Here is a 288358-nt window from a genome sequence, read left to right on the forward strand (position 1 = left end):
CTGGGAGTCAACCTCCCTCAGGACCCAGCAATTCCACTCTTGGGAATATACCCAAGAGATACCCTGTCATACTACAAAAGCATTTGTTCAACTATGTTCATAGCAGCACTATTTGTAATAGCTAGAACCTGGAAACAACCTAGGTGTCCCTCAATAGAAGAATGGTTAAAAAAGGTGTGGAACATATATACATTAGAGTTTTACTCAGCGGTAAAAAACAATAACATCTTGAATTTTGCACGCAAATGGATGGAAATAGAAAACGCTTTACTGAGTGAGTTAACCCAGACCCAAAAAGAGGATTATGGTATGTACTCACTCATAAGTGGATTCTAGCCATAGTTAAAGGTCTTTGAGTCTATAATTTGTGATCCTAGAGAAGCTAAATAAGAAGGTGAACATGAAGAAAATCATGTAGTTATCCTCCTGGATATTGAAAGTAGACAAGATTGCCAGGCAAACTTGGGTGCACAAGGGGTGGGGAGTGGAAGTAAGGGAAGATGGTTAGAGAGAAGGGAGAAAGGGAGGATGGGGGATAGCTTGGGGGAATGGGATGGGGAGGCGAGGAAGGATGGATATGGGAGCAGGGAAGTATATATCTCAACTAAGGGAGCCATTTTAGGGTTTGCAAGAGACTTGATTCTGGAGGGGTTCCCAGGCCCAAGGATAGGTCACCAGATTGTTCCCTGGGTAGCAGAGGAGAGGGTCCTGAACTGGCCTTGGCCCATAACCATACTGATGAATATTTTGCATATCACCATAGAATCTTCATCTGGTGATGGATGGAGATAGAGACAGAGACACATATTGGAACACTGGACTTAACTCCCTAGGTACAAATGAGAAGCAGAAGGAGGGAGAATGTGAGAAAGAAAGGCATAACCAGAGGGAACCTTCATCCGACAATGGATGGCGATACAGACGGAGACCCACATTGGAGCACTGGACTGAGCCCCCAAGGTCCAAATGAGGAGCAGAAGGAGGGAGAATATGAAAAAGGAAATCAGGACAGCGAGGGGTGCGTTCACCCTCTGATACAAGGGGACTGATCGAATGAGAGCTCACCAAGGCCAGCTGGACTGGGACTGAACGAGCATGTGATCAAACCGGATTCTCTGATTGTGGCTGACATGGGGGCTGACTGAGAAGCCATTGACAATGGCACTGGGTCTTGTTTTGTCTGCATGTACTGGCTTTTTGGGATCCTAGTCTGTTTGGATGCTCACCTTCCTAGACCTGGAGGGAGAGGGGAGGAACTTGAACTTCGCACAGGGCAGGAAAGCCTGACTGCTCTTAGGACTGGAGAGAGAGGAGGAGAGGGAGTGGGGAGGAGGAGGAGAGGGAGTGGGGGGGAGGAGGAGAGGGAGTGGGGGAAATGGGAGGATATGGGGAGGAGGGGAGGAAGTGGAAATTTTTATAAACAAATAAATAAATAAATTAAAAAACCTCAGCTAATTGTACTATAGGACTATTAGACAAAGTAAATACTAAGTTAAGAAACATTGGTACTTATGGCACAAAACATCATATATGATATTAGACATATATGAAGAGTTGACTCAAAATCTTTGGTACTTCTATTTAGAGAAAGTGGAATTAAAGCTCAGTTGGAAAACTGAATCTAGAGGTACAAGGGGGTGACCTCTGAGGGAGGAGGCCTGAGCCAGTGACCTCTGTGGGACTGGGCCCGATCAAGCACCCTTTGTGGGAGCAGGCCTGAGAAAGTGATCTCCACCAGAGCAGGCCCAAGTCAGCAACTTCTACTGGAGCAGGCCTGGATCAGCGGCTACCATAGGAGTAGGCCCAAGCAAGTGACCTCAGAGTCCCAAACAACCTCTGAGATTATAGAGTGACCTCCAGGAGTGCCAAGCGACCTCTGGAGTTACTGGAACTTTGGCCTCAACTCCACCATGAGGAGTTCCATCTGAGCCTTGTATCCATTGACACCTGGAAGAGTGATCACCAGAGACACAGTCCCAACTACACCAATTGGAGGAAACCATGGGTAGACAAGGTAAGAACACACTCAACACCACAAAGAACAACATGGCACCAACAAAAACCAGTGATTCTGAAACAATAAGACTTGAACACCCTAATACAGATGATGCAGAAGAAAATTATCTAAAAAATAACTTTAGGAGGAGATGAAAAATTTCCTCAAAGAAATGGAGAAAAAGACAAACAAAAAATTGGAATAAATCAGCAAATCCCTTAAAGAAAATCAAGACAAAACAATCAAACAGGTGAAAGAAAAGTTTCAAGACTTGAAAACCAAAATAGAGACAATAAATAAAACACAAACCAAGGGAATTCTGAAAATGGAAATTATGGGAAAATGATCAGGAACCACAAATACAAGCATGAAGAGCAGAATACAAGAGATGGAAGAGAGAATCTCAACAGATGAAGATACTATAGAGGAAATAGACTCATAAGTCAAAAAACAAAACCCGTTAAATCTAACAATAACTTGACACACCCCATCCCGTCAGATGGACCATAAGGTACAAATCCCACTCCACCCCAGACCCTCCTATCCCCACAGCCTCAGAGGAACTCTGAACGGGTGCAACTACACAGAGAGTACCAAGAGAGGAACTCTGAAGCACAGGTTGTGATTGCACACAGAGAGGACCAAGAGAGCAGAACAAGAAAGTGGACCATGAGAGCAGGCCAAGAGAGACATCAGTGGCTCCCTAAGATACACACAGTGACAGTACAGACCAAGTTCCAAAAGACACAGACAGCCACTGTAAGGATTGAAACAAGAGGTAAAGACACTACCAGCACCAATTGGAGGAAGAGATGAGTAGGCACAAATGCAAGAATTCATTCAACAACCTAAAAAGCAACATGGTAACACCAGAACATGGTACAACAGAAAGAATTGATCATCTTAACCCAGAAGAAGCAACAGAAAGTGATTTTAAAATTAACTTTATGAGGATGATTGAGTCATTTAAAGAGGAAATGAAAATTCCCCTTAAAGAAATGGAGGAAAAGATAAACTAAAATGGAAGAAATCAATAAATCAATTAAAGAAACCCAAGAAAACCAAGAAAAAAACAATCAGACAGGCGAAATAAACAGTTCAAACAGTTCAAGACTTGAAGACTGAAATAGAGGCAATAAAGAAAACACATACTGAGAGAATTCTGGAAATGGAAATATGGGTAAATGAACAAGGACTACCAATTCAAGCATAACCAATATCATACAAGAGATAGAAGAGAAAATCTCAGATGTTGAATATACTATAGAGAAAATAGATTCATTGGTCAAAGAAAACATTAATTGCAACACATTCTTAACACAAAACATCCAGGAAATCTGGGACACCATGAAAAGACCAAACCTAAGAATAGTAGGGATAGAAGAAGAACTCCAGCTCAAAGACACAGAAAATATATTCAACAAAATCATAGAAGAAAACTTTTACAACCTAAAAAAGGATATTGCTATGAAGGTAGAAAAAGCATATAAAACATCAAATAGACTGTACCAAAAAAGAAAAGAAAACATCCCCTCATCATATAATAATCAAAATGCAAAACCTACAGACTAAAGAGAGAATATTAAGAGCTACAAAGGAAAAAGGTCAAGTAACATATAAAGACAGACCTATCATAATTACAATCAACTACTCATTGGAAATCATGAAAGCCAGAAGGTCCTTGACAGATGTGCTGCAGACACTAAAAGACCATGGATGCAAGTGCAGACCACTATACCCAGCAAATATTTCAATTGCCATCAATGGAGAAAACAAGGTATTTTATGACAAAACCAAATTTAAACAATATCTATCTACAAATTTAACTCCGTAGAAAATACTAGAAAGAAACAACCCAAGAAGCTAACTGTACCCACAAAAATACAGGCAACACACAAACAATACCACCAAAAAATAGCAGGAACTAACAATCACTGGTTATTTTTTATCTATTTTATATCAAAGGACTAAATTAACCTATAAAAAGACACAAGCAGATTAGATATGCAAACAAAATCCATCCATCTACTTGCATACAAGAAACGTACCTCAACCTCAAAGACAGACATCACCTCAGAGTAAATGGATGGGAAAAGATTTTCCAATCAAATGAACTAAGAAAAAAGTTGGTGTAGCTATCTTAATATCTAACAAAATAGACTTCAAACTAAAATTAATCAAAAGAGACAAAGGAGGACATTTCATATTTGTCACAGGAAAAAATCTATCAAGAGGAAATCTCAATACTAAACATCAATGTCCCAAATACAAGGGCACCCTCCTATATAAAACAAACACTAATAAAGCTTAAATCACACATTAAACTCCACACACTAATAGTGGGAGATTTTAACAGCCCACTCTCATTAATGCACAGATCTGTCAGACAAAAAATTAACAGAGAAATAAGAGAACCAACAGATGTTATGACTCAAATGGACTTAACAGACATCTATATAACATTCCATCTAAACATAAAAGAACATATCTTCTTCTCAGCACCTCATGGAACACTCTCAAAAATTGACCACATACTAGGGAACAAAGCAAACCTCAGCAGATACAAAAAAATTGGAATAACCCCATGGTTATTGGATCACTATGGCTTAAAATTAGAATTCAACAGCAACACTAATTTCAGAAAGCCCACAAACACATGGAAATTAAATAATGCTCACCTGAATCACCAATGGATCAAGGAAGAAATAAAGGAAAAACTAAATACTTTCTAAAATTCAACAAAAATGACCACCCAGCATACCCAAATTTAGGAGACACAATAAAAGCAGTGTTAAGAGGAAAGTTCATAGCACTAAATGCCTACATAAAAAAGCTGAAAAAATTCCACAGTAGTGAGTTAACAGCACACCTGAAAGCTCTAGAACAAAAAGAAGCAAACTCACCTAAGAGGACAAGATGGCAGGAAATAATCAAATAGAGAACTGAAGTCAACAAACCATAAACAAAGGAAACAATACAAAGAATCAATGAGACAGAGTTGGTTCTTTGAGAAAATCAATAAAATAGACAAATCTTTATCCAAACTAACCAAAAGGCAGAGAGAGAATATCCAAATTAACAAAATTAGAAGTAAAAAGGGGAGCATAATAACAGACATTGATGAAACCCAGCGAATCATCAGGTCATACTTTGGAAAATGGTATTCCATAAAATTGGAAAACTTAGAGGAAATGGGCAATTTTATGGATAAATATTAGTTACCAAAATTAAATCAAGCCTAGATAGGCAAATTAAATAGACATATAATTACTAAAGAAATAGAAACAATCATCAAAGTCTCCCTACCAAAAGAAGCCCAGGAACAGATGTTTTCAGTGCAGAATTCTATAAGATTTTCAAAAGAAGAACTAATACTAATACTCCTCAAATTGTTCCATACAATAGAAACAGAAGGAACATTACCAAACTCTTTTTACGAGGCTACAATTATCCTGATACCCAAATGCTGATACACAAAGACATTACTAAGAAAGAGAATACAGACCAATCTTAGTCATAAACACAATAAAATAATGGCAAACCAAATTCAAGAACACATCAGAAAAGTCATCCACCATGACCAAGTAGGCTTCACCTCAGATATACAACATTTTCAACATAAGAAAATCTGTCAATGTAATTCACATATAAACAAGCTGAAAAAAAACCATGATAATCTCATTAGATGCTGAAAAAGCGCTGGACAATATTCAACATCCCTTCATGATAAAATTCTTGAAGAGAGCAGGGATACAAGGAACATACCTAAACATAATAAGGGCATATTCACCAAACCAACAGTCAACATCAAACTAAATGAAAAGAAACTCAAAGTGATTCATCCTACTGAAGTCAGGAGCAAGACAAGGTTGTCCACTCTCTCCATATCTATTCAGTATAATACTTGAGGTTCTAGCTAGAGCAATAATACAACAGAAGGAGATCAGAGGATACAAATCGGAAAAGAAGTCAAACACTCACTGTTTGCTGATGATATTATAGTTTACATAAGTGACTCTAAAAATTCTACCAAGGAATGTCTACAACTCATAGACACCTTTGGTAATGTAGCAGAATACAAGATTAAAAAAATCAGTAGCTCCCCCTTTTTTCAGATGATAAATGAGCTGAGTAAAAAATCAGAGAAACATCACTCTTCAAAATATCCACAAATAACAAAATATCTTGGAATAATTCTCACCAAACAAGCAGGAGAAATGTATGTCAAGAACTTTCAGTCTTCGAACAAAGAAATTGAAGCCATCAGAAAATGGAAAGATCTGCCATGCTCTTGGGTAGGTAGAATTAACAGTAAAAATGTCAGTCTTACCAAACGCAGTCTAGAAGTTAAATGCAATGTCCATTAAAATCCCAGAAAAATTCTTCACAAGCCTTGAAAGAACAATACTCAACTTCATATGGAAAACACAAAAACCCAGGATATCAAAAACAATTCTGTATTGATGCGGGAGAATTGTCTGTATTCTGTCAATCATATTTTAATAAAATGCTGATTGGCCAGGCAGGCAGTATAGGCGGGAAAGCCAGACAGGAAGTAGGAGTGGAGCAAAGAGACTGGGAGTATTCTGGAAGCAGAGCTCCCTCAGCACTCCTGCGCAGAACACCGAAGAGGCAACATGTAAGCTGTCACACTGAGAAAGGTAATGAGCCCATGTGGCTAACGTAGATAAGAATAATGGGGTAACATAAGTTATAAGAGCTAATAAGTAGCCTGACCTAATGGGCCAATCAGTTTATAACCTGATGTAGACTCTGTGTGATTTCCTTTGTTGCTTGCCGGCTGTTGGGGTACTGGGCTGGACAGATACCTCAACAAGCCGGCCCCTCATGTTACATATGGCGCCAACGTGGATAACTGAATCCACAGAAAGCTTGAGAAAGCTTGGGAACGAATAGAGTAAAGCATGTTTTGTTGGTAGCAGCAATTTCTCAGGTCTGCTCTGTTTGCTAGAGCAAGCAAGTGCTCTCGTTTAAGGGAGGCTTCCTGACTCAGCTTTAGCTGCAAAACCTTGCAGCTCATTAAGAGGTCCTGCCACGAAACACTTAAACGGTGTTGATGTAAAGCTGAATGCATGCTTCTCAGGGTTTTAGCCGTAACAGGAAAAAAGCTGTGCTGTTTTAAAATGCCGGTTATCTGGGCTGTCCTGCCAGAGCAAACTCTGACTCTTTCAGGCAGGCAGTCCGACTGAGTGTGGTCTGTGAGCAGAATGCTGCAGCTTGCTTGCTGGCAAGGACCTTGAAATGCCATAGAGTTGTGGCAGTGAACACAGCTCTGGCTGGTACCTCAGCCTTGAGGCTGAAAAGCTAAGGAATGAGCTGGATCTAGCCATCAAAGCCACAGCTCTCCATATTGCTTAGTAAATTAAAGACTCATATGGTCAGAAAAAGAAAAATGTACAATAAAGAGAGATTCAAAGAGGAAGAAAACCTCTAAATGGTTTACAGTGTGTATATGCAGGCTAAAAGTTAAAGTTCTTAAAGTTAAAAGGAAAGAAAGAGAGTAGTTGGGTGTGGTGGTACACACCTTTAATCCCAATGCCTGGGAGGCAGAGGCATATTGACCTCTGTGACTTCAAGGGGTAGAGGTAGATTGACCTCTATGACCTCAAGGTGTGGTAGTACACACCTTTAATCCCAATGCCTGGGAGGCAGAGACAGATCTCTGTGAGTTTGAGGTGTGGTAGCATACACCTTTAATCCCAGCACTGGGGAGGCAGAGACAGGAGGATCTCTGTGAGTTCAAAGACAGCCTGGTCTACAGTGTTATTCCAGGACAAAGATATACAAAGATCCTGTCTCAAAAAGTAAAAGTAAAAATAAAAGAAACAGAGGTTAAAATAAAGCCACATAAAGATGGGAAATGCACGGAGAATCTTCAAACTGTATGCTATTATGCTCTCTTTAAATTGTTTGATTGCTGAGGAAGGAGCAACAACTGCTAAAAGACTTTTGTTTATAAATGCTGCTGAACTAACCCAAGATAGGAATTTTGAAAATACCTTGGCTTCAAAACTGAAGTCAAAAGGTATGTTACTTTGGAGAAGAGATTTTGCTTTTGTTTCCACAGAAAACGAGAGACTCTGGATTTATTCAGAGTTAAGAATAATCACCTTTGACCAAGGGAGGCCACCTGAAAAATCTCCGATAGGAACAGATGGCCCAGATATCTGAGTTCTTCATCCAGAACAGGTTCAAGACTGCTGCCTGAGATGATCAAGACTCACAGGATATTTCAGTCAGGACTTGATGATAATTCTAAATTTTCTTTAGGTCCCCATAAGATTATCAGCGCCCCCAACCAGCAGGAAGTAGCCTGAAATACTACGCCCATATTCCCCAACAAATGGACTATGGGTATTTTCCTTTGTTAAAAAAAAAAAAAAAAAAAGAGGGAAATGATGCGGGAGAATTGTCTGTATTCTGTCAATCATATTTTAATAAAATGCTGATTGGCCAGGCAGGCAGTATAGGCGGGAAAGCCAGACAGGAAGTAGGAGTGGAGCAAAGAGACTGGGAGTATTCTGGAAGCAGAGCTCCCTCAGCACTCCTGCGCAGAACACCGAAGAGGCAACATGTAAGCTGTCACACTGAGAAAGGTAATGAGCCCATGTGGCTAACGTAGATAAGAATAATGGGGTAACATAAGTTATAAGAGCTAATAAGTAGCCTGACCTAATGAGCCAATCAGTTTATAACCTTATGGAGTCTTGTGTGTGATTTTCTTTGTTGCTTGCCGGCTGTTGGGGTACTGGGAGGGACAGAAACCCCAACAAGCCAGCCCTCATACTACACTGTATAATAAAGGAACTTTTGGAGGAATCACAATTTTTAACTTCAAACTACTACAGAGTTATAGTACTGAAAACAGTTTGGTATTGACATAAAAGCAGAAAGGAGGATCAATGGAACCGAATCAAAAGTCCAGATATTAATTCACACACCTACGAACACCTGATTTTTGACAAAGAAGAATAAAATATAAATGGAAAAAAGAAAACATATTTAACTATTGGTGCTGGCACAACTGGATATCAACATGTAGAGAAATGAATATAGATCCATATCTATTATCATGCACCAAACTCAAGTCCAAATGTATCAGAGACCTCAACATAAAACCAACCACACTGAACCATGTAGAAGAGAAAGTTGGAAGTCACTTGAACACATTGTCACAGGAGACCACTTCCTAAATATAAACCCAGCAGCACAGAAACTGAGAGAAAAAAATAATAAAAATTAATAAACATCTTGAAACTGAAAAGCTTCTGTGAATCAAAGGACATGGTCAACAAGACAAAATGGCAGCCTACAGAATGGGAAAAGTTCCCCACATCAGACAGACGGCTTATTTCCAAAATGTACAAAGAACTCAAGAAAGTGATTGTCAAAATTTAATCCAATAAAAAATGGGGTACAGACATAAACAGGGAACTCTCAACAGAAGAATCTAAAATGACTGAAAGACACTTAAAAAAATGCTCAACATTCTTAGCTATCAGAGAAATGCAATTCAAAACAAATTTCATCTTAAACCTGCCAGAATGGCCATGATCAAAAATACTGACGTTGCTGATGGGAGTGCAAACTTGTATAGCTGCTTTGGAAATCAGTATGGCAATTTCTCAGAAAATTAAGAAATAATCCACCTCAAGACTAAGCAATACCACTTTGGGGTATATACCCAAAGGATGCTCAATTACACCACAAGGATATGCGCTCAACTACATTCATAACAACTTTGTTTGTCATAGCCAGAACCTGGAAGCAACCTAAATGCCCTGTAATTGAAGAATGCATAAAGAAGATGTGATACATTTACACAATGAAGTATTACACAGCAGAAAAAAGATGACATTTTGAAATTTGCAGGCAAATGGATAAATCTAGAAAACATGATATCGAGTCCCAGTCCCAGAAAGACAAATATAATGTGTACTCACTCATAACTGACCTTTAGATATAAAGCAAAGAAAAACCATCCTACAATTCACAATCCTGGAGAACCTAGACAACAAAGAGGATCCTAAGAAAGACATACATGCATCTAATCTATATGGGAAGTAGAAATGAGCAAGATCTCCTGAGTAAATTGGGAGCATGGGGATCATGGGAAAGAGTGGAATGGGATGAAGGGAGAGGAGTGAAGAAAAATATATAGCTTAATAAAGAAGAGAAGAAAGAAAGAAAAACTGGATCTAAAATATCTTAATTTTATGGAATAATTGGAAATGTATTTTAAAAATTAACATACTGAAAAGAGTTGAGTCTTTTCAGTATTTTCAGTGTGAGAACTAGTTTCGAATAAGGTAGGTGTTTGGGGTAAACAATCATAATAGCACTTATGGCTAATAAAACATGATTAATATCTTACTTTATTATAACTTTATTAAAACCAAACTTAACATTATTTTATCACTTTTAACCAAATGAAATAGCAAATATTATGAAATGCTTTTTTAAAAATCTAACTATAAAGCATTTGGGAAATATGAAAAGTGAGAGAAATTTTCAGTTACTTTGGGTATTCGATGGTCAATGGTGTTGAACACCAAGCATTTCTAAAGACTACATGAATGTATTCTCAGACACAGTTGGCATGTGTTTTACGTGAGGCAGTTTATCAACTTGAGTTTGTAGTCCATGAGTGGTAGAAGAATGGAGTCTTCGATATGATCTCTCTTTTTTTTTAATTGATGAAATTATATGATTTTCTCTATCCTCAAAGGAAATACGGGACACGTTATTCTGAAGTTGAACATGATCCAGGAATACAGATTTAGATTATCCTAAATTCTGAAATGTGGAAGCAGTTGGTTTTTATTTTGTCTCTCATATTTTTTATCTTTATGTTTTAATGTGTCCCAGAAATATTGTTCTGTTGTGTTTTAATTTTTGTTTAATTCTGGGATTTTCTTTTTATTTGTTTCTTGATTTCTTTTTTGAGCATTCATCATTCTGTACTGAGTTGTTTAATCTTTATGAGTTTGTATAATTACTGTTGATTTTTAAACTTTTCTGTATTGTCAGAATATATAAAGTTATTTCAATTTTTCTGAATTAATTAAGTTAGTTATGTTACCAAATGTGTGGTCTTTTTTAAGAGAAACTTCCATTGGCTACTGAATAGCAAGTGTTCTTTGATGTTCAGTTGGAATATTCTGTAGGCATATGTCAACTTGCTGTATTATATAATTTAATTTTGAAGTTTCTGTTTATTGTTTATTCAGATAACTTGTCTACATATTTAAGCTCAGTAGTGCACTTTTTGTCAAACTGTTTATAGCCAAATTGGTAGGTGTGTGTGAGTGATTATAGTGTCTATTTGATTAATTGTTCCCTTAATTAAAATGAAGTCTGTCTTTTTTTTCTTATGGTTAATCTTAGCTCGAAGTCTGTTTTGCCAGATATTAGAATAGTGACACCTGCTCAGAACACCCTTCACTTTAAGGTGGGTCTAGCGTTGAAGGTAGGGAGTTTTATTGTAGACAGTAGAGAGATGGATTCAGCTTCTATCATGTGTACACGACATACTTCTCTATCCAAAGCATTTCTTTATACATTCTAAATGTACGGATTCACCTTTATAGACAAATATTCCTATTCTTGAAGTCTTCTATCTGGGATCACATGCCCCATTATGTTGGTGTATTTTTCTAAAAGTACTGGTAAGCATTGCCTTTCTGACTTATGCTGCCCCCCTTAATTAAACAAGTGGAATATTTGGAATACATATAAAACATTTAAGAATGATTTGAACTATTCCTCAGTATATTTGATAGGCTGTATCTGTGAAGTCACATCATATAAAAAAGTAGTTACTATTTCACTCAAGATTTTTAATTTCTGTTTATTTTTCCATATATATTTAGCAAATTAGTTTTTAATCTAAATTTTGTTTTAAATCTAAGTCTTAACCTAATTTTTAATTTTTAAAATATGGCTATTAATGAACATACAAATGCCATAGTGATATTATCTTGTACTCTGTGGCATATTGTTTATCCTCTTATTAAATATCTTAAACTAGCAGTTTTTATTCTTCGATCAATCTCATTAGAGATCTTTTTCTCAAAAATATTGAGAATGTCAAATTGACATTACTTCTGAACAGTTTGATATTAAAAATAAATACTCATAAATATCCTCTACTTTAAAATGAGATTTAGGATTGTAGAAAGGTACTCCTCCTATGAGTTTAAAATATTTTTTTTTCATTTTTATGTGCATAAGTATTTTTCCTGAAAACACATGTGTGTACCACATTCACATCTAATGTTGTGGAGGTCAGGGTACTTAGAACCAGAGGAATGGTTGTGAGGCACCACATGGGTGCTGAGAATGCAAAGAGTAGCAAGTCAAAGAGTAGCAAGTCAGAGAGTAACAAGCCAAAGAGTAACAAGTCGAAGAATAGCAAGCCAGAGTAGCAAGTCAAAGAGTAGCAAGTCAAAGAATAGCAAGTCAGAGAGTAACAAGTCAAAGAGTAGCAAGTCAAAGAGTAGCAAGTGTTCTTGAAGCCATTTATTGAGCCTTCGGTATCATTTATTTTGAATATTTTATTGGTCTTAGTTTTGTTGTTCCCTCTCTATGGTCTTCTCATTAACAATTCAAAAGCAACATTTTTAATTCTTTTATTTGACTCGGTTGATCATTTTTTTTGTTTGTTCTCACATATACCCAATATTTGAATTTTCTTCTGCGTTTTAAGCATCTGTTTAAAGTTGCAACACTGCATTCATTGATATAATAATAACGCTTAAAGCACAATCATGGCTGGCCCAGATGTTAAGAGCACTTGTTCAGTCCTAAAGTCCAGAACTCCAATCTCAGAACACTAAGTCTTGTGCTCCAGCTCTGAGGTATCCAATGCCCTCTTTTGGCCTATGTGCCTGTTCCCACACAAGAATGCATACATTCACACAAATGCAATAAATAAATAAAATCTAGAAAAGGTTAGATCTTTATATATATTTAAAACAAAAAGTCCTGAGAGATGGCTGACTGTCTGAGTTCCAGCCTTAAAACATTCATGAAAGTGCAAAGGAAACTGATTCAATATAGCTGGCCTTTTACCTCCATATGTGCACTGTATTGCACTTATATCAATGAGTAAATCATTCTCTCTCTCTCTCTCTCATACACACACATGCAAATTAATAGAATAAAGTTTAAACACAAAAATGGGAAAATATATGTGATAGTAATACAAAGAGGTCTTGTTATGTATATTATATTATATTATATTTTTATTAACATCTTTGAAATAAGTCTCATTCAGAAACATTGTTTCCAACACTGGATTATTTAAGATATAATTTTTTAGTCAATTTTAAATTCTGTTGTGTAATGATTAGAAATCTTTGGAGTCATTTCAATCATTTGCAACCTAAATTTTGTTTTTAAATATGGTGTATTGTAACTGTGCATATTCAAGAGCAATGCCTGTTTTCCATATGTCACGCATACTGCTTGGTATATTTGCAATTGCTTGAGATTGACAGCTTTTCCCAGATATTCTATAACAGTGCTAACATCTGCTTGATCTAGTAGATTCTACGATGCCTTGTTACAGCATTTTTTTTCCATTGTTTTCTTGATACTGCTTGATGTGATTTGAAGCACTTGTTCAGGGCATGCAGGAGTTTATTGTGGTTATAATTCTTCTATATACTTATTACTTTTCCTAGGATATAGTTTCCATTTTTATGTGATGTGGTTTAAATGTTTATGCCATCTCCGAATTCATGTATTGAGGCAGAATCCCTGACATTACAAAACTGAGTAGTGGGAAGTGACTGAGTCTTGGAAGCACTTACTTCATCAACCAGGTTAGTGTCTTTATGAAAGGGAGCCTGAGTAAGAAACTGAGTATTTCTGCCATTCCTTTTTTTTTTTTCATGTCAAGAATTGGAAATGCTACCAGTTGAGGAACAGACTTTCAGAAGACATTGACTTTGCTGAGGATCTTGATGTTGGAAAACAAGTTTCTAGAAGTGTGAGCAAATCATTTCTTACTTTTAGACTACATAACCCATGAAACTTTATTATAGCTGCTTGAGTGAACATACTGTCCTTTGAGTTTTCTCGAATGTTGTATTTACTTTGATATTATCTTAACACAGTATCTGTCTTAGTTAGGTTTTCTATAGCTACGAAGAGACACCACAACCATGGCAACTCTTTAAAGGAAAGTATGGAATTGGCTCACTTTCAGTTCAGACGTTCAGTCTATTATCATCATGGTGTGACATGGTGTTGTGCAGGCAGACATGGTACTGAAGACAGCTATGTCCTGTCGATGTGTAGGCATCGGGAGAAGACTGAGAGTTACACTGAGTGAATCTTGGACACAAGATACCTTAAAGCATGCCCCACTGTGACACACTTCCACCAACAAGGACATATCTACTTCAACAAGGCAACATCTTCTAATAGTGCCACTCCCTTCGGGATTATGGGGGCCAATTACACTCAAACTACCACACCATCTTTTAGTTATTTTTCTGCTACAAACTTTCTCATTTATGTTTGGTTTTCAGCTTTATTTTTTGTGTTTTCTAGTGCCTCTTGTTGCCTTTAGGGCTTTGTTTTATTTTCCAAATGAAACTCTCTTGTTTGTTGGTGACAATGACAGTCTTGTTATATTTACTATCGTTTCACATTCCCAAAGACTCATCCATCTATGCACTCACATTCCTTCCTAAATCTCCTACTTCTCTGTCTTTTCAAGAGAAAGTTTTGTGTCATATTGGTCCTTCCTTGCTTCGATCTTTCAAGGAAGGGTTTTAGCTTTGTTCATTTATTTGGGAACATCTGAGTAATTCCTTCTTAGAGCCTGTCATCTTTTGCATTAGAATTTTTGATGCACAAAATAATAGGTTTCATTGTGGCCTTTAAATCACTCCATATTCATCCCTCCATTGTTAACTGCTTTCCCTAACCCTCCTGCCATTCTTGCTTCTCTACAACTAGATTTTTCCTTTTATATATTTAAATATAAATTTTGCATATGAGAGAAAACATGAAATATTTTTGTTTTCCATTTTCTACTAACCTCTTTTATTCTACCTTTTCTTTCAATCAAGTTGTGGGGATTTTAAATCTCATTTTAATAAATGTGTTCAATTCTCTATTTTCACTTCTGTGTTGTTTTGGAGACAGCTTTTGCCCTGATGCTGAGGCCCAGATGCTGAGATTTCCATCACTGCCTCTCAGTTTTTTTTCTGCTTTTTAAATAAAATTTCTTCCTAGAAAGATTAAAAGTCTGATTTTGTATTCCATTAATTTATTTAAAAGTTGTGTCATTGTTATTAATTAAATAGTATTTATTTCAACTCCTGTGCCTAGTGTTACTTCAGCTTTTGCATTTCCATAGCCTGTAGTACTACTGGATTCTTTAGTATGATCCCTTGCTTTCCTTTTGTGTTGGAAGCAGTCCTCCAGCATCTCCAACACACATTTAAATTGCAGCTTTCTGGATTTATCAGTGTTTCCTGGACGCTGACAGCTGGTATGCTTTGTGCCTTCTAGTTCTCTTTTGAAGCTTCTAGTGGACTTATCCTGAAAGCTTCTTTTGGGAAGTTGCTAATGTCTATGGGGGAATGATTAAAGGCTAGAGTTTAACTTTTTGAGTTCTGGTAACTTAAGGCAAATGAAAGAGGTGAGTCAAAGGGTGAAGGTGCAGTCACCATGAACTATACTGGGTCTTTCTTTCTGTTGCTATTCCAAAAAGAAAACTCCAACCTGAACACTCATGGAACTTTGTGGCTAAAGACATTAGGATGAGGAAAACTATCACAGGTTAAAAAGGAAGAGGAAAAAGAGAGGCTTGAATGTCCTGGGTGGCTGTTCTACATATATCTGTTTGTGTGAACTTCTTGGAGGCTTTTGAACTTCTCTGAGAGCATTCCATGAACCTTGGGAGAAACAATTAGACTTGGTTTGAAGGAAAGATCCAAAGAACTGGAGAGAATTGAAGTACAAAACACATTGAGTCTGTTTTCTATCCTGTTCTTTTCTGAGTATGGCCTCTGCCTGCTTTCTTTAGCTGTCCTTTTCTTCCCAAATGCACATTATTTTCATCTTTTTCAATTTGTGTTACTTTTCTCCCACTAGAACATAGACTGGACTTTTCCCTTATTTTTATTCTTATTTGTGGGGTAGGTCACAATGGTGGGGAAGACATGGAAGAACTAGGAAATGATTGTGATTGTGATGTATGATGTGAAATTCCAGAGAATCAGTTAACTATTATACTGGAAAAAAAAGAATGGCCCTTAAAGACTCATATGTTTGAATATTTGGTCCCCAATTGGTGGAACTGTTTAGGAAGGATTAGGAGGTGCAGTGTTGTTGTAGGAGAAGTGTCACTGGGGGTAGGATTTGAGGTTTAAAAGGCCATGCTAGTCCCAGTTAACACTCTCTGCCACTCACTTGTGAATCAAAATGTGAACTCTCAGCTACAATTTTTGGTACTATTGTGGTCATGAACTTTAACCCTTTGAGACTATAAATTTTGCATCAATTTTTATTCTGTAAGTTGCTTTAGTCATGAAGTTTCTTTACAGCAGTAAAAAATGACTAAACCAGAAATTGGGATGAGGGAGTGGGCTACAGCTGTGACAGGCCTGACCATGCTGCTTGGGGGAGGACCATGGAAGACTTGGGAACTTTGAATTAAGACACATGTTGAACACTCTAAGCAGGGTTAGTGGGTCATCCTAGTTGGAGCTTGCAAAAGTTCTGAGGGCAATGTGGTCTACAGAGACCTACATCAAGGGGTTTCAGAGAAGAACAATATTAGTAATGTTAGAAAATGGGTACATGTATCCCATATTTTCACAAAGAAAATGTCTGCCTTTTCCCCCATATCCTAAGAATCTGCCTGAAGCGAATTTTAAAACTATTGGATTAATTTTCTCAGTAGAAGAATTTTCAAGACAGTCTAATGTTGATCTGTTGAGTTGTCATTAGCAATCTCTCTTATGCAGGTCTACAATGAAAAGAATTAGAAGAGTAAAAAGAAATTCAAACTGTATAGTTTGAGGTGAAAAAGAGCACCAGAAAATTTAATGTTGAAGCCAAGGCTTTTGCTGAAAGAGATAGAGAAAGGTCTGACATAATATGGAATAAGGGGACAGCAGCCCTCAGGGGAAGATCTCACTCATCTAAGCTTGTTAAAAAAGAAGGCCTGGGATGTTTTTCATAAAAAACAACAAAGGACAATTTCTGGAAATGTAATTCAGGGAAGAGTCGGACTTCATCCCAAATGAACAATCAGATTTGGTGGTGCTGTTCACTTGAGCTTGGCTTTAGCGTAGTCAAAGATGCAAGAGTAAAGGGGTTGTGGAATCTTCCTCCACGAGTAAGGAAAGCCACTGAGTCCACACATGGTGTGGCAGTCGAGTCCCTGCATGAGAGGTCTTTATATGAAGCTGTGAATGTGAAGCCTGGATCATCGTGGAGACCCCAAGATGTTGAACATGCCAGAACCATGGGATCCCTGCCAAGGAGAGCTGCACACAGGGAGTGGAACCAACTCAAAGGAGAGAAGCATATTGCAGTCAGCAAGGCTGGAAAGGCAGAGTGATCTAAGCCTTTGACATCAGAAATGGAGTTGTAGTTTTGGAATTTGCCCTGCTGGGTTTTGGTCTTGCTTTGGTCCAGTATTTCTTCACTATCACCCCATTCCTATATTTTGGAATGGCAATGTATATTCTGTGCTTATATATAAATATGTACTTTGCCTTTTTATTTTACAAGCATTACAATTATCAAATTGCCTGAAGTGTCAGGAGAGTCTTTGGGCTTTTCAAATGTATTCAGATTGTAAATTATGGGAACACTTGAAATTGCACTAAATGTATTTTACGTTTTGATATGGCCATAAGCCTATGTGGGTCAGAGAGAATGTTGTGGTTTAAATGAGAACAGCCTCCATAGGCTTATATATTTGAATTTTCACTCTTCAGTTGATGGGAAAGTTTAGGAAAGATTAGCAGGTATGTCACTGGGGATGTGCTTTGAGGTTTCAAAAATCATTATCACTCCCAGTTAGCTCTCTTTGACTCTTATCTGTGGTTCAGGATGTAGCTCCCAGGTACTGCTCCAGTGCCTGCCTGTGTGCCTGCTGCCGTGCTTCCTGCTGTGATAGGTCGTGGGCTCCAACTCTGTGAAACTGCACGATCCAAATCAATTTTTTTTCTATTAGTTTCCTTGGTCACAGTATATTTACAGCAATAGAAAATTAATTAATATAATAAGACCTTTCACAGTATTAATTCGGTGAGTGATATTCACTATTTTCACCATCCCATATATTTAGGTTGCAATAATGCTTTAAACATCAGAAAATATAGCCCTGCCTACTTAGACCCGAGCTTTCAGCAATTCTCTTGTGTTTATTGACAGATTATCGAAAGTTTCCCAAAATGTTTTGTTTCCCAAATGCGGTAGTTTGAATAGGTATGACCTCCATAGACTTATGTGTTTGAATGCCTGGCTATAGGAAGTTCCATTATTAGGAGGTGTGGCCTTGTTGGAGGAATTGTGTCAGTGTGGAGGCAGGTCTTGAGGTCTTATATATGCTCAAGCCATGCCAGTGGTACAGCTGCTCCTGTTGCCTGTGGATCAAGAAGGATAACTCTCATCTTGTTCTCCAGCATGATGTCTGCCTGCACACCACCGTGAAAATAATGAACTAAAACTCTGAAACTGTAAGTAAACTCCAATGAAATATTTTCCTTTAGAAGAGCTACCATGGAGTCTCTTCCAGGGTACGACCTGGCCTTGGACGCGGACCCCCGTTCCTGGGCTGTCGCTTTAAGGGAGGGTGGAGCCACCAGTGAGGAAGGTGGAGCTCCATACAACTTGAGACCAGAGCCCCGCACCTCGGTGCAGCCATGAGTTTCTGCTCCTGGCCAAGTTGGCCAAGGAGGCAGCGCTGGTCACACTCATCCATCAGGTGCTGGAGGTCCCTGATGTTTGGGGAACTGATGGATATGCCCAATGTTAGAGAGTTGGCAGAGAGCGACTTTGCCTCCACCTTCCGGCTGCTCACAGTGTTTGCCTATGGGACCTATGCTGACTACTTAGCTGAAGCCAGGAATCTTCCCCCACTTACTGAGGCTCAGAATAAGCTTCGATATCTCTCAGTTGTCACTCTGGCTGCCAAAGTCAAGTACATCCCATATGCAGTGTTGCTTGACGCTCTTGCCCTTCGGAACATGCGCCAACTGGAAGACCTTGTGATAGAGGCTGTGTATGCCAATGTCCTTCGTGGCTCCCTGGATCAGCGCAATCAGCTGCTAGAGGTTGACTACAGTATTGGGCAGGACATTCAGCGCCAGGACCTCAGTGCCATTGCCCGAACCCTGCAGGAGTGGTGCGTGGGCTGTGAGGTCGTGCTGTCCAGCATCGAGGAGCAAGTCAACCGTGCCAACCAGCACAAGGAGCAGTAGCTGGGCCTGAAGCAGCAGATCGAGACTGAGGTTGCCAACCTTAAAAAAACCATTAAAATTACAACAGCAGCAGCAGCTGCGGGCCAATTCTCAGGATCCTGAGCAACACCAGACAGAGCTAAGAGAACCAGCTCCTGGCACCAACCAGCGCCAGCCCAGCAAGAAAGCTTCAAAGGGCAAGGGACTCCGAGGGAGCGATAAGATTTGGTCCAAGTCGAACTGAAAGGATTTGTTTCTTCCCTGGGAATGTGGGGTCCCAGTTGCCTACCTGCCTACCCGTTAGGGATCCTCAGAGAGCCTTCCTGTGCCCCTGGCCAGCTGACAAACCTAGCTCATGACTTTTCATCTCCTCCAACCCCAAGCATAAGCCACACCCTCTATAGCAAGAAGGCCAGTACAGGTCATTGTTTGGTTGGTACTTATGTGTTCCATTTCCTCTTCCTGCCACGCTTGCTTTCATCTTCTTCACTCAGCACCGTTCGTGCCCATTTCCCATGTCACTGAGCAGGTTGGCAGGCCGATGGAGGGTGCTGGCTCTTCACCACCCACAGATGTTCTCTACCACACCTACCCCTGCATGCCTAATCTGCAGTTTCTCCTCCCTCCCTGTGCCTATTGGGCTGCATCTGAAGAGCCATGGGGAAAGGTGTCCTTCACCTTCATCCCAGCCTCAGATTTCTGGGAGTGGCTGACACTTTGGTCCCAGAAGCCATCACACTACAGTTGTTTCTTGTCCTCCCTCGTCTCCTTGGGTCTGGGAGTGCTGCTTCAGCGGCTCCAGAGCCTGAAAACAGCCGTGTTTGAGATGTTAGGAAATGGTTCTTTGTTAACTAATCATCTTAGGAAACCCAGTGGAAATCCTGGAAAGATTTCTATCTCTTCTTGTGACTTTGGTGGGGAAGGGAATATAGATTGTATATTTTAAAAGGTATATATGAATATGTCTATGTATAACATGACACAGAAATAAATCTATCAGAAATCTTTGTACAACAGCAACAATAAAAAAAAAAGAAGAAAAAGAGTTACCATGGTCATGGTGTCTCTTCAAAGCAATAGAAATCCTAACTAAGACACCAAATATGTTCATAAAAGTCACATTCAAACGGAAAGGCTGCAACCAAATACTGTGAGAACAGAAGAAAACTTAAAATGTGTGTGCATGCACTCATGTGTGTTTGTGTGTGCTTGGATTTCACACACATTTGAATACTTAAAGCCCTGCTCTATTACTCTCCACCTTATCCCCTTGAGGTAGGGGGACTCACTATTTTTTTTCTTTTCTATAATCTTAGGGATTCACTATTTTCTGACTAGACTGACTGGTCAACGATCTCTACCAATCTTGTCCCCAGCCCTTGCCAGACAGTGTTGAGATGACAGGCATCTATGGCCATGAATGGCTTTTGACATTGGTGCTAAGGATTGTAACTCAGTTCCTTATATTTGTGTAGAATACATGTTTACCTATTGCAGTTTTGTTCTAGTCTTAGAAGCAAACTTTTAAGCTGCATTTGCATTTCATCTAGAGCCCTTATATTTGAATTAAATCTACAGATCAAAAATTAAGATAATTTTGGACTCAAACCATATACAGTACAAACAATCCCTTCTGTTATTTTAACCACTTGGAATTTTTTTGTGTGTCTTTTAAAGGAAGAAAGAGAACAATTATACTTTAGAAGCAAAAATGCCAAGTTTAAAATCTTGGGTTTAGGAGTTTTGTCAAATCTTGGCTCAGTCACCACTGAGGACTGAGGAAGAAATGTTTTACGAGCTTATGTTTTAACTCTTGGCTTCCAGGAATTGTGGAAGCTGCAGAACCTTTAGGAGGAGAGCTTTGCTGGAAGGAATGGGGCAATGGGGGCATGCCTTGAGGTTTTGAAATCTGCCCTACATCTTGTGTATTTTCTGTTCTGTGTATTTTCTGCAGTAGTTCCTTCCCTGTCAAGACATCAAGATTATAGAAATTAAAATATTTTTAATTTATTCTTTGAGATTTTCTTACTTAGATCATATTCACAACCTCTCCACACAACTCTTCCCCAGCCCCCAAATACGTTACCATCCCAACTTTGTGACTTTTTCTTAAACCAGTGAGTTCAATGCTTTTATTCATTATTTTTTTTTAGTAAATTTTATTAAATTATAAAAGTTTCCATTTCCGCCCCCCCTCCCAACACCCTCCCACTCCCCCCACTCCCCCCCTCCTTCCCCTCCGTCCCCCAGGGCAGTCAGGGTTTCCTGCCCTGTGGGAAGCTCCAGCTCCCTCCCCCTCCCTCCAGGACCAGGTAGGCGAGCGTCCAAACAGACTGGATCCCCAAAATCCAGCATATGCAGAGGAAACAGGTCCCAGTGTCATAGTCAATGGCTTTTCAGAAAGACCCCGGGCCAGCCACAGTCAGAGAATCCGGCCAAATTCCGAGAATCTGGCTAGATCACGTCCTCGTTCAGTCCCAGTCCGACTGGCCCTGGTAAATTCTCATCAGATCCGTTCCCTTGTATCAGTGGGTGATAGCATCCCTCGCAGTACTGATTTCGTCTTTCATGTTCCTCCTCCTTCCGCTCCCCCTCCGGACCTCGGGGGCTCAATCCGTTGCTCCAATGTGGGCCTCCGACTGCATAGCCGTCCTTCGCCAGACGAAGGATCTATGGTGATAAGCAAAATATACATCAGTATGGTCATGGGCCACGGCCGATTCAGGCACCCTCTCCTCTGTCCAGAGAGCAATCTGGGGGATTTCTCCTTGGACCTGGGATCCCATATATAATCAAGTCTCCTGTAAACCCTAAAATGGCTCCCTTAGTTGAAATATATTGTTCCCTGATCCCATATTCATCCTTCCTCCCTCCCCCCCCCCATCCCCGGCCACCAAGCTTTCCCTGTTCCTCCCCTACTCCCTTCTCTCTAGCCCTCTCCCCCTCCATCGACCCTCCCACCCCCCCATGCACCCGAGGTTACCTGGAACTCTTGTCTATTTCCTATCTCCTGGCGGATAGCTAAATAATCTTCATCAGGTTCATCTTCTTATTTAGCTTCTCTAGGATCACGAATAATAGGCTCAAAGACCTTTAATTATGGTTAGAATCCACTTATGAGTGAATACATACCGTGTTCCTCTTTTTGGGTCTGGCTTACCTCACTCAGTAAAGCGTTTTCTATTTCCATCCATTTGCATGCAAAATTCAAGATGTCATTGTTTTTTACCGCCGAGTAAAACTCTAATGTATATATGTTCCACACCTTTTTTAACCATTCTTCTATTGAGGGGCACCTAGGTTGTTTCCATGATCTGGCTATTACAAATAGTGCAGCTATGAACATAGTTGAACAAATGCTTTTGTAGTATGTTAGGGAATCATTAGGGTATATTCCCAAGAGTGGTATTGCGGGGTCCTGAGGGAGGTTGACTCCCAGTTTCCTGAGAAACCGCCACACTGATTTCCACAGTGGCTGCACGAGTTTGCATTCCCACCAACAATGGATGAGTGTTCCCCTCACCCCACATCCTCTCCAGCATAGGCTATCGTTGGTGTTTTTGACTTTAGCTATTCTGACAGGTGTAAGATGGTATCTCAAAGTGGTTTTGATTTGCATTTCCCTGATCGCTAGGGAGGTTGAGCATGACCTTAAGTGTCTTCTGGCCATTCGAAGTTCATCTGTTGTGAATTCTCTGTTAAGTTCAGTACCCCATTTTTTAATTGGGTTAATTAGAGTTTTAGTGCCTAGTTTCTTGAGTTCTTTGTATATTTTGGAGATCAGACCTTTGTCTGATGAGGGGTTGGTGAAGATCTTCTCCCAGTCAGAAGGCAGCCTTTTTGTCCTACTGACAGTGTCCTTTGCTTTACAGAAGCTTCCCAGTTTCAGTAGATCCCATTTATTCATTGTTTCTCTTATTGTCTGTGCTGCTGGGGTCCTACTTAGGAAGAGGCCTCCTGTGCCTAAATCTTGTAGACTACTTCCCACTTTCTCTTCTATCAGGTTCAAAGTGGACGGATTAATGTTGATGTCTTTAATCCATTTGGACTTGATTTTTGTGCATGGTGATAGATATGGATCTACTTTCATTTTTTTACAGGTTGACATCCAGTTATGCCAGCACCATTTGTTAAAGATGCTTTCCTTCTTCCATTGTATACCTTTAGCTCCCTTGTCGAAAATTAGGTGTTCATAAGTTTGTGGGTTAATATCTGGGTCTTCTATTCGATTCCATAAGTCGACTTCTCTGTTCTTATGCCAATACCAAGCTGTTTTCAATACTGTAGCTCTATAATAGAGTTTGAAGTCAGGGATGGTAATGCCTCCAGAAGTTCTTTTATTGTATAAGATTGTTTTGGCTATCCTGGGTTTTTTGTTTTGCCATATAAACTTGATTATTGTTCTCTCAAGGTCTGTGAAGAAGTTTGATGGGATTTTGATGGGGATTGCATTGAATCTATAGATTGCTTTTGGTAGAATTGCCATTTTTACTATGTTGATTCTCCCAATCCAAGAGCAGGGGAGGTCTTTCCATTTTCTGGTATCCTCCTCAATTTAAAGTTTATATGCCACAAAGTTGGAAAATGTAAAAGAAATGGACATTTTTTTAGATAAGTACCATATACCAAAGTTGAACCAAGACCAGGTGAACAATCTAAATAGACCTGTTAGTCGTGAAGAACTAGAAGCTGTTATCAAAAATCTTCCTACCAAAAAAAGCCCAGGACCAGATGGTTTCAATGCAGAATTCTACCAGAACTTTCAGGAAGAGCTAATACCTATACTCCTTAATGTATTCCACAATATAGAAACAGAAGAGTCACTGCCTAACTCCTTTTATGAAGCTACAGTTACCCTAATACCAAAACCACACTTTTATTCATTATTAAGCCATTAGCCAAATTGATCCTTCTCCCCGAGGTTACTCTTTTTTTTTAAACCTGTCTTCTTTTTTATTATTAATAATTTATAAAAATTTCCACTTCCTCCCCTCCTCCCAATATCCTCCCACTCCCCCACTCCTTCTCCTCCTCCCTCTCCAGTCCTAAGAGCAGTCAGGGTTTCCTGCCCTGTGGGAAGCTCAAGTTCCTCCCCCCTCCGGGAAATAAGGGGAGATGGTTAGAGAGAAGGGAGAGGGGAAGGATGGGGGATAGTTTGGGGGACTGGGATGGGGGGAGGGAGGAAAGAGGGATATGGGAGCAGGGAAGTATATATCTAACTAAGGGAGCCATTTTAGGGTTTGCAAGAGACTTGATTCTAGAGGGGTTACCAGGTCCAAGGAGAGGTCCCCAGATTGTTTCCTGGGCAGCAGAGGAGTGGGTGCCTGAATTGGCCTTGGCCCATAACCATGTTGATGAATATTTTGCATATCACCATAGAACCTTCATCTGGCGATGGATGGGGATAGAGACAGAGACCCACACTGGAACACAGAACTTAACCCCCTAGGTCCAAATGAGAAGCAGGAGAATGTGAACAAGGAAGTCAGGATCCGAGGTTACTCTTATCAGGCATTTGATTAGAGTAGCAAGGAAAGTAACTCGTATAATTACTAATTGTGACATGTGGACAAGTTCTTCAACTTCCCTTTATGCATTGTTCTCATTATTAAAATGGGAATAAGGAGTGGACCAGTTGTTATGAAAAGTAGAAGAGTTAATGGTTTTTGATCTGTTTTATAGAGTTCAGTGTTTCCTTGAATGATGTTTATCTTCTTGGCATCTTATTAGCTATATAAGACCTACAGTGCCCTTCTCCCCATGATAGTACACAAAGGTCACAGTGTATTGGCACAGGAGATTAGTTATGTTCATCAAAATTCTTGCTGTACATAGACTAACTACCCACTTGTCTGCATAGATATTTTTGGAGTTTATAGCTGAGTCCATACCTCAGAGCATGGTACATGTGTGAGAGATCTGTGTATTAGCTTTGGTTAGCCTGACTGGCAGGGTTGAACTGACTGTGATTTTTTTTTAAATGAAAGACATTTCAACTGGCTTTATTGAATTTCTATTGAACACTTCACTAATGTCGTCTGAGCTTTGGAGGCAAATTTTTCTAATTAAAAGAGAATAGATCACTTTAGCATTGGAGATTGCAGTGACATTAGGAGGCATTGTTGGTCAGTTTGAGTTTCAGTGAAAGGCCTTCTGGGAAAGTTAAGGGAATGTATTGAATTTCTTTAAGTGGAAAATAGGCATTGATCAGGACCATAAGGGACTGGTTGGCCAACTCTTAAAACAGAATCTGAAATCCCCAAATACATTGTTAATCTAAGTGAGGGATGATATAGCATTAGGAACAATTTCAGATAAAATGTTGTTATATTTTCAAGGGTACTTTTCTTCAACACTTCATGTGATTATTTGGAGATGTTGAAAGAAAATTAATTTCATGTTGCAAACAAACAAAAAACGTTTTTACAGTTCTTAGTTTGGTAATGTGGGGCTGGAGAGATTAGTGATTAAGATCACTGGCTGCTTTTCCAGAAGTCCTGAGTTCAATTTCCAGAACCCAAATGGCAGGTCACAATTTGATGTCCTCCTCTGGTTTGCAGGCATACATGCAGATAAAGCACCTCTATACATTAAATAAATATGTAAATACATTTTAAAAAATCTTCAAAATTGTGTAGCCCAGCTGGCCTCAAACTCATGATCCTTCTGTCTCTACCTCCTTCAGCAAATCCTACTGGAGTGCACCACACAACCGGCAGCAGGTCAAACAATGGTGGGGACACCCACGGAAACAGTTTACCTGAACTAGTGGGAGCTCACCAACTCCAGCTGGACAGGAAAGCAACCAACATAGGTCCAAAACAGTCCTTCTGAACGTGGGTAACAGTTGTATGGTTGGGGCAGACTGTGGGGCCACTGGCAGTAGCACCAGGATTTATCCCTACTGTTTGTACTGACTTTTTGGGAACCTATTCTCTTTGGATGGATACCTTGCTCAGCCTAGATATAGTAGGGAGGGTCTTGGACCTTCCCCGAAGCAATGTGTCTTACCCTCTCTGGGGGATAGAGTGGGGGGATAAGTGGAGAGAATGTGAAGATGGGAGGGAGTGGGAACTGGGATTTTTATGTAAAATGAAAAAAGACAGTTTTTCTTTTTAAAAAATAAAATAAATTATTAAATTATTATTAATTACTTTTTAAAAAAGGAAATGCTTTCTAACTTCCTTTGCCAATGTGTTATTTTTCTTTATGTTTTTCATGCTTCACACCTGTTATCAAACTATGACATCAATTTTACCTAAATCTGAGGTAGGAGTAAGACTACTGATTTTTTCTTTCTAAAGAATAAATCTAGTTTTTCTGCATGCACGTGATTACTTTTCAAATGTGGTATTTGATCTCTACTTTTTATGAACCACTTCATTTTAAACCCTAAAGTGTTAAGTCACATTATAAATTGTGAGCCATAATGCTATCATGGAAGGACTGTGTTTTCCACGTTGTTGTTTAGGAAATGAATCCTAGAAAAAACTTTATGCAGATGTTGTTCTGGAAGCATTTCTGATGTTTGGAACTCTCTGATGCTACTCGGAAGGAGACCTCACATTAGGCTACTATCTCCAACAACACAGGCCATTTTGTTTTCCTACCCTCAGACTATCAGTGATTGATAGTCTGAAAAATCAAAGGCTTTGATTTATACCCCGACACAGAAAATAAACAGCCATCACTATTAATAAATGTTAGACTTATGATAAGATGGGACATATATGAAACATTTGCACCAATGAGTAATGAATGATTCATGGTGATAAACATTTTTAATGTCTTTTCCAATGCCTTCCCCTCCCTCAGGATTATAATATTCTCTTGTACACTAAGATCATTTTGAGCCATTTTATATTAGACAATCTGAGGAGACGATTTTATATTACAAAATCTAAGCTACCTCTGCACAAGAAGGATTACATTTATGGTGTGGGAAAATACTTTTGTTCTTCAAGATCTCAAGGGTGTTGAAGTTTGATATTTCTGCTCTCTGGACCATATAGGGAAAGATGCATTTTTGTGTTTCCCTCCTCAAAAAATTCCCAGATCTCAAGAGGCAACAATTTAGGGTGCTATGTCTACATATCACTCTTGTTTCCCTTTGTTAGTTCAGGAGTGCTCACTTAATCCTCATTTTTCCCATATCTTCCGGGATCTGAGAAATCTTTCTAATAGTGACCTTTATTCATCCTAATGATATTTCATTGGTTACCTTTTATTAAGTCTGTGTCTTTTTTCCTAAATTATTTTAGAAACTTGTAATTATAACAATTCTAATGACCTGAGGTGATGTTGGACAGAGTAAGTCTGGCTCCAGAATAAAAATAACAAAATGATTTTATACTTCCCTGTCCTGGATTTCTTTGCTATAATTCCCAAATGTATCTAATAAAAGACTGACAGTTAGTGGGAGGAGTGGGAAGGAAATGGAAGGTGGGGAGAAGGTTGAAATTTTTAATAAATTAAAAAAAGGACTGACAGTTATGGATGTTTCATACTATCAAGAATGTGATAGGCTAGACTGAAAGTGGTTACATTAATAAAGATAAGGACCTTTTGATATCTCTAAATAATTTAACCTATGCTTTTTGATCCTTCTCTGTCCCACAAGAGCAACAAGGTAGGATGTTGGTAGTTTATGGCTGAAATGAAGGAAGCATGGAATGAGCAGAGACAAGATGAATGAATGAAAGATGAAAATATATTTCTCTAGAAAAACATGCAAATATACAATTTTTGTCTTTTCAATATGCTCTGTATTAATTTATACATGTACATAGCAGAAGCGTTTCACACAATTTAGGTATTACATGCAATCCTGTGATAAGTGAGTTTGATTTCATCAGCTCCTACTACATCAGCACAATAACATCTCAAATATTCCAGCAATATATTATCACATTTGTATCAGAGCTGCCTGAAATACAATGTGTTTGATGTTTGTAAACAAAAAATGGGAATATCACCATGTAACACTGTGAATGGAAAAAAAAATACCTTCGTTTTAATTCTTCCCTTACATTTAGAAAAGGAGTCACACTCTCAGTATCCAAAGTTCACCATCACTAGGGAAACACAGTCTTCTGTGGGTACACTAAATATGTAACCAGAACCAGTCATTTTTGTCTTTACACAACTAAATCACTTCTGAAAGGCAATAATATAAGATGTCATAGATGGGTCGAGATTTGGAGGGTTTCAATGAAACTCCTCATTTAGCATATAAGTTAAATAATGATAACTTTGCTGTTGCAGATTAAGAAATCAGTAATGATATTGGTTTATTCGTGGATCTTTAAAAATATTATACTGGGAAGTAAAGAGAAACATAATACTGGGTTTTGATGAGAAGCTCTGTGTTCTAAGATGAATAGTTATGTGGCTAATGAAGTCTTATGTTGTGTTTCCCCCTCTTTTGCTGATAGCAGCAAACAGGAGGTCAACTAGAAACTAATTTGTAATTAGCCGCTCTGAGTTTTCCCAGAAAATGCAGAGATCTTGTTAAGCTTTGAAGCTGGGTGTAAGGAATCTAATGGACTTGTATAGAGTCTTTTAATTACCAGCCATAAGCAAATCTATCTCTTACTGCTAGATAGCACCCAAGGGCAAGAGGTAATCTGCTTTATAAACCTTGGAATGATTTGCTTTATATATCTTGTAGTTTAGGAAAGTGGAAAACTCTCTTTAAAGAATGTTCTCTTTCATGGAGAATTATGTTTTTGGCAGTTTTGTGAAAAATTTGGTGATAGATTCTTGGTGACCTCCCAATTTATACATGTCAGTGACCAAAGCCCATCCAACATTGAGATCAATTTCTTACAGCATTTGGGTCTTCCTGGTGGACAGGATTATCCAAAAGCAATCTGAGTATGGGATAGTTCCAGAAAATTCACTCTAAATGCCTTTTTATTCAAAGTCTATCTTCTTGCCCAATGCACAGGTCATCTCTGTCTGTTTGTTTAAAAGCTACACCATCTTTCAGAGGTCATGTTATTTGTGCAGTTACATTGTATGGATGGTAACAATGCAATATAGGAATTGATTGAAATAAAAAAATTAAAAATTAGATCCATAGGCAAATTAGAAAGAGTCTAATTCAAAGTCTAGTGTTTAAATTAAAAATATATAGAGTGTTTTTTTAAAATTTCTCAAAGGTATAAATGGCTCAAGATTAACAAGGAGCACCCTGTATCTGAACTAGGTCAATTTAGTGGTATTTTTTGGATATCTTGCCTTCATTCTTAGACACTGGCATCTCAGTCCTAGACGAATGATGGTGTTCCCAAGTTGCAGTGGGAGACTCTATTCCTAGACAGTCTCCCATAGCAATAGTACCAAGAATAACTTATTCCTAGACAGTCTCCAAAGCAATAGTACCAAGAATAACTTTCTTCAAACATCACTATGAACAAATTCACTTAATAATTCTTCACGAATGATATGCTCAGCTCCTGGGAGGATGGGGAATCACTTGAAATGCATGGTCTATCTTCACCCAGGAAATGAAGGCTCAGTGGATCACAACGGGGTAGCTTCACATTCAAGCAGATGAGTCCTGCTCGACGGCAGATGGGTCTTGCTGGATGACGTTCAAGGGAATCATTTCAGTAACCTCTTCGACTTGATTGTTGTTGACTGGAGGATTTCTTGGTTCCTGATGGCAGATGTAAATGGGGAGGCCACCAGGCTCAGCGAAGGCTGTAACACGAGGAGCAGCGACCACGCGATTGGTGGTGCGGCGGCGGCGCCTTCCCCAGCGCTGGCTCCACTGGATCTTGAACTTTGCCCACTGGCGTTTCACGGCAACTTGCACCTGGAAGAACAAAAGGATCCTTGCTTTCAATGACTGTCAGCTTAAATGCTTGACTCTTGGGGTGAATGAAGGTTAAATTGTAGATCTACTTTAAGAATGGAGTTTATACCATAGTTATGAAATATACCACCCTGGAATAATAATATGCCAGTCAAAGAAGCGAGTTACTAGTCTGGGCAACAAGAGGCAAGCTAGTCGCCATTTTTTGTTTGTTTGTTTTTGTTTTTGTTTTGGAGTAAAGCATTCAGTCTTTGTTCCCAGCGCCTGTGAAGGAAGGTTGACTGGTCTCATAACATAGTAGGTATCCTCATTAGAGGATAAGACTTAGGAAAATATTTACCTGCTGCCATTCGTGCTAAAACATGATTTCATCCAAATCCTAACTTGTGGATTATGAAAATATATCCATAAACGACAACACAGTCCTAAATTTTATGATAATAAACCCATGTTGTGGATTTACCCTTACCAAACAAAGTTCCAAATGAGGTGTTCCAGATAAAATTCTGGCTAAGACAGTAAAAACCTTTTAAAAATGAGACTTTAGTCTCTTTTAGAAAACAAAACAAAACAACAACAACAACAAAAAACCCAACAAAACAAAACAAAAGCCAATCAGAATAATTTAACAATCAGATCATTTGAAATCCTGGACTTCTCAGACAAACTGTGGTTATAAGTGTTTGTGTGTAGCATTTTAGATTCAGTTTAGATTAAACAGACAGAGAGACAAATCTTGAAGTGCTAACAGCTAGGGCATGCCATGCAGCTGGAGTTTGCCTTGATAGAAGTCATACAGGGACAAGGGATGGCGTAAAGCATTACTGATTGCTGTGGACCATATTGTAATCATTTGATTTGCATTAGTTTATTAACCCTCACAACAGCCTCCTTCAAAGGGCACCACTGTCATGTTCACTTACAGAGCAGAAGGCTTAGACTATGCCATGTGTGCACAATCAGGGAGTTGCAATGTGGCAGAACCTGAGTTCCAAGGGAAACCTGGCTTTGTGTGTAGTGTAGATAAATTCTTCGATGTTAGGTTTATAATCTAGAAACCATCAATGTACTCTTGAGAAACTAGGAGAGATGCCAGTTCAGTATCTTTGGAGATGCAGTGTCTGTTGAGAAAGGAAATCAATAGTTTCCATGGATTCAGTTTCTCTTAAATACCAAGGTTTTTCTTACAGCCAAACCTTACTTGAAGTTTTAGAGACACTATTGCAGATGATTACAAATGTAGCGATAGCTGGTATAAGTGCCCCAAGAGGGGAAAACACCCCTCTATATTTCCCTTACCTGCCATTTCACAATCCCCACTAGAGCATCCACATATACTGAATTACCCAGTTCAACATGAGGCCGAAAGATTTGAAGCCAATTTTAATTTAAAAAATTGTTATTATAGGAAGTTAGCAACCTTCTCTAGCAGCATTCCAAATTAATTAGCTATTTTTTTGTGTAGTGATGACAATCTGCCTCCATTTATAAAGTATCTATTAGAAACAGGCACTGATTAGCATGCAAAAGATACTGCAATGGTTATAGTCTAATAAGAGTAATTATCTCTTATAGTAGTAGATGGATCTAGTACATGGACTGGATGTACTTTGATGGTAAGAATAAGGGCACTTAACCTGTGATCTTGAAAAAAAGCAAAATCAACCCAATCCTGACACTTTGTCGCTTCTGGAAAGCAGGAGAAATGTGTAGAGAGGTCAAGAGGCAAGTATAACACGTACCATTCTGGATTATATATGCTTATTGCTCATTGTGAAAAAGCAACAAGCACAAATAACTTTAATTTTTCTCACTGATTTTTATCAATTTATTTATTGTTGAATTTGAAGAATGAGAGTTTGGTCTGGTGTTCTGAAGATACAGTTGTCCTCGCTGGTATGCTTGGTTCCCTTACTTGGGGAGACACACGTTATACTGGAATATCCTTGGTTAGGTTTAGATGCTTGAGGTGTCTCTCTCTTTCCTTGTTAAGCTTATTATAAGCACCTGTACTTGTGTGCTGATGCATGGAAGGTGGGATTTTCCTCCAACAATGGAAAGAAAGAGTTCAGTCTCCCTCTTCATTGTCACTCTGTCACAGTCTTACATACCTGTTGCTCTTAGTTTGTCCATGGACCCTCTATATAAGGCTTTGTTTCCATGATGGTAGTCACTGAAGCAACATGTTGATATTAAGTCAGAATTAAAATTTCAATTTGTACCATTGCATTGCTGACCTTGAATCTTTGCCAAAACTCAATACTCAGCCAGATAAAAATCTCATGACATACCTGTCTCAGATGTGGGTAGAAATAACTTCCTATGAGTGTGTGTGTGAATGCCTTGCTTGAGGTCAATGACAGAAGGGGAAATGTATGCAGAAATGTCCAGCTGAGACCACAATGCCTGATATCTGTAGCATATCATTTTTGTATTATTAGAAATGTCACACTTATACCTTTCTCTAGCTACATGATCTTAATGAAAATAGAAATGTTTCAAAAACAGAGAAAACATATGCAATAAACTCCAGCTATTTCAACTGTCAAGAATTCCCCTTGGGTTTACTTTCTATGTCTGAGACTCCCAGTGACATCGTAGTTAAAACACAATAAATATTGTAGCATTTTTTTACAGATGAGTGCAATCCTCTTGTGCTTTACAAGGCCTGGTCCTTCTGACTCTGGCTTTTCTATTAGCCCTGTTTTTATAATGTTTTAGATGAAAGAGTTTATTTTGTGTACTAAAAAACAACTCAAAATACAAGAGTCTACTTTCATAGAGTATTCTCATGGTGCAGTATTCTACGTGGGATGACAGAAGCCATGTTCATGTTTTAGTATTTACTGTCAAAGGATGAAAAGAGGGGTAGAGGTTCCTCTATCAGTAAGAAACAGAAGGCCATCTCATTTTTATCCTAGACGCCCAGTGCATCCCTTAGCAATCATGAGTATACAACTACATTTTGCCAAATGGGGGAATAAACTGTTGGGGAGAAGAGGAAGATGTATCAGTGAAAAATGAAAGTAAATTTTTTTCTAAGTTGGACTTGGAAATGGGCATCAGGTAACGAAGAAGGCAAGTATTTCCATACTCACTGTATATTATCTAAATAAATAATACAGCAGGTATCAATTGTTAATGATTAGAAAATGTTCCTAAATACTAACAGGATAGTATTTGGTCATACCTTACCAAACTATGATTTGTCATAGCTACTTTTAGTAGAATTACTTTTAGCAGGAATTAATTTACAATGACAGAATACCTGTGCATTAAAACTATGTGTTATTGAGAAAGTAGAACACATCTTCTAGGAAAGGATCACATACATAGATAATTTATTTAAATTTAATTAATTTAACTGGGAGTCAGAACGTCTGGATTCTGGTTGTGGCTGTCACAGCTGTATTTGTGATATTGGGTCAGTAACACTATTTTTTTTTCCTGGAGCTTAAACTGATCACCTGCAATTTGATTAGAACTTTCGAATTGTATTCATTGAGATCACAGAAGTTTACTAGAAGAACCTCTAGGGCTACAGCAGCTCTCCTTTCACATTTTATAATTGAACTGTCAGTCAATATTTTGTTGGAGGACAGTGGACTCTGGCTGAAACTACTTGAGTAACCTGGTTGTGCAGTTTCTGCCGTACACTGAACCAGATATTCACATAAGGCTTTATTTCATGACAGCAATCACTGCATGTGTTTTGAGAATCCTTTTTCAGTTTTAACTTGAGGGTCATTTTTCAAAACATATGAATACATGGTCTTAAAGTGGCATAAAGTAACTGGAAAATAGGAAAACACTGTTGCAGCCCAGGTGTGAGTTTCCAGAAAGAATAGGTATATGGCTTCTCATTCTATGGGAAGCCAGAATAGCTTTCGCCATTGCTGTGGAGCATGTTGACCCACTCAGCATGCAACTGAAGGAAGTGTGAACATAGCATGCTCCTTGTGTCCTATGTGTCACTGCACCACACACCTGTAGCTGAGATCAGCTTGAAGTAGTAGAAAAAAACCACTATCCCATTACTCACACACCTTTATGAGATCATGCAGAAAGGAGATCTGGAGAAATTGCACTGTGGTCCTTAGGAAACTGCAAAATGCTGACTTTATGTAAATGGATGATAGCATTACAGGAAATGCATGCTTACCTCATGGTTGCAGAAGCAGTAGATAGTTGCAACAAAGAATCCCTGAAAAGAAACAATGTATTTGAAGTTCTTTATATTTGCATGATGTCATTTCCTAAAATCAACACACATAGACTGTCTAGAGAGGAATATTCCACTATTGCAACAGCATGCCATGGTTTGATGAAACAGAAAGACAGGAAAAATAATGACCTACCTCTTCCATTCAATGATAAGCCACAAAAGTATTACCATTAGAAGTTTATTTTCTGCTCAGTGGTAGATCATTTACCTACCATGTATGAAACCAGGGGCGAATCTTCAGCACAAGAATTTAAAAATTATTCTCTCAGTAGAGGAATGTGTTTCTTGTAAAGATTCGCAACTAGAAGGGCTCTAGTGAATTTGCTTAATGTATTGCTCTGTTTAATATGGAGAGTTTTGGTGAGCGTGCTGGTTTTGGTGGATTTGGAAAGCTTGTGTACCTTAAGAATTAAAAGCTGTGGCTATCAGAGAAACCCTTTGCATGTCTGAGTATGAAGCTGTGAATTAGTCTTTAAGACACCCAGACTCATTTGACTTTGGGGTCTTGCTTAATCCTCATAAGATGCGTTGTGCTGAGTTTTAAGTATAATCTCAATAGCTTAGGTTATTAAAGAAACATCCAGGATTTATTTTTAACCTAATTAACTTTGGCCTTCTCCTCACATTAGGCCTTGGCAGTTGAAAAAAAATGTAGTGGATTTGAAATTTACAATTGAACGAGAGAAACTCTTGCCTCAGATCCTGGGTTAGAACCTCTCCCTGAGAACCTCTTCATGCCAAACCGACTTGACTCTCAAAGTGCTGAGAGGTTGCCTTTAGTAGAGTCTGTGAGCTGACCCAAAGCTCTGAAGTGAGTGGAAATGAAGAAATCACTTGTCTAGGTTGGCTAACTGTGCAGCCCAGGACTGCTCTGGTGGCTCACTCAGTGCTCTCCTCCATGAGAAACCCAGGTCCACTGTTCCTGTTTAGTCCCAGAACTCTTGTGGGTAGATTTGACAATGAGAGGTAAAGGAGCAGGAAGCATGGGCAGCTCTGTGTAAATGCGTTCCTCTCACCACTTCAGAAACACACTGCTTTATGAAAGACATGCCTGGTACCTTCTTGATATACAATTAGTTGCCTGGGTGGGATCAGTAGAGGGTTATGAATATCAATAAAGGGGAAACAAATGTCATACACAATCTCTTTTCCTTCAAAAGTTTTGGTTGGGTCTGATGAGTCGAAGGCTGTGAGTTTTGACTTTTAAGATCATAATCTTACAAAAAAAAATCATGGGTTTTCATCAGATGAACCTAGTAGGAGAATAAAGAACGGAGTAAACATACATGTTGGTTTCCTTACCTGGAAATGAACCAGAGAGTGCATGACATAATCGTAGATCTTCCCAAGAATCTTGTTGGAGGGCCTCCAGGGAAACACCACAAACTGGATCCCCAGCAGGGGCACAAGGACCATGGTAGCTTTCACAGCTTTCAGGTACATGTAGGTTTCTGCCTGATGAGTTTGCCTCAACTTGGTCACAAGAACACGGACGATGTTGAGCAGAAAGAAGAAATTGACCTGCAAAGATTTGTATGAGCAAATAATCCATTATTGTCCTGTGAGACATGCTGCCAGGTCAGAGACTAGAGAACTTTTAAAATAAAAGAAGTCGACATCTTCTGAACCACAGATTTTCTTGCTCTAAAGACTAGTTTTGAAAATAAAGTTTTAAAATAATCTAATTGTAAGTGCTCAGAGTGAATTTTTAAATCCTGGCATAGAAATTGCCATTGTGCAAAACATGTAGACAAGAATGAGACCTTTGATAATAACTGAATTATCTAGACCTGAGTCCTCAATGGAATAAAGGAATAAAAGGAGATGAGAATGAGCATTCAGCCCCCATCTCCTGACTGTGGGCATGGCAATGTGTCAGTGTCTCATCTGTCCTGCACTCGTGGTCATGAAGACCCACGTCAGTGCCTCATCTGTCCACAAAGGCCTGTGACAGTGCCACATCTGTCCACGGAGGCCTGTGTCAGCACCTCATCTGTCCACAGAGGTCTGTGACAGTACCACATCTGTCCATGGAGGCCTATGACAGCGCCCCATGTGCCCACAAAGGCCGTGACAGTGCCACATCTGTTCATGGAGGCCTATGACAGCGCCCCATGTGCCCACAAAGGCCGTGACAGTGCCACATCTGTTCATGGAGGCCTATGACAGCGCCCCATGTGCCCACAAAGGCCGTGACAGTGCCACATCTGTTCATGGAGGCCTATGACAGTGCCCCATGTGCCCACAAAGGCCGTGACAGTGCCACATCTGTCCATAAAGGCTGTGGCAGCACCACACCTGTCCTGCACTCGCTGTCACGAAGGCCCTTGTCAGCTCAAACCTGGAGCCGATCCACTCTTAAGGTGCCTTTGTCACAGCAAAGAAGAAAAGTTGCTAAAGTGACAGAGAAGCTGCCTGGATGGCAATCACAGTGACACAGTTACTGACTGATGACTCCTTAGTGTAGGAGCAGAATGTGGTTTAAGAATTGGAGTGTGTTTTTTATTTTTCTTACTATGAGAAAAGAAAACACTATCTTAGGGATTAAAATTAACATTTTTTGAGTAATTGGTTCCTATGTGATAGAATGGCATTCAATTAACTTTATTTTGTAGTTATAGTAAATGTGCTACATAGAAATACATTCACAAAGCTGAGTGATGACACTGATAACAGTATATTGCGAAATCAGTCCTTACCACCAGAGCCACCATGACAGGTCCATGAACGATGTAAAGCAGGTGGGTCTCGACGCTCAGCCAGCAGCTGTGGGAAGCAAGGGTGCACATCAGTACAAACATGCTTTCACTGTGGGATGTAGTAACTTCAGAGCTGTGTGCACTTACTTGTCATTGTAGTAGAGAGCCCGGGTAACGGCGTGGATCGTAGTTGGTATCACTGGGAACCCTGAAATTGGGAAAAGCACAAATCAAACTTGTATCCTATGCCAAGAGCTTACCTACAATTGTATGGAAAATGGTAGCATTGTCACAAAGATGGTGTCAAACTGAGTTGCCTATCAAGACATTCCCCTGATATGTTTGCATTCAGATTATTTGGTCAAGTCAGACTTGTGGAGCTTGGCTAAGAACATCCAGACAGTTAAAAGCCTTTTGCCAATTCCTAGCTGCAGCAGGTACCTTGTAATTTGTATTATGATCCTTCCTAACACTGTTAAGTTTTTGAAGATGTTTTTGCTGTGAACTGGAACAAGCAAGACTTTCACTGTGTGAATTAGGCTCTCATATAGTGAGATTCTGGGTCATCCTTAAGGGATATAACGTGGGATGCTAATCGCTATGAAGTCTTTGATATTCATATGAGTTCTTTGGGGTATTTTATTTTTATTTACTTTGTGTACATTGATCCTGTTTCCTTTTAAACAAGTGTTTTAGAGAACTCTCTAAGTTCTGGTTGAGGAAGTGTAGTTTCTTCTTTCTTAACTAATCAAAGTACTAGTAAAGATAAACAAACTCCCTTCAGAATTGACTAATCAAAGTACTAGTAAAGAGAAACAAACTCCCTGTAGGTTCATTTTCAGAAAAATTAGATACTGTCTACTCAGCCAACCAAATTACATGTTGTTAAAGTAAGTTTTCTTCCAAGAAGGTACTTTAATGTAATAATTTTCCTTTGAAAAAGATTGTTTTTATACTCAGATGTATCTAGTACATGATAATACTGTTTGATTTGATTGAAGCATCTGTAAAAAGAGGTTTTTTGTTATAGTCAGGTTATGAAATATGTCTCAGAAAAAAATTAAGTGATACCCTTCAAATTTTAGTAAGTGAGATACAAAAAGAGAGGGTCTCAAACCTTATGTGAAAAGGTTTCCACATAAAATAATTTTGGTTTATAAATGCTTAAACGAAATAATTCAATAATACCACTGATTACATGTTGGGCTTGAAAATAATTTTAAGCTGGCTAGTTGTATAATATATGATTGTGCTGTTCATAGTGCTTCTAACTGACCACTTCCTCATTTGAATTCAAAGACTCAAAATTATTCTCTGGATATATTCTGAAGTACATATCTTAGGTTAAGACAGCAAAAAATAGGCATTTGAGAATTTGAGTCTACGTGCCCACTCCATTTAAAGAAAAGCACGCTTCCTAGTCATTGGGGGAGACACTACATCTATCTTTTGGGGCCTGACACCTTCCTATGGCTACTGTGGGAGAAATTCTATAGGAACCCTGGGGCCTGACACCATCCTATGCCTAGTGTGACTTTTTCAATACAAAGTTTTGGTTTTTTTCTCTGTTCCTGATCTTCTAGTCCCCAAGATTTGTAGCAACCTTTCCCTTCTACCAAAGACAGTGAACATAAGAGAAATACTTATTCTAATGTATTCCTTTTCTAAAACAAGGAAATCAAAGAAATCCTATTTGTTCAATGTGGAAATCCATTAGAAAGATTTTCTTCATTTTATAGCAAGTGGAATCAATCAGAGTAGGAAACAACCTGAAGACATGGCGCTGCTTAGATATCTGAGATGCCGAATATCCCGTGATGCAACATAGATGAGGAAAAAGGCATCCGGGAAGAATCCGGCTTTGATTTTGGGTTGGGAGAATCTCAGCGCCAGACAGTTGTTCAGCCATAGGATGGGTTTATTATGTCTTTCACAAATCTTGGAATTCTATTCCATTTTAGATTCCAGAATTGGAAACATTTTTCACACAAATGGCTTTGATGTCCTCTAAAGACAATTTAGTTCCTAGAAAACAGCTTTGGAGGGTGCACATTTTCTGTATCCCAACTTTGAAGAGTATTTTCCGATATCAACTGTACATTATTTTATTGAAATTGTAAATCCTAGAACCTATGCTACTGTTCTAGTATTTTCTAAAGGAAACCATATATTGCCCAACACAAAGTTTTCTCTGTTCTATTACATCTTCTAACATTCCTGTGAAATGTTTTTCTTGAGAAGTTATTTGGGCTTCCTTTCACTTGTCTTCCTCTCACACAGAGACAACACTATGTCAGGATCTAAATGAAGGCCACTGCTTTAAAAATATGCTACTCTGTGACCTCATATTTGTTTGGGGGGAGTTGTATTTGGCTTTCTGAGTTTCTTAATGGTAAGGAATGTGGTAGATTCTAGTTTAGTTTTTTTTCTTTATTTGTGTGTGTGTGTGTGTGTGTGTGTGTGTGTGTGTGTGTGTGTGTGTGTTTATGTGTGTCGGGTAGAATTTGAGAGCAGACTTTGGCAGACCCCAATAGTTGACTTTCTGTCTTTCCAAATACCTATCTTTAAGAAGCAAATCCTTCCTTTTGAAACGTTCTATTTTCTGTGGTCAGAATACTGAAGAAGAAATCTACTGCCCTAGCCAGCATTGATGAGCAGTGCCTTGTTCTGTGGCTACTGTGAGTGTAATATTCTTTGATTTTACTTGGCTCATGCTAATGAAGTGTTAAATATTGGCTGATCAAGGAAAGTTAAGGTATTATATAAATACTTACTTATTATTCCTTTCTTTTTGATACAGATAAACATCTGTATATAAACAACTCATTTCTTTTTTTCTTTGTGTTGGTAATGGACTAAGTAGAGACCTTTATTGAGCTGTATACAAAGATGCCAACAAGCTTTATAATTAATTCATAGAGCACCAGTATGGAAAGAAAAATGTAAATGTTCCTCTCTTGTCTCAGCTGACTGTCATATGTGAGAATAAATTTATAGTTAGTGTTTGTTTTCATGGGATATTTTCTGAGTTTGACAGAGATACTTCTGAAACACACATAAGGAGAAAATTTCATCAGTTTTATTTCAAATAAATAAGTGAACTAGATCTGATAGAAATATGTAAGAGAGGCTGTGCTAAAGACTGGAATGCTGACTTTGTCTTCTGAAATCAAGACCAGAAGCAGGCTATAAACATGTGAGTCTAGTTGGATCTAGCTCAAAAGTCAATTGTATGAAATACATACCCCAGCCAAGAAGGTAATACCAGCGCAGGCGTTGCTCCTCTGCGAACACAGCCACGACGATGAGAGTGTGAAGATAGATCCCCTCACAGAGCATCCAGAAATAGTTGCAAGCCATCATGTATTGGTGAAAGAAGTGTAGAACCTTGCAACTTATCTGTTAGAAAAAAATGAAGATACTCAGAGGAAGGCATGATTATAGATCTGGTGATAAAGGGAGGAGTGTAATTATGAGCCAACGTATCTGCATTGAACTCTCAAGAATTACCCTGAGTATTTGTTAACATATGCCTTCTATATTTACAATCAAAGGGATAGAATGTTAGTCAAAAGTACTGTATGAAAATAGCTACATTGGCTAATGAAGCTGAGGCCACAGAATATTCTTTTCTCCATTAAATTCTGGAGACTTACCTAGACTAGAGCAGTTCATTTTCCTACAAGGTGTCTGAAACTAACACGTTTCATTCAAATGTTTGACATTAAACTTCTGTACTATTTTCTCATCCTGTGATCCATGAGGTAAATAACCCGAGACATTTTAAGTGTTGCTTCTGAAGCTGCAGGATCTGTCAGTCATGCCTTCTTAACCATAAAGAGGAGATGACCAGGGGAGAAAGTTATCTTGTATGGACCTGGAGCCCATGCTGACCTCAGCTTCTGTTTCATAGGTAACCCTGTGTTTTACATTAGGACCCAAGTGTTTGCCAAATCCTCTCTGTATATTAGGATCAATGACTGCTCAGAGAAGACTTAGGAAGCATACCAGTATAGACTTAAATCTCTTAACCATCTGTATAAGAAAACCACAAACCACATAACAGAATACCCTGTTATTCCCTAGTCATTTCTAGAGTAGGGTTGACATCATTAACATTTTGAGCTAGAAAACTGGTTGCTGTTGTGAAGGGTTGTCCTAGGTTTGTTGACAGTTAACAGTCTTTCTGCCCTTTAACTAACTGATGTCTTTAGCATCATGGCTCCAGATGCTTCCACATGTTCTTTGTGGGCCAAAATGTGTCTAGTTAAGAACCCATACCTGAGGGCACCAAGCGTTGATTACCTTCTAACAACCACAAGACAATTGCAACTAGATTCAACATTCTGATTTTAGATAAAAGAATGTGACTGTTTGCCCAGCGATTATTTTATCAAATGATATGTATTCTATTACATTGCTCCTCCTGGGGGTAGCTTTAAGTCTAGTTGGATTTCAATCTTCCTTTCATAAAGCAATGAAATAAAGTGACTTTTATCCAAAGCACTTTTCTGGGCTTGTAAATTTATATTGAATGCATAAGAGTTATAATTCATTTGGTTGATGAGAAGCGATATGTTGAGCCAATACATATTCTAGTATGCTTATTTTCCCTTCAGGATTCATAGGAGAAGACCAGGTTGGCGCATCAAAAAGTAGCTATTATGCTTTCAAAGGTAGAATCAACCTCTGGATCAGACCAAGAGGAATACAAATGTTGAAAATAGACTATGTCAGGAAATCTAAAGCAATACCTATATATGATCTGGGAAAAAAACACTTCTGACCTTGCAGTGCTTGCCATCAAATTGTCTTCCTTACCAAGATTAGTTGATTGACTCGTGCATCAGTTTTGTATTTACTAAGTAAGTACTTGCTACGATGGCGCCGACATCCACATTAGTAAAACGAGAAATTCAATTGAGATTCTAGATCGCTTTTGAAGATTACTCTTTGAAATCCCAGCTTCTCCTGGATTCCTAGAGGCTGTGTTGACTTTCTCTTGTAGGGGAAGAGATAAGTAGGTGAAGATGGCCTTTTGCCTACGTGACTCAGAGTAGCTGAGGTTTCTTGTTTAACCAAGCTCATTTTCATTATTAGTATTTACCTTCTGAAAGTCACTATAAATACTGAATTAGCAAGCATTAAGTTGTTCTCCTAGGCATAATATGAGGTGAGGGCTCTTTGAGGCCCTGATCACAACTTTTTCATCAAGTAACCAATACATTGCTTTTGTTTTATATGTTTTATGTTCAGACACCTTATTTGATACATATGTTATTGATTTATTTATGCTGAATGCTTGGCCCACAGCACAACAGTCACTATTTGAGAGAAATGTATTTAATACTTTCTTCATAAGCTTATCAAGACATATTTTTGCTTTGCCTTATAACAAATGTATCAAGGGAAAATTAAAAATAATAGTCATATATTCCTTAAAGGTTCTATTCTTGCAGAGTTCAATGCTTATGGTCAGGGTAGTGACCTTCTGGTGGCAAGACAGACAAGTAAACAAATAAATGTAATCATGCACAATGACTTCTAGAAATATATATTTTCTAGTTAATCTGACTATTAAATTATTTTAACAGTTGTTTTCTCAGGTACATAACAAAGTCTGGCATTTAGGAGAATCAATGGTGGAGAATCAATAAAGCCAACTAGGAGGGCTTGGTTTAAGAACATTAAATTTTCTATTCAATTTGTGGACAACCAGCAAGGAGTGGAGTATTAGACTGAGTCAAAGTTAAACACATTGGTTGGTACTGTAAAGCATTCTGCTCACACTCTAGCCTTTACACTTTTGAGGGCATGGAGGGGGGATGCAATATGGATTATTTTATACTAAAAGAGGTGGCTTTCTATAAATTTACTTTTCAATTCCTTATGAAAATATTGAAACAAAATGGAGTAATACAAAGAATCTCTTTCCTCTTTCTTTAGTTATTGAGAGACAAGCAAGTTCCTAGGGAAATATGGCAAACATTTAAGACTACATGGCTTATTATAAAAAATTCAAAGAGTTTTAAAATAAATTTGAAATGGGCTAGTGTGCTAACTCCAAAATGCCTTTTCCTGATCTAAAACTTCCAATTTTCCTTCTTCCAAGCCTTGTATTTAAAACAGAAATAGACTTTGTTGCTCATTTAAGTGATCTCCAGTCATTCAGGTGTTTATTTGCATCTCCTTGGAGTTTCTGAAGATGCCTTTTCATTAGTTTAATACTAAAACAGGAGGGTGAAGCTATGTTTACTTGATCAACAGAGATGAATAAATAATTCAATTTCTAAACATTTAACCTGATGTGTGAAAATATCAAAGATCTGTGATCTAAGTTGATTCAATTTTTAGGTTAATTTTAAAATTTAATGTAATTTAACATATTGAGTGAACCTGCAGTCATTGTTACATATGCAACTGAGTCATCTTTATAGTCTGACTCCTCCACTAGTTACATCCAATAGTGTTCAAATATAGGTGAGCAACAGATGCTTATTCAGCTTAAACGAATATGACTTTGTATATGGCTCATAAAGTTGCTCAACTGAGTGTTCAATCCTTAATTAATATAATTATTTCATACATAAACCAGAATTGTCTATCAAGAGTGGGCACAATTTTCAGGGCCTTTTATTTTAATTAAATAGTACTAAAATTCTTGACAATCTTTGTAAAAATCAGGACATATCTGAAGGGATCAGGCTGCTGACATCCATAGAAAATGTACAATGCTGGGTAAACTCTTCAGACCTGAACTTCTATGTTAGTTGCATTTGGATCTTTGTCATGCTTTCTAAGTATCCAGAAAAAGTATCCTCGGACAATGGTACTCCCTAAATAATACACCCAAATAAACTATGTTATTTTCTCCTGTGTTCATGCTAGAAGAGCTGTTTGACTGTGAAGCAATTTGCAAAAAAATTGGTCTGCATATGTTCCATTGACTGTACACAGACACTCTCTAGTGGTTCACACTTAACTTCCATTAACCCAATTTTCTAGTCTCCTTTACTAAGTAAACATATACTATGGTTCTACTACGGCTTGTTTTTCCACAAACTTACAAAACAACTTTCAGGTGTCAAATTGACAATTTAAAATATTTATGACTAAATTCATAAAGGTGTCTTGAACTTGATTTAGAATGTTCTGGCTTTCCCTGTTATATGCATTGACTTTCTGTAGTAAAGAAATTGGACATGGTGTATTTTCAGTAGTTGGTATCTTCTGAAATTAGGGTATATGCAGCGAGAATTATGGATTTTTTATCTAATAATCTGAATTCCTTGTTCAAGAAGTGAATTTTGGATAAGACAATTTATCTTTCATAAAATTTAGGATTTTTTTTTGCATTTTTAGCCTCATTTTGTTTCCAGTCACTTCTTTGTTGTCTCTTCATCGTATTCATGATATCTGCATTTTGAATTTTTATGTATTTGACTTACATGTTCTTGAGACTACAATTCCCCTGGTATTTTATGTATATTTTTCAAATTGGATAATTATTCTTGATTAAGCGTTGATTTTGCTGGATCTTTCCTCTGTGGTCTCTGTCCTGTAAATAAGCTATTCTAATGTCATATATTTAAATTTCAAGTCCTCTTTTGGTTCTAGGATTTTCATGTAGTTCACTTTTAGTAATTTCAACTTTTCTGGTCTCTTCATTATTCACTCACAGTTTTAGCATAGTAATGTGACTAGCACATAGTCTGATAATTTAACATCTGGGTTAAATAACAGATGATCTGAATTCTACTTTCTTTCTTCTTGTAGCCCAGGCAGGCTTGACACACGTGGGAACTTTTCTGTTGCAGCCTCCTGAGTGCTGGGATCGCAGGTGTGAATCATCAAATCCAGCTGTTCTTTTTCTTGACAGCACACCATATTTTCTAAAATTGTCTTTCTATCTGGTACTTCTGAACTATTTCTAGATATCATAAATATTGGGATGTTGTAGATTCTGGTTTACAGTCTAGATTCTGTTATATTCCTTTGAAGTTTTCTCATTTTGTTTGTTTGAATAGGTACTTCACATAGTTAAATCCAAAGCATAAATTCCCAGTTGGACTGTTGGTAACTTAAATATCCGTTGAGTTATTTTAGATCTACTAATACTCTTGGGTTCCTTTGAACATAAATGGTCAGATGGAATCTATCTATCTATCTATCTATCTATCTATCTATCTATCTATCTATCTATCTATGGGAAGAGAGGGGAGGCACCTAAGTTCCTAGCCCTTCTGAGAAGACTATCCTTTACTTTTAGGGTACTGTAATTGCTTTGTTCTAATATTATGCAATATAGGAACTACTCAGCCATAACCATTTTCTCTTAAGTTAGACATATAATCTATAACACTTTATGATGATTATAATGACTGGATAAGAATAAACCAAATTTTAACAACATATTTTTCCCCCACAGAACTGATTTTGCTGTTTAAGTAAAATGAAGAATAGTAGGCCAGAGAAGACTGCCCATTATAACATTCCAGCAAATCTATCACATATGTTTGTTTCCAGTCTACATTCCCAGAGAATATCGAAATAGGTAACCCCATTTAGTTTAATCTATGTGGACTTGCCATTCCCGTCTCTTTTTGTAATCATCTCTCCATTGTTTGTATGTTTTGCCTTGTACTAGCAGCCCTTAGCTAGGAAGGAGCAGTCTTTTTCACCATGAACTTTCCAATCCTCAATGTCTAGATGCAGAGAATTCTTTCAGTTTGACCTTTCTGTAACCTCTTAGTATGATGCTCTGGTATGGTTTGATGGCTCAACTGTTGGGGACAAGTGAACATTAGAAGAAAATCATGCCATTTTCGATCTTGGGACTCTTTTGCCTTTACTTAGATAAGATGCTATAAAAAATATAATCTGATTGTCTCAGCTTTTGAGGTGCAAAGTGCAAAGGGTTTCCAGTAAGAACCAATCTCCCTGTATTGTCTGCTTTAAAATCAGACAGAAAGTTCAGACAGATATTTCTTTCTAGAATATGACAAGTATCCTGGCAGCTTTGTTCAGATGCAAAAAGAACAATGCTTTAAAAGCTGCCTCTTGACTCTACATAGAGATCATTGAATGAACAGATAGAACAAGAAAAGTGAAAATTTAGATATTATGGAAATGAAATGCTTAAATGATAATGGGCAATTTTCATATCACTCAGTAAACTGAGGATCTATTAAGCCCTTGTTTATGGCATGAGTTATTTTGAATTTAACTTGAGAAAAAACCAAAATAGAAGAAGTGAAGGAATAAGAACCTTATCTTTAGTAATACAGGAAATAATAAACCTATCAAAAACTTTGGAGGGATAAAGTGACTAGCATGATGGAAAAGGTGGTGCAGAACCACTGTTGAATGGATGTTCTATGTTCTTTCTTTCCTTCACAACTAAATCAAAGATCTTATTGAAGGGGTACCACCACATTTGGGACATATATGAGCTGACTTCTCTCATCAAGAATGAAATTCTTCTTTTTAATATATTACTTTAGTTATTGGATAGAAAAACTTTTGGGTACTGAGTCATTGACTTGAGAATAGGGACAAAGATGGAAAATATGTCCATTCTCTGATTTAGTTTGCTTAGGAGAGAAAAATGTCTTTGAAAATTAAGTACTGTGTTCTTCTTAAAAGGAGACAGATATCCATATAATATTTAGAAAAGGAAAGTGTACTGGTGAATTAGCTTTTCTTCAGTTTATGACTATTGCTATAATGTTCACCTTATATTTCAATAAATATTTGTAGATTGACAATGTCAATAACATCACCTTTCCAAAAGATTTTTCTGTTGCATATTCTTTCCTATTTATTTATTTGCACCCTTTTTCCTCCTTGTATCTATTTTTTATGGTGAGGAAGAACCTTCATTTTCTACTATTTGGATTGTTGTTGTTGTTTTTTAAGAGAAATAGTTCAAATCAGTACCTTAAAGTAACTTTAAATACATGATTCTGCATATGGCTTAGTAGGATTGAGAACATAGTCCCTAGGCTTGCATGGTGGCATGGCTGTCTCATCAGACAGGGCAACTTTACTTCTAAGAAAAATGGAGTTTAGGAAAGACAGATGAATCTTCCATGTTGTCATCTATTTTATTATTCTCCATTCTCTGGCAATAGGGAACATCTTCTTTACTCATACTTAAATGATGGGGTCTACTAGAACCACAAAACAATGTTCTGGATGAAAAATCATTTCCAGGAAATTGGGCTTTGATAAATACACTTGTGATAAACTACATTTACAAGGTGAGATAATAAATTTCACCTTGTATCTTCCAGAGATAGCTTCAAGGACCAGAAACATTTCAAATATGCCTGTTTAAGAAAATTCCTGAAACAATTTTTGCTTCCCTATTCGAGTGGTCCTATGCTGCTTGTTTATGGAGGGTTCGATTTAGCCAATTCTCGTTGAAAAGCAATAGCTAGTCAAATAGAGAAAGTACCTGAAGCAAATGTCCTCATTTATTTCTTCTAGGAGAAGGGTAGGCTGTGTACTTTACGAACTTGAGTTAACCTTTAGATTATAATCATTGACTTTTGGCCTATACTATTTAAATGATTTGGTGAGAGGTTTGGGTTTCCATACTTTCTCTCAGGGATAAAATAGACATTTGGGATTGTGAAAGAAAACACATTATGGCATCACTTATTCACCATGTAATGGAGCTGATACTGGCAGCCTATTCTCATGTTGTCTAGCCTTAGACAAAAGGAAGTTTCACTTTTAGATCCATAGAGAAATATATTCAGATTTTCGTTCTTTTCTTTTTTTCATAATAAAACCAGCCACATTTCAAAACAGGCTAAAGTATTACAGACTCTTGCAAGTGTGGCTGCAAAACATGGTATGCTGTGTGAGACTGGGTTCATTCCTAAAGACAAAGGAGGTGACAGCAGAAGGACATATTGTCACCTAATAGAATCATTTTTGCCCAGGTTGAGGACTAACATTCAAATCTTGAGTGTTCAGTAAACACTTAATTCTTTCTTATAGTGTACCATGGTTTTTCTTTAGGAGATTTATTCCTATATATCTAAACTAATAAGTTTGTTAGATTAAAAATGTACTGACGGAAGAACCAGCTTTTTGTTTTTTATGCCTACAGGATAAACTTTGTTTCTTTGGCTCTAAGGCATGTGAGAGAATCCACCTCTTATCTACACACTAGTGGAAAGTTTTCTGTTTATTTCTCTGGCTCTCCTAAGTTCTTGTTGACATTTTCCCAGGAAGTCAGCAGCGCAGTGGCCAGGCCAGCCCTCCAGACATCTGCTCACCAGTTTCAACAAAGGTTCTAGGCAATGGAGGAGCCACAGGATAGACACAGGATGATTTTGTGATGGCTAAGAATAGCTTGACTGGATTAAGACATACTTGGCATGTCTTCCACGAAGACAGCTTATGAAAGGGAAATCATTTAGCAAAGACAGCTAATGATTTTATGAGCAAGAAGTTGTGTAATAAATTCATTGGAAATGACAAGCATGGAGATACAACGACTTAACCACTTGGTAAGAGTTAGCAGAAACCTTGTGAGCTTACAGCAATAGTATGCTCTTGGGGAATCCTAAAAGTGTTATCCTTCTTTTGGTCTAGGACAATGCCTTAAAAACAAGCAAGGCTTTTTGTTGGTTTATTGGTTTTTTATTCTCATTTGAAGGATAGGTTTGCACTAGTTTCTACAATTTCATAGTAAACTTGGTAATGGGGTAGAGACTAGCTTTTTTGAACTATTTCAAGATGATAACAAGGTTAGCAAGATCTCACAAACTGTGAGGGTCCTCTTTGCTAATAACAGCAGGGGAGCAAGCTAAGCAGATGGGAGAAAATCTATTTGTGAGCTTAAGTACTTCACAGTGTGACAGAGCACCAGTCGCAGGTCAGTGTGGTTGGTTATTCAATAACTGAAGAGCCAACCTTTAATGAGAAATGAAAAAGCCAAAACTCTGACTGTCCTGAGAGATGCTTAGTGCATTGCTTCTACTTTGATGGAGTTGGCTCATTAATTAACCATACTATGCATGGCTAATGATAGAGAATCATTGCAATGGATGAGACTGTTTTATTTTTTTCAAGAACATAAGGAAATAACAGACCATCAAGAGTATAGAAAAGAGAGATAGGACTGAATGAGATTGGGCTATTTTTGAATCCTATCTCCAAGTAGTCATAACAAGAAAGAAATTTGCCTTCACAGAACTTTAGTTTCTTAACTTTAAATATAGAGTAATATCCACTTCTCACTGGAGATGTTAGCATTAAAATAAATGAGATTTATTTTATTTCAATCAGTTTGAATTTAAAAAGAAAAGTCATCAAGAAAAACCCATTTGATTACATAATCAGGTAAGATAAGACTTTGTGTCCATTAGCAGATGGCAGGGATTTTAAAGAAGAATCACAATGCTTTTCTGAATATATTCAAATGGCAAGTGATTAGCACTGTAGGTTTCATTAGAAGCCAAATTAAGCTTCTTTCCCACACTATGCACTGTTATGCAGGATGCTCTGCTCTGGGCAGATTTCATGCATTTTTGTCATTGGGTTGGCATAACTGTCAAATGCCAGATTTGAAAGATGAGGCTATCTACAGATGCTCGCATAATACAGTTAAGCAGAGAAACAAAAGTTAAAATATGCCCTGGCTAGTTCTGTATGCTAGATAGTTTCAGTTTCTGCTTTTCGGTTCCCTCTCCTCCCCATTCCCACTACCCTGAAAACATATAAACATCTATCTACATCTACTAGAGTTTCCTTGATCGCCAGTTTCTGGATTCAGCTCAGTGAATGAGACCCTCTACACAAACTAGTAGATGAGAATGAATTAGGAGAAAGCGAGCCCCCGCCCACACCCCCCTTGGTGGTTGTGTCTGGAGACAGAAGTCCCAAGGTTTTGAAGGCCAGTCCTCATCATACCACTTCACTGTCATTAGAGTCCATGTTTCCCTCCTGTGCACTCGGGGGCAAGAGTGGTGAGAGTTCCCACTGCATTGTCCACATGTGTGTACTATGATGGAATATATGCATCTGTCAATGTGTCAGAACAGAAAGGATCAAACACTGGCAATTTCATATGCAATGTAATCATCATATTATTAAACTGTTTTGTAATTGACTTTATAGCATCATGCGAATAGCAACTAGCTAATATTTCTATTTTCCCAGCTGACTAAAGTGTAGCCACATTCAGAAACTATTATGAGGAGCACAGTCTAAGAGAAAAAGAAAGAATGTTAAAGACAGGTTTGAATTTCATAAGTAACCCTCAGGAGAATTTTGGCAAAAGGAATCCATGGCAGTTCTAGGAGAGAGAGCCAAATGACAAGTTCTCAATAATACAAAGAATAATGGTGCACATGACATGAGTTTCATGGATGTCTGTCGGGTAGACCTTAAGATTTTTTTTTATTTCTTTATGTCAGTATGGATCTTTTCCAAGCATGTAGACATAGAACTTGACCATATTTGTGTCATTTATTTGAGTCAATGTACAAGTGCTTACAGCTAAGGTGACTGCAAAAGCCCATCCTAGCAGCATAACAATTACTTTTTTTGTCCATATATAATAATCAGTGGCAAACCGGGATTTACTGAAAACCACTGGTATGGCATGTCTAGTATTATTTGTATTACCAAGAAGTGCTCAGTGTTATTCCCATAGATATTAGTAGATCATTGCCACTGATAAATTATTGGGTTGTCATAAAACGTATGATTCATATGCATTCATTGCATAATTCTTACTTACCTAAGTTTCAAAGCTCCCCACCCATTTAACATGTAACAATTACTTTCATGAATCACTGATAGGCTTTCTTAATGCAAAACTCTACTTCAGAAGTAATTATGACTATACTTTAAATAACTAAGTCAACCTTTGGCATCATGTTTAATATTTATAGGTACTGTGTTCTTCATAATAAAATTAAAATCAAAACCCAATAGTGCTTACTGGATCCCGTCGCACCAGATCACCGTTGGGCACGACCTCAACCAGGTGGATGATGATAATGATAGAGTTTAGGATGTAAGTGAGAAACATGTTCTTGTGCACCGTCACCCTTTGGCATCTCAGGCTCCTGGGAGAAAAACAATGAGAGATTAAACAGAAGAAGAACTGACAAAGCAACAAGACACAGAGAATCAATTGCTAGCATTAGAAGTGTATTTTCAATTATAATGATCAAAACACAGCAGAGCAATCACAACATGCGATTAATTTTGGGATGTCTCTTTATTTCTCAGTTGCCCTTTACAAACAAATAAATCATCATGACTCACAACAGCTTTCATTAAAAGGCATGATGCTAAAACCCTACCTTTGAATTCTTTTTTAAAAATAAAACCACAAGAAAAGTGAAAGAATAAAAAATCTTTAAAATTATAATCACATAAAATAATAAATGTAGCCATGGCTCAAAGATAAGTGCTAGGGGCCATTTTTTGAATCCTTGTTTCACTAGAGGATTAGTATCTTGCTAAGAATGTGCTTACGGATGATTGCTCTCCCCTTGGGCTAATAATCTCTAGTATTATCAAGGTATTATTTTAATGAAAATCAAATTAACACTCTATTATTCTATCTATAAGTGACTATATATATAAATGCATGTAACATACCTTAAACATAGAGAATTATTTGGATTTGGAACACAAGGAAAGCTCTCCAGAACTTGTATTGTTCTACAGCCATTATTAGTACCAAACACAATAATGATGATAGCAATGATAATTATACCAAACACTTATTTTGCGTTTATTTTATGTCAGTCAATAATTTAGGTACCGATTATCTAAATTATTAGATAATTATTAGATAGATACTAATTATCTAAATTAGTATCAGATTATCCCTACTGATACTTTTTCAGTTTCTGTCTTACTTAACTGTGGAGTCATAATAAAGAATGCACATTTGGCTTACTTTAAATTTACAATTGTAACACAGGATATAAGGCATAAATTATGGATATTTTATTTTAATGAAGCTTCATTGTATATATAAGCTTTTACTGTGAGATAACCCTTCTCTACTCTGTGAATATATGTTGCTCTTGTTGGTTAACAAAGAGGTTACTCTGGCCTATAGCAAAGCAGAATATAGCCAGGCGGGAGAGCCAAATTATAGGTAGAGAGAAGGACAGAGTTGGAATAGATATGAACCAGCAGCCTAAGAAGCAAGATGCCAGAAGACTTATTAAAGCCAGGGCCACATAGCAATACATAGATTAATAGAAATCGGTTAATTTAAATGTAAGGTCTAGTTAGTAATTAGTTTGAACTATAGGGCAAAGAGTTTGTAATTAATACAAAGCCTCTGAGGGATTATTTAGAAGTGACTGTGGGATGGGGGAGGGACAGAGAAACCTCAATTTACAGCATTTCTAACTTATTTTTATTTGAAATATATGTAGGTGTATTCCTGAGTCTGGAGGGGTTGAGGATGCAACTGTGTGTTTATGAGTGTGAAGATAGAGGTTAATATTTGAGTCTTCTCTGATTGCTCTTTACTTTTTGGGACATAGTCTCCCATTGAGTCTGGAGCTTGTCATTTCAGCTGGATTGGGTGGACACTGAGGACACCGAGCCTCTAGCAACCATATTCTCTACTGATGCCTTAGTGCTGGGGCTACAGACAAGCTGTACCTGGATTTTACATGGGCACTGGGAACCTGTGTTCAGGTCCTCTTGCTTTCATGGTAAGCTCTTTACTCATGAGCCATCTTTCCAGCTCCAAGAGTTCATAATACAAAACACAGTTATTTAAATGATTTCTATATACATTCATTTAAAGAGGACATAATGCCTTAAATAGTAAGATTATTTTTGCATGTATTTTTCTCATATTTGTTTCTGCTTTAATTGTTCATGTATTAAAGGAACAAGTACACCATTTGAATTAGGTTTGGCAGAGACATCATGCTGTAATGGCTTATTTTTTTTAATAATAAAACCATTGTGTCTTCAAACCTCATCTTTCTGGACTCCTATCTGTGAAGTAATAGCAGATGTATATTGCCAGACAATATCCTTAGACTATTTCACCTATTTTGGCGTTTGTATTTGTCAACTATTGGTGATACGCATCTCTAAGCAGGAAATATTTACATCAACAAAATAAATAACACTCTCTCCACAAACTGGGAATTCTACAGGATTTCCACAGCACCTATTTATGTCCATGGAAGAAATTTAGCTGTTGTTTAGGTATTTGGCTCTTATTTCCTCACAGAGAACAAACAGACTTCTCATTTTTCCTCAGCAGTCTTATTTTATGCAACAAAATATAGAAGAACTCAAATTTTATACTGAAACTAGTGTAAACATTTAAGTGGAAGATACTATCCCAGAATATAGGACTTTTCTATAAGGGTAATGCAGTGCCTCCTTACTTTATTCTAGAGAATTATTTTCTAATATTTATCATGTCATAATCTTACCACATATTAATGTCTCACATATCCTAGAGATTCATGCCTAAAATACAAAATTACCATACTAAATTTCCTCACTATTAACTTTCTCTCCGCCAAGTTAATAACTTCATCATAAGTAATACAACCAAGTATATAGATAAAACTTTATGTTAAATCCTTCACTGAAATTTTGTTCCCAAGTATCTTAGAAAGTTATTGTTTCAACAACAACTAACAAGGTCAATGAATTGGCACTGGATAATGAACTAAGTTCTTTCAGAAGCTTTCTTTAAGCTTACTTGATTGAGTCAAAGTCACAGAGAAAGTCAGAATGCACCCTTCCTTCTCAGTGGGATGTTCTCATATGTGGCCGGTACTACTCATGCTCTGGTTAAATTCACTTATCATACAACTCATAATTAGGTTGGCTGCATTTGAACTTGAGGATGTGTGAGTAAAAGAAAATAGAGGATCTCATCTGTCCATGGTGGAAACTTAGCTGTGTCAAAGGAATTTTTATTGTATGACCACAGGGCCCTCATGGGTTTGCAAAATTAATATGGGAAGGAGACACATTGCCTTTGAAGATGATAAGGAATAGATCTTGTTTTCTTCAGAGTAGAGTTCAAAGTATGTTTAGCTCATTTCAGTTTTCTTGCTAATTTATCATGCTCAACAGCACATGCTCCTACAATCCCCATAACTCTTTCAAGAATTACTGTTATTTATGTAAATAAAAATGACGATGATAATAATAACAAATAATGAAGGGTGACACTTCAAGAACTTTGTTATGATACTGTCTTGCTGGGAATGAAGATGCAAAATAAAGTTGACCCTAGAATAAAAACAAAGCAGTATTTTAAATGTGCTTACTTGAAAACCAGGTAGATCCCCAGGGAAGCAACCAAAGCAGCAATCGACAAAGAATGACCCACAAGAGCCAGGTAGTACAGGACATATGCATTCTATATCAGAAAGAGTTGGAAAATCATTTAACTATACAAACCAAGGATGTGTAGAGAAACAGTAGCTTCTATTTCTAAATGTACATATAAATCAATAAAGATTTACACCTTAAAATGTATCTTAAAATTATAACAAATATTTCAGAGTATCAAATTATTTTTTCTATATTAATGGTGTACATAGAAACAAACTTTCAAAGAACCACTTTCATTTTCAAAGAACAAAATTCCTTGGCACAAAATCATTTAAAATGTTGCAGAAGTGATTTTAAATAAATGAAAAGTTATTATTCTTAATCTTAGTAAGCAGTCTAGGAATCCTGGGTTCCTGTGCTCAGCAACAGGTATGTCAAATTCACTTAATTGTAGATGGATAATATTTCCAGATTCCAACTGAACCCCGAAACTTAGAACAACTCAGAGATTAGGGAGGCTTGTGGCAGAGCTTTTCACATTTATTTAACTCTAAATTCAAGGATATAATACCTTTCTATATCAATTTAAGTAAAATAGAAAATTTCCATTAGTGTTTTATTGGCTGAAGAAACCAACATTATCCTTGTAAGCAATTTGCTAATTCTATCCTTTTTATAACCACAATTAATTTATTTTTGTTCTCTTGCTGTTACGTTAGCCGACTCAAAAGAATATTTTCCTTAGTAAATTCAGAACATTATAGTTTCTTTTTTCACATCTGGTACCTGAAAGAGAATATTTCTTCTCACAGTCATTTCTTTCTTACACGTGGTAAAGTCTTTGAGGAGCTCAAACAGCAGCATTGAGAGTAGTTTATTGATTTGTATTGCTCCTAATGCCCTAACTAACATAGTCATATGAACCTAATTAACATGTACTCTTGAAATTCCTTACGTGGTTATATCACATTCATCAAACTTCATTAAGTGAATAGTTCTCCATTAGGGAATAGACATATATCTATGATGTGGAAGAGTTAAACATTTTGTAAAGAGGCCAAAGACTTTTGTAACTTCATCTGATTTTGAAGGTGTCCCACTAGTCAACTGGTCTTTATTTACTTTGGTTTTGTTGTTATTTTTTTAGTTTTAATAAAGGAAAACATTTATATGTTTATGAACTTTTTAACAGCTAAACAAAGCATGAAGTGCTTTTAGTTACTTAAAGCACAGGCCTCTCTTTGAAGGAAATGTTGTAGCTTGCAGGATTCTTCAGAGATTTTCTTTACAGCTAAATATTGATGTCATTTCTCCCAGCTCTCATGGCAAAGGAGTTAGTGGTAGATTTAGTAATATCTTCAGATTTTTAATGTAGCTAACGACAAAATAGCATATGTTTCCCTTCTCAAGGGACTTAAAATAAAAGTTTTAAAGCCAAGATATTATTAAAAGTATTTTACAGCCTGTAAGGCATGAATATTATCAAATCGGAGTATACACCTCTGGAAATTATCTGTACTGCTCTCAATATATCAGTGGGTCGTTGGTAAGCTTCACCAAACACAATAGTAAAATTGAGATCATATCCAACATGTGTGTTAAGAGAATGTAACTTTAACTTGTTGATTTCTGAAAACTGGAGCTTATGGAACTCTCTCAGGAGGAGGAAGATATTAATGAGCTCCTTAAAATGCTGCCTAATTTCTGGCACCAAAGGAAATCTCATTATGTGCTGTGTATAGAGAATTATCTTTATCATAACTGGCCTTACTTTACATTCAAGCAAAATTATTGCTACTGAGTACTAACAAGAAGGGAAATGCTATTTTCCCTAATGTTCTAAAGAAACCCTCTTTCCTTACATAGCAATCTGTTGGTCTTTTGTTTGTTGGTTGTTGGTAACAAATATCACATAGTTCTGCATCCATTTCCATGAACATACAATGGCACTCTCGTCCAAGATTAAATTTTAAGTAGAGCTTACATGCAGCTTCTCAGAAGTGAAAGCATTACACAGAGTATAGTTGGACCAGGTTCGATTGCTGTCAGGGTGTCTGAACCACTCTCCATTTTCATCACAGTATTTTGAAACCTTTTCTGTTAACGGAACAGAATGGTAGTGCATTAATATCACAAATCTCAAGAAGAAAAGTAATAGCCTAAAGTTCACAAGCCATTCCTATTGGTGAATCAAATTGTAGAACACAAACATAGAGATAACATGGAACATCTTTCTACTTTGGCATTTAATGTGATAGAGTGAGTCTAGGTACAGGGTCTCAGAAGTCTCCTTGGTAAATGCTCCTGTTTACACTCTATCATATTACTGTACACTACGTCCTCTTCAGAATCCAATACTGAACTCACTTGTTCACTATTTGCTTTTGTGCTGTATGTGTGTGTGTGTTTATGTTCCTGTGTGTGTGCGGTCTGTGCAGAGCACAGAGGCAGGTGTATTATAAATTTTCTCAATTGTTTTTCCTCTTGTGTTTTGAGACATGATCTCCGAATGAACCTAGAGCTCGCCAATTTGGATAACTTGGATGTATCTTTCTGCCTCTGCTTTCTCAGCGCTGGGATATAATGGTGTGCGTCTATGACCAGATTTTAACGTGGTGTTGGGAGAACAAACTCGCATCTTCCTGCCTTTACAAACTTGCTGATTGAGACTCCTCAGTCCACCCCATCTGTCTTATACCTAGAACTTCTTCAAACATGAAACCTCTTCACATTTTACTGGAGTATTTTTGTGATACTAAGATGTAGCCCTATGTCAACAAAAAAACCTAAAGAATTGAAATGTGTTGAAGACAGATGTGCTTTTCTTTAGAAGTGATTTTGACTCTTAGCTAATATGAATCCATCTAAAGACTAGACTGAAAAGACAGATCTATGACTGGAAATCTCCACTTCACTTATCAAAACCTTGCCTTTAAGTTAATATTTATAGCTAGTTTGGCAAGAGCTCATTGCAACTTTCGATCTGGCTTACTACTCTCAATTGCAGAACAGCTTTTTTATTCCAGTCAAGTCACCTTAAATGAAGTTGCAGATCAAGATAAATGAATCGTCATGTGCTGGACAGAGATAATAAGGGCTTGAAGGATTCTCATCATGCAGCGTTTTAGTTTTCGTTTACAGGAATGCAGTTCAGAATCCTTCCTCCATACAGCACTTTCCAGAGGGAGATTCCTGGAAGTGTCTGGCCTACACTGGTTTTTTATTTTGTTTCACATTATTTTTAAAAAGAAATCCTTGATTATACTTTGATTATATCTATTGTTCTGGGATAGGATTTTGGCTTTAATGATAAGTGAGATCTTCCCTTGAAGAAAGCCCCTAAAGTATTTTCCAAAAAAATATCTGATCCTATGGAGATCTAGAGAAACTTAAATACCTTTGACTAGATCAGAATTTTTGACATTTGCAAAAATATCTCTTCTTTTTCTAGAGACTGATATGTTTGTCTCTAGCTGATTCCATCTATGTCTGTTTTGTCATCTGGACCTCTTTTATAACTAAAGTTTATATATCCTTCTCAGCATCTCCTAGATTTAATTCAGTGGGACAGATCTTTCTTTTTCTTTGGTGGCTGGGTATAATTTTTCTGGCTCTCACCAGGCAGTTCCTGTAGTAACTAACTACCACCACTAACCCTTTTGTGTCTGCCTTCTCAAACTCATCTGGTGTACACTGCTTCCTAAGGCACAGCTGTTTAGTATATTTAATTGTCCTGCCAAGCCCCTAATCACTTCTAGACCTGGATTTTCTTAATCTTTTATTAGAGTCCATTTACCCAATGCCTTTTTCTACTCACATTTTTTTTCCTGTATAGTTGTGGACTGAAGATGTAAGAATCTACCCATATGCCACTGTACTATTTATAAGTATTGATTATTGAACTACCTAAATTTCATCTAACAATATGTGTGTGACAGGATCAAGACCTGAAAAATCAACATGTCTTCTCCTAAAAATTATGAATATAAAACGTGTACACGTTTGCATGAAGATTAAGAAATATTTAATTCTCTATTGAGGGATGTCAAGATCATATGCTGAGCTAGAGTCACCACAGTTTTGTGTTAAATACTGTAAGTATAAAAGGAGATAATAAGTATGAAATTACAGTGTGAAAGGTGATGTCAGTGTGAAATATTATATGTACCTTTCATAGTTCAGGTGCATTTGATTCTACTTGTCCACTTAACACATTTTTAGTCATAACAAAAATCATAACTGAAACTAATGACCTTACCAGTTACGTCAAAGTCTGGAAAGTAGTCTGGGCAATGCTGATAGGCTGTCACTCCAGCTGGCGTGTCATCCCAGCACAGCCATCCGTCCCAGGTGCGGTTGCAGTATGGACCTGGGAGTTTAGAGAGAAATTGACATTGGAAGATGGGACCTAACGAAAGGACTGTTTAGAAGAAGCTGTCTTCACATAGGAGGCTGGACCCTACCACTGCAATCAAGACAAATCATACTTCAAATGAGCCATTTTTACTTTGGAAATAAACTTTCAAATGATTAATATATCTGTGGAGAAATATCTCACTGGATAACAGGCAGGTTCTTGTTTTGTTTTGTAAGAAGTTATGAAGTTGGCTTTTCATAAAAGAAGGAACTCTAAATATTGCATTTCTGTCCATTTATTTAATTGATGGGGAAATATAACGTGTTGCTCAGAAATCATCAAATGGGATCTGAGGTATGTTTATAAGTTTTTACTTATAGAAAATTAACATTTTTAAGAGTGTTTACCCAAGAAGCTGAATTTAAATTGTAACATGCAAGGCAAGTCACGTTCTGCATTGCAGTTTGAAGAAAAACTCAGTGAGGGCATTATTTATCAAAATTTATGACACAAATTAATTTCTCAAAATCTGAAATAAACTTACATGAGGATATTTTCTAATTTAATAAAATACATCAGTATGATGCATCTAATAAACCTTTTTGTTTAGTTATTACTTAAAGAAAACTGTATATTAGTAGAGTATATTTAATCATTTGCCCCTTGCTTTGTTTTCAAATGTTCAAAGTTATACAAAAGTCTTAATTGAATTTTTTTTAAGTGTTTCAGAGACAAGGATGAGAATGAAAAGGCCTTTTTTGAGTTTTGCTGACAAACATTTTTCATTTTTATTTTTCTCTGGGATTTCCACAGCAGTAGACTACACTTAGCCCTGAAAATATTTAGGCTGTTACAAAGAAGAAATACATAGATTAACAATGCTTCCTGAGGCAAACTCTTTCCCCTTCTTATCCCCAATGGAACTGTGGGTGGGGTAGTAAGAGAGAAGAGATAGCAGAGGTTGTCAGTGAATTGACATCGAAGGAAAGATATGCCTAATTAATCCAAACAAGACAGGGTTTGCACAGGTTCTGCCTCAGGCAGTCTCTGCTCATCTCTTTCCATTTCCCCGCCATCATTCAGTACTGTATTGTTCCTGCTTATTAGGTGTGAGTGCTGTGATATTGTTGTAATTTTGTCGGAAGGGCAAATGACAGCCAAAATGATGTTAGATGAAGTAGGGGGAAATCATTGTTGCTGCACAAATAGACAAGCTCAACATAATGTGGGGACTGTGAATCTATTCTGTTACAGCTATCCATCACTGTAGACCTTGGGAAGAAACGCTCTTAAATGATGTTTCACATATAGGTTCACATGACTACTCTTACCTTCTCCTTCATAAGGGGGCAGCTCCTGTATTCTGTCATAGCAACTGTACTGGGCTTCCAGCAGCTTCTTGCGCCCAATAGCATACAGAAATGCCTCATTAGTAGGGCTGGGTTCACTGAGATTGGCAGGGGCCTGAACAACTGGAGTTGGGCTCTGTGTAAAAGGTAAAATCATTACTTAAAAAGTAGGTCATAAAGTAACACATAAATAAAAGTGATGATTTTAAAAGTATAAAAACTTTTTTATTTATAAGAAACATTTATGCATAATTCCACAGAAATATTCTATACTAAATGTATTACATTTCACATTCATATTTTATCCATTTATATTTGTACCAATATATATTTGCTATTAAGAATATAGGGCAACCATACACACTCACACACACCTTGATCATCTCCTATTTTAATTTCATTGTCTTTGGAAAGTTTACACATAAACAAAGTAAATAATTTTATTTCTGAAACATCTCCATTATTAAGCCAACTTTTCCAACTTTTGAAATCTTAAGAATCATAACTCACATATTTAAAAAAGTAGAAATGGTGGAATAAATATGCTTCCCTTTTGTAAATATTTTCAGATAAATTTTGCTCAGGTTTGGATTGTATGCTCTGTCAAAATTTGCTTCATTTATCCTTCAGAACAAACCAAATAATAAACTTCATATTGGCTCCACGAGCGCTTGACCTGCACACAGTCATTCATGTTCAGTGAGGAAAGCAAAGGTAATACTTAAATGTTTATATTGGTACATCAGGGTTCAGAACAAGTTGACTTTGTTTTCTATTTCATCACTGCCACAGGTCTTAGCTTCTTGTAAGTTGTGTTTTTGTACATATGTGTATGTGTGACTATTTACTGAAAATGAGAAGCCAAACATTACTGAGGATGCAGTACTGAAGCAAACAGGTGTGAATCCTGCTCCTGTGGAGCGCACAGTCTAAAACACAAGTGTTGTGCATGTTCCCGACACGGGTCCGGAGGAGTGGGGATGGCATGGAAGTGGGAGCAGGAGTGGTTGTGCTGACTGGAGTCGACTCACACTCACCATTCTTCCAATACTGAAACAAACTCCAGTGAACTTGGTTTGGAGCTTGGTTCAGTAGAGATTGTTTCAACACTGAAAGAATAAAATCAGAACCTCTGTTGTCAGATGAGCCATGGCATTCTGGACCTGCTCCTGGTCTGGTCCTTGCTTGAACACTGAAGGTGGGATGTTCCCAGTGGTTCCTGAATCTCTCAATGACTTTCTTCCTAAAATTACACACACCTTGGGTACTCCATTTACAGATGATGAATGGATAGATAGGCAGATAGAAATGTGTAAATGCAGATAGAAACATCTATTTCTAATCACGAAATTAGTACTGATTAAAACAGTATATTTACAATATTGTAAATTAAACTTTTCTAATAATTGCATGCAAATAAATTACTAATGAGATAGCATTATTTTCAACAGTAAAAAGGAAAAATAAAACCAGCAGTGATATCATGAGACAATCAAGCAATATGGAAGATGTGAAGAGATTCTTCTAATTTTAAATATTGTACTTATGCTAGCATGACGCCATGCTTACAAAGGTGGCAATGAGACACAAGCATGTTACATAATCTTAGAAACCAAGCTACCTACCTATCTGCCTACTGATATCTTAGTTGTTGTTCTATGTAGCAGTTTAGCTGTCATATATGTGGTGTCATTCCAGAGGATTGCAGAAGGTGTCATCACACATATCACAACCAAGCTGCCACAGCAGCAGTCAGCAGGTGAGGCATTACACTTTTTTACTTTTGCAGTAAATGTTCTAAATATCTCCCATATGTCAATCCTGTAGTAGGTTCTCAAAACTCAGCAGCGAATTCACTAGCATGGTTTCTGCCCCCATGGAGCGTACATTCTAGAAGGCTTAATTCATACTGAACATGAAGGACAAAAGAAAATATCTCAAATTAAATGACTACATGTTAAGGCAACTCCTAATTTGACGTGGGACAATCAGTTTTTTATGAGGGGTTCCCAGTGGTTTCTAGAACTATTGTAACAGTTAGAGCCTGTTCAGCCTTGAATGTTCAAAACAGTTCACTTCTTCTTAGTTTCTGCTCTGGATCCATGCTCCTGTGCTGAAGACAGCACTGCATGCAATTGTATCAGGCACAATTGCTCACAAAAGACTATGCATTCATTGAGTTTCTAAACATTTAAGTGAGAGGAAAGTGTTAAACAGCCTATTTGAGTCATTACTAACTTTAACATATCAAATGATCCCATTATAACCCGTAAATTAGAAAAATTAAAGTAATAATTGTAAGAAAGAATATTAGCAAGGTTTAGAAATTGGCATAATTAATAAGATTTCCATGCCAATATCCTTATCACTGAGTGTATATGTTACAATTACTTATGGTTTCGAATTATGTTTTTCAGGATAAGTAAGGATAAGGTGCAGTGCTCTAGTGTATTAACCCTGTTTTCCTACTGTGGTCAAGTGCCTGTTTGGTGTTCTACACAGACAAAGAATAACAAGAATCAAAATACTTCTGGAAGAATCTTGTTTCTGTCTGTGTTTCCCTCAGTATTGTCCTTCTTGCCAGTGCCATCCTCACCAGCATTGTCTGAGTGCTCCCTGCTGACCAGCACTGTCCTACGTCCGTAGGGAGTGGCAATCACTATGTGACTGATGCAGAAGAGACCACAGGATGGTGCTTGTCCAAAGACAAAAAAATCTATTTTAAGGACAAATTGGGAAATGAGTTGGTAGAATTTAATAAATATATTGTGAGTACTTTTTCACATTAATCTGTTATATAAAAAGTGATGGTTTAGGTTAATTAAGAGCATTTTACTTAAATTTCTTTCTGAGGTATATTAATAAGAAATAAGCTGTTTGGGAGGAATTGGTGTATCAAATTTTATGTGATGGAAAAATTCTTCAAAACAATTATGAAACTAATACAAAGAACACAATTTCTTTCTGTCATAGTAGAAACTATGGAGTAATCTACATACCCTACTCAAACATGTTTGGTAGAAAAAAAGATGCCTATAAATTATAGTTATTATAGCCTATAATATGTAAATATATGCATTTTCTATATTATAAAATAGATTAGCAAAATCTTTGAATAAAATTGATCTGTTAGCTTTGTAACATACCAAAAATGATCTGTAGTCTAATTTATTTTGTTAATCTTTAGTAGTTTTTTTTTTTTAAATCATACCTATTTCTTCCCCAAGTTTTTCCAGGGAGGGAAAGAATATTTTCAAAACATAATTAAATTTAAAAGTTGTTTTAAAATATAAAATACTAAGAAATAAAATCATGTCCAAAATCATGTGCTTTATGATCAATAAATACCTTACTTCTACATTCATAAATATTATGTAAGGGTTAGGCATCTGTCTACCTTTCCAACACTCTCATTGAAGGACTTTGTTTAGATTTATGATATGGAGTAACATGAATGCACAAGTATTAGGTTAATGTTATAAAATTATATTTTGCTAAAGAAATTTTCACTAGTTTTAAGTAATGTGTCACTTTGGCAGAATATTAAGCTAAGAGGTACAAAATGATTGCTAGACATTCCCATAAACATTTATTTGATCTACAAACAATCCCTTTCAAATTATATTCATATTTACCAAAAAGCCAGTAATTCTTTTCTTTACTTATACAGGTGAAGGAGTCTAGGTGGACTTACAAACCTGCCACTACATGGTAAAGAATAAATAAATGATGTCCTGGAACCCATTTCAATCCTTGCTTGGGTATATAGTATGAGATTTTAAATGATATTTATTGGCAACTGTGATTCAGCCTCAAATGTTGTTCTAATATGGCAGTAAAGATTTAGACAGCCCTCATTTGCTCATCTCCTGTTTACATAATATTGAAGGTCATGTGATGGTATGTTGATGCAAATAGATGCTGATAGTGTCTTCTAAAGTAATTAATCGTCTAACTAACTAAATCTTTATGAATAAAGCAACATGAAGTTACCTAATGTGAACCTGATCTAAAAAGCTGCAGAAGAATTACAGAGTGCCAGTGGTTCCTCAAATACTGATCAGAAATATTTCGGAATTCAGTCACTAGACTAATGGAGTTTAGTTTCTCTCTCTCTCTTTCTCTCTCTCTCTCTCTCTCTCTCTCTCTCTCTCTCTCTCTCTCTCTCTCTCTCTCTCTTTCCTTTTGGGTTTTAGAGTTAAGATTTCTCTGTGTAACAGTCCTGGCTGTCCTGGAACTCACTCTGTAGACCAGGCTGGCCTTGAACTCACAGATATCCTCCTGCTTCACCTCCCAAGTGCTGGGATTAAAGGCATGTGCCACAACCACCCAGTGGAATTTAGATATTTTAAAAGTATAGAAGAGTTCAGAAGCGACAATTCAAACTCACATTTGAAATACACGCAAAAATACTTATTCAGGAAAATTCTCAACTTTCTGTATTATGGAGATGACTCAATTTCTTATAAACTTTTCCAAACAAGTGGAACTCAGTTGTCTAGATAAACTATGATGATATTTAAAATGAGCAAAAGTTCAAAGGAAAGACTTGTTAACAGATGTGAGGAAAAATGACAGTTTAAAGAAACCCAGTTTTGGATTCCTTGCAAGTGTCAGTTCACCAACATTCAGACACTCTTCTCTACTCTGCACACTTATTAACACAAGTGGAACACTTTTCTGCACTTACGAGAAGAAGCAGGAGCAGCAGAGTGAACCGGTTCACCAAATGGAACCTCAGCTTCGGTTTGCGATGGTTCCCCCTTCTCCTAGAAATACACAAAAGTAACAAAGATTTAATAAATATATAGATCAGATATCCTTACATCATTCCCTCTTTAGACACACTAAATATAACATATGGAAACAAGAATATTATACTAGCAGGTACATGTTACATTGTCCCTTCTGTTAACCAGACTGGTGTCCTTAAGACACTATTAAAAACTTCTGATCATATCTATTAACGTTTTATTTTCAGCTCAAACAAGATTTCCTGGCTTTAAAAGGTTTTAAGTTGAATGAAACAGTTTAATACAGGTTATAAGAAAGAAAGAAAAATATATAACTGACCATGTGGGGGCAGGGAGCCAGGGGAAATGAGTATGAATAAGATAATCAGGTCATAAAATAAATTTTAGAATATCAAGCAGTATATAGGTACAATTTTAGCACTAACTTTATAATAGCACTAACTAGTATAATTTATTATTATTTCTCAAGTTTAGCAAACCATGTGTACTACGCTATAAAACAAGCAATAGGAAACAAAATACAATACCCACTAGAATGTTCACCAGATATTCAAATCATGCCATTAAAACTTTTTTCACTGAGACAATTTCAATAGTTTTTATTACTGATCTAAAAGGCTAATTATAATAGTTGGCATATGCATAAAACAAATAATACATATACAATGTATTTTCTTTGAAGCTTAAATATAACAATAACAACTTTGCATTTCATAAATGAAATACAGGCATTCTAAGAAATCAAGAACCATCAGCTGACTTGAATAGTATGTGTCACCAGTGGGAACTGGTGAATATTGCAATGGGACCGTCAGGAAGAACTCATTTTCCTGGGCATCAGCAAAAATCTGTGGTTTGTGAAAGATATATAACATTAGGTTAACTTCTAAAGTAATTTGAGAATGACAAGTTTTTTTTATAAATATGTTTCTTTAAACTTCAAGTTTCTATTGAGAGTAAAGTTCTTCCACAACAAAGAATGAGTACATCATTCAAGAGCTCACTGCCCCTGCTCAAGAGCCCAAGAGTTAGAACAGATTGCTCTGCCACAAACATCCAAGAGATTATCATGAACTTGCAGATACCTACAAAGATGATAAAGAGGTGAAAATTTTAATATATACTACATTTTAATTATTAGTATTTGAGTGGAAACTGCATTTTTATTAGGGGTGAGAGATTATGATTGCATCTTAAATGGTATAATTACCTCTAACACTATATCCATTCTTTTTCTTACATATTTAAATTGGAGTCTAAAAAGTGTGTGTCATGCAATTGCTTTTCTAAAAGAGTAAGTTATACTCAATTTACATATTAGTACAACAATAAAGGGAAACTACAAAGTATAATTTTGACATGCTACCTTATATTCTGACTATTGTTCATTAGTATTGATTGATCCACTTAGTAAATTAGACACATACATGCTTATATTCTAAGGCATTATGAAGAATATGGGTGAGCTGGGTGAGACACAGTTCATGTTAGAGTTGAGCACTTCGGAGAGTTAGGAAGTTGGTATGCATTTTAAATTATGATGTGGACAATAACTAAAATATAGACTGAACTAAACATTCATCAGCCCTGAAAATACAGATCCAGGTAATTTCTGATTAAAAGGACCAGAGTAGGGTTTATATTTTGACATATAATAGGAAAACTAAGCAGGATTGTGAAAATCAAAGACCTACAAGGAAGGGAAAATACAAAAAGGATGTGGAGATAAGAGAGAGGCTAATTGAAGAATACTAAGTTGAAGAGACTAACTTTGCTGGAGCAGAAAGCCTCTCATATGATGGAAACAAGTCTGGAGAAGCAGACTTTTGAGTATGTAGGAAGCTTATTTAACTAAACATTCTTTGCCATTTAGCATATGTACCATATACCCTGACAGTTTTACTTGATGCTAGGTCCACTCAGATAATTGCTTTTTAATATATCTATGCATGTCCAGCACCCCTCCTAATCATTTAAATGTGATTATTCCTATTATTCATAATGGTGCTTTTTGTGGGCTAACAAAATAAGAGAGACATACGATTGTGAGTTTTTAAACTGTCTTCGCCATATCACAATGGTAGTAAGTCAGAATTGCTATTTTCCTCCACACTTTTCCACACCAGAGCCTTATTCAATTATCCATAAATTCTCTGAGTGAGAAACTTGGGAATCAACCTAAACTTTCTCTTTATTTGATGACTCATTTTCCAGAAATTTTAACCACTTGAAAATGATTTTTTTTTTGGCCTGATTGGTCAAATACTTCCAAAGATTTTGTAAAGTTAACTGGGTTGCTTTAACAAACCAAGAGATTAAGTGAGATTAATGGTATAGGGACAGCTGATAAAGTTGGATCTCTAAATATCAATCATGGTGATGTGAACAATTTTCACCAAATCAGTTGTTTCCTCCCATGACCTAAACAGCTAATATCTGAAGTTCTGATCTGAGGGGCTTCAATCTAAAGCAATGGTTTTAATCAATTTCCATATTGCGACTGAACGTTTTAGTTGAAGTGACCAACCTGTTTTATTAAAGTCTCATGCCTACACCCTGTGTTTCATCTGTGGGAAATAGAGCCAGCCAAATACTTCCACATAGACTATGTGAATTATAAATTTAGATTCAATTTAAATAAACACTGGCAAGACAAATATTGAAATAATTAAAAAGGCATAAGGGCAGAATCCCTTTCTAACGAATTCATAACTTAGAGGAATTTTCAAATATAAAAAATTATGAGTAATTTCATCATCATGCCATTAATTAATGGATTGTTAAATGCTGTGGAGATTCTCTGTCATGTCAGCAGGTTAACTGCAGCTAGTTACAGTGTGTCTTTTAACAATAGAAGAATGTTTTTAAGGAGTTCTGGGTTACATAGCAAATTTGGTATTTATAAGGAACAGCAAATCCGACTGTAAAGTATATTGTGCTATTTACCCACCCACCAATGCATAGATAATCATCAATGACAGAAAGATAAACTGCTTGGTCTCATGGTTTATTTCAAAAACAGAAACCAAAACCAATGACATGTTTTTGAAGGCCAGAGGTTACACAAGGTCTATTACTGTTTCTGGCCTGGAACTTTTCAGATAGGCTCAGTTAGCTGGGTTGTGAGCCAAGGGAGCTACCTCTGTCCACCTCCCTGTCAGTGGGGTTTCTGGTGCACTCTACCATGCCTGCACTTCTGAGATCTTAAAGTGGATTCTAGAGAGATTCATTAAAGCCCCTATGCTTGTACTTCATCACCTGAGTCACTTCCTCAGACCCCAGTTGGTGTGGGAGGTCCTTCTATCTATGTGTTGCTTTTATTGGCTAATGAATAAAGAAGTTGCCTTGGCTTGCGATAGAACAGAGTGGAGCTAGGCAGGGAAAACTAAACTGAATGCTGGGAGAAAGAAGGCAGAGTCGTCAGAAGCCATGGAGCCACCAGAGGAGGAAGACTCAAGCTGCCAGTCAGAACTTTGTCGGTAGGCCACAAGTCTCAAGGTAAAATATAAAATATTGGAAATGGGTTAGCCAAAGATACAAGAGCTAGCTAGCAATATACTTAGGCTGTTGATCAAGCAGCGATTTAAATAATACAGTTTCCATGTGGTTATTTTGGGTCTGGACATCCAGGAACAAAAAAGCGTTCTACAACACCCAATGGCACATTTTGAAATTCTACTTAGAAATTTTTTCCTTCATAAAATTATAAAAGAGAATATTTAAATAAGTTCTACAGAGATGTCTTTACATTTAAATGAGACTCAATACCTATTTAGAAAGATATTAATAGAAGGGTTATTGTCCTAAATGTGAGTCTATTGTAAGGTGTGGAAATAAATAACTCGCTGATTTCCCACTCTTCTCTTTTAGATCTGTGGAAATCATGGAGTCTTATCACCAATGCTGTGTCTGAGGACATGAGGAATGCAGTTTAGAAAGCATTCTGAAAATCCATTAAGCAGAATTTGTAAGTGAAATTAGATGAAGATTTAAAGATTGTATATGATTTGAGAATCACAAATAATAATATTCATAATGGTATTGACCCATAGTCTTGTTGAGGCTTTTTTGTCCTCTGTGATACGTAATCTTAGGCTGGCTAATGCAACCCTCCACTTCTCATGTATAAAATGAAAGGGTTTTATTAGCTGATATCTAAGGCCCTTGAAACTTGCTATTCCCCAGTTCTTGTAACTGCTCAAGCAACCACTTCCTAATCTTTTATATGGTGTTATGATCTTTATTATACTCAGAAATCAAGGTTTTTTATGAAGTTGCACTTGACCTCTACCCATAAGCCAGTATCTTGTTTAGTCATTAAAAATAAAGCATTAGATACTTTATTTGTCTGAAAAAAAGGGGAAATGAGAATGACAATGTGGGGATCTAATCTCCATTCTTTTTGCTAATTGAATTATTTGTTTAAGATGAGATTTTGTTCTAATAAAAGAATTTGCTATTCTAGTTGTGGCCAAGACAAAGAAGATCCACTTTTTAGTAGTGTCATATCCAATTTCCACACAATGAGAAAAAGCCATTAACTCTCTGTGTGAGCGGATGACTTTATTGCTATTACAACATATACTGAAATTTCCAGTGTAGAGTCCCAGTACTTTTACAGAGCAGACACCTTGCTCATTCACACTTGTCTCAGTCCCTTACATGACAAGGGCAGATAACTTATATAGGTAGAGACTCATAAGGGCAAAGTAGAGTTTAAATGAAGACTAGCATTCTCACTAATGAACTATTTTAAACTTTACATTTTTATTATGTTTTGTAATGGACTTCACATGCGTGATCTCAGTTGTAAATCATGAGAACCATTAATGGGGGCAGCAGATATGGACCTGTTTACTTTATAGAAAAAGAAAATTACATCAGAAAAAAAGCTTTCTTATGGCTTACCATATGTTTAAGGCTAGAGAGAAATCTAAGAGCCAAGTTGCAAAAAGTCACTTGGTTAGTAATGATGGATGAAACCTATATAATACACTACAGAAGAATACACTATGGGAGCAATTATATTAAGCTGTCATGACATCGGTATATATCCTGAATCTCCTGTGTGTGCATGCTTTATTTGCATATATTCTTTTCATACATTGATTACAGTGTTTGATTCTGATGAAATAATGTATATATATACATACCATTGACATGTGTTGTAGAATATTAATTTAAGTTGTGTTACATTTATTTATGCTGTGGAATATTTGTTTTAATGATGCAAAGATGTGTTACATTCTTGTATGCTATAGAGATTTGCATTGGCATGGATCTTGCTTTATTGATACAAATGTAAGGTCAATTTTGTTATATGTATATATTTCTGCTCTTGATTAAGGTATTGTGTTTGTACAGCTCATTTAAAAATGTGTAATTAAGAAATACACATTAATAGAGAGTCATCTATCATAGTCAAGCTTGTAGTCAGGTTAGTTAGGTTTTCTAGATGTATTTCAGATGGATAGATATTCTTTAGATCTTTCAAAGACTAACAGAATATGGCATTTAAAATTTTTTTAACAACTTAGGACTTTTTATGACATGAGACACATCTGCTCCTGGCAGTACCAATCTACTTCAAGAGGATGACGTGCATCGAAGAGGTTCCTCATGAAGTTTGTTAGTCATTTAGGCAAGAAACTGCTCTTGCCTGAACTGCTTGATATTATGTTGTCTGAACTGGATATGTAGGACCCACAGAGAAATGACTGCTGAACTTGCCTAAAGGTGAGACTGTCCTTCAGGGTTCCTGCTTCACGAAAGAGTCTGCAGGACATTCTGCAGGACACAGAAGAAAGTAACTGAAAAACTGCCAATACAGGTAGAACTGTTTTTGAAATTTCCTACTTCATAGAAAGGTCAGTCAGTAGACTGAAGATGGGTGCCCGCAAAGCTACAGAAGACCTTTGGGTGACTGTCCAGACAGTGAGCTGTCTCTGTCAATTCTAGAATTTTGGAGCTGTTTATAGTGCACTTCCTGTTTACTTAGGTAATATTATATCCTTTTGGAGTTCTTGATGGAGTTGAAGAATACATAGTTATAGCTTTTCTTAGTTTTGATAAAAGATAAGGAGATAAAAATATTGTAATTATAATTCTTGCTTCATACCTTATTATATGTAATTTTTGTTAAAGTAAAAACCCTCCTTTTTTATTTAAACAGAAAAGGCAAAATGGTGTGGGAGGTCCTGTATATGTATTGCTTTTATTGGTTAATGAATAAAGAAACTGCTATGGCTTGTGATAGGGCAGAATAGATCTAGGTGGGGGGAAACTAAACTGAATGCTGGGAGAAAGAAGGCAGAGTCAGTGAGAAGTCCTGTAGCCCCACTGGAGACAGAAGCTGGATGGAGCTTTAATGCGTAAACCACAGACATGGGCAATACACAGATTAATAGAAATAGGCTAATTTAAGATATAGGAGTTAGCCAGAAATATACTTAAGTTACTGGCTAAACAATATTGCAATTAATACATATTTCTATGTAATTATTTCTAGTCTGAGTTCCCAGGAAGGAATGAGCAGCCTCCGCCTACATTTTTATGCTGAATTTGTTTAATTCTGTGAAGCTGTGTTACTTTGCCTGTTTAAGACACTTGATGGTCTAATAATGAGCAGAACGGCCAATAACGAGGCAGGAGAAAGGATGGGTAGGGCTGGCAGGAAGTGAGAATAAATAGAAGGAAAAATTTGGGAGAAGAAGGAGCAAAATAGAAGAAGGAGAGGTGGACATCAGGGGCCAGCCACCCTGCTACACAGCAAGTCATGGAGAAATAATTAAAGAAAGGTCTACAGAAATAGAACAGACAAAAGCCCAGACTCAAAAGATAGGATAATTTAAGGGAAGAAAAGCTGGCTAGAATCAAGCCAAGCTAAGGCCAGGCATTCATAAGAAAGAATAAGCCTCTATATATTTATTTGGGAAATGAGTGTCAGGCCCCCCAAAGAGCCAAAAGAGTAAAAAAAAATTAACAACTACAGACATGTTTTCATAGAACGGACAGAGAGGGAGAGCAATGAAAGAGATATCTTGATTGAGGGAGCCATTATGGGTTTAGCAAGAAACATGGCTCTAGAGAAATTTCCAGGAATCCACAAGGAAGACCCCAGCTAAGACTTTAAGCAATAGAGGAGAGGGGCCTGAACTGACCTTGCCCTGTAGTCAGACTGATGAATATCTTAAATATCACCATAGAACCTTTATCTAGCTACTGATGGAAACAGAGGCAGAGATCCACATTGAAGCACTGGACTGAGCTCCCAAAGTCCAGCTGACGAGTGGAAGAAATGAGAATATGAAAAGAGGTCAAGACCATGATGGGTTCATCCACTGAAACAGTCTACCTGAGCTAATGGGAGTTCACTAACTCAACCAGCCAGGGAAGAAAACAGCATAGGACCAAACTAGTCCCTCTGAATGTGGCTGACAGTTGTATGGCTGGGGCAGACTGAGAGGTCACTGTCAGTGGGATCAGGATTTATCCATACTGTTTGTACTTGGTTTTGGGGAACCTATTCTCTTTGGATGGATACTTTGTTCAGCTATAGGAGGGAGGGCCTTGGACCTTCCCCAAAGCAATGTGCCTTACCCTCTCTGAGTAGTAGATGAGGGTTGGGGTTCTAGGTGGAGAGAATGGGAGGGGGAGGGTGTGGGAACTGGGATTGGTATGTAAAATGAAAAAAAAATTAGTTTTCTTTTAAAAAAGAAAAATTAAAGAAAGAAATCTCTAAAGTAGAGATATATTTTGCAATCTGAGTTCAATGTTAAGTGGAAAAATGTGACCATGGACAGCTTTGAGTTTAAAAGCGACTCAGGAAATGTCAGTCTGAATATGATGTTTCAGGGTGCATTAAAACATTTTATTTTGTTTATTTTTTATTTCAATTTAACCACAGATTAGTGTGTTATAAAATTCTATCTAAATGAGTCTGAAAGAATTATTTCAGTATTCGTAAAACCTCTAAAATAAGACTGTGGGGTTGTACTGTAATTGAAAGTTCTTATTTCCACAAAGTAATGGCATGCAAATATGGGGGTGCTTATAATTTTCATCATTAGTGAGTGTTAGAGTAGCAGTCTGCCGAACATTTTTACTTATTAGTCTTAAAATTTTGTTGAAGTCAATTTGAGATTTGGAACATTGCCCCTTGTTAAAACGTAAAATGGCTTTAATTTAATCCTTTAAAATGTTGTGAATTCCAAGTTTGTAATAAAAATAAGTAGGTAGCACATTTGCATGGTTTTTATGTGACCCACAACTCCACTGTGAACTCATTAGTATCTTCCACTAAAGAGTTCTATGTTTTGTGGTTAGCATCCATTTACAGAATTTAAAAAAATAAAGTTTTGTATATGTAATAATTCAAAAATTAACTGCTCAGAACATACTGTAAGGTATAGATTTGGACCATAGCTTGTTCACTGTAGTGAAATCTACTATGTGGTCCTGGAGACGGACCTCACGTCTCAGGCTCAGCCGCAGGAACATCCACCTGCTGACTGGCCCATCTGCAGAAACTTTAAAGTATAAAGAAATCATCTTATAATAGTGAAACATTTTATATTTTATAGATAAAGGTAATTACTTCTACAATTCTTTTCAAATTGCCCCTTTGAGCAGATAAACCCGACCACAAAGGACTTGAGTGGTTTATACAGAGCACTAAGTTCATTTAAGGCATAGCCAGAAACAACTCGGGATGTCATCAATGATCCAGGCTCCAACTCATCCGCCTTATCCTGTTTTATATAAGTCTCCCCATGTTGCTATGAAAAATATATGCAATTAAGTAAAGAGACAAGTATCTAAACAATTGGTATAAAAAAGTTTTATTATCTATGTCGATGGCAACACTTTCAGAAGAAAAAAAATTAGCAAAGATGGAGAAAAATCAATTTCTTTTCAGTTAATTTCTGCCTTTCTGTTCAGCTTATAGACAGATGGTTGGGAACTATCGATGACTCTGCCATATTACTGCGTGTTACTAACCTGAGCGTTTTCAGGACTGTGCCGGTCCTGCTGGCCCCCAGCACCGCACACTTTGACACACAGAACACAGGCATCAAGCTGTTGATGCATTTCCTTCTCAGACACCTAAGATCTTAAAATTTTGCTTTGAATTTTCTTTCTGATAATATAATGTGAATGTCCATCTCATTCTAGATGTCACCTTTCACAAGGGCTATGGCATACATATGTTTGCTTCATATTTACCCCACTTTTGTGCAGGTACATAGAGTGTCTCAGAAAAACATTCAACTGTCTCCATAGTGAGCCTGAGACCAGAGGCAACATCACACCCTGGCTCAACAAAATAAAACAGGAAGTCCTAGGAAATAGATTTCCTTTTTCATTTTTTAAACAGTGACTATTAATTAACTAATTAATTTTTCAAGGCTGAAAACTGAATAGAGTGCATTGCTTTTACCAGAAAAGTGTTCCTTCACTGAGCATAACCCCTACAGATTACTTTTTAAAACCTAAAAATTGATTTTATTTTTGTAAATCTGAGCCACAATATCAAAGTAGAATTTAGGAAAAATTCCCAATCAATAGCTGGTAGAAAGCCAGTGTCTAATCTAATTTCATAGTTTGATAATGTGGTTACTGCCTTTTGAAGTAACAAGATTCTGATACTAAAAATCTAACAAGTAAAAGTTTTCATAATGGGTTGTTATATTTTAAAAATATTTATTATGCGGTGTATTTATGACTCTAGGTATCTAACACATTATATTTCGAGTTAACATAGTCAATTTTTTATTGTAGAGCTAATACTCCTTGTTTAAATAAAATAGAAAAAGAGCATGTATTCAATGAAGGCAATGTGGCTCAAATCCCACCATTCTGAAATAACGATTTTCAATATTTTATTGCTTTTCACTTTTTAAAAAAGAGGTATCTGTGACTTTTCATGTGTGCAAAGTTACAATCAAATTTTAAATATATTTTTTTAAACCTCATGTTTTATTTTTGTGTATGTTCAAGGGGAAAATGCTTTCACATTCAAAGGTTGCAAATATGATTCCAAATATTTATTCCTCATACTCTCCTCTAATAATATGCACATACGTACAATTATTTTCACAGGTAAAGATGGAAATGTGTGTGTATGTGTCTCTGTGTGTGTATGTGTGATTTCCACAAATTCTGCCCTCTAATCCTTTGTCCCTATGTAGATAACATGTAACCATTCTAGAAAACCAATGCAAAAGAAAAGAGTGAAAAATGAAGTACATTTTGCACCTCAACTTGCTTTCAATATAAATCCAGTCTGTTGTTTAAGCCACAGCACATTTGTAGCAGCCAGTCTCTTCATATTTAAAAATATAGAGCTCATACATTTTAAAAGATTTTATTTACTTGTATATGTGTACGTGTATGCATGTATTAGCATATGCTCATGAATGTGCAGGTGTGTAGGTGTGTGTGATGGGTTGTGCAGAGGCCAAAAGATGACAATAGGTCCCTTGGAGCAGGATTGACAGGGGTTTACATGATACCAGACTTATTGTACGAGTTCTAAAATTTAAATTCCAGTCTTCATGATTGTACAGTAAGTGCTCTTAGCTGCTGAGTTGTCTCTTATTCCCGCCATTTAAATATTTGGTGTATTTTGTATGTGCCTGTGCCCATGCACATGGAGGCCAGAGGCTGGCAGCAAATGTCTTACTCTGTTGCTGTCTACATTATTTTTTTGAGACAACATATCCACCTGAACTGGAGTTCACTGGCTTGCTGAAAGTTAAGAAAAGTAGTGGGTGAATTTCTTATAATTATGTTCATATTAAGATTATGATAATTATTCCAAATTAAAGGAGAGAATAGATGAAATAAAAACAAGTCACAGTATATCTGCTAGTCCAAAGCAAGAGGAGCTGATGTGGGATTCCCCTATGTATGCTATGAATATGTTTTATTGCCATTGGTTAATTAAAAAAAGCTGCTTTGATCAATGACTTAACAGACTACAGCCAGACTGGAAGAGATATCTATATAGAGAGTAGGTGGAGTCAGAGAGAAGCCTTGTATCTGTGGCAGAAGATGGATACTGGACAGAACTTTATATGTAAGCCACAACTACGTGGCAATACACAGATTAATAGAGATAAGTTAATTTAAGATATAAGAGTTAGGCAGGAATATACCTAAGCTAAGAGGCCAAGCTGTGTTTTATTAAATAGTTTCTGTGTGGTTATTTTGGATCTGGGTGGACAGGAAACAAGAGGTCTCCACCAACAAGGGACCAATAACTCATTTTTAAAGAGAACATTTTATTTTTTATGGCCACAAGTATTATTGTTCTTTTAGTCCATGAAATCAATCGTAAATAATTTAATCTAGACAGGGAATTTGTCAATTTAATTTTTTTCAGATATTAGGAAATAGATTGACAGTAACCATCAGCATTCATCCTTAAGTTATTATTTTTAAAAAAAATAAATTATTTCAGTATGTCTTCAAATATTTTTGATTACTATTACTTATGGGGATTATAGAATTTGCAATATTAAGTTAATTAAAAGTGATTGAGTACTCTTTGTGTGTGTGAAGTTCATGTTTAGTTCTAGATGGATCATTTTTGATTTATTTAAGTGAGGAAACTTGGGCACTGGATGATGATGTAATTTTCTCCAAGGTGGTGTTGCCCACAATGGCAGATCTTGGATAAGATGCCATTGCTTCTGACATCCCTCTTACCCATTCATCATGCTATAACCCTTGTCTTTTTAAGGTTAATACCCACTAATTTCCAAACCACAGCAGTGAAGGTGAGGAAGAGGGTCATTGACTCTGAGTTACAGACCATACAAAGGGAAAGCTTAGGGTGTAATGTGTGATATGCATTTAAATCTGTATCACAGACTTCTGCATTTATGTCACCTATGTGTATTTAGGTGACAGTTCACAAGAAGCTTTCAGTGTATTTTAATGTACCATTTTGAATATTATATTAAATATGATACTTTAGCTAATATAAAGTGAGATTTAAAAAACATAAAGTGAGATGGAATTTTATTCCATAAAGTAGGTCATGCAGTTGAAACAAGGTGTTATTTCAGAAAGAGACAAACTAATTATTTTCATGTGTCAATTATAGAAAGATACTTGTGTGATGCCTTACACTGAGCTCCGGGGCACTGAAGTGTATTTAACATAGTTGTATACTCCTTCTTTGTGCTCTCAAGCATTCTCTTCATTGGACTGAGACTGGTAGAGCCTTCAATAACCGCTTTATCTAAATGTTGTGAGAGATGAATGATTGCACTTATTTCCACAGGAACTGTTGCCTGAAATTTCAGTTGTAAATATACTGTAGTTGGTGACTGTAAGCATATGATTATGGCCAAAATAGGGTTTTAACATGTAGAGGAATACATGCATAAATGTACAGAAGACTTTTTTGTTCTATTTTTTAATTTTTTTATTTAAAAGTCTTTTTTTACCTTATAAACCAGCCACAATTCTCCCTCTCTTCCCTCCTTTCCTCTCATGCTCTCTCCACCTTTGCCCCCACCCAACCCCCTATGAACTCCTCAGAAAGGGTAAGGCCTCCGATGGGGAGTCTATAAAGTCTGGTATATCAAGTTGAGGCAGGACCAAGCCCCTCCCCCTGTATCCTTCAATAGGGAATGGGCTTCAAAAAGCAAGTTCATGCCCTGGGGATAAATTCCAGTCTCACCGCTAGTGGCCCCACAAACTGTCCAAGCCACAGAACTGTCACCCACATGAACATTTGGACATGTGATAAATACAAATATTAGCCGGGTGGTGATGACTCACGCCTTTAATCTCAGCACTAGAGAGGTAAAAGCAGGTTGACCTCCGTGAATTCGAGGCCAGCCTGGCCTACAGAGCAAGTTCCAGGACAGCCAGGGCTACACAGTGAAACCCTATCTCAAAAAACCCAAAACCAAACAACAAAGAAAAGATACATATAAATCTTTTATATACTTGCAATATAGTCACCCACAAAAGCTGTGTGCTTATTACTAAAATTTTGTCTCATTTATTTTAAAACACTTATCTGATGTGTATCAGGGATGTTTTAATTTGTATTCTAATTTCATGCTTAAATGTCCTATATCCAGGAGTTATATGATGCTTATTAAAATATAGGTCCAAGGCACAGTTTTAAGAAAGTAAAATGCTAGGCGTTAGTTTTTGCACAATGAATAAATGGGGCAATAGAAAGTAGACATAGGTCTGAGCACATCAGTGATTGCCATTTCATTTTGAATAGTCCCTGGGAAGCTGGCACAATAAAGTGCAAATTTCCCCTTTGTATTTCAAATAACAGTTCAATTTGTGCTACACTTTGACTCATGAATAAGCATTTCTGTATCTTTACAGGGTAAACACAGGCCTTGTTTCCAGGGCTCTTTATCAGTGCTCCTCTTTACAGCAGGTTCTCTCAGCAAGCTGGTTAGCCAAATTGAAGACGTGTATACTAAAAGGCCTTTTGACTATTATTTTTATTTTAAAAGTTAAGTTTGGACAACAACTCTTTTATATTATTCTCAATTAGGAGGTAGGGTAACACAATCATGTTATATTATGGAAGTAAGGAAACACACTGAGAGGTTAAGGGATTCCCAATAGGAAGCCTGAGAAGACAGAGGTTTTGAATTTATAAAATCAAAACACTTCCACTTTATTGTTTTTATAAATAAAAATAATCAAGACTACATCTTCTTTCCTGACTGCCAGATTATCTGAACACTCAGCAGGTTGACCAGCATTTTTTCTTCATTGTTGGAAACTACATTCATTACATGACTATTTCCATCTTTTAATTTAACTTCAATGCCCCAGCATACAAAAGTGTTGGGTCAAATTTATTTTGGTGGATTAATGTAACATATTGGACAGGAGGTCTATAATTTCCTTAAAATACAGAATGCTGAAGATCATCTACAAGTGGTGCATTTTAAAATTCACTAGAGATGTGTGACATGCTCTGCTCTTAGCAAGGCTCCAGAGAGCCCAGATGGTGATTAGTCACACAGGTGCTGCAGGGCGACATTTCTGATTGAGAAAATTTGGACTGTCCATGGGGGTTGGGGAAACAGCCTCTCAATCTACAGAGACAAATGGGATTATTGATGCTCCTAAAAGCATCTTATACATCCTCCTATACTTTACGTACATTCCTTGGATAGTTTTAAACTTCCTAAATGTCTGATTGGTGGAAAATCCAATCCTAGAAGAATAAGAGATGCTTAAGTTAGGCTAGTAATTTTTCATTGGTCCCTGGCATAGACAGCCACATGGACAACCCTCATGAACCTCGTAAAAGAAGTAAGCATTCATTCCTTAAGATCTGCCGACCTAGAAATTGTGGAAGTAAGGTCCCCATATGATTCTCATCAAAGAAAACCCACAAATTTCTTGAAAGTTATTTGGATATATATGGAGAAAAGTTTCTCCTGAAAATAAAGTGGAAATGTACAAATTGAGTTATTTTTTACATTTATATTTAAGCTAGCATTGTGTGGTTACAGGTGGGATGCTTAACCATTAATGTATTTATTTTTGAATTAGAATTAACGTAGGTATAATTAAGATTTCATTAACATAGCATTATCAGGATATTAAGTGAAACTTTATTCTGTAAAGAAGAATTTCTTAAAAGGTTGGGGTCATTAAGAATGGGTGTTGCTGAACATTTCCTTAAGTGTCTTTCAGCCATTTTAGATTCCTCTGTTGAGAGTTCTCTGTTTAGGTCTGTACTCCATTTTTTAAATTAGATTATTTGTTCTTTTGCTGACCAATTTCTTGAGTTCTTTGTATATTTTGGAGATTAGGCCTCTGTCTGATGTAATTAGTGAAGAACTTTTTCCATTCAGCATTGTTAGTCACCAGAGAAATGCAAATCAAAACAACTCTGAGATTCCATCTTACACCTGTAAGAATGGCCAAGATCAAAAAAACTGATGACAACTTATACTGCAGAAGTGTGGGGAAAAGGGAACACTCCTGCATTGCTGGTGAGAATGCAAGCTGGTACAGCCCCTTTGGATGTCAGTGTGGCAAATTCTCATAAAATTAGGAAACAACCTTCCTCAAGACCCAGTAATACCACTTTTGAGTATATATATCCAAAGGATGCTCAATCGTGTCACAAGGACATGTTCACAGCATCATTGTTTGTCATAGCCAGAATCTGGAAACAACCTACATGCCCTTTGACTGAAGAATGGATAAGGAAAATGTGGTAATTTACACAATGGAGTACTACACAGCAGAAAAAAATTAACGACTTCTTGAATTTGCAGGAAAATGGATGGAGCTAGAAAACACTATTTTGAGTGAGGTTACCAAGACCCAGAAAGACAATTATCACATGTACTCACTTGTAAGTGGTTTTAAAACATAAAGCAAAAAAAGCTAGCCTACAAACCAGAATCCCAGAGAATAAACACAATCATAAAGTCCCTAAGAGAGACTAACATAGATCTAATATACATGGGAAGTAGAAAAAGACAAGATCTCCTGAGTAAATTGGGAGCATGGGGACCTTGACAGAGGGTTGAAGTGGAAGAGAGAGGCAGGGAGGGGAGCAGAGAAAAATGTAGAACTCCATAATGATGTAGGTGGGCCTTCTGTTATGTGTTATTTTCATTGGTTAATAAAGAGACTGCCTTGGCCCTCTGATAGGACAGAAAATTAGGTAGGCGGAGTAAACAGAACAGAATGCTGGGAAGAGGGCGATGAGGCAAATTCCATGGAGCCAGCCACCAGGTCAGACATGCTGAATCTTTCCCGGTAAGCCACCACTTCGTGGTGCTACACAGATTATTAGAAATGGGTTAATCAAGATATGAGAATTAGCCAGTAACTAACTCTCTAGAGATAATGGGCCAGGCAGTGTTTAAATGAATACAATTTGTGTGTTGTTATTTCCAGGGCTAAGCTAGCCATGCGGGAGCCAAGCGGGACAAAAAGCAGGCCTGCCCGCCGCTCCTGTTACATATGGCACCCAACTGCCTTTGAAATTTCCTGCTTCATGGAAATGTCTCTGGATACTATGGGCCTGTAGGGTGAAGATGGATGCCTCAATGGTACAGAGGAACTTTTGGATGACTGTTCAGGCAGCAAGATTTCTCTGTCATTTCTAAAGTTTTGGAAGTTGCTTACTTCTTGCTTACTTAGGTAATATTATATCCTTCTGGAGTCTTTGATGGAGTTGAAGAATGGTTAGTTATAGTTATAGTTTTCCATTATTATGATAAAGATAAAATAGACATAAATATTGTAACTGTAATTCTTACTTCATTACTGTTTTGTTATATGTAATTTTACTATGTTAAAGTGAAAGCCTTTCATTTTTGTTTAAATAGAAAAAGGGGAAATGATGTAGGTGTGTTTTTCTATGTGTTACTTTCATTGGTTAATAAAGAGACTGCCTTGGCCTTTGATAGGACAGCAGCTTAGAAAGGCAGAGTAGACAGAACAGAATGCTGGGAAGAAGGGAAGTGAGACAGATGCCATGGAGCCAGCCGCCAGGTCAGACATGCTGAATCTTTCCCGGTAAGCCACACCTCGTGGTGCTACACAGATTATTAGAAATGGGTTAATCAAGATGTGAGATTTAGCCAGTAATTAACTCTCTACAGATAATGGGCCAGGCAGTGTTTAAATGAATACAGTTTGTGTATTATTTCCAGGGCTAAGCTAGCCATGCGGGAGCCGGGCAAGATGAAAAGCAGGCCTGCCCGCAGCTCCTCACTACACCATAAAAATAAAAAAAGAGTGGGGGTGGGCTGAGTGTGGTTTAAAGTTTTTATCTATGCACAGAAATACTATTTTGATGTTCCACCACCATCTTTTATGTCTTAAGATTTCAGGGATATTTTATTGAATTGCATATTACCTTAACTATCACACCAAATAGTACAGAAAATCATAAACTACCTTAAGACAAGGTGAAATTAGCAAATATTTAATTTAGACAGACAATAAACAATTTTTAAAATCTCCTTTGCATCTATCTTCACATACTCATCAGACCAACTCCAGAACTCCACAGGAGTACAAATATCTTTATTTATGTTTATACTTATAAATAAATATAAACATATAAATTAAATAAATATATTTAATAAATATATTTAAATTTATAAATAAATTATAAATAAATTTATAAATTATAAATAAATTTATAAATAAATTTATAAATTAAATTTATAAATAAATAAATATTAAATAAATATATTAAATATATATAAATATATATAAATATTTAATTATATTTATATTTATTTACATTTATCGCCCTATTTCTTTAATTTTATTCAATTCTCATGTCAGTTTCCAGTTCAACAATGTCAAAGGTGAATACCACTCACATGAAAACTTAGAAACAAAGAAAAAGAGAAATTCTCTATCCCTAAAATAGCTGAGATACCTCAAAGATGTACTTAACAAGCTCCCAACCAAAACTCATTGTGAAGCTAGGTTTAACAACATGCTAATCATCATAAAGTAATTTGCATGAAACTTTTTCCTCCCAAGATCAAATCAAAGGCCATGACCACAGGTCTCTAAGAGCTCCTAAGTCTGACAGGGTCCAGCTGCAGGAACGTAGTAGTGCTGAAGACAGGAGGAGAGCTCTGCCCAGCTTGTTTGGTCTTGTCCACTCTCCATCAATTCCTAATTCAACACGAGAAGTCCTGTTATTTGGTCTGATGCTTGTTGAATCTCTGTTATTGCCTTATAACAGTAAGGTAACTTTCAGGAGGTGTGGATGAAAGAAACTGCCACTGTGGGGAATGCTGGTGACTTGGAGGGGTCATTACAGATGGGAGGTGGTATGAAAATGAGATAGTTGTATAATTGCTCTGTCTGGTGAGCCAAAACCTCAGTCCGTGACTGCTAAGCATGGAAGAGAATTATTAAAACATTTGATTTTGGACAGTGGAATGATTCCCTAAGTTAGAACAGATCCTATGGCTGGAGTTTGGAGGAGAGGATAGGTTGTCCATGGATACAGTTCTTCATGATATAAATGCAGAGGTGACTTCATCAAAAGACCCAAATTGTTATCTGTAGAAATCCAATACAAACCTATATCACAGAACATTGATTGCTCATGTCCAAAGCAATAATCTCAAAAATTCTTGAGTATTTCTATCTTTGGGGTGAAGGATACGTTCTCAAATCCTGGCCAGCACAGTAATGTTTGGCAAGCTAGCCATGAACAAGCCTAATTGCCTTATAAGGTCAGTACTGTCAAATAATCGAGGAAACTGGCCCTTTGACTTTCATTTGACTCCAGCATGCCCAGGAGGCAAAGAGAAGTAAGCATTATTCTTGTGAGAATACTGATCTGGTGAAGTCATAGTTTTATTGTGTTTTTCCTCTTCCTCAATTTTTTTTTGGTAAAATTATATACTGAAGAAATGCACAGCATTTGTAAGAAACATCTAACACATCTTCCCAAATCCAAAGATCCTGCAGTGCTGTGACATATACAGGAGATTCCATGGGGCTCTATCCAATATTCACATAAAGAAAAATCTGTACTGCTGCTTCATGGAATGTCTCAATATATGTAAAAGACACAAGAGGCTGATGACTATTTCCATCTAGCAGAGAGGAAGACTGAAGTTTGGAAAACTAAACACTTGATCACTCTTATTAAATTAGTGAGTGATAAAGTGGTGATGAAAATCCTAACTTTCTATACCCAATATTATTTATATACCATTATAATTTATCCTCCCATAATTAATCCCAAATTAATCCTCCCATAATTTTTCTGTGAATATGTAGAAAAATGAATGCAAATTTCACTATCATTATAATTTTATGAGTTAAGGTTCTTCATTTTGTACTTAACTTTTATTTCTTCAAGTATAATCAATATTTCCTGTAATATCAACACATAGTTTATTCTAGATCCAAGTATTGATAACTAAAAACTATTTTACATCATGAATATATCTCAAGCAAGGTGAAATTTTATTCTTCACATTAAACAATTTTCAACTAGGAGGGCACATTTCTATGTCTGCTTAAACTCCGTAAGTCTACGGTACTGTCTTAACTCTTTATTCTCCTTGGTGCGAAGCACGTTCTTTTGCAATTATTATCTTCTGGTATGAGAAACTAGTTGGAGATTTTCAACATGGACCATGAATTCAATGACAGTATTGCAACATTAAATGCCATGATTTGGGGAATGGGAGTTGGGGAGGCAATAGAGCTGTTGCCTTAAGTTTCCATAAGCTGTTCTCCGAGGGTCATAAGGTCAAAAACCTTAATTGCTACGGCAAGTGAAATTTAGTTTTTGTTGGTGTAGATCAAGAACATAATTAGTTTAAAAGAATTCGAGGAGCATGTAGTTCAATTTTGGAGTTGGTGAGTTTTCAGTCCGCTGAAACAACATAAATGTAGGTGGAGTAGGAATCCAGAGGCAAGCAGAAGTGGATGCGCAGGCCTCCTGGGTGCACAGCAGGCAATGCCCCTGGCCAGCACAAGAGCAGCCCCTTCACTGCAGCTGAAGTCAGGACTATGAGATGAATGATACTGGGGGTGTCCGCTGAGCTCCAGTGCAAAGCCTTCTAGCCGTTCACTAGTTCCCCTATTTTGATCTTGCTAAACCTCAATATATTTCTTTCTTATCATTGGCTTAAAGCAAAATTGAAGGCAATTTTATTGTCTACTAGCAATTTACTTAAACGTGTATTAAACTCTCTTTTCTTGTTCATTTAAATTTTAAAACAACTCAATTTGTATTCAAAATTTTAAAAATAAACTCAAATGTGAAGAGGGCACTAAGGGAAAGATGTTTCTGTACTATACTGAAGTGGTCTAAGAGAATCAGAATCGTAAGCACTAGGATTCTTCTATAAGTCAATTTAATTCAAGTACCACTTTTATTATTCATCATTGATCAGGGAAGATTTAATAGAAACTCCTTCAATATTGGCGCCAAAAACTCACTTTCATTAAGAAAGCAGAGAAGTATGTTGACATTAAAACTCACTGTTGTCTTCTGAAAACTGAAAGAAATCAAATGTGTTCTCAGTTTATGACTTGTTACACATGGTTGCCATGCAAATTCACTCCAGTGGGCTGAACAATAGATACAGATTGGATTATAAGCTCCAGAGGAACAAAATCAAACTCTAGCTTTGTGAATGAAGCCTCAAAATGAGTACTGAATAATTTTTCTTAAGAATCAAAGAGCATGAGAATTGAAATTGAGGGTCTGAAGCTGGAGGGCGATGATTTGTCCCCACATTTGTTGTTATTATTTGTGGTTTTCCCTGTTAAAGATTTATTTACACTTATAGTACTAAATAATTGCTGGAGGATTTCTGCCTTTAATATTTTGGGAAAATTAAAATTAAAAATGGAATATGTGGAATAACAGATAAAACAAATGGAAATCAGAAAATCTACAAGAAAATTTAAGAGGAAAATGTTAATTATAATAGTAAACATTCTTGGGATCTATTCTCCTCTCAATACACAGTAACTTTTAATTTTATTAAAACTAATACAGAATCTATATATTATAGAGTATATAGAACTCTATAATAAAGCAAACACAAAATGGTCCAGAAATGAGTAAAGTAAGAAAAATTACCCAATACCAACCAAAATAAAGGAAATATTAAAAAAATTGAAATTGAGTGGCATAACCACTTCTGAGGTAAGGTTGGCTGTTACAACTAAAAAATAGTAAATGAAATAAAGGAAGTTTTCTGGATCAATAAGCAATTACAGTGTATTTACTACATTAATTTATATGTCTCATTCAATGGGAGGGGAGTGGGAAATTTTTTATTCAGACTTCTTACATTCTCAATTGCTTTATAGTGTGTATTTATACTTTCTTATTAATTTTGTCTTATACATATAATTTAGCCTTTGCCTGTGCACTTGTTGATGGAAGTGTTTTTATTTTAGCCCACAAAAGAGTTTAAATGCTTGTTTTCAACCATGCTAGTTTGTTGTCTGCCCTTTTCCCTTCCTTTTCCTCTCTGGATAAGAAGGTCTGAGCCCTCCTTACCTGCACCTTGCTCTATCTCTGCTTTATGAGTCCTTTATTAGGGAGCTGGAGTGGGATTCAAGCCTTGGTAGCCATGGACCCAAACTGACCATTTCTTTAGAAAGCCACACTTGGCTAGGGAAGCGTGTGACAAATCTTCCCACAGCCGTCCTCCAACTGCTAAGCAGCAAAGATATTTATGTCACAGCGCGTCCCCACACCTGCGGTCAGGGATTTCACGCTGCTTGGGGCTCATTTCATGCAGAGCAGGAGGAAGGGCTCTGTTGCAGCTTTCCCAGGCTGAATATGAGCTCATAGTTCCTGCTAGCGGTCCCACACTCCCCTCAGACTTCAAGGAGGTCAGAGCCCTGCTGCCTGACTTTCCCTCTTACGATACTGCACTGGACACAGTTGGATCTGCTATGTGTTAAATTGGTAAGATGAAAAAAAAAATAAAATAAAACACGCAAGAGATTCTTAGTGCACTTTGTAACTCAGAGATCCGGTTCGCACACAGGCCATTCCTGTTGATACTTTTATCAGGACTAAAGAAACCTCATCAGTTCTTTAATAAAACATGTCCCTTACGTGGCTCTCTTTGGGGAGTGTTTTCAGCCTCCTGCTCATTGGAGAGGGCTGGTTTGGTTAAATTAAGATTTAGGCAGGAAAAATGACTTAAAATAGTGTGTATTGAAAGAATTTAAACTAACCAATGCAAACTCTGCCTCCAGATGCAGGAGATCCAACAAAGTAAATTTGTTAAGAGACTGAATTTAACAGAACTCAAATGTGGTATATTCCTTCTGCTGGGATTATATTTACTGAGAAATTCAGGTCAAAGGCCATCAGCTTGCTGGACTCGGATGGGGTTTTGCCAGTGAAATGACGGATGCCCCATTGTTGGGGCAGCTGATGCGGAGACTGGCAAGGATCCTGAGAACATGTTTTAAAAAAGACCTTCTGCTGGCAAAAGGGACAGAGATGACTTCATGGGACTTCTGAGTCTAGAATTGCTTTGCTTTTATTTCCAATTATTTTTGCTGGATTTTTTTTTGACACAGTGTTTTTAACTTTTAAAAAGTCTAAACAGTAATAACGGTCCACTCTCTAAAGTTACACTGCAGTTTTGCTGCTGTTCTGAGACTGACCTCACATGACCGCACACTCAGTGCTTACACTGTTGAGGACTGGAGTACAAACAAGAATCCTCCTCGGTACACTCTTGTGAGTTTTTCCTCATCAGACAAAGCATGTAAAATGGTAACACACTTCACTAAACATACAAGTTTGATTTCACTTCCAGTTATATAGAATGAGATGCTGTAAGTGTACAGACACAGAGAGTGAATCCTGAAGAAAACACTATGTGCCCAAAACTTTTGTCCACAACACCTTTGAAGGTATTAATATTACATTCTCAGGACATCGTTAGTTTACTAACTCTAACAAGGGCTCTTCCTCATGGGAGAGGTTTTTTTTTTATGTTAGATAATGCCCCTGGGTCTTACCTCATGGGCTGAACTGTTCAGGAATAGTGTTAGGGCATCTGGAAATTTCTAGAAATGTTATTCAGGTTTTTCACAGCCTGTTTCAGCCTGCACATTCTAGCTGGTACTCAGAACATCCAGCCTGAAGATCATGTGTTCAGTTAATAGAACCCACTTGTATTTGAAGTTCATGGTTCTCACTGTGCTCTATACAGTACTTCAATTTACTGTGTTCCAACTGCTGGAAGAAGAACACACTTTTGGTAGTTTGAATAAGTGGATATGGCCAATAAAGTCTTCTTTCAAATAGAATCTTAGAGACTAGACCATTCTCGCAAGGCTGGATAGTCAGAGAGCCCCAGGGACCCTTCAATTTCTTTCCCCCAACACACAGGGATTACAGACGTATCTGACTAAGACAGGCTCCTCTGTGGGGCTGGAGGTCTAACTCAGGTCCTCAGCCTTGTCCTGCTCTTTATTCACGGAGTCACTTTTTCCAGACCCTTCTTTTTGATAGTTATGAGCAGTATCTCACATTTCACGTGATTCTCATAGTTATCAATTCTGTACCACTTTTCCACCAGGGAAATAGAGTGCGTGAGAAGAGAGTATTGGGTAGAAAAGAGAGGATAAGATCTGCTCTACAGAATTTTCTAGCTGTTTTTTTTGAGCATTATTAATTTGTTAACTGCTTAGTTTGTAAGTATCCAGTTTCAGAAGATGATCCCAGATACTAAGACTACTACTCTTGAGGTTAAGAACCTTCATCTGGCGATGGATGGAGATAGAGACAGAGACCCACATTGGAGCACTGGACTTAGCTCCCAAGGTCCAAATGAGGAGCAGAAGGAGGGAGAACATGAGCAAGGAAGTCAGGACCACGAGGGGTGCATCCACCCACTGAGACGGTGGGACTGATCTAATGGGAGCTCACTGGGAGTGATGGAGTATGTGATCAAACTAGACACTCTGAATGTGGCTGGCAATGAAGACTGACTGAGAAGCCAAGGACAATGGCACTGGGTTTGGATTCTACTGCATGGACTGACTTTGTGGGAGCCTGGTTTGTTTGGATGCTCACCTTTATAGACCTGGATGGAGGGGGGAGGACCTTGGACTTCCCACAGGTCAGGGAACCCTGACTGCTCTTAGGACTAGAGAGGGAAGGGGAGGTGAGGAGGGGGAGGGAAAAGGGAGGTGGGGAGGAGGTGGAAATTTTTAATAAATAAATAAATAATAAAAAGAATGGTGTTATCATTTTTCATAGAATGTTCCCTGAGAGAAAAATTTTAGGATAAGGATTATAATCAAGGTTAAAACCTAAAATGAGAACTAAAGGCCTGATCTGAGAACCAGCCCAGTCCAGCTAGCTATAGAAAACAAGTGTAGCTCAAAGACATGATGAAGTTCTTACAATGTGGAGCTTATGAAAAGCAAAGATACCGCAGCCCAGTGTTGTCAGCGACTCTGATTTATACACAGTAATCAGTACTTGGACATGAATTTCGAAGTCAGTTAAATTCTCTACCATGGCCATATGTTGCTACAGCAAAGGGCTTTAAACTGAGCGATATATCGTCCCAGTCACTCAATGTCTTAGCTTTTGAAGAGGTCACTTTAGCAACATAGTTCAGTGCAGTGGCTTGCTCCGGAACAGTGACAGTCTCCTTTGCCCCGTTCTCAGTAAGTACCACAAATGTCAAAATGTGAGGTGAGACCCTTTCTATTTTTCTCAGTATAGGACACTTAGTTGTTTGTAGTTCACTATTATGTGATGCTATTTTTCTTTTAGATGTAAATCTGGAGACACAAACATTTGTAAAGCTGCCAATGTAATCAAAGCTGAGGGAATACCTTTAGAATTAAACAGGGTTTCCATTTGGATCACACACACACACACACACACACACACACACACACACACACACACGTGTGGGGAGGATAACAAAGTACCTACATCACACATCCAAATAGTTACATTGTGCTGTGGCCTTCATCTGAATTGTCTGAATGACTAGTGGATCTGAGCTTCTGTTGTCTGCTGAATTAGGAGTACAATTCAGATGCCGGGGTGATACCAGTGGTACTAGTTAACTCCCGGTTCTATGGCAGTAATCTTGGTTCATTTACAAGATGTTTACTAGAAATTCTATAGTATTTAAAGTCATATTTTCAAGTTATATATGCTATTTCTTATTTAAAAAGAAAAAAAGATAAATATAAATATATAGTATAAATCTATAGCAGGCAGCTATAAGTGGATCTCAAACATTAACATATAAGCCCCAAAGAAGATACCTGAATTTAAAATTATTGGATCCTAAAATAAAATTTAAAAAATAGACTAAATATCTTGGGTATATATTTAAATACTCTATTATAAAGAAAATCTGTTCTGAGACTTTCAGCCAAGTTTAGAGATCTATCTTTGAAGACAACAGACACTGAGTGTTGACGCTGTGCCACCTGCTGGACATCTTGTCTGCTCCTCTCTGGCACTCAACTACAGAGTCAAAACCCTCTGGACTCTTTGATAACAAATTATGCTCCTTTTACTATTGAAGGCTTTTTTATGTTGTGGCAATGAGAGTTACATATTCAGAACACTACTAAAATGGTCAAACAATATTAACAGCACAGCCTTCCTTCCTGGGCTTCTCAGCGCTAGTTGTTTAGATCAATCCCACGGCCACAATAACAGGTTCACTTACAGGTATTGGGGTAAACATGAAGAGCATTTTGTCAAAGGCTGTAGGGATGTCTTAGATACTGTCACCTGTCGTTTGGGGAAAACACATCTTAGAAAATTTTATTTTATTTATTTTTTTTGGGGGGGGGCTGGGGGTGGTATATTTCCTGGACAGATAGAATAGAAAGTTACAAACACTGTGTGCATACAAACAACACAAGCGAGGAAAAATTCAACTAGCAGTTAGTAAAATAGTCATTAGTGCTAATAAAAAAAAAAGGCCACTAAATTTAAGTATTTATACCCTAAACAAAGAAAGTCAGTGTGAACACAAAGACCTGACTTCTGTGAAGACATAAGCTAAGGCTAAGTGATCTTGGCCATTGTTAATTTTCCTCCCAAACTTTTAATTTCCTCTACAAGGTGAGTTATCTTACTTACAGAGTGGCCGTGAAATTAAAATAAGATAACACACCCTCTCAAGACCTCAAATTTATCAGGTACTCAGTAGAGATTATAAGTGGCACAGGTTAAACTCCACTGGTATGCACATATACAATTAAACTCCACTAGTATGCACCTATACAATTAAATTTCTCTGGTATGCACATACATATGCCTTAAAGTAAACCAAGGTTAAAAGGCAATCTTTGTGAACTGATCTGGTATATTTCATCCTAACTCCCTGGCCTGAAACATAGTTTAATTATGTTTGTTTTACAGTTTTTGTACTAATGATAATTGCATTTATTTATCTTTTGTCATTATCTCCATACACGAAGTATTGCTGTATTACATTAATAGTGTGCTTTATTGAATAAAAATGTGAATTTCATAAAAAAGGTGATTAGAAAATATGATGAGGAAAGAGTTTGAATAGAAGTCTCCTATCATTTCCTATGAAATACACCTCTGATACAATAGACATGGAAGCTGTATGGGATAGACCATGTTCAGTTTGTGTGTCTGACAACTCCTGGGAGAAACAAAAGAAGTTCATTCTCACTAGATAAGATGCACATACATTTGTTCTATGGAACAGAGAAGACACAGGAATATGCTTTTCTGTTTGCCTGATGGAACCCAGAATCTTGGTTTTCTTTTGCTTTTGACACGTATGGTATTATTTTAGAAGGAGAAAGTTTTAAAGCAAAATGTACTTTCACAAAACTAAGGGTTTTTTTCCCCCTCTTAAATCTGCTAATTCCTTTCTTACCAAATTTCATTGATGGAGGTACATCATTGACAAGATGTTCACTGGCACCCTGGGAGGAGAGTGATGGTTGGTTTCTGAAGGGCCGCAGGTGTGAGTTTGTTAGAGAGCTGTTCGGTAAGGGAATGACCTGGAAGCTCCGGGGAGAACCCCTGGGCAGGTGGAGGTTAGAGTAAGACTGTCAGCAGGGTTCCTCCCTACACTAACATTTTGTGGTGCTAAGTTTATAAATTCCTGTAGCAGAAAGGAAAAAAGCTACTCTTATGGGTTCTTATTTCCCCTAGACGCTTAGCAGAAGATTAATGTAATGGTAATGAAGAACTATGAAGTAGGACCTCCAACAGCGTTGGCCGAACCCTGTAACAACATGTACATTATGTATGATGGCTCAGGGAGACACATTTGTGATCCAGGATCAACTGGGGAGATGCAGGACTGAGTCTACTGCACCACACTTGGCCACAACCAAGCTTTTAGTGTAGCACTTATTTTTACTGTACCTAGATGGGGCATCAGTGTCTTTCTCAAAACAGAGCCGTAACATCAAAATCATAAGAAAATGAGCCAACCATTTTTGATTTGTTATGTTAGCTTTGGACCTTAATATCAACTTTGAAACTTGCCAGGGTCAAAAGACAAACCTTTATAACTGTAATTTACATTTTACATACTGTGTGTTTTTCATGGGGTTTGTGAATTCCCATAAGACTTTGCCTTAATGCGTCATGTAGGTTTTCGTTTATAAGATGGTGTGTATTTTAATAAATGACCATGAAAGTGGGTGCACAAATTATGCTTTATTGTAAATATAACATTTATTTGAAGCTCTGTTTACTCAAGAGTCTATTTATCATGAACTAACACTTCTTAGAAACTGACAGAAGTGTGCAACACTTTAAGGCAATCTGTGCTTTATTTTGAAGATTTAGAGGCATGCTGGGTATACATGCCTTTCTAAGAGAAGGGGGGTCTAGGCTGGAGGAAGGTAAATGAGGCAGAAGTTAGAGAGTACAAGTGGCTCATGATGAAAGGTGACCCTGCTAATGTCATATTCCACCTTTAGCTGACAAAGGAGGATCTTAAACCTAAGGAAATGTGTGTGTGGTGCCTACTGTAGGACAACAGGGACACAGAATGCATCAATAGCTGGTTGGCAAGAAACTTTGATACCAATTGGCAAAATTGTTCCTAGTTTAAGCCAAACATATATATATATATATATATATATATATATATATATATATATATATATGTCTGTGTTTTACAATGGAGGTCTTCTCTTCAGGAATAGGACAAATCAAAATTTTAAAAGCAGAGTCAGTGGCTATCCCATTTGCCAAGTCATACATGTACCACATGGACACGCAGGAAACTGTTATGTACTATACGCTTCTCATTGACTCTGCACTGTCATTGCACCCAGAGCCTGCTGCAGTGGCATAGTAATCCAGACAGGCAGGAACTAATAACCCTACTTAATGAGGAAACTACTGATTCCTGTCGGCCACTTTGTCAGTAAATAGGGCGGAATGTTTGACCTGAGAATCTCTGGCATCACAGTCCCTACCACTAACTACTGCACCAAGCAGTCTGGATGTGCTGGCTATGGGAACCTTCAAGGCTCCACCTCCCTAGAATGGGTGACAGGATTTTCTGTATAAGCAGTACTTCTGCTCCTTCGTCAGAGTGCTACATGGGGCTGGGAAATCCCTTAGGGACATAGTAAGTGTCTGGGAGTCTAAGCAGTCAGAAGAGGATTTTGATATGACCAGGTTTCAGCTATGCCCCACCATGTTTGTGCTGCAAATCAGAGCAAGCCCAGTTAACTCAGGCCTCTGAGGGACTGTGGGGAAGCTAGCGGAAGGTGAACTCATTATCCTTAAACTGACTGAGGAAATGACAGGGCCTTACACTCCTGGGGTCATTTGGAGTAGTGGGATAGAACAGGGTTGGTACCTCAGAATAAATGAGTTTTAAATGTGGAAAAAGCCATTTATGGAATAGCATTCAAGGCAACAGTTTGGAAGGTGCCTGTCTTCCAGTTGTTTGCAAATCCTTTCAGGCTGTGGTCCAAGGAAAGATATTGAATTCAAAACTTTGCAAAATATTTACTGATATAGGCAAGTAATAATATCAGAGAATCATTGATTAAGCACAGCATAGTGCTTATCAAGTTTATTCAAACAAACAGAAACAACAAACTAATATATATTTCAAAGTCATATCTTTAAAAAAGAGTTTTGGAAAACAAGAATTTAATGGTAAGAAAACTACTAGACTTGGGCTGGCTGGTAGATATAGGGATTTTTGTTTTTATTTTTAAATCTTATTTGTGCTCTATCTTAGTTAAAACATCCTGTATCCACTGTGGTCTTTTTCAACTGTGTGAAAAGGATAAAATTTACCTTTAACAGAGAGGAAACACAGAGAAAAGGGCTTGGGCATGGCATGGACATCTTCCTAAATCCACTCGTTAGCTAGAGGTTAACTAAACTATACACTTAGCAGATATTTGAATTCGTCAAGAATAGGGCAAGACTGCTTTAATATAGCAAAGCAGGCATGGATGGTGAACATAGAAATGGGATTTTATTCTCGGCGCTTTGCTGTCAGTATGAGAGCAGAGTCTAGATCTGCAGAGCATGAATGCGCCCCCAAGACCTGGCTATGTGCTCATCATTTTAAAAATAGGTTTTATTTTAAAATATCTCGTTTATAATTCTTTTAACAAAAATTTAAAAATTTATATTTTCAATGTAAGTTAAGGGGAACTTTACCTTGTACTTGAACACATTAAGTAGGCTGACACTAGTTCATAAATATAACTTCTTAGAAATACAGCTAATTAGCAACTCTAACATTCCATGTACTTTTGCACATACAATGCATAGCACTGTTAAGCAGAATAATTTCTCCATTTAGATATATAATTCTTGGAATTTCTTTTCTTAATATGCATAAGACATCTTTCTAATGCTGCTCAGTGTCTTCATAATACATTTCAGGGTCCTCTCTTAGTGTGTAGGCAACATTCACTTTTGAAGAATTACAGATAATAATAGAAAAAACATTCTAGAGACACTAAAAGACAGGGACAAAAGATTCACATTTTTTAAAGGAGATTATAAGTAGAAATATTGGGTCAATAACAGTATTTTCTGTGTCTCCCTAATAACTAAAGAGATCAGGTCCTTTACTATAATAACTTTGACGGTTTCTCTCATCTTTTGCAGTTCCCTGCTTACAACTTTTCCATTTAAAATATTTTTCCTTTTTTTAAGTTTACAGGAACTCTTCTTATTCCCTCCCTATGTTTAATAATTTATCTCATCAAGCAGATCTGAGTTTAAATTTCTATTTTGATTCGTTTTTGACAATGATTTTGGGAGTTCCCTGACGTTGCCAATTCTCGGATTGTGTATATACAAGTGATGATAAAAGCACATGCTTACTAGTATTCTTATTACAGTTGGCAAGTAAGACTTGCATATGCCTGTATTTTACAGAGAAGTTTCTGATGTGTTCATGTATTACAGAACGGTTAAGTGAAACTAATGAAAACATAAGAAGAAAGGAACAGTTTTTGTTTCTTGAGTGCTAAAATTAAGGCAATGTTTGTAAGGTCTTAAAATGGTCTCTCTCTCTGTGTGTGTGTGTGTGTGTGTGTGTGTATGTGTGTGTGTGTGGGTATGTGTGTGTATGTGTGTGTGTGTGTGTGTGTGTTTGTATGTGATTTAAAATGAAATCTGTCTGCTGGATGCATAGGAAATACTTTTTAAGACATATTCATCATTAGAATATAGTCATCATTTTTGTGTTTTGTTTAGAATGCTATGACCTTGGCTTATAAAAATATTCTCTTATATTTCTCCTACAAAAAGCATTCATTTGTGATATTGTAGAAGGTATATGTTTTGATAATTTTCTGTTATTTTCCCAATGGTTTTATTTGATAATACTGTCACATGCTAAATTCCAATATGTACCTAGATACTTATTCTGTCTTATTAACTTCTTCCTTTCTGCACAAATCCCATTGGCATTCTATCCTCAGCTTCATGGCAAACAAATCCCTCACTTTTAAACATTTTATTTTAATTATTGTTTATTTATGTATGTGTTTATGTGTGTACTTTATGCCTGTCTTCAGTTTCCTGCAATTACAGGGATATGTGGTCTGTCTTTTCTTAAACAGTGGCTAACCTGAACAAGCAAACAGAAGTCTTAGATTACTTAGACCTGGACTTTTCTGCTATCACGTCAACTATTTCAATTATGAAACTAGTTACAAAGAGAATACACAGAGCAAAAGGCACAGAAACTCATGTAACTACTGCCCTACATCTAATTTTAGTAAAAAAATAAAGTAACTCTTGCTTTTCGTGTAAGGATTGTGTAGCAGCAACAGTTTTGAAGGAAGTCAAATTGTTAGGCTGTGCTCCTTCTTCTTCACACCATGGCTCAGTACTGCCTATTTGTTTTTGTTATTTAAAAGAAAATCATTTACATTGTCATTTGCTTTAGAGAGAGAATATGACTATTTCTTGAAAATTTCATCTTTCAAGATCTAGATGAATGCTCATTTGAAGTAAATAGAACTGTTTTTTTTCCTTCTGTACCTCCCTGAAGCTCAGGAAAGATGTAGACAGTGAGCAGTTCAGTTTCCTATATCTGGCTGTACTTTGCAGTCTCTTAAATATAGCTTCTAAATTATATTAACCGATATTTAAGTAGAACAAGTGGCAATTTCTTCTTAAGTTAACTTATTTTTTCCTGATATGAATTTAGACACATGAAGTAATGAAAATACTGAAAGAAAGGATATACTAGAAGTTTGAGTAACTACAAAGCAACTTCCCCAGGCAGGCTTTCCTCAGAGACAACTACATTGTATGAGTATTTGTATTTTGCTGACTTTCTCACTGTCCAGGAAAAAACTGGGCCTGGAGAAGTGGTCCTAGCAGTCAACCTGAAATTTCTGGAGCTATTGGAAGGTAGGGAGGAATTCAGGTTGAAACACACGCCTGGGGGTGATTTGTGAATGTCATAGCTTGGCCAGGAGCACTGAGAAGACATAGTAACATACCAGTTATTAAAACTGTGATTATCAGCCTACCTTAGCCAAGATCAGACACCCTGAGAATGTGGCTCCCATTTTGATATTTGATAAAATCTTCAGGTGATGCTGTTCTGGATTTAAGATTTAGAACTGCTGCTTTGGTGCAGCGAGGAGATGGGTAGTTTAAGATTATTTGAAAGGTTAAAACATCAGATGTGTATTAAAATCCTTGCCTGAAACATCAACCTCCACGTAAAAAAAATAAAAAGGAAGTTGTTGAAAGCATTGCAAGACTGTTAACAAATTAAAACTTTAAAATTTAGTGAAAGGTAGGCAAGTTTCCATAGAATCTTTTACCAGGACTAAAGTGAATAACATCCTAAGGATAGGCCTTCCTAATTGGATGCTGATGAGACAGTCTCTTCTATTCCCACCCCATCTGCTAAAGAGTAAGTCTTCTGCTCATCAGTCCCTTCCAGCAACTTGGCTGCCTTCATTTTTTTCAGATGTCTTATCAGGAAGTGTCTTCCACAGTCTTTTGGTAGACAGGCTAAGGCCTTTGCCCTTTTGTGGTTTAGCAAAAGGATTTATATTAAAAATAAAAACTATTATCTGATCCACATTATTTCCTCCACTCTCTGCAATGGACCGGTATTCACAAAGACAGAGGCCATAATGTCTCCTCTATTTCATTTTTTAGTGCTGGGGGGAGGTGTTGGCAAAGTACCCAGGCACTTGGAAAAGCATTTTGAAAATGGCTACTCACTACTTTAAATGGAACAAAGTTAATCTTTGAAGAAATATTTTTGTCTTTTAGCATAAATATTTCAAAGCCATTTTCATAAATTAGTATAACGGCTGAAAATTTTCAAGTTCTCTCCTCTTGTCTGGATCACACTTCACACTGGTCTCTTTCCCTAGTATAATGCTGACTTTCCCTGGGGACCCAGTCTTGCTATTGTCCCTGTCTGGTGGTTGACACACTGTGACAATTTCTTTGCTGTATTTTGCACTCAAATCACAAAAAGGTATGAAACATAATTAATATGTTGAAAAATTTAAGCTTAAGATACTCATTCTCACACACAGGATACACTCGATGTGAATCTGTATTTGAATATATTAGAAGGCACTGTTTAAGTTCCGGATGTCCAAGGAACTTGAACAAGAACTAGATTGCTACATTAAGAGAAAAACAAGCCTCCATGGAAGAAAGGAAAAGGAATTGGTTTCCTTCCTCATTTGTTTCTTCTGAGGACTGAGTTACAACACACTTCTGCTTTCTCTTTAAAAAGACAGAAGCCTCTTATTCTTTAGTACTAGGGTGGAAAAAAGTGTGTTTGACTTAAGGAATCAGTGTATGCAACTTTTTAAACCTTCTATCAACAATTAAAACAGTGCTGTACTCCTGATATATCAGGTCACGGTATAGGTAACTTAACCACAAACCAAAGATTCATGAGAAAACTTAGGATCTGCACTTTAGGAAAAAGTATCTGGTTTGCCTTGGTCATCCAGTGAACGGTCTTTTACAGATAACAAGCCATTGGTTCACGTTTGAGTTCTATTTTCTCACTAAAACTATGTCCTCCAGTTACAACTTTCTTTATGCGCTGAAGAGTCTTTCTTATGTCATCTGATGAGCTCGTATAATTTCTGAGTCTGTTTTAAATCTCCCCTCACTAGCCTGATATGTACAATTAGTCATTTTAGATTTCTTCTGTTTTTTTTTCTACCGAGAAGCTCTCATGCTGTGCCTATATGTAATATAAGGTGTACATTTTCAGAATGATGGAGGCATCATATATTTATTCTCAAGATGACACCATCTTGAGATGGTACTGGAGTAGCATTTCTTTCTACAGTGGTAAGTGCCTATTGAAGGAGAGTGTGAGACACCGCATGGCTGTGTGTATATTCTCAGCTGGAGTTCAGGTGTTTTGCATATGCATATTCTATGAAAGTCTACTGGACATGGAGAGTGTCATTCTCCTTCAGGTATTAACTGCCTTTCAAAACCAGAAAGTACATGAACTTTAAGCATAAAGCTTAAGTCTTAGGGAAACCTGTGAAATATATTTTGATAACTCCTTTCATTATTCCATCTTCTACCGTTTTAAGAGGTCAGAATCTTACAGCATATGAGTTATGCCATTGCCGTTCTCTCCAGTTGTCCCAAGTATGAGGCAGAGGGAATAGGACTGACAAATTTTTAATTGGTATGTTTAAAAATAACTATCAGCCATTCCAAAAATCATTAGATTAAAAAGGGACATTATTGTTCTGCAAAAGGAAGCTTATGTTCCCAGAACAAAGGGCAGTAAGGTTTTATTAGCTAGGGAAGTTCTTGATGTTGTCTTTGAACTTCTCATTTTCTACCAGACAGTGAAATTCTGCCAGGGGTTAAAGATCACATTTGAGAACAACTATTTTCAATTAAAAGCCACATGGGACCCTGAATAGCCACAAACTCAGCACCAAGCAGATATGATCAAGCATATAAGCTCTGATTTTCACTAGGAGTGCAGGGTAGTGATTCAGACTGTAGTATGATGTATTGAGTCTGGGTTCAAATCCTGCCCCTGCTTTTAGTTATATAACCTTTCTTTGCATCTGAAAGCTTTATAACCCTCTGACATTAATTGGGAAAAATGAGACCACCTATGACTACTGCATGAATTAAATGGTGTAATTCTCTCAAGAACTGTTGTAGTAAGCACATATATGTTAAAAATGATTGGATTGACACATTACTAATGATGAGAATTAACCTCTTAATTTTAACGTATTCTTATTGGCTTTTTAAAATTTTCAGCCCTAGTATCTGTGAACTGAAGATAAAAATATATCCATTTCCAGGCTATTGTACAATCAAAATGAGATACTGTATGCCCATATATTGTTGGCAAATATATATCTGAAACTGAACTGTAATACACAGTATCGACTCTGGAACCCTGCTTAGAAATACTGTGACAGGAAGGAGAAATAACACTAATGAACGATTTAATGTATAAACACAAGCCTCCAACTTCTCTCACCCACGTTTGCATTTCCAGCTGCCCATCCAGTCTCCTCAGGGTGTTTTGTCTTCCAAACCCCTTCCTATCCACCAGCACTTGTGGCTAAGTCTGAAACCACACCCTTTTCATTTTAAGAATATCTCTTGCAAGTTAACCGTTTCTGATGATGGAGTAAGAACGAGGGGCGAACCCTCCTGCACTATTGGAATCTTTATAATTTCTTAATAATAACCCAATAATTTCCTAATTCTTGAGGAAATTGAATAATTTGGTGTAAAATAGGTATGTTCTACTTCAATAGTTTTTATTTTGCTATTCTATAATTGAGCTGTCACACTAGGGGAGAAATCTCAAATGAAACCCATTTTACAATAGAATACAAGAAATGTGTAAGAGAGGTAAATGTCCAAGGGTTGAAACGAGTATAAATGCAGGTACGGTAAGTAAACAAAAAAAATGGCATAGTAGACAAAATCACCTGCATGAGACAGTAGCCTAAGCATGGCTGAGGAACATACAGTTTGCTTCGAGTTTCAGAATGGACCCTTCCTATTCTATTGCTACCCCCACCCCTGCTTTGCCTATGTACACAGAGTGCCTAGGCAGTCATCAGATAGGGAAATGAGACTGTTCAGGGAACATGGAAAAGAGTTGTCACACTCCAAAATAGAACTTGGAAAGTTTATCATCTCTGAGTGAATAGGAAAATTGACCATTTTTAGACTAATTAAAATTCAATGTATTTTCATTTGCTATTTTGTGCCCACACATTTATTTCCCCCTCCACATCATTAAAACCACAGAAACCATGGGTTTCTGACTAGTATTCATGGAAATAAGTAAAATGTAGTTTTAAGGTTCTTTTAAAAATCCTGTTATACTGAGTTGTGCTTTTATTTTTGATAGAAGTTGCATCTTTGAAATAATTAAATCAACTTGTTTTTATTTGATTTTGCTTTTTATGAATGAAATTGTCAAGCTGGAAAAGGACAGTTTTCACGTTGGGTAAAGTACAGTGCACCGTGGAATACTACAGGCCTGGGTATAAGCATGATAGTTGGAGAGGAAAATATATAGAATAAGGAAAATTTTTATTATTTCTATATATTTTCCAAGACAGAAATTAATGGATCTGTTGTTTAGAGACAAACAAAATGCAAAAGTAAAAGATATTTTACATTAAAATAACAAACTTCGGCTGTCATAAACTTAATAGTAAGTCCATTTTTATTTTCTGGTTTACTTACGCTTTGAATCTCCTTGGAACCATTTTCAAATCCGATGTGTGGCAGTTGTGCTCCGCCGGTTTCCTCTCGTGTGGAAGGTGCTCTAATGGCACCTACCTTAGGTGGACACTGTAGATATCAAATGCATTAAAATCAATAAAAAGCACAGAATGCTAGTGGCTCATAGAGAGCTCTATGTATGTGGTAGATATAGTTATCATTATGGTTTTATTGAGATACTTTAATTAACATCTACATTCTTTATACATAGTGTCTTACAAGTTCTTAACTGCTCTAAAGTTATCCTTAAGTTTGAAATTCTATCACTTAAAAGTTGGTTAAATGATAGAATACTTTTTTCTTTTAGTTAGTTTTACGTTGACTATAGTATAAGGATTAGCATTTGGAAGTTAACACTCAGACTTACAACACAAAGAAAATATCATTATCACTGACTATATATTTTTTTTTTCCTGAAGAGAGTTAAGTACAGTTTTCCCTACATGAAGAAAGCAAGATTTGTGGGAACAAGGTAAAAAAAAAAAAGTAGTAGTTGGTGGGTTTATACTGATGGGAGAGAGCCGGAGGAGGGAAGGGAGGAGGAACTGTGGTTAATATGTAAAATGAATTTTAAAAAGTAGTTGATTTCAGGGTGGAAAAGTATAAAAAGAGACTAAAAGAGAGACATCGGAAGGCTTTTCTTTGGGAAGTTATACATCTGGGCCACACAGGCTTACTGTGTGAGTTGAAAGTACTGGACATACCAGGAGACTGGATGCAACAACCAAGATGGGTCACTCCTGCTCACGTGTTTCATTCTCTGCTCATCTGGGAGTGCAGTGGAGCAGGAGGATTCCTCAAATGCTTATGGCTTCCAGTTACTTTAACAGCCCCTCAGAGAGTACTGGACATGGATTCAGAGGATGGGATTCTCCTGACAGAAACACCACCTTCTGCTGGAGGGTGGGGGAAGGGACTATGACATTTCTTCTGTGGTTTTCCCCAATGAAAGCATTTGATTCCTAATCTTAATAAAGGTCAAATATTAATTACCAAGAAAACATATTGACTCCACCTTAAAGGCAAAAGTGTCGTTTTAACATATTAAAATGCAGCTCAATGTGATCATAACATTAAAATTGGACATCAAGCTGCTACTCCTCGAATGTTCCTAGATATTAATATTTTAGTAGCTAAAAAGAAAAGCCAAGTTTCTCATTGACCTTATATTCACTAAGATAACATATCTAATTTGTAAGAATATATATTTTCCTCATGGGATGCAATAAAATTATTTTTATTTTCAATGGGGAAAAAAAGCAACCTAGTAAATTCTTATTTTTCCTGAATTGGCCCCCAAGCTATGATCATTTGCTTCATTGGGGTTTTGACTTAATGCCATTTTTGCAGTCTATGTGATGTTAGGGATGAAAAAGTGTTCTAATATTGTCCTGACCTCTTAGCCTTGTAGTAGGCCCAGGCAAGGTGGTGAAGCGATTTGCATTGCTGTGTGCTCTGTGCCATGGACTTCTTTGAATCTTAGACTAAAGAGATTCCATCAATATTTTCTGCAGGACACCCTTACACCTGTCCCACATAAGAATAGAAAAATTATTACTATTGGGCTAAAAAGCTGGGTTAATTAGTATATGAATTGAGTCAATTTACAATTAATTTGGCAGCAATAGAACTTGTCTTTTCTTTTACCCTTGTTGCCGGTGATGACTTCACAAGGCGCACTCTAGAGAGAAAAGCTCCTTAAACAGCCAAGCTTTTCTTTAGGAATCACTACTGATTGTTATAAAGTGGCCATTTCTCCCATTGTATAAACAGGATAAGCATTTATTATTTTGAGCTTCAGGGAAGTATAAAGAGCTTTCATCTTTTGTGGTCATCAAATTGCTTTTAATAATTAGTAAATTCATTTGATGACTACTTAAAATGGGACTTGGTTAAATAATAAAAGCAGAAAATTCAAAATCAATATTACATTTCACATTTTTGTTGCTGTGAAGGAATGCCCTGCTAATATATTTAGACATCTAGAACGTTCTATAAATAGAGGCAGAACTTGGACTACTCCAAGCTGGGATTTGGGGTAAGTACAGTCATAGTACGTCTGTAGTCCCATTGGGTGGAATGCCAGACTTACAGTCTTCAGGAAGACCAGTAGTCATTCCTGTAGATATGGGCTCCTCATTCCATCTGTTATAAAAGCTTGACCATCACAATGATTAATATTCTAATTATAGTTTTTTTTAAGGTCTCAAAGTCACCATCAATTGCCATTAGTTGGAGTATGTTAGTTAACATTAGTTTTGAGTTGTAGCTCTGTCATATTCAGGGATCCATGAATTTTGGCAAGTTTCTAATCCTGCTTCCTCATCCATGGACTGGGCTTGATAATATTCTTTAAGGACGCAGGATATATAAGGGTGTCCTGAGAAGTAACAGTACACAGTAGGCCACCATGAACTGTAGCTGCTTGTGTAACTATTTTGTTGTATCTCCCAAACTTGGAGGACTTAGATTATAGAAGATAAATTTTCTGTTTAGTGGTTCTGGTCTGTACTGGGAAAATAAGAACACCGTTGCCCACAAAGGTATAAATAGCACCCAATTAGCTTCATCCTACTGCAAGAAGCAGAGCTATAATTGTCTTTCAGTATCCATGATAGATTAGTTTCAGGACCAAAAATTATGGACAATTAGTTTCCATATATAAATTAGCATGGTATTTAATTGTAATCCAAACAACACTCTCCTGTCATTCTGGACTACATGTAATAACAACTATAATATAAATGCTATTTTAAAAATTCTTTTTATTTTTAATTATGTGCACGTGCATATGTCAGTAGTATGTACACGTGAGTCCAGGTGCCTGTAGAGGTCAGTGGCACTAGATCCCCTAGAGCTAGAGTTATAGGCAGCTGTGAGTCATCTGACATGTGTGCTCGGAATTGAACTCGGTTCTCTTAACTGTTGAGCCATCACTCCAGTACTATAGATGCTATTTAAATGTATGCTTGGCTGGATTGTTTACAGAATAGTGACAGGAAAAAGCAGCTTGCCCATATTCAGTACAGATTTAATTTTCAAAAGCTATCTTCAGTGTGGTTGCAGTAATCGAAGTCTGCAGACCCCATATGCAGTGGCTGTCCTCTTCTCGTTGTGATTTAGAGGGGTAAGGGGCACTGGATATGGTTCTGCATGTTTAGCTGTCTGTCGTGATGCTTGACCTATTCCATGAAGAATAGGGAAAATGTGTGTAATAAGCCCCCAAATAAAAACAGATTATTGATTTGGAGGAAGTATCTGAAAGTTCTGGGACAATCACAAATTGATTCTTTAAAATAAACCTTCAAACTTGACTGTGACAAAAAATCACTCCAGGAAAAAAAATCCCAGCATCATGATGGATAAGTTTAAATAAATTTTAACGTAACCCAGAATGAACATAGATAGCTCTCTGGATTTGCTGGGAAGACAGAACAAATGGAGGTCTGTCCTGCATAATCTGAATGGAAGGAAGGGAAGTTAACATGCATTCATAACCAAAAAAGAAACAAGTCACAAAGAAGCTAGAATAGATTCATCTTATCATCCAAAAATTGACACATTTGTCCTAAAAACTTAGTTATACAACTTCTAAGTATATAACCAATCTGAGAAGAGTTTATGCACGCTGAAATGCTGGAGGTCCTCGAGGACTAGGATTTATAAAGCCCTTATTGGTCTTTCCCACAGTGTGCTACTGGAATAAAGAGATTTAGTAAATTTGGCAGAGAATTAATGTTAAAAGAGAATATATTGCATAAAAGAAAACATGCTATACACATATTGTATGTGTGGACATGCACACACACACACACATACACACATCCCCAACACACAGAGTCTGTGGAGTCTCTGAAAGACTGACAGATGGCCGTAAGACTACATTTTGTTTGAGGGGTCAGTGGCTGTCAGAGAAGACTGGAAGAACGAAGTAGCTCTTAAGCTAAACTGGAGGTTGTAAAGTTTTTAAAACTAGTTTTTCAAACTAACTGAAATGACTGTACAACTCATGCCTCCATTTCCATCCCTTGAAGCAGGCACCCCAGGCCGCAGCCTGTGATGGCTTTCTTCCTCCTCTGTCCTGGTGAATGTGCAGACCTGATGCTTTCTTTCTGTCTGCCATGGAGCCACTGACTCTGTGCCTTCCTGTGCATCTAGCCTCCCATGTCTTTGGAAGTCTTGATTTCCATTTGTCCCTGAAAATTCAGTGTCCCCAAAGGCTATGTCTTAGATGTTTAGCTTTTCATTTTAATTTCCTATCTTTGATTTTTTTCTTTCTTCTTTCTTTTAACTCCTTTCTATTGCTAGCTGCTAAAACTGTACTGAAGTTATTCTATTTTTTAAATCTAGTATCATAGGCTTTTGAGGCATGAATGTCCATATCTACTTCTATGGAGCACCACCATGTACATAAAACAATATATATCGTGTTTTTCCTCCCCCTGCAAATTCAACTCTATATCTTTTTGTTTCAAAATACTTCTCATCTATGCTAGGTGGCTGATGCTGTAGGTCTGCTGTTATCTGTGAAGGAAAGCTAGAAGCCCTCATACAACTAGGCAGTACTTTCATTCATCTCATCTCCAAATTTATCATTGACTAAATCCTTAAAATATTATACTTAAAATAATTTCCATACTGTTTTGTACTATTGTATCTCCAAGTGGCCCTGATTATTTCTCTTTCTGTTATGGCAATAAGGCTCCAGACTTTCCATTACTTTGTATCCATCCCACTTTTAATCTAATTTTTCTCCTATTTTTTCAACAGAGTGATTCATTCAAATGGGAAGTTTGATCATTGCTGTCCCTTACATTATTTCTTTTACCCCTTGTCTTTAGGATAAAATACAATCCCTTTAGTTCAGTTGGCACATCAGCTTCTTGGTATGTTATCGGTGATTTGCACACCACATATCTACAGTTTCTCAAATAACCATGCTGTTTCAAGCTTTTTACTTTTAATATATATATTATTTTAATATATATTTATTTTAATATATATAATCTCCTTTGTGCAACACAACTAATGTCTTCCCTTTCTTTTTTGACTTAATGTGTGGTCATTTCAGTGCCAACTTGTGTCCTCTTTAAAAGGATCACTACCCTACGAAGTGTCCTTGCTTCTCACTGCAGAGCACCAAGGTCATCTATGGCAGTGCATTTGCTAGTTTGTCTGTCTAGTTTCCTCAAATCAGGGACTGTAATTTATCATAGTAGTCTCTGACTAAAACATAATAAATATTTAGTAACTATTTATTGAGTGTTGAAATATGAGGGATCCTATCACGGCAAAAGTTTGTTATGTTATTGGAGCGGGGTGGGGAATTAACCTTCTCTGAAGGATGAACAAGTTAGATCTGAAATGCTGGATTTTGAAGCCCCAGACAAATCACGCATAGCTCTAAGATAAGAACTGTCAGGAGAAACAAACCAAGGCAAAAGATTCTTTAACTGAACCAATATATAAATGGACACACACACCACCACCACCACCACCAGCAGCAGCAGCAGCAGCAGCAGCAGCTTTGAAGAAACAGAATATAAACCAAGGTTGACAAATAACGGCAAAAGGTTGAAGGTGAAACATAGACTCTAAAGCTGGAGTCAATTTTTTTCTACTAAAACTGCAACTCCAGAACTGGAATTAAGGAGCTGCTGAGATTTTCTCCTTCTCATTGATGGGGAAAAAAGTCAAGTGGGGTTATGTCATGAAGTATCAGGGGCTACATCCTCGGCAATCACTGAATAACTACGAACAGAGGATGACAAGACCAAAGCGTGAGAACCTGTGTTGTGAGTTCAACACACAGAGACTGAAATGTGGCTGAATATTGGGAGAATATTAAGATATTTTGATACTGGCCATAAAAGGGGTGACTGTGGAGCTTGTGAAAAAGCATCGCATCTGTCAGAAATTCAAAGTACCCTTGAGACTTGATATGATATGAAAGAGGCATGCATTGCCAAAAAGAAATTCTAGTGCAACAATACAGTTAAATATTGATTACAGAAATATTGATCGCATTGCACTGAACCAGGTACTTTATTTTTTTGAGAACTAACTCGTGTTTACAGATGCCAAACTATTCTCATACATTGGACACGAATGTCCATTATTTCTTTAATTAAGGAGAGGCTTTCATCAGAACAAAGCCACGTCTTATATCTCAAGTGCCCACAGGTGCCTACAGGTGTCAAGCAGTTGAGTGGAGCTGCAGGCACAGACTAGCAAGAAAGTCTGAGGAGAGGAGGCTTCCAAACCAGCGTCGTACCAGGGACTTTTACTGTGCCCTTTGATGGATATTTTCTTTCCTAAAAAATATTTTTCTTTCCTTCAGGAATAAAAACAGAACTATATTCTAAATCCACACATACACATTGCTTCAAGGAGACTGATTTAAGAAAACTGCACTTAAGCAATATAAAGAAATGGCATTTTCTACTGATTCTTCCTGAATGCTCCAACCCCATGATATACTTGAAAAATGCAAAGTTTCAAGATCTGTAAACTCATCATAGATCAGTTTTCTAACCTTATACATTGAAGCTAGAAGTATCTGATTTTTGTGTATTGGTGAAATTTAAAACAACCTAGGACCATTTTTAACAACAGAAAATATTACCATTTGGTTTTTCATCAGCTAAAACTCTGGAAGATCAAATCAACAATTGAAAATCACATAATTGCTGTACGTAGCAAACCATGCCTTTAATTATGCTTATTATAGAAGAAATGCCAATTTCTGAGAGGAATAATCATTCTATTTATGTAAGCTTATTTTCTATAGATGAAAAAATTCCTTTAGGACAAAGATATGATTTTTTTAAATGTACTGTCAGACTTGAATCAATACTTGGCATTTAGTAAATAATCAAAATGTTTATGAATAAATTACATTTAAGATATAACACTTATATAGAACCTACTATGCACAAAGAAACTACCCAAATGCTTTACAAATATTAATTCATTTAATCCACATTAAAAAATCTTTTAAACAGATTTAGCCTTTATAACTAAAAAAGGTTGAATTACTTGCCCGATTCTTGCAGTTGAACAGTGATGGAGCCAGGAGTCCTGCCCGAGCACAGCTATGTCAGAATCTTTGCTCTTACCTTATATCACTTGCAAATAGATGCTGTCTTTAAAATTTTTAACAATATAAATTTTCATTTAAGGTGTGCTTTAGTGATACAGTTGAACTCAGAATAAGAAGGTATGAATTTGAGCACATCTTTAGTTAACTTAATTTGTGGCATTATGAAAGTTTCTAGGCATAATAGAACTTCAATTTTCTCATATATAAAATCAGGGCAGAGGTTTTTTTTTTAACCTCAAAAGTTTATTATGAATTTTACGAAACTAATTTGTATGAAAATACTAGAACACAATTGGCACCCAGAATGTTACCTGGTATGCCAGGGAGGATGGTTCTTAATTTTTTTCCTTCTCACATATTTACACACTGTACAGCATATAAGTCTTAGCAAAAGGAAATCAAATTATAAGAATTATTTTTTAATATTTACTGGAGATAGAGTTAGTTCACTAAAACATTTTCTGGATGGCCAGATAGCACGTTTTCTGGGAAAACGTATTTTCCTAGGATCTGTTAGTACTTAAACATCTGACATCAAGGAATAAAATCTTTCTTCTAATTAGAAAACCAAGTTATATGCATCACATACATGGAAAAAAAGAATAGACAGACACTATAACAAATGATGTTTATTTTCACCAAGATATTTCAACATTCATTAATCTATGAAATCCAAGATCCGACCAGCAATTCAGTAAGTGGCATATATGTTCACTAAGACCCTCTAACATTAATAGATTCTATCAATTCTTATGGAAAACTGTATTGGCTGATTCTTATCAGTCATGGTTACATGTTATAATCACCTAAAGATATATATCAATATACAGACCTCTTCCCCAGATATTCTAGTTTAATTAGGTTGGGTAGGGTCGGGCATGCTTCCCCCCACCTTTATTTTATTAAACAAAAATTCTCTCAGGGATTCTAATTTGTTGAGAACACCAGTTCAAGTTATCAGTGAAACATCACTGGCCTTTATCATCGCTTTACGTTTACTGTAATAAAGACCAAGAGAGAGCATTTTTATTCAAGCCGACATTGAAAAGTCTGAGAGGTGTTCTTGGAGAACAGAGATGCCACAGCATTATTATACTAATATTTAGCTTCAATTCTTTAATTGCTTGAAGTAAAGGCTATCTTTATTTATCTGCTCTCTTCCAAAACTACAAGATAATGGGAAATAGGAACCATACTTATATAAATTAAAATTTACATCTAAGCATCATGAAATAGTACAATTCCAAGGCTGTTATATGCTCTTGTGGATCAGTTATGATTAATAGTTCATGTTTACTGTTTTCAATGTGTTGGTGTGGTAAATAAGCAAAAAACATTTTTACAACATGACAAATATTATCCTCATAGTTTTAGTTCTAAAAATTAACTGTAGGTTTGAGTCATTACTGAACCAAAACAAATCCCAGATGAGGGTTGTTTGGGACTGCTAGAATAGAAATGAATGTGATTACTGACAAACTGGAAGGCTTTGTGAGCCCCGGTATCCTAGTTCCTTTCATAACAAAAGTATACGAAACCAGCATTTCCAACTTGTTAAAGATGAATTCTTTAACTACTGAAATTATTAGACCAATAACAAACTAGTACAAATTATCTTTAAGAAACCTCATAGCATAAAAAGCATCTCCACTTCGTCTTGAATGCCAAGTCAATCGGCTTGACTATATAAAATACTTGTCTTCTGTGGTCATTTCAGACACTGAAACTTGGACACTCTGATATTTAACATTTGCTTCAGGAACATGGTCAACCTTTAGCTTATTTTGAGCATTTTAGTCTCAGTTGCCCAATAATTTCAACAAATATTCTTGATTAGATGGCTTGCTCAGAGCCACTTCCACCACAAAGGTGGTCACGGATTCCTGCAGACCATGCCTCCCCTTTTCTGGTTATATATCGTATTGGATTAAAGCTATCATATAGAACTTTTAGGTAGATTCCCGAAACAAAACCGGCATGATAAGTGACAAATCTAATTGCATTGTTGATTTCTGACTTTACATTTCCTTGCACCTCAAGGAAAACAACTGTTTTGAGAAGAGAAATTAATTTGTTGAAATGTTTCTTGATGTCTTTCACCCCGGCTTGGAAAGAGTGTCATGAAAACGACGGTTCTTTTGGAAACTATGCACACGGCAGATTTCCCTAATAGGTGTGAAGAATGGCTGCTATGCATAAATGATTGTTGGAAAGTAATTCTTTGTAAAAAAGAAAAAAAAAAACATGACCAAACAAGCCACCCCATTCACTCCTGTAGTCAATTTCAAGACTGTTACAAGACCGAGAACAACGCAACACATTTTCTAGATGCCGATGTCGTCTACTAGTTACTAAATACCTATTAGGAAAAAATCACGACTTTAAGTCTAGAAACTGTTAAACTCAATAAAATGAAGACTAAAACTTTTGAGAGAATATTCATATGAATAATATTATAAAATTCACTTGTAATTAGAGAGCTTCTCAACACAAAATTGTAAGTTATAACACCTTCCAAGGACACCTGTTTTTTTCTTTAATCAAGCAGCAGAACCCAAACAACAGAGATGATACAAGAGACCTTAACATCACAATCAAATCACAATTTAGCAATAAAAAACCCAAAGTATCAATCTCACCACTCCTCTAGCTATTTCTGGGACCCCCCAAATCTTTAAATCCCATTCACTCCCGCCCCAAACCCTTCTTACCAGGAATTCTCTCACTGGGTGTCTGGGCACTGCTCAGGCGTTCTCAGGAATTCAGGCTTCACTGGGCATTTCCCTGGTAGAGGATGCCAGACTCAGGGTGAGGTGCGGAAGTGCGCACCTCTCCAACCAGGAGGGTCTGCAAGCTGCAAGGTGCAGCCCACCCAGGGTCCTGGGAGGCTGGCTTTCCTAGTTTAATGTGAGAGCAAATTGGGTTAGTCTTGAGCACTTTCTTGCTCCCCTCCCAATTTCCAGACACTTTAAATCCTTGAAGGGATAGGTTCAAAGACTAAGGTTGTAAGCTAGGCTCAAGGCAAGGGTCCTTTCCCCAGTGCTCTCTGTTCCCCAAAGCGCCGGAGGCTCACCTTAGCGGAGCCTGCCTCTGCTCTCCCAGAGATGAGGCTGTGCGCAAACTTCTCCGACTTAAGTCCTTTTCGGTGCGCGTCACCCCCGCCCTCCTCCTCACTCGCGGACGAGGGGGGGCGGACGATCGCAGAGCCGGCCCCGCCCGGACCCTCCCTACACGTCAGCCCCTCCGTCCCTCGGAGGGAGGGGCTAGCAGCAGCTCCTGCTCCTCCAGCCCCCCGCGCCCCGGCGGGAGAGGGGCTTCACTCGCCGCTGTTGCTCCACCCCCCAAGAGTCCCCGATACCACTGCGCTGGGAGCCCAGGAAAGCAGGGAAGGGACCCCAGTTAGAGCATGAGTAGGGAATAACTAGGGGGTCGACAGATTGGGCAGAGAGATCGTAACCCGTCCCTGGAGGCAGCTTTCTGGGAGTCCAGCCCCTTCCCCGGAGGATGCAAATTCCATAGGGAGGTGAGTTTCCCAAAGAACCCTATCCCAGAGAGAGTGGCACCCTAGTTCCAAGAGTGGTCACTCAGGGCACCACACTTGAGACCCAGTAGAGAGTGTGGTCTGTAGTGGGGCGCGGTAGTAAAATTGGGGTGGGGGCGTAAGAAAACAGCTGACCAAGACCCGGAGTGCTGAGTAAGGAGCCCGGAGGCAGAGGGTAAGAAAAGACCAGCGGATCCAGCAAGCCCTGGACCCCTCTAAATTTGGGCAGACGCAATCTAGGGTGCAGGTTGGATTTGGGGGGTACATTCTCTCCACCGAAGAGGTTGTTGCTGGTGCAGTGTTTTAGGATGAGTGACAGAAAAGAGCAGAGTCTGAGGTGCCTGCCTTGGTGTGGAGGACAATTCCTCTTCTCCACTAAAGCCAGCAGGAGCCCGGGACAACCCGATTCCAGGTGGGGCTCAGCGGGAACTATCAGGTACACCCTTGGGAGGCAGGCAAGTTGCTTCCCAGGGCGGTCTGCCCTCCACCTCCTGATGTCCGGTGCTGGGTGCAGCCAGGCAGAAGCAGACACTTTTCCTCAGACTGTTCAAGGGAATGCAGCTACCTGTGTGTCCCAGGAATGTAAGGTGGCTGTAACCGTCGAGGTTACTAACACACCTGAGCAAAAGAAATAGTAAGAATAAAATGGGGATGAGAATGGGGGAGGCAGAGAGCAACACAAAACACTTTCCTAGGCACTCAGAGGGTAAGCGCTTGGTCAGTTCCGGGTAACAGAGATACAGGTGTCTCCGCAAAGGGTTACAGCCCTTGCTGCTCCTCCATCCTGGGAGATCAGTGACTGAGTCAAGTGTGTGTGCTTCTGTCCTGAACCCTGACTCTCTAACCCAGCAAGACTACAGCGGTCCTTAATTTGCATAGTTTGGGACTTTCATTGTCCCAGTGGAAGACAGGGTCCAGAGACAAACAGCTTTTCCTTGGGGGGTCCTCTTTGCAAACTCCTGCTTCTGTAACCCCCCTCCTTTCCCCTGCCACCTCAGTCTGGTGACCTAGAGGTCTGAGTGTGACTCATCATGCATTGCATTCAAACCTAAAGCACCATGCCACTGTAGAGGAAGAGTCCTCACCTTCATTTCCGGGCTCTAAGTAGTAATAATATTGTTAAGAGTATGAACTGTGACAAGGAAAGGGACCGGATATTCGGGTGAGAAGGAGATTTGGAAAGAAACATACTGAGTGACATAAACAAAATCTGCATGTGGAACTTTCTTTTTGTAATTAATTTGTGCTAATATAAAAATTAAAAGAGACACTCTAAATTCATAATTTAGATGTAAATCTTGACTACATGTTTTAACATCTGTTCTCAATGGCTCTCTGATTTCCTAGCTGCTGCTAGCCAGCCGACATTTAATCAGACCTTCTTTTAAGAATTCTTTTTGATAGCTTACTTACCTTCTTTAGGTACAAACAGCACAGAATTATTAAAATTGTTTACGGGTCTCCTATAACAACTGCTGGGGATCAAATGTTGAGAATTCTCCTTTCATAGCCCAAACTACTAAAATATCAATGATTTAGGGAAGCAATTGGTGAGAGAAAGTGTCACTGCCCTGGTACCAAGTGATCCAACAACTACAAAGAGATTGCTAGTTGTTGTTGTTGTGATTGATTGATCCTTGGGCATGTTACCTTATTGGCAACAAACAGTAGTATTCTGAGAGCAGACTGAACTTGTTTCAGTAAAGCCTTGTCATTAACATGACTCGGATAAAACAATGTTTAAGAATTAGCAAGAAATATCATACGTATGTTAGAAAGCCTCAGACCACATGTGGTGTAAGCAAAAGCAACCTCGACTAATTGGGGTGCTAATTGTGTCAGAAATAATAATGGAGAAGCAAGAAGTCATTATAGGCAGATTTCAGGGCAGGCAGCATAGCTGAAGTGGTATCGGATGAGACTTTGGTCTCTCAAGGGTTTAAACTGACTTTTCCTGCTACATTATTAGTACTAAAGTTGCTACGCACCTGTTGGGTGCACCTGAAATCACAGAAGTATAAGTCTGCTATTGTCTTAAAGCTTCCAAATTATTTTCTGTGTGGTCCCCAGAGGGCAGAGGTGGATATGGGGACAAGTGGTTAAGAAGGCTTTGCATAGTGCTGCTGACCTTCTGAGAGCTATTGCTTTTTCCTACAGTCAATGCACTGAAATAGAGTAGAACATAGCAGGATGGGGTGGTGTGTTGGGCAAGCATGAGTGTGGTTCCTTTAAAATTCAGTCTTACTTCTATATGTCTGGACTGGACTGCAGAGAAAAATAGATTTCTTCTTGAGGGTCAGAATCTAAGGTGGCACAAACTTAATTTGTGCTGAGCTACTGCTTCTCAAACAGGATGGCTTATATTTGTAAATACACCTTTGAATGAAAGAAGTTTATCAAAGGATTGTTCGGGAATTTCACCTTAAAATTGATAAACCTACATTTCTAGAATTCTCACTGATTACTTTTGACTTCAAAATGTTGTAGCTTTATGGAGGTTTCCGTTTTCCTCCTGCCCCTCTTTAAACATTTTGTCCTTTAGGCAGTTGTGAGTTTAGGGAGAGTCAGCTATCAATCTTGTCTTACGTGTGTGGAGACTGAAGAACTAACTGCTTTAGAGGCAAACTCCACCTATCTTTAAAATTCACAATTTTCATTTCCCAGAGTGTGGAGTCTTGCCACGCATAAGAAAAAGAGCTTGCCGGTCGGTTAACTAGTGAAACCCTGGGGTCTGCTCAAATCTGCTCTTCATCACTGGGGTTATAGGCATGAGCCGCTGGGCAGGTGGGTGCTGGGACTCTGGACTAAATCCTCCAACAGTGAGTACTGCGCTCATTGGACCTTTTCTCTAGCTTGTTTTCTGTGAGTTTGTTCTCTTTTTACAAGATATCTAGACAAAAAGTTCCTCTCAGAAACCTAGTCTGTAGTTTTAGTAGTTCCTAATAGGCAAAGCTTCCTTACATTAAAAGCATATTTAATATTTCTTGGGTCTGTCATATACTGGGCTAGCCACTCCCGTGGGACATAACTAGTATAATATGCTATTCCCACTCTCGGGAAGCCCACAGCCTCTATAAGGACATGCAGGGTTTTCTTTCCAGCCTCCTTCCGCACACAGCAGCTGGTGATTATCCTGTATGTAATTACCCTTCAGATTCACAGACTTCAGATGACAGCAAGAATAATAATTCACCTTGGTGAAAAATAATTTTTCCCTTGAAATAATTTGAACTTTGACCTGATAGATCATGCTTTTTCTGGAAGAAAGTCGGCTTTGATTTTCGGGCTTTATTTATTTATTTTTCCTGAAAAGAAGCTGTTGAATCTCACAGGGGGCTGTACAGTCATATTTCTCAGCAGAATGCATCTCCTGACATCAGAAAACAAAACACCAAACTAAAGCAAAGCCCAACAACACATTCCACGTGAACCTGGAAATGTCTTTCCTAATTATACTTAATATAAACTTTCCTTGGGTTAACTGTTAACTCAGTGAATAAATAACCGGTAGTAGGAGGCATAGGCAGACCCTCCACTCTGAGCAGTAGTGGAAACTAATTAGCCCATGTCTGATGAAGTTGGGAAATAGGTACTTCCTGTTTTATAAAGAGAATTCCAGAGAGAAACCCAGGATCCGGAGGAAAAAAATCTGCGAAAACACATGTATGCATCCATTCATTTAAAATAAACATGAATAATCGAGCAGCCACGACTTACACCTAGTAGGGGGAATGAGCAGGGTTTAATTTCAGACACTGACGTGATCAAGGAAATTCCTGACAGACAGATGAGAGTCCAGCATGGCAATGTTGCTCTGTGTGTCAGGGAAGCTTGTCCCTGAGTTGAGCCCAACACAGGCACCTAGGAAAATCCTCATGATGTGCTTGTCGCCCACCCCTGATTTAGAGATACTATTTGGACAGGAATCTACTCATTTTGGGATTGTGCCTGTGTGGGCATGTGTTTTTCTGTAAAAGGTTTTCTACAATTTAGCTGTATTTGGTCTGTGCTTGGGAATTTGGAAGATAGGAGGTGTGGGATGAGTAACCACAATTTTCTGTACTTCCGGGGATATTTCATATTAAGTTATATTAGTAGTGAAAACTCTTGCATGATACTAACCTTTTAGCATAAATTTTCAGGATATCTTGTCAGAGTGCTAAGAGGAATAAACAACTTCCCCTAGAGTTACAGTAAAACCTTAAATTGTCTTTACGAGCTATATTTCTTAACTTTCTGTTTTATAGTGAAAAACTCAGAGTTCAATCAGCTTTTCTTTATTGAAAACTTACCTGGCACTGTTTTGTTTTACCAAGCATCTATAGCATTGCCATATCTTAATTCTATGATGCAGGCACATTTCTTTACGGTTGTACAGGTGTACAGGCAGCTGCTGAATGTGTTAGATGTTTTGACAAAGTAACCAAGATGCGACTGCAGGCTGATTAATTCTTACAGATACTGGATGGCAGTGTTTCAATTAAGGCAAGAATGGGGATAACCTGACCCCTCAATTCCAGTGTTGACTGGTAGGAGAGCACAGGGGGAAAGAAACACACAGAACTTAAGGGCAGGTACAGGGTCAGACTGTCTGCTTCATTTCCCATAGGCTCGCTTTCTTAATTAAAAACAAAAAAAAACCCCACAATTTTATGATTCTAAATAGCAGGAGAAGACCATGACAGGCGTCTATAAATATTTCAGAAATAGATTTTAATTATAGAGGTTTTCAGAGAAGGTGCCAAAGGTGGACAGATTTTTCAAAGGCAGAACTTGCAAAAAAGCAAAGAAACCTGCGGTGTTAAGAGAAAGGACAGGACTGGGGCTAAGGAGAGGGTTGTATGGTATGGGATGGGACTAGGAAGGATCATGTATTTCATCCCTGGGGTGATCCTGAACTATTTGGGTCACCCAGGCTGTTATTCTTCAAAACTGATTATAGGAAATAAGTTGATTACAGATGACTGTTTCTATCGGGAGAGAGAGTGAAATCGTGCCTTCAGAACCTCGTTACCTGCCGCTGCCACGTCGGCCACAGCTTCTCCCAGCTTTGCCTTCTCCACTTCAAAGGGGGCAGTATTTTCCAGCGTTCTTTTCAGTACTGCTCTGTTTAAAGAACATGTTCTATCTGGTGTCTTGTTTCACCTCGTTGCCTAAACCTTTTTAAATGATTTTTTTACCCCCGGGTTGCAAAATCTCTACTTGATTCTGCCTTCTCCTTTCTTAAAGCAAGATTCCTCATAATTTTATCCCTCAGGGATGGACCAGCTAGAGCCCCACCTTCTTGAAACTGTCTCTATTCTAAAATTATTATTCAAAAAGAAATGTTTATGTTTCTTATGAATCTGAATTAAGGTGTCACATGAGGTGCTATACAAAAATCGCCTGCTGTTATGTACAGAAAGTTTACTTTAGCAAAAGGACGTAGGGTTGATCCTACTTAAGTTTTGAAGTGCTGTAAACTACTTGGACATCTTGATGCAATGCAGACTCACCCTGATACCTTAGGAGTGGACCCTGAGATATTGTATTTTTTTCTTCATGTGTGTGTATGTTTGTGTTTTGTCTGTGTATTTATGTGGCATATGTGTGTACCCCCACCCTGTGTGTGAGTGTGTGTGTGTGTGTGTGTGTTTTGCCTGTGTTTTTTTTTCCTGGTGTATGTGGGTGCCCCCACCCTATGTGTGTGTGTCTGTATGTGTGTGTGTGTGTGTGTTTGTCACTCACAACATGAAGTTCAATGTGTGGCACTGGGTGCCTTTTTAGTGCTTCTCCACCGGAATTATTTAAGATTGTCTCTCTTTCTTGATGAACTGGAACACAGACTTTGCTAATCTGCCTGCCTAGCAAGCCTTCAGATTCCTCTGGTTTATCACTCCCATGCATTGGGACGGCCCGTGTAAAAGAAATAGGCCTCAGTGTTTACGTGGGTTCAGGGGACGGACCCCGAACTCAGGTACTAATTCTGTGCAACAGACGTAAGCTTCTGAGTTTCTGTAGAGGTCACATGTTTTACATGCTGATTTGTAGTTATCTTTAAAGCAGCAGCACAGTCTGCCTATTTCTCTCAGATATACGCATTGCTTTATATACTGCATGCATTTCAAATTTGTAAATATGTTTTATTCTATAAGATTCAATGATGTATGACTCCATGAAATAAGATTAATTCTGTTTTTTGTTTAATCTTAAAAATAATTTAGCAATGATCTATAGGTAGAAATAGTGAGGACAATTGCTTTGATAGAGGCAGCTTCCTGTTGCAGAAAGCTGGGAGAGAAATTTATTCTTGGGGATTTAATCAACAGAATTTTTTTTTTCCTTGGAGGAAGCCTTGGCTTTAAAGAAGCTAGTCTTTCTAAAGGAAGAAACACCTGTTGGAGAGTAGATAGATGATGCTGACAGGGCAGCAATGGAGGTATAGGGTAGTTTTGGTACTTCTAGGTTTTGATGGTGGTGGGCATTCACGGTAATTGTCATTCGTGGTTATGATAACAAAGTTTGTGACTCTGGTTGTGCTTACCGTAGGTAGTTGATAGTGTCCGCTCAGTAGTGGCGATAGTGGTGACGGTTCCTGAGTTGTGCTGAGGGCTGCAGTGGCACTGGTGACAGCGCCGTCAGTTTTCAGCAAACAATACAGGGACAAATATCAATTTCCACTCTTGTTTTGAATTGTTTACAATCTTTGTGTGTGGTGACAAGTTGCTTAATTTCTTAGAGCCTCAATTTACGCAACTAAAAATGCAACAAAATGGTAATTATGTGATTGTACTATAGAGATAAAACCTTTAAGAAAACAGAAAATGCACGTTCCATGTCCAACGTATGTTTATTTGGCAAATGTGCTTGACTTGCATTATTAGCTTGTAAGTGATCAATTGAGTTGAATTCAAACTTAAAGATTTAGTTCATATTTTTTCTGTCTTTTTCTCTTCTTGTTGTATCTGGTTGTAAACTCAGAACATTTAATAACTCAGAACATTCCTGCAGTCAGTATGGGTCACTGATATGATTATTAACCTTTGAATGTTAAAGGAATAAAGGCAGTTCACAGTTCAGACATTTCATGCTTAAAATTTCTTTCATACATAATTTCAGTCCTATAGAGACTGACACTTCTGGAGTTTAATAATGATTTTTTTCTTCTAGAATTTTCAGTAGTCTGATAACTGGGTAGTTAATATCAGTGTTTGTGAATATGGACTTGTTTATATATGTTTTTATATCTTACCCCTTGATCCCCATGCAGTACCATTTTCTATCTAATTACCAAGTGAATGTTCAAGAAATTTCAACAGTTAATGCTGGCTGGAGATGAAGTCTCAAACTGTTTATAAGATTCCAAACTTCATGGCCGGTACTTGGGACTCTTCAAGACTGGGTTATAAATGGCATTGTAGTCAATTATGGTCTGCTTCTCATCTCCCCATGCACTTGATCTGGTCAGTCTATGCCATTTGCACAGTAATAATAACACCACCAATTGATAAAATATCGGTCTACCACCTGTCAGACACTGCTAAACAGGTCTCATGCATTATGCTATTTGATCTCTGTATCAACCCTGAAAGGAACGTTTTATTGGTCTTATTTTGTAGGCAATTATATTAGTTAAGAATTTTGATCAATGTCATGGGATGCATAGCAACTTCACCGCATGGATCTAGAGTTTACTATTTCTAGGGTCATGTGCTGCTCCTCCCATACTTTCTTGCTAGACTTCTGTACCTTTACTCATAGTTGGCTCTCATTCTAAAACACACTTCATGTAAAATATCCAAAGCTACCCAAAGCTTCACTCAAATACATAGTCATACGACTTTAGAAAACTTCCTTTTTCATTTTGTGCCTCATTTCCTCAACAGGAAAAATGGGAAAAAATAACTTTTTGTATTCTGCAAATGAACAAAGATTAAATATGATATTTTTTATGTTTTATTCCATACTCATGTAAGTACATGGTCATAAGTGTGCATGCACACTTATAAACTTCAGTCTATAGCTATTGAAGAAATTAGATCAGTTTATGCACAAAGTGTTAAATCAATTTATAGAAGCAGATTTCTTAGACAGGAATATTCTAGCTGAAAAATATTGAACCTGTAATACAGAGAAAATTTGTATCTTGGGTCACATAGTTGGGATAAGTAACTCTGGAATTTGGCATTTTATTTATTATATTATTATTATTATTATTATTATTATTATTATTATTATTATTGGTTTTTTGAGACAGAGTTTCCCTGTGTAGCTTTGAAGTCTATCCTGGAACTTGCTCTGTAGACCAAGTTGGCCTTGAACTCACAGAGAACCTCCTGGTTCTGGCTCCTGAGTGCTGGGATTAAAGGTGTGTGCAACTACCACCCAAGCATTTTTATTTTCTTTATCAGAATATTTCTTTATTTCATTACATCGGAATATTCTGCCTTGTAAAACTTAGAAACTTGCCACTGAACTTCTTGCACCTCTTTAGTGGAGAGCATCACATTGTCACTATTGTAATATGATTCTTACCACTTGGTAGAGGCAGAGGGTTGTCTTATTCATCTTTGCTCCCCACACCATGCACACAGCATTTTCTGAACTGATTGGACATCTGCTATCACAATGATGTGCAGTGATTGTTCCTCTGGTAGAAACTGAAGTCCAGGAGCTCTCAGGTCAGTCTGCAGTTTCTCTGCAGCTCTGCAGGCCAGGTATAGCTGCTCAAAGGAGGAGGCTGAGAGGAGGAGCCTCAAGGTCACAATGGGGGTAGACTGTGTGTTCGCTTGACCTCGGAAGGTAACTCTAGCTTTGCTGTCTTCTTATAACACAGATAAGTGAGAATTGCTGGAGGATAGTTTTTGCCATAATAATTTTCTTAATATTTTTAATTCTCACATCTATTTTGTTAATTTAATAAAGTATTTCAGGAAATTGAGTGATTCGCATTGCAGGATATTTGGAAAATAAAAGGAAGAAATGAATTGCCTGTTACTTCAATAGTCAGTGATAAGCAACATTAACATTCTGTTTCATTTTACCCATTAGTTTTTCCTTGTAAGAAATATTAATGGTATCTGCTTATCTTTCTCTTTTCTTAAATTACATTTGAATTGAGATTGCAATTCCCTTTAGAATGCAACTCCGGTCATAGTCCAGGATCTAGTAAATAAAAGCGCTTTTTATAAAAATGGTGTAACCCAGGAGCTCTGTCTAACCAGGTATTTGATAGGAAACTCAAAGAGGTCTGGGATAAAAGGTTTCCATGTGTGGGTAACTCTTCAGATTTTCTCAGGCTGCAGTCTCTTTTTCCAGCATGAATAACAACCACAGGTACCTGTGTCCAGTTAGCTTCTGCCAGTACAGCTAAAGAGAATCGTTCTCCAGAGTAGCAGACATCAACATTTAGAGCAAAACACAGAGTTTTGGTGTTTGTGTGAATCTGCTTGTAGACATTAATTTTGACCATGTTTAGGAAACCACAAATGATTTCATTTCTGTAACTATTTCAAGGCTTTGCTATGAGCAGTTGTAGATTTCCTTAAATTTTGTATACATTTCTTAACTTACATAAATAATGGTTGATTTTCCCAAAATGTTCTTTGTAAAAAAAAAAAAGTGAGAATGCAGACTCTAGTGAGAAGGTAGAGAATCAATTAGGACCAGGTTGCTGAATTTGGCCCAGGATGCTGAAGTTGGCTGGTTGGAACTGTCTTACCTTATTGCCTACTCTACAAGACCTGAAGGGCTAGCAAAGATTCAAGTGTGGCTAATAATATCAGGGTTTAATTTGTCTTCGAGAATAAAATGGAGATAGGTACTCAAGAGAAAACATTGCTAGTAGGGTCCGCCTATACACAGTCCCCAAAGCTCTGGGCTGCTTCCAGCTTACTTCTCCATTTTTAGAATCACAGGTTCATGTCGGTGAAAAGATACTTCTGGTACCAAAAGTCACGTTTCAAGCTGAAGGCTATAGATCTTAGAAGAAAAAGCATTAACTGATATATGAATATGGTAACTTTCTTTTAAAGAAGGTTCCAGAAGCTACCTAGTTTCTCTCTTACTAAAAACATGTTAGATGGAGCTGGATACATGGCTCAGAGGTTAAGAGTACTGGCCGCTCTTGAGGAGGACCCAGATTGATTCTTAGCATCCATGCAGTGGTTGACTTATGTCTGTAACTCCAGTTTTAGGAGATATGAGACATTTTCCTGGCCTTGTTTGTCAGTAGATACACACACACACATACACATACACAGACACAGACACATACACATACACACACACATACACGCACACACACATACACATAGGCACAAAATATAACAAAATAACAAAATATAACAAAATAATAAAAAATGCCTGAACTATAGTCATATGGTTATGTTCACTTGCAAAAGAATAGGAAAAATCTTATCTTTATCTGAGTTACTATGCATATAAATTTTAACCTTGGAAAATAAAAGTTCAATGGATACTAAGGATAATTTTGATCTTTTCCAGGGAGATTTTTAAAAAGCCATTGCGAATAATATTTATATTTTTATTCTGTATGTATCTGTGTCTTGAGTAGCTGTTTAGTGGAACTGAATTGTGCAGTATCAGATGCCTGGTGTAGAAGTCAGCAGACTGCAACCTGTGGGCCAGATCCTGCTGCCCCCAGTTCAGTAAATAAGGTTCTGTGAGAATATGGTCACTCTCTCATCTGTGTGTTGTTTGTTCCATTGTCACAGAAGCAGGGTAAGGCACTCACTTTGCAGAAAGAACTTTCGCGGAGTCCTGCTCTGGACACTGCACTTTCCCAAAGTTTGGATTATTCACTTTTACTCTAAAGCATGCCGAATCACTAGTAATTACACTGAGAGGCATCTATAGTAAGATATTCTAGGATTTTGTATATTACTAGTTAGGTGGAAGATGATAAAAAGTCAATATGTAAGACTAAAAATAGAAATGGAGTTTGAATTATTAAAATTGGAAGTGATTTTTGAAAGAATATTAGGACCTGTCAAACTTAGGTCATGGGTTTATGGAAGCCTATTATTTTCTCTGTTTCTTTGGAAAGTTCAAACAAATATTCTGTAATTAAATAATTTTTAAGTATTTAAAACAAGAATTCATGGCTTCTCTGAAAAATAGTTTCAAAAAGCTGGAATCAAAAACCAAAAATGGCACTGGGGAGATGAGCTGTCTCAGTTGGTACAGTACTCACCATGAGAGCAGGAAGACAAGCTCAATCCCCAGAACTCATGTAAAAAAAAAAAAACCTGGGGTGTTGCCCTTCACATCTGGGAAGGCTGAGACGGGCCAGTTCCTGTGGCTTTCTGACCAGCCTAATCTAGTGACCCTGCTTCAAATAACCTTATGTACACTACCTGAGGAATTCCATCCACAGCTGTCCTCTGACCTCCACATACATACGTGACTGAAAAGCACACACACATATACATATACGCACACACGTAGAAGAGAAGAAAGCAAGATTTCAGGGGCCAGAGCAAGTGCACCAGTGCCTTCTGGGCAAAAGAGTTGATGCACAAAGCACCCACAGAAGTTGTGACTGCCTCCACAGAATATAGCAGTTCCATCTTCCATCAAGGATGAATGAGAGGTTCTGGAGTCCCGATCCCTTGCTGTGGATGTGAGGAAATGCAGGTTTTCTTTTCTTTAAGGGTGTGGCACCTGGTATGCTCCAGTTGTTGGTCCTACATCTATGAATATGTAGGCACCACAAATCAGACTCAGAGAGTCAGAAAAAAAGAAGAAAAAAAGACCAGAAGTTGGGAGGAGTAAAAGGACATGGCTGGATCTGGGAGAAGTTTAAAGGAAGAACAGGGGTTAATGTGATCAAACTATACTGCATTCATGCATGGAATTCTCAAAATAAAAATATTAAAATGAAATCAAAGGCAAAAGAGATCCAAGTCAATTCTAATTCGAATGCTGGCAGGAGGCTGGTTGTGGGGTTGATGTGTACAGGCAGCTCCTGCTGGAGTGAGATCATCGGGGATGACCCTTCAGGAGCACATCAGCAGTTCCAGAGACTGCACAACTGTACAACGTGACTGCCTCGCATTTTATTTTAGTATTTTTATTTTGGTAATTCCATGCATGCATGCAGTGTAATTTGATCACATTAACCCCCATTCTTTCTTTTAACTCCCCGGAGATCCTGCCATGTCCTCCCATTCCTTCTAACTGCAAAGACAGCTCCTAGATCCAGAAGCAGGACTTCTGAACTCAGAAGAGCTCTGTAGTTTTTGCTGGTATTTTTGGCATCAGTTTCAGATCATTTGCTCATACTGGAGTGAATTATTTAGGAAGATCAAAGCCGTGTGATAGGTTTTTTTAATATTTAAACTTTTTCAAAAGGGTGCTTGTAATCTATAAACAACTTAATATATAAAGGGAAAAATAACTCTCTAAATTATTTAATATTTACCACTTTAATGACAGTAAGTAAAGTCTCATTGGTTCTTTAGAGCAGCTTTCTTATCTTAGAAAACTAAAGTGACTGTATATTTATGAGAGAAGAAATTTCAAAACCTCTATTGCTGTAAAAATTATACCATTGTCTTTTAACATATAATATATATGCACAAAAACTGTTTATCTGTCAATATTCGATTATTTTGCCAATTACAAGTTTAATTAACTGGAAAAGGCTTACATTTTAATTAAAATTTATAAAAGTCTTAATAGTGACTATTAAGAACTATAGTGTGCTTCATATGTGATATAAAAATCTCACAGGATTATCAATATCTCCCTGGTTTGAGTACTTACACATTCCGGGTCATTATCTTGAGAATAAAGCAAAAATAATATATATTTTTTCCAAACTCAGAGAATCAAGCACCTATTGTGTAAAGCGCAGGTATTATGTACTAAAGATGGGAAAACATGCATAAAACAGTCCTTAAATAGCACATATATTAGTAGGGGTAGGAAGAAAAGTAAAGTTTATCAAAAGAGACAAGATCCCTAATAGATGTGCAAGACATGGGAGGTGTCAGACAGACAGTAAAGAGTACACCCCCAAACACAGTCCCCGACAAGTCAAAAGCCTCATGCATATCTTGTTTGAAATAAATAGAATTTCTTTGTGTTGTTAGACTATTGAAATGAATGAGAAGCGGGGAGAATCTAAAGGCTGTCTGTAGTGGACTGTCATCGGGGACTTCTAAGGAGGGACAGGGTAATTTTGTCAACTCTGAGTTTAGTCATCTGCAGTTGAAAGGAAATGATACTGGCACAATAAAATCCAGCGAAAGGACACCAGTGGGTGGGGGCACAAACGTCTGTGGCAGTGGTTAATCGTGGTTGTTGGCAAAGACCATGGAAAGGCAGAGGTGAATTTTTGTTTACTTTGCAGAAATAAATCTATTTGGTAATGAGGGAGGGATGGCAAAGGGTGAGGAACTGGAAAAGAGAAGAAAGAAGCGGGGAGAAAGAGAGAGGGGGAGGGAGAGAGAGAGAGAGAGAGAGAGAGGGAGAATAAAGAGGAAGAAAACTGTTATCAGGGTGACAACTGACCATGGCACTTCCATGTCAGAGTGCATACCAGTCTGTGAGGTGGGAACTGGGCAGGGAATAAAAGTTATGCTTCATATTTAATTGCTATCTGCTTGACACCCACATGAGGATAATGGAATTTAGGCCAAACATGGGCCCTGAAGATAGACATTTGTGATTAACTCTTCAAAAATATTTGTCTCTGTGTGTGATTATGTGGGTCTTGTCTGGGTATGTGTATGTCTGTATGTGTTCAAGGCTGCCAGAAGAGGGTGTCAGATCCTTTGGAACCGGAGTTTTAGGCAATTCTAAGTAGTTTCGTGTTGATGCTGATAGCAGAATGAATGTTCTTTGTAAGGTTCTCTAAACTATTGAGGAATCTCCAGCCCCGAGGGACTCTTTCCTGACAGGTAATGATAGAGACTATAGTTTAGAGAAATTGCTAACACTTACTAATACAGACTAAAATGAACATGAGTGTCAATCTGACTAGAAAAATTTTCCAATATGGATTTGTTCCTTTATAAGGCCAAGAGAGTTTCTGTGTGAGGCTCCTTCTCCTCTCTTTACTTTCTGACAGTAACTGAACCTGCCTCCATCTTACCACTGATTACATTTTCACTTTCTCATTACCAGGATATTTTCTAAAGGATACATGGTATCCCACATGGAAAGTATGCTAGGGATGCTGAAACCAAATATAGAATTATTTTGGAAAGTGTTTCTAACTAGCATATATGCTTTTTCACAATTTACTCCCTTTACTATTAATATTGCGTATATCATATTACCATTAGAGTTATTCTCAAGAATATTACTTTCGGAAGTAGCACATTTCCTTAGCAATATATTTTTAAAGAAAATTATATACACTTCAGTATAAATGGTAAAAATAAATTAAAATGGCTTCCTATATTTCTGTTACATTTGAGCACTTACTTTTTTTATAGAGCATCACTTGTCTTTTTTGACATGAAATATTGGAAACATGGAGAAATTTATGATAATTTTTATCTGTTGTCACTTAATACTGTCCATTCTTCCTAGTTCAACTTTTAAATAAGTGTATCTGATATTCATAGACCAAATTTAATGATAACCTTCACCTATAACTTTAAGTTATTTGAATTTTTTGCATCATTGTTCACTTCAACACCAACTTAGTATTGAATGTTAAGCAATATCCCCAGCTAATGATTATTCAAAGTAACATCCCCATTTTGGGCGTGTTAAGAGTTTGATACACAAGCTGGAAAATCTCCAAAGTAAAGAATAGCGGTGCCAGGCGGTGGTGGCACACACCTTTAATCCCAACACTTAAAAGACAGAGACTGGCAGATCTCTATGGTTCTAAGGCCAACCTGGTTCACGGAGCGAGTTCCAAGACAGTCTCCAAAGCAACAAAGGACCCTGTCTCAAAAACAAAACAAAACAAAACAAAACAAAACAAAACAAAACAAAACAAAACAAAAGAATAATACACATGGCAAGTCTTAATGTAGTCATAGAGAAGTCAGAGGTAGGCAAGGTGATCTTGCTGTTGTGATGACCTACTGGGCTATTAGGAACACTGTCTCCCCTTTTGTTGCTACCCTGATGTCATTAGAGTTCTTGGAGGTGATGTATACTTTCCCATAATCTCACAAATACCTTCTGTTTATTTCATGTTACAGGAGTTCAATCATTTTGTAAGAAAATTGCACAATATGATCTTTTAGCTGGAACTGTTCACTTAAATACAACTGTGTTCTGTTACTGACAGCAACTAGAGAGGGTGGACAGGGGTGGGAAGGGGGCGGGGAGAAAAAAAAATCACTGACCTTGCCAGTCAGTACACCACTCCACTGCTGTTTTAATATCAAGTACTTAACAATATGTTAAGTCCTATGCCAAAGCATTGATGGGAATATCTATTGCTTCCTACTTATGGATTCAAATCTACTAACCAACTAGATCCCAGTTTACTGATGGCAGAAACACAGTGTAACCTAAGTTATAAGATAAGGCCTTTTAATTCAAAATAAAAGCATTGGTGAAGTTACTATGACAAAATCCTCCCCTTGTTGGAAACTTACTGCCCTGACATTTGGAAGAAGAATGCCTCTGTCCACGAGCATTACTCACCAGGATACCCTCTGAAGCTTGTTGCTCTTACTGACTCACCTGAGCACATGCCTCGCCCCTTCTCACAGACATCTGTCCCTGTATTTCTCACTAAGCAGAGCTTGTGCTTTCATCCTCTCAATTTTCACCATCATTTCTGATCTGCTTCTGATCCCCTTATATACATATTCATCTGAATGTAAGTTTAGAATTATTGACTCCTTAGAAATTCCATAATACCTTGTGAGAGGAGACCTACCCAAAACTATTTTCATCAAGAGCTGTAGAGTCTAGTGGGGGAGAGAACGGGGCTCTTTCTGGGGCTGAGGAGCAGTCCTGCTCCCTGCACCTTAATAATCATGACAACATGGATAGGATCTCTCTCAATGGCATTTTGTTCATGGTCCCAGGAGAGCAGAGCACACTTTCATTTTGTCGAGGTGAAAGGATGCTCAGATTGCTAGTGGAACTCCCTCAGGCTACTGGTGAATGTTACATAAAGGGGATTACACAGAGGCAAACAGCAGATGTCGCTGATATTCCTGTGCAGAACCAAGGACTCTGAGCATTGCTGTCTTTGTGTACGTGTATCAGAGCAGTTGAAGTGGATGGGAAAGCCATCTGTTTAGGGAGGGAGGTAAAAGCGAGGACTGTACAATGACATCCCTTGCAATCATGATGGGGCACAGCTTATGGTCTCCAGGATGCTGAATACTATTGTTTAGACATGAGACCACTGGGGCCCAGTGCTTTGAATGGGAATAATAGTACTTCAGATGGAAATAATAGCACTTCAAGGTTACACAAAGAATGTCTTCCACACCCCTAGACTTGGAACAATTTTGTGTGGGGAGGAGAGGAGGAAGGAAAACATAAAAAAATAAATGATGAGTACTGCCAGGCTAATAACTCAGAAAATACAAATAAAATAGCAACATTTTCTGATTTTCTTCTTTGAAATCATTGCAGCTTGAGTATTTCTCTGGGTGAAATCTCTCAACCCTTCATAAGAATTTAGCAGTGGTTTTTTAATGGTAATTCAGCATTTCCAGTGATCTGTCTTGTGAGTAGTGAGGCAGTGAAAAGGGAAAATTCCCATATAATCAGGACTGAACACTAAAGTTCTTTAAGCCTCAGTTACCTTATATGTAAAATAGAGTTAGTAGTAATGATTTTAAGTTTGTTAACAGTAATATTTTGAATAACTGCCTCCTCAGATATTCAAAATGAAAATTAAATAATATCATATAATGAATTTGGCTTAGACCTACAATCATTGCATGTTTTTGCTATGTAATACTCATTATATTAAACTGGCTACAATTTTACTTTCTAAAGTAATTTTCACAAAACACACTAGACTTCGTTAAGCTGTCATGGGAATGATAATTATATTTTTATTCTTCATATTTCAAGTGGTTAAATTATTTTACAGTTTATCAGCTGTTATCCAATTCCATATTTCATACTCTGGCAAAACTTCCTTCTTCAATAAAGGGAGAAGGGCTCAGACCTACAAAACTGGAACAAGAGATGATAAGTGGCTATTCCAATGTGCCTTACTTTGAACCCAAAGAATTTCTTTTGTTATTAGAGCCCAATTTTTCTTGGAATGATGTTGCATTTCTTCATATTTTACAGGGCCTTAGCTTGACTTACTAGCTAATATATTAGCATTGTATCCAATTCTTTACTAAATCTGCTAATTAATTCAAAAACATTTCTAATATTTTATATAATATTTGCATATTTCTGACAATAAAATGAGAATGCACTTAGAACAATCATATCAATAATGTTTTATCCTCTCTGGAAGCTGTAAAGATGTGTTGTTGCTGCTGTTGCTGGTGTGTGTCTGCATGTCTGTGTCTGTCTCTCTCTCTCTGCATGACACATGCATGTGATAATCTCTCCATAGCTGTGGTTACTTTATTAGGTACTCACTCAAAACTTGAATTAAAACTATTTGAAAAGAATTGCATTATTATGAACATGCGCAGACATTTTTCCTTGCTATTTTTCTTAAGTAGTATAGTATACCAATGATTTATATATAATTTTTGTTGTGTTAAGTATTACAAGTAATAAAATAGCTTCAAGGGTACATGAGGATAATATATATGTTGTATAAAAATTCTGTGCATCTTATACAAGGAACTTGAACATCCTCAAATTTTGATATTTGCGGGGTGTCCTGAAACTTGCACAAACCAAGAGGTAAATGAAACACCTACTCCCATATGTTTGTGTACACCATACACACACACACACATATACACACACACACACATACACACACACACACACAGAGAGAGAGAGAGAGAGAGAGAGAGAGAGAGAGAGTAGCAAGAACGCATTTGTAGTAAAAGTAATGCCTTCTTTTTTCTTTTTCTTTTACCAGCTACTTATATCTAGAACTCCATGCAAAGCTCTGGTAGTTAGGATGAACTTCATGGAAAAGCTCCTTTTCTTTATTTGGTATCCATGTGGTATTAGGTATTAAATTTAGGGTTTCTGACCTGCCAGGTACAAGTGCCCTACCGCTGAGCTTCTGCCCCAGCCTATCTTTCTTCTCTTACTTACTTTGTGATCAGTGGACTTGCTCTTAGGGGAAGATGTTAGCAACATCTGCAGTTTGTACCTGAACCATTAAGGGAGCTTTGTTTTCAGCACTTTTAGAAGATCCATTCTACTTTGTGAATTTGTGATTAATGATGCTAGCAGCTATCCTCTATATTCATTGTCCATTATTGGGTTACAAATGATCAGAGAGCATAGACACTTCAAACAGAAGTGTTTATTTCCTCATACAGTTTCTTGCTGGAATGGCAAGACTGGATAGTTGTGGTTCTGAGCTTTTCGTATGGCTATTCTGTTTTTTGTTTGTTTGTTTTGTTTTGTTTTGTTTTGTTTTTTTCCAAGATAGAGTTTCTCTGTAGCTTTGGGGCTTGTCTGGGAACTAGCTCTTGTAGGCTGGTCTAGAGCTCATAGAGATCTGCCTGTCTCTGCTTCCCGAGTGTTGGGATTAAAGGTGGGTGCCACCACTGTCCAGCACAGCTCATAAGGTTATTCTTAAATTAGTGCCACAGTCCCTGGGAACTTTAGCTGGATGGAGGGCTGAACTTAAGGACAATCAGTTATTGTTTGCTGGCTGGAGGCTTTAGTCAATCCAGTAGCTGCTCTGTAGCAGCCTGAGAGTCCTGATGATGTCAGCTGGGGTGTGTAACCCAAGAGAGATGCCAATGCTTAACACAAGATGCCTCCCATGGAGACAACTCTTCACTCTTGCTATGTAACACTGCTCAGAAGTGAGTCAGTATATCCAGCTCACTCTCAAGATAGGGAAGTAGAACTTTGTCACATAAAAGAAATGCCATCAAAAATTTTGGGGACATACTTTGATCATGATACTTTGGAATTATTTTAATTCCCTAGGAACTTCAGCAGGTCAAGAATTTGCCATGTTGTCTCTCTTCTACCTCACCAGTGCTTCTTCCTCTCAAATTATAAGCACCTGTGATATACACTAAAATCGGTGATACTACAGACCAATTAATGCAATTAACCCCTTTAATTATCAAAAAGTTCATGTTTCCACAGAACAGGTAGATTAGCTTTCTTAGAAATAGGCTTATAATTGCACCATTCTTTCCTTATGATAGAATTACAGTTCAAGTGTTCTTCCTTTAGATTTTTTTCTTCTCTACCCGTAAGAACTTCACCAAGGTGACTGTGTTGTGTCTTATGTGTCTTTGGCTAAGAGTCACTGAATTATTGTAGATTCTCCACTGTCACAAAAAAAGATTATTTTCATCACAATAGGACATAATTTTACATTAATGGCACCAAAGAGCCATGATCCTAACCATCTGTGCCCTCTTTCTTTCCATACTGACTCTGGGATTGTCTTCATTACTTACTTCATCCCATTGAACATCAGAATATGTGATGTAGGCTGTGGTGGAATAAACACGTGGATGGGGCTGAGCTTAGTGCCTCTACTAACTGCTCCAACCAGCTACGTCTACATAAGTGAAGTCATTTGGGACAGAACAGTCCCTGGTCAACCTGACAGTTGACCACACACTCATGGAGAGCCAAAGGTGACTACATGTGACCACATTGAATAAAAATAAGCCAACCAGTTATCTCTGACTCTTCAAAGATGCTTGGAGAGTTTGCAGTGTATTCTAATTTTTGTGGTTTCAGATGTTAGCATAAACATAAAAGAAGAGTATTAGAATACCCCTGTAAGTGATGTAGCTTATCTCTAAATATCTCTAGAATCAATCAAGATCACCACATCAAAAAGCAGCAACTTGCTCTCTAAATAAATGTTGCTTGTCTTGGGCAAATAATTTACAAGCTAAGGAGGTTTTTAGTCAATGAAATGAGGTCCAGACTGAAAATAATAGATAACGAACAATAATAGTATCGGAGAAATAATATAATAATATAAGAATAACAGAAAAAATTAAAGAAGGAAAGAGAGAGAGAGAGAGAGAGAGAGAGAGAGAGAGAGAGAGAGAGAGAGAGGAGGAGGAGGAGGGGAAAGACAGAGACAGAGAGAGGTGGTTTTAGCTTTCAGGGGTTGCCACTCAATCACATAGATTTTAATAAGCAGTTGAGAAAAATTTCTAGTTGTACTGTTATGATGGTTAATTTTAATTAGGTAAATAAATCTTGAATTTAGCTTTAGCAAGATACATATTTGGACATGTCTCTGAAGATGTTTCCAGGGAGGGTTAAATGAAGAAGGAAAACGCTCCCTGAAGTTGGTGACACCATTTCAGGGGCTAGGTGTCCAGACTGAATAACTAGATGTACAAGCAGCTTTACACACTCACTGTTTTTCATTCTCCAGGGAGACAGACTGTACCTTTCCAATCTGTGAACACAATGGAAACCTTACTTCTTCAGTTGGTTTTTGCCATATCTTTAGTCACAGCAAGGAGAAAAACTGTCCTCTAGTTTTCCTTACCAAGCTTTGGAATCCTAAAGAGTCTGTCATATGTCTGATGCCAATATCTGGGCTCCAAAAATTTCCTTAGGGACAAACCAGAGTCAGTACCCTGCTCAAGGCTCCTTCTGTGTCCCTGCTATTCACCTCTCTTAATCCTGCTCCTGGGTTTTGAATGAAAATCTCGAATTTAGAATATAATAGATGCTGAATAAATATTTGTGGATTACATGAAAAACTATTTAGTAGAATATATTAGTCTTTTGCTACTAAAACCTTTTCTAACATAAAGATGAACTTTCTCAGGGATACTTATATAAGAAAAAAATGTGAACTAAGTTATCATGTTCCTGTCCCAGTTGTTTCGTTTTGTCGTCCTTTGTCCACTTCTCTCCCCACCCCTTGAGAGTTACTGACTCTGGACAGCACCAGCCTTGGATCCCTGCTAATAATTTAACCTCCAGAAGCTTTTCTGGCTCCATGTAGGATTCAGAGTACTTGGTTGAAGGCTTAAGAATAAGTTCTGTATAGTTTTCCAAACACATCACAGCTATACATGGCTAGATTTCTTTTCCTGCAGGAGATGCTTGTTTATTCAACAGATATATTTTAAAGATGTTTTGATTTTTACTTATGCGAGTTTCTGTATGGGTATGCACAACATGGAAATGATGCAGAGGCTCCAAGACCACATTGGATTGCTCTGAAGCTGCTTGTGTGGGTCCTGGCATTAAAACTCAGATCCTCCTCAGGAACAGAGAGCTCTCTTAACCTCTGAGCAATCTCTCCATCCCCCGCTTGAAAAATTTTTAAGTGGTCTTCTAAACTTCAGCTGGAAGAGTTACTTGGATACCCAAATCTTTCCAGTGTCAAAAGCTGTACTTCATTTTAAAGTTTTAAAATAAAAAGCTCCCTCATAATCAGATTATGTGAATATAGTAACTTTACTGTAAATGCCTGTTTCTAGGTGTGTACCTACTTGCTAAATTTATCACACAACACTTGATGCATGTTTAAAGTGAATACCGTAATAGTATTAGTCAAAATACAGTCTCTCACTATACTCTTCAGCCCCCAAGCCTCAACCTCAAATAGTCCTCGTGGAGGCCATGTGGAAGTCAGTATCAGCTCAGAGTCTTTGACCACCACCCTCTCAGGTCAAACGGCAGTATGGGAACACTTCTGTCCACGAAGCAGATACCTCTTCATGACAGCTTGAATTATACAGAAAAAAATGATGAGTAAAAGTCCATGCCCAAGTCAAAGCAAATGGGTTTTCATAAAGTTTATCTTATAAATATCTGATAGTGATTAAGGAAAGGTTTGCGGTTGATAGGTATTTAATCCTAATTTTATCTCAGACATTCAAAGATTAATAATATAGATTTATATGCTGGGAACAAAGTCACACATGACTTGGAGTGCCTCTGTGAGAAATGATGCTGAGGCTGTAGGACTGAAATAATTAAGCTTTTTTCAGCTTCCAGCTAACTCTCAGGTTTGCTTTCAAAAATATTTAACTTTAGAACTATCAAAATTGTTAATGCTATTTTTAAATAAATTTGTTTTTTTTATTTTAAAACACAACAAAACAAAAAACAAGCTCTCATAATATATTCCAGTAGTATAGACATTTAAAGTCCAGTTTGTGCTAAACTATTTTTTTACCCTGATTACTTATACACAAAAGTCTGCCTAGTATTATAACTGAAAATGGCTTTCATTATAATACATGATAAAAATGAGGTAAGAAATGATATAAATATGTTAATTGTCAAATAAGTAGGTAAAATGTGATGTAAGTAGATTTAACCAAATTGGTCTTATTAACCAAATTAAGATGAAACATAAAATTTTAAATGTGATAAAAGTAATATTTCTATCTTAGTCTGCACCGAGACAAAAACAGCAAGTGAAAGGTCATTATCTTTTACTGGAGACTAAAGGCATATTCATTTTCCATATATATGTAAAATTTATACACACACACACATGCCTTTTACACATCTTCTTATGTCAAAAAGAAAATAGGACTGCAGTAAAATGATCCTGCTATTTGTATATGTGTTTTGTTGAATATAATTTTTTAGGGTGTATCAAAACGTGCTTTTTAAGAGTAAGTGGACATGTTCTATATTAAGGACAGTGCAGCTTATGTTATTGGATTTTCTTTCTTTGTATTTCGGTGTTTCTTCTTCACACATTAAATCCATCAGAAAAAAGGAGATTATTCTTTATTTAATATGAGTGCATTAAAACTTTGGGGATTCTAAATTCTCTCTTCAATATGCATGAACACTTCCAAAGATTGAATAAGATAATGTGGCCTTAAAAAGTGATCATTCTATTTCCCCTTTTATTAGAATATAACCTGGAGACAGATAATGCATAATGCTGGGTAATGGATCACATCAACTAAGGCATGCCAATAAATCCTTGCACTGACCTTACACACAATGCTTTTCTAAGAAAAAATGTTTTAAGAAAAGAAAAATCTCCTCCTTATTGTGTTTTGTTACATTTTCTTTAGTAAAAGAGGGATAATGTCTGCTGTGTGTTTTTTCTCCTCCTTGCTTTCAGGGGTTAGTCATTTTAAATTGTCATTTAAAAAAATATGTACATATGTATATCATTACAAAACAAGATTATTTGGGAACTGATGGCAAAAGAAGGTAGGAAAACAAATATAGAAAAACACACAAAACAAAATCCAAATTCAAATGAAATAAATGCTAATCATTTAGTTAGTAATAAAACATTTCTTCATACTTTTAGTGTAAAGATATTATGTCCTGACTGGCTTACCCATCATTGGACCTTTTGTGCACTCTTGTTCCTTCAGCAATCACACTGACACCCATCCTCGCTGATACTGATAATGATATCATTAGGTGAGTAATGTTGTCACAGTGTCAGGCTCACACTGGCATCTTACAACATTAAAGATGTCCCTGTGTTCTCCCTCAAGCCCTATTCCAGGCAAAGACACAATTACTCCTTCAGCCCTGCATTTAATTCCTAGCTAAGCCTCAGGAAGTGTATGGGGAGCAGTGTGGCATGTTGATCTTCTGGCACCAACCATTACGTGTGGCTTACAGACAAGCGGTTGTACATGTGTTTGTGTCTGACACAGCTGCTGATTTTATCTAGCTTGGTAGGTTTTGTCCTAGAAGAAACAGAATATTTCTTTTTACAAAAGAACGTAGTATTTTTAGGGAAGAATTCTCTTTCTTGGCTTCTCCTCTTACTTGAACCTGGTATCCGAATTTTGAGTTTCATTGCACAGAGTTTTCTAAATTGAAGAATAGAACCTACAGATGGGTTTCGATACTAACTTCTTAGAAGACAAGCAATTAAAATTAAGATGAAAATTATATCAAGTTAAGATGACTCAATGAGCAGAGTAAAGAATATCAGCTTTTATCTTATAATTTAAAAAACTTAAGTATTGTATAGAATTCTTTTTTGTTGTGGGTACATAAAGGAAAGCTTAGAGAATTGTCATTTCTGAAACAACTTTCAAGTATTTCTTTTTTCTCCGGGGTCACTGTGTCTTTTCTATTTTAAAATATGAACAGTTTTTCAGAACTACTGAACACCCTATGCACTGTAAGAGGGCATTAATGCACCCTTCCATCATGATGGCTCCTTTGCATAGTTAGTGATGGCTCCAAATGATCTATTTCTAGCAATTAAATATACATCAGTTTTTATGAAATTCATCTCTGTAAATCCTGCTATCTGATGGAGGAGTAATTATTGACATGGAACATGAATTCATTGATAAATGTTGCCTCCTAAATAAAATCTTTTAATGCAAATTTAAAGAAAAAGAAGAAACTCCTATTTTCCCATTGTAATTATTTAGCATTTTCTATGTTCTCAGGATCAGGTATCAGTATCCTAATTGTCTCTTAATTTTTTTTTGATAAGAGAAGAAAGAGAAGTTGGTGACTTCCATTACCTTTAGCCCAGATTATTTTAACTTTGGTAAAATATTTGTTTGTTTTCTTTTTTGAAACAGAATCTTCCACATAGACTAGGCTGGCCTCAAACTGGCATCCTGCCTTATCCTCTGGAGTGTTAGGATTACAAGTGCATGCATGTGCCTTCCTCATTATTTCCAAGTTCTGGTGATGCCCAATATCAAGATATGTGGTTCGTTAGTAGGCACAGATTCCAGTGCATTATCACTCACAGTATCTATCCATTGTAACAGGGTGGAGCCCAAGTTGTGTTATTATATATTTTCTGTATCACCCTTTCACTCTTACTATAAAGAATTTGGAAAAGAACTCAACCCACGAAAGGATTAATTACAACAGTTTCATGATGGCTATGGAATAAACTTTAGCAATGTGAATTAGATATTTAGAAAATTTAGAAAAAACTAATTGTGTTTCTACACTTCAACTAACAGAATGACTGACAGGAAATAAAAAGAAATGACAGGTTTGTCAGCAAACAACATATAAATTGATGACCTAAGAAGCAAATTAGGATAGAATATTTTCATAAACCGTAATTAATAATATTGACAGATGAAATGACAGTATGAGGAATAATTGAGGAAGGAATATTTTTTCTCAGTAATGAACATTGGTTAGAAAAATTCTGTAAACTTTGAGGCAAGTCATGAAATGGTCACTTAAACTGACCCACTTTTGCCTGACCTCAGTGTTGGGTTCTATAGAATCAGTTCTGTTTTTATTCTCAGAAAATCAGTCTTAAATCTACAGGTCTTGGCTCATATTTCCACTCTCTTATAGTAGAGAAACTTGCTATAGTTTTCTGTATTTCGGTGGTAATTTTGTGAGAATAAAGATGAAGACAACATCTTTCTATGCACATAACAACCCAATGCTAATACACTGGTGCGGTTTGACACCACTTCTAATTGCAGTTTCTTGTATATAATGCTTCACACTTAGTTTTCTTAATCAAAAGTGAAGATGTCTCTGAAAATTGGTGACTGAGAAACTTAGAATATCTCTGAGAACATACAAAATATTAGGACAATGCTTCAGAAGATTGATAATTTTTCTTTGATATTTCAAATTTTACAGGGGGTTGGGACAGAATATAATTACTTTAATTTTAATTAAAGAAGGCACTAATTTTAGCCACTTTCATTTCATAAAACGTGTAATGGAATAGATAGTGATCATGGAGCGCTCTCTCTCCTTTCTTTCAATTTATTGGAAACATCTCATCTTTCCCATTGTTATTGATGGGAAATAATGGAATCTTTGGAAGCTAAAACAACACATTTTTTTATACATGCAACATGATGAGAAAACTAGAGAAACCCATTGTACAGGTGCAGCTGCCAATAGAAGAGCCGTAAATAATGGAGACTGATTTTGGTTTTGGTTTTTAGTACTGTCTAGGCTTTTTCAAGGGCAATGAATTGAGACTGTTTCCACGTTAACTCTGCCTCAATAGATATCAATGATGTGCCTCTGTTGTAGGAAATAGATATATTCGTGGACAGCTAAGAAGAATTCTAGTCCTTTATTTCTTTTAAAGTTATGTGTAGGCAGAGAGAAAAAAATGTATGTGTGTTGTGTTGTGGTTATCATATGAGAAATATGAAAGTGATAGGGTAATGATAATCTATTGGGATTAGATGAAGCAACCTAAGATTCATAAGTAAAGGAGCAGAGGTACAGGAAAAACTTAGGTTTATTTTTCTTTCTATCAGGTTCTATGAACCAAAAGTTCTTACGTTACTACCTTTTCTCTTTTAGGAATATCTCCAGTGGACTCTCTTTTACTGTGAGTATATTACAAATTATTGATTTCCCAGTTCAGGGATGTGGAGTTCATTCTCAAAAGTTGTAGTTGTGATCAGCTGTGAATCATCAATGTCCAGATATTCCTTACCTTATTGCACCTAGACTTTGTGACTTAATTCTAGGTAACAGGATTCCATGAAAATGGTGGTTTGTGTATAAAGTAAGAGATATCATGGGTTACTTCCTCCTCTTCTTGGATCACCTGCTCCAGAGAAAGCTAGCTGTCACACTCTGTGCATGTATATTTGGCAAGAAACCTGGATTTCATACCAATAACCATTTATTGCATGTCCATAGATGACTAATTCACAAACACATTGACTACAAGCTCATGAAAGGTTCTAATCTAGATTCACATATCTATACTGTATTTAGACTTCAGGCACTTCACTATTTTCAAGCGCTAATATTTGGGAGTAGCTTGTTGCATTATAATAGACTATATAGACAATATAATTGACCTTGTCTTAGAGACTGCACTGCTGTGAGAACCCTCATGTTAGAGTGAAGGTATATTAAAGTCAGTTGCTATAGAGAGACATCTGGCTCAAACCTAGGAAAGAGTGTGTTCACTGAACTCATGGGTGAACCTACGGTTATTTATTTGATACCCAGGTGCTTATAAAGATAGGTAGATTTAGTAGATGATTGAACCCTCAAAATGATTCCTCTATCTTTGGTTTTGTATTTAAACACATCCTTAAGACTTTCTTATTTTATTTTATAGTGCTCAAATCCTTAATTTAAAACCTTCCCAGTTTCTTATTTTCTAAAACAGTAAGACCCACGAACTTCATTTTCCTTTAACAAAAGTTTAGTTTCACACAGGCTCTATGCCTAGGACCTCTCTGCTAACTTGTCTTTTCCTTCTGTGTGCCTTTTGTGGAGGGGTATGTGTCTCCCCAGGTCTATATGATAACACATTGTTCTAAGTATGGAGCTTTTTTGTCAGGTTGTGGAACTGTTAGGAGATGACATTCAGAAGGAGTTATGAATTATGTTAAATTATGTTGTTAGAAGCACACCAGTTGAGATGTATTGGGACCCCAGTTTTCCTGTTTCCCTTCCTGGTCACCAGGAAATGATTGTTTTATTGCGTATTTCCAGACTTTCTTTTACATCACAGGCCTTGGGCAATGAGGCTGGTTACTGGATTCAAATATCTGATTGTGTGAGCCAACACAAATCTTTACCCTTTAAATGGATTATCTAAAGTGTTTGGCCATAGCAACAGAAAACTGACTAAATAGTAGCTCCATAATTATAACTATTCTACTGTTACTATTACTATATTAATTAAGGCATACATTATATTTATTCTGTGTTCCTGGTGATGACACATCCTAGAATTTTACAGAATTTTTAATAAACTTTAAAAATATTTTTTATTTATCTTTAAGAATTCCATATATTATATTTGGATCATATTCACCTTCACATCTCAGATTTTTGCTACCTCTCTACCCACCCAATTTCATTTTATCTCTCTCTTTTAAACAACCACAACAGGAAGTCTAGTTTGGGTTGTCTGATTATTCCTTGTCATGCGACTGCTCTGGTGTGTGGTTGATACACCAAGTGTCACTTCACTGAAAACTAACTTAGCTTGAATGGGAAACATATTTTTCCAAATAAATTTGTTACTTCAAAACAATATTCTCACACCATAGATGGTGAGGTGGATAAATCCATCAAAATATCTGAACTTGTCATATTCTTTATTAAGTACATGAAAAATACTCTGCAGAATACCCATGCAGTGTCCTTGACGTTTGTATTCCTCCCAGGTCCACAGGGTAATGAATGCATCACCAGGTTCCTGTGCGTCTCCCTCACCTTGCTCCCATCTTCTGGCTTTGATCATCAGAAGCATAGCTTCCATATCACTACTTCCTTTTGCCAGCACCTAAGAAGTCAGCATTCTTATGTAAATTTTTAGTCATTCTCAGTCGTTTCCAGTGCTACTATGAGATGATGAATAGGAGACAGGGTTTTCAGATTCTTGAGAAGGAAGTAGCAGAAGTCACTAGGATTGATTTGCTCACCATGGAATATCAGGAGGATTGTGTTCCTTCGTTACTGCACATTTAATCCTTCAGTGTATACTTATGAACACAGCATGCTAATTAGCAAGAGTACTGACTATACTGACTATAATATGCATAAACTCACTTCCTTCTAAGTGGCTATACTTTTATTTCTTTGGGTTAGAAAGTGTATCCCGGTCTACCTTTGTCTACTGTGTAGCTTTGGTCTCCATGCTATAGTATTTTTTTTTTTAAATTAAATTTCTTCCTTCCTTCCTTTCTTCCTTCCTTCCTTCCTTCCTTCCTTCCTTCCTTCCTTCCTTTCTTTCTTTCTTTCTTTCTTTCTTTCTTTCTTTCTTTCTTGTTTTTTTTTTCTACAGCCATTGTGAGTACAGTACTTGGGCTAGCCGTTAATAAGATTGCCTTTTTCTGAAAATCTGTAGAGAATTTTAAAGGAGATGAAAGTTTCTAAGAGTTGCCTAGAGTGATGGTGGCATAAAATAGTAGCCTTTGAGAAGCGCTGCCATCAGTGTGTGAACAGTTAACTTAGGAGGTTTGATGTGGTGGCACACAGCTGTATTCCCGGCAGCTGGAAGCCTGAAGCAGAAAGATCTTGGTTTCAAGGTTAGCCTAGTCTATACTTCAGAATAAAAAGAACTTATCTCAACAAATAAATAAATACAGCAAATAAATACAGCCAAGTCAAAGCAGATATGACAATTACTTCATGTCAAACTCAGGCATACAGTGTATCCAGTTTGCTTTCAAGTCTGTTCACCCTCACCCAACTATTCCTGAACAGCACTGTCATTCTTTGCAGTAGGTTCTGACTTCCAGTTTCTCTTCTGTGTTCTCCCTGTGTAGCACACTACATATTCACCAGCAGGAAATATTCATGGGTAAAATGATCTGAGTCTCTTCCATTTTGGGTCTCATTTGATCCCCTTCACACTGCTGTTGCCCGACTTAGACACTATTTCAAAAGTTCTAGAAGGATCCTTTACAATTTCTGTCTAATTTGGAAAAGCCTATTTTGAGAGAACATCTTGCCTTCACAATTACGAGGCTGTTTGCTTCTCTTTCTAGCAGCATGAGCCAAAGGGCACTACTTAAAAGCAGAAGTTTAGAGGCTATTCAGAATTCCTCTCTGTTAAATACATGGAGTGTGTCATTTCACTCTTCTCGGTTGATGACCAGTTCGTGCATTCTTGAGTTTCATGTGACAGTGTGGGAACTGGCTAAGGAAAATAATAAGCCTAAATCTAATTTTTTGTCTACGTATTTTAAATGCCCACACGAGTACAGTGCCCCCTCCAGCCATTTAACAGTCATACTTCTGATTCATCCAAATTATAGTAATTAACTGTAATCATATGGAAAGAAATGAAAATTTGCCACAGAGTGTTTGTTTAAAAGCATCCATTCATTATAAAAGTGTTCAAATGTCAGCGATGCATAATAGATAAGAATATAATATTTGTCATAGAATTTTCCGGTTACTATATTGTTTCTTCTCATGTGACTATTAGAGTCCACCAATTTTCCCTCTCTGAATTTTTCCATTCCTGCTGTTAACTCATTATGAGCAAGCTCTGCCATCTCTATAGTTTTACCTTTGGAAACTGGACAGAGGAAAGCTTTGGAAATAACATTATTTATGAGCCTCAAAGGAGCTGGGCTGGCTGTGGAACTGAGTTGAGCCAATAATTTGTTCCACTTTTACAGTGTATATATGACAATAATGTAGTGATCGGTATTGACCTTGAAGACAGTTGGTGTGACAAGTTCAACTATGCTGTAGTTTGATCAATTCTTAGACACGGATTCAATCTTTAAAAAAAATCTATCCCTCATAAAATTTTGATCAGACTAATTACACAGAACAGAACATTGGCAGTATAGCAATAGATTTTTCTCAATCAATAACACAAAGGAAGCTTTAGTGTTCAATACTTATCAGGTGATTTTAGATATCTTTCTATTTTAAAAACTACTATTAGCAAAAGTTTAGAAAAAAACATTTTTATGTTTTAAGCTTATATTATGAAAAATTTGAGCTTGCTCTATCATCTATTTGTCTATCTATCTATCTATCTATCTATCTATCTATCTATCTATCTATCTATCTATCTATCTCTATTTGTATACCCACCCACCTACATGAAAAAATGTGACACTTGATTTTATTCACTTTAAATTATATTATATTTGTGTCCATGACACAGCCTACCATGGAAGGGTGAAGGACGGCTATTTACCCTCCGTTCCCTCCATTGTCAATCTGGTGCTCCTACAAACAATGCGCTGATAGATATGCATGTGCATGGCATGAAACTATTTCCAACAGATTATAGGAAATGCATTTTGAAAATTATCACATATCTTAAAATATTTTTAATTTATGTCTTCTCTGTCTATGTATAAGGGAGTTGTTATTTTTGTACAATATCTTCAAACTTGGAAGTATGTGTCTTCTTAATTTGCCAGTCTGAGAATATTAAATAACACAGCGGTTCATTTCCATTTATACAATGGCCAGAGTGCTTTCTGTGCTTGTGTTCTATGGGATTTTTATTTTATAAAAATGTTGTTCATATTCTTTGCTAATTTTTAATTGATTATTTAATTTGAACCTATTGATAGATAGACCCACCGTAAAGACCACCATCCTGATAGCATGCACACTTTGTTTGTACCCTTCCATATTTGCTATTTGCTAACATGAATATACTTAAAGTTAATTTTGCCACAGAATAAAAGCACTTTATATATTTAATATTAAGTAAATAATGTATTACAATATTAATATATTTAAATATCAGAAAGTTTTCTAGAAACCTCATCAATTCTTAATACTTGCCACTTAAATTTCATTGGAAGTGCTCAATTTTTGTCAATTTTTTTATAGAATACATTTTAGTTACATTTTTCCCCTGGAAAATATGCAATAATTGCACATAGATGCACATAGATACATATAGATGCACATAGATGCACATGCTTTGACATATAATTGCACTATATGTCAATTTTCTCTTTCACTTCCTTACCATCTCATTTCTAGTTTTGATCATTTTAGTAAGTTAAGTTAATAGCATCAAATATGTGCTCCAATACATTTTTGTACCAAATAACCCATAAAGATCTTTTAAGCTAGATTTTATGTATTAAATATACTTATTACATTATTATATCATACATTATACCTAATCATCATTTATATTTCATTTTTATTTATAACACTGTTATCCCTAAAATAAGATATATCCATTTAATAGCAGAGTTTGATAAGTTTTGAAAAATGCAAATATTTATGTAACAATCAACAAAATCATGACTTAAAACATTTTTTAGCCCCTACTCTACCCCTTTGTCCCCCTTTCAGTCCTTCTGCAAGTGAGTAGACATAGTCAATGTCGTTTGATTTGCATTCTTTTTGTGAATGCTGGTGTTGTGCATGGTGTAGTGGTCTCTTAGATAACTGGGCATTTTCTAATGTAAATGATCAATTCACATATTTTGCTCAATTTCAGATTGAGTCATTTGCCTTCTTATTACTTAACTATAGTAAACTCTATTTCTAAGTTCATGATCAACACATGAATTAATAACATTTTTATAATCTAATACAGCTTTTTTTTAAAAAAATTGTGATGTCATTTAGGAACAGAAGTTAACAACTTTTATAAAGTCTTGTTAATGATTTCTCTTTATGGTGCGTACTTCTCATATTTATTGTGTCAAACTTTTATCTGTAGTCATGGAACTTCTCTGTCACATTTGCTTCCAATGGTGATTTACTTCTAGTATTTAGCCTTAGGTCAGTCAGTGAACAGTTTTGAATTAGACTCTCAAGAATAATTTGAATTAAAAGTTGAGTGTTTCTCTATACATAGAATATAATTTTTTGAAAGTATTTTTTCATTGATTTCCTTGACATTTATGTCAGAGATCAATTGACTATATACATGTGTGTGTCAACTTCTAAGCCATGTTCTTCTGTTTTGATCTATGTATATGCTTACCCTTGTTCCAATTGGTGATGTTATTTATCTGTTTGTTTGAAAGAAATAAAAAAGTGATATGTTTCCAAATCTAGTTTTTTTTTTTACTTCAAAATTATCATAGGTATCTTTTCTGTTAACAAAAACGTTATCAGCTTGTTAATCTGTATGAAAAATTTGCTGGAATTTTTGTCTGGCTTGATTTGACAATGTAGACCCACTTGAAAGAGACAGACTTACTTTCTTAAAGGCCTTGACTCAGTCTTTAGCTGAGTTGACCCCCTTACCCAGGCACCCTTTGCTTCTCTCAATCACTCTAATCTTTTTATGCAGACAATCCTCACACATAAGTTCATAACTATTTCTCTGAGAATATCCTCTAAGAATATTTATAGTATTTTTTATCGCTTTATGTGGAGTTGTTTGTCAAAGTCCATTTTCCATCTCAGTACTGTGTATCAAGTAACAATTTCTGCGTTTTTCCTTATATTCTATAACTGTGCTAAACTAGGTTTTCAATTACAATTACCTTTTGGTGAGAATTTTGAGGGTTTTCTCTATGAACAGTGATGTCTATAACTATAGTTGGGAATAGTCTTGTTTGCTAGCTATACTCATTGCATCCCCTTTGTCTGTCCATTGCTGTGGATGTGACCTTTCATTAATGTTACCACTATACTCAGAGCTGAGCCTGTCTAGTTCTCCATGGTGGTTGGATAATATTCAGTATTTGCTATTATGCACCAAATTGACTTGAAGTGTGTGTACATGCTTTTTGTTACAATAAGAAATGTCCTTCTAGTTTTGCTCTTCCAGAGTTGTGATAGGATCATGAATGAATGTTAAATTTTGTTATTTTTAAACTTTAATTGTTATGATCTGATAGCTTTTTTTCTTTGTTTAATTTTTTTAGAAGTGTATTTCAATCATATCTCTTCCCAGTCTCTAACTCCTCCCATATTCTCTTCACCTCCATGCCCATACAACTTCATGTCTCTCTCTGTCAAAAACAATATAAAACAATACAAAGAAATGAAAAGACCTAGCAAGACAAAAAACATCCAAACAAAGCAAAGCACACACATATGGAGTCCATTTTCTGATGGCTAACTTCTCCTGGGAATGGGGCCTTCCCTGGGTTGTGGTTGATGTACCTGACAAGCCATTGGAGACAATGAATTTTCCCTTTCCCAGCAGCAACCAACTGCAGATAGCATCTTGGTAAGGGTGGAACTTTTTGTTTATTTTCATCCTCAGTGTTGAGACTTTCTTTAGTCTGTTCCCATGAAAAATTATGTTGATTTTTCCTCTTCTAATGCAAACTTAGCAAATGCAAACTGAACCTCTTTTGACCAAGGTGTTATATTCTTTATTTATTGGCAATGTATTATTATTTTTCCTTTTTTGTGGTTGATTTGTTAATATTTTAGGACTCCATCTTAGTTTTCTATAGGAAAATTCAAAAAGTTTCACCAACTTAGTTGATCAGGAAGTATTTCCTAGTTTTCAGGCACCTAAACTTATGGTGTGGATGAATTCTCTGGGTTCCCAAGTCTGACAGGACAGTTTCAGTGAGATTACATTTTTTACTAGAAACTCAAGAGAAAAATCAATCTCAGAATGATTCAGGTTTGTGGCAGAATTTGTTCTCTTGTGTGTTGTACCGAGTTCCTTCTTTCCTTGTTGGCTGTCAGGGCGAAGCCGCACTCAGCAAGTAGAGGCCAGCCTCACTCCTTTTCAGACAGCCTCACAACCCCCAGGCTAGCTGTGCCATATCAGACCCTGTTATGGAAAATCTGTTTCTTTTCTCCTCGGGGACATTCTCTACTTCTAAAAGTACATGTGATCTTATCAGATTCATGTAACTATACTTCTACATTAAGGATAACTTTATCTATAACCTAGGTTACTCACTGGGGTAAAATCTGTCATATTCAAGATTGCAGACATTATGCAGAACATGTCTCAGAGTGGTCAAGATCCTTGAATTTAGCTTGCAATTCATCTGCCACAAGATACCATCTGGTCCTTAAAGATTCAAGTCCTTGCCAAAGCACAGCTCATTCCCTCTCTTGCTAAGGGTTCCAAGAGTTTCACCCCATTATAACACTGGCTTAAGCCCAGAGCTCATCTGAAGCTCATTAGCTTGAAAATCCAAACCCCGACTCCCAGGGCCATCAGAAAAGTAGCAAACTGCTGCCCTTCATGCAGTGAGAGGTGGAAAGACACAAGCTATCAGACCCACCAGTTTGTGGTGGCAAGCGACATGGTAGGCGTGAGTCTGGCCAGACTGTCCTTAAAACTCACTGTACCTTGATTTGCAGTGATAGCAGAGTGAGATCACTATCCAAGGAAGGGGGGGGGGGAATCACTCAAGTGTAGGCACAGTTTGATCTGTGTGCAAAATGATACATTTGCACTGAAAGTTTCTTTTTATTTTCTTTTTATTTGTCTCATTCTGGTCTTTTGAGAACAAGTTCAAATTTTTCCCCAACTTGCTATGTATTCATAGATAACCTTGAGGAACATCTTCTACCTTCCAAAAGTGGGGATTGCACTTGCGCAGCTTTGCCCCTGGATAATTCAGTACTGGGCATCATCCCAGGGCCTCAGGCAGGCTAGGCACGTGCTCTGAGAACTGAGACACATTTGAATTTTTAAAGCATTACTTTCTATTTTTATATTTACTATTTTCTTCTCTCCCATTGCTCTGAGTATAACTGGCTACCATCTCTAGTTTCTAATGAAAAAAAGACCATTGATTTAAAATGTTCTCTGTCTATATAAGACTTTCTATTTTTAACTTCATTCAAAACTAAAATTTCTGTTTCACTTTAATTACACTCTAAAACATGATGTTTATATTTTTTATTGGCTCAAATTGTTTTCTAATTTTTTTTATTGATTTTTATTGAGCTCTGCATTTTCTCTGCTTCCCTCCCTGTCTCTCCCCTCCCCTTCAACCCTCTCTCAAGTTCCCCATACTCCAAATTTACTTAGGAGATCTTGTCTTTTTCTACTTCCTGTGTAGGTTAGATTTACGTGTATCTCTCTTAGGATTCTCTTTGTTGTCTAGGTTCTCTGGGATTGTGATTTGTGGGTTGGTTTTCGTTTTTATGTTTAAAAACCACTTATGAGTGGGTACATGTGATATTTCACTAACCCCATGTCAGACAGAGGTCTGATCTCCAAAATATACAAAGAACTCAAATGACTCAAATTGGCCATCAAAAGAACAAATAATTGAATAAAAAATGGAGTACTCACCTAAACAGAGAACTCTCAACAGAGGAATCTAAATGGCTAAAAGACACTTAAGGAAATGTTCATCATCCTTAGTCATTAGAGAAATACAAATCAAAACAACTCTGAGATTCCATCTTACACCTGTAAGAATGGCCAAGATCAAAATCTCTGATGACAGCTTATGCTGGAAAGGTTGTGGGGTAAAGGGAACACTCCTGCATTGCTGGTGGGACTGCAAACTGGTACAACCCCTTTGGATGTCAGTGTTGCGATTTCTCAGAAAATTAGGAAACAATCTTCCTCAAGACCCAGTAATACCACTTTTGATCGTATATCCAAAGGATACTCAATCATGCTACAAAGACATGTGCTCAACAATGTTCATAGCAGCATTGTTTGTCATAGCCAGAACCTGGAAACAACCTAAATGCCCCTCGACCGAAGAATGGATAGGGAAAATGTGGTACATTTACACAATGGAGTACTACACATCAGAATAAAATAACAACATCTTAAATTTTGCAGGCAAATGGATGGAACTAGCAAGCATCATTTTGTTTGAGGTAACCCAGACCAAGAAAGACAATTATTACATGTTTTCTAATTTTCATGTGTGTATGATTTCTTCATTGGTTTTTGAATTACTTTATATGAAGTCTAGAAACATAGGGAGATTTTAGAGATATATTTATTTTTGATCATTTGAAGTTTACATCACTTTGGTAATGGAGTATAAAATTTTTAATTTTTAAAATACTAAAAGATTTACTTTATAATATTTCCTCTATTCCTGTATATTTTATAAGCACCCAAATAGATTAAACAATTGGGCACACTGCTATGCATAACTGGCAACTGGGCTCATATTGCTAACAATTGCATTTCATCTATTAAAGTCTTTCTTGGGACCATGAGATAGCTCCAAACAGTAAGGCAGACCTTCAATCATAGGCCTGTTTGTTGAAGTACCTTTTTTGCCTGGACATTGAGAATTCCTGACAAAAATATGACAACTCTCTGATAAGATATGGATGACTAGGTCAAAGAGGCCTAACTACTTAGCACACAAGGGAGAAAGAAATGTTTATGTTTCTCATTTCAGTATCAGTTCACAAAATGTAACTCAGCATACCATGCCAAGTTGTCTTGGGTGAATCTGTGTCTGTTGTTTTTCTTTATTCTCTACTCATCTTTCTTTTCTCTTTTGGCCAGCCCTCCTGAGACTGAGTTTGTTCATCTGAGGTCCCAAGATTGGTAAGTTTCTCCTTGTAACATTTAGTCTCTGTACCCAGTGTTCTTCCTCTCTCACTGTTGGCTTTAGAACCAAGAAGTTTCTTGTCTCAAGTCCCTCAGAGACATTACAGTGTCTGCAATAAAATGTCTTATGTTCATCTGTGATGTGATTTAAGTGCAGTGCAAACTATGGGACGAAGATCCATGGTCATGAACAATACTCTCAACTGAATGCTGCATTACAGCTTAATGTGTTCTGAAAAGTATTTTCTACATGCTTAGATGTCCCTTATATCCATGGTTTCATGTTCTTCTTTGAGATAACAAATATTAGAGAGCTCTGTACCAGGTAATATAAGAGTCTCAATCGTCCTGGTTTTTTTCACAGTAGTACTTATCATATATCTACCCCCCCAAAAATATTTCTCAGCCCTTTAAGGGTCCCATATAAAAGGACATTTCTTGAGACAGAATTTTTTAATTGAATTGTGGAATACGTTGGCTTGCGCTGTGTGGGACATCTCTGGGACTAACCATCAAGGCTATTAGTGACAAAAGTGTATGGGCTATCCCAAAAAGCAATATAGTTGTTAGAAGTGATATTTTGTAGTGAATTCAGGATGACAGCAAACTAAAACAATACTTGTGAGAACAAGATCAAGTTGAGACCTAGGGTAATCTTCAATCATATCTCTTTTCACTAAAGGAAAAGTTCTCTTTAGAGGATTAAGTAATATCTCAAGGTTCTTTCACAGAATGAGAGACTTCTGAAGACTATCTGAACCAACTTCCACCAAGTTCTCTGACTCCCTTGTGTGACTGTTCCGAGATCTCCTGCCGCTGCATTCATTTTGTCTCTGCCAGTGCAAGATTCAATAGCCTACACCAGTCTTGAGTCTGCCTGTGATCAGCGGTTGTTGTTACAAATATCGATCCCTAAGTCTTAAGCTCATGAATTCATCGTCGAACGCTATCCATCATGCTCACCACTTTTTTGATATTGTCCTCCGAAATCTTCCCTCATATTTTCCTTCTAACACTAAAGAGATCACCAGTACCCAACTTAGAGATTTCATTCTTGATCTCTTTCTTCAAGGTGATCTTGTGGATTTCACTTGGGATGAGGTAATACAATTTCTGGAACTTCCGTAAAAATATGGATTATGTCCTTCATTAAAATAAAAGTGGATGTCAGTTCTGGTGTCTATGTGATCATTTTTCTACTAGTGCAAGTAACGTGACATCTTTCCTATGTTCTTAAGTTACTCCTAACAACCACTTTGCTTCCCTTAAACTTCTCTATTGTCTTGTCATCCAAAATATCTCATAAACTCCTAAACAATCTAATGTTTTTCTTAAGCAACTGGCTTCTGAAGATGCTGCCTATCTTGGCTTCCCAATTAACATGGATAGGAACACACACTTACACCCTTTAAATGGATATAACTCAATACAAACTTATACCCTCACTAAAAAGAGACTCTTCAATGCTTATCAAATAAAATGGCCCTAGTAACCCATCAAATAACATAATAACTTTTAAAATATGGCTGTCTGACATCAGCTCACAGCCACATATCCATTGTGACCTGATTCTTTCACATGTTAAGCTTGATCGTCAAGCTCCAATGTGTGTTATTGTAGAAGACAGAGAAGTTTTTTTATGTTCTCGATAGTTTGCCTCACATACTCGGTAATAAATTCTGACTCTAAGGTACTGGTCCCATAAATATGCAAGTTAACCAATAGTCAACTCCAGGGCAGTCTAAAAGTGATTTAAAGAGGTGATAAAGTCCTACTCATCTCAAGGTGAAGGACCGATGAAATAAAAATTCTCACCTCCAACGAAATTCTACCTGGACATATCACAGTGGTATCACTATAAAGTTTACGAGTCCTTGAACAATTGCTTACAAAACATGCTATTGAGGATCTGTAATATTGAGTACATTTTGATCTCAGTCAATTCTATCTCTTTAAAAACACACCCCGCTATCTGCTGCTCCACAGACATAGCCTATGCAGCTCTTCCCAAGGCAGCACTGCCTTATCATTATGTCTTTCATTTACTTTTGAAACCCCATGAACATCCTTTGGCCCTACAGTCAACTCTTCTGTTCAAATTTAATACCTGCTTCACTCTGAAGGTCTTTAATTTTTCTGTGCATAATTTGACCTTCTTTTTTTCTTTCTTTATTTGCTTATTTTTAATTTTTTATTTTTAATTTTTTATTACAATCTTTTCTCATTTTACATAGCTATCCCCATTCCCACTCCTTCCCTTCCTCCCACTTCCCTTACCTTCCTCCACCCCACTCCTCCATCCACTCCTTCCCATGAGGAGTCAACAAAGTCTGACACTTCACTTTGAGGCAAGACCAAGGCGCTCTCCCTTATATCTAGGCTGAGCAAGGTTTTCCTCCAAAGAGAATGTGCTCCAAGATGCTAGGGACAAATCCTGGTCCCACTGTCAGTGGTCTCATAGTCTTCCCAATCCATACAACTGTCTTCAACATTTAGTGGGCCAAGTTTGGTCCTATGCAGGTTTTCCTGCAATCAGTTCAGAGTCAGTGAGCTCTAGCTAGCTTAGGTCAACTGTTTCTATGGGTATCACCATCATTGTCTTGACCCCTTTGCTCATATTATTGCTCTACTCTCTTTTAAACTGTTTACCGATAGCTAGGCCCAGTACTTCCTGTAGGTCTCTGAGCCTGCTTCCATCCGCTGCTGAATGAAGGTTCTATGATCACAATCAAAGTAGTCATCAATCTGTTTACAGGGGAAGGCCAGTTTATGCATCCTTTCTGCTGTTGCTTAATCCCACATCAGAAGACTGATCTTCAAAATATATTAAGAATTCAAGAAACTAGACATCAAATTACAAAATAATACAATCAAAAATGGGGAACAGATCTAAACAGAGAATTCTCAACAGAAAAATGCAAATGTTTGAAAGACACTTAAGGTATTGCTCAACATCCTTAGCCATTAGGGAAATCAAAATCAAAATGACTCTGAAATTTCATCTTACCCCTGTCAGAATGGCTAAGAACACCAATTATAGCTTAAGCTGGAGAGGATGCAGAGTAAGGGAAACACTCCTCCCTTGCTGGTGGGAGGACAAGCTCATACAACCACTTTGGAAATAAGTGTGGTAGTTTCTCAGAATTGGGAATCAGTCTATCTCAAGATCTAGCAATACCACTCTTAGGCATATACCCAAAGAATGCTCACTCATATCACAAGGACACTGGCTCAACTGTGTTCATAGCAGCATTATTCTTAATATCCAGAACCTGGAAACAACCTAGGTGCTCCTCAACGAAAGAATGGATAAAGAAACGATGATACACTTATACAATGGAGCACTACTCAGCAATAAAAAGCAATGACATCTTGAAATTTGCTTGTAAAAGGATAGAACTAGAAAAAAAAACATCCTGAGTGAGGTAACCCAGACTCAGATAGACAAATATGGTATTCAAAATATCATAAGTGGATATTAGACATAAAGCAAAGGATAACCAGCCTATAGTCCACACTCCTAGAGAAACTAGGTTACAAGGAGAACCCTAACAGAGACACACATGAATTCCCCTGGGAAGATGACACAAACCACATCTCCTGAAAAAAAATGGGAGTGTGGAGAGGGAAGAAGAAGGGGGAGGGAAGGAGAGTGCAAAGGGAGAAAGGGAGGGAGGAAGAGAACATGAGGGAACAGGATGCTCAAGAAGGGGAAGGACAGAGAGGGAGAGAGAAGAGAGCTATCTTGGTTGAGGGAGCCATTAAAGGATTAGCGAGAAACATGGCACTAGGGAAATTACTGGAAATCCACAAGGATGACCCCAGGTAAGACTCTAATTTCCCTTCTTTCCAAATTAATTGACACCAGCATCTCAACTTATAGTAAAGCAGACATCCAAGTTGTTCCTGTCTTAATTCCCCTTTTATTCAGCTAACCAAAACAAGTTATTCAATTAATTCTTTTATTTGTGAGATTGGTAATAGAGTGTGGGGTTTGGTACAGGGACAGCTGGTGTTGTTCTTCCATCCTGTGCCCATCATCCATTTCTGCTGCACTAGCAGTGTGTTGTGACTATATCTCAAATGCTTTTGAGGAACTACAGGACCAAGCTGATCAATTAGTGTCTGTAGTCCCCACAAACCAACATGGTCACGATTTACCAATTGCTGCCTGTGTCTAGAGGAGATATGCTGTATCTGTGCAGGTAAGCCAGGGGCAGTACAGGGTATGGTAGAAAGACTGAATCCTAAGTGATGGAATTTGAGAGGAATAAACAGATGGGGCAGGGAGAATAAAGAAAGATACTTTCACAAAGTGGCTGGTTTGGGGACTGATACTCCTGAATATCATCTCCTGCCAGGAGTTGCTCTTCATATTATGCTTTTACATTTGTAACTTACTTGTCAAGTTTGCTTCTCAGGACCAACATTTCCATGTCCAGGTGATGCTTCAACATGAATCCAAACAATACTATGTAATACCATGACACATAAGGATTTTAGGACAGACTGCCAGGTGTTTATGTTAGCTATTCTTAATCAACTTCTCCTTCATTGTTCCTGATGTCCCATGGCAGGTTGACCATAGTATATGGGGACAGTGATATCATCCCATTGAGTCTTGGGAACTTCTAAAAAAGGTCATGGCCTTGCTGCTTTGTCTTGGAAAAATGTGGGGTAATAAACAAGTTTGGGGAGCACTACAGCATGACAATCACCCTATCGCTTGAAGCAATCAATCAAAATTAACCATGTTGTCATGTCAAAGAGATGCCCTAACACCATGTTCTAACCAGTCAACTATCAAGCATTCAGAAGTGCCATGATACAGTCTTTTATTGTATAGTAGAACCCTAAGTAAGGTTTTTCCCTGTAAAAGGAACCATAGTGCACTGCTGCCTTGCTTCCAGGTCTGTTATGCTGCCCCCTTAAACTTCTCCTATTCTGATCTCACAAATAAATTCTTTCATTTATCATGACTCAGGACTACTACATTTCTCTTTTATGGATCTGACACTAACTCACAATAGGTTTTTTGTTTATACATCATATATTTTTATATTTTCCATACCTAATGGGTAATATAAAGCTTCCTATGTAAAATTTCTTACTCTTCACTTCATCTATTGCTGGGTTAATTTTATATTTAAGGCAAATACATGTCTTATAGGCAACCATTCATTGAATGGTAAGTCCACTGGAGTATGAAACAGTACTGGTCCACTTTATAAAAAACATGAGTACTTTTAAAGATATTCAAAATAATATTTGTTTCCTTGTTTGAACCAAACAGAATTATGGATAAATATATCATATTACAAAATTTATCTTATTGGATAAGTGATTTGATCAAAGATAGATTATATAGTCATAATTACAGAGTTATTAGTTTTAATCATAATCAAATATAAGCAAATGATAATCTCATTTATATTCAGAACAAAATAAAGGAAATTAGCTTCTCATCTAAAACTTCAGGAAATTAAGCCAAGTAATAATTATAGGGATAAGGATGAAGCAACAGGCTTGTCTACTATAGTGTTCTCTGCATAATTATGCTGATATAGAGTGATAAATGAGCTACACACACACATACTTCTTTGAGGAAACATGTTTTAATTAGCTTATGGTTTATTTTGGCTTCCAGTCTTGAAAAGGAAGATGTATCAATTTCTACTTTCAAATTTCAAATCATAACTAAATAGAAATTACCATCAATACTGGTTTAATACTTTTTATATTTACCTTTCTGAACAATTAACATGAAAATAGGATTTAACTTGTTCTATAAATTATAAATCAAAGTTTATATACAAAATATGTGTTAAAAAATCCAGCATTTCAGGTTTTTCATCATTAAAGTTCTCTTTGGAAAGGACTGGGTGAAGTGATGGACTTAGAACACCAAGAAACCTGGTTCAGGCCTCTACATGTATTGGTTGATGCCCCTGAGTAATGTTTTTACTTTTCTGAGTTTTTTCTTTTCTTTACAAAGAAAAGAGTCAAGCTAGAACATGACTAACATCCTTACTAATTTTGCACTCTTTATCAAGGCCCTACACAGACCTGCACACGATGCCCAGATAGCCATCTTGTTATTGATTTTCAGAGCTGTGGAGGACCTTGGCCAGTGACACTCTAGTGAGCTTCAAGTCTTTGGCAATGGCAGCATTGAGCTTGTGTTACAGCAATTAATGAAAAAGGAGACTGTGGATTTAAAAAAAAACAAAGAAGATGAATGAGGGAGTTCTAAGGGAGAAAAGGAAAGAGAGGAAATATGTAATTATATAACAATATCAAAAATAAAAGAAAATTTAAAACCTACCACCCTCTAAAAGCAATAGATACCTGCTATTGATGGAAAACAATGTGATTTCTGTTAGTAGGTGTAGTTAAAGTAATTGGATTAAAATTCATAAGGCTCACAGAATTTCCCTTCCTATTCTGAATTTTCTGTATAACCAATGCATAACTACTCTCAAATAAGAGTACTTGGATTTGTTGTTTTTTTGACAGCATTGAGAACAACTTATTTTGTTTTGTTTACTTCTGTTTCTTTCATTTAAGTATGAGTTGCTACTGAAAATAAATCCAGATGTCAGTTTTGGCACAGCTCCTTGTCAAATTAAAATAAGAAAAAATAGCATAGCAATTTAAAACCCATTCTGTGGTGCACAACACATTTTATCTGCCTTTGACAACCCACTGCATTAGATAATACATCTTAATTGATATTTTTAACATCTTTATTAGGTAATAAATTACTAAAGGATTAAAATAGTTGCTGAAGACCCCCATGTCTCCTAAAATGCCTGTCACGTCATGTAATACATAGATTTAAAAAGATATAGAATAAAAATCTTTGGGTTGCCTTGAATGACTTTATTATTCTACCAACAGCCTTTGGAAAGCAGAGGAAGAATAAATAGAGAAGCATGAATGCTTAGAATTTGTTCTGTTCGTTTTCTGATTTCTTAGTGTTCAAGATAAATTACCAAGTTCATGCTTTGGTTAGATGATAATTTTGTATATAATCTATACTCTATATTCTGTAATCTATATTCTAGTGACATAGTTCACAGATAAGTTAATAAACAAGAAACACTCTTATCTGTTGGCCATGTGGGAAGAAGAGACAAATATGAATCAGGATGAGTAAACTCTAAAATAGTCCTTGTATAAAGTTAGGGACATAATCAAACAGATCTGTGCATGTCCCTGGAATTCCAAATGCCATATTAGTAGCAGATATTTCCTTGCTATCTTCTTGGCAGCTGGCCCTTTACCTGTTCTTACCCTGAAACTACTAATGTGTGGCAGCTTCTTCCACTGACAAGCTGCAGTGCATTCTTCACAGAGAATGCTTCATTCTGGCTTCATTGCCCATGCCATGGCGCTGTCAAGGCACAATGGGACCACAGCTGATGAATTCCTTCGTGTTTGCACTTCAGCCATTTAGCAAATGATGAAAATAAAAACTGGTCTCTTAGGAAAATCATGAGATTAACATTTAAAATAATGTAATTGGATCATTTACTTTCTAAATCACATTTTAGTTTTTAAACCTATAATTTAATCTTGTTTCTGAAATCGCAGCATTTGTTTATTCAGTAAGTTTTAAAGTAAAGTATAATGAGAATATGCCATGGCTACTCTGCTACTGATCGGGGGACAACCTGTGAACACTGGTAAGTCTGATGCCAAACCAACACTTTGTACCACAACATTTTAGTTACTAGTTTAGTTACAAGTCTTTATTTCAGAAACACTTCCTAGATACCTCCTGTATCATCAGCTCTGTGGAACACCAGTTACTCTGCAAAGGTGCTCACTGATGGAGAAGTGTGGTGGACTGGCTAAGGTGCTCACTGAGGACTGGCTAAGGTGCTCACTGATGGAGAAGTGTGGTGGACTGGCTAAGGTGCTCACTGAGGACTGGCTAAGGTGCTCACTGATGGAGAAGTGTGGTGGACTGGAGAATAAAAGGACATCCAGTTCTTGTTTTGTTGCCCAGAAAGAAAAACATACCTGCAATATTTTTTGATAATCCGTGAATTTGACTTCTTTTCCACCAAATAGTGTTTTCTCTAATAATATAAATCATAAATTTTTCAAATCTTAAAAAGGTTTCATCTAAAGAGCTTTTATATATCAATCTGTCATTATCTTTCTGGATTGCTTTCTATATATTGGGACTACATTAGAAATAATTTTATTATAACACATACATAACTTCAAGTCACAATAGCAGAAAGCATGGCATATGTTTAATCAAAGATAACTTTCACAATAAAGCATTTAACAAAGACTTCAATTTAAATCCACTTTGAGTGAATATCTTAATTTTCAAAATTATTTATTTATTTTTATCCTATGTATATGAGTATTTTGTATCCATGTATGTAAGTGCACTCCATGCATTCAAGTACCTGAGGAGACAAGAAGAGACTGTCTGGTCCCCTGGAATCTGAGTTACAGCTGGTCATGAAGTACCACACGCTATTGGAAGCCAAGCCCAGGCCCTCTACAAGAGCTTCAATGCTCTTAGCAGCTGAGCTGTCTCTCCAGTCCCAAGAATACACCTTATTGTGTCTCACAAAATAAATTTAAAATAATAGATGTAATATTAAAATCTCTTTTAACTTGGTATATCATGTGCCCTTCCTTTTCATTTTATGTATATGGGTATATAGCATATATCTGCACAGACACCTGTGTGCCACAGGCATGCCTTCTGCTCATGGAGGCTGGAAGAGGGTGTTGGATCCCCTGCATCTGGAGGTACAGATGGTTTCAAGCCTCCATATGGATGCAGGAATCAAACCTGAGTCCACTGAAAGAGCAATAAGTGCTCATATACACTGGATCATCTCTCCTGGCTTTGAATTTTTAATTGGTAGTTGAGTATCTATTAGGATATAGATTGCACCATAACTGTAGGAAATACAATATACAAATCATAGCTATATAATCTTATTTTTGGAAACATAAAATAATGGACTAGTTTATCTGAATGTTTTAACACACTTATGATTAATGACACATCAATAATAATAATAATATATTTACAGAAATATCAATCAAAATAATTACATTAAACAGTGTGGCTGTTTTTGTCACTGGAAGATCAGGTGATGTAGCTTAATTCTTTCACAAATCTGACTTTGTGAGGTTCGGTTTAACTCACTGAAGCATCCTCTGCCCAAAGGCAATCTCACTGTTTCCCACGGCTCAACTGCTTCTTTCTACACAGCATCACACCTTCAGTTTTTGCTGCTGGGCGGGAAAGCAGAACAGCACTGACTGCATAGAAATCTCAGCTTAAACAAAGCTCAGTGGAAAGGAAGGGACTGCATAGCTTACTTCCTTCAACTGTCAGCTCCCAGCAGACTTACCAGAGCCCTTTCATCACTAGGCATTGGTACAACTTCTCGAAGTCTTCCTTTCTTCACTTATGAAATATGTGCCGTTATAATAACTACTTCCTGTAATCTTCATAGAAGTAATTGATGTATAAAACTCCTCAATTAAGTATTCACGGCAATGACTATTTTACTAATCATGCCCAGTATTTCTGATCAAAACCCAAATTCATTTGGTTTAGATGTGGTGCCATTTCAATTGTATTTTAATAAATAAAGACTGCCTGAATATATGAGAGTAAAACAGTACCACTGGTCAGCCTTACAGGCCAGGATATGATAACCACACCTTTAATCCCAGTAGCCACAATAGTTACCATAGAAACTGGGCAGTGCATGCCTTTAATTACAGTGGTGCACACCTTTAAATCCAGCTCTAGAGAGGATTATAAAATGGGAGGAACAACTCTCAAAACAATCTGATTCTGAGATTCCTGGAGACAGGATTGTCATTTCAGACTGAGAACGAGGTAAGAGCCATTGGCTGGTTGTTTTGCTTTTTGGATCTTCAGGCTGAACCCCATTTTCTGACCCTGAGTTTTGATTAATTGTACACCATTTAGGAGCAGATGTTTTAAAACATTATCATTAACATTTGTGTATGTGTGTGTGTGTGTGTGTGTGTGTGTGTGTATGAAAGAGTGAGAGAGAAAGAGAGGGAGAGAGAGAAAGCTTTGACGATTGTGGGAGTAGAATTGCATCTATGCCATTGCCATTGTGCCTAAGTGGATTCCAGGGATTGAACTAAATCAACAGGTTTGTATGGAAAAATATTTTACCGCTAACTCATTTGCCAGTATCTAGACAAAGATTCTAAAGAATTAATTATGGATCAAAGACCTCAACAGAGATTGGAGGAGGGGGGAGTGTGCTCCTGGCCCGAGGCACAAGCCCAGCAAGAAGGAATTCAGACTTTCCCCCCCCACACCCCCTTTACTTCCTGGTCAACCTGCAGTGGTGGCTCCACCCTGCTGAGCTCTCCCAAATCCCATCCCAGCCTTCATCCAGGTACACCTTCCTCTCTTCCCCCCTTCCCCCTGGGGCCTGGGCTGTGGGCACAACCCAGCAGAGGCAGTTCCTGTGCTTTGATAGCCTGCCTGAGGACAGGCAGGCCCTGTGTCAGCTCAGTCACATTCCTGGACAGCAAGGGGCAGTGATCTTCTAGCAGACATCCATCGGAGGAGGGGATTTCCCCAGCTCAGTTGCCTTGAGCACTGGGCCTGGGCTGTGAGTGCAACCCGGCAGGAAGGAGTGCCTGTGTTTCAATAGCCTGCCTGAGGAAAGGTAGGCCTTCTGTCAGTGAAGTCCCTGCCCAACAAGGGAATCTGACCCGGTATCAGAAGATCCAATAGAGAGCATTTGGAGGAAGAGATGGGAAGACGCTAAGGCAAGAACTCCTCCAACAATCTGAAAAACAACATGAAAACACCAGATCCCAATGACCCTACAATAGAAGGACTTGAACCTCTTAATGCAGAAGAAGTGGAAAAAAGTGCCATTATGAAAACAATAGAGTCCCTTAAACAGGACATGAATAACTCCCTTAAAAAATTGGATGAGAAGTACAACAAAAAGATTGAAGAAATGAGTAAAGAAATGGATGAGAAGTATAACAAAAAGTTTGAAAAAATGAGTAAATCCGTGAATGATACACTGGGAAACCAAGAAAAAAAATCAAACAGATAATGGAAACAGTTCAAGAATTGAAAACTGAAATGGAGGCAATGAAGAAAACACAAAACGAGGGCCGGCTGGATATGGAAAATGTAGGTAAACGAACAGAGACTACAGAATCAAGCATAACCAATAGGATACAAGAGATGGAAGAATGAATCTCAGATTCTGAAGATACCATAGAGAAAATAAATGCCCTGATCAAAGAAAACAGCAAATCCAACAAATTCTCATCACAAAACATTCAAGAAATCTGGGACACATTAAAAAAACCAAATCTAAGAATAATAGGGATTGAGAAGGAGGAGAACTGCAGATCAAAGGCCCAGAAAATATATTCAACAAAATTATAGAAGAAAACTTTCCCAACCTAAATAACGATATTCCTATGAAGGTTCAAGAAGCATACAGAACACCGAATAGACTTGATCAAAAAAAAAAAAAATCTCCTCGCCATATAATAATCAAAACACAAAACATACAGATTAAAGAAAGAATATTAAGAGCTGCAAAGGAAAAAGGTCAAGTAACTTATAAAGGTAAACCTATCAGACTTACACCGGATTTCTCTATGGAAACCATGAAAGCCAGAAGGTCCTGGATAGAGGTACTGCAGAAACTAAGAGACCATGGATGCAAACCCAGACTACTATACCCAGCCAAGCTTTCATTCACTATCAATGGAGAAAACAAAATATTCCAGGATAAAAACAAATTTAACCAATTCGTAGCCACAAACCCAGCCTTACAGAAAGTAATAGAAGGAAAATCGCAACCCAAGGGATCCAACATTGCCAACACTGCCTACAATAACTCAGACATCTAGCGACCCTTCACAAGCTCAACTCAAAGAAGGGACACATACAAACTCTATTAAACAAACAAACAAAAAACAATAATAACCAGAGTCAACAACCACTGGTCATTAATATCACTTAATATTAATGGACTGAATTCACCTATAAAAAGGCACAGACTAAGAGATTGGATACGAAAACAGGATCCAGCATTCTGTTGTTTACAAGAAACTCACCTCAACCACAAAGACAGACATCTACTCAGAGTAAAGGGTTGGGAAAAGGTTTTTCAAGCAAATGGACCTAAGAAACAAGCAGGTGTGGCCATTCTAAATTCCAACAAAATTGACTTCAAACTAAAATCAATCAGAAGAGATGGAGACGGACATTTTATACTCATAACAGGAACAATTCATCAGGAGGAAATCTCAATCCTGAATATCTATGCCCCTAATATAAAACCACCCACTTATGTAAAAGAAACTCTTCTAGAACTCAAGGCAGTCATCAAACCACAGATACTAATAGTAGGAGACTTCAACACTCCTCTCTCACCAATGGACAGGTCAATCAGACAGAAACCTAATAGAGAAATAAGAGAATTATTGGAGGTATTGAATCAAATGGACTTAACAGATATCTATAGAACATTCCACCCAAATAGGAAAGAATATACCTTCTTCTCTGCAGCTCATGGAACATTCTCGAAAATAGACCACATACTCGGTAACAAAGCAACCTTCCATAGATACAAAAAATATTAGTAACCACATGAGTCTTGTCAGACCACCATGGATTAAAGTTAGAATTCAACAACAGTGCTACCCCCAGGAAGCCAACAAACTCATGGAAGCTAAACAGTCAACTACTAAATCACCCCTGGGTCAAGGAAGAAATAAAGAAAGAAATTAAAGTCTTCCTTGAATTTAATGAAAATAAAGATACAACATACTCAAACCTATGGGACACTATGAAAGCAGTGCTAAGAGGAAAGTTCATAGCACTAAGTGCCCAATTAAAGAAAACAGAGAAAGCACATATTGCAGACTTAACAGCTCATTTGAAAGCTATAGAAAAAAAAGAAGCTGATTCACCCAGGAGGTCTAGAAGACTGGAAATAATCAAACTGAGGGCTGAAATCAACAAAATAGAAACACAGAAAACAATCCAAAGAATCAATGAAACAAAAAGCTGGTTCTTGGAGAAAATCAAAAGATCGACAAACCCCTATCCAAACTAATCAAATGGCAGAGAGAGAACATGCAAATTAATAAGATCAGAAATGAAAAGGGGGACATAACCACAGACACAGAGGAAATTCAGAGAATCATTAGATCTTACTACAAAAGCCTGTATGCCATAAAATTGAAAAATGTAAAAGAAAGGGAATTTTTTTTAGATAAGTACCATATACCAAAGTTGAACCAAGACCAGGTGAACAATCTAAGTAGACCTGTCAGTCGTGAAGAATTAAAAGCTGTTATCAAAAATCTCCCTACCAAAAAAAGCCCAGGACCAGATGGTTTCAATGCAGAATTCTTCCAGAACTTCCAGAAAGAGCTAATACCTACACTCCTTAATGTATTTCACAATGTAGAAACAGAAGAATCATTGCCAAACTCTTTTTATGAAGCTACAGTTACCCTGATACCAAACCACACAAAGACACAACCAAGAAAGAGAATTACAGGCCAATCTCACTCATGAACATTGACGCAAAAATTCTCAATAAAATACTAGCAAACCAAATCCAAGAACACATTAGAAAAATTATCCCTTATGATGAAGTGGGATTCATCCCAAAGATGCAGGGCTGGTTAAACATATGAAAATCTATCAATGTAATCCATCATATAAATAAACTGAAAGAAAAAAACCATATGATCATTTCATTGGATGCTGAAAAAGCATTTAACAAAATTCAACACCCGTTTATGATAAAGGTGTTGGAGAGATTGGGTATATGAGGATCATACCTAAATATAATAAAAGCAATATATAACAAGCTGACAGCTAACATCAAATTGAACGGAGAAAAACTCAAAGCCATTCCACTAAAATCAGGAACACGACAAGGCTGTCCACTCTCTCCATACCTCTTCAATATAGTGCTTGAATTTCTAACAATAGCAATAAGACAACATAAGGGGATCAAGGGGATTCGAATTGGAAAGGATGAAGTTAAACTTTCGTTATTTTCAGATGATATGATAGTGTACATAAGTGACCCCCAAAACTCTACCAAAGACCTCCTACAGTTGATAAACACCTTTAGTAATGTGCCAGGATACAAGATCAACTCCAAAAAATCGGTTGCCCTCCTATACACAAAGGATAAAGAAGCAGAGAGGGAAATCAGAGAAACATCACCTTTCATGATAGCCACAAATAGCATGAAATATCTTGGGGTAACTCTAACCAAGGAAGTGAAAGACCTATTTGACAAGAACTTTAAGTCCTTGAAGAAAGAAATTGAGGAGGATACCAGAAAATGGAAAGATCTCCCCTGTTCTTGGATTGGGAGAATCAACATAGTGAAAATGATAATTCTACCAAAATCAATCTATAGATTCAATGCAATTCCCATTGAAATCCCATCAAACTTCTTCACAGACCTTGAGAGAACAATAATCAAGTTTATATGGAAAAACAAAAAACCCAGGATAGCCAAAACAATCTTATACAATAAGGGAACATCTGGAGGTATTACCATCCCTGACTTCAAACTCTATTACAGAGCAACAGTATTGAAAACAGCTTGGTATTGGCATAACAACAGAGAAGTCGACCTATGGAATCGAATAGAAGACCCGGGTATTAAACCACAAACTTATGAACACCTGATTTTCGACAAGGGAGCTAAAGGTATACAATGGAAGAAGGAAAGCATCTTTAACAAATGGTGCTGGCATAACTGGATGTCAACCTGTAGAAGAATGAAAGTAGAACCATATCTATCACCATGCACAAAACTCAGGTCCAAATGGCTTAAAGACATCAACATTAATCTGACCACTTTGAACCTGATAGAAGAGAAAGTGGGAAGTAGTCTATAAGATATAGGCACAGGAGACCACTTCCTAAACAGAACCCCAGTAGCACAGACAATAAGAAAATCAATGAATAAATGGGACCTACTGAAACTGAGAAGATTCTGTAAAGCAAAGGACACCGTCAGTAAAACAAAAAGGCTACCTTCCAGCTGGGAGAAGATCTTCACCAACCCCTCATCAGACAAAGGTCTGAACTCGAAAATATACAAAGAACTCAAGAAACTAGACACTAAAACTCTAATTAACCCAATTAAAAAATGGGGTACTGAACTGAACAGAGAATTCACAACAGATGAACTTCGAATGCCCAAAAGACACTTAAGGTCATGCTCAACCTCCTTAGCGATCAGGGAAATGCAAATCAAAACCACTTTGAGATACCATCTTACACATGTCAGAATAGCCAAACTCAAAAACACCAATGACAGCCTATGCTGGAGAGGATGTGGAGTGAGTGGAACACTCATCCATTGTTGGTGGGAATGCAAACTTGTGCAGCCACTGTGGAAATCAGTGTGGTGGTTTCTCAGGAAACTGGGAATCAACCTCCCTCAGGACCCAGCAATTCCACTCTTGGGAATATACCCAAGAGATGCCCTAACATACTACAAAAGCATTTGTTCAACTATGTTCATAGGAGCACTATTTGTAATAGCCAGAACCTGGAAACAACCTAGGTGGCCCTCAATAGAAGAATGGTTAAAATAGGTGTGGAATATATACACACTAGAGTTTTACTCAGCGGTAAAAAACAATGACATCTTGAATTTTGCATGCAAATGGATGGAAATAGAAAATGCTTTACTGAGTTAGGTAACCCAGACACAAAAAGAGGAATATGGTATGAACTCACTCATAAGTGCATTCTAGCCATAGTTAAAGGTCTTTGAGCCTATAATTCGTGATCCTAGAGAAGCTAAATAAGGTGAACATGAAGAAAATCATATAGTTATCCTCTTGGATATTGGAAGTAGACAAGATTGCCAGGCAAACTTGGGTGCATGGGGGTTGCGGTGGGGGGTGGAAGTAAGGGGAGATGTGTAGAGAGAAGGGAGAGGGGGAGGATTGGGGATGGCTTGGGGGAATGGGATGGGGGGGAGGAAGGATGGATATGGGACAAGGGAAGTATATATCTTAACTAAGGGAGCCATTTTAAGGTTTGCAAGAGTCTTGATTCTGGAGGGGTTCCCAGGCCCAAGGAGAGGTCCCCAGATTGTTCCCTGGGCAGCAGAGAAGAGCGTGCCTGAACTGGCCTTGGCCCATAACCATACTGATGAATATTTTGTATATCACCATAGAACCTTCATCTGGCGATGGATGGAGATATAGTCAGAGACACAAATTGGAATACTGGACTTAACTTCCTGGGTCCAAATTAGAAGCAGATGGAGGGACAAGGTGAGCAAGAAAGGCAGGACTAGAGGGAACCCTCATCTGAAGATAGATGGAGATAGAGACGGAGACCCACATTGGAGCACTAGACTGAGCCCCCAAGGTCCAGATGAGGAGCAGAAGGAGAGAGAACATGAAGAAGGAAATCAGGACTGTGTGGGGGGCGTTCACCCTCTGATACAAGGGGACTGATCGAATGAGAGCTCACCAAGGCCAGCTGGACTGGGACTGAACGAGCATGTGATCACCCCGGAGTCTCTAATGTTGACTGACATGGGGGCTGACTGAGAAGCCATTGATGGTGGCACTGGGTCTTGTTTCGTCTGCATGTACTGGCTTTCTGGGATCCTTGTCTGTTTGGATGCTCACCTTCCTAGACCTGGAGGGAGAGGGGAGGAGCTTGGACTTCCCACAGGGCAGGAAACCCTGACTGCTTTTGGGACTGGAGAGGGAGGAGGAGAGGGAGTGGGGGGGGAGGAGGAGAGGGAGTGGGGGCAGTGGGAGGGTATGGGGAGGAGGGGAGGAGGTGGAAATTTTTATAAACAAATAAATAAATTAAAAAAATAAATAAAATGCAGATTAAAAAAAAGACCTCAACATAAAGCCAGCCACACTGAACCTCATAGAATAGAAAGTGGAAAGTATAGTTGAACGCATTGGCATAAAAGAACACTTCCCTAATATAACCCCAGCAGCACAGACACTGACAGAAACAATTAATAACTGGAACTCCTGGAACTGAAAAGCTTCTGTAAAGCAAAGAACACGGTCAACAAGACAAAACGACAGTCTACAGAATGGGAAAAGATCTTCACTAACCCCATGTCAGACAGAGGTCTGATTTCCAAAATATACAAAGAACTCAAGAAATTAGTCATCAGAAGAACAAATAATCCAATAAAAAATGGAGTACAGACCTAAACAGAGAACTCTCAACAAAGGAATCTAAAATGATTGAAAGACACTTAAGGAAATGTTCAACATCCTTAGTCATCAGAGAAATGCAAGTCAAAATAACTCTGAGATTCCATCTTACACATGTAAAAGTGGCCAAGATCAAAATCTCTGATGACAACTTACGTTGGAGAGGTTGTGGGACAAAGGAAACACTTCTGCACTGCTGGTGGGAATGCAAGCTGATACAGCCCTTTGGATGTCAGTGTTGCGATTTCTCAGAAAATTAGGAAACAACCTTCCTCAAGACCAAGTAATACCACATTTGGGTATATATCCAAAGAATGCTCAATCTTGTCACAAGGACATGTGCTCAACTATGTTCATTGCAGCATTGTTTGTCACAGTCAAAATGTGGAAACAACCCAAATGTCCCTTGACCGAAGACTGTATAAGTAAAATGTAGTACATTTACACAATGGAGAAAAAAATAACGACATCTTGAATTTTGTAGGCAAATGGATGGCACTATAAAACATCATTTTGAGTGAGGTAACCTAGACCCAGAAAGACAAGTATCACATGTACTCACTCATAAGTGGCTTTAAACATAAAGCAAAGAAAACAAGCCCACAATTCATACTCTCAGAGAACCTAGACAACAATGAGGACCCTAAGAGATCTAATCTACATGGGAAGTAGAAAAAGATAAGATCTCCTGAATAAATTGGGAGCATAGGGACCATGGGAGAGGGTCGAAGTGGAGGAGAGAGGCAGGGAAGGGAGCAGAGAAAAGTGTAGAGCTCAATAAAAATCAATTAAAAAGAGTTAATTACCATCCCTTTTATATTCAGAATTGACAGATTGGTTCAAGGATGAGAAACTCTAGTAGAGTAAATTCTGATTCTCTATAACACTTCTGTGAATTTTGCAGTTATATTCTGAGAGGGTATCATTTTACCATCAGAGACTCACTGTTCTGCTTAATTGTCATAGCATTGAGCCATCTCCTTGTCACAACTGAATCTCATGCTCTGTTTTATGATGTGAAGATCAGTTTACTGATCTTTGAGACAACATCTGATCACATGTGAAACACTTTGTGGATCAAATGCTGAACAGGGTATGGACATAAAAAGAGAATTGATTTTTTCACAGCATTCCTTGTAATGATTAATCTTCATTATAAAATTGAGCAACTACATTTTCTTTCTTTCTTTCTTTTTTTATTAAAAATTTCTACCTCCTCCCCTCCTCCTACTTCCTTCCCCACCCCTCCCACCACCCCTCCTCCCCCTAATTCCCCAGGCCAAAGAGCAGTCAGGGTTCCCTACCCTATGGGAAGTCCAAAGTCCTCCTTGCTCCCCCCAGGTCCAGGAAGGTGAGCATCCAAACAAACAAGGCTTCCACAAAGCCCATCCATGCAGTAGAATCAAAGCCCAGTGCCACTGTCCTTGTCTTCTCAGTCAGCCTCCACCATCAGCCACATTCAGAGAGTCCAGCTCGATTACATGCTACATCAGTCCCATTTCAACTGGCCTTGGTGATCTCACATTAGATCTGTACCACTGTCTCAGTGGGTGAACACACCCCTCACGGTCCTGACTTCCTTGCTCATGTTCTCCCTCTTTCTGCTCCTCATTAGGATCTTGGGAGCTCAGTCCAGTGCTCCAATGTGGATCTCTGTCTCCATTTCCATCCATCAATAGATGAAGGTTCTACGGTAATAAGCAAGATATTCATCAGTGTGGTGATAAGAGAAGGCCAGTTCAGGCACCCTTTCCTTTGCTCAGGGAACAAGCTGGGGACATCTCCTTGAACACCTGAGAACCCCTATAGAGTCAAGTCTCTTGCCAACCCTAAAATGGCTCCCTTAATTAAGATATCTACTTCCCTATTCCCACATCCACCCCTCCTTCATCCCAATCATCCCATTCCCTCAATCTTTCCCATCCTCCCCTTCTCCTTTCTCTCCCCCCATCTCCCATTATCCCCACCTCACCCCACCCCCATGCTCCCAACCCCTGCCTGGCAATTTTGTCAACTTCCAATATCCAGGAGGATAACTATATGATTTTCTTCAGGTTCACTATCTTATTTAGTTTGTCTAGGCTCAATGTCTTTTATTTATGGCTAGAATCCTCTTATGAGTGAGTACATACCATATTCCTCTTTTTGGGTCTGAGTTACCCCACTCAGTAAAGCATTTTCTATTTCCATCCATTTGCATGCAAACTTCAAGATGTCATTGTTTTTTTACTGCTGAGTAGAACTCTAAAGTGTATATGTTCCGCACCTTCTTTATCCATTCTATTGAGGGGCACCTAGGTTGTTTCCAGGTTCTGGCTATTACAAATAGTGCTGCTATGAGCATAATTGAACAAATGCTTTTGGAGTATGATTGGGCATCTCTTGGGTATATTCCCAAGAGGGGAATTGCTGGGTCCTGAGGGAGGTTGACTCCCAGTTTCCTGAGAAACCGCCACACTGATTTCCACAGTGGCTGCACAAGTTTGCATTCCAATGGATGAGTGTTCCCCTTACTCCACATCCTCTCCAGCATAGGCTATCTTTGGTGTTTTTGATTTTAGCCATTCTGACAGGTATAAGATGGTATCTCAAAGTTGTTTTGCTTTGCATTTCCCTGATTGCTAAGGAGGTTGAGCATGACTTTAAGTGTCTTTTGGCCATTTGAACTTCTTCTGTTGAGAATTCTCTGTTCAGTTCAGTGCCCCATTTTTAAATTGGGTTAATTAGCTTTTTAAAGTCTAGTTTCTTGAGTTCTTTATATATTTTGGAGATCAGACCTTTGTCTGATGAGGGGTTGGTGAAGATCTTCTCCCAGTCAATAGAATGCCTTTTTGTCTTAATGACAGTGTCCTTTGCTTTACAGAATCTTCTCAGTTTTAGGAGGTGCCATTTATTAATTGTTTCTGTTATTGTCTGTGCTACTGGGGTTCTACATAGGAAGAGGTCTCCTGTGCCCATGTGTTGTAGACTACTTCCCACTTTCTCTTCTATCAGATTCAGTGTGGTCAGATTAATATTAAGGTCTTTAATCCTTTTAGACTTGAGTTTTGTGCATGGTGATAGAAATGGATCTATTTTCATTCTTCTACAGGTTGACATCCAGTTATGCCAGCACCATTTGTTAAAGATATTTTCTTTCTTCCATTGTATAATTTTAGCTCCTTTGTCGAAAATCAGTTGTTCATACATTTGTGGATCAATATCTGGGTCTTCGATTCGATTCAATTGTTCAACATTCCTGTTTTGTGCCAATACCAAGCTGTTTTCATTACTATAGCTCTGTAATAGAGTTTGAAGTCAGGGATGGTAATGCCTCCAGAAGTATTTTTATTGTATTGGATTCTTTTGGCTATCCTGGGTTTTTTGTTTTTCCATATAAAGTTGATTATTGTTCTCTCAAAGTCTGTGAAGAATTTTGTTGGAATTTTGATGGGGATTGCACTGAATCCTTAGACTGCTTTTGATAGAATTGCCATTTTTACTATGTCCATCCTACCAATCCAAGGGCATGGGAGATCCTTCCATTTTTGGGTATTCTCTTCAATTTCTTTCTTTAAAGACTTAAAGTTCTTGTCAAATAGATCTTTCACTTCCTTGGTTAGAGTTGCCCCAAGATAATTAATGCTATTTGTGGCTATCATGAAAGGTGATGTTTCTCTGATTTCCTCTCTGCTTCTTTATTCTTTGTGTATAGAAGGGCTACTGATTTTTTTTTGTAGTTCATCTTGTATCCTGTCATATTACTGAAGGTGTTATCACCTGTGGATTTCTTTGGTAAAGTTTTTTGGGTCGCTTATGTACACTATCATATCATCTGAATATAACAAAAGTTTGACTTCTTTCTTTCCATTTCGAATCCCCTTGATCTCTTTATTGTAACATGAGGGTCCGGCTTGTTGGGGTTTCTGTCCCACCCGGTACCCCACAGCCAGAACTTCCAAGGAAAAAAATCACACACAGGACTCCATAAGGTTATAAACTGATTGGCTCATTAGGTCAGGTTTCTTGTTAGTTCTTATGACTTATCTTAACCCATTATTCTGATCTATGTTAGCCATATAGCTCCGTACCTTTCTCAGCTGGGCAAGTTACATGCTGTCTCTTCGGTGGTCTGCGCAGGAGTGGCTGAGGGCTTCCTGTGTCCCAGAATACTCCCAGTCTCTTTGCTCCACCCCTACTTCCTGTCTGGCTTTCCCGCCTATACTGCCTGCCTGACCAATCAGCGTTTTATTAAAATATGATTGACAGAATAAAGACAATTCTCCCGCACCACTTTATGTTGTCTTATTGTTATTGCTAGAACTTCAAGCACTATATTGAAGAGGTATGGAGAGAGTGGACAGCCTTGTCTTTTTCCTAATTTTAGTGGGATGGCTTTTAGTTTCTCTCCATTTAATTTAATGTTAGCTGTCGGCTTGCTGTATATTGCTTTTATTATATTTAGGAATGAACCTTGTATCCCTAATCTCTCCAAGACCTTTATCATAAAGGGGCAGTGAATTTTGTCAAATACTTTTTCAGCATCTAATGAAATGACCATATTGTTTTTTCTTTCAGTTTATTTATATGATGGATTACATTGTTAGATTTTCATATGTTTAAACAGCCCTGTCTCTCTGGGATGAAGCCTACTTGATCATAATGTATAAGTTTTTGGATGTGTTCTTGGATTCTGTTTGCCAGTATTTTATTGAGAACTTTTGCATCGATGTTCATGAGGGAGATTGGTCTGTAATTCTCTTTCTTGGTGAAGTCTTTGTGTGGTTTTGGTATCAGGGTAACTGTAGCTTCAAAAATGGAGTTAGGCAATGACTCTTCTGTTTTGATTTTGTGAAACACATTAAGGAGTATAGGTATTAGCTCCTCTTGGAAGTTCTGGTAGAATTCTGCATTTAAACCATCTGGTAGTAGGCTTTTTTTGGTAGGGAGGTTTCTGATGACAGCTTCTAATTCCTCGCGACTTACAGGTTTATTTAAACTGTTCACCTGGTCTTGATTTAATTTTGGTATATGGTACTTATCTTAAAAAGTGTCCATTTCTTTCACATTTTCCAATTTTGTGGCATACAGGTTTTTGTAGTAAGATCTAATGATTCTCTAAATTTCCTCTGTGTCTGTGGTTATGATCTCTTTTTATTTCTGATCTTGTTAATTTGTGTATTCTCTCTCTGCCGTTTGATTAGTTTGGCTAGGGGTTTGTCAATCTTGTTGATTTTCTCCAGGAACCAGCTTTTTGTTGCCTTGATTATTTGGATCGTTTTCTGTGTTTCTATTTTTGTTGATTTCAGCTCTCAGTTTGATTATTTCCAGTCTTCTACTCCTCCTGGGTGAATCTGTTTCTTTTTTTTCCTAGAGCTTTCAGGTGTCCTGTTAAGTCTCTAATGTGTGCTTTCTCTGTTTCCTTTATGTGGGCACTTAGTGCTATGAGCTTCCCTCTTAGCACTGCTTTTATAGTGTCCCATTGGTTTGGGTATGATGTGTCTTTGTTTTCATTGAATTCAATGAAGATTTTAATTTCTTTCTTTATTTCTTCCTTGACTCAGTGGTGGTTCAGTAGTTGACTGTTCAGTTTTCATGAGTTTGTAGGCTTTCTGGAGTTAGAATTGTTGTTGAATTTTAGCTTTATTCCATGGTGATCCGATAGTACACAGGTGGTTACTACAATTTCTCTCTATCTTTGGATGTTTGCTTTGTTACCAATTTTTGAGAAGGTTCTATGTGATGCTGAGAAGAAGGTATATTCTTTTCTGTTTGGGTGGAATGTTCTATAGATGTCTGTTGGATCCATTTGGTTCATTACATCTGATAGTTCTCTTATTTCTGTGTTAAGTTTCTGTCTGGTTGACTTATCCATTGGTGAGAGTAGAGTGTTGAAATCTCCCACTATTAGAGTGTGTGGTTTGATGTATGCTTTGAGTTCTAGTAATGTTTCTTTTGCATAAGTGGGCACTTTTATATTTGGGGCAAAAATATTCAGGATAGAGACTTCCTCCTGATGAATTGTTCCTGCTATGAGTGTCCATCTCCATCTCTTCTGATTAATTTTAGTTTGAAATTAATTTTATTAGATATTAGTATAGCCACACCCACTTGTTTCTTTGGTCCATTTGGTTAGAAAACCTTTTCCCAACCCTTTACTCTGAGGTAGTGTCTAACTTTGAGTTTGAGGTGTGTTTCTTATAGACAGCAGAATGTTGGATCCTGATTTCATATCCATTCTCTTAACCTGTGTCTTTTTATAGGTTAATTGAGTCCATTGATATTAAGTGATATTAATGACCAGTGGTTGTTAACTCCGGTTATATTTCTGGTGGTAGAGTTTGTGGTTTCCTTTCTTTGAGCTGTGCTGGTGGAGGATTTTCAGATGCTTGTGTTATTATGGGTCTTATTGGCTTCCTTGGTTTGTGATTTTCCTTCTACTATTTTCTGTAAGGCTGGGATTGTGGCAACGTATTGTTTAAATTTGTTTTTGTCCTGGAATATCTTGTTTTCTCCATCGATGGTGAGTGCAAGCTTTGTTGGGTATAGTAGTCTGGGTTTGCCTCCATGGTCTCTCAGTGTCTGAAGCACATCTATCCAAGACCTTCTGGCTTTCATGGTTTTCATTGAGAAGTCAGGCGTAATTCTGATAGGTTTCCCTGTATATGTTACTTGACCTTTTTCCTTTGCAGCTGTTAATATTTGTTCTTTATTCTGTATGTTTTGTGTTTTGATTATTTTATGACGAGGGGAGGCCTTTTTTTTGATTCAGTTATTTGGTGTTCTGTATGCTTCTTGTACCTTCATAGGAATATCCTTCTTTAGGTTGGGAAAGTTTTCTTTAATGATTTTGTTGAATATATTTTCTGGGCCTTTGAACTGTAATTCTTCTTCTTCTTCTACCCCTATTATTCTTAGGTTTGGTCTTTTAACGGTGTCCCAGATTTTCTGAATGTTTTGTGTTAAGAATTTTTAAAATTTGTTTTGTTCTTTAATCAGTGAGTTTATTTCATCTATAGTATCTTCAGTGTTTGAGATTCTTTCTTCTATCTCTTGTATTCTACTGGTAATACTTGTCTCAATAGTTCCTGTTCGTTTACCCATATTTTCCATATCTTCTAGTCTTCCCTCGGTTTGTGTTTTCTTCATTACCTCCATTTCATTTTTCAAGTCTTGAACTGTTTCCCTTACTTGTTTGATGGCTTTTTCTTCATTTTCTTATTTTTCTTGGGTATCTTTGAGAGATTTATTCATTTTGTCTACCTTTATTGTTTGTCATCTCTATTTCTTTATTGTAATTTTCCACTTCCTGTTTAAGTTCCTCTATTATTTTCATAATGTTCTGTTTAATGTCTATTTCTTCTATTTCTTCTGGAGTAGGGAGTTCAATTCTTTTTGTTTCGTGATCCCTGGATCTGGTGATGTCATGTTGCCTTTCAGGTTGTTGGAGGAATTCTTGCATTGGTACCTGCCCATCTTGTCCTTCAAATGGAGCCAGGAGAGTCTTGGTGTCTTGGTCCAGTCTTTGCTGTGACTGACTCTCTGGGTTGATATTTTCAGTACAGAAGCTGTTCCTGTCTGGATGAAACCCCTCAGCACAGACGCAGGGTCTCCTGGTAGTCCAAGGACACTGGATACAAAAGGGTGATCGTGGGGGCAGGGCAGGGTCGAGTGAGACACAGAGGACCCTGCAGCAAGAGCTGGCTGGGGGGCTGTGCTCTCTTCCGGGACAGTCTGCCCCCTGATCCCCTAATAGTACACATTCCCCCCTCTGGATGGAACTCCTCAGCACTGAAACAGGGATCGCTGGTAGTCCAAGGGCACGGCAGACAAAAGGGCGGATGTGGGGGCGCAACTGCATTTTCTTGAGTAGCACAAAGTGAATTGCTTCCAAACATAAGAAGCATGTTTCTATTGGATGAGAGTGTTTCACCAAGTTATCTCTCAAATACTCCTCTGGAACAAACTGTTCATACAGTTAAAGTATACAAAATAATCTACTTAACTCGCTGAACTACTTTCTGTGGATCAACATTACACATTAATTTTCTTCCTGGTTAACTTTCATTTACCTGAAAATGAGATAAAACGAATAACAAAAGAAAAATAAGTCAGAGACTTTTAAATATAATCTCTGTTAAATGTTCATGCAGTTCTTTTATACGAAGCTATAAAGAAAACAGTCCTTAGCTGAGGGTATAAACCTATTAAATTAGAGGAGTATTTCAAAATGGTGGCCAAGTTGTGGTTTAGAAGGTTTATTTGCTGTGTATTTGTTTGTTTTTATCTCAGAACGCAAACTGTGGAGAGAGCAAATGAAGTCACACTAAAACCCTCCCGTTGCTAGCTTCCTGGTTGTGTTCATTGGTGTTTGCCTTGGCATCTTCCCCAGTTACACTACCCGGTATGGACACTCTGCCTACTCAGCCTCATGTCCTAACCATCAGCAGCTCTGTAGAGTTAGAACATTTTATTATTTCTTAAAAGATCTCTCTCTCTCTCTCTCTCTCTCTCTCTCTCTCTCTCTCTCTCTCTCTGTGTGTGTGTGTGTGTGTATGTACATATGTGCATGCAGATGTGTGTGAGAGTATGTGTTTGCTTATGTGTGTATATCTGTTTACATGTGAACAGAGTGCTCACAGAAAGCAGAAAGAGAGTATTCACTCTCTTGGAGCTGGAGTTCTAGGTATTTGTGAGCAACTCAGTATGACTGCTAGGATCTGAACTCTGATCCTCAAATCAGGCAGCAAGTGCTCTTAACTGCTGAGCCATCTCTTCAGCCTCAGTTAAGAAATTTTATTTATAAGTTTTTCACTAATATTACATAAGGTTTTCTGAAAACACTCACATGATTCCTTTTTTATATCACAACTCCTTGGAAGTTCTATTTTCCTTTGTGTTTCATGTGTCCCAGTCACATTATGAAAGAGCTATTACTGCCAAACAAATGGAAACAGGCTCTAGGAAACAAGAAATAATAAAGATACTATGTACTTGCAGATTTGCAAGACATTGATTTATTGCTAAGAAAATTAAGGATTAAAGAATTTTGTGTGTCATCAAGATCAAACATTACTCCAGTAGCATTAAATCCTCTTTCTAATCCACTTAGTTAGGTCTTTAGCAAGCTTCCTGCCTTATTATTATTCCATAGGAAACAATGAGGATGCTTCTCAGCAGATGCTAGAACTAGTGAGTTGAAGTTTGATTTCCATTTGCCTTCCTGTGGTTCTCAACTGTCCTAATGTTGCAACCCCGTAATACAGGTCTTCATGTTGTCATGACCCCTGATCATAAAATTGTTCTTGTTGTTACTTTATGACTGAAATTTTTCTGTTGTTATGAATAGTAACCTAAGTATCTGTTATGCAGGATATCTGATATTCAGCCCTGTGAAAGTGTTGTTCGACCCCAAGGGTTGTTACCTACAGGTTGAGAAACACTCCTGTAGAGATTTAATATGCTTTTGTGTTGACAACACTGACATACACCTGAAGATAATCAAAGAATTTTTTTGCAATGAGAAGGTATATTTATATTCTTACCTACATGCATAAGAGAAATATAAAAATAAAGTAACAAATTATACATGGCATGAAAGATTCATTTTTAAGTTTTGGATACTCAGTGTTGTTCAGGATATTCATATGATGGGTTTAAGGACTCAAGTATTTTTCTTCACATGACACTATAAGGTAGACCTATTTAGGCCTGGATATCAGTTGGGTTAACAAAGTATATTCAAATTTTTCTCAAGACATCACAGTGACACATTATTTTAGAAAAATTTTGATTTTAATCATAAACAAGCATGCTAGAAGAAATAGAAAAGGAGCAAATTCCTAGGAAAAAGTATTGTTTTCATGGACCCATCCTTCAAAAATCTGTGTACTGCCTTTGAAGGCACCTACTGAGAGAACTTTCCTCTCTGGGTAATGGCATGGGTTTGCTCCATTCTTTTTAAGGAAAGACTTCCATTGGTCTTCATGAGTTGATTAATTTATTCAAAACATACCAAGTAAATTTCTTAATGACTGCAATAGGAAATAGAAATATGCCCAAAATTTTCAAATAACGAAGACACACAGAGCTCCTAGAGGAAAGCTCACGTCATCACTCAGGAGCTTGCCAGCTTCATGCTATCAACAAGAACGGGGACAAAGAGACTGCAATAGTGCTGCTATGGGCTGTCACCACAGCCTGAATGAGCAAAACAAGAAATCAAAGGAGTTCTCCCAAATTGTGTTATTGTTTCTGAGACATTTCTCCAAGTGTTTTATTATAACACTATACCAGGGTGACTTGCTGGTTGTTTGATCAGAATGCAGTTATTGTATGAGTTAATTGTGGTTTGTATAAGAAAAGGTAGGTTCATGGTCTTTCAAAACATGTAAATTAAGTACAGGAAATAATAACTAGAACTTGATTATCTTAAAAAAATAGAAAGAAAGAAAGAAAGAAAGAAAGAAAGAAAGAAAGAAAGAGACCATGACAATGCAAACCAGAATGTGAAGCAATTTATCCCCCACTGCCCAAGAGTTGTGAAGAGAAAATGAAGAGAGCATCCACAGTCTAGAAGGCAGGTCTGCTACAGGAGTTAGCATCAAGGATACAGGAAGGACAGAAAATGGCAGAAGACGGAATCAGTGGGATACTTGGTCTCTGCATAGATGCAATCAGAGGTAGAAGGAAGGAAAGAGCACACAGGATTTTTATGATGCTTCTGCCTTCCTGTCCTTTTTGCTGTACTTCTCACTGGGGACATGCCTACTTGGAAGTCAAAAAACAAGACTGACAATTAATACAATGTGAAAAAACAAAAAAAAAGATGAAAGGCTGGAGATAATTTATACCACAAACACTCACTAATACATATGAGTACCCTGAGAAATTCAAGGAAGACAGTATTTGTCATCTATATGAAAGAATCAAATAACAAGTGACACTTACAATCACAATAAGAAGCATGTTAATTGGTTTTCCAGAAGACCAAAGAGAAAGAAGGAAACCACTGTACTTTACCCAAAGACTGAGGATGTAACTCAGTAGTAGGCAAGTACCTAGCGTATGCAAGCCCCTTAGTTCAGTTTCCTGCATGGCAAATGTAGTAAAATAAATACAAAAAGTTGAGGCAGGACCAAGCTTTTCCCTGATTGTATCAACTTGATAGCCATACTTTGATACTTGATATGCCATACTTTCAAGGAAGACCTCACCCTCCTAAATGGGGACAGAGGAGGATAAGATGGAGGAGTAGAATGGATATGGGATGAGGGAACAGGAGGAGAGAAGGGAGGAGAAACAGTGGTTGCTATGTAAAATAAATAAAAATTTTAATAAAAAATAAAGAAAGGTAAATACAACAAAATAAAATAAAACAATCAACCAAACATATAAATAGGTAAATGACCAGTGAGATGGTTCAGTAGTTCTGAGCACTTTCCACTAAATTTGACAACTTGAATTTGATCCCTGGGACCCATATGGTGGGAGCAAGGAGGCAGTCCCCATAGGTTGTTTTCTGACTGCCTCAGTATGCTCTGGGTTGTCCCCCTACACATGTGCCCAATTAAATTAAACTAAATTAAAAAATATAATTACCCAAATATTTTAACCTTAATTTCATTTTACTTCTGATAATTACTAAATGTTTATACAGATAATAATTGCATCCTTATAGTCACATTAATATTCATGAATTTGACTTTTTTATTTTTTATTACTTTATAAATAATACCAATCAAAATTTCCACCTCCTCCCCTCCTCCCACTTTCCTCCCAGCTTCCCCTTCCCCCTCCCCCCACCCCCTCCAGTCCTGAGAGAGGGCAAGGTATTATGCCCTGTGGAAAGTCCAAGGACCTCCCACCTCCATCCAAGCTTAGAAAGGTATGCATCCAAATAAAATAGGATCCCAAAAAGCCAGTACATGCAGTAGAGACAAATCCCAGTGCCATTATCATTGTCTTCTCAGTCTATCCCAATTGTCAGCCACATTCTGAGGGACCAGTTTGATCCCATGCTCCTTCATTCCCAGTCTAGCTGGATTTGGTGAGCTTCCACTAGGTCAGGCAGACTGTTTTAGTGGGTGGACTAACCCCTCGTGGTCCTGACTTCCTTGCTCATATTCTCCCTCCTTCTGCTCTTCAACTGAACCTTGGGAGCTCAGTCCAGTGCGCCAATGTGGGTCTCTGTCTCTATCTCCATCCATCTTGGGACAATGGTTCTATGGTGATATTGAAGATAGTCATTAGTCTGACTATGGGACAAGGCCAGTTCAGGCACCCTCTCCTCCACTGCTCAGGGTCCTAGCTAGGGTCATGCCCGTGGACATCTGGGGTTCCCTCTAGAGCCAAGTCTCTTGCAAACTCCAAATGGCTCCCTCAATTAAGGTATCTCCTTCCCAGCTCCCATTTGTCCTTCCTCCATCTCAACTATCCCATGCCCCCAAGCTCTCTCCAACCCTCCACTTCTCCCCCACTCCTCTCTCCTTCCTGCCACCCCACCCCCACCACCATACTCCCAACTTTTGCCTGGCAATCTTGTCTCCTTCCAATTTCCAGGAGATATATTTCCAGAACCATATATATATATATATGGTTCACCTTATTATTTAGCTTCTCTAGGATCACAAACTATGCTCAATGTCCTTTGTTTATGGCTGGAATCCACTAATGAGTGAGTATAGGAGACTGCTTCCTTTGTATAACCCCAGTAACACAGACAATGAGAACAACAATAAATAAATGGACTCTCCTGAAACTGGGAAGCTTCTGTAAAGCAAAGAACACAGACAAAAAGGCAACCTACTGAATGGGAGAAGATCTTCACCAATCCCGCAACAGACAAAAGTCTGATCTCCAAAATATATAAAGAACTCAAAAAACTAGATATTAAAATTCTAAATAACCCAATTAAAAATGGGGTTCTGAACTGAACAGAGAATTTTCAACAGAAGAATTTCAAATGGTCAAAAGATACTTAAGGTCATGTTCACCTTTCTTAGATATCAGGGAAATGCAAATCAAAACAACTTTGAGATACCATCTTACACCTGTCAGAATGGCTAAAATCAAAAACACCAATGATAGCTTATGCTGGAGAAGATGTGGAGTAAAGGGAACACTCATCCATTGTTGATGGGAATGCAAACTTGTGCAACCACTTTGGAAATCAGTGTGGCGGTTTCTCAGAAAATTGGGAGTCAACCTACCTTAAGATCCAGCAATATCACTCTTGGGAATATACCCATTAGATGCCCAATCATATTACAAAAGCATTTGTTTAACTGTGGTCATACCAGCACTATTTATAATAGCCAGAACCTGGAAACAACCTAGATGCCCCTCAATGGAAGAATGAATAAAGAAAGTGTGGAATATATACACATTAGAGTACTACTCAGAGGTAAAAAACAATGACATCTTGAATTTTGTATGCAAATGGATGGAAATAGAAAACACTATTCTGAGTAAGATAACCCAGACCCAAAAATATGAATATGGTATGTACATATTCATTAGAGATTGGCTTTTATTAGCATGGTGTTGCCACATAAGTGATAGCATCTGGCAATAATTTCCAAGTAATTTAGCCATATATATGGTGACAATTTCCTTTTTTACTCAGACACAGATATCGTCTCAGAGAATTCCAGACTCTTTTATTCTCTAGCCAAGAATTTTCCTGTCTCTGAGACAAAATATTTTAGTAGTAAAGGCGATGGCAGTTTTAGAGTTTTACACATCTAGTTGTATGATTAGGCATATTAGAACAGGGTTAGATGTTAAGTCATCACAGTTAGGAACTCTTGGCTATAAACTTCTCCAAGGATTTCACTAGTCAAGGAGAAATAGGAATAAGGTATGATGTGGTTGCTGGGAGAAGTCATAAAACAGCAAAGAGGAGAATTTTAAATTCCTCAAGAATGTTTTATTATTTAAATTTTAATTAATGTACTTTGAAGCTTTGATATGATTAAGAGTATGCATGCTTGTGGTTTTGCTTTCTTGATGGACTGTTTATTTAGTCATTAAACTGTTTCCAATGATACTTTCACTTTCCTGCAGTCACACAGCTTTCTTATGCTTAGTATTTGAAGAAAAATGTCTCCTCACTTCTGTTTTCGACCTTTCTGTGTCTTTATCATGAAGGTTTGTTTCTTATAAACAGTTTATTCTTAGATCGTAGACTCTTACTTAGTATAGTAAGTCTCAGTCTTTCAGTTGTAATGGTTATTCCATTTACATTTAATGTATTCATTAATGTGGTATGTTTTTTTTTTAAGTTTGGTAATATATCATATATATCTTATCCCATCCCTCATTTTTTCATCATTTTGGTAAGTACAACTATTTTGCATTCCATTTTACCTTCTGGATTGACTTTTTAACTAGTCGCTATATGTTTTGTTACTTGTTCAAGTAATTACTAGGTTAGAAATCACTAAATTTATACAGCTTTTAAGTAATAAAAGATTACTTCATAACCTATGTAAAAATCTATAAAACTTATAATAGTATAATTCCACTTATTTTTCATATCATTTGTTTCTGGATTATTTTGTTTAATCCATATACTTTCATTTTTTAATTCATATACTTTTTCATACTTTCCTTTCTACATTCACATATTTATGTGTACATGTATGGTGTGTGTGTGTGTGTGTGTGTGTGTGTGTGTGTGTGTGTGTGTTCGGAGGAGGCAAGTGCCTACCAATATGTACGTGTGGAAGTCAAGTGACAACTTGAGGAATTAGGTTCTCTTTTTCCACCATGTGGATCTCAAGGATTAAACTCAGGTCATCAGAATTAGCAGCAGACACCTTTACACACAAAGCTTCTCTTTTACTCCTTTGCTACTATTTATGAACAAAACCCAAACTCTTCAAATGTCTTGCACCTAGATGAAGAGGTGGTCAATCAATGGCTTCTGGGGAGGGCATTCTTTTTTTCCAATGACAAGCCTCTTGATAGGTTGTGCAATCCCTAGTGGTGAGTCCTTAACACATATATGAGCAATACCAAATAAGCTCAGTAGGATACACAGACATACATGTGTGTTTGTGTGTGTGTGTGTGTGTGTGTGTGTGTGTGTGTGAAGGGTGGATTTGCTGGATACAAATTTTCTTAGCTTTTGATTATCTTATCATTCTTTCGTACTTTTCCATAGAGACAGATCCTTAGATATGAGAATTTTACCTGTTTTCCTATTAGTACTTTAAAAGTATTCATCTAACTTAATATCATTTCTTCTATGAAAGTCAGTATCCTCTTGGTGATAATAGGGCTTTTATTCTTTAGCTATCTTTAGGAATTATTCTTTATTTACAATTTTAAGAATTTGATTATGCTGAACCCAGGGGTAGGTTTTTTTGTATGCATCTTATTTTCTGTGGTGAACATTTGGGGCTAAGGTGTTGATGTCTGTTGTGCATTCTGAAGGTCCCAGCTGTCATCATAAACTACTTTCTGCTCACACTTTGTTCATTTGTAAGTGTGATCATAATATGCCCTTGTTCAGTTCTGTTCACTTCTTTCTCCCTTGAGTTTTAGGAGGGATTCTTTTATTCATCACATCTTCCAGCTTCCTCGTTTTTCTCCTAATATTAAACACACCCTATGAATTTTGACTTTTTGATATGGCACCCTTCATTATGATTGTTTCTGGTCTTTTATTATATCTTTTGTTTTATATTCAACTTATTCATCTAAACACAGATTTTATCAACCTTTTCCGCAATAACTCCATGTATTTGTGAACTATTTTTAAGCCCTGGTCAATATTATCATGATCTTGAAAATCTATAATGATACATTTGTAACTGCTCTTTCTTTCCATCATGAGTCATATTTCCTTACATTTTTTTACATTTCCAATGCTTTTCAATACATACTGAAATTTTTGTATAAAATCATTTTCAGAAGCAGACATACACAAAAATCATTTTCTTCATAAAGTGTTAGCCATATCTTCAAAGCTGCTAGAGATGAAAGACCACCTGGTAAGTGGAGGAGTGGACCTGAAGTCTGTAGGCCTTGATTTATTTCACCATGAACATGAAACATTTTTACTTTGAGATGAAGCAATCCCCTTTGGTATAATCGGTAACATAAACATCAAGAGCCTTCTGGAAGACCGCCGGCTTGTCAGTAAGGTGCCAATCTGTGGAAACAGAAGGTGATTTTTGTGGTTTATATAACTGCAAAGACTTGAAAAACAGTGACCATTTTCAGATATTTTAGTTTTAATTTTTCGTTCTCCCATCATCTGTTGCTCTTCTGTCTCTGTCTGTCTTTCTCTGTCTTCTTTCTCTTTCTCTCTCTCATGTGTGTGTATGTGTCCATTTACATAGTCCCAAGGTCTCATCATGACATTAGGAGAACAGCCATTCTCCATCTCTGCAGGACAGCAGAGTCTTGGAAGAGACTGTCATTCACACTGGTGGTGAAATAGGAAAGAATTTTTTTAAAAGATGGAAATGTATTTACCATTCCACTACCAAGTTTCTGGAAGGGTTGGTGTCTGATAAAGGGTTGCAGATGGCTGCTTTCTTACTGCCTTTGCTCTGTGTGTGAGGTTGTATTTTGCTTTTACTTCCTTGTAAGAACATACATCTTGGGATCTGGTGAGATGTTGTAACAGATAAAAGAAGTTCTTACCAAGAAAGACTGGCACCTGGATTTGACTCCCAGAGCCCAAATAAATGTAAAAAGAAAGATTTGACTGCACAAAATTGTCTTCTGACCTTTATACGTATCATGCTCCCACCCATACTAATAATAATACAAAATTTAAAAACTAAAAGCTATTATTCTTACCAAGTTTAGTGGTGCGTGCTTGTTGCAATGAGCAGGGTAGCTTGTTGATTATGGGCCGCTGGGCTACCTTAGACCTGAAATAATCTCACAGAAACTGTATTATTTAAATCACTGCTTTGCCCATTAGCTCTAGTTTCTTATTGGCTAACTCTTACATCTGGATTTAACCCATTTCTATGAATCTGTGTATTGCCCCATGGCAGTGGTTTACTGGCTAAAGTTCCCAGTGTCTGTCTCAGGTGGCTCCATGGCTTCTTTCTCACTCTGCTTTCCTCCTCCCATGCTATAGACCAGACATGTTCTTTATTCATTAAACAATAAGAGCAATACATAGAGAGAAGTACCTCACACACTATATTCGTATAATGCCAGAACTCAAAGTGTCAAGGCAGAAATATTTGTAAATTTACAGCAAGCCTTGCATACATAAAATGTTCCAGGCCAGGCAGAACTACACAGTAAACTCCTGTCTCAAAAAACAAATAAATAAACAATAACAACAAAACACACACAACAAACTAAAATAAAGCAAAATAAAACTAAAATAAATTAATTAATCCCACCGGATTAGGGCTCCAACTTTACAATCTCAGTTAACTCAATTATCTTCTTATATTAATGGCATACTTGGGATTAAGTCTCAATTTGTACATTTTTGGGAAGGTGCCAGACACAAAAATCTCATTCATCAAACTTTCTGACTTCCTATTTTCTCACTTTCTTCTTGACTCAGCGATTCCATTGCTGATATCTACAGTAACCTTAATGATACCAGTCAGTCACATAAGTCAGCCTCCTACCTGTCTGTGGCCTTAAATCCCATCATTATTATCAATTCATACTCTTTAAGTGTCAATTTATCGTTAGGCCCCGTATCTTAGCACTGTGCAGCTTGCCCTATCATACTATCAGTGAGAGCCTACAAAGAACCCCACAGCTTCCTTCCTTCTTACCTCTCTATCTTTTCTCTCTGAGATATCTACCTTTCCACCAGCTGTTTCACATCTGTAGACGGGTGCTGTTTATCCCTTACTGCATGACAAATGATCTGTCACTTTTAGGACTGTGATAGCTCATCACTAGTCTTTGGGGATGACTCATGACCTCATTGGGCTTTGTTGCAATCTCTTGACCTATATTGTTATATACTTGTTAGAACTAAAACTGTTTTTTTTAAAGAATTTAAGCAATCTTGTGAAATCTAGTAAATCTTTTATTTGTTGGTTATATCTCAAGTGTCTATGAGAAGCATGCAATTGGGCAGGTTACTCATTTAAAGGAAGAAAAATAATGGTGTACAGATGCTTGGGACACAGCAAATAAATCACAGTGAGGAACTCCTACCTGAACTGGATATGTGTCCCAGTTGTGTCTACTAAGGTAAATCCCATGTTAAGAAGGCGAGTATTTTTAGAACTGAGTGTTTCCTAACTGGCCATTTGTGTCAATTATGGCTTATGTTCCCATCAAAAAATCAATGAAGATCCTGCAGAATCTTTTGCAGTTAGGTAGAATGAATTGCACAATTGACAGTGAAGATTAGAGATGCTTCATCAGAAAAATAATACAGGCACCTTAAAGAAACTCTACAATAAGTTTCTTTAAAGAGCTTTATATAGAAGATTCAGAAATGCCTCCTTTTTGAAAAATGAACCCATATTTCATTCACAGTATCACGCAGCTTCATAGGATCCTACATGATGTGAACATACTGAATTTTACTGCAATATCCCAGGAGGTACAGAGCAAATCTTCAAGCAAGTTCTTCCCGAGGATACATTAAATTATCGACTTATTGCTTGGTCAGTACAGAGATCCTATAGAGACTTGTCACTCTGTTCCGAGACAGGAGGAAGATAATAGAACATGGTGCCTCTGGAGACATGTCATTCAGTTGTTGTATTACTCCATGTCCTCTGGAGACCAAATATTTTTCATTTCTCTTCTGTACCTTGAAGATACTGCAATGATCAGGGAGATGCCAACATCACTATACATGAGATGATAATTAATACCAGTCAGTTCTACTTTTTGCTTGAGAATTTATGAACAGTAAATAAAAATTGTTTTGTTTGCTGAGCCAGGCGAATCAAACACCTATAATAAAGTTAACCTGGCAGAAAACCTTCTGTGTTATATAACATCTCCAGAACAAAAAATTTCAAGTTTGGAATTTAAAAAATTGCTTTCTGTCTTTTTGTGTTATTTTTTCTTTCTGTCCTTGTGCAACAGTGTTTCATCACATTGTTGAATGTTTCATCCCTGTACTCATTTCTCTGACTTGAATATATTTACTACAAGACAAGGCCCCTCTTTGAATGAAAAGCACCTAACACAGAGCCTGACACTTAGTCAGATGATATAAGTAAAGAAGGGAATAGCTTACATGTAAATTTTTTTATTCCCTGTGCTGGTTAGTTTTTGGTTGTTGTTTTTCATTGTTGTACCTGTTTGGGAAGTTGAAACCAACTAGAGTCATGTGGGAAGAGGGACCCCAGTTAAAAACTGTGCCCATTAGATTGGCTTACTGTAAGCAAGTTGGAAACTTTTCTTGGCTGGTGAAGATATAAAAGGGTCAACAACCATGGGCAGTGTCATCCCTGAACAAGCAGAGCAAGCCACACAGAACGAGCCAGTAAATGACTTTCTTCCATGGCATCTGCTTCAGTTGTTGGCCCAGGTTTCTATTTATGTTTCACTTAGTGATGAACCACAAACTATAAAACAATAAGCTGGACCTGATTTATTATCCCCTACTTTGCTCCTACTGGTCAAGGAAATAGAAAAACTGAACTAAATAATAAACTTAGGAAGAAAAACTGGGCAGGCTTGACTCAGGTACACTTGACTCTGGTAAAAAGTGTGCTTGTTTGTAAGGTAAGCTCTCTTCTTTGCATTGTGAACCCTGCCAGTTGTACTGCAGTACTTAGGGTTCTTTCCAGGTTCAGTACTGCCTAAAACTATGGGCCCACAGTTACCTAATTCAGGATTCTGGTACTGGCAACTCTACTGCAGGAACACGCTTTAAACCTAGCTAGTTGTTAATAACAGTGAAAATTTGCCTCCAAAACTCCTGTTTGCTTTTCAGTTGTTTAGGTTCCATTTTTATTAGGTTTGATTCACCTTCCTTGCATCGCAGAACTCTGTATACACAAGCTAACAGTGTCTAAACTTCTATCACAGCAATGGCCTTCTAGCACCTAAATTTCTTCCCCAAAATTTTCCTCTTTTTCCCAATTTTATCCAGCATTTCTTGTTACTGTATTTCTTGTCTTCGCACTCTCACTTTGTTGGTCTGCATCTTGACACCCCCAGTGACTATGTTAAGCCCCTAATGTTGTAACCTGAATACATATATTTCAACCTTTTGTGCAAAACCCAAAGCTGAGGATTATCCTTTAAGGGACTGGAGATGACTTGCTTTGCTAGAAGTTCCCACTGATGAAACAGAAGTTGGCAGGTCTGTCATACATGCGCTCTAACAGCAGCTGCCTTGCCTTCTCTGTGTTTTGTAGTCTTTTGGAAGCTAACTCAGTGAGCTCTCCGTAATAATATGGGTGCTACTTGGATTCTTGGAAAAATATTTTTGTTTTCCTCTGACTCTGCTTTGGACTTCCCCTGAGCATGCATTAAAGTTGCCTGTGAGAAGTTTGGAAGGGCCAAAAGGTTTAATTCAGATCTTGATGGATAGAACATAGCAGGGCATTATTCCTTGCTACACTTCTTTAGTTTTGTATTCTTTGGTATTTATCTTGGATGTCTTGTTTCAAGATCATGACAGTGCTGTGACATGACATTACTTTGCAACCAGCATGGAGCAACTACTTCAAAGGTCACAGAGATACTCAGCATGTATACATTCTATTTCCAGCTTGGAAGACAATTTCAAGTTCTGAATGACTTTACCAAATTCCAGAGATCTGAAAGATCTCTTCCCTGAGAAGAGATTATTTCAATAAGAACTCTTAAAAATATCCTAGATACAACAACTGTAAAATTCAAAAAGCAATTTCAAGTTCCTTTAAAACCTCAGTTTAAAAGATGAACTGATACAAGGCAGCTTAGGCCATTCTCCCAGCAGAACTGTAATAAGTGCAAATGTGAGGATTGGAGCAGCGTTAGTGTGTTGCCTGATACAGGCCTCTTCCCACTGCACATCGTGGTTTTCTTATTACCAGGGAAGGATAAATATGCATCATCAAGCTCTTTCAATTTACTCACTTTCCCACTTCATTGATCATTGGAAAAATGTCCTTTCCTTAGGTGCATAGTAGTCGACTCTTAGAGCAAAACCACTGCTAACTTTGTATTTTATCTGATCGTGTCTGCAAAGTTTCAGTCCATGCGCTGTTCTGACTTCCTGCTCTTGCTGTCCACAGTGACATGTTGGGAAGGATGCTGCAGCTCACATCAGAGCTCAGCCGGAACACTGTTGCCACTGCGATTAGGATTTTTTCCTGCTGTGAATAGAATGGCAGCATTTGTGGTTTGGGCTTGCCATGTTTATTAAAAGTATTGTCATGGTCAAAATATCAAACAGCTGGAGACACCTATTAAAGCATATTAATTAAGGACATATTAATTAAAAATAAAAAAAAACACAGTGGAACTCTAATACCATACAAAAAATCAAGCCAATCATTAGGAGAAAGATTGTCAGTGGAGTAACTGACTTTACCAAGGAGCTTGTATATGTGATGAAATTCATAGCTAGCTTCCTTAGTGGCAGTAGCTTAATAAAAACTATTGGCTAACACTGGGTTACACTTTTTACTTGTCAATTCACTTAGTCCTTAAAATAAACCCATAAGCACTATCATTCACTCACTTGTTGAAGAGAAACAGCATTTCAAATAGGTCAAGTAATTTATAGAACAAAATATGGTAGATATACTAGAATTTTAACTGAGTGCTTCCAAATGGAACAAGTATATACGTTTTTGTCACATGGTGGTTTGAACCCAGGTCTTTGCGTATGGTAGGGAAGCTCTCTGTTCTAAGCTACATCCTCGCCTACATACATGTTTTATGCGTGTACCGGGAATATGAACTTAGGTTCTCATGATTCTGGGGCAGGTATTTTACTAACTGAGCCATTGATCTAGTAGCCACTGTGTGCCTTTCTAAATGGAAACACTTTAATAAAGAGAGCCATCACTTTGAAACTGGCAACTGCTTTTGCTAATAAAAAAGTCCTCAAATTGGGATGAAATATAATATCTCTGCTTTCATTTTGCATCTTTCTGTCTCCTCTGCTTATGCGAGAAAGCACAGAGGTAAATCATTGTCCTTAACCTGTCCTTTTGAGAAACCTTGGCTTCTATAAAGAATCTATCTCCCAGGATGGATCTATCAATAGATAAGGACACCTAAACTTAAGGGGAAAAGCATATTTATTATCAGATTAACAATTTAGCGATTTACTGGGTCATATAGTATGATCATATCTGAGACAATGATAGGCCAGTAGTAAATATGGCAACACATAACCAGGACTGTTTCATTAATAATAAATCTTACCTTCTGTTTAAATTTAAATCTTTTAATACCATGAAAAATATACTTGGGAGTCACTGGTACCATTTTTCCCAAGGTGGTGGCATTAAAATGCTTTCTCTGTTTCCCTCTATCATCTGTATCTTTAAGTGGCACATAGAGGAATGACAGTTGAGCAATGTTTATAGGGTTCTGAAAATCTAGCTTCTACCTCACAGTGCTCAGCACGGTCTCCATTACGATATGCTGTTTTCTGAAAATAAAAAGGAGTGTGACATATCAGACTCTAAGCCTTGTGCATTTCCTACGCATGAGGCTTATTGTAAAATGACAAGAGGGAACCTGAGGCTGACTGCATAGCTATGTCCAATATTTCATTTAATTTTACTAAACAGATAGCTTTTGCGGGGAGCTATTCAGTCATCAACTCTTGTCAGTGATTTTCTTTCTCCCTCTTTTTCCTTCTCTCTCTCTCATTTGAATTTTTTAAGTGTATAATTACCTCCAAACACCTTGCTGTATGGCTTTAACTAATTCATTATTCCATGGACTGACCCAATCTTTACTGAAAGTGGAGGCTCTTGTGTGTAGTACTGTACCCACAGACACTCTGAATGACTTCCCAGATGAACATGTGAGCACTGAAATTTTCTTTTTAACAGGAAGCATTCAAAGTTGGTGCAATGAGTAAATATTTTAGATTTTATAGGTCATATGTTCTGTATCAGAACTCCCTAGGTCTTGTTTTGTAGAATGAAATGATCATAGGCAATGATCATTAACAAATATGATTATATTCAAATATAATTTTATTTGCAAAGCAGAGAATAGTCTAAATATGAATTTCATATGTTGCCAACTCCTATTTTATCCCCTTATGTCAGAATCCTTCACTTAATCCCACCAAGGTTAAAATTGACATGTTAAATTTCTCCATTTTTTAGATAGGAGTAAGTTATATGCAAAAATCAACTACAGTTAGGAAAATTATTGTCAGTCTTCTCACTGGATTTTGAATATGACCGTAAATGGCAACTGCCTCATATACTATTTTCTCAATTTTCTTGTTGATGAATCTCTCCTATACTCTTTTTCATTGACAGGAAATTTTAATACATTGTTTGGGGTATAAAAATTGAGGTTTGAGAAGAGCGTCATGGGAATAAGCTTGAAGATGGATGCTAAAAAGAAATCCCACACTAGCTCAGAATTGAGTATAATAGAAGGTTATTTATTTAGGGGTGGACTCACAGATCACAGTCCTTGGCTCAAACCAGAAACAGCAACCAAATCCCACAACCAGAAGAGAGGGTGGCTGTGCACTTTATATCAGCATTTATAGTATAAGAGGCCACACCCAAGTTGGAGGGTAACTTAAAATTTACTGGCTGTAGGATTTCCTACAGCACCTCCCCCTTTTGTTTAAATAAGAAAGTTATAAGCCTAATGCAAAATTATATACAATAAGAACAAATATCAGGTATAGAAATTAGAATTACAACCAAGATAAATACTATCAAGCAAGAAACGTGATAAATGTTTCAACGATTATTGTATCCTCAGGAGTTTAAGTATTGTAATATAAATAACTTGACCAAGTCATGAGAGGAAAGTAAATACAACTGTCTAGTCTTCAACCCCATCGAAGACCCGAGAAGAGAAATAATATTACTTGAGTAAGCAGGAAGTGCAATCAAACAACTTCCAAAATGTGCAAAAAATGACAGAGACTACCTAGGCAATCACTCAAAGTCTCATTTGGAACAATGGAGCAACCAACTTTGTCTAAGGCTTAGAGTAACTGAGAGATCATTTCCAGAGGCAGGAAAATTTTCAAAACCGTCTTACCCTGTCTTGACAAGATTTGATAGTCTTTTCTCTTGTATCCTGCTTGTCCTATCAGGACATTGTGCATTTTGTCAGTGGTCGATGCAGGGATAGTTTCTTGCCCAAAATCCATTTTGTCAAGAAGAAAATAAGCTCCAAGTGTAGTGTCTGCAGTGCCCAACATTCTCTCAGGAATAGATCAGTGCTGCCAGGAGCAATCTTGTATCACTTCAACAGAACCCTAAGTTATTTAAATGCCATATTCTACAGCTTTTTGAAATGGTTGAAGATTACCTATCTATGCAGAGTACAATCTCTATGTATCTAAAGAACCTGATTAGTCTAACTTAAGTATGACAAACATAGATGACTATTGATCTATAATTCTTAATATATATATAAAACTTAAAGACTAAGACTTCATATTAGAATATTAAATAATCTTTAAACAACTGCGTAATAAATGAGGACAATGATCTCAAAATGTAACAATGTATGAGGATCTTAATCAGAGGTATAAATGTATATTACAATTATGATAAACATATCCTAAAATTGTATAGATATACAAAATGTCTTAAGCAGAGGTAGAAGTATGCATACATACAATATGATAAAATAACTTTGCCTAGGTATATAAATATTGTAGACAAAAATAGGAACATATTCAATATAACTTAAGTTTGTATCAATATACAAGAATCTATACCAATGTAAATTGCCTATAAATAATAACTCACAAGTATAATATTATTATTAGTAGTATGAGTAAGCTCACACTAATCTATTATCCTAATCTCCCTTTTTTCAAGGAGCTCTTCTGAGCCTACATAATTTCTCCCATTCTCCAACCCTATACCAATTATAATCAACCCCTAAATGATGTCCCTAATCCTGAGGACAAACTTTGTTGGGAGAGGGGATATCGTCTTTTAGAATTACTTGGAGCTGTCATGGGGGCTATGTTCTTTCTATGGGATCCTGTGAAAGTAAAATGATGGCTTAGTTCCAAGATTACTGTCTGGTATAACTGCAAACAGTCTCTGAGTATTTGTTAGCGTTTTTCGTAGGTTCCTATTTGGAGTTCTGGCCAGAATGTTATACAAAAGTGGACGATTTGACCAAACAAGTTGGAGCCATCTTGAGCAGCTGGTACCCAAAACAGGTCTTATAGTACTGCTATATGAGGACCATGGGAGAGTGTAGAAAGGGAGGAAGAGTAAGGAAGGAGAGCAGAGAAAAATGAATAGCTCAGTAAAAAAATCAAAAAAGAAACAATATTAAAATACACTTAACTTGTTCTTCCACTCTTATATATTTCCATGCACACTTTTTCCTTGTGCTCTTTCAATTTCTTTTTTTAAATTTTTAAATTTATTTTTTATTTATTTTTTTAATTTACTTACTTATTTATTTATAAAAATTTCCACTTCTTCCCCTCTTCCCAATACCCTCCCATTCCCCCCACTCCCTCCCCTCCTCCCTCTCCAGTCCTAAGAGCAGTCAGGGTTTCCTGCCCTGTGGGAAGTTCAAGTTCCTCCCCCCTCACTCCAGGTCTAAGAAGGTGAGCATCCAAACAGACTAGGATCCCCAAAAGCCAGTACATGCAGAGAAAAGAAGTCCCAGTGTCATTGTCAATGGCTTCTCAGTCAGCCCCCATGTCAGCCACATTCAGAGAATTCTGTTTGATCATGTGCTCGTTCAGTCCCAGTCCAGCTGGCCTTGGTGAACTCTCATTAGATCAGTCCCCTTGTATCAGTGGGTGAACGCACCCCTCGTGGTCCTAACTTCCTTTTTCATGTTGTCCCTCCATCTGCTCCTCATTTAGACCTTGGGGTCTCAGTCCGGTGCTCCAATGTGGGTCTCCGTCTCTATCTCCATCCATCGTCGGATGAAGGTTCCCTCTGATCCTGCCTTCCTTGCTCACGTTCTCCCTCCTTCTGCTTCTCATTTGGACCTAGGGAGTTAAGTCCAGTGTTCCAATGTGTGTCTCTGTCTCTATCTCCATCCATCGCCAGATGAAGGTTATACGGTGATATGCAAAATATTCATCAGTATGGTTATGGGCCAAGGCCAGTTCAGGTACCCTCTCCTCTGCTGCCCAGGGAACAATCTGGGGACCTCTCCTTGGGCCTGGGAACCCCTCCAGAATCAAGTCTCTTGCAAACCCTAAAATGGCTCCCTTAGTTAAGATATATACCTCCCTGCTCCCATATTCATCCTTCCTCCCTCCCCCCCATTCCATTCCCCCAAGCCCTCTCTAATCCTCCCCCTCTCCCTTCTCTCTAACCATCTCCTCTTACTTCCACCCGACTCTCTGTTCACCCAAGTTTGCCTGGCAATCTTGTCTACTTCCAATATCTAGGAGGGTAACTATATGATTTTTCTTCAGGTTCACCTTCTTATTTAGCTTCTCTAGGATCACGAATTATAGGCTCAAAGACCTTTAATTAAGGCTAGAATCCACTTATGAGTGAGTACATACCACATTCCTCTTTTTGGGTCTGGGTTACCTCATTCATTAAAGCGTTTTCTATTTCCATCCATTTGCATGCAAAATTCAAGATGTCATTGTTTTTTACCGCTGAGTAAAACTCTAATGTGTATATGTTCCACACCTATTTTAACCATTCTTCTATTGAGGGCCACCTAGGTTGTTTCCAGGTTCTGGCTATTACAAATAGTGCTACTACGAACATAGTTGAATAAATGCTTTTGTAGTATGTTAGGGCATCTCTTGGGTATATTCTCAAGAGTGAAATTGCTGAGTCCTGAGGGAGGTTGACTCCCAGTTTCCTGAGAAACCGCCACACTGATTTCCACAGTGACTGCACAAGTATGCATTCCCTCCAACAATGGATGAGTTTTCCCCTCACTCAACATCCTCTCCAGTATAGGCTATCATTGGTGTTTTTGAGTTTAGCTATTCTGACAGGTGTAAGATGGTATCTCAAAGTTGTTTGATTTTCATTTCCCTGATCGCTAAGGATGTTGAACATGACCTTAAGTGTCTTTTGGCCATTCGAACTTCTGTTGAGAATTCTTCAGTTCAGTACATTAGAGTACTACTCAGCAGTAAAAAGCAATGATATCTTGAATTTTGCAAACATCTGATATGCAGTCATTATGAAAGGGTCTTTCAACACCCAAAGACATTGTGACTCACAGGTTGAGAACCAATGGTGTTCTTACAATCTTTTTGTCTCCTGTCTCACCACTTCATCTTTTACTTGCCTCTTTTAGTTGTTTCCTTATTTGAACCAGAATTACATAAAATTATATTGTGATATAAAATTAGTTAATATGTTCATAGTTCCTCAGAAAATGCTAGCATCCATATCAAATTAACTACAGTCTATGGTTGATATCTTATCCCTCCTCCAGAAGAATAATTTCAAATATCTAATATTCATTTGTATACTTTTTTATTTAGAAATTTTTGCATGTTTGCTATTTTATTTTCTTATGTATTAGATATTTTGGTCCCTGGGTTATTATTTCATATTTATTTTCATTAGAACTTTGTTTTCTATTTACTTTTCATTATTCTTTATTATACTTAAGGCTTTTCTGCTCACAATTTTCTACTGTAGGCAATGCTTTCTTAGTTTTTTTGTTTTGTTTTGTTTTTTCAGGGGTAGTTTCTCAGCAGGAAACTTTTAGGTTTCTGTTTAATTTTGAAATTATAAGACAATAAAGTCCCAAGGACACTGAGATACTCTCTGAAGATTAATTAAAGCTATTTTCATAAACTACAAAGATATGATGTATGTATAAATGATATGAAAGTGGAAGTGGACCTGTCTGGGGAACAAAGAGGCTAACAGATGAGGGAGAGTTAGACACCCGAGGTTAGGAAGCTGTGGGGTAAATTTTGTTCATCATACACTGTACACTTAAATGATAATGTTTTTATGTAACTTACTATCATATGTCATGAATGTATACAATGAAAAAAGATTAAATTTATGGAGAAAATATCTTTCCCCCTTTTGTATTAGTTCTTCAAGAATTACATATATGTTTTGTTTATATTCACTCTTTTCCCCACATCTTCCTGATCTACCCCACTTCTCTACCTACACAAGAGGTTTTTTTTTTCTTTTTCAATCAATCAAGTCCAGTTTACATTGTTCAAATATTCCTGGGTGTGTGGTTTTCCACTAGAATGTGGGGGCTACACTCTTAAGGAAATCTAACCCTCTTTCTCTCAACAACTATCAATTTTCAGTAGCTCCATCGCTGGGGTTGAGGCTTCTTGTCCACTGCCCTTCTCTGGGGTGGGGCTTCGTGTCCACCTCCCTTCTCCGGGTGGGGCTCTGTGTCTACCTCTTTTCTCTGTTCTGGGATTATTTTTGTCTGGAGTTTGCACAAGTATTGCGCATGCTGTCATCCTGCTCTGAGTCCATGTGTGCACATGCCCTTCTGAATCAAGACAAGTCTGTTCAATCCTCTTCAGAGAAGCTATGTTTTTACTTTTTTATTTATATTTTTATTTTTATTCTTTTATTTCCTTTTTTGTTTTTATATTTATTATTATTATTAAAAATTTTTACCTCCTCCCCTCCTCGCATTTCTTTCCCCCTCCCCCCATTCCTCCTCCCCCTCCCTCTCCAGTCCAAAGAGCAGTCAGGGTTCCCTGCTTTGTGGGAAGTCTAAGGTCCTCCCACCTCCATCCAGGTCTAGGAAGGTGAGTATCCAAACAGACTAGGCTCCCACAAAGCCAGTTCATGCAGTAGAATCAAAACCCAGTGCCATTGTCCTTGGCTTCTCAGTCATCCCTCCTTGTCAGCAACGTTGAGGGAGTCCGGTTTGATCAGTTGCTCCACCAGTCCCAGTCCTGCTGGCCTTGGTGAGCTCCCATTAGATCAGCCCCCACCGTCCCAGTGGGTGGGCGCATCCCTTGCGGTCCTGACTTCCTTGCTCATGTTCTCTCTTATTTCCTTTTTTTTTTTAAAAAAAAAAAACAACAATCTTTTTTAATTTTACATACCAATCCCAGTTCCCACTCCCCGCCTTCCATTCCCTCCTCCTACCTCTGCTCTACCCCCATCCACTTCTCAGAGAGGGTAAGGCACATTGCTTTGGAAAAGGTGAAAGGCCCTTCCTACTATTTCTAGGCTGAGCAAGGTATCCCTCCAAAGAGAATGGATTCTGAATTTGATGTCAGAGAAGCTTCTTTCAAGATGCAGAGAATAATAGACTGACATACACAACTTTTGCTACATAGAAAGGAAAAAATACTAAAGTACCATTTTATTTTTAAAAAAGCCACATTCACATTTATGCTAACACCAAAAAGGAACTCAAAAAGTTTGTCAGCTTTGTAGGAATATTTTGATTGAATAGAAAAAAATATGAACTTTATCATACTTTGAAGCTTGAGTATGTATCTTTTATTAATAAGATTAAAAAATTACTATTCCAAGGAAGGGAAATATGCATAAAGTGTGCTATGTGCTAAAAGAGCTTGTTTCAAAGAGAAGAACTTGCCCAATAGTTTCAACTGTATAATAACTTGACTGTTTTTCATGGAACATTTTTTGAAGTGTCAACTTTCCAACAAATTACAGAAATCCAAATTTAGGATGTTAAGTAGAAAATATCTCTTCACCAAATATAAGCCTGTCTCTTCAAGGAAGATAAGCAATGGTGTGCTGATGAATGTTTAACAATCAGCCCTCTGCTAGGAGAACAAATCTGATTTGTAGAATGGAGCTGACTTCTAGCTCACTTCAAAGTTCTGATTTCATAACAATAAATACAGAGGTAGGAACACAAGATCAGTTCTCAGAAGCAATCACAAACTCACTATCACATGCAACGGAGGGCTTTCACCATGATGAAATCAGAGATTATCTGTGGAAAATAGCTTTTAGGAGAATTTACACCTTGGCAACTCTGTAGTCTGCAGACTTCCCAGCACTTAAGGTCTCCGTGAGTTCAGCATCTGCAGACCCCAGGGCCTCTGTGCTCATGTGTGCACACTGACAGAGTAGCAAAAGCACACACAGATTCAAAAATAATCAAAATTGAGCATTAAAGTGACAAAAAATCAACTTAATGTGACATAGTATAGGAAGCTTAATTGATATGGTTTCATATTTTTCTTGCAGGTAATTTGTAAGGAGCTACCAATTGTTCTAGCATCAAGTACTATTAGACAAGTAAAATATTCTTCCCCTTCCCAACTATAATTTGTGTGAGGCTCAATTGTCCTTCGTCTTTCAAGTTCACTTATCATGGCAAGAAGATGCCTTATTGTTAGTACTGAAGCTAATACTGCAAGTCTGAGAAAAGTAAAGAATAAAGAGGTCACAGTAGAGTCTCCTTACAAATACAGAATCAGGACTGAATGTGTGTATGTGATATTGTGATGCAGGGTAAGTGGCTCAGGAGAGTATCCCTTGTGACACTCCTCACTGTTGCAAAGGGCACAGTTTAGCCATTCAGAATGCTTTGAGAACTGTCTTTCTGTGGATATCAACTTTCATTTAATTTAATGCATTTCATGACTGACACCTAGTTCCTAATTCATTTATATATTTTGCAGATATCTATGGCTTTATTAGAATATTCTGTATTTGATTTTATGTCCCCAGAGGGAAAAAGACGAGATGTGGTTAGTTTATTTTGAAATGGGCAGGCATATATCACTGACAAATTTACATATAATGAGCACACTAAAGATCATTATTTCTTCTCAGCTAGAGTATGGCTTATGAAACAAAGTAGATAACTTATTTTCCTTATTAATCTAGAAAAGATTAAGCTTTTTTTCTTACTGTTCAGAAATCTGTAGTAATGAAGAGGGTAAGACAGATATGTCAACTTGAAAACCTACATATTGGTACTAATTCAAAAGTTTGCTGGTAACTTCTTGTTCATAAAGTGAAATTTAAAAAAATGGGGGAAATATTTCATATTATTCTCATTAGTTCCTGTCAACTTGACATAAAGCTATACATATCGAGTAAGAGTCAATCACATTTGGGAAAATGACTCTGTCAGATTGGCCTACAGGGAAATCTTGGGATACTTTCTTGTCAGTGTTTCACATGGGAGGGCTTAGGCCCCTGTGTGTGTGTGCGTATGTGTGTGTGTTTATGTGTGTCCCAGGATTGTGGTCCTGGGGGTATAAGAAAACAGGCTGAGCAAATCATTGAGAGAAACCCAGTATGTAGCAGTCCTCGGTGACTTTTGCTTCAATTCTTGCCTCCAGATTATTGTCCTGACTTCCCTTCATAATGGGCTGTAAATTGCAAGATAATACGAACCTTTTCTTTTCTAAGTTGCTTTCAATCATTGTGTTTTATCACAGCAATAAAATGTAAAATAAGACACCTTTGATACTTGTGAGTTTTTCTGAACCACTTAGTCTTAATACATCCAAAGAACAGCATTCATATATGAAGAAGGATACTTAAAAGAAATCCCACACTAGCTCAGAATTGAGAAAGAGATGATTATTTATTTAGGTGTAGACTCACAAATCAGAATCCTCTGCTGGAATGGAGATCAGAAACTGAATCCTGCAGCCAGAAAAGAGGCCAGCACATGCGCTACATCAGCATTAATAGTATAAGAGGCCACGCCCCAGTGAGTGGGTAAGCACTGGCTGTAAGACTTTCTACAGCACCTCCCTCTTTTGTTTAAATAAGAGAGTTCTAAGTGTAATACTAAATTATGTACAATTCAAACAAATATATTCAATAATTATCCTAACTAGTTTAAGTCTTGTATAATAAATAACTTGGCAAAGTCATGAGAGGAAAGAAACTGCAATTATCCAGTCTTCAACTCTATTGAAGACTCAAGAAGGGAAATAATATTACTTGAGTAATCATGAAGTGCAGTCAAGCAACTTCCAAAATGTGCAACAAATGACAGAGACAACTGGCTACCTGGGTAATCATTCAAAGGCTCATTTGCAATGTTGAAGCTACCAACTTTGGCTAAGACCTAGAATTAGCCAAACTGACAGACCATTTTCAGAGGCAGGAAATTTTTCAAAACCATCTTACCCTGACTTGGCAAGATTTGACAGTCCTGCTTATCCTTTCCAGATACCATGTACCTTGTCAGTGGTTGAGGCATGGGCAGTTCTTTGCCCAAAGTCCATTTTTGTCAAGAAGAAAACTAGCTCCAAGTGGAGTGTCTTCAGTGCTCAACATTCTCTCAGGAATAGTTCAATGCTGCCAGGAGCAATCGTGTCTTACTTCAACAGAACCCTAAGTTATTTAAATGCCATATTCTACAGCTCTTTGAAGAGGTTGAAGATTACTTATCCATGCAGAATACAATCTTTGTATCTAAAGAACTTGGTTAGTCTAACTATAAGTATGAGAAACATGGATGACTATTGACCTATAATCATAATACCTATATAACTTAAAGACTGAGACCTTATATTAGAATATCACACAATAAACAACTGTGTAACAAGTGACAGCAATAACCTCAAAATGTAAACAATGTATGAGTGTCTTGATCAGAGGTAGAAATGTACATTGCAATATGATAAATATATCCTAAAGTTGTATCAATATACAAAAATGTTTTAAGCAGATGTAGAAGCATGACTGCATACACTATGACACAATAACTTTGCCTTGGTATACAAATATGGTGAACAAAAATAGGAACATAGTCAACATAATTTAAGTTTGTATCAATATACAAGATCTATACCAATGTAAATTGCTTATAAACAATAGCTCACAAGTATTCACTCTATTGCTCACTATTATTATTAGTATATGTAAGCTCACACTAATTTATTAACCCATTCAATTTTCCCATTTTTTAAAAAGATACCTGAGCCTATAAAATTTCCCCTCCAACCCCCAAACCTATACCAATTATAATCAACTCCTAAATGATATCCCTAACTCTGAGGACAAACATTGTTGGGAGAACGGACGTCATTTTCTAGAATTACTTCCAGCTGTCATGGGGGTGATAGTCTTTCTATGGAATCCTGTGAAAGTAAAATGATGGTTAAGTTTCAAGATTATTGTCTGATATAGTTGCAAATAGTCTCTGGGAATTTGTTAGGGTTTTTCTGGGCTTCCTATTTGAAGGTTTGGACAGAACATTGTAAAAAAGTGCACCATTTCAGCTAATCAAGTAGGAACCATCTTGAGCAACTGATACCAAAAAGAGGTCTTATGGTATTCTACCATAACCATCAGCATCATGACATCATATCAACCAGGTGGAGTTGTTGTGGGGCCCCATCTTCTTCCTGGATACTTAAAAAATTACTGCAGGAAAATTAATTGTGCATTGTGGAAAACGTAAACATTATTTGTATAGACATATATATATATATATTCAATGAAAGATACAATAGAGACAAAAATAGATATGAAGAAAAGTGAAATTTTTTCTAAATTCTTTTGTCTTTCTGTCCCATATCATGGCTCCTGACATGAAACAGAAGCTCTGAATTATTATTTTAATAACATGCTTGGATTTAGAGAGAAACAGGACAAGTATCCAATTCCAAAACCAGTTCTCTCTCTCTCTCTCTCTCTCTCTCTCTCTCTCTCTCTCTCTCTCTCTCTCTCTCTCTGTGCATTTAAATGTATGTGCATCAATCAGTTACCTGATCTCATAAATCTGATTCATTTTTCCCAATGACCCTTAGTGGATAGTTAATTTCCCTTCTGTCAGCATCCAAACATCCAGGGTCTCTCAGCTTTTTGAAGATAAGTATTTTCCTGAAAAGACAAGAGCAGAACCCTGCACAAACACTTTTGAGATTTCCTTACTGTCTGGATGATTGTCACAATGGCGGATGAGCTGTCATTTCACTTTTTCAAGAGCGTTCTTCATTTCAAACCAAAACTTCATTAATTTTGATGGTATCCATACTTTTTCATCTCTTGTGGAAACAAGACAAAAAACCCTTCACCAACCGCACAACTCCTGTCTTCCATTGTGAGGTCAGCACATCCTTGAAATAAACTGGTTGATTTAATTCAGAAGACTTTTCTATTATACAATGCCTCTCTGCTGCTGTTGTCCCTTTCTCATTAGCGTTAAGCAAATTCAATGTTAATAAACCATTATGTAATCTATTTCTGGGGGCATTTCCCACCTCTTCCTGTTTGTTTAACATATCCTTTAAAGTTCAATTTAATTTTTCTATAACTACCTTACCTGGAGGATTGTGCTATATCTGTAATATGTTTAATATTATAATAAGCAAAAAACTGTTTCATTTTCCTAGAGACATAGGCTGGACCATTATCTGTTTTAATTTGTGCAGGTATACCCATGATGGCCATAACTTCTAAGAAATGTGTGATTACTAAATCAGCCTTTTCTGAGCTTAAAGCAGTTGCCCACTGAAAACCTGAATAAGTGTCAATGGTATGGTATACACATTTTAATTTTCCAAATTCTGCAAAATGGAACATATCCATCTGCCATATTTCATTCCTTTGAGTACCCTTTGGGTTAGTCCTTGTAGGTAGCAGTGTTTGGTTATAGAAAGAACAAGAAGGACATCTTTTTATAATCTCCTTAGCTTGTTGTCATGTAATAGTAAATTCTTTCTTTAAACCTCTGCTATTGACATGATTATTTAAATGAAATTCTGAGGCCTGCTACATGCCTCCAATTAATAATTGATAAATTTCTGCATTACCTTATGCTAGAGGACCTGGCAGACCTGTATGGGACCGGATGTGTGTTAGGTATATAAGACAAAGCCTATTCCTGATTATATCTTGCACTGGATAAATAATTAATTCAATTATGTATTATCTGGTATCAATTTACCAGTTTCAATATGCAAGATAACTCTTTCTGCATATTGTGAATCAGTAACTATATTAAGAGGTTCTTTAAAATCTCTTAGCACCATAAGAATAGCATATGATTCTGCCTTCCTCACAGAATTATAAGGGCTTTGTTCTGCCTTACTTAATTCTTCTGACTTGTAACCTGCCTTCCCTGATTTATTTGAATCAGTATAAAACGTACAGGCTTCCAGTTATTTGAGCATCACGTACAATTCGGGGAAGAATCTAAAAAGTTCTCTTCATAAGGTTAAGTCTGTCGCTTTTGGGATAACTGCTCTTAATTTCTCCCAGAAAATTAACACAAGCTCTTTGCCAGGATTCATCATCTTCCCATAACTTTTTTATTTCATCAGCAGTAAAAAGGCACTATAATCTCTGCTGGGTCTATACATGCTAGTTGATGAAATCTCAATTTGTTTTTTACAATTAATGCAGAGACTTTTTCCACATAAGTTTTTAATTTTTACTTGGTTTATGTAGTAAAAAGATCAATTCTAAGATAATATCATCCCTCTGTATTAAAATTCCTATAGGAGAAATTCAGGAAGACAATATGACTAGAATACAATTAGTATTTGGATCCACCCTATCCACATGTGCCTCCTGTAATTTCTCCTCAACAACTGTCAATTCCTCTTCTGCTTCAGCTGTCAATTCTCTGGGACTATTCAAGTCTTTATCACCATCTACAGTTTTGTTTAAATGAATTATTAGATTAGGTGTTAACCCAACAGTTGGTTATAGACTGGAAATGTCTTCTAATAATCTTTGACAGTCATTAAGAGTCTGCAACCAGTCTTTCCTAATTTGTGCCTTTTGTGGTCTAATTTTCTGTAAACCTATTAGGTAACCTAGATAACTGACAGAATCTCCTCTCTATATTTTTTTCAGTTGCAATTTGTAATCCCATTTTGGCAAAACTTTCTTTACTTATTCAAACATTTGTTCTAAAGTATCTATGTTTGAATCAGATAGCAAAATGTCATCCATGTAATAATATAATGTAGATTATAGCCTTAGGAAATTGCTTACATATTATTTCCAATGGTTGACTTACAAAGTATTGGCACAGAGTTAGGCTATGGAGCATTTCTTGTGGGAGGACAGTCCATTGGTATCTCCTCGTAGGCTGAGAATTATTATAAGTAGGCACTGTGAAGGAATTTTTTTCTCTATCCTTTTCTTGTAAAGGTAAGGTGAAGAAACAATCTTTTAAATCAATAACTTTAAGAGGCCATCTTTTTGGTAATGGAGAAGGCAGAGGAATTCCAGATTATAGAGGGCCCAGAGGTTGAATTACCTTATTTACAGCTCTTAAACCTGTCACCATTCTCCATTTACCAGATTTCTTTTTTACAACAAATACAGGAGAATTTCAAGGGCTGGTTGATTCTTCAGTATGGAGAGCAACTAGTTACTCCTGTACCAGTTTTTCTAAAGCCTGTATCTTATCTTCAACTAGAGGCTGCTGCTTAACCCATATTGGTTTCTCAGTTAACCATTTTAAACTTAAGGCTGTTGGTACATCTAAATGTTTGCTAGTTGCTTTATGTTCTTGTACAGCCTGAATGGCTAGTGACCTTTTGTGAACTCATAGAATTATGAGTTCCTAGGACCACAGCAATGTTAATCTGGGTATGCCATTGCTGTAGTAGGTCATGACCCCCCAAAATTTACTGTAATATTAGCCACATATGGCCTCAGCTTCCCTATTTGACCTTCTGGCCCAATATAGTCAACTCATCTTGTGCTTTGTTTAACTTGAGATATGGTTCCAATTCCTAGTAATTGAACATCTATCTGCCTCTTGAAGAGGCCAATTTGGATGTCAAAATTTTGGGGTAATTATACTCCCATCTGCACCTGTGTCTATCAAACCAACAATTACAATGCCATTTATATGCATTCTTAGCTTTGATCTTTGATCATTTATAGAAGTCTGCCAGAATATACATTTCCTATTTCCTATTGGAACTTTTGACTTATCCTCCATGTTTATGCCATCATCTAGAACAGTATGACCTTTTACAGAAGGCTCTGGATTTTTTAATTTTCCTGGTGAAACATGTCCTCCAAAGTGACTGGGAATTACTGTGCCACTTTTGGTTCGGGGACCTGTGAGAGGCCCCTCAAGGAGTTTCCCAATGGAAACTGTCTGTCTTTTGTTGATCTGCATTCATTGGTCCAATGTCAGCCTTTGCCACACTTTCTACATATACCTGAAGGCTGAGGTCTCCTACTCTTGCCATTCCCAGAGGAGATATTATTCCTAGGAATTTCTTGTCTACAACCCCCTCTCAGATGTCCTATTCTACCACAATTAAAACATTTGGCATTTTGAGATAGTGCTTCTCCTACCCAAGATTCAGTATTATAGTCAAATGTCTCAATATTCTTAGTATGTTGGATCCATTTATCCATAGGTGCTGATCTAATCTTTAAATGCCCAAGTATCTTTCCTCATTCTAAGTTGGCATTTTCAAAAGTCAGAGATTCAATAAGTACTCATCTAGCATCTGGGTCTGTTACTCCTATTTGTACAGCCTTATTTAATCTTTGTAAAAAGTCAGTAAAGTGTTCTCTCTGGCCCTGTTTAACTCTGGTATGTGATTCAATTCATTTTTGTGTTTCTTGAATTTTGTCCCAAGCACTTAAGGCTGCTTTGTGGCATAGGAACAAGATTTGTTCATTGTAAAGAGATTGAACCTGTGGGTCCGCATGGATCCAAGGGCCTTCACCAAGAATTTGATATTGGGAAATCACAAGGCCTTTTGCGTTTCCCTGTCATTCTAAAATTTTTGTCTCTTCTATGAAACAAATTTAAACATTAATTGAGGCCCATTATCCAGGACTGCTAAAACTGAGTCCAGTCATGTGGCATTGCTTTAATGCTAGAAGTCCATGTCCTTATCATCTCCCTAACAAATGTGGAATGCAAGCCATAAGTTACTACTGCTTGCTTAATTTCTTTTAGATCATTCTTGATAATCATAGATAATCATAGATGATTCCAAGTTCTGAACTTTCTCCTTTAAAGATAACATCTCATTCTTGCACATTACTTCAATAGTGCGCATACTGCTATCCTGGTGAGATATTCTGTCTACTAACTTATCATAACTTTTTCAACAATTTTTGATTGTCAAATTCAACAGTATGAATTCTTTCAGATAACTTCTTAGTACCCTTAGATATGGATTCAATTTTGTCTGTCAAATTAATGTTATCCTTTTTAATAGTATTAATATTTTCATGTAACTTTTGATTTTCGATGGTATTAATCTCGTCAACTAGCTGTACATTATTAATCTGTAAAGACTGTATTATTCCTACAAGTGCCACATTCTTTTGTAATATGAAAAGAATTGAGTCCCAATATTCAATAATTTGAAGTATCACCATAACCATATAAGCTTAGCAAGATACAATCCATAGTATTAGCAAAAAAGTTACTAAAGTTTCACTATTAATGTAGTCTGCTATATTAATTTATTAATTATCTGTTATGTGATCTGGTAAACTGTAATCTTTATTGTTCAGCAGATGTCGTGGTTGCAGATTTGCGACTTGAAGCAATGCAACCAGTGGTGACAGGAACGGTCCTGAGCCGATTTAGTTCCCCACCTTGGTACTGGCTAAATACTGAGAAATATGCTTTGCTTGACAACTTAAAAGCAGTTAAATCAATACCGTACAGGAAGCAAGAAAAGCAGAACTCATGGGCAGTGAGCAGAAACCGGAAACTGCACAGGGAACCGCACCAGGGAATGAGGCAGTCATGCATGCCTTTGGGAAATTTCCAAGTTGCCACACGCAATAAGCTCTGCTGTGGCAGGGGTTTTACAAAAACCTGCTTAGGTAAAAGCAAGCCAAGCGGGCAGGGTTGGGAGACTGTCTGGGCGATAGACTGGCTAGGCCATTGGCCATCCACCTGGTAGATGTGGAGTCTGAATGCATGTGGGCACCAGAATGAAGATGGATGCTTAAAAGAAATCTCACACTAGCTCAGAATGGAGAAATAGATTGTTACTTATTTAGGGATAGACTCACAAATCAGAATTCTATGCTAGAACGGAGATCCAAAACTAGAAAAGAGGCAGGACTCGCAAGCTCTACATCGGCATAAATAGCAAAGAGGCCACACCCCAGTGGGCGGGTAACCATTGGCTGTAAGACTTCCTACAGCACATATAATTTTTATTATTTTTCTGAGACATATGTGTTTGTATTCAAGTTTGTATGTTAAGAAACTTTCCATTCTAGGTAAAGACAGAGCAGTTGTTCATTAATTTAGCACATTTTAGGTTATAAAAACAGATATATCTTAAGATTTAACCCTTGATAAATTTTGAAAACTGAGCTCCAGCAGGATGAGGAGCGTACTGAGACAGCGAGGGAGAGAAATCGCAACCGAGGTAAAGGACGGTGAGGAAACACACCAGAAAGAGAAGAAAACAAGGGAGCGTCATCAGATAGCCCTACATGTTTCTGCAGTTTTCACAGACTGGCCGCCCTTTCAGCCCTGTGTCATCATCTCTTGCCTGACCCTGCTCTGTGCTCTCATTCCACTCCCTCATCTCTGGACTCTGCCTGCTAACCTCAGCTTGAGTTTTAATAGACTTAGGAGCCACCCTCCACCCCCAATAGAGTAGAGTATGACATGCTTTATTAAGTTTCTTGTAAATTGTATTGCTTTATGAAAGTTAGGTGCCTATTTGAATGAGAAGAAATAAATTAGTAGAGTAATATGAAAGGTATAGGCACTATACATATATTCAAACAATGGCTCTGTATTAATTGTTGTTCAATCATTTTTGTTTGTTTGATGTTTGCTTGTTTATTTTTTCCTTTTCTTCATTTTGGAGATGGCTTCACAGTGGAGCCATGTTTGTCATAAACTTATAATGATTCTCCTGTCTCTTCCTCTCTGGGGTTGGAATTACAGGACTAGGCCTCCATGTCTGACTAAATCAATTCGTTTTGTCCAGACTGTTTCTGTGGTCAGAACAATATTATAAATAGTGTATCTAAGAAGAAGGAAAGCAAGGATTGAAAAGTAAAAATTAACCAAAAGAAAGCAGGTATGATTTGCATATTCCTATTTAGATGATTTCCTATTTTATTAACGAGTTTTAAGAATAACTGTTAAACTGTTAAGACCATTGTTCCACTAACCTTGCTGGCTTTTAAGAGGAAAGAACAAAATCTGCTAGGGACCTAGAGTGAAACATTTTATTTCCTTCTATTGTGTAGAGAAAGAAAAGGGAAAGAAAAGGAAAAGAAGATAAAGAAAACAAATAAGAAAATTAAAGACCTATGTTAATTTTAGATGTGGTTTATAGTATTGGATTAATCTGATCCCCAAAGGCTGTCACCACAGTGCCCACTAAAACAAAACAGAGTATTAGTTATTGAGACATGTCTACTCTTTTTGAGCCTTCACAGATGTAACTATAGTTCCAAGCCTGATGAGTGAGGGCTAGATAGACAGAGTCAGAAAATATGTGTGTTTTGTCCAGTTTATTCGTGGGGTCTATATTTCCCACTGTTCATAAAGATGGTGGCATTTCATGTGTTCTGACTCATTAATCAACTGGTAGCTTCACTGATTCTTTCTGGCAGACAGCTCTATTCTGAAAACTACCATGATAGAGATCCTTGACCAAGATAGAAATCCCCTGCTCAGAGAACAACCACACATGTAGCAGCAACAATTTATCCAGGAGCAAACAACGTCTTCCTTCCTTCTATCCTTTGATAGACATTTTACCAGCATTCCCAAATACACTCAAGTCCTTGTAATAAGAAGATAGCAATTCTATTGCATTTATTTGATAAAATGAGATGTAGAAATAATAAAGGTTAAAGACAGAAAAATTTCTATCATCTTTAGAAAAGACATGCTACAGAGTAACTTGCATTGAGACACTGACAGCCTGAGCAGTATTTTAAATTAAAAATGTATCCTTTATTTACATGCAGTTAGAAATCAGTTTTTATGCCTTGTGAATCTCGGAGGTTTGGCAAATGTGTAGAGTCACATTCTCACAAGCACAATCAAGATACAGAATAATTTCATCAGTCCACACTGCCACTCAAATAATTATCCTAGGCTGCCACCTGATAGTCTGACTGCTTGTATTGACCTGCTCTATAGATTTACAATTTTGCTTTTGTTGTATTTTCTGGAATGCCAAATACAAGGAATCACACACTGGATTGCTTTTCTTTTATATAGTATGCTGTATTTAAAATGTATGCATGTCATTGTGGTATCAGTAGTGTGTACATTTATTATAAGTGTTAGCATTATTAGCAGTATTGTGTAATGTTACAGATCAAAATCAGGGCCTTACATACAATATAAAATCAGTCTATCACTGAGTTATATTCCCAGACCTGTGATTTTATACTTGAGTAATTCTTTCAAGTGGAGTTTGCTTCTTCTGCCTAGAAAGGAGTTTTGATGTTCCTAAGTCTTAACAAATAAAATTATATAATCATGTTTATTAAAAGTTTCTTTTTGGGCAAAGATATTTCACTACCAGACAACTTTGAGTAGGAGTTATGAGTAAGCTCAAACTGTACAGTTAACTTTACATGAACCCACCAAGACATTTTCATTAATGCTATTCTTTTCAGTCCAGAATGTGACAGCCTTGCTTGTTTGTCTTCATCCTTGTTATTATTGCCATAGTCAGGTAGTTTCCACTGTTGGTTATGCTTGGGTTATCCTCCTCAATGAACACTGGAGTCTTGCCTTCTTCAATCTGAATTTCTTTCTTCACATGATTTAGGCATCATTTCATATGGCCACTTGCCAACACAAAAATTTCTTTGGTTGAATATTTGCTAATTTGTCAATTTTTGTTGGGTGTTCTTTTTCTTACATATTGAAAGTTCTTCATGAGTTCTAGACACATGTTCTTTGTCTGACATGTAATTTGAGAATACTTGGAACTGAAGAGCATCATGATAGTTACCAAATGTTTTCTGATTGGACTCATGTTCTGTTTCTCAAGATGAAGCCCAAACATGGCACTATTATTGGACCAAGAGATATGGCTGGACAAGTCATAGGGGAGAAACTACTACTATTACTCTGTTAAGTGGGCATTCCCTAAGATTAAACATATGTGTGTGTGTGTTAATACACATGCGTATGTGTGTTCAAGAGTACCAGTGTTAAGGAAAATTACAGATTTACAGAGACTTTTTCCATAAATGAATTGACTATATGTTGAAGATTATGAGTCATGAAAAAATAATTTTATTATGCCATAAAAGATATGTACTTTATTCTGGTATCATTTCTTCCAGCCTGAATAACTTTCTTTAGCATTTCTATTATTGAAGATTTACGAAGCCCCTTTATTTCTAATTATATTTATCAAAAGTGTTTTTGTTTCCTTTCCCTATCTCCCTTAAAACTATCCAAGTATTTTATCTTTCATTTTTAGCATTTCAACTACAAAACACTCAATACAATTTTCTTTGAAATATCTTATTTAGAGCTTACCTTGTTTCTTGAGCTCATAAATTTATATCTCTTTCAAACTAATTCTATAAGAGGGTTTTTAGGAACTGCTTATACTCATTCCTCTTAAGAGGTAAATTGTGGCTAATGGATTGTTATCTACTTACTTGTGAGCCCTGTAGATATCAGCAAATTGTCTCAGCTCTTATTTACAGATTTTCAACGAGTTTTCAGATTTGATTCCATTGGAGCCAAGAGCTAATTAGACATGGCAAATGAGTTGCAACCAAATAACACTCATCTCAGAGGTATAAAAAACCTCTCCCATAATGAGTCAGTTAACCTGCAGTATTGATTCTGAAGGGTAATCCTTTGGGTGAACCAGATTTTGATGCTATACATTTGTGTGAATAGGTACTAACATAAACAATTAGGGCCTATTGCCAGGGCTAAAAATGTTACTGAAGATGTTTATCAAGTTGAGTGATCTCTTTAGTCCAGCATGGACAAAACTTGAGCTACACTTTCATAACTTTTTAACATCAGTGGATTTCCCACTCTTGGAATTTGTGTCTTAGACTGAAGGGCAGATTCTAGTTCCCTGCATACAGAGTGTAGAAGTAGTTGAAAGTGTGTTTTACATTGAGAACACCAAATCATGTTTCACACATTTTTCTTTTTGTTTATGTCTTATATAATTTTACTTTTCTTCTCCTCATTGAATTTTTATAATTTGTGAGTTAACATAGTCTACTGACAATGTTATTAGAAAAAACAAAAGGTGTTAATAAATAAACTATAGCCTGTCTTTTATAAAAGCACTTGGATAGATAGTCTAAAAGTATTGAGTCTCCTCAAATAATTTATAATTTTAGAGAAATTCTAATAGAAATCCCATTTTGGAATAATCAACACAATTGCAAATGAGGTTTTTTGATAAAATAATGAGAGCACATTTTATTTTCCATTTCTTTCCTTTAATTTTTCTTCCTAAATTCATTTTATGGTACTACACATGCAAGACAAGCATCCTATCACCCAGCCCAGCCTTGTTCTTGCATTTTAAAATTTATTTATAGTAACTGTACAAAAACATGGATTTAACTTCTATGTTTTTGGAAATAAAAAATGGACAGCATTTCCATGCATGTATATGCTCCACGTTGGCCTCCCTTGTCATAATGTTGTTCACTCTTCCCTGGCTGATGAGCTCCTTCTAAATATCTGGCACTCTTTTTTAGCAACATGTACTTGGACTATTTGTATTTAAAGTGACTACTTTAAGTAGGAATCCATCATCTTGCTGCTTCCTAGTTGTTGCTTTTGTTTTTCTCTCTTGTTTCTGTTTTCTCTTAATTCTCATTTGAGCTTATTATTAGAGAATTTTTTTAAATGAGGTTTTACTTGTTTTTTGTTTTTATTGAGCTATATATTTTTCTCCACTCCCCTCCTTTCTTTTCCTTTCCATTGTACCCTCTCCTATCATCCCCACACTCCCAATTTACTCAGGAGATTTTGTCTTTTTCTACTTCCATGTTGATTAGATCCATATATGTCTCTCTTAGCATCCTCATTGTTGTATTGGTTCTCTGAGATTGTGAATTGTAGGCTGGTTTTTCTTTGATTTATGTATAAAAGACACTATGAGTGAGTACATATTATATTTGTTTTTTTTGGGTCTGAGTTACCTCACTCAAATTTATGTTTTCTAGAACCATCTATTTGCCCGCTATTTTCAAGATGTCATTATTTTTTTTCTGCTGTGTAGTACTCCATTGTGTAAATGTACCACATCTTCTTTATCTATTCTTCAGTTGAGGGCATTTAGGTTGTTTTCAGGTTCTAGGTATTACAAATGATGCTGCTTTGAACATAGTTGATCACATGTCCTTGTGGTATGATTGAGCATCCTTTGGGTGTATATCCAAGAGTGGTATTGCTGGGTTTTGAAGTAGATTCTTATGGTTCCATTTTTACCTCCTGAATTAAATTTTCATTTTTAACCTTTTAAAAATATAATCTGAAGATTTTGTATATGTTTCAAAATATTCTATATCCATCTTTAACTACAAAGAACTTTTCACTTGCAGCTCAGGAAACATAGATTAGTCCTAGTTTTCTTTTCTTTTCAGTGTTACTAATTATGACTATCATCATTATTACGTTGTGTACATTCTTGTATATATAGCCACACATTCCTTTTTAAAGGTACATATATGTGTGTGCAGGAGGTCAGAGAAAATATTTATGGAATTGATCCTCCTCTTTCTCCTCTATATGACTTCTGAAGATTGAACTCTGTTTACCAGGTCTGTGTAGATATTATTTTAATCTACTGAGTTACCTTGCTAGCCTTTTCCCTCCTTAATTTGTAATTTCCTAAATCCCTCTTGAATTTTCTAAGGTAATCTTTGAGACAGAGAACGAGAAGGGAGAGAGAATGAGAGATAATTAATTAGAATGATATATAATGCAGTATCAAATACTCTACAAAACCACTCATTGAATTAGTGACATTAGTGACTGTTCAGTTTAAAGATGGTGAAACTAAGAGAAGAAAATTACACTGTATTAAAATGCTCATTTTTACAAGTAGCTGCAATCAATGAAAATATTAGCTCAGTTTTATCTAATATATCATTGTGCAAAGAATCAAAATTATTCTGTATATGTAGTGAAGATTCCAAAGTGAGTTCCATTAATTTTTGTTTTGCAATGTTTGTAACAATGGCAGATCATAATCACCAGAATATTATTCATCATTCAAATATTTGTCTTAGGTAAAGAATAAATTATATCTCATCTACAATATAATCAAAACAATAAGCACAGGAATAAGTGAAATGTTCTACCTACATTGGAAGAGAATTTAGTATTATTTTTAAAAACTGAAAATGTAAGCCTAAATATCCTGCACCCCATGTCTATATGAAGAGCAATGTACAAAGATCTTCTTTTATTAAAGTGGTGTTAAGTCAGACATAGCCTATCAATAGGAAATTGACACAATATATACATAGTAATTAGAATAGAAAAACAGTTTATTCACATGAAATGAAAATATGGGGCAATTATAAGAAATTAATGAATTGTGTTTTTCAAGGGAAATTTATACCTAAAATACATTGTTAAAATATAGACTTATATATCTACCTAAAGTAATATGACCACTACACATTAGGAAGTATCCTCAGGGAAGAGTTCCAAAGCATTAGCACAACTAAAATGACTGATAGAACAAAATGGAAGGGAGAAATGTTTGACATTTAAATAAAAATGCTATAAATGCTATAAAATACTAAAGAGAATAATTTGTATTGTGATATGTACATGTGTACATATAACATAATCCTTGTTGTAAACATGGTTTAAGACAATAACGGCTTAGTTTTGCATTAATGTTGCAGTTACCGATTGATTGGCAAAGGTATTTGTTTAACACTTTTAGAGTTTTAGGTTGATAAGCCAGCTACTCTCTCAAATACTAGAGGGCTTTGCATTGAGGATTAATATTTGACTTGCAAATTACATACAAAAGTTACTACCTCAGCTAAATTGCTGGGAATAGTTACATGACATCATTCACTGGCAAGTGGATTGGAAAATGGAACCTGTCATAGTCCAGGAATATTAAGAGTGAGAAATATTGGGGGAATCAAAACTAAATTCACTACACAGGAAAGCAAGGCTGTGTATTAGCTCTGCACTGGTTGTTTAGAAATGGAGTGAGACAGGGTGCCGTTCTTTTGTGAGAACCAGACAGCAAGTGCAACCCATAGTTCTAGATGGCAATTAGGTCTGCTTTCAATGATAAATATGATGGCTAGTCCTGGCGGCCAATTTCTGAAATCAAGTTAAATGCAAGCTTTTGGACATTCTACTGGGGGATTTATTGATAGGTTTATTTAAAGCTGGAAACTATCTCCAAAATATATAAAGAACTCAAGAAATTAGACACCAAAATTCAAACAACCCAATTAAAAATGGGGTACAGAACTAAACAGAAAATTCTCAACAGAAAAATCTCAAATGGCCAAAAGACAGTTAAGGAAATGTTCAACATCCTTAGCTATCAGGGAAATGCAAATCAAAATAACTCTGAGATATCATCTTACACCTGTCAGAATGGCTAAGATCAGAAACACCAATGATAGCTTATGCTAGGGAGGATGTAGAGTAAGGAAAACACTCCTCCATTGATCGTGGGAATACAAACTTGTGTAACCGCTTTGGAAATTAGTGTGGCAATTTTTCAGAAAATGAACCTACATCAGGATACTCTTGGGCATATACCCCAAAAGTTGCTCAATCATACTACAAAGACATATGTTCAACAATGTTCATAGCAGAATTATTTGTAATAGTCAGAACCTGCAAACAACCTAGATGTCTCTCAGCTGAAGAATGGATAAAAAAAATGTGGCTTATTTACACATCAGAGTACTACTTAATGGTAAAAAACAATGACATCTTGAAATTTACATGCAAATGGATGGAACTAGAAAACACTATCCTGAGCGAGGTAACCCGGAGTCAAAAAGATGAATATGGTATGTACTCACTCACAAGTGGATACTAATTATTAATAAAGGATATTGATCCTAGAGAAGTTAAGTAACAAGGTGAACCCTAACAAAAGCATATATATATATATATATATATCATATATATTGATATATTGTTTTAAAGTCTGTTTAGATATTATTTTAAGCTGCCTTATCATAATATTGGTTATATATATGTGGGTCCTCTGATATACTTCCTGTGGATATTAATGATGATGTGTCAAGTAATGTCTCTTATGTGATTTATAAATTAGTACACTATTTAATAATAAAGTTTAAATAATTTATTAAACAATTGTTATTGATGACTTATTATGTGCCAAATATTGTGCAACTTTGACTTCACAGGGAATTTTTAAAAAGAGGTGGTTCCTGTTCTTGTGGAATTTATGTTAGTGGAGGGAGTGAGCATTAACAAATAGGTAAAGAACTGAATTCATAACTGGAAGTTCAAATGACTTTCCGAGGAAAAGAACAGCATGGTAGAGAGAAAAGAATTCATTTTATGCTACTAAAATCTTTGAGGAAATCAGTGTAAAACAAAGCTTTCAGTTTTCACACTGTCAGTTCTGTGGGATAATCAGTTCCTGACCACAGGCAGACATTTTACATTTTGGGGAGTGTTTAAACATTTCATGCTTTCTATGTTTATATATTAGCTAATTTCCTGTTCCAAATCTGCTGTTGATGGTCTTTCTGTACCCTGTGGATATGTTTTGCTCTCATTGGTTGATAAATAAAGTGGCTTTGACCTATGGCAAGGCAAGATAAAGCCAGGTGGGAGACCCAAGCAAAAATATAGGAGAAGTGTGAAGTCTGAGACACGCCATCCATCTCCTCAAGGGAGAACATTGCCAACGTACTTGAAACAGCACAGCCAATGCCACAGCCACATGGCAATACTTAGATGAATAGAAATGGGTTAATTTAAATGAAAGAGCTAGCTAGTAATAAACTTGAGTCACTGGCCCAACATTTATAATTAATACGAAGCCTCTGAATGGCTATTTAGGAACCGGCAGTAAGGAGAGAAGCATCTAGTTACATAAACCCATTACTACCTAAAATAATTTTAAGTCATCCTATATGAAACAACACTAATTTAAATTGAAATAGAATGTGTAAGTAAGAATTAGACAGCAGAAGACTATGATCCTGGGAAGATAAATATCACAGGAGAAGTCTATGGGAAAGAAAAAAGTGATTGAACAAATAAAGAAGGCCAACATACAACACACACTGTGAAGGGAAAGCAGTGCAAGGCTGAGAGGCCAGAAACAATGGCTGAGTGTGTTTAAAGAGGGTGTAGTGAGTATTAGCAAGAAACAAAGAACCTCTCTGAGAAGAAATGGAAACCTACAAGAGAGTTTCCATTGACAATGTAGCAAGATCAAAGATCAAACACCACTTTTTTATTAATTTTTATTGCACTATACATTTTTTCTCTGCTCCCCTTCCTTCCTCCCCTCTCCTTTATACCCATGTACATGACCCCCTTGCTTCCAATCTACTCAGGGGATCTTGTCTTTTTCTCCTTCCTATGTGGATCCGTGTATGTCTCTGTTAGGGTCCGCTTTGTTGTCTAGGATGTCTGGGGTTGTGGAAAGAAAACCAATCTGCACAATCACTTTAAGCCAGCTGCTTGCTCTGATAAACAGGAGAGAACACAAGCTGAAGGGACTGACAATTCCAAAGGCTATGGAAAATTTACAACTAGTGTTTTGAGCTAGGGTGCAGGATAATGAGAGAGTAAGAACTAGAAAAATCAAAGCTATATTTTTGATAGAATAAAAAATAGCGATTAGCACAGAAATATTGCTCGGTAAAAATGAGCAGCGTTGCTTGACCCCCCCTACCCACTGGTTTGTAAGTCACTACACTGTATTTTGTGATAACTCCTTTTGCATGATAAAATTTGTAGTTGTTTTAAATTCTATACTTATATTAACAGTAAACTAAATTTAAATCTCTTTCATACGATCAGCCTACAATTAGAAAGCTATATATTCTCTGAACCACTGTATTTACAACCTTATCTAATCTCTATACAAACATTTAAAGAAACATATGAAATAGTTGAATTCAATGACATAACTTACTATTGTTCCAACCCACTCCATGTGACTATTAAATAGTATCTAAATTGGAAAGTTTTATATCAGGTATTAATGCTAAAAAGAATAAAAAAGGTAAATATATTTCTAATGGATATTTTAGACTATCATCTCAAATTCATTATTAATGAAAACTCCTGATTTATCCAAATATACTGCTCAGCTGTACCTTCCTAGGCACACACTTCTAATTGTAACACTTTACATTACTGCCTTTATAATATATTGTATCTGTCGGTTTTTAATTAGCCAAAACCAAATCAGTCTCTGAATCCTAAGAATAAATCCCTGTGGTAAAAAGAATTATTGATGTATTAAAATTGGAAGGGTTGAAAGGTGAGAAAAGTCATTACTAAAAAGCCACCCTACAGCTTGCCCTGTGGAGAAAAATGGAAATACATCACAAGCATACCTCATTAGAGTATTCTCTGAAGTAGATGACGGCAGTGAGCACGCACTTTAATCTCAACTGTCTCCTACCCCGCTATTCCTGAGATGTCTGACCATGAAGGTGGTACCTAGCACCTCTAACATACTATTAGATATATTGTTTATATTCTTTCAAAGAAAGAAAAGTTCCAAATTAATAATTCGAAGTAATTTGGATTATGGAAGATAATCCCCACATTCTCATGATATTACTTACATTTTTGAGAAATGATAAATAGCAAGGGTTGAATACTCAGCTCATAAGGAGAGGCATGTGATCTGTCACTATCAAATGGTAATTTCTTTTACATTCTGGATTTATTAGTCATCCCTACCACTAAGAACAAATGGCCCAGAGTAGAGAGTTATTTTTTCATTCTCTCCTATAGTGATCAATCCCAAACTGCCTAGGAAAGCTAACTAAGGTGTTGGGAAAAGTCAGAACTCTTTCCCTTACATGAGATCCCAAGGTAAACTAGAATAAAATCACAAACCATTCTTGTGAGGTGAGATGTCCACATGACCAATCAGCATCACTGCTCCAATTGAAACTGATTATTTTGGTGAAAATGAGTTATTCATTCCATATGTATGTGCATACAAATATCCATGCATATTCTCCCTCATGAATGTCCTTGATATTTCATAAAACAACCTGTGACATGTCCAAAAGCCTGAGAATTTAGGTTTATGTTCTTCTGCTTTTTGAAAATTAAGCATTTTGGATTTTGGTTTCCAGTCTAAACAGATATCTGAACACTTGGCAAGGCATTGTGTCCGGGACACTTGTCTCTAAATTCCTGCACAAAGCATTCAAGCAATTCTTAGCTCCAACCGGAGCACCTACAGTTTTATTTGTGTGTAGTCTTATTCTTCTGCTTACAAGTTGCAGAGAAAGAAGAAATGCTTGATGGGGCCCTTTTAGGAAAAACATAAATTCTTAATGCTAAATCTATAAACTTGCTTCTATTTCCAGCAAGGCCTTATTCCTCTCCACTTAACCTAGTGGAGGGACTGTTTCTCCCTAATAAAGTTAAGTTAAATGTCTGCAGTGTTTGGAATCTCCTCCCTTTCTGGGTCTCATTGTCACAGTGATATTCTAAAATTTTAAAAGTTCCGTCAGGGCTGGAAAGATGACTCAGTGGTGAAGAGCACTGATTGGTCTTCCAGAGGACCTGGGTTCACTTCCCTGTACCCACATGGCAGTTCACAACTATGCTTAATTCCAATTTCAGGGTACCTGATACCCATGGCAAAACACCAATGCACATAAAATGAATAAACTAAAAAACTCTCTACACTTGTCTTCCTATCTTCTTTTTGAATCTCCAGACCACACACTTCTCTCCAGTTTCTTCTCTACCCAACCTCATGCTATATAACATTTTAATCTGTTAAGAATGCTTAAAATCCAGCCACTTTTCTCCATTACTTGCCAGCATTTAAATATAAATGGTTGTCCTCTCATCTCTCAATCAATGAATTCTTGTCCTTTGATACATTCTCCACATAGCATTTACAGCAGGACACCTGGTGACTAGTACCTTGCTGGAGTTGTACTTATTAAAATTGTATTCATCATCACTACAGTCTGAAGTAATCAACAGTAATAATCTGTAACATGAGGGGCCGGCTTGTTGGGGTATCCATCCCGCCCAGTACCCCACAGTCGGCAAGCCCCAATAAAAATCGATCACACAGAGATCTCTATAAGTTATAAAGCTGATTGGCCCATTAGGTCAGGCTTCTTATTAGTCCTTGTAACTTATATTAATCCATTATCATTATCTACATTAGCCACAGGGCTCAGTACTTTTCTCAGCTGGGCAGGTTACATCCAGCCTCTTCAGTGGTCTGCGCAGGAATGGTGGAGGGAGCTTCCTGCTTCCCAGAATATTCCCAGTCTTTTTGCTCCACCTCTACTTCCTGTCTGGCTTTCCCGCCTATACTGCCTGCCTGGCCAATCAGCGTTTTATTAAAATATGATTGACAGAATACAGACAATTCTCCTCCATCAATAATCCACCATGATACCACCCCGATGAAACATTGTAGCCACATTTTCCTCTTATATTTCTAAATATTTATTTTGACCCATAACTTCTTATATTGGCCCCAACTTTGTATTTCTGCTAAATAGAGCTTATCATATTTTGAATTCCCTAAATTCTCCTTACTTTCAACTATACCCTTTCTTTTGTTTCTTCTTAAGTGTCCCCTGACTCTTTGTCCAAATTCTATATAAATCCAGTTTAGCCTTTGTCATTACCTAAGGACCATTTCCCTGTGGAGGTGATTTCTTCTTTAATACCAATTGCTGCTGTAAATTTTCATCACAAATCTCATAGACACTGCATATTTTTCTTGTTACCATTGTTGTAGTTTAAGTGTCATAGAGGCCATAACTCTGGCATCTACCTCATCCATCTATATCTCCCTAGTGGCAAGAACAATAGATATGTCATGAATATGTGTTTAATGAGCCAAGTACTAGGTTGTCAGTGAAACATCAACTAAATTAATTATATAAGGAATTTACTTTCGATCACAAAGTGACTGTACAGGCAGCTACAGAATTCAGAGATCTCACTTATTACAAGGCTGTGTTTTATGTCACGCCTTATTTGAAAACAGACTTGTCTACATATGAATCTAACATATTCATATGTTAGAATATACTCAGAGTGGTTTGACAAATGTGGTTTGAACAATTTATTGTTTCTCTTAGGTCTTAAGTAATACTGCAATGTAAAAACAAATGTGTGTGCAGATACTCATAAAAGATTCTCAATTAATCAACCAAAATGTTTTTAAAATTATAACTTTGTTTTCAGAAAATGTAAGTCTTAAAAATCCACCTTTTAGGTTTTATAAGTAGAGTTTGAAATTCTTATACTAAAAATTATAAACCAAAAGAATAATACTTTTATCTGCACTCTGACATTTATAGTAATAATATGGGAAAAGCAAAGTCTTCATGCTTTAGTTTCCTGATACAGGATGAAGACATACAAGTGGGAGCCCTGATTCATATAGAGGACTTCTGTCTTATTAAAAGAAGAGGAACTGTCCTTTATGAGGATGTGATTCTCTTCCCAGTAGGGCTGCCTTTTGTATGTTAGTTGTTCCCACTCCCTTCTTTCCTAATTCCTGCTTTTCAAACTCTTCCCATTCCCCCCTCTCTCTCTCTCACACACACACACACACTCACACACAGATTCTTTACATTTATCACCAAATTAATAACTATGTTGTTTCTTAAACGCAGTAAATCTTTTAATACTTGGGAAGAAAATGAAAATATATATAATACACACACACACACTCCTCTTCTTGTTTGTGTTTCATTGTACCTGATGTTCTTACTGTTATTTGTGAGAGCATTATTTGTTGGAAAGGGAATAAGAAATATATGGTCATTATATGTTGTAAAGAGACTGCTTTTCACTTCCTGGCTACCCAGACTTCCGAAATAATCATGCAGAAACTATATTATTTAAATCACTGCTTGGCCCAGTAACTCTAGCTTCTTATTGGCTAACTCTTGCATCTTAATTTAACCCATTTCTAGTAATCTGTGTATCACCGCATGACTGTGGCTTACTGGGTAAAGTTCCCAGCGTCTGTCCCAGTAGGGCTACATGGTTTCTCACTGACTCTGCCTCCTTTCTCCCAGCATTCAATTTAGTTTTCTTTGGCTAGCTAAGTTCTACCCTGCTATAGGACCCAAAGCAGTCCTTTATTAACCAATGGTATTCACAGCATACAGAGGGGAATTCTACATCACCTCCCTTTTTCTGTTTAAATAAAAAGTGAGGTTTTAACTTTAACATAGTAAAATTACATAAAACAGTTAACAAGCAAGAATCACAATATTTATATCTCTCTATCTTTTATCATAACTAAGAAAAACTATATTATTACTATCTATTTTGCAATTTTATAAAAGACTCCAGAAGGATATGATATTACCTAGGAAGTAGAAAGTGCATTGTAAAGAACTTCCAAAACTCTAGAATTGACAGAGATATTTCACTGCCTGGACAGTCACCCAAAGTTCTTTGTACCTTTGGGGCATCCATCTTCAGACTACTGACCCATAGTATCCAGCAGACTTTTCCATGAAGCAGAAAATTTTAAAGACAGTTCCACCTATATTGGCAGTTTGTCAGTCATTTTTTTTTTCTGTGTCCCACAGACTGTTTAACAGACTTTCATGAAGCAGGAACCCAGAAAGACATCTCACTTCTTTAGACAACTTCAGCACTCATTTTTCTGTGGGTCCTACATGTCCAGTTCATTAAGCAGTTCAGGCAAGAGCAGTTTTTTTGCCCAAATGGCTAACTAACATCATAAGGAGCCTCTTTGATGCCCATCTTCCTTTTGCAGTAATTGGTGCTGCTAGGGGCAGATGTGTCTTTCTGTCGTGAAAAGTCCTATGTTCTTAAAATAATTTAAATGCCATATTCTGTAGACTTTGAAAGGTTTGAAGAATATCTGTCTATCTGAAATATACCTCTGTACATCTAGAACATCTACTAACATGGCTGCAAGCTTGACTATTAACATATATTTCTTTATACATTTTTAAATGTGCTGCACAAGCATAATACCTAAATCAAAAGCAGAAAAAAACATATAACAAAATTGAGCTTAAATTTGTGTCAACAAACCAAGATCCATACCAATGCAAATGTCTATAGCATATCCCCCCTTTAAATATAAACAAACATTTATAGACAATATTTGGGAATATGGGCATATTTCTCCTCCAAACTTCTTTCTGCTTTTTATTGGGTAAAGTATTTTGGGGGTTCTTGGTCCATCAACTCATATTAGTCTGGAAGCAATCCACAGCTTCTCATCCTCTGTGGAAACAAAATAAGAGCCTCTTTTCCAAAGCAACATATCCTTAGACTCAATTCTAATGTCAAGATACTTTTAAAATATATATGTTGCTTTAGCTTAGCAACCCATACAATAAAATGTCTCTCTGTACTTAGCTCTTTAACAGTCAAAATGTTCAAAGAAAACACAATAATATACTAATCCAGACTCTCTGTGAATATGCCATCTTTACTTGGATTATTTGTTTTACTCTATTATTTCTTAATATTTATTTCATCATCTTTACTCCTTTAATCTTGACTGTCTGCACTCTCTTTTTAAAGACTTGTTTTTTTTTTAACCATTTACTTCCTTTTATAACTGTCCGTATATTTTTTTCTTCTCTCTGAAGCCTATGCACATTAAACAACACTGTGACCCATTCTTTTTTATCTGGATCTGTCTTTATTGTGTATTTGAAATTCTTTTCTGATCAGGAGTGCTTCTTAAAATGCTAAGCCCTTTTTATGAACCTAAGTAGGACCATTGCTAGGGCAAATATGACACTTCCTGCTTGCCCCTCCCAGTCCAGCAAGGTGGAGCCATTTGCTGCCTCTGAGAGCCATGCTCACAGCCTCATTTTTAGGCACTCAGCTGATCTATGTTGCCATTAAGCAAGTTGTAGCACTGTGTTCCCAAACCCCCATTTAAATGCTTCAATATCCAGAAAGATATTCAATATATATTGAAATGCTTCAATAGCCAAATATCCAGAAAGAGTCAGAGTTCATGCTGGCAGCATGGCCCAGAAAGCCAGCATTTTAAAACCACAGCGTTTTTTCTGCTACCACTGAATCTGGAAACTCTCTCTTAAAGGAGCTGCAGCATGCCACCAGCAAGCAAAGTCCATTAGGGAAAATAGATGTGGCTAAACTCTTTTTTAGTGTCTAGAATTCCTTTCCAAGTCCTCTCCAGTTTTATGTGGATTTAGTTGGTCACATTGATGTGTCAGTTTGTTGTAGGGGAGGCTGCTTGTTGGTTCCTGACTGCTCAACCCCAAAATAATCACACAGGAGCTATATTATTTAAATCACTGCTTGCCCCAGTAGCTCTAGCTTCTTGTTGCCTAACTCTTACATCTTAATTTAACACATTTCTAGTAATCAGTGTATCACCACATGACTTTGGCTTACCTGATAAAGTTCCCAGCATCTGTCCTTTTGGGGCTACATGGCTTCTCACTGACTGTTCCTCCTTTCTCCAAGCATTCAGTTTAGTTTTCCCTGCCTAGCTAAGTTCTGCCCTATTATAAGGCCCAATGGTATTAACCAATAGCATTCATAGCATACAGAGGGGAATCTGTATATCTGTACATCAAGCATATATCCTTTAACATATAAAATAGAATGTGAGGAATCCATGATAAGACAATGGTTCTGATAGGCACTGGATGAAGGTATTATGTTTTGTCATTTTTTTAAAATCATCCAAGGTGATATTACCAAGCTCCCACTATGGTGATTTCATAATCTTTCCCCTCATCCTGCAGAGGTCTTAGGTTACAAAGCATGGAAGTACCATTTTACAGTACAAAGGAAGACCTTTGGCCCACAGGTGTGTATGAGCTAGAAGAAAAGTAACCAATCAGCTTACCACATGTGTCATAACTTTCAAAACAACTACTCACTTGAGAAGACACAAATTTTGTTGACAGTGGCTTTGGATCCTTTTCCGTTGTCCAGAAATGGTGGACACTGACTCATGATAGAGTTAAAGAAGTGGAGTTAATTGTCTGCGTTCTATGTGGTAATGTCCGTGGATGGCCACTGTGCATGCTCCTCCCTTCCCTTGCACACGGTAGTGATATTCCTCTCTAAGTCCTCACTCATGTCACCTCATTTGTAGAAAGCATCCCTAGAAAGCCAGGTTATGTTAGTAACTCAAAAACATTCAGCTCACACACCTGTCCCACAGTGTATAGAATCCAGCTGTTGAGTTGTTTTTTTCCCAGTAGACATTAAACACATGCATGGTTTCAATCTCATTTTTTTTTAAATCAAGTTTGTGGTTAGTCAATTAGGAATATCTATTTAAAGGCATTGGAATTGATGGATGGAGATAGAGACAGAGACCCACATTGGAGCACTGGACTGAGCTCCCAAGGTCCCAATGAGGAGCAGAAGGAGGGAGAACATGAGCAAGGAAGTCAGAACCCTGAGGGGTGCGTCCATCCACTGAGACGGTGGGACAGACCTAATGGAAGATCACCAAGACCAGTTGGAATGGGACTGATGGAGCATGTGATCGAGCCGGACTCTATGAATGTGGCTGACGGTGGAGGCTGACTGAGAAGCCAAGGACAGTGGCACTGGCTTTGATTCTACCGCATGGATGGGCTTTGTGGGAGCCTTGTCTGTTTGGATGCTCACCTTCCTGGACCTGGGGGGAACGGGGAGGACCTTGGACTTCCCATAGTGTAGGGAACCCTGACTGCTCTTTGGCCTGGAGAATTAGGGGGAGGAAGAGTGGGTGGAGGGGAGTGGGGGGGAGTGGGAGAAGGGGAGGAAGTGAAAATTTTTAATAAATAAATAAATAAGTAAATAGCCTGAGCTTCCCACATCAAGGTAAGAATCAACACTATAGAGAAAATTCAAGCTATGAATAGACCTCTTTTTCCATTCCATGAATAAATACATACACTATCATTAAAAAATTAAAAAAATAAAAAACAAACCAAATGAACAATATACATACACATACATACACTCACACCCCTAGCTTTAGATTTCTAAAAGAGAGTCTCACAATAAAATATAGCAATGAGTCTGGTAACATGGAAGAGAGAAATCACATAGGGCCTCAACCCTAGACAAAGGACTATGGGCAACTTGGGAATGTTGAGTGAGAGTGGAAGAAATGTTCTTTCCCAGGGAAGAGCAGCCTCCCCCACCACACCAAGTCAGTTCTTCAATACCAAGTCATCATCTGCAAGTTCTTATATAATACAATTAACACTATATGGATTGCACAGGTTGTAGTTATGTGTTTAGGGATTTATACATATATTGTGTACGTGTATGCATGTGTATAATTTATACACATATCGTGTGTGTGTGTGTGTGTGTGTGTGTGTGTGTGTGTTAGCATATAAAAGGAGGCCATGGTGGGAGAAGTTGGCAGAAGGAAGTGAATAAATGATGAAATTATTTAATAATTTCAAAAAATTAATAGTTCTTGCCTAAAGCACACCATCATCAATAATTTTAGGGTACCATTCTGGCTACTAAATGACAAGTTGACTGTGTACACAGTGTACAAATTCAAAATTAAATTATCAATTATTTCTGGACACATATGATGTGAAAAATGAATCATTTGCTTCTTAACACTCTTCTTCCAAACAAGATTAAACCCATTAACACTATCTTAAGCCCCTTCTATAGTCTTTCTTTAGCTTATTAGTGTGATCACTTGCCTGAGTTCGATATGTGCCATCTGAGGAAAAGATCGATCTCCTCAAATCTTTGGTTACAGAATTGATAGCAGTGACGACATTCAGAAAAGATTTGTTAAATAAGTAAGGGCTTTATTGCTGTCTGAGTCTTAAGACTTTTCTCTCAGAAATCTCAACCCTCAAATGTTAGAATTCCTTAGAAATACCTTCAGAATATGAGAGATGACACATTGCCGAGACACATGTGAGAGGTTCATAGTTTAACCTGAGGAATATGCATTTTATAATTATTTTAGCTGCTGTAGTGCCGAGTGCTCAAGGCTAGTCTAGACAGTTTCCCTCACCTTGTGCTGGCTGTGTTTCAAGGCATGCCTGAGCTTACTCCTGGACTGTATATACTTTATGGAGAAGCAATTTTCCATCAACTTTGATTAAGTGCCTTCTTGCTCACAGGTGATATGCTGTTGACATTGCTGCTTTCCAAACTCTCCACCTTCTTACCCTAGGAAATCCATAGGGTAACTCCCCACTACTCCCACCAGTTACTGTCATCAATCTTATTTTTTCTTCAGTGCACTCCTCATACATAAATAGACTACATCACTTACTTATTTTCTATCTTCTTTCTTTATAGTGCACATGCCCTATGGGGGGGATGTTTTTTGTTGTTAGTTTCATTTACCCTCATGCTCCAGGTAGTAGAACATTACAAGTTACTTAAAAAGCAACAAAAACCATTGTCGACCAGAAAAACTGAATGGGCAGTTACTGGAAACTGTACTACAGACACGGGATGGACAGGCAATGCATCTGGCTTGTGTTCCATTGAGTCTTCTTTCAGCAATGTATCAATTTCTAAACAGAAGCAAGAAGCCACCTTTTTCCATCTTTTCTTTGAAAAATCACTAGTAACACAATGTCTTTTGAAAATTGCTGGTAACAGCTGCAGTAGCTTGAGAGAATTTTGTCTGTCCAACAATGATTTCAGGAGCAACAGTGTTTGTAGCTAGTTATTGTTCTACATAACTCTTCCTGAAACTGTTCAGTCTAGATCTCATATTGCCAACTTAAGCCATTTCTCCCCGAGCCACTGTAATCAGGGGTCATTTACTTTATGATGAAGGCCAGTGGCTAGCTGACTATTGACTGAATGAAGGAGGACTGCATTCTCAAAGGGAGGTGGCAAAGGTCTAGAGCCACCATCTAGCCTGCATTCTACTACAATTAGATGATGATCTTAATAAACAGTGCAAAGCAATTCAACTGCAATCTTATACTGTACTGGAGGGAAACATAGCTCAAATGCCCTGAACTTTCATTGTATGTTGTGATGTCTGTTTTATCATGGCTATTTTATAGTAAAGTATGGAGTCCATAGCAGTCACACTGGAAATGTCACTTTACATTTTAGAAAGTTTCTATGTAAACCTCTATGTGTCTGGGGGACGTAAGATATTATTTTCTTTTTTATTCTGTCATTTTTTTCTTTTTCTTTTCTTCCTTTGACCACTGCATAAGATAACACCATCAGGCGCAAGCAGTGAACAATATGAAGTACAGTATGTCCTAGGAAGATGTCCTGCTGTTAGGATGAACATACAGACGTTGATTTATGTTTGGTCTCAGAAACAGCTAGTACCCACTTATGAGTAATACCGTGTTCATCTTTCTGGGTCTGGGTTACACCACTCAGGATAGTCTTTTCTAGTTCCATCCTTTTGCCTGTAAAATTCAATGTCATTGGTCTTTTCACCACTAACTAGTACTTTGATGTGTAAATAAGCCACATTGTGTTTATCCATTCTTCGGCTGAGGGGCATCTAGGTTGTTTGCAGGTTCTAGATATTAGAAATGATGCTTCTGTGAACATAGTTGAAAAATGTCTTTGTGGTATGATTAAGCATCTTTTGGGTATATTCTCAAGAGTGGTATTGTTGAGTCCTGAGGTAGGTCAATTCTCAATTTTCTGAGAAACTGTCATACTGATTTCCAAAGTGGTTGTATGTTGGACCAAAATTATCTCAGGGCCTGTACCTCGAGACCTGTAGGACAGAAAAAAGCCTGGCTTGAGTTTGAAAGATAGTCTCAAAGCAGCCAAGTGAGGATGACACAGCAAAATCTAGGTAGATACCCCTCCACCCAGAGGAAGCGGTTGACTGTTTCTCATTGGCTGGAGGTAGGTACTCCCACATCACACGGTATCACCTAATTTATATAATCTGACACTCACAGTAATAAACTGAGTTCCTGCTGTGACTCGACTCCCTGTCATGTCCGATTTTCCTGTGTAGTGGGGCTGTGGTATGGGCGGATAATGAACTCACCTGGGGAATAAGGCTAAGGAGGTCTGGCAGTTGTACAAGTTTGCATTCCCACCAGCAATTCCCACCACATCCTCTCCAGTATAAGCTAACATTGGTGTTTTTGATCTTAGCCATTCTGTCTAGTGTAAGATGTTATCTCAGAGTTGTTTTGATTTGCAATTCAAATTGTTCAACAGACATTGAACATTTCTTTAAGTGTCTTTCAGCGATTGGAGATTCTTTGGTTAAGAATTCTCTGTTTAGTTCTGTACTCCATTTTTAAATTGGGTTATTTGGAATTTTGGTGTCTAATTTCTTGAGTTCTTTATATAGTTTTAAGATTAGTCCTTTGTCTGATGTGGGGTTTTGGGAAGATCTTTTCCCATTCATTAGGCTGCCTTTTTGTTTTATTGACTGTGTCCTTTACAGATCTGCTCAGTTTCAGGAGGTTCCACTTACTTATTGTTGCTATCAGAGTCTGTGCTACTGGGGTGATGTTTAGGAAGTAGTCCCTTGTACCCATGCATTGAAGGCTACTTCCTACTTTCTCTTGTATCAGGTTCAGTGTGGTTAGATTTATGCTCGGTCTTTAATCTATTTGGGCTTGAGTTTTGAGCATGGGGATAGATATGGAGCTATTTTCATTTTTCAACATTTTTATACCAAATTATACCATTTGTTGAAGATGCTTTTTTCCATTGTATAATATTAGCTTCTTTGTCAAAAATCAGGTGTTCATAGGTGTATGGATTAATATATGGGTGTTTGATTTGATTCCATTGATCAACTTCTCGGTTTTTATTCCAATACCAAGCTGTTTTCATTACTGTAGTTCTATAATAGAGTTTGATGTCAGGGCTCATGATGCCTCCAGAAGTTTCTTTATTGTACAGAATTGTTTTGGCTATCCTGGGTTTTTTATTTTTCCATATGAAGTTGAGTATTGTTCTTTCATGGTCTGTGAAGAATTGTGTTGGGATTTTGATGTGGATTTCCTTGAATCTATAGATTGCTTTTGGTAGGATTGCCATTTTTATTATGCTGATTGTACCTATTCAAGAGCATGGGCGATCTTTCCATTTTCTATTATCTTATTCCGTTTCTTTCTTCACAGACATAAAGTTCTTATCAAACATGTCTTTCACTATTTTGGTTAGTGTTACTCCAACACATTTTATGTTATTTGTGGTTATTGTGAAAGGTCATGTTTCTCTGATTTCTTTCTCAGCTTCTTTATCATTTGTGGATAGGAGGGCTACTGATGTTTTGAGTTGATCTTGTATTCTGCCACATTACTGAAGATATTTATCATCTGTAGAAGTTCCCTAGTAGATTTTTTGGGGTCACTTATGTATACTATCATATAATCTGCAAATAATGAAATTTTGACTTCTTTTTTTCCAATTTGCCATCTCATTGGTTGCCTTTGGATGTCTTATTGCTCTAGTCAGAACTTCATGAACTATGTTGAATAAATATGAGGAGAGTGGACAGCCTGTCTTGTTCCTGATTTTAGTGGGATCACTTTGATTTTCTCTCCATTTAGTATGATGTTGGCAGTCGACTTGCTGTACATTGCTTTTATTATATTTAGATATATTCCTTATATCCCTAATCTCTCCAAGACCTTTATCATGAAGGGGTGTTAAATTTGTCAAATGCTTTTTCAGCAACTAATGAGATGGTTATATAGGTCTTTTTCTTTCAGTTTATTTATACGGTGGATTACATTGATAGATTTTCTTATGTTGAACTATCCCTGCATCTTTGGGATGAACTCAACTTGATCATGGTGAATAATTGTTTTTTGATGTGTTCTTGGATTTGGTTTTCTCCTTTTTGTTCTAGAGTTTTCAGGTGTGCTATAAAGTCACTAGTGTGAGCTTTCTCTACTTTCTTTATGTAGGCACTTAGTGCTATGAACTTTCATCCTAGCACTGCTTTCATAGTGTCCCATAGATTTGGTTACATTGTGCCTTCATTTTTGTTAAATTCTAGGAAGTATTTAATTTCTTTCTTTATTTCTTCCCTGACCCAAGGGTGGCTCAATAAAGCACTGTTTAACTTCCAGGTGTTTGTGGGCTCTGTGGAATTGATGTTGCTGTTGAATTCTAATTTTAAACCATGGTGATCCAATAAAACACAGGAGGTTCAGTTTATGTTGTGTCTGTGAAGGTTTACTTTGTTACTGAGTATGGGCTCAATTTTTGAGAAGGTTCCATGAGGTACTGAGAATAAGATGTATTCTTATATGTTTGGGTGGAATGTTGTGTTGATATCTGCTAATTCCATTCAATATTCATGATATCTTTTTGTTCTCTTATTTCTCTGTTAGGATTCTGTCTGTTGATATATTCATTTTGGAAAATGGGGTGTTGAAGTCTCCTACTGATAGTGTGTGGGGTATGATGTGTGATTTTGAGCTTAAGTAATGTTTCTTTTACATAATTGGGTGCTCTTGTATTTGGGGCATAGATGTTTAGGACTGAGACTTCATCATGATGGATTGTTTCTGTTATGAGTATAAAGTATCCTTCTCCATCTCTTTTGATTGATTTTAGTTTTAAGTCTATTTTGTTAGATAAGATAGCTACACTTGCTTTTTTCTTTAGTTCATTCAATTGGAAAATCTTTTCCCAGGCCTTTACTCTGAGGTAGTGTCTGTCTTTGAGATTGAGGTGTGTTTCTTGTATACAGCAGAAGGCTGGATCCTGCTTTTGTATCCATTCTCTTAGCCTGTGTCTTTTTATAGGTGAATTGAGTACATTGATTTTAAGAGATATTAATGACCAGTGATTTTTAATTCCTGATATTTCTCAGTGGTAGTGTTTGTGTGTTTCCCTTCTTTGGGTTTTGTTGGTGTGATGTTATCTGTTGCCTGTGTTTTTGTGGGTGCAGTTAGTTTCCGTGGATTGGGGTTTTCCTTCTGGCACTTTTTATAGGGCTGTATTTTTGTATTGTTTAAATCTGATTTTGTCATGGAATATTTTGTTTTCTACATTGATGGTGATTTATAGCTTTGTTGGGCAGCCATGGTCTCTTAGTATCTACAGCACATCTATCCAGGACCTTTTGGCAGTCATGGTTTCCATTGCAAAATCAGGTATAATTCTGATAGGTCTACCTTCATATGTTACTTAACCTTTTTCCTTTGCAGATTTTAACATTCTTTTTTATTTTCTATGTTTTACATTTTGATTATTATATGGTAATGGGACTTTTTTTGATCCAGTCTATTTGGTGCTCTGTAAACTTTTTGTACCTTCATAGATATATCCCTATTTAGGTTGAGAAAGTTTTCTTCTATGATTTTGTTGAATATATTTTTGTGCCTTTGAGCTGGAGTTCTCCTTTTTCTATCCCCATTATTCTTAGGTTTTGTCTTTTCATTGTATTCTAGATTTCCTGGATGTTTTGTGTTAAGTATTTGTTGGACTTAATATGTTCTTTGACCAATAAATCTATTTCCTCTACAGTATCTTCAACCCCTGAGATTCTCTTTTCCATCTCTTTTTACTCTGTTGGTTATGCTTGCCTCTGAAGTTCCCGTTTGTTTACCCAGATTTTCCATACTCAGAATTCCATCAGTTTCTGGTTTTTTTTTTAATTGCTTCTATTTTAGACTTCAAGTTTTGAACTGTTTGCTTCACCTGTTTTTTTCCCCCTTGGGTTTCTTTGAGAGATTTATTAATTTCTTCTATTTTTTTGTTTGTCTTTTCCTCCATCGTCTGCTCTGTACTGCCACTGTATGTGTCTCACCTTCTGGGTATCTCTTGGTCCTCTGTGTAGTAGCAGGCTGTGCTTCAGAATTCCACTGAGGTTGTGGGGTCAGGGGGCTAGGCAAGTTTGGGGGTGGAATGGGATTTGTAACTTGCAGGGTCCGATGGATGAGATGGCAGTATTAGAGCAGCCTACCTAAAGGAAACTCTCCTGATGGCTAGCTAGAGAATCTGAGGCAGGTGGGGGAGGTACCCAGGGTCTAGAGAGTAGGGTGCCCCATATGGTGGCTGGTTATTCACCTCGTGGTCCTCTCTGTGTAGTAGCAGGCTGTGTTTCAGAGTTCCACTGAGGCTGTAGGGGGATAGGAGAATTTGGGCGCAGGGTCTGATGGTCAGGATGGGGGTAATGGAGCACCATCGGACCCTGCATCTGCACCCCTCCATTTGTAATGTAGAAGTCACAGTTGTCCCTCCTCCATTGTTTGCAAGAGGTGCTAGGTGTAGGAATAGATTAAAGAAAACTAGTAAGAGATTAATGGTTACCTAAAAACTTGAAGAAAAGTATGAGGTAATGTACTAAAATAAGGAAAAGCTGGGGGATCCTTGAAGATGAGAAGGCTCTTTCTTCCATTAAAAAAAAAGGTGTAAAAGGAATTCAAAACGCATAGTACTTCAGAGGCAAGTCTCCACTCATACCCCATGAGATTTCTCTATGGTGAATAAAATGCCTTTATTTTCAGAGGGCATAGTCAGGAAGGAAACAAGAGTGTCAAAGGTGGGAAGCTTAGAATCATCGTTATGAACAATGTACATAAAATGAGACATATCCAAAGCAAACTCTAGTGTCAAGTCAACCCCGAGTGGAGCTAAGCTTGCGGATTTGTTGTCAGTACCTAGCACTGGGTTTTACAGCATGGAAGTCTGGCTTCAGCAATAAGCCTGCATCAGCAGTGCTGATTATTAAGGATGGTACAGTCAAAAACACAGTTCATCAGTTTTTGAATTGAACAAAATTGGTTTTCTTTTATTTGAAAGTATTGGAAATAGCAGGCTTTTTGTATTCACTTGTTTTTTTAATATTCAGATTAATCATGGGTCAAATTGTAGAGATTTTTGTTCGTCTTTGTAACTGTAACATGAAAAGGCCTAAGTGAAACCCATGATGTTCTCAAATTTTTAAGCATAGACTATGAAAAGTATGACTGGGGTGATAATTTCTCAGTAGAGTATTTTCCTTGCAATCATAAAGGTCTGAGTTTGGTTCCAAGAAACCAAATAAAAATGTGAGGCATGTTAGCATGCACATGTAATCCAGGTCTGGGGAAGCAAAGATGGGAGGATTTTCGGGACTCACTGACTAGTCAGCCTATCCTATTTGGTGAGTTCCAGGCCCCTGAGACACCCTGTATCAAAAAACAATGTGGATGGCACCTGAGGAATGACACCTGGTATGCACACCCAGATATGTACACACATGCACATACAGCTATGAACTCACTTAGGCCAGTATGCATGCACAAGAAACACATACAGACAAACAGAGAGACAGAGAGACAGACAGACAGATAGACAGACAGACAGACAGACAGACAGACAGACAGACAGACACACCTTGAAACAACTAACACTTGCATAGTGATGTTGTACTCTTTCAAATGATAGTAAGACTTGAGGCTCATTTAAGAAAACAGCTTACTCTAAGGATGACAAATTCACTAATACTATAAATGAATGTGTGCTGGGAGTCCACTTCCCAGTGGGGATGTGGGAACTGCTGTTTTGCCTGACTTTCAGCTTTGGGGCAGCAATATAATTTACGTGTTCCCTCTAGAGCCAAAATGCTTTAATGGTAATAGGCATGTTTCCAAAAGTGGTTAATCTTTAGAGAACGTGATTAGTCATGTACCTTGCCAGGAAAGCAGCCTTTAATTGGAAACACATGTGGAAATGTGAGAGCAAAGGAAAACAAAAAGGAAACCAAGCGGGTGTACCTCTCCCATCACCTGCCATACTGAACATCATTATTAATACCTTTAATTCTGAGGGGAGATTCTATGTCATTCCTACAGTCAGTTATCACAGTTTTCATGCAAGCAAATACACAGAGCTTGCTTTGCAATAAATGACAGATCTTGCTCTCTCTTCAACTGTTTCCAACAGTAACTACATCATCATACACTATCTGAAATCCTCCACAACATGCCATTTTATGCTTTGTTTCATTTTGTGTTCAATAATGGCCATTTTTTCTTAATAATTTTAAAATTTTAATTAAATTACTATTATATCATTTTTTTCTTGCCTTTCCTCCTTCCAATCTCTTCAGCACACTCCCTTACTTTATCTTGGGGCCTCTTTTTCTCTTATTATTATTTTTACACACACACACACACACACACAACCTATTCAGTCTGTTTAGTGTTGCTTATATATTAACAATTTCAGGGCTAGCATCATATATAGCTATATATATATCATATATAGCATCATATATAGCTATATATATATCATATATAGCTATATATATCATATATAGCATCATATATAGTCTTATCCCTGGGGAAGAACAATTCTCCCTCTTTCAGAAGAACTGATTTGCATGTAGTTCCTTATCTAGTTGTGAGGACCCTTCGGATTTCCCCCTTTCATATATCTATTAGTGTTGGTGATGTTTGGGTCTTGTTTAGGCAGCTGTGTTGTTGTGGTGCCTGGAATAGAAGTCAATCTCACAGTAGACTTCCTGGTTCTCTTACTGTTATGGCCTTTCCTTCCTCCTCTGCAGTAATGTTCAGTGGACATTAACTACATGGGTTGTTTTGTAGATGTATCCACTGGGGCTAGATATCTTGGTCTCCATATTTTGATTAGTTATAGCTTCTCTTCATGATGTAAACGGAAGCAGTCTTGCTGAGTTATAAAGGTTACAATTATCTGTGGGCATATGGTAAGTATTTAGCATGTAGTTAGAAATGATAATGGACATTATAATGAGTATAAAACAAATCTTTGTAGGGTTTTGAACTGAATTTCCCTGACAATTGGTGATGTTGGATATATTTTCACATGCTTTTTGGCCATTTGGATATAGTCTTTGGAGAAATACTTTGTCCGTTTCTTAGGCGGGATAGTTGGAGTTGTTTGGTTGAAGGCATTCTTTATATCCTGATTGTTAATCTTTTATCAGATATGTGGTTTGTAAATATTTTATTCCTTCTCAGATGGAGAAGATTCAGAGGTTTTTCTTTATTATGCAGTAAGGTTTAAGATTGATGTAACCCTATTTTTCTATTTTTGCTGCCCACGAACTTGAATATGTTTTGCATATTCTCTTTAGTTAAAACTATTTTTAAAGATATATTTAAATTTTTAAAAATATGTGTATCTGTGTGTAAACCAGTGTGTACTCGTGCCTGTGGGGGCCAGAAGACAGTGTCAGATCTCGTGGGTTAGAATTATGAGTGGTTATGGGTCACTTAACGTGAGTTATCAGAGTGAAACCCAAGTTCTCCGGGAACTTTCTCCACAAGCACTCTTCACCAGAGCCCCAACTTTAGCGTGGTCAACCCCAAAACCATATACACATAAACAACAAGGAGGACTTAGTAGATTGTAGTTAGATATATTTATGCATACACATAAACAAATACACATGTAACAATAATAATTAAAGGAAAAAATGCTAACAACTTGAAGTGGGTTGTATGGAAGGAAATTGAAAAAGGATATCTGGGACGGACTAGAGGGAGGAAATGGAGCAGGGAAAGTGACATCACTTTATTTCTATTAAAAATAAAATCATCCCCACCCACCTGAAGTCCACTCATGACATCTTTTCTAGTTTCCCTTCTCAGAGAGAAACTTGCATCTCTCTTTAAACCTGCCTTATTACTTAGTCTCTCCGGGTCTGTGGATTGTAGCATAGTTATCCTTTATTTCACAGCCAATATCCACTTATGAGGCATACATATCATTTTTTTTCCTTTCCCAGTCTCCATTACCTCACTCAGGATGACGGTTTTTTTCTAATTTCATCCGTATGTCTTCTAATTTCCAGATGAAGAAAGGTTTAGGGGAGGGATGAGGAGAGAAGAGGGAGTGAAGCATCATCCAAGATGTGAAATAAATTAAAGAAAATACTAACAAAAAAAATTGAAAGTTTCTTTCCAGACATCTTCTTTGACCTCTAGGTCATAAATAAATTTATTTGACACACCTAGTAGCTGGTATTCTTATTGATTTCTGGATTAGTTTCTCTGTGCCGTTTCTGCCTATTGGATCTACTGATTGCTGAGGTGTATTGAAGTCTGTAATAAAGGCCCTGTATTCTCCTTTCTGAAATCCTACCAGTTTTTCTCAACTACCCGATTTTCTATGCTTAGATGAAGATAGTAACAGTTGCCTTGTCTTCTATTAGAAATGATCTCATTATTGAATATGTTTTGCATCAAGGAGGAAATTAGTTTAGCTTTGTTTTCTATTGATTGGCATTAGCATGACCTATAGCATATCCTTCATTATGAATTTACCTTAATTATATACAAATCTTACCTAGCACAGATTCAAACCACAAAATATAGAGATAGTTTTATTGTCTGATAGGTTTTTAATTGATTGATTTATTTTTAATTGATTCATAATAATGATGTGCTTGTGGGATAGTTTGTGATATTTTGATAAATGTTTTTATTGAGTAATGATATGATTGAAGCCGTTAACATATACACATACACACACTCAGAGAAGGGGGAGAAAGTTCGAATATTAATTTATTTTTATAAAAGAACATTCACTATTCTCTCTTCTGTCTGTTTTGGAATATATGCTACATTATTGCTAACTATACTCACCATACAGAGAAAGAGAGCAGTGGAACTTGGTTTTCCTACCAAACATTTATCAGACTCTTTCCATCGTTCCTCTAAATTTCCCAGCCTGCAGTAAATGCTACTGTACTCTGTGCTTATTTATTTATTTATTAAAAATTTCCACCTCCTCCCAGCCTCCCTTTTCCCTCTCCCTCCCCACCTCCTCCTCGCTCTCTAGTCCTAAGAGCAGTCAGGGTTCCCTGACCCGTGGGTCCAAGGTCCTCCTCACTCCATCCAGGTCTATAAAGGTGAGCATCCAAACAAACCAGGCTCCCACAAAGTCAGTCCATGCAGTAGAATCAAAACCCAGTGCATTGTCTTTGACTTCTCAGTCAGCTTCATTGCCAGCCACATTCAGAGTGTCCAGTTTGATCACATGCTCCATCACTCCCAGTCCAGCTGACCTTGGTGAGCTCCCATTAGATCAGTCCCACCGTCTCAGTGGGTGGACGCATCCCTCGTGGTCCCGACTTCCTTGTTCATGTTCTCCCTCCTTATGCTCCTCATTTGGACCTTGGGAGTTTAGACCAGTGATCCAATGTGGGTCTCTGTCTCTATCTCCATCCATCGCCAGATGAAGGTTCTATGGTGATGGAACTAACAAATTAATTCTAGTCTGAGACGAAGTGTTTGAGGGTGAAGAGTGTTCTCTGTCCTCTGCTCTTTTTGTCTATGAGGATGATGTTCCTTCCCTTTGGAGGAACCAACTTCAAATCAGAGAGCAACCTTGGACTGACACCAATTTATCTTGGTATCTTGACTTTCTTTGCCTCTATGAGCAAAAACGTTTCTTTTCTTTCTGCATTAAATAACTCTGGGCATTCTGTAATAGCAACACAAAGGACTAGAAAAAGTGTAGCATACATATATTTGTTAAAACATAAAAGGTTAAGCACTGTTGTAAGTATTTCATAGGAAGAGTCTTAAGTGAAGGGGAAATAAATTAACTTATACTAAATTAGAGTTGGTTCACCTGAATGGTGCACATCTGTTACCCCAGCGTTTGGAAGGTAGTGTTAGTAGACTAAGAGTCCAAAGTCATTCTCCAGGGGCTAAATAGCCTGGGATGCACAAAACTTGCCTTGAAAAACACCAAAATAAATAAACAAGTTAGATTTGCTAATGATCAGAACTCATTTTTAGTGCAGAGCATAAACTTTCATGGTATTTGAATTTCCCATGGGATAAATAATAAGTAATCACAATTTTACCACCTGCTTTTACAAGTAAGGTTTTACCACAATATATCTGCATAATTGATTTACACATTTCTGGCTCTTCCTTGAGCTCCAATGACAATGCTGGTAGCTGCAAGAGAATGTTAAAGAGTCCCAACTCTGAAATATTTACTAGCTATCTTTTTATAGAAAAAGTGTTGCCTAGGCCTGAGTTACAGAATGTTATATATTGAATATTTTATTATACTCTCAACTCATCCTGAAATAAAGTAAATTATACAACCATTATCAAAACATGTAAACTCAGCACATTGAAATACAAGTTTCATTGCATATAAAATTTTTAACACACACAGCTTTACTGTGCATTAATTCCAGAACTACTTAATTTATGAAGTTCTGTTATAATATTGTTTTCTATATAGTAATGTTTTATGACTCAGAAGTTGACAATATACTAAAAAATTTCAGGATATAGAATATATTCATCATAGACATGTTATTTATAGTTAGTATAAATTATTGAACTTATGAAAACCCATAAAACATAAGATCATAAAAATTTCAGTGACATGGTAGACTTCTTGTTCTACCTGGGTCCCTAAAACACTTTTCTCATAAAACATCTTTTTCCCATTCCACATGACTTTAGGGGGAAGTAAATCACATCACTCACAAAGGAGTTCCCTTGCAATCCAAACCAGAGTTTATCAAAATTCTTCTCCAGAATTAATTTGAATATTGCAATAATTTAATTGCTTCTTTCCTATAGAATCACAAATTTTAAGGACATCACCAATCTTGGGCCAACGGTAAAAGCAACACTACACAAACAAAGTAAAGATTAGTAAATGGACAAGAGCTTAATAACATCATGTAAATTCCTATATCCAACCATTTTGAAAGTTCCTGGAAATTTTCCATTATAATATCCAATAAATTTCATTCCTTTAAGTAATCCAGTTGACTAGGCCTCAGTCTTTTGCAATTCAAAGTCACTTGATTAATTCCAATACAATTTTCTGGTTCAAAACAAATCTCTTCATTGCACTTTTTATGCTTTTCTTCCTAGGCATTACTTTATAAAAGAGCTAGCACCTCATATTTTTTCTTTCTAGTGTTAGGTTTACATTAGAAACGAGGAGAGTAGCTAAAGTACATGATCTAATGAAGAAATTTGTCTTGATATCTTGTTATTTGGAACCCTAAAATATAGCTTTAAACAGATGATACTGACACGATATCATGAATAAGTGTGTGAACTAGAGGGTGTGAACTAGAGGTTCTAGAGGTTGTGAACAGCTCTTCTTTGTCTACTTTATGGTGCTGAAATGCTCAAGAATAGGAAATTTATAACAAGCAGAAAATTGGCTTGTATTGGAAGTTGGGAAATTCAAGATTAAGTGACTAACATCTGTTGAACTTCTTATGGTTGTGTTAGTAGTAATAGAATAGCAAACAACAACAATGTAAACCTAAAACAGAGAGAACAAACTCACCCCTTTAAAGGGAATCTGTTTTCATAACAATGGTGTTAATCCATTCATGAAGGCCAGACCCTCCTGGCTTAACCACCCGTCAAAATTAACCACAGTGTTAAGAGGCACTAAGTATCACCCAAAATATGAGCAACTGTCATTTAGTTGTAGAGACAATATGCTTACATATAATAATGAAATTAACCAGTCAAAATGACAAGTTGTCTATGTGATATGATTTCAGTTACATTTAGAAAATTTTCTATTCAAAAATTATCATAAGCTATACCCATATTTACCTTAATAGCTTTGTTTCTAGACCTCAGGGTTCAGATATAATGTTTTGGGAGGTGGCATTTTCTGACTTAATCATTAAGATGCAAAGAATGCAAAATATTTCCCTTAATAGAATTTCAAGTGACAAGGAAAGGACAAAATAGAATGAGGTTGAGAACATCTAATTATCTTCAATCACAGTTTTGCCCACGGAAGACTCAATGATCAAGAACAATGCAAGGTCAAACATTATTAAATCATGCAACAGGACTCCAAGAGACATTTGTATTTGAAAACAATGTAAAAACCACACAGCCCTTCAAATACAATGATGAATAAAGGAAATTTGGTGGAAAATTGGCCATATTTTACAAATTACATATTAGAACAGTGATTATAAACTTGCCTTCAAACAACAACAATAACAAAAAACAAACAAAAGCAGAAATTGAATCTACTAACAAAGGAAGAATTGCATTTTTTGAAATGACTAGAATGCTGGAAACCATCCTGAGGGTCTGCATTACAGAGGAGGGGGTGTAGAGAAGGACTGTTGTCTGGAATGGGTACATCTGTAGCAAGGTGACTTCAGGGACTTTATGGGACTCCTGGCTCAGCAAGCTTAAGACCAGAGCTGTGCTGTTCTGTATCCTCAGGACACATAATTTCTATGCCTCCCAATTCATTCCCTCATGGAGAGAGCAAGACTTTAGAAAACTCAGTTCCCAAACTGGGAATGTCTCAAGGTGTGTGTGCTGTTGCTATTCTTAGCTATGTCACCGTGAGAAATGGATACACAACAGAAACGATTACCATTGCACTTCACTGATGGAAATGAGAGCATGCAGGTATAGGGCACTCACAACATGCATGGAATCCCACAATAAAAGTTAAAAGAAGAAACATGAATTTTATTGTAAGGCCCTGCTAGGTTCCTTTAAAAATTGTTCTTAAATTAGATTATAGTAAAATAATACTGTGTTTAGAGTTTAGGAAAATTTATTATCAGTTTCTTTTCTGCCTCTTGTTGTAACCATTTGTACCATGTTGAGTTTCTATAGACATTATAAAAAAATCAAAGACAACAGCAATCAGAATGCTATTCATAAAGATTATGCTATGAGACTAACCCAACATGATTAAGAATAACTGTTAGAATAAGTTCCTCTAGAAAGTCAAAAGTAATATAAGATTGTTCATACTGCCATTTGCTCATTTACACACTCAGTGGCATGCATCTGAAATACAGTTAATTGACTCCTTTTCATATTTAGATATGTTAGCTAATATTACTTGTGTTTCTTGAGCTCTATACCAGTTATAGTGATAAACTTTCATTTGTACAACTTATTTACTAGAACTTCTAAATATAAACCTCATGAATTTAAGCAAATTATTGTATCTTTTTTTTATGTATGCACACTTGGGTTTGGGAGGAAATTGGCTGAGACCATTCCCACAGCTCAGTGCTTCCTGCCTGGGCAGGTGGCAGACTAAGGTCTGATAAGCATGCACAGTCAGGAGAGCATGGCAGATTCCTGCAGCCATACACATCTATATTTACAGGCTGTGCAGTGTGCTTCATGGTAGATTTAGCTATTACTCAGATAAAAAAGGTTTATGTGCTACACACTCCTTTGCAAAGTTAAAGTGGTGAGCACAGCTTCTACCTGGAAGTCCCAGAGCTGCCAGTAATAGGACCTCCGCCATATTAAAAGGGAGAGAGAGGCAGAGCCAGCATCCAGGACTGTCTCAATTATACTACTTACTATTTTAAAGCTATCCTGGTCAGAAAATAATTACAAATACACAATAAAGATTGATTCAGATAAAAAAGACATCTAAGTGGGCCACTGAGTTGGATAATGTACATAGGCTTGGGAGAGAGAAGAAAAAGAGTATAGACAGTTATAAATGAAAATAAATAGTTTAAAAAAGTCTTTAAAGAGACAAGTATAGGTGCTGAGGAGGAGATCCATTCAGAGGGTTGAGTGTGTGCCTGCCTGGACACAAGGTCCCTGGAAGGGAGTGCAGGACACTTCTAGCTCCTGCTGCATGGACTTTTTTGTTCCACATGACCCTGCTTTCCCCAAGCCTGCCTTATTGTCTGCAAGGTCCTTGGCCAGAAACAGGTCCTGCTCCTGCACTGAAGAGATCCAGCCAGAGGACACTCCTTTCCATCTAGGGGGCTCTTAGATACACCACATGACCAGCTCTAGTGCCAAGGGGCCCTAAGAGAGGCCAGACAAAGAAAATTTCACAAGTCCATAATCAATCACAGCAAAGATTGGACCAAGACGCCAAGACTCTCCTGACAGCATTTGAAGGAAGACATGGGCAGGCGTTAATGCAAAAATTCCTCCAACAACCTGAAAAGCAACATGACAACACCAGAATCCAGTGATCATGCAACAAGAAGACTTGAACACGCTATTCCATAAGAAGTAGAAAAAATCAACTTTAATTGTAGCATTATTTAAATAATAGAGGCCCTTAAACAGGTTGTGAAAAACTCTTTTAAAGAAATGGAGAAGGCAAAAAGTAGAAGAAATGAATCAATATCTCAAAGATACCCAAGAAAACCAAAAAAAAGCAATCAAATAGGTAATGGAAACAGTTCAACACTTGAAAAATGAAATGGAGGTAATGAAGAAGACACAAACTGAGGGAAGGCTGGATAAGGAAAATCTGGGTAAGTGAACAGGAACAACAGAGACAAGTATAACCATCAGAATACAAGAGACAGAAGAAAGAATATCAGACACTGAAGATACTATAGAGAAAATAAACACATTGATTAAAGAAAACAACAAATCCAACAAATTCTTAACACAAAACATCCAGGAAATCTGAGATACCATGAAAAGACCAAACCTGAGAATAATAGGGGTAGAAGAAGGAGAAGAATTACAGCTCCAAGGCCCAGAAAATATATTTCAACAAAATTATAGAATAAAGCTTTCCCAATCTAAAGAAGGGTATTCCTGTGAAGGTAGACGAAGCATACAGAACACCAAATAGACTGAGTAAAAAAAAAAAAAAACACATCCCCTCGCCATATAATAATCAAAACACAAAACATACAGAATAAAGAAAGAATATTAAGAGCTGCAAAGGAAAAAGGTCAAGTAACATTTATAACACAATTACACCTGACTTCTCAATGGAAACCATGAAAGCCAGAAGGTTTTGGGTAGATGTGCTGCAGAAACTCAGAGACCAAGGATGCAAGACCAGATTACTATATCTAGCAAAGCTTGCATCAACCATCGATAGAGAAAACAAGATATTCCAGGACAAAACCAGATTTATGCAATAAGTAGCCACAGAACCAGTCTTACAGAAAGTACTAGAAGGAAAGCCACAAACCAAGAAAGCCAACAACACCCATAATAAAACAGGCATCTGACAACCCTTCACCAGCACAACTCAAAAAAAGGAAACACACAAACACTCACACACACACACACACACACACACACATACACACACACACACACACACAACGGAGTTAACGACACTGGTCATTAATATAACTTAATATCAATTAACTCAATTCACATATAAAAAGGTACAGGTTAAGAGAATGGATATGAAATCAGGATCCAAAATTCTGCTATTTATAAGAAACACACCTCAACTTCAAAGACAGACACTACCTCAGAGTATAGGGTTGTGAAAAAAATTTCCAATCAAATGGACCAAAGAAACATGCAGGTGTGGCTATACAAATTTCTAATAAAATTGATTTGAGACTTAAATCAATCAGAAGAGATGGAGAAGGACACTTTATACTCATAACAGGAACAAGTCATCAGGAGGAAGTCTCAATCCTGAATATCTGCACCCTTAATATAAAAGCACCCACAGATGTAAAAGAAACATTACTAGAACTCAAAGCACACATCAAACCTTACACTCTAGTTGTAGGAGATTTCAACACTCTTCTCTCATCAATGGACAGGTCAACCAGACAGAAACTTAATAGAGAAATAAGAGAAAAACAGATGTAATGAACCAAATGGATTTAACAGACATCTATACAACATTCCAAGCAAACAGAAAAGAATATACCTTCTTCTCAGCTCCTCAGAACATTCACAAAAATTGATCACATAATTGGTAACAAAGCAAACATCCACAGATACAAAAAAATTGTAGTAACCACCTGTGTACTATTGGATTGCTATGGAATAAAGTTAGAATTCAGCAACAATTCTACCCCCAGAAAGCCTACAAACTCATGGAAACTGAACGGTCAACTACTGAACCACCCCTGTGTCAAGAAAGAAATAAAGAAATTGAAGTCTTCCTTGAAATCAACAAAAATGAAGACACAACATACCCAAACTTATGGGACACTGAAAACAGTGCTAAGAGGAGAGTTCATAGAACTAAATGTCCACATAAAGGAAATGGAAAAGCTCACATTAGAGACTTAACAGCACACCTAAAAGCTCTAGAAAAAAAGAAGCAGACTCACCCAGGAGGAGTAGAAATCTGGAAATAATCAAACTGCGGGCTGAAATCAACAAATTGAAACTCGAAAAACAATACAAAGAACCAAAGAAACAAAAAGCTGGTTCTTGGAGAAAATAACAAGATTGAAAAACCCCTATCCAAACTAATCAAATGGCAGAGAGAGAACATACAAATTAACAAGAAATGAAAAGGGGGACATAACCACAGACACAGAGGAAATTTATAAAATCATTAGATCTTATTACAAAAGCTTGTATGCTACAAAAGTGGAAAATGTAAAAGAAATGTACACTTTTTTAAGATAAATACCATATACCCAAATTAAGTCAAGACCAGGTGAACAATTCAAATAGACATATAAGTTGCGAGGACTTAGAAGCTGTCATCAAAAAAAAAATCTCCCTTCCAAAAAAAAAAAAAAAAAAAAAAGAAAAAAAGCCCAGGACCAGATTTTTTTTTGTCATAAAGCATTTGTCTTTATGTATCTGTGTAATATGACGGGCCAGCTTGTTGGGGTATCTGTTCCTGCCCGGTACCCCACAACCGGCAAGTCCCAGAGAAAATCAATCACACAGAGATCTCCATAAGTTATAAAGCTGATTGGCCCCATTAGGTTAGGCTACTTATTAGCTCTTATAACATATATTACCCCATTATCTTTATCTACGTTAGCCGCATGGCTTGGTACCTTTTTCAGCTGTCAGCTCACATGTTGCTTCTTTGGTGGTCTGGGCAGGAATGACGGAGGGAGCTTCCTGCTTCCCAGAATATTTCTGTTCTCATTGCCCTGCCTCTATTTCCTGTCTGGTTGACCCACCTATACTTCCTGCCTGGTCAATCAGCGTTTATTTAAAATATGATTGATATATTACAGACAATTCTTCCGCACCATATCTGGATTTCCTTACCCAACAAAATCTTTTCTAGGGTCATCAATTTACCTGTAAATTATTTCATTTTTTTCTTACAACTGAATAGTATTCCATTGCATGTACAGAGCATATTTCCACTATCCATTCATCTCTTGAAAGTTTTTTTCACTTCCTGGGTATGTGAATAAGGCAGTTAAGCACATGGCTGAGCAGGTATCTATAGAGGAGGATGTAAGTTCTTTTGAGACTGTGCCAAGGAGTGGTGTGGACTGGTTCATATACTAGATCTACTTTGAGTCTGTTGAGAGTTCTCTATACTGATTTCCAGGAAGGCATTTCCCACCAAATTTCCAGGAAATTTGCATTCCCGCCAGAAGTAAATGAGGGCTCCTCTTTCTCAGAACTTCTCCAGCATGCGTGGTCTGTTGTTTGGTTAATCTTAGTTACATCATGACTGGGATGAGGTCAAATCTCAAAGTTGCTTTAATTTGTATCTTCTTAATTGCTAAAAACAGTGAGCACTTCTTAGTGTATTTATTATCCATTTTTATTTGTCCTTTTGGGATTTCTTTGTTTAGAGATTGCTGAAAGAGAATTTTTTAGTCAATGCCTAAATCAGACCATTTTTTCTCTTAACACTTTATAGCCCTTGGTTGCTCTCAGGGTTGAGGGTGGTCTCCTACTGCTAAAGATTCCTCACACTCACATTTGGGCACAAGTGTGATTTGAACTGGATCTGACCTGAAAACCTCTTTCCCGGTCTAGTTGCCATGGTTTCAGAAAAGACTGTGCACTGTGAGAAGGAAGCAGACAGTCCTACCCAGATGTCACGCCTGTAAACCATAAGAAGGACCTCCACAGCAATGTCTCCATAAGTGCAATAAGTGACCCTTGCATGTGGGTGGCAAGCAACAGCTGTCTAACTGGACTTCAGACCCACTCCACAGGACAGAAACCATACCTGGTACAGAAAACTAGCCAGTTTCCCATGTTTAGAGAGGCCATGGGCATTAGAAAATCTACTACCATCACATTGCTAGTCCAACATTCTACTAGATTCCAAATTTTCTCCCTTATCCCCACAGAAGCCTCTCTCTACAACAAATGGAGACTATTACAGAAAACCACAATTGGACACAGCTCAGAGATCAACCAATCGTACAGAGCCCAGGCCCATAAGTACGTCTGTATCAGAAGTTCTGACTCTATGGCTCACAGAACATCACTGAAGAGTAGGAAGAAAGATTGCAAGAACCAGAATACCAGAAATTCTGTGGTGAAAGAATTTTGCCTAAAAATCACTAAATAAACAATGGCAATCAATGGGTATATTAGCATAATAGGGGCAAGTTTTTATGGGGTCCCACACCTAGAAGAAGGAGAATTAGTTTCTCCCAGGAATGGGGCTTCCTCATTGGGTTCAGTGCAGAGTGGTCTGCCCTGAAAAGTAGAAACACAACAGCAAAATGGACACAGAAGGTTGCACTTACGCATTGGTGCATACACGTACAGACATACATGTATGATATATAAGAATAGCATCAAAGGAAAAGACGCTAACAGCTTCTGAGTGGGAGAATGAGGGAGGCTCTTGGGAGAGTAGCTGAGTGGGTTGTAAGGGAAGTGGGGGTAAATCGTTGTAATTCTTTTTTTTTCAAAGTTTATTAAATTATGAAAGTTTCCATTTCCGCCCCTCCTCCCAACATCCTCCCACTCTCCCCCTCCCCCTCCTCCTCCCTTTCCATCCCTAAGAGCAGTCAGGGCTTCCAGCATAGTGGGAAGTTCAAGTTCCTCCCCTCTCCCTCCAGGTCCAGGAAGGTGAGTATCCAAACATACTGGATCCCAAAAATCCAGTATATGCAGAGGAAACAAGTCCCAGTGTCATTGTCAATGGCTTTTCAGAAAGGCTCCGGGCCGGCCACATTCAGAGAATCCGGCCACATTCAGAAAATCTGGTTGGGTCACATGCTCGTTCAGTCCCAGTCCAACTGGCCTTAGTGAACTCTCATTAGATCAGTCCCCTTGTATCAGTGGGTGATCACACCCCTCGCGGTCCTGAGTTGTTTTTTTTTTTTCATGTTCTTCCTCCTTCTGCTCCTCATTTGGGCCATGGGGGGCTCAGTCCGGTATTCCAATGTGGGTTTCCGTCTGTATCGCCATCCATCGTCGGATGAAGGATCTATAGTGATTAGCAAAATCTTCATCAGTATGGTTATAGGCCAAGGCCGGTTCAGGCACCCTCTCCTATGTCCAGAGAACAATCTGGGGATCTCTCCTTGGACCTGGGATCCCATTTATAATCAATTCTCTTGTAAACCCTAAAATGACTCCCTTAGTTGAGATATATTCTTCCCTGATTCCATAACCATCCTTCCTCCCTCCCCCCATCTCAGTCCCCCGAGTTTTCCCCATTCCTCCCCTACTCCCTTCTCTCTAACCCTCTCCCCTTCCAACAACCCTCCCACCCCCCCATGCACCCGAGGTTACCTGGGACTCTTGTCTATTTCCAATCTCCAGGAGGATAAGTACATGATTTTCTTCAGGTTCACCTTCTTATTTAGCTTCTCTAGGATCTCGAATAATAGGCTCAAAGACCTTTAACTATGGCTAGAGCCACTTATGAGTGAATACATACCATATTCCTCTTTTTGGGTCTGGCTTTCCTCACTCAGTAAAGCGTTTTCTATGTCCATCCATTTGCATGCAAAATTCAAGATGTCATTGTTTTTTACCGCTGAGTAAAACTCTAGTGTATATATGTTCCACACCTTCTTTAACCATTCTTCTATTTAGGGGCACCTAGGTTGTTTCCAGGTTCTGGCTATTACAAATAGTGCTGCTATGAACATAGTTGAACAAATGCTTTTGTGGTATGATAGGACATCTCTTGGGTATATTCCCAAGAGTGGAATTGCTGGGTCTTGAGGGAGATTGACTACCTGAGAAACCGCCACACTGATTTCCACAGTGGCTGCACAAGTTTGCATTCCCACCAACAATGGATGAGAGTTCCCCTCTCTCCACATCCTCTCCAGCATAGGCTATCATTGGTGTTTTTGACTTTAGCTAATCTGACCGGTGTAAAATGGTATCTCATAGTTGTTTTGATTTGCATTTCCCTGATCGCTAAGGATGTTGAGCATGACCTTAAGTGTCTTTTGGCCATTCGAAGTTCTTCTGTTGAGAATTCTCTGTTCAGATCAGCACCCCATTTTTTAATTGGGTTAATTAGAATTCTATTGTCTAGTTTCTTGAGTTCTTTGTATATTTTGGAGATCAGGCCTTTATCTGATGAGGGGTTGGTGAAGATCTCCCAGTCAGAAGGTAGCCTTTTTGTCTTACTGACGGTGTCCTTTGCTTTACAGAAGCTTCTCAGTTTAGGAGGTCCCATTTATTCATTGATTCTCTTATTGTCTGTGCTACTGGGGTTCTACTTAGGAAGTGGACTCCTGTGCCTATATCTTGTAGACTATTTTCCACTTTCTCTTCTATCTGGTTCAAAGTGGTTCAATTAATGTTGAGGTCTTTAAACCATTTGGACTTGATTTTTGTTCGTGGTGATAGATATGGATCTACTTTCATTCTTCTACAGGTTGACATCCAGTTATGCCAGCACCATTTGTTAAAGATACTTTCCTTCTTCCATTGCATACCTTTAGCCCCCTTGTCAAAAATCAAGTGTTCATGGGTTTGTGGGTTAATATCTGGGTCTTCTATTTGATTCCTTAGGTCGACTTCTCTGTTCTTATGCCAGTACCAAGCTGTTTTCAATACTGTAGCTGTGTAATAGAGTTTGAAGTCAGGGATGGTTATACCTCCAGAAGTTCCTGTATTATATAAGATTGTTTTGGCTATCCTGGGTTTTTTGTTTTTCCATATAAACTTGATTATTGTTTTCTCAAGGTCTGTGAAGAAGTTTGATGGGATTTTGATGGGGATTGCATTGAATCTATAGATTGCTTTTGGTAGAATTGCCATTTTTACTATGTTGATCCTCCCAATCCAAGAGCAAGGGCGATCTTTCCATTTTCTGGTATCCTCCTCTATTTCTTTCTTCAAAGACTTAAAGTTCTTGTCAAATAGGTCTTTCACTTCCTTGGTCAGAGTTATCTCAAGATATTTTATGCTATTTGTGACTATCGTGAAAGGTTAAGTTTCTCTGATTTCCCTCCCTGCTTCTTTATCCTTTGTGTATAGGAAGGCAACTGATTTTTTGGAGTTGATCTTGTATCCTGCCACATTACTAAAGGTGTTTATCAGCTATAGGAGTACTTTGGTAGAGTTTTGGGGGTCGCTCATGTATACTATCATATTGTCTGCAAATAACGAGAGTTTAACTTCTTCTTTTCCAATTTGAATCCCCTTGATCCCCTTATGTTGTCGTATTGCTATTGCTAGAACTTCTAGCACTATATTGAAGAGGTATAGGAAGAGTGGTCAGCCTTGTCTTGTTCCTGATTTCAATGGAATGGCTTTGAGTTTCTCTCCGTTCAGTTTGATGTTAGCTGTTGGCTTGCTGTAAATAGCTTTTATTATATTTAGGTATGATCCTTGTATCCCCAATCTCTTCAACATCTTTATCATAAAGGGATGTTGGATTTTGTCAAATGCTTTTTCAGCATCTAATGAAATGATCATATGTTTTTTTTTTCAGTTTATTTATATGATGGATTACATTGATAGATTTGCGTATGTTGAACCAGCCCTGCATCTCTGGAATGAAGCCTACTTGATCATAATGGATAATTTTTCTAATGCGTTCTTGGAATCGGTTTGCCAGGATTTTGTTGAGAATTTTTGTGTCAATGTTCATGAGTGAGAATGGCCTGTAATTCTCTTTCTTGGTTGTGTCTTTTTGTGGTTTTGGTATCAGGGTAACTGTAGCTTCATAAAAAGAGTTTGGCAATGACTCTTCTGTTTCTATATTGTGAAATACCTTAAGGAGTATAGGTATCAGCTATTCTTGGAAGTTCTGGTAGAATTCTGCATTGAAACCATCTGGTCCTGGGCTTTTTTTGGTAGGGAGGTTTTTGATAACAGCTTCTAATTCTTCGCGACTGACAGGTCTATTTAGATTGTTCACCTGGTCTTGATTTAACTTTGGTAAATGGTATTTATCTAAAAATTAATCCATTTCTTGTACATTTTCCAACTTTGTGGCATATAAACTTTCGTAGTAAGATCTAATGATTCTCTGAATTTCCTCTGTGTCTGTTGTTATGTCCCCTTTTTCATTTCTGATCTTATTAATTTGAGTGTTCTCTCTCTGCCGTTTGATTAGTTTGGCTAGGGGTTTGTCAATCTTGTTGATTTTCTCCAAGAACCAACTTTTTGTTTTGTTGATTTTTTGGATTGTTTTCTGTGTTTCTATTTTGTTGATTTCAGCCCTCAGTTTGATTATTTCCAGTCTTCTACTCCTCCTGGGAAAGTCTGCTTCTCTTTTTTCCAGAGTTTTCAGGTGTGCTGTTAAGACTCCAGTATGTGCTTTCTCCGTTTTCTTTAAATGGGCACTTAGTACTATGAACTTTCCTCTTAGCACTGCTTTCATAGTGTCCCATAGGTTTGAGTATGTTGTGTCTTTATTTTCATTAAATTCAAGGAAGACTTTAATTTCTTTCTTTATTTCTTCCTTGACCCAGGGATGATTCAGTAGTTGACTGTTCAACTTCCACGCGTTTGTAGGCTTTCTGGTGTTCGAATTGTTATTGAATTCTAACTTTATACCGTGTTGATCCGACAAGACACAGGTGGTTACTAAAATTTTTTTGTATCTCTGGAAGTTTGCTTTGTTACCGAGTATGTGGTCAATTTTCGAGAAGGTTCCATGAGCTGCAGAGAAGAAGGTATATTCTTTCTTATTTGGGTGGAATGTTCTATAGATATCTGTTAAGTCCATTTGATTCATTACCTCTAGTAATTCTCTTATTTCTCTGTTGAGTTTCTGCTTGATTTACCTGTCCTTTGGTGAGAGAGGTGTGTTGAAGTCTCCTACTATTAGTGTGTATGGTTTGATGACTGCCTTGAGTTCTAAAAGTTTTTCTTTTACATAAGTGGGTGCTTTTATATTAGGAGCATAGATATTCAGGATTGAGACTTCCTCTTGATGAATTGTTCCTGTTATGAGTATGAAATGTCCATCTCCATCTCTTCTGATTGATTTTAGATTGAAGTCAATTTTGTTAGATATTAGAATGGCCACACCAGCTTGTTTCTTAGGTCCGTTTGCTTGGAAAACCTTTTCCCAACCCTTTACTCTGAGTAGATGTCTATCTTTGTGTTTGAGGTGTGTTTCTTGTAAACAGCAGAATGTTGGATCCTGTTTTCGTATCCAATCTCTTAGTCTGTTCCTTTTTATAGGTGAGTTGAGTTCATTAATATTAAGTGATATTAATGACCAGTGGTTGTTGATTCCAGTTATTACTTTTGTGTGTGTGTGTGTGTGTGTAGTAGAGTTTGTGTGTTTCTCTTCTTTGAGTTGTGGTTCTGAAGGGTCGCTAAATGTCTGGTTTATTGTAGGTAGTGATGGCAATGTTGGATTCCTTGGGTTGCGATTTTCCTTCTATTACTTTCTGTAAAGCTGGATTTGTGGCTACGAATTGTTTAAATTTATTTTTATCCTGGAATATTTTGTTTTCTCCATTGATAGTGAACAATAGCTTGGCTGGGTATAGTAGTCTGGGCTTGCATCCATGGTCTCTTAGTTTCTGCAGTACCTCTATCCAGGATCTTCTGGCTTTCATGGTTTCCATAGAGAAGTCCGGTGTAAGCCTGATAGGTTTACCTTTATAAGTTACTTGACCTTTTTCCTTTGCAGCTCTTAATATTCTTTCTTTAATCTGTATGTTTTGTGTTTTGATTATTATATGGCGAGGGGATGTTTTTTTCTGATCCAGTCTATTCAGTGTTCTGTATGCTTCTTGCACCTTCATAGGAATATCATTCTTTAGATTGGGAAAGTTTTCTTCTATAATTTTGTTGAATATATTTTCTGGGTCTTTGAGCTGCCGTTCTTCTCCTTCTTCAATCCCTATTATTCTTAGATTTTTTTTTATTGTGTCCCACACTTCCTGAATGTTTTGTGATGAGAATTTGTTGGATTTGCTGTTTTCTTTGGTCAGAGCATTTAATTTCTCTATTGTGTCCTCAGAGTCTGAGATTCTTTCTTCTATCTCTTGTATTCTGGTGGTTATGCTTGTTTCTGAAGTCTCTGTTCGTTTACCTAGATTTTCCATAGCCAGCCGGCCCTCGGTTTGTGATTTCTTCATTGACTCCATTTCAATTTTCAAATCTTGAACTGTTTCCATTACCTGTTTGATTGTTTTTTCTTGGTTTCCCAGAATTTCATTTACAGATTTACTCATTTCTTCAAACTTTTTGGTATATTTCTCTTCCATTTCTTTATTCATTTCCTCAGTCTTTTTGTTATACTAATCTTCCATTTCTTTATGGCAGGTTTTCACTTCCTGTTTGAGTTCCTCTATTATTTTCATATAGATCCGCTTAGAGTCGATTTCTTCTATTTCTTCTGGAGTAGGGTGTTCAATTCTTCTCATTTCGTGCTCCCTGGATTCTGGAGATGCCATGTTGCCTTTGAGGTTGTTGGAGGAATTCTTGGATTGGCGCCTGCCCATCTCTACCTCTCTAGATGAAACTCCTCCGCACTCTCTGGATAGAACTCCTCAGCACTCTTTGGATAGAGCTCCTCAGCACTGCAGCTGGGATAGCTGGCCTTCCCACGGCCCAGGAGACAAGAGTGCAGGGCAGTGGGGGCAGGGAGGGGTCTGGTGAAACACGGAAGAACCTGCCGCAGAAGCTGAGGGGGGAGGGGCTGTGCTCTCTTCCCGGGCTGCCCGCCCAGGCTAGCTCCCACTCACCTCTCCAGGTATAACTCCTCAGCACTGCTACAGGGATAGCTGGTCTTCAATCGTTGTAATTCTATTTCCATTGAAAATATATTTAAAGCTAAGAATTAATAAGTAATTATATAAGAACATAAACTAAAACAGTGTAAAGCTACTTAAAATTGTAGGAATAAAAATGCCATGCATGTCACTCTTTAATATCCTTATAAACAAAGAGAAAGTGAGCAGAACATGGGTGAACACCGCTGCTCTCAACTACATTCCCTTATAATTTCACAAACAAATCCATCAATCCTACACACCCCATGCTTTTCCTGTGTCCATAACCCCCCTTTTAAACTTTTTTCAGATTTATTTTTTTTCAAAGTTTATTAAATTATAATAGTTTCCATTTCCGCCCCTCTGCCCAACACCCTCCCACTCCCCCCACTCTCTCTCCTTCTCCCTCTCCATCCCTAAGAGCAGTCAGGGTTTCCTGCCCTGTGGGAAGTTCAAGTTCCTCCCCCCTCCCTCCAGGTCCAGGAAGGTGAGTTAAGTCCAGTGTTCCCATGTGGGTGTCTGTCTCTATCTCCATCCATCGCCAGATGAAGGTTCTGGACCTCTTGTCTATTTCCAAACCAGATGGTTTTAATGCAGAATTCTACCAGAACTTCCAAGAGGAGCTAATACCTATATTCCTTAATGTGTTTCAAAAAATAGAAATGGAAGAGTCATTGCCTAGCTCCTTTTATGAAGCTACAGATACCCTAATACCAAAACCACACAAAGACTCAACCAAGAATGAGAATTACAGACCAATCTCACTCATGAACATCGATCCAAAAATTCTCAATAAAATAACAATCCAAGAACATATCAAAAATTATCCATTACGAACAAGTAGGCTTCATCCCAGAGATGCAGGGCTAACCAGCATATGAAAATCTATCAATGTAATCCATCATATAAATGAACTGAAAAAAATATGATAATTTCATTAGATGCTGAAAAAGCATTTGACAAAGTTCAATACCCCTTTATGTTAAAGGTCTTGAAGAGATTAGGGATACAAGGTTCATACCTAAATATAATTAAAGCGATATACAGCAAGTCAACAGTTAACATCAAATTAAATGGAGAGAAACATAACTAAAATCAGGAACAAGACAAGGCTGGTAATTCTCTCCATACCTCTTCAATATAGTGCTTGAAGTTCTAGCAATAGCAATAAGACAACATAAAGAGATCAAGGGGATTGGAATTGGAAAGTAAGAAGTCAAACTTTTGTTATTTGCAGATGATATGATAGTGTACATAAGAGACTCTACCAAAGAAATCCTACAGGTGATAACACCTTCAGTAATATGACAGGATACAAGATCAACTACAAAAAAATCAGTAGCCCTTCCATACACAAAGGATAAAGAAGCAGAGAGGGAATCAGAGAAACATCACCTTTTACGACAGCCACAAATAGTATAAAGTATCTTGGGGTAACTCTAACCAAGGAAGTGAAAGCTCTATTTGACAAGAACTTTAAGTCTTTGAAGAAAGAAATTGAAGAGAACACCAGAAAAATGGAAGGATTTCCCATGCCCTTGAATTGGTAGGATCAACATAGTAAAAATGGCAATTCTACCAAAAACAATCTATGGATTCAATGCAATCCCCATCAAAATCCCAACAAAATTCTTTACAGACCTTGAAAGAACAATAATCAACATTATATGGAAAAACAAAAACCCTGGATAGCTAAAACAATCCTATATAATAAAAGTACTTTTGGAGTCATTACCATCCCTGACTTCAAACTCTATTACAGAGCTACAGTAATGAAAACATTTTGGTATTGGCATAAAAACAGAGGTGTGGACCAATGGAATCAAATTGAAGACACGTATATTAATCCACAAACCTAGAACACCTCATTTTCGACAAAGGAGCTAAAATTTTACAATATAAGGAAGAAAGCATCTTTAACAAATGGTGCTGGCTTAACTGGATGGCAACCTGTAGAAGAATGGAAATAGATCCATTTCTATCACCATGCACAAAACTCAAGTCCAAATGGATTAAAGACCTCAATATAAATCTCACCACACTGAACCTGATTGAAAAAAGTGGGAAGTAGTCTGCAACACATTGATACAGAACACCACTTCCTACATATAACCCCAATAGCACAGACAATTAGAGCAACAATCAATAAATGGGACCTCCTGAAACTGAGAAGCTTCTGTAAAGCAAAGGATACTGTTATTAAGACAAAAAGGCAACCTACTGAATGGTAGAAGATCTCCACCAACCTTGCATCAGACAAAGGCCTGATCTCCAATATAGATAAAGAACTCAAGAAACTAGACTTTAAAACCGGAATAACCCTATTAAAAATGGGGTACTGAATTTAATGGAGAATTCTCAACAGAAGAAGTTCAAATGGCCAAAAGAAACTTAAGGTCATGTTCACCTTTCTTAGCAGTCAGGGAAATGCAAATCAAAACAACTTTGAGATACTATCTTACACCTGTCAGAATAGCTAAAATCAAAAACCTATGCTGGAGAGGATGTGGAGTAAGGGGAACACTCATCCATTGCTAGTGGGAATGCAAACTTGTGCAACCACTTTGGAAATCAGTGTGGTGGCTCCTCAGGAAACTGGGAGTCAACCTATCTCAGGATCCAGCAACTTCACTCTTAGGAATATACCCAAGAGATGCCCATCATACTGCAAAAGCATTTGTTCAACTATGTTCCTAGCAGCACTATTTGTAATAGCCAGAATCTGGAAACAACCTAGGTGCCCCTCAAAGAATAATGGATAAAGAAGGTGTGGCACATATACACATTAGAGTTCTACTCAGAGGTAAAAAAAAATGACATCTTGAATTTTGCATGCAAACGGATGAAAATAGAAAACACTTTACTGAGTGAGATAACTCAGACCAAAAAGATTAATATGGTATGTACTCACTTATTAGTGGATTGTAGCCATAAACAAAGAACATTCAGCCTATAGTTCATGATCCTAGAGAAGCTAAATATTAAGGTGAACCCAAAGAAAAGCATATACATATATATATATCCTCTGGGAAATTGGAAGTAGACAAGATCTCCAGGCAAAAGTCGGGAGCACAGGGGTGGGGGTGAGGTGAGAGGAAGGGGAGAGGGAAAGAGAAGGGAGAAGGGGAGGATTGGGGAGAGCGTGGAGAAGTGGGATGGTTGAGATGGAGGAAGATTGGATATAGGAGCAAGGAAGAAAATATCTTAATTAAGGGACTCATTTTAGATTTGGCAAGAGACTTGGCTCTAGAGAGGTACCCAGGTGTCCAAGGGGATGTCCCCAGCTAGGTCCTTGGATAGCAGAGGAGAAGATGCCTGAACCTGTCTTCTCCCATAGGCACACTGATGAATATCTTGAATATCACCATAGAACCTTCATCCAGTGGTAGATGGAGATAGAGACAGAGACCCACATTGGAGCACTGGTCTGAGCTCCCAAGGTCCAGATAAAAAGCAGAAGAAGGGAGACGATGATCAAGGAAGTCAGGACCACGAGGTGTGTGTCTGCCCACTGTGAAGGTGTGACTGATCTAATGGGAGTTCACCAAGGCCAGCTGGACTGGGACTGAATGAGCATGTGATCAGACCAGACTCTCTGAATGTGATTTATTATGGGGGCTGACTGAGAAGCCAATGATAATAGCACTGGGTTTTGATTCTACTGCATGTACTTGCTTTTTGGGAGCCTAGTCTGCTTAAATGCACTCCTTCCTAGACCTAGATGGAGGGGGAAGGGCCTTGGAATTCCCACAAGGCAGGGTTCCCTGACTTCTCTTAGGATTGGAGAAGGAGAGGGAAGGGAGAGTGGGGTGACTGGAAGGGAAATGAGAGGAGGTGGAAATTTTTAATAAATAAAAAAATGAGAGACAATTACAGACACTAATAAATTAAAGGAGAAAAGAAGAATAAGCCATGTATAGATAGAATATCCACAGAGAGTCTGGATCGTGTGTGTGTGTGTGTGTTTTCTCTGAATTTTTTGACTGTGAATGATCTAAGTACAGAGAACCATTTCATTCTATGTGCTGCTAAGCTAAACCAGTGCATATATTTTATTTGGGTCTAAAGATATGTTGTTTTGGAAAAGAGGCTCTGCTTGTGTTTTGACAAAGGATGAGAACCTATGGATTCCTTGCAGACTAATGTGGTTTAATAGATTAAGACCCCCTGAAATGTCTCCATTAATTCCTCAAAGAAAATGTTTCACCCAACAAAAATCATGAAGCAGTTTGGATGAAACTACACCCAAATTCCCTAAATACTGTTTATAAATGTTTCTTTATATTTAAAGAGGGGATATGTTATAGAGATGGATAATTTGCACTGTTGTGGATCTTGGTTTACTGATACAAATTTAAGGTCAATTTTGTTATATGGGCATTTTTGCTCTTGATTCAGGTATTTGTTTGTACAATTCATTTAAAAATGGAATATATAATTAAGAAATAGTTAATACATAGTCATCTTGACAGCAAAACTTGTAGTCATGTTAGAATTTCTAGATGTTCAGAGATGTAATTCAGTTGGATAGTTATTCTTTGAACCTTTCAAAGACTACAGAATATGGCATTTAAAATGGTTTAAGAACTTAGAACTTTTCATTACAGAGAGACACATCTGCTCCTGGCAGCAGCATTCTGCTTCAGGAGGATAATGGGTAACAAAGAAGCTACTCATGAAGTTTGTTAGTCATTTGGGCAAGAGACTGCAACTGGATGAACTGCTTGACTCAACTTGCAGGGCACACAGAAAAATGACTGCTAAAGTTGCATTAAAAAGGTGAGACAGCCACACTGATTTCCAAAGTGGTGGCACAAGTTTGCATTCCCACCAACAATAGATGAGTGTTCCCCTTATTCCACAACCTCTCCAGTATAGGCTGTCATTAGTGTTTTTGATTTTAGCCATTCTGACAGGTGTAAGATGGTATCTCAAAGTTGTTTTGATTTGCATTTCCCTGATTGCTAAGGAGGTTGAGCATGACCTTAAGTGTCTTTTGGCTATTTGAACTTCTTCTATTGAGAATTCTCTGTTCACTTCAGTACCCCATTTTTTAATTGGGTTAGTTAGAGTTTGAAAATGAGGAGCTGAAAGAGGGAGAACATGAGCAAAAAAGTCAGGACCGCAAGGAGTGCGTCCACCCACTGAGACAATGGGACTGATCTAATGGGAGCTCACCAAGGTCAGCTGGAATGGGACTGATGGAGCATGTGATCAAACTGGACTCTCTGAATGTGGCTGAAAATGAGGGCTGATTGAGAAGCCAAGGACAGTGGCACTGAGTTTTGATTGTACTGCATGGACTGGCTTTGTAGGAGCCTAGTCTGTTTGGATGCTCACCTTCCTAGACCTGGAGGGAGGGGGAGGACCTTGGACTTCCCACAGGGCAGGAAACACTGACTGCTCTTTGGACTGGAGAGGGAGGGGGAGAGGGAGTGGGGAGAGTGGGAGGGTATTGGGAGGAGGTGGAAATTTTTACTAAATAAATAAATAAAAATAAAAAAATAAAAAAGTTGAGACAGTTCTTGGGTTCCTCCTTTTAAGAGTCTTCCCTACATTCTGCAGGACACAGAAGAAAGTAACTGATGCACTTTACCATTTCAAGGCAAAACAGATCTTCAAATTCCCTGCTTCATAAAGCAGTCTGCTGGATACTATGGGCCTGTAAGCTGAAGATGGATGCTCCAATGGTACAGAAGGAATTTGGGTGACTGTCCAGGAAGCAAGATGTCTCTGTTAATTCTAGAGTTTTGGAAATTGTTTACAATGTACTTTCTGTTAACTTAGGTAAAATTATATCCTTTTGGAGTCTTTGATAGAGCTGAAGAATAGATAGCTGTAATTATAGTGTTTCTTATTATTGATAAAAGATAAAGTGTATATAAATGCTGTAACTGTAATTCTTGTTTGATACCTGTTTTGCTATATGTAATTTTACTATGTTAAATTAAAACCTACCTTTTTATTTAGACAGAAAAGGGGAGGTGATGTGGGATCCCCTTATGTATGCTGTGAATATGTTTTATTGCCATTAGTTAATAAAGAAGCTGATTTTGACCAATGGCTTAACAGAATAAAGATAGTTGGGAAAACTAAACTGAATGCTGGGACAAAGTAGGCAGGTTCAGTGAGAAGCCATGTCGCTACCATGGGAATTTTGTAGGTAGGCAACCACCTTGTGATGATGCACAGTTTAGTGGAGATGTGTTAGTTTAGGATATTAGAGCTCGCTAGAAAATGTGCTTAAGCTATTGGCCAAATAGTATTGTAATTAAGACAGATTTCTATGTGATTATTTCGGAGTCTGGGTGGCCGGGAACAAACAAGTGGCCTTCAGCAACAACTTGTTTTAAACTTTAAACATATAATTTGATTTAACCATTGGAATGTTGACAACTGTACAAAAGTAGATTCTTACATGGCATTCATGGGTAATACTCACACTACATGTTCTTCTGATCTCCTGTGAGAATAACAGATTATAGACAGACTTCATCAGTTTAACCTAACACCAATATATGATTCTCTGGTCAAGATTCAAATTTATATGACTTGTTTCAAAAAACAGTTCAAGCCAATTAAGCCTGTACTTTATTGATCGAGTTGATGTTGTTTTAAGCCATTGAGATCTAGGGTGTGTTGGTAAGTATATTTTTTGGAGAATACCTGACTGATACACTGATATGGCCACTAACTACCATTGCTACTAATACAAGTGATGGGAGGCAAAAGAGTGGTGCTCCATGTTCAGTCTATAGCATATAGACACAACACGATTACACCTTGCTTCAGGACCTTGTCTTACTCTATGCATCAGGTACTGAATTTTCTCTGTAGGTCTTCAGGTATTATCTCCTTAGGAATTTGGTGGCACCTCACATTGAACAACATATGTTAACCTATGGAAAATAGAAGCAGGTAGATGATTTTCACTCCATTTCTGCCATTGATACATTCTTAAGGAGTAAATAGCATATGACCTGACCTCTCCACATGTATTCTAGGAAATCAAAGTATCAGAACAGTCACAACCAACTCAGTGGCCAAACTTCATCTTTGAATTTTCTAAGGATCATCTGAGCTAAAACAGAAACAGAAATCTTACTTGTGAAATTTGGAGATTAAGTAGGATAATGAGTAGGCAGGCTAAAGATTTCTGATTCTTAAACTCAACAATAATCTACTGACTTACATCGTATTATTTTAAATTGTTTTACCACATTGAAAATGCTTATTGTGATTTAGTTATTAGTTGTCAAAACTCAGTCCAAGAATGTAGAGATGTTAGAATTCTTAGTGCTTGTGAGAAAACTCCAAGAAAACAAGATAAGAGTCTTGTGATCTCAGTATTTTCAAAACATATAATGGTTCTAGAAATGTGTTTTCCTACTCCTTCCAGATGTAGGATAGGAGTAAATTTTCTTCATATGCCTCCTAGAAAAACATGTTTTGACATGTGTGTTTTATCCTTTTGATTGATGTGGGATTCCCCTCTGTATGCTGTGAATACCATTGGTTAATAAAGAATTTGTCTTAGCCAGTGGCTTAACAGAGTAGAGCTAGGTGGGGAAACTAAACTGAATGCTGAGAGAAAGAAGGCAGAGACAGGGAAGCCATGTAGCCCCACCAGAGACAGATGCTGGAACTTTTCCTAGTAAGCCACAGCCTTGTGGCAATACACAAATTAATGGAGATGGGTTAATTTAACACACGAGTTAGCCAGAAATATGCTTAAGCTATTGGCCAAACAGTACTGCAAATAATATGGTGTCTGTATGATTATTTGGGGTCTTAGTATCCGAGAACAAACAAGAGGCTTCCCTATAAAAATTGGTGCCAACTTGGCCAACTTAAATTCACTTAAAACCTGAGAGAGTTTGAGAAGGAATTCTAGGAAAAAACAAAACAAAACAAAACAAAACAAAAGACCAGAATTAAGCATGGATTAATGCCATGGCTCCTTTAAGAGATTTGGCAGTAGCAGAAAAAAAAAAAGCTGTGAGGCTTTGAAATGGTGACTTTATGGGCCATGTTGCCAGCATGAACTCTGCTCTTTCAGGAGGCTGAGCAATTAAATGGGGTTTGTGGGCAGCATGTTGCAATTTACTTGGTGGCAGCATGGACCAACTGGTTACCAGATTGAGGTGATGAGCATGGATCCCACCGAGCAGTATCAGGCAGTGAACAAACTTCTGCCATATTGGACCAGGCAGAGCAAGAAGGCAGAGCTCTGTTTGCCCTAGCAATCCTGCCTCTTCAGTTTTTAAAAAGTGCTTAACATTTTAAGATTCTGCCCTGGTCAGAAAAGGATTACAGATATCAATAAGGACTGATTCAGACATAAAAGACCTCTAAATGAGATATAGTGTGTTTAAAAATGTATGTAGGCTTGAGAAAGAGAAGAAAAAGAGTAAAGAGACAGTAAATGTAATATAAAAGAGTACAGTCAGTCATAGATTAAAGGAATAAAGATAATAAATAAATATTAAAGACAGAAAAAGTAATAGTGTAAAAAAATAAACCACATAAAGATGAAATATACACAGAGTCTGGAATATGTTTATTATTGTGTTTTCTTTGAATTTTTGATTGTGAAGAAGCTAAGTAAAAAACAAATGTACTTTAAAGATATTTTGTCCATAAAATATGGATGTAAGGATATGTTCCTTTGGAAAAGAGGTTCTTCTTTGGTTTCCACAGGAGATGAGAACCTATGGATTCCTACCAGATGAATATGATTTGATGAACCAGGACCACCTGAAAGGTCTCAGTGAAAACCCCCCAAAAGAAAATTGTTCACCCAATAAAAAGCAGGGAGCAGTTTGGAGAGTACTGTGCTCATATTCCAAAATATTGTCTATAGATGTTTGTTTACTTTTAAAGGGGATATGTTACAGAGATTTGCATTGGTATGGATATTTGTTTATTGATACAAATTTATATGTATATTTTTGCTCTTCATTTTATTGTGTGTAGCTCATTTAATTGGTTTTATTGTGTGTAGCTCATTGAAAAATATAATGTATACTTAAGAAATATAGGTTCATAGTCATCTATAGTAGTCAAGCTTGTTGTCATGTTACTTAGATTTTTTTAGATATATAGAGATATATTTCAGTTAGATAGTGATTCTTTAAAATTTTTAAAGACTACAAAATGACATTTAAAATGTTTTAAGAACTTACGACTTTCATGACAGTGAGAGACATTTGCTCCTGGCAGCTACAATCTATTTTAAGAGGATAATGGGCACTAAAGAGATTCTTTATGGTGTTGGTAAGCCATTTGGGCAAGAAACTGCTCTTACCTGAACTGCTTGATGAATATGCTGTATGAACTGGACATGTAGGATCCACAGAGGAATGACTGCTGAGCTTACCTAAAGGTGAAACTATCTTTTGGAGTTCCTGTTTCATGAAAGAGTCTGCAGGACACAGAAAAATGTGATTGACTAACTGACAATATAGGTGAAACTGTCTTTGAAATTTCCTTCTTTGTGGAAAAGTCTGCTGGACACTATGGGCCAGTAGGCTGAAGATGAATACCCCAATGGTACAGAAGTACTTTGGGTGACTATACAGGCAGTGAGATGTCTCTATAAATTTTAGAGTTTTGGAAGTTGCTTACAATGTACTTCCTGTTAATTTAGGTAATATTATATCCTTCTGAGGTCTTTTCTGGAGTTGAAGAATAGATAGTTATATAGTTTTTACTGGTTATGATAAAAGATAAAGTAGATATAAATACTATAACTGTAATTCTTGCTTGGTAACTGTTTTGCTATGTGTAATTTTACTATGTTAAAGTTAAAACCTTTCTTTATATTTAGATGAAAAATGGGAGGTGATGTGGGAATTACCTCTGTATGTTGTGAATACCATTGATTAATAAATAATCTGTTTTGGCCAGTGACTTAGCAGAGTACAGATAGGCAGGGAAAACTAAATGGAATGCTGGGAGAAATAAAGCAGAGTCAAGGAAGCCATGTAGCCCCATTAGAGACAGATGTTGGAACTTTACCCAGTAAACCACAACCTCATGGTGATACACAGATTAATGGAGATGGGTTAATTTAAGATATGAGTTAATCTATGCTTAAGCTTTTGACCAAGCAGTATTGCAAATAATATGGTTTCTGTGTAATTATTTCAGGGCTTAGCAGCCAGGAACACACAAGGGGCCTCCCTACAACATGTGGTTGTATACTTTACTCACACAATGCTTCTTAACTCTCATAATATAAATTGATGTTGTGAATAAAGTTAGCTACTTCATGAGACTTTAGTCCACCTCAGTTTTACACCTCGCTCTCCTAGGATTATGTGGTCTACAAGAGCAGTAAATGATCCAGTCAATTTCTAGTGAGAGAATGTAAGGCTCAAGAGATTTGAAAATAACTATATTTCTCTTTTAACACTTGAAATATTAAATAAAAGAATTTGAAGAAGGTGCATTTTTCTTTTACTTTATTATCTTCACATAAAAATTAAGTAATTATTGCTAAATGAAGTGTACAACTTTTACCATTATTAGTAATTTGTACCTTTTGATTATTTGAGTCTTTTTCATTTTCTTATTTGATCAACTTATATATGTATATAATATACTTTTTATATATGTATATAATACATTTTTTTGTGAAATTTACCCTCTTTCCCTTCCCTCCAATTTCCCCTCTATTTCCATCTCTATTTTTCCCAACTTCATCTATTCTTCCTTTTAAAACACACAGAGTCTGCTTAGTGTTCCCTGTATGTGCATAGAGGAAAGTCAACTTACTGGATCATGGGTAAATGCAGTCAGGACTACAACTCTGAAGAAAGCTGACTCTTTCTTCCCTAAAGCAATCAATTGCTAATAGTTTCTCAACTTGGGTGGAACTTCATGAATACTGAGATTTTGGCAGACTTAATTTTCTTCATGCAGTACCAGGTGTTGTGTTCACTGGCATTGTGATGTCTGATATACTGTTTCACTGCAAACATCTGCTACCTTGGGCTGTTATGGTCTTTACAATGCCACCCCCACTGCATTATTTTCTCTGAACCTTGTGAGTAGAGCGTGCCATATAGATATCCTATGTAGACAAAGATAGGAGATGATTTGGAAGGGTGGGAATGAGAGGGTAGATGATAAAAACATATTATATGCAGGCAGCAAACTCTAAAACTATAAATAAATAGTTTATTAATATATTATAATATAATATATTATAACATAAATATAAATAGCAAGAGAGGTCAGGAAACTAATAAGAAACAATAGGGGTAGATTTCAAGGGAATCTTAGATCCATTTGGACTTGAATTTGTGCATGGCAATAGATGTGGGTCTATTTTCATTCTTCTACAAGTTGATATCCAGATATGCCAGCACCACTTTTTAAATATGCTATTTTTTCCATTTGATATTTTTTGATTCTTTGTCAAAAATCAGATGTGAAGGTGTGTGGATTTTTATCCAGGTCTTCAATTTGGTGGCATAGGTCCTCCTGTTTGTTCTTAGGCCAATACCAGGCTTTTTTCAATATTGTAGCTCTGTAGTAGAGTTTGAAGTCAGGGATTGTGATGTCTCCAGAAGTTGTTTTATTGTATAGGATTGTTTTGGCTATCCTGGGTGTTTTGCTTTTCCATATGAAGTTGAGTACTGTTCTTTTGAGGTCTGTGAAAAATTTTGCTGTGATTTTGATGGGCATTGAGTTGAATCTGTAGATTGCTTTTGGTAAGATTGCCAATTTTATTATGTTAATTCTGCCTACCCAAGAGCATGGGCGATCTTTCCACTTTCTGGTGTCTTCTTCAATTTCTTTCTTCAAAGATTTAAAGTTCTTGTCATACAAATCTTCCACTAGTTTGGTTAGAGTTACTCAGGGATAATTTATGCTATTTGTGGTTATTGTGAAAGGTGTTGTTTCTCTGATTTCTTCCCCAGCCCTTTGGTCATCTGTGTTCTGGAGGGCTATTGACTTATTTTAAGTTAATCTTGTATTCTGCTACATTACTGAAAGTGTCTGAATCGTAGAAGTTCTTTGGTAGAATTTTTGGGATCGCTTATGTAAACTCTCATTTCATCAGGCATTAGTGAGAGTTTAACTTCTTATTTTCCTATTTGTATCCTCTTGATCTCTTTTTGGTGTCTTATTGCTCTAGTTAAGACCTCAAGAACTCTATTGAACAGATATGGAGAGAATGGACAACCTTGTCTTGCTCCTGATGTCAGTGGAATCACTGGGAGTGTCTCCCCATATTTTTTGATGATGGCTGCTGGCTTGCTGTATATTGCCTTTATTATGTTTAGGTATGTTTCTTGTATCCCTACTCCTTCCAAGACCTTTATCATGAAGGAATGTTGTATTTTGTTGAATGATATTTTTGGCTTCTAATGAGATGATCATGTAGCTTTTATTTTTCAGTTTGTTTTTGTGGTGGATTATGTTGGCAGATTTTCATATGCTGAACCATCCCTGCATCTCTGGGATGAAGCCAACTTGAACATGGTGGGTGATGGTTGTGATGTGTTCTCGGATTTGAATTGCCAGTATTTTATTTAATATTTTTGAATATATGTTCATTAGTGAGATTGGTCTGTAATTCTCCTTCTAAGTAATGTCTTATTGTGGTATGGGTATCAGGGTAATTGTAGCCTCATATAAAGAGTTTGGCCATGTTCCTTCTGTTTCTATTGTGTGGAATAATTTGAGGAGTATTGAAATTAGTTCTTCTTTGAAGGTCTTGTAGAATTCTGAGCTAAAACCATCTGGTCCTGGGCTTTTATTTTTGGTTGGGAGACTTTTGATGACTGTTTTTATTTCTTCAGCAGTTATAGATCTGTTTAACTTGCTTATCTGGCCTTGATTTAATTTTGGTAAGTGATATTTATCCAAATTGATGTCCATTTCGTTTAAGTGTTCCAATTTTGTGGAGTGTATGTTTTCAAAATTAGACCTGATGATTCTATGTATTTCCTCTATATCTGTTGTTATGTCCCCCTTTTCATTACTGATTTTGTTATTTTGGATATTCTCTCTCTGCCTTTTGGCTAGTTTGGATAAAGATTTGTCTATTTTGTTGATTTTCTTGAAGAACCAACTCTTTGTCTCATTGATTCTTTGTAGTGTTTTCTTTGTTTCTATTTTGTTGATTTCAGCTCTCAATTTGATTATTTCTTGCCATCTAGTTCTCTTAGGTGAATTTGCTACTCTTTATTCTAAAGTTTTCAAATGTTCTGTTAATTCACTATTGTAGGATTCTTCCAGCCTTCTTATGTAGGCATTTAGTGCTATGAACTTTCCTCTTAACACTGCTTTAATTGTATTCCATAAATTTGGATATGTTATGTGATCATTTTGATTGACTTTTAGGAAGTCTTTTATCTTTCCTTTTAATTTTTCTTTGACCCATTGATGATTCAGGTAAGTGTTGTATAATTTCCATGTGTTTGTGGGTTTTCTGGAGTTAGTATTGTTGTTGACTTCTAGTTTTAAATCATGGTGATCTGATAAGGTGTGTTGAATTATTCTAATTTTTTGTGTATATTGAAGTTTGTTTTGTTACCAAGTAAGTGGTCAGTTTTTGAGAAGGTTCCATGAGGTGCTAAGAAGAAAGTATATTCTGTTTGGATGAAATATTCTATAGATGTCTGTTAAGTCACTTGAGTCATAACATCTGTTAATTTCCTTATTTCTCTGTTCATTTTTTGTCTGACTGACCTTTCCAGTGGCAAGAAGGGAGTGTTGAAGTCTCCCACTATTAGTGTGAGAGATTTAATGTACGATTTAGCCTTTAGAAGTGTTTCTTTTACATATGAGGGTACTTTTGTATTTGGGGCCTTGATGTTCAGCATTGAAATTTCCTCTTGATGGATTTTTCCTGTGACTAATATAAAATGACCTTCTTGGTCTCTTTTGCTTGACTTTAGCTTAAAGTCTATTTTGTGAGCTATTAGGATAGCTACACCTTCTTGTGTCTTAGGTCCACTTGATTGGTATATTTTTCCCATCCCTTTACTCTGAGATGATGTTTGTCTTTGAGATTGAGATGTGTTTCTTGTATACAGAAGATGGATGGATTCTCTATTCATATCCTTTCTGTTAGCCTTGCCATTTTATTGGTGAGTTGAGTCATTTTCATTAAGAGATATTAATGACCAGTGATTGCTATCTCATATTAATTTACTTTTCATTGTTGGTGATGTTAATTTGTGTGTTTTCTCCTTCTTTGAAACTTGCTGCTATGAGACCATCATTTGTCTGTGTTTTTGTTGGTGTAGCTAACTTTCTTGTGTTGAAGTTTTCCTTCTAGTATTTTGTGAAGGGCTGGGTTTGGAGCTAGGTATTCATGAAATGTAGATTTGTTATGGAATATCTTGTTTTGTCCTTCCATGGTGATTGAAAGTTTTGCTGGACATAAAGGAATGTTGGGCTGGCATCCGTGGTCTCTTAATGTCTGCATAATGCTTTACTATGACCTTCGGGCTTTTATTTTCTCTAGTGAGAAGTCAGTTGTAATTCTGATAGGTCTACCTTTACATGTTACTTGACGTTTTTCCTTTACAGCTCTTAATATTCTTTCTTTACTCAGTATGTTTATTATTTTGATTATTATGTGGCGAGGGGACTTTTTTTTTGGATCCATACTATTTATTGTTCTGTAAGCCTCTTGTAGCTTCATAGCATCTCTTTCTTTAGGTTGGGAAAGTTTTCTTCTATGATATTATTAATTTTTTTCTGCTTTTGAGTTGAACTTCTCATTCTTCTATACCTATTATTCTTAGATTTGGCCTTTTCATGGTGTCCCATATTTCCTGGATATTTTCAGTTTAAGCTTTTGTTAGATTTAATGTTTTCTTTAACTAATGGGTCTATTTCCTCTATGTATCTTCAGCACTTGAGATTCTCTCTTTCATCTCTTGTATTCTGCTGTTCATGCTTGCATTGTGGCTCCTGATCATTTTCTCAGGATTTCTGTTTCTATAATTTTCTTTGCTTGTCTTTTCTTCATTGTCTCTATTTCAGTTTTCAAGTCCAGATTAGTTTCTTTCTAAAGTTTGATTTCCTTACTTGATTTTCTTTGAGGGATTTGCTGATGTCTTCCAAATTTTGGTTTGTCTTTTCCTCCATTTCTTTGAGGGAATTTCTCATTTCCTCTTTAAGTGTTTCAACCATTCTCTTGAAGTTACTTTTTAGGTCATTTTCTTCTGCTTCATCTATATTTGATTGTTTAAGTCTTCTTGTTGTAGGGTCTTTAGGTTTTACTGGTGTTATGTTGTTCTTTGTGGTGTTGTGTGTTTTTCCTTTTCTACTCACCTTTTACTCTAATAGGTGTGGTTGGGGCTGTCTGAGATTCTGTTAAATAATTTCCTAGGTGCCAGTGAATCTAAGGCTCAGATGGTTGTTCCTCTTGGTACAGTCAGTGTCAAGTTCCAGTTATCCCATTGGTTACTCTGTGTTCCTGGAGATATCTCAGCACTCATGTGCTTTGCTCTGCTCCATTGGAGTCTGATGTCTCAGGCCTACTTTGCTCTAGGTTACCAGCTTTGTCCTGTTTTTGTAAATCTTGGTCTGGATCCCCTCCTGCAGAAGTTCCTGGCTTGGAGTTGGTTCTGCAAAAGTTTCTGTCTCTGGTCTACAGCCTCAGAGTTCCAAGACTTGGGTGCTCCCAGAACTGCAGAGGGCTTGGCTCAGGCTTACTCTCTCAGATGTCCCAGACTCATGCTCAGATCTGCAGAGGTTCCAGGTTCCTGCCGATTCCCTTTGATGTCCCAATCCAATGCCTGTACCCACAGAGGTCCTGGCTCAGGCCTAGTTCATGGGAGGTCCTAGACTCACAACCAGACCCTCAGGGGTGAAGGTGTAGGTCATAAACAATCCCACACCAGTTTGGAATTATGATTAATAGAATGGTTATTTATTCAAAGGGGAAAAAACTTACAGATTATTGTCCCAGTCAACAGCCCCTCTGCACGATCAGGAAAGGAGTCTAGGAGCCGGAAGCGGAGCCGGAAGCCAGAGAGAGAGAGTGGAAGACAGCCACTGCTTTTTTAAAGAGAGAGAGAGACCACGACCCAATAGGCTGGTATCTCAGCAGCTATTGGCTGAAGGAGCAGAAGGAGCTCCCGCAGCATCTCCCCCTTTTGTTTAAGTAAGAGAGTACTAAGCCTACTATGAAGTTATATACAATAAGTACAAACCTACAAAATTATATACAATAAATACAAATATCCTATTCTAGCTAGCTTAAGTCTTGTATAACAAATAACTTGGCCAAGTCATGAGAGGAAAGCAACTACATTTATATAATCTTCAACTCCATCGAAGATCTGAGAAGGGAAATAATGTTGCCTGAGTAATTAGGAAGTGCAATCAAACAACTTCCAGAACATGTAACAAATCACAGAGACAGCTGGCTACCTGGGCAAACACCCAAAGTCACGTTTGCAGCGTTGAAGCAACCAACTTTGCCTAAGGCCTGACGTAACTGACATAGCATTTTCAAAGGCAAGAAACTTTTCAGAACTATCTTACCCTGTCTTGGCAGGATATGACAGTCCTGTTTTATCCATTTACAGATATTCTGTAACTCTGTCAGTAGTTGAGGTATGGGCATTTCTTTACCCAAAGGCTAGTTCTGGCAGGAAGAAAGGCTCCAGGTGGAGTGTCTTTGGTGCTCAACATTCTCTCGGGAATAGATCTGTGTTGCCAGGAGCGATTGTGTCTCACTACCACAGAACTCTGAATTAGATTAAAGGCCATTTTCTACAGCTCTTTGAAGAGGTTGAAGATTATCTATCTATACTGAATATAATCTCTATGTATCTAAAGAACCTGATTAGTCTAATTATAAATGACAAACATAGATTACTATTGATCTATATAATTCTCAATACCTATCTAACTTAAGACAGAGACAATAAACAACTATGCAATAAATGAGGACAATATGACCTCCAAATATAAACAATGTGCAAGTATACATTGCAATATGGTAAATATATATATCAATACATAAACAATATATAAGTATCTTAATAAGAGGTAGAAGTGTACAATGCAATATGATAAATATACATATATCAATACAATATATATCAATACATAAAAATGTTTTAAACAGAGGTAGAAGCATGCATACATACAATACTCAACATAATTTAACTTTGTATCAATATACAAGAATTGATATCAATATATTTGTCTAAAGACAATAACTCACAAGTACAAATCTATTATCCCATCATCCAATATCCCTCTATTTTTTTAAGATTCCTGTACTTATAAAATTCCTCCCCCAACCCTCAACCATATACTAATTGTAAGCAACCCCTAAATGATGTCCCTAAACCCAAGGACAAACTTTATTGGGAGAGGGGATGTCGTTCTCTAGAATTATTTCCAGCTGTCATGGGGGTGACGTTCTTTTTGGGGGATCCTGTGAAAGTAAAATGATGGTTAAATTTCAAGATCAATGTCTTTTAAAATTGCAAATAGTCTCTGAGTATTTTGTGGAGGTCTGGCCAGAATGTTGTACAAGATGTGTACCATTTCAGCTAACCACGTTGGAACCGTCTTGTGCAGCTGGTACCCAAAACAGGTCTTTTTAAGTAGTGCTATCAGTATCATGACATCATATCAACTGGGTGAAGTTGTTGTTATGGGCCCCATCTTCTTCCTGGAAACTTCAAATGTCACTGCAGGAAAAACTCATTGTTATTTGTGGAAAACTTAAACATTAATAATATAGACATATACAGACATACATATATTCAATGAAAGGCATGATAGATATATTTAATGAAAGGTATGATAGATATGAAGAAAAGCAAAGATGTTTTTTAAACTCATATTTCTTTCTGTCCCATATCATGTCTCTTGACATGAGACAGAAACTCCAGAAACTCTGGGTTTTTCTTTTAACAACAGGCTTGGAATTACAAGTCGCGACTAGAACCACTGCAAAGGTGACAGAAATGGGGTCCTGTTTCAGTATCCGCCTTAGTATTTGTTAAAAACTAGGAAATATAAGTTGCTCAACAAAGAAAATGTAATTAAATCAATTCCGTACATGGAACCAGAAACCCAGAATCCAGGGGTAGAGAAGAGCAACCTGGAAGCCGTGTATGCCTCCACATGACTGAGTCGCCCTGAGGGGTTGCAGCTTTTGGCAACCACTTGCATTCTGCTTCACGCCACTCAAGCACCACACTTGCAAGGGAAATTTAAAAACAACTCAGAAAAGAGCAAACCAGGCAGGCAGAGACTGTCCCGAGCCTGTGGAGCTCAGGAGGCGTGGAGTTTAAATCCACGTGGGGGCTTGAAGCCAATCTGAGGCATGTAATGAGAAAATATAAAGAATTGCAGCAAGAAAAGCCACTGCGTGATAGTTTATATTGAAGTGCTGGCTTCACACACAGGGCACAGGCCACAGCTGAGGAAGGGCTCGTGCCTAGCCGAGCTGGCGGCAGGCAGCTGGGGGGGTTCTACAACCAAACATTGTGCGCCCGATGAAGGCGTAAGTCATAAACAATCCCACACCAGTTTGGAATTATGATTAACAGAATGGTTATTTATTCAAAGGGGAAAAAACTTACAGATTACTGTCCCAGACAACAACCCTCTATGTGATCAAGAAAGGAGTCTAGGAGCTGGAAGCCAGAGAGAGAGAGAGAGTGGAGGACAGCCACTGCCTTTTTAAAGAGAGAGAGAGCACACCCCAATGGGCTGGTATCTCAGTGGCTATTGGCTGAAGGAGCGGAAGGAGCACAGGGGTCCTGGCTTAGGTTTACTCCCTTGAAGGTCTCATATTCACTGTGTGGACTCTCAGCAGTCTCTGGCTCTGGCTCACTCCACTGCTCCTGTTCTGGTGGAGATTGCTGACTCTGAATCAGGTGCTGGCTCAATCCTCTTTCGCCAGTGTCATGAGACTGGATTGGCTGCCTGGACTAGATTGGCTCCTGGCTTCTGCTCCAGTGGAGCTTGCTTCCTCAGTCCAATTCTTTCCTAGGTAGCTGGTTCAATCCCATTCCTGCTCCAGTGGAACTCCATTGTTTTGAGATTTTGTTTTTGATTAGTTTTATTTTGTTTTGATAATATCAATCTCTTATCTTTGTTGAGAGAAATACCCACATTTTTAAGACAAATTACTTTGTTTCTTAGTGGCACCATGTGTAGTTATATCAGGGCAACCTTTAAGATTTAGAAAGCAAGATAATTTAAACATATCAAATCGCAGGCATAGTGTGTTGGAGGAGAGTCTCTTGTTGGTTCCCAATCACCCAGCTAGCTTAGACCTGAAATAATCACACAGAAACTGTATTAATTCAATCTCTGCTTGGCCCATTAGCCCTAGCTTCTAGTTTGCTAACTCTTACATCTTAATTTAACCCATCTTCATTAATCTTTGCATCACTACATTGTCATGGCCTACCAGCAAAGTTTCAGCATGTCTGTCTCCAGCAGCTCCATGTCTTCTCTCTGACTCCTCCATTCCTTCTCCCAGCACTCAGCCTAGCTTTCCCTGCCTACCTAATTTCTGCCTTGCTACAGGTCCAAAGCATTTTCTTTGTTCATTAATGGTATTCACAGCACATGTACTAAGCATTTTTGTATAGGGAAATAAATTTGCAGCATAATAAAAATCAGGAAAGAAGATTATAGGGCAGCAAAAATGATTAGTCAAGATAATGCAGGATCTAAGAGGCAATCATCAAGGTCTAAACTTGGGTTTGTGTTGCTTCTTAGTAAAGATCCTAATGATTTTGTATAAAGCTAAAACAACAACAACAACAACAACAACAACAAAAGATTTCTAGTGAAAGACAATGCCAAGATAGAAGTATTGGCATTTTTTTCAGAAATAATACATGATAAATTTATGGAGGGATTTTATTCTTTCATGGAGATTGATCTTCCTTTCTATATATGGAAAAAACTTGCAGAACTGGTTCTTATAATTCTGTCATATAAGAAGTCATCTATAATTTTTGCTTGTAAATACACTGAAATGTTTTCTTTTACACTTACGTAGATTATTAAAACCCTTATGCAGGTCACTCCACTTTATTTTTACATGAATATGCTATTGGAAATCTTCTGTTAAAATATTTGTTATCCTCTCATAGAGACATTTTAGTGTGTACTTGTTGTGCTGTTATATTTTGTGGAGATTACTTTGGGTGAAGATCTATGCTATTTTAGAGTTTTATATTACCCTTAATAATAAAAGTAATAAGTCCCCCTTTACAAATGCAGTGCTATTTTATATTAGATTATTAAAAAATAAACTAACCTCTTACATACATTCTCAGCAGCAGATCTCATTTGGAATACAGTTTAGAATTAATATCAGTCTTCATATTTTCATAGAATATCAGCAACTAAAGTCATTCTTTTATTTTATATCAAGCTGAAGCAACATTTAAAGAAGTCAAGAAACTTTCCCAATCAGTTACTAATGTGTTTCTATATTCTCTACAGGGTAAAATTTGATTTTTGAAGTTTAATATAATATGATGTTTTAATTTCTGCAGTTTCATTTTGCTACAGAAAAATCAATGTTGCTAGTTTGACATCACATTGATTTCCCAGTGATACACAAATGATTACATTTTTATGAAATTTGCTTTGCCATATGCTCTACATTTATAATAATGATTTTGCCTAATTTGCTGACTCAAACAACCAAAATGACATTTATTTCTTCCACAAATAATACACTTTGCAAACTGTATTGCATTTTACAAGTGATATAGATAATATACAAATACTATATGGAACATATTTTATGTATCACTGGACATATGTCACCTAAATTCTTTGTCAAACAATGGGCTTCATAGTATTTTAAAACATTTATGTCATTCTGCTCCAGGGTCTTGCTAGGTGAGTCTATCTGATCCTACCATTCTCAACTCCAACCTGTCCCCTCCACTTCCAGATCTAGCTCAGATTCTCACTAGTCTGGTCACATCTAGTTTCTCAGTCTAGTCTGATCATCCTTGCCTATACCCCTGCACATATACTAACATCAGAACCATCTCTGCCTTATGCAGACCTACAGACCCCTCCCATACCATATCTAACTTCTCTACTAAGCCAAATCTGCACATATTCTCCAGAGTCTAACACAGGGAGAGTCTACCTGAACTTCCACTCCAGTTACCCTCTCCAACTCCTAGATCTACCTGCAAACTCCTGGCTTAAACCAGGATACACATCCTGTCCACCAAGCTAGTCCCTTCTGTCTCCCTTTCTGCCCAGTTAAGCCATATCTAACTTATAACCTGAATATATTCTCTTCTGCATCAATCTTGCTGCCAATATCAGAAAAAGAAGTGAAAAAAAGAAGTCCATGTGTATATACATCACCACAAAAAGCACAAACAACATGAAAGATAGAGGCAGTATTTCCACTAAGGGGATTCAAATTGGAAAAAAAGAAGTCGAACTTTCATTATTTGCAGATGATATGATAGTGTACATAATTGACGCCCAAAACTCTATCAAGAACTCCTACAGCTGATAAGCACCTTTAGTAATGTGGCAGGATACAAGATCAACTCCAAAAAATCATGTGCCCTCCTTTACACAAAGAACAAAGATACAAAGATGGAAATCAGAGAAACATCACCTTTCACGATAGCCACAAATATCATAAAGTATCTCTAACCAAGAAAGTGAAAGTACTATTTGACAAGAACTTTAAGTCTTTGAAGAAAGAAATTGAGGAGGATACCAGAAAATGGCAGGATCTTCCATGCTCTTGGATTGGGAGGATCAACATAGTATAAATGGCAATTCTACCAAAAGCAATCTATAGATTCAATGCAATCCCCATCAAAATCCCAACAAAATTCTTCACAGACCTTGAGAGAACAATAATCAACTTTATATGGAAAAACAAAAAACCCAGAATAGCCAAAACAATCCTATACAATAAAAGTACTTTTGGAGACATTACTATCCCTGACTTCAAACTCTATTACAGAGCTACAGTAATGAAAACAGTTTGGTATTGGCACAAAAACAGAGATGTTGACCGATGGATTTGAATCAAAGACCCAGATATCAATCCACAAACCTCTGAACACCTGATTTTCGATAAAGGATCTAAAAGTATACAATGGAAGAAAGAAAGTATCTTTAACAAATGGTGCTGGAATAACTAGATGTCAACGTGTAGAAGAACAAAAATAGATTCATAGATATGTTTCACCATGCACAAAACTCAAGTACAAATGGATTAAAGACCTCAATATTAATCTGACCACAATGAACCTGTTAGAAGAGAAAGTGGAAAGTAGTCTACAACACATGGGCACAGGAGACCATTTCCTACGTAGAACCCCTGTAGCACTGACAATAAGAGCAACAATCAATAAATGGGACCTCCTAAAACTGAGAAGCTACTGTAAAGCAAAGTACACTGTCATTAAGACAAATCGGCAACCTACTGATTAGGAGAAGATTATCACCAACCCCGCAACAGACAAAGGTCTGATCTCCAAAATATTTAAAGAACTCAAGAAACTAGACTTTAAAATGCTAATTAACCCAATTAAAAAATGGGGCACTGAACTGAACAGAGAATTCTCAACAGAAGAAGTTCAAATGGCCAAAAGATACTTAAGGTCATGCTCAGCCTCCTTAGCAATCAGGGAAATGCAAATCAAAACAACTTTGAGATACCATTTTACACCTGTCAGAATAGCTAAAATCAAAAACACCAATGATAGCGTTTGTTGGAGAGAATGTGGAGTAAGGGGAACACTCATCCATTGCTGATGGGAATGTAAACTTGTGCAACCACTTTGGAAATCAGTGTGGTGGTTTCTCAGGAAATTCGGGATCAACCTACCCCAGGATCCAGCAATATCACTCATGGCAATATACCCAAGAGATGCCCTATAATACTACAAAAGCATTTGTTAAACTATGTTCATAGCTGCTTTATTTGTAATAGCCAGAACCTGGAAACAACCTAGATGTCCCTCAATGGAAGAATGGATGAAGAAAGTGGGGAATATATACACATTAGAGTACTACTCGGTGGTAAAAAACAATGACATCTTGAGTTTTGCATGCAAATGCATGGAAATAGAAAACACAAACTGACCTGACTCATATAGAAATGTCTGCCAATGGGAATTACCTAGATGAACCCCAGGATACAAAATTTACAAGAACAATCACAAACTTTATCAAAGGATTCAAGGAATTTACATATTGGAACACTGGACTTAACTCCCTAGGTCCAAATGAGAAGCAGAGGGAGGGAGATCGTGAGCAAGGAAAGCAAAATCAGAGGGGCCTTCATCCGACGATGGATGGAGATAGAGACGGAGACCCACAGTGGAGCACTGGAAGTCAGGACCGCGAAGCGTGCGTTCACCCACTGATACAAGGGGACTGATTGAATGAGAGCTCACCAAGGCCAGCTGGACTGGGACTGAATGAGCATTTGATCAAACCGGATTCTCTGAATGTGGCTGACATGGGGGCTGACTGAGCCCCCGAGGTCCAAATGAAGACTGAGAAGCCATTGACAATGGCACTGGGTCTTGTTTCGTCTGCATGGACTGGCTTTTTGGGATCCTGGCCTGTTTAGATGCTCACCTTCCTGGACCTGGAGGAGGGGGAAGGAACTTGGATTTCCCACAAGGCAGGAAACCCTGACTGCTCTTGGGAATGGTGAGGGAGGAGGAGAGGGAGTGGGGTGAGCGGGAGGGTGTTGGGAGGAGGGGAGGAAGTGGAAAGAGTGTTTTCGGATAATTGAATAAACAAACAAACAAATAAATAAATAAATGTAAATATCAATAAATAAATATGTATAACAAAATAAAAAAAAGAGCACACACACACACACACACACAACATCTCAATAAACTTAAAGAAAAAGAACTTAAAAGAATCAATGCAAGAAATGCCCAAGAAAACAAAAACAAGACTGAAAGAATTAAAGAAGTCAGCCCAGGATCTGAAAATAAAATTCAATGAAGAAATGAAGAGCTAAAAACTTTGAAGAGAACCTATCACAGACCCATGCAGGCTCTGTGATTTCTGCTTCAGTCTCTGTGAGCCCCTATGGGCCCTGCTTAGTTGATTCTGTGGACCATGTTCTCCTAGTGTCTTCAACCTCTCTGGGTCCTAATTTTTCCTCTTCCTCAGGGTTCCCCAAGATTCACCTATTGTCCAATTATGGGTCTCTGCATCTGTGAGGGTGTTTGTTTAGTTTCTAACAGTAGGGATTACTCATTGGCCTACTCTTGGAACCATTTTCCTTCTACTGGATTATTTTGTCCAGTCATGAAATGAGGGTTTGTGCCTACTCTCAATATGTCTTGATGTGCTGTGTTTGGTTGGTATTCCTGGGAGGTCTGCTCTTTTCTGAAGGAAAATAGAGAAGTATAGGATCTAGGGAAGAGAAGAGACATAGGGGAGACTGGAAAGAAGAGAACAAGGAGGGAGACTGTGTTCGGGATATGTTGTATGAGAGAAACATAAATAAAAACAAAATGAAACACAAAACAAACAAAAACTCTTAAGATGATTCAAACTAAAATTAAGATGGAATTGAAAATCCCAATAACCCAACTCGAAAACTCAAAGGAAATCCTTATAAGCAGAATGAATCAGCCAAAGACAGAATATCAGAACTTAAAGATAAAGGAGAGTCTCTAGATAAAATAATCAAAGAACTTGAAATATTTTAAATGCTTGTTGCTTATATACTTTAGAATTTGCTATCTGTTTTAAGATACAAATAAACCATTTTTTCCTTATCAATAAAAATAGATTTTGCTATTTTCTTAAGATAAATTGGGACACAGTTTTATGATATTATTCATTATTCTATAACATTTTCATTGCTTGTTTGATGCTTAATTGCACATCTTTAAAAACCATTTCTTTTTAATATGGTTAATTTCTTTTTTGCTGATAGCAATAGAATAAAATTATTAATATCAAATATTCCTTCTGTTTTCACACACATGCAGGGTGATAGATATTTGTTACATTTTCATCAGCTTAATGGTAAATAAAATAATCTTATATCAAGATGTTGTCTGGTATATATTTTAATTTTATAATTATTTTCCTAGTGACAATTAGATTAATAGATATTATCTATCCTTGATGAGCATGGTATCATTGTTTATTTTCCTAAGTTGTTATTTTACTTAAGCATAAATCAAATTTTGGTAAACTCTTTTGTTATCTTTTAGCCCAGTCTTTGACTTCAGCACACAATAGATCAAATAGATTTAAATCCAAAGTTATGTCAGAGATATAAACACTATGGAATATGTGTGTACTAAATGGGTTGAACTTACACTTTCTGGTAGAAAGAATGTAGGGTTATCTGCTGCAAATACATTCTGACATAATAGAATCAAAGTGAACAAACGGAGAATCACTGTCTGTTGGCCTCTTGCTACAACATTGCTGACTAGTTTTATGTCAACTTGAGCCAGCAGAAGTCATCTGAGAGGAGAATCTCAATTTAGAAAATGCCTTGGCCTAGAGATATGCCTGTAAGCCATCTCCTTCCTTCCTTCCTTTCTTCCTCCCCCTTTTACTTTTTTCTTTCTTTGCTTTCTCTCTCTTCTTCCTTTCTTTCTTCCTTTCTTTCTTTCTTCCTTCCTTCCTTTCTTTCTTTTTTTAAGACAGGATTTCTTTGTTTAGTCCTTACTATCCTGGAACTCACTTTGTAAACCAAGATGGCCTCCAACTCAGAGATCCACCTGCCTTTGCCTCTCTTTTGCTGGAATTGAAGATATATGTCACCACTGCCCAGTCTGTAAGGCAGTTTATTAATTAGTGATTGATGGAGGAGAATTCAATCCATTGTGCCCTTCTTGGGATGGTGGTCCTGGGTTCAATAGGAAAGCAGGCTGAGCAAGCCATGGAGAGCAAGTCAGTAAGCAGCACCCATGATAACCACTGCATCAGTTCCTGCCTTCAGGTTTCTTCCCTCTTCTAGTTTCTGTCCTGACTTCCATAAGGGATGGATTGTTGCCTGGAAGTATAAGCTAATATAAACCTTTTCTTTTCTTTCCAAGTTGCTTTGGTCATAGTGTTTATCATAGCAATAATAAGCCTAAATAGAACAATCACTTTTTCATCAAATACAGTTACAGTGAAATACATGATAATCTCAAGCTTTGAGAACACATGATTAATGAAAGCTATTTGTACTAATATCTAAAACTTTATGTATTTTTTGTAGTTTGCTATGTTATGCCAATGATAATGAAAATAATAAACATTGGAATTAAAATTTTAACTTAATTATTTTCTATTAATATATTAAAGATAACAGTTTTCATTATGACTTATTTTTATTGCTTTTGTTTTTTTGTTTGTTTCTCCAGGCTTTTTCTGTGTAGCCTTGGCTGTTCTGGAACTCATTCTGTAGACCAGACTGGTCTTGAACTCAAAGATTCACCTGCCTCTGCCTCCCAAATGCTAGAAAAAAAGGCATGTGCCGCCATTGCCTGGCTCATTGTGACAATTTATATGCAAATATAATATAGTTTAATCTTATTTATTTACCTATCACTCACTTTTATCACCAACGCCATAGTCTGTTGGTCTCCTTCTATTTTTCTTTTTGTATTTCTTGTTTCAATGTTTTTGTGTGTAACCAAAATTAGATTTGAACTAGTTATGTAGACACTGAAAACCTCTAACTTGTAATAATTTCCTAATTGTGCAAAGATTTTAAACGCTATATACTTTGCCTGTCCTTTCTGTGTTAAGTGTTTGTTTCTGTTTAGATTACACACATAAAAATATATATGCCTATATTTCTATGTCTGCCTTAATTTCTTGATATAGTGATCTCTAGTTCCATGCCTGTTCCTGAAAATTAAATGAGTTATTTCTTCTTAATGACTGAATGATAATCCTTTGAGTATGTACACCACATTTTATTTATCTCTTTATCTCTTGATGGAAAGTATTGATTGCATTTCTTTTTGCTGTGACAGAGTGAGGTAAGAGAAAGAGTTGCCTGATTCCCAGTTTGAGAGGACAGTCCATTGTAGTGGGAAAGCATCAGAGCAGTGGCTCGTCGCACGGCATCTGTTCTCAGGAAGCAGCAACTATTGCTGTTCTGCTCCCATTTTCCGTTTTAGTCTGTCTGAAACTATAGCCCATGGAATAGTGATGAGTGGGTTTTCCTAACTATAGCCCATGGAGGAATGATGTCTGTGTTGTGAGTGGGTCTTCCTAACTACAGTCCACGGAAGAATGGCACTCTTGTTGCCGGTGGGTCTTCCTACCTTAGTGAACCCAATGTAGAAGCTCTCTCTTAAATATGTTTCAGAGATTTTCTTTTTCCAGTAATTCTAAGTTTTACCAAGTTGACAATCAAGATTCGCCATAACAATTCACACCTTGTCAACTTGATGCCCAAACACAGTTAAGCCATAATTTTTCTCACTTTTCCATTTTTGATCCATTATCAAATCAAAATTCAAAATACACAGTTACACTTTAAAAGTTCCAGTATTTAACACTTCCAATACAATTTAAAAGGCTAAAGATCAAGTCATAGACACAAGGCAATCTCTTAATTGTCAGTTCCTACACAAAAACTTTAATACTCTTACTTCAAACATGCAAAGTTAGATATAGTGAAGCATTTATCCATTATGTGGGAATGATGATGGAATTGTCTGACTACCAAAGGTTTGGAAAGTCCCACCCACCCAGTGGTGCACCTATGACAGAAACATCTGCTCCCTTGGGCTCACTTGCTTTTCTCAGTGCATGTAACATTGGTCCTGGAATAAAAAGAATCCTGAGATATATTTGTAAATTAGGTCTTGCCTTCATGTCTTTATGCAGTGATTGTTTTTCATAGCCTTTTAGGAATTCAAATTGTGTCACACATTGCCTGACCTCACCTGATCTCTAGAACCATGGTATAAGATTATGACGCACTCAGTCTTGGATGTTTTGTGCCACCAAATTGGTGTCAGATTGATGCTGTTGCCAATACCTGTTGCCAGCTTGGGATAGAGCTTGCACCCATACCCCTTGATCCACAGTACACTAGCTTCTGTGTTCTGAGTCAGGGAAAATAGATCCTTAGGGGTTTATTCTAGTAGATAACTCCCTGCATTCTCAGTTTAGGCTTTTCCCTTTCAAATAAATTTGAATTTCATAAATTAGAGCTATCCTCAGGCACCTTCCTTTTGTTCAGTGCAGAAGGCCAGGTTTCTTTACAAAGGGATAAACCTGTTTAGCAATTACAACTACCTTTGAGTCTTTTCTCTGACTTTAAATTTACAGTCCATTTGCTTGCCAATATGTACACTTTCTCATATATTTCAGTTCAACCTTTTGTTTTCTTAATGTTCATTAGAATGAGCACAGTTAATCAAGAACCATGGAGTAGTCTAAATGCTGCCATGTCTTTAGAACTTCTTAACCAAACAAGTTAGTTGGTTGTTCTTGAATTCAGTCTCATTAAAGTCCATAGAACTCAGACAGAATGTATCTAGATTTTTTTAACATAATATACCTTGACTGTCTGTATCCCAGTTCTTCACAGACTCCTTGCCTTTCTGAGATCCTATAAGCTAGGTGACCACTGTCTGTATGTCTGTCAGCATTCTGTCCTGCTGAGACATCACTAGAATAGCACAGTCAGCATGGATGGCATCTGAGGATTTTCTCACCCTTCCACATTCCTCAGTAAACCCCATGGCTGTGAACCGCACTCAGTTTTATGAAAGCAATTGCCTCATTTCTCAATACTAAGTTTCTGTAGTACTTATTTTCCTTGTTGCTATGACAAAATGCTTAGTAAATAACTTAAGGATGGCTGGAGAGACAGTTCAGTGGTAAGAATGCTGGCTACTCTTTCAAAGGACCTGGGCATGATTCCAAGCACCTGCATAGCAGCTCACAGCTGTCTAATAACTTTCCAGGGGATATGAAGTACTCTCTGGCTTCCATAGGCACCAGGCAGACATGTGAACATAGAGATATATGCAGACAAAACACTCATACACTTAAAATTATAAAAATTTAAAAACTATTAAATTTCCAAGATGATTTTATACCTCCTCAACCTGTCAATGAGGATTAGTCATCACAGTAGACAACTAGTCTAATTCTTTAAGTCGGATAATAAAGACATCCCTGTAATGAGCATTTGTGTGCATATATAGCTATGGTACTTTCTTTTACTTCAGGTGTATACTCAGAAGCGGTGTACCTGGACCATCATATGGTATTTGTATTTTTAGTTTCTCAGAGAACTGCAACATTGATTGTACAAATTCACATTTCCACCATTATACATGGTTCCTTCCTTCATCTCACCCCTGCATCACTGTGAACATGTGTTTGTCTTTACTGTCATATAATCATTCTGAATAGAGTTATATGCAATCTCAATTCTTTATTGATATTCCTAGTGGCTAAGGATACTGAACTTTTTTTCATGTAGTTATTGGACATTGTATTTCTTCATTCAAAGTGTTTTTTCACTTTTCTGTGAACTGATTTAATTGTTCTTTTGATACTTAATTTCCTGAGCTACTTCTGTATTTTAGATATTAATACCAGGTTAGATGGATAGTTAGTAATGATTTTTCTGCCACTCTGAAGGCTGTGCCATTACTGTTTCCTTTGCTATCTAAAAGGTTTTTTTTTTACTTTGATTCAATCACATTTGCCAATTTCTATGATTATATCTTGAACTTACAGTACTTTACAGAAATTCTTTGTCAATATCCAGCTCTTGAGTTATTTCTAGTAGAATCATTTTCATTAAAATGTTTGATCCATTTTTATTTGAATTTTGTATATGGTGAGAGTCAGGAAACAAGTCTGAGTCTTTTACATGTAGAAGATAAGAGCTACATCTCTAAAAATGAATGATACGCTTGATGGAAAGCTACTAATTCAAATTTAAATTAGCCACAGCTCACAGTGATATTTTCTTGATTAGTTTTTCATTAATAATATAACTCAACATTTCTAGCACAGTAGGTATGTTGTTAATCTTCTTTGAAAATTATACAGCTCTGATTCATTCATTAGTCAATTGTTTTTTAATTATTTAACACTATTAATACTAGTTTTCTTCATGTTTAAAATATAGAGTATTGTATTGGTTATTTTGTATCACTGTGATAAAAAATATCTGATGCAAACAAGCTGTGGAGAAAGATTTATTTGGGCTTTTAATTTCATAAGATTTCAGTTCATTATGACGAAGAATGTGGGAACATATATTTAATTCTGTGGTGGCTGGATCAGGTGGCAACAAGAAAATTCTAGAACCAGGAACAAATAAAAACTTCAAAGTTCATCTCTTAGTGACCTAAATCTGTAAGCTTTGTCCCCTACCCCTCAGCTTAAAATGTCACTATCTGCTGGGGAAAAACAATATATGAACCTGGAGCAAATGTTCTAAATTTGACTATAGCAGAAAGAAAAATAATGGCCCCAACAAACTTAGGATATTGTAGAATACATGAATCAATTGCAGAATAATTTTTGATAATGCTATTAGGAATGTATTTGTTTTTTAAATATTTGTGAACTCTATGGCATATGCTGTGTGGTATTTTCTATTTTATGAATGCATTACAGAATAGCTTTTTTTTTGCTTTGTGTCACTTACTGGGGTTATGATAATTAATAATAAATGAGAAAATATAATGTTGTATAAAAATTACAACAAATTTTTTGTGTAAAAATACAACAGATATTACAAAAGTAAGCAAACCAAAATATAGGAGAAATATGGAAATATTAAAATTTCAAACAAGCTACAAATTTTAACAGAACAAACTAAGTATACTTTGGAGTGTTTTATGAGCAAAGACGATGTGATTTGTATTATGATCAATGCATTTTGTTTTTCAGAGGGGAAGTTTGCCCCGGTTACTGCCCAAGACGGCTCACCCTCTGCGGCAGTTGTTGTCTGTGTTGCTGGAGGACAAACTGCTAACGGAGCACTTTAAATACTAAATTTTTAGTCTTTGCTCTCCCCCCATTGTTGTAATGTATTCTCCAATCATTTACTTATGCATATTGGTCCAGTTCTCTGTTATTAACTCACAGAACAAGAATTCCATGATAAAATATGAAAAGAGATATCACTGGATGTTTTCACAAGGAAAAGCACAACGAATGTTTTTGCTTTGTTGTCATGGTTCTTTCCTATTTCAAATAGAAAACAACAGCAGTTGTGGTAACAAAATATATTTTCTATATGGTTTATTGTTAGTTGAAAACTTTGCTCAAGATTGACTGTGGTTATGTGAAAACCACAGCAAGTATTGAGCTACATCAGCCAATCACTGCGGAGTTCTTTAAGAAGTATAACTGTTCCAGTAGGCAGTCATTCGTTCAAATGCAGTTTTCTATCTCAGCAGCATTGAGGAGAACTTGCAAACTTCAGAGCTGGGCAACCCAACTTAGATTTTTACCTTTATAACTTATCAAGGATACTTAAAATACTTGAAGCTCCTAAGAAAGATCCACAAGGTTGGAGACTTGTTAACCATTAGTACATATTAATATCAGTTTTATCCATCATTAACTTGAAGAAATAAAATGAAGAACTTATCAATTCCAGAGTTTCTTTTGTTTATAGATAGTCTAGACAAAAGTCCTTCAGCCTTTGAAGGGGAGAGTTTTTATTATTTTTTAATAGATTAAATGTCACTATTTTCATGTTTTATACTGACATTTCCAAAAGGAGTATAACTGGCCTGAAGGTTCCTGGGAAATAAGATTTGTATGTTATTTATTTTATACTTTTCTGCTATTTTGGTCAAACAAGCTGTTACTTCATCAGGGATAGTTCATTTATCAAGCCAGCTAGACATAACTCAATACTGAATTTCAAAATTAAGAAAGGCAGCTTCTGCTCTTTACAACGTAGTGCCACACCAGTATTTCAATCATTTGCCCAGGTTATGTAAACCTGCATTTTAAAATTCCCAACATACTGTGGTTTTTAAACATTTTATGATCCCAAGCATTTAAAGAGGTTGACTTATTAACCAAAAGAAGGTGTTTAACTTCTTGTGATCCTCAGTACAAAGATGCATTCTCACTTGTCAAATTCACCATATATGCTTAGAGTCTGAGAACTAAAAAAAATAGTCTGTTTTACCCAAATACCGTGGCATCATTATTCTGTCAAGATGGAAATTGCTTTAGCATGTATGTGTATATATATATGCACATATATGTATACACACATATATACATATATATTATAAATTTCAAACAAAAGCAGCACAGCTGATTTTTCTTCTATGTGTTATTAAACTGTGCTGCTCTTAGAATCATGGAATATTTTATACTGTGAACCCATAAATCATAATATATTGCTGTTTTAGTTAGGGTTCACTTGCAGAGAGTAGAATGCTCTGAAACAAGTAAACAAAATCAGATTTATCACAGGGCATTTAAAGACTTGCCAAAGCATTAACGTTGCTGAAGTAAAGGTGTTAGTACAAGGCAATCCATTGGACCGAATCTTCTGCAGTGGAACACCAGACTGACTGACTGGAAGGAGACATCTACACTCTTAGCCTGTACAAGATTATGAAACAGCAGAAAACCACATTCCTAACTCTCCTTGCTATAAGGCAAACCACATTGTTATTTTTATTCCTGGGTTAATTGGCTGTAGTGAACTTCTTGTAAAAACCAAAGAGGATACATTCAAGACAAGCTGTAGCAACAGAGACCCTGACAACCCTATATATAAACTTTTGAACTCCATCTGTCATGCCAGCTGCCAGTCTTCTACATTTTCATTAAACAACATGTTTTTTCACATGGTTCTAAGACTGGGTGATGCTCCATTAATAATGAATACTTTGGATCATGAAGTCCTCTCGATTCTGAATCCAATAGTCACTGTTTACTGAGGCTCACTACTAAGCCAGGAATCGGATTTTCTGTCTAGCCATCACCATTTAAAAGAGAGGTTATTACAAATAATCGAGGGAATCTTGTACTGCAAGGCTCCCTACAAATGCCAAAGAATACCCAGTGATGCTTCTGCTTGACGCACTCTGTTTACCACTAAATCTCTATTCTTGATTATAAAACTGGGAGGAAAGACAGTGAATGTCAAAGTTTTAATCTGCTAGAGCCTTATATTTCTATATTCCTAAAATAAATCTAGAAACTGCTCTAGGAAGACCTGCAGCTTGTAATTTACCCATCTACTGGAGCATAGCCTCTTATACTACATATGCAGACACTGAACCTGGGTCCATCCCTTTTCTCCTTCCTCTTGCTCCTTTTCGCCAATTGCTTATTCAGATTGTTTGGATTTATCCACTGTTCAAGCAGAGAAACCTGATTTGTGAGTTACCCTTAAATAAATAACTATCTATCTCTCAGTTCTGAGCTAGTGTAGGATTTCTTTTAATCATCTGTTCAGAAGTAATTCTATTTTTTAAAATATTTTATTTATTTATTTATTAATTAAAAATTTCCACTTCCTCCTCCCTCCCATTTTCTTCCCATTCCCCCCACTCTCCTTCCTCCTCCCTCTCCAGTCCTAAGAGCAGTCAGGGTTCCCTGCCCTGTGGGAAGTCCAAGGTCCTCCCCGCTCCATCCAGGTCTAGGAAGGTGAGCATCCAAACAGACTAGGCTCCCACAAAGCCAGTCCATGCAGTAGGATCAAAACCCAGTGCCATTGTCCTTGGCTTCTCAGTCAGCCCTCATTGTCCATCACATTCAGAGAGTTTGGTTTGATCCCATGCTTTTTCAGACCCAGTCCAGCTAGCCTTGGTGAGCTCCCATTAGAACAGGCACACTGTCTCAGTTGGTGGATGAACTCCTCATGGTCCTGACTTCCTTGCTCATGTTCTCCCTCCTTCTGCTCTTCATTTGGACCTTGGGAGCTCAGTTTTTAAATGAGCTGCATAAACACAATGCCTTAATCAAGAGCAGAAATATACATACAACAAAATTGACCTTAAATTTGTAACAACAAACCAAGATGCATACCAATGCAAAGGAATCATCTCTACAGCTTATCACCTCTTTAAATGTAAACAAACATTTATAAAAAAAATCATTGAGAAAATTTGGACATTGTTCTCTAGACTACTTCCTGCTAATTGGGTGTGCTGTTAATTAGGTTTTTCATGGAGTACCCTGTGTGCTAGGTCTATCTCAATCAGTCCTGAAGCTGTCATGGTTGTTGAACTATTTGGGCCATTGTTTCAGGGGGTCTTGTTTGATCAAACTATATTAACCAGTAAGGAAACCCTAATTTTCTATCCTCTCTGGAAACAAAAGCAGATCATCTCTTCTAAAACAATATATCCTTAGACCCACATTTTGAAGTCAAGATACTTTTAAAAGATATATGTTGATTTAACTTAACAGCCCCTAGAAACAAATGTCTCTCTACAGGCTAAAAATTCAAAGATAATAAATATTATCCAGACTCTCTGTGGATTTTCTATCTTTACATGTCTTATTTTTCTTTACTCCATTAATCTGTGACTGTCTGTATACATTTATATTACTTTTGTTGTCTCTTTAAAGACTTTGTTTGAATTTTAAAACTATTTCTCTTATAACTGTTTATACCTTTTCTTCTCTCTCTCTCAAGCCTACATTTTTTTAAATACACTATGACCCATTCAGAGGTTTATTTTTGTCTGAATCTGTCTTTATTATGCATCTGAAATCCTTTTCTCTCAAAGAATATTTTAAATTGGTAAGCAGGGTGGTAGCAGTGGCCCTGGTTGCTGGCTCTGCTTCTCTCAGTCTTTAAATATGGTGGAAGTACCTTTACCACCAGCTCTGGTACAGCCAGGCAGCTGCATTTACCACCTCAACTCTGGAAAGGAGCATGCTGCACATGAACCCTTTTTATCTGAGTGAAAGATAAATCTATCATGCAGCAATGTGCAGCCTGGAAATGTTTCCATATATGGCAGTGGGAATCTCCCATGCTTTTCTGCCTGTACAAATCTAGCATCCCTGCCTGGCCAAGCCGCCGAATTAGGTGCTCTTAGCTACTTTCCTTGTAACCCTGAGTGGGTATACAAGAACCCAAACCCCAAGTGGGTGGTAGGCCAGGCGTGTTAGCCCAGTTGTTTTGGTGCATTCTCTAGGCTTCTTTAATAACCTATGGCAATAAAACATATTCATAATATATAGAGGGGACTCCCACATCAGTTATCCTCTGCCTCTGACATTTCCACTCTTTCTGCTCCCTCTTCCACAATGATCCCTAAGCACAGGAAGGGGGGAATGTGATACATACACTCCATTCAAGATTTGACATTCTGCTGTCTCTTATTCTTTGCACCACTATTAATTGTGCATCTCAGTGTTAATCAACATTTACTGATGTTGGAAGCTTCTATAATGAGGGTTGAAACATGCATTAATCTTTGGATATAATGGAAAGTCATTAGGATTTGATTTAATGCTATAATCATTCAACAACAACAAAATAGTATGTTTTTCAGTTGGGTTTTTGCCCTACTCACAAGTTCTTTGTCTGATAATGGTGCCAAGTATGAGTTTTATCTTGTGGAGTGGGACTTCAATCAGAAAGTGGTGTCCATGCCACTATTGTAACTTCATGAAAGGCCAGTGTTTACTATTCTTCACAGGATTCACATGCAAATATCACTTTTCTCCTTCAAATAACATGCGTAGCACCTTTCAGCCAATAGGGATAGCTTTCATTCAGTCACACTTCTGTTTTAAGATCAGTTTTTAGGAAACCTGCTGCTGCCTACTGTCAAATTTTTACTCAAGATAGGGTTTATCTGGATGTCCTAGAACTCACTTCTTAGAGCAGGCTGGCCTCAACTTCACAAAAATCCACCTGTCTCTGCCATCTGAGTGCTGGGATTAAAGATGTATGTCACCATGCCCAGCAATGCTGTTGTCAATTCTTTATTTATCAATCAGGAATACTAAGTACAAATGAGATGAAGACTTCAGATATAGTCACAGGGACATGAGCAAGATTAAATGAATTAGCAAAACAAACAGTGACCAGGGTTTAGCGAAGTGTAAAACAAACAGTACTGACAATCCAAGGGTAAACAGAGGAGATTGAGCTAGAAGAAATAAATGTCTCAATCTCTTCCTTTCCTTCTCCTTCTAATCCCTTTCTGGGAAATGCATGGGAAGCTAATTGTGTGATTATAAAGACCACTGAGAAGAATATTTCAGAGGGTTAGGTTATATGTAAATGGGTAAAACATAGATCAGGTATATATGGGTAAAGCATAGATAAGTAAGAAAAATAAGTGTCAATGAAAGATCTACATGACCAAGACACCAAAGAAGTTCTTTGAGGAAAGTATCATTTTTTTTTCTTTTCAGTCCTGCCCCTTGCACAGTAACATAATGATGTCAGATCACTTGTGGCTAAATGGTACCCACTGGCCTGTGTTAATTCAGAATCTCACCATTTCCATTCACAGAGCATTGATGACCAACTTTCTCTCCTACATTCTCACTCTTCAAAGAAGTACTTCTGTAGTAAGTTGTAAGTAGGGGATCCTCAGTGATCTCGTTGAATAAAACATCCTTAGGTTCTCCAAGGTGTGTGATTAGGCATAATTAAGCAAGTCTCTGTGATAAAAAAAAAAAAACCCTTGAAACTTCCTGGCTCTGTGAAAATTTACTTATACTTTCTGTGTCTAAAAGATTTTTGTCCTTTAAATTCCATTTAGGATATCTATTCTCCATGTTCCAGTTTTAGTCAACCAAGAGAGAAAACAGAGAATTATGCAATGACTCTAACACCTCAGGTAATAACCCCTCTATAATAAGTTTATCTAGTTAAAATTCATTTTATTCACTGGGACTGTCATTCCCAGGAACTGGTCAATATAAATTAGTCAAGTCTTGCAAATTCATTTGCAAGAACATCTTGTCAAAATTTCACCGACATAGATACTTTCTAACGAATACAAAATTCCTCATGCTTCATCCATCCTTTCATTGATTGCAATTTAAAATTAGAGTCAGCCCTGGTTCTGTTCCTTAGGACACAGTGCTCACATGACTCTTTTTAAAAGAAGCTCTTTCAGCATTCATTACTAATGCTTAACTTGTCTGCACAAAATTGTATATTCACACTTTCAAGCCACAGTGATTATTGAGTTCTCTTAGATTCTCTGTGGCATGTTACACCATCTTCGGAACAAAAGCAAAGCACCACTTGAGTTCCCCGTGATAAGAAAATCAATTAACAGCAAAGACAAACCCGGCAAACCTCTGATATATCAAAGTAGATGCTCTGCTCCTATTTTGTTCCATTAAAACTTATTCTGAAGCCAGGTGTGATGAAGTATACCTGTAAACCTAACACTAAGGAGGTGAAAGCAAGAGCATCAAGAGTTCAGGTTTAGGCTATGCAGCATCTTCAAGGCCTGCCTGGACTATAGGAGTCTCTGCCTTAAGCAATAAAAAGTTATTTGGCATTTTGATTTCTAGGTAATTAGTTCTGAATCTTTCCAGATATGTTCTCCTCAGAACTATAAAGAATAATAGAGGGAAGAGTAGCAGAAAGAAGTCAGTCTACTGACTAGACATGTACTGCTTAGAGTTATTTAACAGAACTAGAGTTCAACTGTGATCCAGCCAGAGAGACCGCAGCCTCATGTTTGAAAAACACAAGTCAGCGCCTAAAATGTAAGCAAAAGTGAAACTGTATTAGATCTGGGCTACCATGGTTATGAAGTGGGTTCGGCTTATCCTTTTTCACATAGCACTCTAATTTCAGTCATATGAGAAGCAATGGAGAAGAAGCATATATCCCTAATGGGTCAAATGGATGAAAGAAAATAATAAACAACTCTCGCATTAGACTTTTGCCCTGAGCAAGATACTAACTTTCCTATGGTTAGTCGTTGAAATTTAGGGTTTCTGTTTCTGAATAGTTTAGATTTTTCCTTAATAAC

General features: G+C 37.2%; 1 protein-coding gene, 1 long non-coding RNA gene and 1 pseudogene across 2 annotated transcripts; 2 read left to right on the plus strand and 1 right to left on the minus strand.

Annotated features, from left to right (window-relative positions):
• The first annotated feature begins 18775 nt into the window (after positions 1 to 18775).
• LOC125402525 (COP9 signalosome complex subunit 7a pseudogene) lies at positions 18776 to 19699 on the plus strand (annotated as a pseudogene).
• Positions 19700 to 28197: 8498 nt separating this feature from the next.
• Calcr (calcitonin receptor) lies at positions 28198 to 110742 on the minus strand. The gene is made up of 14 exons (XM_085683641.2): positions 110561 to 110742; positions 100709 to 100816; positions 64911 to 64989; positions 60203 to 60356; positions 58773 to 58883; positions 56499 to 56611; positions 54508 to 54599; positions 51168 to 51294; positions 40447 to 40600; positions 37349 to 37409; positions 37202 to 37268; positions 35805 to 36023; positions 34440 to 34481; positions 28198 to 30277 (listed from the first exon to the last, which is right to left on the minus strand). Exons 2-14 carry the CDS (start codon positions 100729 to 100731, stop codon positions 30005 to 30007), a joined length of 1515 nt encoding a protein of 504 aa, XP_085539767.1. The 5' UTR covers positions 100732 to 100816; positions 110561 to 110742; the 3' UTR covers positions 28198 to 30004.
• A 413-nt stretch (positions 110743 to 111155) lies between these two features.
• Positions 111156 to 149452, plus strand: LOC146889727 (uncharacterized). Its single transcript, XR_014999966.2, has 4 exons — positions 111156 to 111372; positions 137701 to 137728; positions 148238 to 148279; positions 149014 to 149452. It is a non-coding gene; the product is annotated as an uncharacterized LOC146889727 (long non-coding RNA).
• Positions 149453 to 288358: the final 138906 nt, after the last annotated feature.

Source organism: Myodes glareolus, chromosome 25 (genome assembly GCF_982192425.1).
Source record: "Myodes glareolus chromosome 25, mMyoGla1.1, whole genome shotgun sequence".
Taxonomy (NCBI): Eukaryota; Metazoa; Chordata; class Mammalia; order Rodentia; family Cricetidae; genus Myodes; species Myodes glareolus.

Bases quoted from the DNA above. Each gene is read 5' to 3' on its own strand.
- Calcr (XM_085683641.2), bottom strand. From the start codon at position 100,731: ATGGTTCCAAGGAGATTCAAAGC. The intron at 37,410-40,446 runs GTATGTATTTCA...TCCCAATTTCAG, and splicing joins GTATTACCTTCTTGGCTGGG to GGTTCCCAGTGATACCAACT. The intron at 30,278-34,439 runs GTAAGCATGCAT...TTGTTCTTCCAG, and splicing joins ACTGCTTCTGCAACCATGAG to GTGCAAGTTGCCGTGAAACG.